At 41.4% G+C, this 228,585-nt stretch overlaps 11 protein-coding genes across 25 annotated transcripts; 4 read left to right on the top strand and 7 right to left on the bottom strand.

The window, feature by feature from the left end:
- The first annotated feature begins 38,406 nt into the window (after positions 1 to 38,406).
- Positions 38,407 to 42,043, top strand: adrb2a (adrenoceptor beta 2, surface a). Its single transcript, XM_028416600.1, has 2 exons — positions 38,407 to 38,587; positions 38,837 to 42,043. Exon 2 carries the CDS (start codon positions 38,837 to 38,839, stop codon positions 40,091 to 40,093), a length of 1,257 nt encoding a protein of 418 aa, XP_028272401.1. The 5' UTR covers positions 38,407 to 38,587; the 3' UTR covers positions 40,094 to 42,043.
- Positions 42,044 to 52,500: 10,457 nt separating this feature from the next.
- Positions 52,501 to 66,706, bottom strand: sh3tc2 (SH3 domain and tetratricopeptide repeats 2). Of its 3 annotated transcripts, XM_028416066.1 has the most exons (23): positions 66,451 to 66,706; positions 63,633 to 63,743; positions 62,494 to 62,592; positions 61,661 to 61,792; positions 61,120 to 61,247; positions 60,838 to 60,943; positions 60,563 to 60,706; positions 59,642 to 59,843; positions 59,453 to 59,526; positions 59,109 to 59,304; positions 58,733 to 58,872; positions 58,487 to 58,537; positions 58,087 to 58,391; positions 57,261 to 57,455; positions 56,121 to 56,981; positions 55,821 to 56,041; positions 55,571 to 55,737; positions 55,142 to 55,319; positions 54,904 to 55,054; positions 54,675 to 54,797; positions 54,443 to 54,593; positions 54,148 to 54,344; positions 52,501 to 53,598 (listed from the first exon to the last, which is right to left on the bottom strand). In XM_028416066.1, the coding sequence occupies exons 2-23, from the start codon at positions 63,655 to 63,657 to the stop codon at positions 52,747 to 52,749; spliced, it is 4,698 nt and encodes a 1,565-aa protein (XP_028271867.1). In that variant the 5' UTR covers positions 63,658 to 63,743; positions 66,451 to 66,706; the 3' UTR covers positions 52,501 to 52,746. The 3 variants fall into 3 exon arrangements, with proteins under 3 accessions (XP_028271867.1, XP_028271866.1, XP_028271865.1); XM_028416065.1 differs by lacking the exon at positions 63,633 to 63,743; XM_028416064.1 differs by lacking the exons at positions 63,633 to 63,743; positions 66,451 to 66,706 and adding an exon at positions 63,744 to 64,935.
- A 3,269-nt stretch (positions 66,707 to 69,975) lies between these two features.
- Positions 69,976 to 105,420, top strand: ablim3 (actin binding LIM protein family, member 3). 9 transcript variants are annotated; one of them, XM_028415826.1, is made up of 24 exons: positions 69,976 to 70,017; positions 70,185 to 70,365; positions 75,822 to 75,959; positions 85,794 to 85,977; positions 89,531 to 89,646; positions 91,945 to 92,071; positions 92,182 to 92,275; positions 94,422 to 94,509; positions 94,606 to 94,664; positions 94,779 to 94,850; positions 95,947 to 96,108; positions 96,845 to 96,874; positions 97,024 to 97,150; positions 98,028 to 98,123; positions 98,405 to 98,455; positions 101,241 to 101,375; positions 101,569 to 101,639; positions 101,869 to 102,037; positions 103,193 to 103,222; positions 103,502 to 103,557; positions 103,765 to 103,831; positions 103,930 to 103,940; positions 104,063 to 104,143; positions 104,362 to 105,420. In XM_028415826.1, exons 2-24 carry the CDS (start codon positions 70,353 to 70,355, stop codon positions 104,473 to 104,475), a joined length of 2,091 nt encoding a protein of 696 aa, XP_028271627.1. In that variant the 5' UTR covers positions 69,976 to 70,017; positions 70,185 to 70,352; the 3' UTR covers positions 104,476 to 105,420. The 9 variants fall into 9 exon arrangements, with proteins under 9 accessions (XP_028271627.1, XP_028271629.1, XP_028271630.1 ...); XM_028415828.1 differs by having other exon boundaries at positions 69,985 to 70,365; positions 75,825 to 75,959; XM_028415829.1 differs by having other exon boundaries at positions 69,985 to 70,365; positions 103,933 to 103,940.
- Positions 105,421 to 106,192: 772 nt separating this feature from the next.
- On the top strand, positions 106,193 to 127,287 carry afap1l1a (actin filament associated protein 1-like 1a). Of its 5 annotated transcripts, XM_028416990.1 has the most exons (20): positions 114,638 to 114,815; positions 118,424 to 118,511; positions 118,613 to 118,738; positions 118,845 to 118,928; positions 119,007 to 119,086; positions 119,569 to 119,707; positions 119,866 to 119,961; positions 120,059 to 120,273; positions 120,366 to 120,545; positions 120,649 to 120,732; positions 121,312 to 121,387; positions 121,622 to 121,741; positions 121,828 to 122,039; positions 122,439 to 122,584; positions 122,672 to 122,744; positions 123,230 to 123,344; positions 124,281 to 124,448; positions 124,979 to 125,154; positions 125,242 to 125,367; positions 125,902 to 127,287. In XM_028416990.1, the coding sequence occupies exons 3-20, from the start codon at positions 118,615 to 118,617 to the stop codon at positions 125,926 to 125,928; spliced, it is 2,241 nt and encodes a 746-aa protein (XP_028272791.1). In that variant the 5' UTR covers positions 114,638 to 114,815; positions 118,424 to 118,511; positions 118,613 to 118,614; the 3' UTR covers positions 125,929 to 127,287. The 5 variants fall into 5 exon arrangements, with proteins under 5 accessions (XP_028272788.1, XP_028272787.1, XP_028272791.1 ...); XM_028416987.1 differs by lacking the exons at positions 114,638 to 114,815; positions 118,424 to 118,511 and adding an exon at positions 106,193 to 106,305 and having other exon boundaries at positions 119,572 to 119,707; XM_028416986.1 differs by lacking the exons at positions 114,638 to 114,815; positions 118,424 to 118,511 and adding an exon at positions 106,193 to 106,305.
- A 579-nt stretch (positions 127,288 to 127,866) lies between these two features.
- gabrp (gamma-aminobutyric acid type A receptor subunit pi) lies at positions 127,867 to 132,839 on the bottom strand. Its single transcript, XM_028416218.1, has 10 exons — positions 132,648 to 132,839; positions 131,569 to 131,651; positions 131,347 to 131,459; positions 131,158 to 131,225; positions 130,861 to 131,078; positions 130,046 to 130,128; positions 129,726 to 129,863; positions 129,480 to 129,632; positions 128,409 to 128,602; positions 127,867 to 128,199 (listed from the first exon to the last, which is right to left on the bottom strand). Exons 2-10 carry the CDS (start codon positions 131,619 to 131,621, stop codon positions 127,867 to 127,869), a joined length of 1,353 nt encoding a protein of 450 aa, XP_028272019.1. The 5' UTR covers positions 131,622 to 131,651; positions 132,648 to 132,839.
- A 16,035-nt stretch (positions 132,840 to 148,874) lies between these two features.
- Positions 148,875 to 151,076, bottom strand: foxi3b (forkhead box I3b). The gene is made up of 2 exons (XM_028416106.1): positions 150,109 to 151,076; positions 148,875 to 150,011 (listed from the first exon to the last, which is right to left on the bottom strand). The coding sequence occupies exons 1-2, from the start codon at positions 150,707 to 150,709 to the stop codon at positions 149,440 to 149,442; spliced, it is 1,173 nt and encodes a 390-aa protein (XP_028271907.1). The 5' UTR covers positions 150,710 to 151,076; the 3' UTR covers positions 148,875 to 149,439.
- Positions 151,077 to 151,616: 540 nt separating this feature from the next.
- syce3 (synaptonemal complex central element protein 3) lies at positions 151,617 to 152,386 on the top strand. The gene is made up of 3 exons (XM_028416754.1): positions 151,617 to 151,666; positions 151,931 to 152,042; positions 152,163 to 152,386. The coding sequence occupies exons 2-3, from the start codon at positions 151,931 to 151,933 to the stop codon at positions 152,342 to 152,344; spliced, it is 294 nt and encodes a 97-aa protein (XP_028272555.1). The 5' UTR covers positions 151,617 to 151,666; the 3' UTR covers positions 152,345 to 152,386.
- A 1,740-nt stretch (positions 152,387 to 154,126) lies between these two features.
- Positions 154,127 to 156,920, bottom strand: lcp2b (lymphocyte cytosolic protein 2b). Its single transcript, XM_028416927.1, has 13 exons — positions 156,799 to 156,920; positions 156,506 to 156,568; positions 156,371 to 156,417; positions 156,145 to 156,207; positions 156,030 to 156,058; positions 155,925 to 155,965; positions 155,642 to 155,831; positions 155,412 to 155,492; positions 155,224 to 155,308; positions 155,062 to 155,110; positions 154,683 to 154,757; positions 154,432 to 154,581; positions 154,127 to 154,252 (listed from the first exon to the last, which is right to left on the bottom strand). The coding sequence occupies exons 1-13, from the start codon at positions 156,874 to 156,876 to the stop codon at positions 154,127 to 154,129; spliced, it is 1,077 nt and encodes a 358-aa protein (XP_028272728.1). The 5' UTR covers positions 156,877 to 156,920.
- A 2,145-nt stretch (positions 156,921 to 159,065) lies between these two features.
- LOC114442739 (protein Wnt-8a-like) lies at positions 159,066 to 160,563 on the bottom strand. Its single transcript, XM_028416527.1, has 5 exons — positions 160,537 to 160,563; positions 160,297 to 160,426; positions 159,986 to 160,111; positions 159,713 to 159,855; positions 159,066 to 159,623 (listed from the first exon to the last, which is right to left on the bottom strand). The coding sequence occupies exons 1-5, from the start codon at positions 160,549 to 160,551 to the stop codon at positions 159,066 to 159,068; spliced, it is 972 nt and encodes a 323-aa protein (XP_028272328.1). The 5' UTR covers positions 160,552 to 160,563.
- A 732-nt stretch (positions 160,564 to 161,295) lies between these two features.
- On the bottom strand, positions 161,296 to 163,079 carry LOC114442714 (protein Wnt-8a-like). Its single transcript, XM_028416489.1, has 6 exons — positions 163,009 to 163,079; positions 162,864 to 162,897; positions 162,562 to 162,700; positions 162,231 to 162,356; positions 161,989 to 162,131; positions 161,296 to 161,859 (listed from the first exon to the last, which is right to left on the bottom strand). Exons 1-6 carry the CDS (start codon positions 163,077 to 163,079, stop codon positions 161,296 to 161,298), a joined length of 1,077 nt encoding a protein of 358 aa, XP_028272290.1.
- A 2,462-nt stretch (positions 163,080 to 165,541) lies between these two features.
- tmsb2 (thymosin beta 2) lies at positions 165,542 to 167,598 on the bottom strand. Its single transcript, XM_028416394.1, has 3 exons — positions 167,386 to 167,598; positions 166,260 to 166,364; positions 165,542 to 165,997 (listed from the first exon to the last, which is right to left on the bottom strand). Exons 2-3 carry the CDS (start codon positions 166,357 to 166,359, stop codon positions 165,960 to 165,962), a joined length of 138 nt encoding a protein of 45 aa, XP_028272195.1. The 5' UTR covers positions 166,360 to 166,364; positions 167,386 to 167,598; the 3' UTR covers positions 165,542 to 165,959.
- Positions 167,599 to 228,585: the final 60,987 nt, after the last annotated feature.

Here is a 228,585-nt window from a genome sequence, read left to right as displayed (position 1 = left end):
ATCCTTAATTAAGCGGACTGACACCGTTTCAGGTGTCAATAAGCCAACAAAAAGTTAGCATAGCATAACCACGGGTTCTCTATTGATACTTACTAACACCTTTCTTACTGTCGTGCTGGAATTCTAAAGCAGGGATACTTTAAAAAAAACTAAAATAACTGAAGACAAAAACAAATAGCTGCGGCCTTACGTGCTCGTGCCCACCAAATACGAGACTTCCGGTCCAAATCCTTTAAAACAACAAGTTCAGCTAAACCCATTTTTACAACTATCGTGTCGCCTGTGTGCTCGCAAAAGAGAAGGTACCACCCGCCGTGCTATTGTGAGTCTAAACTGTTTTTTAACAAAGACAAATTACAGTTAGACAGATTTAAGAGATTATGGCGTTAGCCTAGCTAGGAGGGAGAACAGGTGAGTACACGGGGCTGACCGGATACAGGACCAGGGGCAGGCCTCATGAAAAACTCAGGTGAGTACTTTACAATAAACAACAATGGAAGCCCCGTGTACGTCAGGTGATTTCACGTACAACAAACAATGCAATGATGTGCATTCCCATTCTAATCTGGAACTCTCACGGTGTTCTGGAAATGGTTGCAGAGAGAAGGAGGTGAAAGCCCACTGCACAGCTAACAATTCCCCAAAGCCACCAGCTGAGGTAACATGTACAGAGTTGATCACTCTTTCTTCAGCAAGTACTGACATGAAAGAACTGTGTTAGTAATAACCCACATCATGGGTTTTATCCATCATGGGTTTTATCCATGATGTAATCAAGAGATACTGATACACAGGTTTGACAGCTCAGTGATGTCACAAAAGTAACAGCAATCAAGCAATCAGGTGATGTAAGGAAAACACAGCTCCCTCAAAGTGAAACAAAAACAGTACAGCAAAAAAAGTGAACCACAGATGGTGCATGGATAGCATGATAAGAGAACTACATGATGTTTAATAACACTGTTAGAACATCAGGCATGCATTCTTTTGTAATTATTGCATACACAGTTGTAACACGTATGTTTGGCAATAGGTCAGGTTTGAAACCACCGAGAACTGATGAGGAAACTGGGGACAGGTGGATGACTGAATGAGGAAGTTTAGGTGACTGTGTGTCACTTCAGGGAGAGTCCAAGGTCTTAGATAGAAACCATTACAATAACACATGATTCCTTCCTGCTAAATTTTTTTTAAAGATTATATTAAGTTATATCTGACATTTTTATAGGAATCAAAAGAGTTTGAAGCTTGCTTTGAAAAAAATATTTCACTTAAAACACACAATAGTGTATTATAATTCAACATGCAGGTTGTCATTAGTGTCATTTTATATATATGTACAAAAATGTAAAAATGTTAAAAAAATACCCTTTATGTAGTAATTGTGTGTGACCACTAGATGTCACCATAGGGCTCCACATCGTTCTTCCCTTCATCCCAATGATTTCTATTTGAAAAGTTGTAAACAGTTGTAACATTTACGAACTCCACTTTTTTATGTCTTTGTGGTTTGTTTAGTTACAAGTACAGTCAGCACAGTTTAAACAATATTATTACATTACTCACAGTGATGTACATGTACACTCTTTTTTTTTTTTACCAGATTTAATTGAGTACAGCCAGTATTCTTGCTCAAGTGTTCTGCAGCTGTTGTGAATTACACGGCTGGACAAGAGGCGCTGTACGGGCTTGTGATCTGTGGTTGTGCACTGGAATGTCTCCCAGATGCCCCCAAACCATAACAGCCACGGAATGAAATCAGAGCAATGATCTCATTTGTGCAGGATGGAAAGCAGGGATATAAAGGGAAAAACGAGAAGACAGTAATGATGTAATGTGCCTACACGTGTACTCGGGGATGCAGAGAGGTTGAGTCATATAGATACAATAGAGTAGGGGATTTTTTTGTCCATAGTGCCTTCTTCCTGTGGTTTTGAACAGACACACCTCTGTGGCATTGTTTAGCATTCTTCTTATGTTGTTTAGCATTCTTCAAACTTTATTAAAATGTCTTCTAAATAATAGTACATAGTAGTAAAAATAGTACAAGGAACTTTCAGTGACTAGAAATGTCACATACTGTACTGAACTGTAGTTCCTGCTCCAGACATTCCTCTTTGCAGAGCAGCACTCAAACAGGCCAGACTGACTGTGTTAAAGAACTGTCAAGTGAGGAATTTGCAGCATTGTGAACCAGTGTGAAAGTCAGAGGAAATATGACAAAAGAGAGCTGAGGGAGAATTATGAAGGAAAATTATCTGAACACTTGACTCTTTGATTCTCCATCATTTTTCCAAGAGGACACTTAAAGGTTGTGTCGAGTGTATTGCACTCCAGCAGAAATATGTTGTTAGGTGTTTCTTCTGTTCGCAGGCGTTCAGTATGACGCCTGTGCCTCAGCTATATTATAGGATCTGTGCTTTGACAGCTTACAAGTGATTGGCCAAGGTTGTGTGTCAGGTTGTGATTGGATGAAGGTGGTAAATCGTGCTTGTGACTTAGATGTGTTCCTAACTGAACTTTAGCTAAGCTTCATTGAATTACCATTGGCTGAATGAATCAGCAGCCGGTAGCAGAGACGTCTGAGAGCGCTGTTGATTAAAATCTGATCCTAATCTGATAACTCTCAGAAATATTAGGCAGCTAAGCTGTTAACCTCATGTCACAGGCAGAGCACACTAATGACCTACAGACAGTGTTAATCTGTCTAAATGTAACTCATATTAACACCAAAATCCATTCAAATGATGCAATTCTTATTGTCTGCTCAGTGACAATGTAGAAGGGTGACATTTCTGATATCATATGGCATTTATCATTCTTTTGTTTGCACTCATATCTATGGGAAATTCTAATTTCGCAATTTAACATTTCACATATAACCGCAACACATTCGCTGACTAAAGCCAGATTATAATTCAGTTGTGAACGTACAAAGTTTCAATCATCCCTACTTCCTTGCTGCGGTAGCTAAATGTAAAGTATTATGTGTTTATAAAAAGCTTAATTTTCCCCATAACCATCCACAATTAGTTTTTAAAAAAACACACATTTCTTTGAATTATTGCTAATTGTAGTGTGGATCCTTTGTTGACAAGTAGCAACTCTGTTGAAGAATGACCTTCAGTCGTTTTCCATGACCTCAATCTAAATCTTATGTGGGCAGTGTTAAATTAAATCATCACTTAACAGAACTCAATCAAAGGGGAACAAATACTGAAGCAGGTTTCACAGTAAATACTGTATAAGAGTTCACAGAGTTCAATAAGTTCAGAAGCACGACTTTTGCTGCAAATGATGAGTTGTTAATGAAGCTCTATCATGCTCTCTCAGGGAGACTGTAAGCTGGTGCTGTGCCGTTTATCGTCCCCTGTCAGAATAACGGGGTCAGTGAGGGGTAGCCTGCTGGAGAGAAGGGGTAGGTGAGGCATTTTCCTCTGCCATTATATCACCTTTTTCCAGACCGTTTATAAAGTTTCTCCTGAAACCCCTTCTCCTAAAGTTTTGGCACAACTTACACACCAAACAGTTACAACTGAAGGACATGGTTGTCAGATGGCCTGATGGATTAACAATCATGCTCTTCGTGTGTTTTTTGTCCTTCTCGAGAAAAAAAACTGTGATTTTCTCAACAGACAAAAGAGACAGAAGGGAACAATCAGATGAAAACGTTGAGGATTGATTTTTCTTATTGTGCATTTTTTGCAGCAAGATATTATTATAGGGTGAAAAGATATTATAGGGCATTTGCACACTGACATCTCTTTGATGAAGACTGCAATGAGAAAGATCTTCATTATGTCAAGACTGATATCTTATTAGATGCTAGAAATCTAATTGGTATTTTCCAGGCGCTATAAAAAACAAGAATGAATGTTTCCTTCCTTCCAACACCACACTTGTGTTAAAATGTTTAATATTTCAGGAAAATATTTATTCTCAATGTATGAAAGTTGGATTATATTCTCAAATGGTAACGCTTGGATTATTCCAATACTTCGTTAGTAGAAACTGCTGATATTAAAACAGGCTAGATTAGTTTCAGTGTATCGCACAAGGCTTCTGAACGTCCTTCTTTATTCCCAGGGAGGATCGTTTTTCCTTCCTAAAGAGCTCATGGTGTGTGGGATTTAGCCTTTTCCCCCCTCAATGTGTGGGTGGTACAATATTATGAAAAAGGAGTTGATACACAAGATGATGTTGTTTCTGTCTGACAGCTTTATCAGACATATAAGGTCAGTGACTGATGTCTGTGTTTGTGTGTGTGCATAAAGTGCGCACACTTAAGATCAACAATGACAAATTGGCTGAGTGACTCACTAATCGCTTTACTTTAAATGTTATTTCCAGCATATCTGCCTGCATAAGGGACTGCTGCTTTGAACAGTCCAACCTTTGGCCCGGCCCGTATCTCCATGTGTTAGGCACAGCGCCAAGCTCCTCATGACTATCACTCATCCCTTTTTTTTTAGAGTCCATTTCTTTTGTGTAATGAATGTATTTTCCCTGTTCTGGTGTCCTTCTAGTGACACAGGACGTCTGAACTCTTCCTTAGGGACCCTGGCAGCCTGTCTGGGATCCCTTTTTTCCGCGGGAAGTAAACCCAGTGAAATCTGAGACTAAATGGGCTAATCCGTCCTGCTATGTGCAGCATAGTACATCACAACCTCAACCATAGCAACGTCAACGCTTTGCTGCATGTACCCTCATGACAAAGAGACGAAGAATGTCCTGTAGACACAAATGAGTGATTGTCTTACCTCTGCTCACCTGTGCATGTATGTGCAGGCTGGATGTGTATTCTTTGAAATACATGTTCCTCAAGCACCCTTGAAACTTCATGCAAACTTGATGCAGACATTTGTATTATTGTACGTGGAAAAAAGGGAGACATGTTTGATACAGTGCTATGACATGACTTGTAGGTCCTTTTATAGTTAATACTTGTTAAGAAACAAACACTTGTGGTTGTATTTGTGACTGTAATTTACTTAATATTGTGTCAAAGTTTCAGAGACATATATGTGCTTAGTTAAAACGGGAAAGATATTGCCTAGCTACGTACAGACTAATTTTATTGTTGCCACTATGCCAGGACCTTGGGATGATTACGTAAACAGTTGTAAGTTGACAGTCAGACCTGGTGAGTGATGCAGACCAGCCTCAGCTTGTGTTGCATGACAGACGGAAAGAAAGACCGGACAGAGGGTCTCTGTAGTATTTGTTAATCTGCGCTGTACATTAGATTAAAGGTAGCACTTCATATCTCAGGTGCATTCAGGTGTAATTTTGGATCAAAGAGGGCAAAGTGTAATTAGTGATAGTGCAGGCAATGATCAATGTGTAATGGACTATTTCAGTCTGGTCACATTGTTTTATCTGAGCTGCACACGCTGATATGTGGACAAGCAGACGTGTGATGCTGTGCCAGTGGAATGCCAAATGTCCAAAGAGGCAGCCCCTTCAAAGGCACAGTCGTGCCATGGCATTGTTGTCTCTTTCTCCACTTGATAAATAGCTTGAGCAAGTGTATGTGTGTGTGTGAGAGAGAGACTCATAGGAAATGGAGGAGCTGGTGGACCAAGTCCAACTGTCAGACTGCCTTCCAGGAAAAACGTTGGTTGTTTCAGTGGCTAACTCCGACAGACATTTTAATTGTATACTTTTGAAATGATTGAATTTACAATACAAACTGCTTGGAAAGCACAATAACTGTCTAGCAGTGTGTGGCTACAGCACAACAGTAGCCCTGGTCTTATAATTGCATCTAGATCAAAGCATCAAGGACTACACAACTCAGCACTAATGTGACCTCCTGACGACATGAGAAGGTTCTTTTTTCTCGTACCTGTTCATCAGTTTAAGAGGAGTGCATGAAGTGAGCCTCTATTCACTTCTTACTGCAGTCTAAGTCCTTGTATATAAGGACAGGCCACACAACCACTAATTTTAGGTTTCAAATGGAAGGTCAGCCTGCAGGGAATCTTAAAGATGATACAGACACAAAAAAGTCAAAAAACAATGCATGTAATTTGCAACATAATCCCTGCTTACAGTGACAGGAAATAGGTAGTATAAACCTCAAACACAAACACAAATGAACTAAATTTGGAAATAATGCAGAGGATTAAATACTAAATATTTCTAAGACCACAGATATTTGATGTATTTCCCGCAATTAGATCATGAAAAAATGTTCCCATGGTCATAACTCATGCAAGTTCTAGCGAATTTGTACCCGTACATAACTTTGCTGTTTGCTGTTTCAGCGTTGTAGTTATTTTTTTTCTATTTCTTTCTTCCTACTTCCCACTTTTTTTCTCTCCTGTTTTATCTAGTGCATTTCCTCATAGAGCAACAACATACCAGTATCATGGAAGAAAGAGATATTATAGATACATATTTACTTTGAATTTTAGTAAAGATAATTCGCACTTCATCACAGTAACTGAAACTTAAAGTTTGTTTTTCTACCTTTTCCCCTTGAATCTAGTATAGCTGTTGTTAAAGGCAGTGAATGTCTTTTGTCACAGGATTTTTAATCCAGCTGCAAGTTTTTTTTTGTATTATATTATCTGTCTGTTGTGCGTACACCAGATTTACGTTATACTCAACCCAAGTCTATATTGCACCTTGTCATTCATTATATTTCGTTAATCCACATCCACCAGAGTCGCCACCTTAGTGCTGATTTCTAAGCCTTTAAATGTTTATAGCTTCCAAGTGTTTTATCTGGCGCTGCTTCTTTTACCACTATAGGGAGTAAAGGGAAGTTTTATTAAGAAGCGTCCTGTTAAAATGTTGCACAGTCAGATTTTATAATGTGTTAATCTGGTTGTGTATTGCTTGTGTTGTTGTCTGTTTTCTTGGACATAAACTAGTCTCTCCTTGCACATCTGTGATCTTGCTGCTATAGCAACTGCTGCTAGAGAGAGGTTACATCCTGTATAATTTCTCTCTCAAAAACAAAGAAACATCAGATAGTATCAACAGTAATTTAACATAATATTTGCAGCAGACCCACCTACCACACACAGCTTCTTATCTCTGTTTTCTAAGTGACAAAGATATAAAAAAAAATAATATCCCTGAATTAATAAGAAACTCATGATCTGAGATATTCACCTTTACACCATGACACTATTTCAAATTCAGAACTTGGCTTAGTATTTATCAGGTTTTGTTTCCACCAGTCTATTCAGTTGTTATAATTAGAAGAAATAGGCCAGGAATATATTCTCCATCTCACTCACAGGTTCTTTGGGGGTGCAGCTCTGTCTTTGCTAAATATTCCCATTTATATGCAGGTGAGTGAGCAGGTGGATGCCGGTCTATTATCCCTGTGATTCATATTTCGTAAACAACACGTCAGAGATGATGGTGGAGATAGGGAGCAATCAGATTTTATAATTATATCCGCTCTCTTCTGGAACACAACGCTAATATTAGAGATTCTGCTAATGCATCTTTCAGTTAAATTTTGAATTAAAACGCTGCATTATTCATCAGTCATAATCTTAGCATAGAACCTGGGTGCAAAAACAAAAGCCCAACATGCACTGCTTAATAGGAGCCATTTGTCTGAAGTGAAGGGGGTTTGAAATATACTGAGATACCATAATGTTCCTTCTTTGAATGTGTTACTGGAAAATAACTTTGAATTTTTTAATACATTTAAAATGCTCAGCTGGTCATCCTAAAAATCAAATAAATACATAAAACAATAACCCAAGCCTGAAGGCAATCGAAATGACTCATATCATGTTGGAGGAGTCACCGTGTAAAACCATGTTTTATTTTGTGTTTCAAATCCTTCATTATCTCCTCTACCTCAAACCTAACCTAAAAGTTAACAAACCATGACAGACATGACAGACGATCCGATATGTGGAACATGTCAAAAGGCCTTTTGGGTCAAAGTCTGGCTCCGGCTTTATACCAGGAGTGTTACAGAAGCATCACACAGTGGGACGTTTTTATCGCATCTCCAGAGCAACATCAATTTGTGCGTGTATGCATGCGTATGTTGCAAGCTCCCGTGAGATTCACCAACTCACGTAGTAATTAGCCTGTTGACCTGATGGTTAATGTCCTCTCTACATGTATCAGGCTGGGCTGCAGAGCACGTTACTAAAACTTTTGTTTACTCCAACAACACACGTACACACAGGGCAGCTCCTCACCTTCCACTCTGAAACCAGCTCCTGCTTCTCTCCCTGTCTTTTCCTTTCTGATGTTGTCCAAATAAAAAGCATGTTATATGTGTCTTTCATGGACAGCGCGGGCAAAGCTTCTGGGAAGGGAATCCATGTTGTTTTTGGCATCACTATCATATGAAGACATGAAGAAACATGTTTGGGGGAGCTAGTTTGGTGGAGGAGGACCAAAATCTGTGGATGTGAATGGTTCAGTTTAGATTAGCTGTTTACTACAAATGAGTTATGGAGACGAAAGTTCAGCTACTGATTGAAATGACTGCAGTATGAACAAGGGCATATTGCATATGTGAAGGAGTAAATGAATGAATGAATACATATGTAAATAAAGGGTGCATGCCAGAGACCCACACAGAAGCTGGAAGCTTTTGACAATGAATCAGCTGCATTTACAGAGAACAAGGTCAGACTCCAGGAGATGTAGAACGTTTTGGACCACTGATCCAGAGGGGTGAACTTTTACAGAGCCGATCAGAAGACAGACATCTTTCTTTTAAATGAGCAGTGCGTTTGCAATCAAGCTGTGACTCCAGTTGCCTTGGGGATTTTAATTTTTTGAGTACATTCAGTGCTTTCATCACTACATAATTAGCACTTTTTGGTGATTTTAAATTACATAATGCACAAATTAAAGCCCTCTTAATTTACTAAAGCCACTTTGGCATTAGTAGTGCAGAAGTTCTAAATGTGTAAGTGCATTTTCATCAAGTGGTGCACAACTGCACATTTTAACCTGGTCCAAGCAGCAAGGTCACACTGATCACTTTAAAGTAAAGTGACAGACACTGTAATGAAACAGCTCCTCATGGTTAATAACCCCTGAATGTCTTTATCTGAACCATAAAACAGAGCCTCTCTCTCTCTTACTATCTCCCTCATGCCTGGCCTCCTCCTATCTCATGCCATTGTCCTGAATGCAGGACGTGCACATAGGCTCGTGTCATTTAGTGTTATACTCGTTATCAAACTACTGCAAATCCAGGAGGGCTTAGGATTCAACAACACAACTTTGACCATGATGATCACAATCTATTAAAGACTTTGCTGATAACACGGTGATTCTTTATATCAGGTCTGCTTAGTTTAAAATTCATGTGGAGTAGGACTCAATGTACACTTCAGTAACTCTGAAGCATTAATGTAGATGTGCGACTGCACCAAGTACAGTCAACTAAGTAACATTGTAAAATAATGATGGATTGCAACAGACAGGTAGTCACACAATATGCTTTTAGAACACTTGAGTAGATTTGAACTTAAACAATCAAGGTGGGAATAAAAAGTATAAATGTTTGTTTTACATTGTTTTACAGCCATTCTTAATGTCTTACTGTAATGTTTACTACTTTTTTATTTATGTTTGAAAAGCCTTCATCTTTTGTTCTGCCAGACGTTTTGGTTTTCGAGGCGCATTAGGAATCATGGTCAAAACTAAGAAAACATAGTAATGTAGTAATGATCCAAATGTATTCCTTTAATTGGCCCAAAGCTATCTGCTGTGTCCTTGAACGGTGCAGTATTTAGTGTTGACGCATTTTCTATTGTTTTAACTCTCTGGATTTGTCCATAACCGTGGGCGTTGCTGTTGTCTGAAATGTCTTTGTTCTCAGTATTCATCAAGCGGATAGAGGACGACCTCTGCGATGAGGTCCCATGTGTAAGCTTTGTCATCACTTTAATGACGTCTGTTCTGCACAATGTTTCTAAGAAGCATAGCAGAGCACTGAAAAATGTACAAATGTAGGTGTAAACTAGGCTTTGGCAGACAAAAGAGTTTGGCCTTTTTGAATGAACACTATCAGAGGTTGCACTTAAATAATAATGGTCTTAATTTATCCTATTCCTGCTGCTCATTGTGTTTACCAAAAGAAATAAGCGTTTTGTACATTTCTGCACAGTGGGGCTTTGTTTGTGAAGTTTGTGAACCATATAGATATAATTTTGGATTTCCTCTTGAAAGCAGACAAAGAGAATACAATGAAACAAATAAAACAGAAATATTATATTAGTACTACCTCAGTAGTATGCACCACCCACAAAAATACAACCATACGGGCAATAAAACACTTTCCACTGGTTATATATTATTAGTTTTCCTAATGAAACATTTCAGGCCTGCACTACAGGTATTTTAGAAATCCATCCACCAATGGTGAAAAAAAAAGTTCCACATTTTCCCGTTACTGTCAAATAATATGATTATATAAATAATCATGTAATGTAATACAACATATACAATATACAGTATATAATATTTTCATTTAAACTTGTAGAAGGCTGTTGTATCGTGGTTTAATGTGGTGCTTCACACAAAGTTCCTGCTGCTCTGCGGGGGTCTTATTGTCTTGAGTCAGATGTGTGGAGGATGATGGCAGCACGTGTACTCACAGGGCAGCCAATGTTCCGTGTCTGATCTGTTAATTGCTACTATCCTGGGATATGACTTGGAAATGAAAATCATTCTTGATTATATTAAGGGTGGAAAACAAGTCAAAAAGCAGTCACTGGCTGCTTTTGCAGCTTTTACAACAGTCATTGTTTGGATACAGTTCTAAAATGAATTATGCCGTGTTCCTTGCTCTATTGGTAGCATGCAGAAAAAAAATCCCCTAATTTTAAGAGAAAGGCTGTGCTCTTTATTTTTTATTATTATCATTTTCCCCAAAGCCATCTTGTGTTGAGTGTTGCTCTGCTCAGGGAGGCTTTAATTGTTGCTCCTTTTGCTTTTTAGCAACCCCCCACCCCTCCAAGTAAAGGAAAACAGAGCCAGCTTGTTTTTATCCTAACCCTCTGCTCTTTGTGCATCTATGTGGGCATGGCAACCAGGCAGAACAGCAATAAAGGTGAGTGAAAAAGAAAGGGGTGAGTCATCCTCATCCACAACTGAATGTGGAAATCAATTCAAAGAAAAAAAGGTTCAAGAAGAGGAGCGTTTTTTGTTCACCTCCAACACAGCATCACCTAAAACCAGTTCAAATGTACACATTCTGAACACTTTACTTATGTAATAAGTCTAAAAAGCATAATTGGAAACCTGCACATTTTTACTGTTAAAGTCAGAACAAAGTAATGTTTGCACTGAAAAATTAAATTGCCTGAGGCTGGTTCCTAAACTGAGCACCATCGGGTGATAATAAAACACCCACATGACTTATGACTCATATGAACACACCTATTAGTGCTTCAAGTTTTCACTGAGACGCTGTGTTTTTCCTCCTTCTTGGCTCTACTTGTTGAATAGAAATGTGAGCAATTTAATGCTGCCTTGTTCGGCACCTGCAGGAAGTAAGATAGCATGTGCTAAAAGAGCATCTCTCTCTAACGCAATTACCAGAGCACTCTCCAATTTAAGCACTTCACTCAGGCACATGTTCATAGATGGCCTCAATAAATCCAGCTCCCCAAATGCAGCTTTGCTTTAAATTCCAAGTTATAGAACTGCATCCCTCTCTGAATTCTAATGAGCTTGACTTTCTCTTACTTTGCTTGTTAAATATGTACAGCATGTGCACTTAACATATGGCCTACATTCAGTCAGCACGTGTGCACACAGTTAAATGTCTTTACTGGTTGTAAGCTACCTGAAAGCTTTGTAGTGCTTCACAGATTGGTTTCAGACTGCAGGCACTCAGCAGACCAGCCAGACCTGTTCACACCTTTCTATTCCTGCCTGCTGGCGTCTCACATAGTGTTCTAGGGCATAAATACTGGAAGGAGGTGGTGACTGACAGATGTATTTTTGTCAATAAAAGAGGGATATAGGGCATGTTATTGGCACACCACATGCAAGTGTCATAGGTAAAACACTGAAATGCAGCATTAAGTAATTTAAACAGGGTCTGTGAACTTTTTTTATTTCTATTTCCATTCCATTTTAGTCCTTTCTTTTGTTGTTAATTGAGCAATAAGGAAGTCAAATAAGTGGAGAGCATTTAGTAAGGACGACATACGTTTGAGTAACTAAGAGGTTTGTTTTTTCCCTTTTTTTAGCCAGTAACTTTTTTTTAACATTTTTTGTAATTCTTAATTGTTTTACTATATGTAATTAGTATTATTTTACAATTTAGGTTTATGGAAATTAGTTCTGCTTTGTACTGTAATGTTGACTGCTTATTAAAATGCCAAAATTGCATACATACACATATCAGATGCCATAAACTCACACGTAAAAACTTAAAACTCACTGATTGTAATTTCTCAAGTACTGTCATGTGATAAGGAGTAGCTTGTGGTATAAATAGTTTGGCTGTACCAGAGTAATTTTGGCCCCATGCTGTCCCAGTCTGAACTGCCAGCTATCAGGAACACTCAGGGGAGGACAAGGTTTCATTTAGTGGAAATGCTTGGTGTCTGCTTGTGAGACACCGGTATCATGTTCCCAGAAACAGGGGAGATAAGGTGCAATGCCACTCAGATGCAGGCATGCAGAGACATTGACATTAGCCAGCACACAGACATGCATGTGTCTGTGCATTTAAGCAACTCCCAAAGTCCAGCCAATGCTTCACATCACCACAGCACTTGCTATTTAGCATTGAACTGAATTTCAAACCCCTCCGGTGAACAGCGCCATGTGATCACAAAAGTTGAATGCACAAGTTCATGAAGTGCTTGAAGGCGCACGAGTCATATGACATCAGCAAAGGTTATGCACAAGCTTACAGTGAATGAGCACAGACAGCAAGCTGAAGTGAAATGTCACTTTCTACTGAATGGACAGTCAGCAGTAAGCTTTGCCAGTGAAACACTGCCAGTGTTGTACCATATAATGCAGGCTCTAAAAAAAACATTTTCCCTGTGGATAGTTACACAGCTCAAGTGAAAAGAGTCTTGTTCCAAGTTCTTATGATAAAGACCATGTGTGCATCAACCTACATCACATTAGAAAGTAGCTACGATCCACATCAATTTGCCAAAACAAGAAACTGACCCTTTCTTTTAAACAGCAAACCTCTCACTTGAATGAATGCTTCGTTCTATCCTCAGTTAATGAATGTTCATACTAAAACAGGACCTCTCACCTTTTACTCAAACTCACTGCCCGTGAAATCCCCGAACAAAGCGCCGTTTAGAAGCCCTGTGACCAGAACCAACATAAAAAGTCGTCATCCATCTGCCCGTGTCTTTTTGTATGCATGTCAAGCTTCAAACCAGCTGCTGTTCGGCACATAGTTGTCACTGAAAGTTCCCCCTCCAGGTCCAGAGTTCAAAAACAGAATACAGTATATTTGACATTATGTTTGTTTGTATACTTTCTTCTATTTCTCTTTATTCTGCCATCCCTCTTCCTCCTTCCGTAGAGGATTTAGAGATTCAGAGGTTCACAGCAGTGTATTAGCATAGCCAAACAAAAGCAGTGTGATTCAACCCTTGGCAGTTATGACCTATGGTCACTCGCTGCATTTCTTTTCTTTCCTGTGTGTTTCTGTCATGATGGGAAACCAGCATCACAGAGAGACCTGGCCCAGTTGAATACTTCTACTAACAGCCAGGGCTCCTGTGATAATTATATCTCCAGCAGGGACAATCTGGAAAGGTTATTTCCATCTGCTGAAAGATCTATGGGTGGGCTTCCTCTTGGCCCCTGTGGTTAAAAAGAAAAAAGAAAAGAAAAAAACGGAGGAGACTGTGACAGCAATAGAGCAGACCTATTATTAAAAAGAAAATCCCCATCAGTCAGATACTCCCACACTCAATAATAAGGGGTAGTCAGTGTAAGATGTACAAAACATTCCAGGAGTTCCTTGGTGATTTACTAATAATTTTAATCATTTTAATTGATAGCTGTTATCTCCCATATGTGCCCACTTCCTACATTTCTAAGAAGTGACAGCATGATAAATCTCTCAATCAAAAAGTGATTAGCTGACCAACTGTGGACGCAGAGTCCAAATTTGGATTCCTTCGTGTGCCAACGCAGTGCGGCCCATCCAGCAAGTCTTTGGAGTGTTTTTCTGAGACTAAGACGCTGACACTTTGTATAAACCACACGTCTTAGCATGCCTAGCTAAACAGCTTACTAGCTTTACATGAGTAGCAGTGCTTCCAAACCTAAGTAGGAGGATATCTAGAGATCTTCAGGTTTTAGCAGCACGATGGCAGTATGTAACTGGATACAATTACTGCATTCTTAACTAGCATGTGCGCTACAAGAATCTGAACTTGACAGGGGTGGGAACGGTGACTGCAGGGGAGTTGGGTTTGTTCCTGTCTCAGTAACTGTACATTTGATAATCCCAAGAGTATAGTGTGAGTGCATTGCTTACTATTATAGGCTATGTAAGTACTGTGTGTTTGGCTTACTGAATACATGGATGTGCATGCTTCCAGTTGCAACTATGCAAGTAATCTTAAACTGTGCAAGATTATTTACAACATATCAAATCTCAGAAATGTTTTTATTGCTACATATCATCCTCATTAGAGCAGTGTAGAATGCATTTGCAGCACTAAATCAGTGCTTACATTGTGCAGCTTAAAGACATTTGACAACATTTCATAGGGCTCTGGTCGTAATTTGTTTCTTATAGATGAATGTTTACGGGTTATTAATCTTTACATGTATCGACAAAGTATTTCCTGCATTAGTGTAAATGTCCATGATGTGACATTTGCTGTGAAACTGGTGAAAAGGTTAATGATATGTCAAACAAATTGTACGCTACAAGAGGGGGCAAGGACATTTGATCTACTGTTCTTCAAACCCCTCCAGTATAATTAATGGTTTTGTCTATATAGTTGGGATGAAGATAATAAGGATGTTGGACACACAGTGATAAGGATGTGACGGGAAGCTATCACAGAAAGAACATTGTTCTTAAGGATGTTTATCACATCAGAAGACATGCTTTCCCCTCCTTTTAGATAAATAGATCTTATCCAGACATAAATACTACTACCTGTTGGTTTCACTTTCTTCCTTGTGAACTGCTGCCTTAATATGCTTCTTTCATGAAAAAAAATGCACAAAGAAGATATTCATAATGTTTCTAGGCAACAACAAAAGTCTAGTGTGTTGAGAGACTATATATATGATCAATATTTCATTATTTTATCTAGTTAACTCACCTACAGAGAGGCTGCCCCATAACCCCAGAAAAAAGCCCTTAACGCTGTGGCCTTGGTTCGATTCTAGCCTGTGGCTCTTTGCTGTATGCCTCTACCCCCAGTGCTTCCTGTCTCTCCACTGGCAACAATCCATTAAAGGCAAAACAAAAATGTCTAATGGGCTTCTACATCTTCTGCTTGCATGTGTTGCTTAGCCATGTCACAGCTATAATTGGATGAGTGCTCCACTATGTGTAGCTTAATTGTGCTCAAACAATGGCGCAGGCTGTGTTTTTTGGACTGTCTTGCTGTCTACAGTCTGTGCGTGATAATCCATGCATCTGTACAAACTGTTGCACAGAGGCTCAAACTTGTGGCTCACAATTACAATGTGACCAGACAGGAACTATTATGTGGTTGTGTCTGTCTGTGTATGTGTTGTGTGTGTGTGTGTGTGTATGGTGAGGCCTAGAAAACAAGAAAAGAGGGTGGGTTCGAGAAACTGACCACAAGGGAATAAGGCTAGGGTGGATACACTCAGCTCTAATCTATAACAGCACATGCTGTGTTCAAAACCTTTTAACATCTGACCTTATCACTAATACGTTACCTGGTGCCTGTAACACCACTTAATACAATTAAATTATTAACACATATAAATGTTAATAATGTAAAGTTACATTTAATTGATTGATTCGGATTTAGTGCACATTTGTGTATATAAAAAATTGAGTTCATGCTGAACTTTCTGTCCAAGATGCTGTTTAAGGTCAACCTGTAAACATAATGCTCACAATGGTGTGTTTAACTGTTGACAGACTGGTATGCAGCAATGAGTCTGTTGACATGCGTCTGCTTTGACAGGTCAAAAGTATGTGACATACACGTGCATCACGCAGATAAAAAAAAAAGTGTGTTAAAGTGCACCTGCAAGTTGCAACTGTAGCTTCCAGCTTCTGTTCAGCTCGAGCCAGATTCCACACGGAAGCCACAGCAAGCTGTGTTTTTGAGGACATGACAAGAAATGATATGTGTTCATAATAAGCGTTTAATTACATCTGATGATCATATGTGAATCATATAAAGTTAATAAAATACCTAATAATAATAAAGTAAGCCTTTATTACCTCGGTATTCAGCTGTCAGATAGAATTATTTATAAATAAATAGAATTTCTAGAGGAAAGAAATATATTTATTTTTTTCATATACAAAGCATTTTAGCTCACTGTATGAAGTTGCATGATGAACAGCATCAGATAAATAAGTTTACAAGAAGGTCTTCATAGTTTCAGCATTCCACACATTCAGAGTCATCCTGTCGCCTGCAGTGCAAGTGACATTTAGTATAAAGAGCATGCATGAAAGGTGTGTTTTGGGTGAGTCATGCACTTGAAAAACTTGCTTGTCATTGTGTACCAAGCTGCCTTAGTAACCATTGTTAGTGTTTGTGTTGTATAAAATATAGTTTATGTAACAAAACATAAGCCATACAGGATTATATAATGTCCACTGTTTTTGTTTTTTGCTTTTTTGTGTTTTTTTTGCTGAAATCCTCCTGAATATTCATGTATTTGGGTTATACTATATGCAGACATCTTCAATAAATAACATCTGTTAGCACCAAACCATCTGGCCGTCAGTGCTCATAAATCTTCAGAAACTATAGCTGCTCATTTGTGAAGGCAGCTCTTGTGGTAATTTATGATTAAGATCAATGCTCTAACCAATCACTGAAAAGGCCCAGCTCATGCGGACAGTGTCTGTGATGAGGACAGATGAGCCTTATAAGAGAAGAAGGGTGGATAAAAGGCCAAGGTATGTGATGCATGGTCAGGAGTTGTACCAAAGCTGTGCAGTATTGATTGTGTCAGCAGTGCAGAGTAACCATAGTGATCCACTCTTCCAATCCGAGGAGAGTGTGGACCAAACACAGCCTAAAGAAGGTCACAGTAATGAATTAAGGCTCTGCCCGTTTGGCCTTGCCCACGGTGACAAACAGTGATTTCCCTTGGTGTAAATTAGTTTCTTGCTTTAAGCACAAATCATAGCGGACACATGCATATCTCTAAGAGGAGGTGTGGAGAACAGCTCCATAATAAATGGGTTGAATGGAGTGATTTAGACAGAGCACATCTGAATCTCTATTAATCCAAGTGCTTGAATTAAAAGAAAGTCGGATCTCTGCCTGTTTGACAAGCATGCCTGCTTTGCATGGTGTTTTTAGTCACTTCTTATTTTTTATGAAACAGCCTAAATCCCATGCTTTTCACCCTGCCTTTGAACATGGTCCAGGACAGCTACTGTATGAAAGTATTTGCAGCATACCACTTACTTCATGTAATGTTGTTTTCAGACATTTCAGAGTATTTATTTACCTTAGCTAAGGATTACTTTTTCAGTCTTGTCACAACATGAACTCCTGCTTCCATGGTGCCTTTCAAAAGAAACAGGGCCTAGTTAGCTTAAAAAAAATCCCCACTGCTTTATAAAGGACTCTACATCCCCTTACCAATAATAATAATTATACTCTATTTTTCTTAGAAACATAGATAGACATTGCAACATATCCACCTTCCCAACATATAATGGATTTTAAGCCTGGCTTCCATTATTTAAAGACTTCACAGACATTTTATGAGTCCTGTTTTATGTACGATGTTTTTACTGACCTGCTCTCAAGTAACTTAAACATTCTGCAGTAAAGTCAGTTTTTGAGACTTGCGTGTGTGGTGTCGTTTTTGATATATGACACCTTTCCAGAAAGATTTTGGCTGCCATAAACAATTGAACTCTCTCTGTCAAAACAGAGAGTTGAGAGTCAGAATAGCTTCATTTTAAATTAAACAGTAACATGGCATAGCATAACTTACATTGCTTTTGCTCACTGATAGTGAGCATTATCACGCTGCTTTTACTATAGGTGTAAAGACTTAGGAACGGAGTAAGGTTTTTTTTTAAACCGGTGTCTAGTATCTCGGTTAATGCACAGCTCTCCTCTCTAGATCTAACATTACTAGTTCACTGCGATCCTTGGGGAAGGATTTACAACTGAGTGTGTGTCTTGGCAGATGCATGCCCATGTGTGAATATTTCCGACTCCTAGGTACGTCAGCGTTTGTACTGACTGTTGTATACGTCACTTTTGTACTAAATGAGGTTTCCAATTACCGGAGCTGCTGGCTATAGTTTTATGTGTGGCTCTGACTGTACCCTATCTCACTCCAAACAAGGAGAATAATCAACACTGTGGTCAGCCTGCAAATAAAAGGAGAAGAGACTTGGTAACAACAAAAGAAAACTTTATTGTATCTCCAAATATCCTCACATGTCCTTATATCTGCGTCTCATCAGTCTTTTGTCTCCATCTGTCTTTGTATTTTTCACATGCAAACACTATCAGGCTCCGCCCACAAGAGTTTCAGAGATTCTCAGTTCTGTTTTTTTTTCAGTGACAGGGAACATTAGTCTGACTGGAGAATGAATAGACATAATGGAGCAGAGTCAAAGAATTGGGGCTTAAAGACAGGAATGAAATGACACACTTTGTCAGAACTGATGTGACGATGTTCAGCCGTTTGAAAGACACTGACAAAGTATAAGATTTTCACTGTTTGCTTATGTAGATTTATGACACATTTAACCTGTGGGAAGGTCCCTGAGACTGAGTTAAGTTATGAGGAGTGTAAGAGGAGGACACAGATACAAATTTTACAGTGTGCGTACATTTCACATTGCTCAAGCCCCTATAAATCTCAATTAATCATGCACACACAGCTCTCTGTCTGATCCTGGGCTCATGTAATCAGTGGAGTATGACAAACTGACTGTGAAAGTTGCTGGGATATCACTGCAATTTCTAGAACATTGATTATAAGATTATGATCGTTCATGCAAGAAGGTAATGAGCTTGATTAGGAGAATTGATGTGTTGGGGTTAGTAACAGTCTGTGTAAAACCGTGTGTAAGGTTATTTTAGCCACACAAGCACAATTTGCCACAACAGAAATTTAACAATTATTTGATGTTGAGATCATTTCACCTTGTTATTGTTTGTTTTTATGGGGTTGTCTTGCCAAATAAATCTCTTACAAGCTCCATTTGAAGGTCTGAGAAAATTGGAGAAGAGTGCGAGTTTTGAAAGTGATGTCAGGGTATTACCATGGTGTGCTTTGTTTTGGTTCCTCAACTTTCTCAAAAGAAACCTGCCAGAAGAAACTGACATGTTTATTTTGGGTGAAGAGCTCATAGTCCAGGCATCGTGTAGGACAGACTTCAAACACTCAGGCTCACCTCGGTACACATCTGTTCTAATACTGATGGGAATGCAGAGTATTTCCAGTATAAATTCTTTCAAAACAGAAATAACCCATATTCACATTTACAATGTTTCAGCAAAACACAAATGATTGACATCAGGCACGCTCAGCAGCAAGTCACTGGCCTCATTTGTTGCTTCTAATTACTTACGCAACATAAATTTGCTTGTTCCTCTGATAAGTGCTGAACATTGTGTCTCCTGTTGGCAGAAAAGAGGAACTAGAAGTGAAAGCAAGGCAGAAACAAATGAAGAGTACCACCGCATGGCATGGGTTTGCAGTCTAAGTTTAGATATCAACACTTCCTATGTGAACCTCTAGTGAGAAACCTTTTCATTTTTCTCTGTGAGAAGAGATCAACACAACAGCGGGTTAAGACTACACTGCACTACATTGAGCATTAAAACCAGAGCTCAAAGCTCAAAATGCTTACATATTCTGACCATTAGAGCTGTATCATTCTACTTTGGCCCATCAACACACAATCTTATGCTATTTACAGTGATGATCACATACTTTTTATAAGTCATTTTTTCCCTTCTTCCATTGCAGTTTCAGTTTTTAAAAGGCTTTGTTTTGCACAGACAAATAAGTCGACAAAGAAATAAAAATCCTGTTTCTGCTTTTAGAACAGAGGGCATCTGAGTGCAGCTGAACTCTGTTGTGCTGAAAAAAACACACAAGCTTTAGCTAATCTGTGATTTTGTACAATTGGAAGGGTGTATAATTGTGTCACATAGTCATTACTGTGATAATGACCTCTGATCAGCCTCATCATGGAGGCCTGTCAAATCCTTCTTAAGCCAAGATACCAGAGGTCCATCTCTGTAGCTAGGCTACATTTATCTCCATTATACATTTGCCTAGATGGAGTTGGTGAAGTGACACAGGTTTTGCTGGCCGAGGTTGTTGACCTGTCACTGTGCAGGCTTATGCATTGGCTTAGTCAATTCTGACTCTCTCTTAGGGTTACCCTCAGCATAAATATACACACTTTTACCTCTAGCCTGTTGCAGACCAGCATCTAATTGGTAGTCTCAGCAAAGCACAAACAGTCAGTGTTGCAGCATTGTTGCCATTGGAAACAATTTCTTAGCTTTCCCCAACACCTATGAACAGGGGTGTCAAAAGAGGTGACACCAGATGACACAGTCCCCATGTAAGATATGATTGAAGTGAACAGCAACACCACAATGCTATAGTACTGTTAGTTTGACTGTAGGATTTTCCAGTAGAAAACTTTATTTCCTGATGTGGGTATGGGAAATTTAAGGTACTGTGTTTGACTGTAATAGTTGCTCATGACTGTTAGACGTATACATGAATGACGCAACTGCGGAGTATGCGCAGTTGTAGTGTAGCTATGGCAACGATGTTTGTAGTGTAGCCATAGCAACGCTTGTTGCATTGAAGTGCAGCTATAGCAACGGTTAGTTTATTATTTCTGATTGCCCGTCGGAACCTGCACGACGCGTCGGTGAGTGGGCATTTTTAGTTTTGAAATGTTACAGTCAAAATGTTAGCCGTTAATAATGGTTTGTTTGTTTATTGCAGGTTTACAACCTAAAAGTTTCTGAAGGTTACTAAAGGTTTCGGAACGTTACTGAAAGTTCCTGAAAGTTCATAATCTAGCTGAAGGCAAGAGCTAACGGGACCGTTGGAAGGCGGAGTAATCATCATAGTAGTGAGTAAAGCTGTGTTGATTACAGGAAGCTACGGAGCTCATAACGTGGCGATTGCTAGACTGAAGGGCTGCTATTGAGGTGTAGCTAGTCAGAAAATAAACTGTGACATAGAGATTCAACTCTGCATAAGGATATCAGCCCACAATGAAGCTGTGGACTAAGTAACAGTGAGACTATTCACCTACAAGTCAGTAGTTTGGAGGAAAATGATGGATAACGCGCCTGATTTAGAGAGGTTAAAGCAAGAGCGTGCTAATGCACAGCGGAGCTTTACAAGACGAATAAACCGCCTCAGCGTCAGTGCTGGCCGTTTACGTGAAGCTGATTTGTCAGATGAATTAACGAAACTGAGAGACGATTATGAGAAACTCCTAGATGCTAGTAATGAGTAAATTGAAGCACAGGAGCAGATAGACCCAGCAGATGACAACGGTGAGTCAAGGGATGCCCTGGCGAAGAGAGATGCCAATGAGCAAAAGTTTACAGAAATCGAGAGCTCAGTCTTGGGAATCCTGTGGTCTAAGTATGCAGAGCCAGACATAGATGCTCTTGTGACGCAGTACAAGGTAGCTTTTGATTGGGCTGAGGCGCTTGGGAAAGATAAGTTTGTCTCATGGAAGAGGCAAGTTATGGAAAACAGTAAACTGAATAGGAAACTCCAGGAGCTGAAAAGCGCTGTGTATACATGGAAAGATTATCGACCGCATGGGAAGAACAAATGGACGCTCTTTTTATCTTTGAACGAGAAAAAGGAGCAACTGATGGATGAGTGGTCAGACCGGTGGGATGATGAAGACGCCAGTAGTGCCAGTGTAGCCAGTGAGCATGCCGCACCAGCTAACAACAGTCTCACAGTTGCTGGTAACACCGCCTTCGCCCAACCAGTAGCCCCTGCTACTGCTACGCCACCCATCGCCACCTGTCCTATTATTGCAACCCTGCCCCCTGGCGGTCAACCTCCACGTGGGTTTGCAACTGCCAAGTTCAGTCTTCCACAACAGACACCACAACCCACCGCGCAGTCGCGGCAGCCTGGCAGTGGGCCTAACTATGGTACCGCCCAGCCTCCAGCCCGCACTAGCACACCACAACTGCCAAGTGCTCACACTGCTCCACCTGTCGATTTCAGTATGGGACAAGGGAGTAGCTTTCCTCATAGTGGCTCGGGGGTGCACGCTGGGGTAGATAACAGCTATCAGTGGGCTCGGCCTAGAGTAAGGTTGACACCTATAAGTTTACCAAAGTTCTCTGGGGATAGAAGGGACTATTGGCGTTGGAAAGCTGAGTGGGAGAGTATCCAGGCACAAGCAGAACCTACAGGGTCACTGGTATGTAAGAAGCTTCATTTGCTAGACAGTGTGTGTGACGAAGTAAAAAACGAACTTAGACTGTTACGTTGTAGAGATGCAAATGAGATATTCAGAGAGCTGGAAGACCGTTATGGAGTGCAAACAGCTGAAGAGATCATGTTGGAGCTACAGTCCCGCCCGGCTGTAAAGAATCACCAGCCACGAGAGACGCTAGAGTCAATCCTAGCAGTGGAGCGGGCAGTACTGGATCTCACAGATCTGGGGTGTGAAGACGTCATACATAACCAGTTAGTGATTCGTTCTTTGGAAAGCAAGCTTCCTGACACCATAAAAAGAGAGTGGCTCATCAGAATCAGAATCAGAATCATGTTTATTGCCATGTAAGTGAAGGGGGTTCACATTACTAGGAATTTGCCTTAGTGATTGGTGCATACAAAGAACATATAACAATTAACATGCAATAAGATAAAAACTAAGATGGCGTAACAGACATACAATGAACAGAACATAAAATACTGTGCAGATGAAATGGTAAACATAGACCCTTATATGATCGAATGGAACAGTGTAATAATGTAATAATGTAACAGGTACCACATGGATCGGTGAGGTGGTACTCGTGTGCAAGTAGTGCAAGATGGAGTAAACAGTGCAAATAGTCGTCATTGTGCAGTGACTATACTAAAGTGACCTTCTGAAGACAGTGCAGAGCAGTGCATTAATTACAGTTTAACAGTCCAACAGCAGAGGGGAAGAAGCTGTTCTTGTGGCGTGAGGTTCTGGTCCGAATGGACCGTAACCTCCTGCCTGAGGGGAGTGGCTCAAAGAGTCCGTGTCCAGGGTGAGAAGGGTCAGCTGTGATCCGACCTGCACGCCTCAGAGTCCTGGAGACGTACAGGTCCTCGATAGATGGCAGGCTGCAGCCGATCACCTTCTCAGCAGAGCGCACAACACGCTGCAGTCTGTGCCTGTCCCTGGCAGTGGCCCCAGCGTACCACACTGTGATGGAGGAGGTGAGGATGGACTCAATGATGGCCGTGTAGAACTGAACCATCATCCTGGCTGGCACCTTGAGTTTCCTCAGCTGCCGCAGGAAGTACATCCTCTGCTGGGCCTTTTTGATGAGGGAGCTGATGGTGAGCTCCCACTTGAGGTCCTGGGTGATGGTGGTACCCAGGAAGCGGAAAGAGTCCACTGTGGAGATGGAGGTGTCTGTCAGGGTGAGGGGGGGTGATGGAGCTGGCACTTTCCGAAAGTCTACTGTCATCTCCACTGTCTTCTGGGCATTCAGCTCCAGGTTGTTGTCAGCACACCAGGACACCAGACGGTCCACCTCCATCCTGTAGGCAGACTCATCCCCGTCTGAGATGAGTCCAATGAGGGTGGTGTCGTCAGCAAACTTAATCAGCTTGACAGACTGGTGGCTGGAGGTGCAGCAGTTGGTGTACAGGGAGAAGAGCAGAGGGGAAAGTACACAGCCTTGGGGGGTACCGGTGCTGATGGTCCTTGTTTCCGAGACATTCGTCCCCAGCCTCACATGCTGTCTCCTGTCTGTCAGGAAGTCAGTGATCCACCGGCAGATGGAGTCTGGAACATGCAGCAGGGACAGCTTGTCTTGGAGGAGAGCTGGGCTGATTGTGTTGAAAGCAGAGCTGAAGTCCACAAACAGGATCCTAGCATAGGTTCCCGGGGAGTCCAGATGCTGCAGGATGTAGTGAAGAGCCAGGTTGACAGCATCGTCCACAGATCTGTTAGCTCTGTAGGCGAACTGCAGGGGGTCCAGGAGGGGGGCTGTGATGGTCTTGAGGTGGGACAGTACCAGGCGCTCAAAGGACTTCATGACTACAGACGTCAGTGCCACAGGTCTGTAGTCATTAAGACCAGTGATCCTTGGTTTCTTGGGAACTGGAACAATGGTGGAGGATTTGAAGCAGGCTGGCACATGGCATGACTCCAGAGAGGTGTTAAAGATGTCTGTGAGCACTGGAGTCAGCTCATCTGCACAGTGTCTTAGGGAGGAGGGGGACACACCATCAGGTCCAGGAGCCTTGCGGGGGTTCAGTCTCCTGAACAGCCTGTTAACATCCTCCTCCAGGATTGAGAGGGCAGCTGAGGGGGAGGAGGAGGGGGGCAAGGAGGACTCTGATGGGGTATCTTTGATGTGGATGTCCGTGTTGATGGGGTGTGGAGAGGTGTGTGGAGAGGTGTCAGGGCTGGCTGATAGTCCATCAAAGCGGCAGTAGAACTCGTTCAGACTGTTGGCTAATTGCAGGTCGTCAGCTGAGTGGGGGGCTTGGGCTTGTAGTTGGTGATCTGCCTCAGTCCTTTCCACACAGAGGCAGAGTCGTTAGCAGAGAACTGCTGCTGGATTTTCTCAGAGTACAGTGATTTAGCACTTCTCACCTCCTTGCTAAACCTGTACTTGGCCTGTTTGTAGCAGTCTCTGTCCCCACTTCTGAAAGCAGCCTCCTTCTCTAGCCTCAGCTGTCTGAGTTTAGCTGTGAACCAGGGTTTGTCATTGTTATAACTCACCCTGGTGCGTGTTGGCACAATACTGTCCTCACAGTACTGTATATATGACGTCACAGTCAGTGTTAATTTTGGCAGCAATTTCGGATTTAGTTTTTATTTTAGTCTTGTGACTAAAATGTCATTTGATTTTAGTCTCCTGTTTAGTCTCCTGTTCAGTCTCCTGAACAGCCTGTTAACATCCTCCTCCCCCTCAGCTGCCCTCTCAATCCTGGAGGAGGATGTTAACAGGCTGTTCAGGAGACTGAACCCCCGCAAGGCTCCTGGACCTGATGGTGTGTCCCCCTCCTCCCTAAGACACTGTACAGATGAGCTGACTCCAGTGCTCACAGACATCTTTAACACCTCTCTGGAGTCATGCCATGTGCCAGCCTGCTTCAAATCCTCCACCATTGTTCCAGTTCCCAAGAAACCAAGGATCACTGGTCTTAATGACTACAGACCTGTGGCACTGACGTCTGTAGTCATGAAGTCCTTTGAGCGCCTGGTACTGTCCCACCTCAAGACCATCACAGCCCCCCTCCTGGACCCCCTGCAGTTCGCCTACAGAGCTAACAGATCTGTGGACGATGCTGTCAACCTGGCTCTTCACTACATCCTGCAGCATCTGGACTCCCCGGGAACCTATGCTATGATCCTATGCTAGGATCCTGTTTGTGGACTTCAGCTCTGCTTTCAACACAATCCGCCCAGCTCTCCTCCAAGACAAGCTGTCCCTGCTGCATGTTCCAGACTCCATCTGCCGGTGGATCACTGACTTCCTGACAGACAGGAGACAGCATGTGAGGCTGGGGACGAATGTCTCGGAAACAAGGACCATCAGCACCGGTACCCCCCAAGGCTGTGTACTTTCCCCTCTGCTCTTCTCCCTGTACACCAACTGCTGCACCTCCAGCCACCAGTCTGTCAAGCTGATTAAGTTTGCTGACGACACCACCCTCATTGGACTCATCTCAGACAGGGATGAGTCTGCCTACAGGATGGAGGTGGACCGTCTGGTGTCCTGGTGTGCTGACAACAACCTGGAGCTGAATGCCCAGAAGACAGTGGAGATGACAGTAGACTTTCGGAAAGTGCCAGCTCCATCACCCCCCCTCACCCTGACAGACACCTCCATCTCCACAGTGGACTCTTTCCGCTTCCTGGGTACCACCATCACCCAGGACCTCAAGTGGGAGCTCACCATCAGCTCCCTCATCAAAAAGGCCCAGCAGAGGATGTACTTCCTGCGGCAGCTGAGGAAACTCAAGGTGCCAGCCAGGATGATGGTTCAGTTCTACACGGCCATCATTGAGTCCATCCTCACCTCCTCCATCACAGTGTGGTACGCTGGGGCCACTGCCAGGGACAGGCACAGACTGCAGCGTGTTGTGCGCTCTGCTGAGAAGGTGATCGGCTGCAGCCTGCCATCTATCGAGGACCTGTATGTCTCCAGGACTCTGAGGCGTGCAGGTCGGATCACAGCTGACCCTTTCACCCTGGACACGGACTCTTTGAGCCACTCCCCTCAGGCAGGAGGTTACGGTCCATTCGGACCAGAACCTCACGCCACAAGAACAGCTTCTTCCCCTCTGCTGTTGGACTGTTAAACTGTAATTAATGCACTGCTCTGCACTGTCTTCAGAAGGTCACTTTAGTATAGTCACTGCACAATGACGACTATTTGCACTGTTTACTCCATCTTGCACTACTTGCACACGAGTACCACCTCACCGACCCATGTGGTACCTGTTACATTATTACATTATTACACTGTTCCATTCGATCATATAAGGGTCTATGTTTACCATTTCATCTGCACAGTATTTTATGTTCTGTTCATTGTATGTCTGTTACGCCATGTCTGTCATGTAAATTTTGCCTTACTTTAGTTTATTAACTTAATTTTATCTTACTTTTTATCTTATTGCATGTTAATTGTTATATGTTCTTTGTATGCACCAATCACTAAGGCAAATTCCTAGTAATGTGAACCCCCTTCACTTACATGGCAATAAACATGATTCTGATTCTGAAAAAAAAAAAAAAAAAAAAAGATGAAGAAAAGTCCCTGTTCCTTCCCATCAACAGTGTCAGCTCGTCCATTTTGTTGTTAGAGAGAAAAATCCCAGGTAACGGTGTGCGCGTCCCACATCTCCGGAGGCGCACCAGCGCACCAGCTCTCTTCCCTCTGCGCCGGCGTCTCACCTTTTTAACTAAAACGTGTAGTAAATCGGCAGCAGATGCTAAAAAAACTGGTGATAAGTCCACAGGTATGGTAAATCTGATGTTCATGAGCTCTTCTCTGGTGTAAGAGCATGCAGACACACAGTTTGTGCACAAAAACAAACAAAACAGAGCGCACCAAAACACCAGGGCGTCCGTACCCGGCGCCATCTTGATTGTGATCATGTATGCAGGTAACCCTGTTAACCAGGTTCACCCAGGGAACCGTTTCAATGGACTCTTGCTATTCTTAATTCTTAATTCTTAAGGGACCAAAAGTCGTTACTTGTGAGGCTGGAGCAGTTACTACCCAGCAAGCCATGGTCTACCAACGCTCCTGAGAGACCAAGTTACCGGAAGAAGCTAGATGAACGAAAGAAAGTCAAGAAGTCGTTCATTAAGACAACAGCACGTGAAACCAAGAGAAACCCTAAGCAGGTGCCATGTTCTGTATGTGGTGATAAGGAACATGGAGGAAAACTGTTTCGCTGCGAAACCTTCAGGAAGGCCAATCTGTCAGAGAAAAGGTCACATGTGGAAAGGGCGAAAGCTTGTGTAAAGTGCCTGGATGTTCACAAGAGCGACGACATCTGCACTCCAAAGTTTCTCTGCTGGAAGGAGGACTGTAACATAGGTGACACTCTGGCAGATCACCACTATTTCCTCTGTCCGAAAGCACTGAAAAGGAAGGAGACCACTGGGAGGGAAACCGAAACAGAAGAAAACGGAGGACCTCGTGGTCCAGCAGAGGAACAAGAGGCAGTGTTTGCGAGTTAGGAACACTGTAATGTGATGCGCGATAAACTACACTCAACAAAAATATATACGCAACACTTTTGTTTTTGCTCCCATGTTTCATGAGATGGACTTGAAGATCTAAACTTCATTCCAGATACACAATATTACCATTCCTCTCAAACATTGTTCACAAATCTGTCTAAATGTGTGATAGTGAGCACTTCTGCTTTGCTGAGATAATCCATCCCACCTCACAGGTGTGCCACATCAAGATGCTGATCTGACATCATGATTAGTGCACAGGTGTACCTTAAACTGCCCACAATAAAAGGCCACCCTGAAATGTGCATTTTGTTTCTGCTTTATTGGCGGTCTGGGGACTCAGAACCAGTCAGTATCTGGTGTGACCACCATTTGCCTCATGCAGTGCAACACATCTTCTTCGCATAGAGTTTATCAGATTGTCTATTGTGGCCTGTGGAATGTTGGTCCACTCCTCTTCAATGGCTGTGCGAAGTTGCTGGATATTAGTGGGAACTGGTGCACGCTGTCGTATACGCCGGTCAAGCACATCCCAAACATGTTCAATGGGTGACATGTCCGGTGAGTATGCTGGCCATGCAAGAACTGGGACATTTTCAGCTTCCAAGAATTGTGTACAGATCCTTGCAACATGGGGCCGTGCATTATCTTGCTGAAACATGAGGTGATGTTCATGGATGTATGGCACAACAATGGGCCTCAGGATCTCATCACGGTATCTCTGTGCATTCAAAATGCCATCAATAAAATGCACCTGTGTTCTTCGTCCATAACAGATGCCTGCCCATACCATGACCCCACCACCACCATGGGCCACTCGATCCACAACATTGACATCAGCAAAGCGCTCACCCACACGACGCCACACACGCTGTCTGCCATCTGCCCTGAACAATGTAAACCGAGATTCATCCGTGAAGAGAACACCTCTCCAACGTGCTAGACGCCATCGAATGTGAGCATTTGCCCACTCAAGTCTGTTACGGCGACGATCTGGAGTCAGGTTAAGACCCCGATGAGGACGACGAGCATGCAGTTGAGCTTCCCTGAGACGGTTTCTGACAGTTTGTGCAGAAATTGTTTGGTTATGCAAACCAATTGTTTCAGCAGCTGTCTGAGTGGCTGGTCTCAGACGATCTCGGAGGTGAACCTGCTGGATGTGGAGGTCCTGGGCTGGTGTGGTTACTTGTGGTCTGCGGTTGTGAGGCCGGTTGGATGTACTGCCATATTCTCTGAAACGCCTTTGGAGACGGCTTATGGTGGAGAAATGAACATTCAATGCACGAGCAACAGATCTGGTTGACATTCCTGCTGTCAGCATGCCAATTGCACGCTCCCTCAATGCTTGTGGCATCTGTGGCATTTTGCTGTGAGACAAAACTGCACATTTCAGGGTGGCCTTTTATTGTGGGCAGTTTAAGGTACACCTGTGCACTAATCATGATGTCAGATCAGCATCTTGATGTGGCACACCTGTGAGGTGGGATGGATTATCTCAGCAAAGCAGAAGTGCTCACTATCACACATTTAGACAGATTTGTGAACAATGTTTGAGAGGAATGGTAATATTGTGTATCTGGAATGAAGTTTAGATCTTCAAGTCCATCTCATGAAACATGGGAGCAAAAACAAAAGTGTTGCGTTTATATTTTTGTTGAGTGTAGATCCACAGTAACACACTTCTGCTGTACATGCAAAATAAGTCAATAACAAAGAATGATCGTCTAGCTTCTCACTGAACTAAAATGATGTCACCACCCACTCAACCCCCCACTAATGACAATGGCCAGTCTATGGCCACGTTGCATATGTAACAAATATAAATGTGCATAAAAATTCCATTGGGGTTTGTAGGAATAGGGTAGTTGTAAGTGGATTGTAGTCTCACTAATGCTGTCTTCGGAACAAGTACAACTTTCTAGTCTGTCAGCGAAGTCCTATAACAGTGACTTCCTCAATCACCAGGAAATCCCGTCAAAGGCAAGCAGGAACCAGCAGGTCTGATTTTAATCCATGACAACACATTACGCCTTGAGTTTTTGGATGATTTCTGCTGTTGAACCCACCAACTACATCCTGATTAACCCCCGAGGCAAGGGGTCATTGTTCTAGGTTGTCTGGTGTAGCCTGTGGATATCCAGGGAGGTCTGTCTCTACATGAACCTGCTTTCATTAACAATATCTCATCTCTTTTTGGAGGACATAACTTGCACAAAAGCAAACAAATCTTTTGCTGATTAATTTTAGTTGCTACAGACCTGGACATTCGTTTTTATCTAAATGCCAGACAGGAATGTGACTCACTTGTAGCTGCTCATTGTAAAAGGAAAGAGCGGAAACAATCCTGAACAAAATTGGGCAGAGTTGTCAAAGCTAACAACTATGCCAGCTCAGAGGACCCAGGTAATATTCCTCTGGCTAATTCAGTTTTTCTATTAGCCTCAAAAATAAAGTTCAGATCTTAATGAGAAGTTTGTTGAACTGCAAAATAAATGACCACTTTTGAAAATGTCAAAGGATAGAAAAGAGTCGCAGAGGAAGACACTGGAGGGTGTGTGTGTGTTAGCAATGAAAACAAAGTCCACTGAATCGCCACTGAAATGTGCGTACATGTTTTCCATTGTTATCATATTGTTCCATAACAACACTTCTATACGGGCCAGTGGTGTTGCACGCCAGCAACAGAAGAGGGTAAATACTTCCTTGTCATGTGGCTACCCTCTGTCACGTACTTGAACAATATTATCTCCACTGGAAGATTTTCAAAGATAGAGCTACAGCGAGGACACGTGTCGCAATACAGCAAATATGAAACCAATAAAATGTAAAGTACTGGAAAACGCACAATAACTGTGTTAAATTATTCTGACCTCCACGCTTGTTTTCGTGCACTGCTATTAACATACCATAGTTTAATATATCACCACAGGGTGCTTCAGTAGAAAAGGACATTTTATTACAGTATTAAGGAGTGAATGTGAAGAGCTTCATAACTGGTCGACTGTTCCTTCCTGCAGTAAAGTTGACATAAGAGTCTCATTTCTCAGTCTAATGTTGAAAACAGAGCAGAACTGACTGTGATCTGATGTGATCTGAAAGTCTGTCCAGCTGTATCTAAAGGTATTTTGGTGCATATCAATATGCAAAGCAGCTGACTAGTTCTCTCTGTCACTCTGGGGTCTGCTGCTGACCCTCAGGGATAAGTAGTTGTACAATAATCTTACAGTATAGATAAAATTCTAACGAAGCTCTTATTTTCTGAAGCCATCATATGATGTTGCAGCTTGAATGTGTTTTTCTTCTTCTTTGAGGATTTTCTGGAATATGTGAGTACTTGGAAAACGTACATTTTACAGATATTACTCTCACAGTGTTTTTTTTTTTTTTTTTTTTAAATATAACGTTATAATCCGTTATAGTAATGTCACAGATTTCATGCTTCTTTTGTCACATTACTTTTTATTTGAATGGAATGAGGAGGCTGCCTACAGTCTCTGGCCAATTTCAAGCTTCACTGCAATGAACTGCAAAGTCATAGAATTACTTTATTTCCAGTAATAACATTCGAAAGCACCAGAAAGCATGTAATTCTATATAGGGTATCTTTTAAATTTTTTTTTTGAATTATTAGTAACATGCACAGTGATTGAACACTGGAAAAAAATTCTGTCTTTGATCCAGACACCATCTGGTCTTTGTGTGACAGCAGATATGTTCCTCCACAGGAATATAAAACATTCCAGAGAAGCAGAGCAAAGCAATAAAATGCAGTCTACTGTATTTGACATCAGTGTGCCGGCTGGGTGTCTCAGGTAGCAGTTGTCTCAATTTGAGTTCAACTAGATTTAACTTGGTTGTGTTGTGTATGTACACAATCTCTATGTACACATGTACACATGTAGCCGATGGTGTTTACAGACCCTGCTGTTGTGCAGGCCACAGATTCAGTGTGTACATCTTGCTGGCAAATGAGCAGCTTACATTATTTAGATTTGACATCAGGTAGTCATTTAATATTAAAGTTAATATAACGTGTTAAACTTCAAATAGGTCTGTACACTTCAATGAACAAATTAAAGTGTTTACTGGGCAGCAGATGTGCACTTGGCAAAACACCAATGCAGTTTAAAGGGACAGTACATTCCCAAATCAAATCTCCATTGATTGCCACCAGCAAGCCACTGTTTGTGAAAGCGTGACAGGATGCAATCTTGGTAAGATGTGTGCTGGCTTATATGCAATACAGTAGTTCCTACCACATTGCCCAACACAACACCTGTAGATTTTCTGTCATAATTTCTGAAGAGACATTACTATATTGATTTTTATTTTCCTATAATATTTTTCCATATCTTGAATGACAAGCCAAGTGCCATTTACTTTGATTTTATTGATTATAAAGCAGATTTTCCTGCCAGCGTCTCCAAACCTCTCCATCACAACAATTTCAATGAATATCAAACTGCATTAACACAAATATTTTTAATTGGAGTGAACTGTCCCTTTAAAGGTGCAGACAAAAGCAGCTCCAGAAGATAACATTGGAACATGTGTGTAGAGAGACATTACAAAATATCTCAAAGTTAATTTAAATGTGGCTTTCTCACTTAGTGTGATCACTTTGTCTGTGGTTGTTGTAGTCAGGCAGTGTAAACAAATGAGTGTGCTTGTTATGGAGAAATCTTAGCATATTAGCAAAATTACCAATCCTGGGAGTGTTTGGCAGAGTGGGAGATGTGTGGTGCACTCTAACTAGTGATAAATAAGTGATAATTTATCAAGCTTGTTTTGTTTGATGCCATTTAACTGTTTACAGTTTAGACTCTGCCAATGGAATGACAATCTGCCCACTTTATTATCAGTTTTATTGTAACAGAAAGATACAGCTGATGCTCTCTGCCCTTTTTTATCTATCTCGCACTAAAGGCGTCTGAATACACTCTCAACTTCGGACTATTCCAGAGACATAGAAGAGTGCTGCTATTTATACTGTACAAATTGGACGCCTGCCAATTTCACAGTGAGAAACAAAACCAGAGATCCTCTCACGTCTCTTTCTCACTTGACATGGAAAGGGTCAAAAGTTGACTGTTTTCTACCATTAAAACTGTAACAGAAGGTGGCACAGAATAGGCATAGAGCCGTTTGAGGATGTTGTTACTTCCTTAAGTGGCAAAAAGAAAGATATTTGCCCCTAGTGTGTTTATTTGCACATTAATCACTGCAGACATGGGAAGAACAAAGGACTATAATTTCATGGGCCAGCCCTATTCTCAGCTGTCTCACACGAATGTTATGCGAACTACTGTGCAAGATATCTATGGTCATCATGACGTGTTTTGGTTACAGCACTGCTTTAAAATCTGCCTGGAGTCCATGTTCCATAGAAACACAGAGGATATCTGACGATAGGATCAAATGGTAACGCACGATTTCATCTTTTTTTAAAGTCAGGTTAGTTTTTAACATGTGATTAGACTTTTTTTTGTCCAAACTGTACAGATGTGGGCTGATCACAGTCTCTAATAAAGACCTCATTGCAGTTGTTGGTTTTCTGGCACATTCACAGCTTGTGCCTCTGCAGCAAGCAGCCTTAATGGACAAGTCCACACACTGTGCAGTTCAGCCTCTATATAACCTTACCAAATGCCTTTATTATAAATCCATGCAGTCTAAATGAGAAGAATAACGAATCAGTGGATAGGTTAAGAGAGAATTGTTTGCACCCTTTTTTCAAATCCATGAATACAAACTGGGATGAAAAATGTAATGTATTGTATAATGTATTACTGGAAGCCATACAACTGGTCCTCAGATGCCTCTGGTCTACCTGTATTATTCACCATGAAGAGGCTGTCCATTTATTTCAACTTTTATTTACTTTTAACTCTGAAATGGTACCATATCTTTGTGGTACAAAACCCATTTCTTGAGCTACTTTTTTCTGTGTGATAAATGGTTAGATCACTGTTTTTTTCGAAAACCAAAGAGGTCAACTATTTGCTGAATGGCTTAAAGGGTAGACACATATCCTCTCAACGACGGACCGTTACTGCTCGACGATCCTTGACTGCAACAACACATTACGGTAAACCAATAGGTCATCCTGACATGCAACCTTTAGCCTCAGACGTGAGCCTCATACTCTCTGTTACTGTTTCTTTTTGTGTGTCCTTAAGACGGAAGTGACTCTCCAGAGACCAGCCATTCATCTGCACAAGCGAACAGAGAAAGAACTCTGCCCTCCGTCGCTGCCATCAGCAGAGTTTACTGTACATGGTTTGGTTATTGTTTCCATTAACATTGCATTGCCATCCAGGGAAGTTTTTGTTAATCTGTGTTGTTGAAATATATGGGACTTCCTGCTTGAAACAGTAAGTGTGGGTGGAACAAACTTAAACATTTACAAGCTTTTAAACATTGAGATCTGTTATGTGTGCACTCTGAATCATGGCAGGACCCCGTAACATGTGAGTCACAATGGTCAGTGCTCATGAGGACATTTTTTATTTATTTTCTGTACATGTTCTTTTTAGCAGCTACACGCCAAAAGTTGTTGAGTAGTACAGTACAGTGTTTTTACAACCTCTTCCTCTGAACTTTATCACAGACAAATTTGAAGGAACGATAACTTGTAAGCTCAGCTGCTTAGTCTATATATGGTCTGATCTATTCAAAATGTGCTAAATACTTTGATCCTACTGTTTCTGTTTATCTGAACCACACATTGGCTTGGACATTTTCCACTTGCCACAGCCACCCACTTGCTTGCAAGAGCAAACATTTGCACCCCCCCCCCTTTTTATTTTCACAGTTTTTGGTCATACATCTATGTGTTGTTGGGTGGAACTGAACCCATGGTCCCCTAGGAGTCTTTACCACAAAACCAATTAGTGGCCCATGCCCTGGATTAATCCCAAGGAATGCCTTTGTTCCATTGAATTAAGTACAGATGTGATTGACCTCGACCATAATTCCTGGAATCAGACAGAGATGAATTGATTAGGCATGACTTAATATTACATTCATGTGGAAATTAGTTTTCATTTGCACATTATTAACCATTTTTATACTGTAGAAGATGACTACAATGATAAAAGTGTAGCCTGTAAGAGTGGCATCAATCTGCCACAACTAACACCATTAAAATAAATAAATGAGAGAATATAGGTGCACTGATTTTTTTTCTCATGTTCCTGAAACATTTCCTTAGAGCAGCATAGCCTCCAGGTATTGTTTCTTTACAGATTACAAGATAAACATAGTGGAGGGAAGAAGGAGGACCATGTTGGGTCATTAGGTCAACACTACAACTTTCTGTTAAGTGCATTAAATGGTAGACCTAGAGGACAGGAGATGGAGTTATAGCTGCACTCTTTTACTAAACAGGATCCCTGACAGTTGGTGGGGTATCTAAATGTGAAATGGATGTGTCTGGTGACTGGATACAGGAAGGCAGATGTCACAGAGTGAGGAAACCAGTCATGATTAATCAAACATACACACTCACACTCTCCAAAACAGAACCTGGAGAGAAGTTACATTTAAGGTGCGCTGCAACCCTAAAACACCCATGTGCATGAGGTGACTGAGGCGTATCCATGATAATGTGATGCTGGGAAATAAATTGATTAAGAAATCTGACAGCTTAGTTTTAGCAACAGCACAGCATTTGAGGTTATATATTGAGTTATTCAGTTATTCAAGTTTAGGGAGTGTCCCTTATTTACACATCTTTACACATTTACACTTTTACCCAGGGTACAGGGGGTCCCATGTCCAATCACAACCCTTCCTCATGAAAAACACCCGCCAGATAAAGGAGCATGATATATGACATTATCTTATGTGACCGATAAAGCTGCAAATGAGGTGGGTGTCCAGGTTCAAGTGCCCTAAATGCAGCCAGCTGTTTTGTTTTCACACTCAGTTAACTGTACTACTAGTCTGGTGCAGAGTAAACAAAGGTTCATCTGAAAAAAAAAATCCTCTCACAACAAAATGTTTACACATTTTATCTTTCAGTGCCTGAGGACAGGTCAGAAAGTCATCAAAACATTTAATATTTATTCTGTGGACATGACTACTCATTCCTGGAAACCTACCAGCAAAAGTGGTCACGGAACTAAGTATGTACCAAGACGAAAGGTCCCAAAATCAATAGAGTAATTAGCACATTTTATGTTAATCAGCCCCATAGCTGAGTGAGTTTTTACTTAGGGAGGTGGATGGATGGATGGATGGATGGATGGACCTCTAATATAGTGTTACTTAAAGTGGCAATTTGGAAGAGCTCCATTTTGTTCTCTCTGGCAGCCCGGATGGCAGTACAGCAGGTGTGTTTTTAAACCTCACTTCCAAGTGAGCCCGGTCAGACAGCTAACATTTGGCCCCTGCATTGTAGTAATATATCACTACAATGCAGGGGCCAATTGCTGGTCTCTCTCTCTCTATATATATATATATATATAGACACCCATATTTAAGACCCATACCCTGAAAACTACACACCCAGTCATGTGCTATCACATCGTTGTGTTTTATCATTTGGCTATAGAATGTATTTTATACTGTGACTTTAAATTTTACATTTATTTTAATGTCTCATATGTATGTACAATAAATATGTAAATCTTTTTAGTTTTTTTTAAATGGCACTTTGAAGGCCCATGAGAGGAATAAAACATCATAGCATAAGGGTGTTCACGGCTATCTGAGAACCAGAGAATCATCTGATGAATATTGAGCATATGGACTTACGGGTTGGATTTGTTCCTGCGTCATTGGTCGTATGGACTTTTGTGTGGGCTCACTGTGGAGTACATAGATGAAGCACAGTACCTTTGGCATTCATTGAAGGTCAGAGCTCTGGAAACCATCATTATTTCCCTGAGTGAGCTTCCACACAAAAGTTCACTTGTAAGCACCCTGAGAGAAATGAAACCCACTTAACTCAAAGTCATGTTTATATTACATGGTCTATCATGATGGTTATGTTATCAAAAAACACTGTCACCACACACTGTATTCCAGCTAAACTGCCACAACTTGTGATTATTGTAAAAGAACTGGTGAAATTATTACTCTACAAGTTACGCCTACGTGTTTATCTATTAGTGATGGATGTCTGAGAGGGCATTGATCCTTTTAATGCAGTAATCTGTCATGAGCATGACAAGGAATACATGAATGGAGCCTTACAAAGGCAAAGCGCTGGCAAGGGCGTAAGTACTGCAAATATTGGCTGAAAAAAAACAATCTGCAGCACATGCCTTTGCGTTTCTGACCTTGTAAATGATCTAATGTCATTTATTAACTAGTTTATGCTCTATATGAGGTCAATTTTCTCCAGTGATTCCTTTCTTCCCAAATTATCAGAAGTGCAGTAACAGAAGTTTTTCCGCATTGGCAACTATCACAATACATCATACAACTTTGATTCACCTATAACACCTAAATATGCTCCTCTAAATACCCTCAAGAAATAAGTATGTCTTTATATACTGACAGTGACAGTTACTTAGTGGGGAGACATCATGCTGACTCAGTGCAAGTGGGGCTGAGACAGAAACTGCAGCAGAGAAAAATACATCCACATTCAACAGTGGCTGCTCTGTTCTCATGCATTCCCTTTTTTTCATCAGTGTTTCAGCTCCAGTACACATTGTCTTGTATATATTATACTGTTCAGCCTGTATCAGTATTTGAATATCTCTTCACATGTAAAACCTTCTAATGAATAGCTGCATGCAATCCTGGTATATAATGCAAATTTGTCCTTATTCTCAACATACTTGTTTTGATGCAGTGTCAGAGTGTAAAGCCACAATGCCGACCAAATGTAGGGGGTTTTATCTACTTTGAACTACTTCTTTGTAGCATTACATAGGGTGTATAGGCTGCGTTTGTACTCTCTCAGCAGATTCTGTAGTGCAGTGTACATGTAGGAAAGGAAAAAAACAAGGTTTTGTCAGGACAAATGGGGTGGTAAAACTCAAATTTACTGCTGCTTGCCAGTTGGATAAAAGTTTCACCTGTTTTTAATATGGTCCAGACTTACAGTCAAGATCTGTAACCCCCCCTCTGTGCTTGGACAGAACTCAAAGTTTGGACTTAACATTAAACATTCACAATTACAAAATGTAATTGAAACTTAATGTGATTGCAGCTTTTGTCTAATGCAGCCCTGCAGCAGCGACTGCAGGGACAGTCTGTTCAAACTCGCAGTGCTCTCAGCACCCTCCGCAGGCTGGCTCGCTGATTGGCTGAGCACTGGCTGTGATGTCATCACTGCATGTTATAAGGGCTCTGACAAATAGCCTGGGAGACACATTAGGAGAAACACAGCTCAACTGAGAGACTGAGTGAGTGAGACACACGGAGATCAAGAAACGACAGAGAGAGTTAAAAGGGCATGTGATACTAAACCCTTTGCAGGAACTATTGGACATTTTTACTTTGTATGGGAGGCAGGAAACTGAACAACTACCTGTGGAGGTTTGTACTTCTCTTTTTGTCTGACTTTTCTTGAGTGTAATAGGACATAATGAATGTGTTTTGTGGTGTTGTTGCAATATTTTTAGCACTGCTTTTATGTCTATGCTACATTCAAATGCATAAATCATATTTATAAAAACAGCAACATGTTTTTATCAAGCAACTCTTACATTTAAATATTCTATTACATGTAATATTCACTCTGTTCTATGTGTGTGTGTGTGTATTGTCCACATATGGTCTCTTCAGATGGGAAGTACAACCTCCCCAGTGTACCTCAATGCGAGTACAGAGATGACCAACACAACATCAGGCCCAGTTAACAATGAGGACCATTACAGTGAGGCAACAACAATCCTGCTGGGCATGATCATGTCCTTATTGGTTTTGTGCATTGTTTTCGGCAACATCCTGGTCATAACGGCGATAGCCCGCTTTCAGCGTCTCCAAAATGTCACCAACTGTTTCATCACATCCTTGGCCTGTGCTGACCTGGTCATGGGTCTCATTGTGGTTCCTTTCGGCGCCTGCTACATTATCTTTCAGACCTGGCACTTTGGTAGTTTCTGGTGTGACTTCTGGACCGCGACCGATGTGCTCTGTGTGACCGCGAGCATAGAGACTCTGTGTGTCATAGCTATAGACCGCTATTTGGCCATCACCTCTCCCTTCCGGTACCAGTCGATGCTAACCAAGTGCAAAGCTCGCATTGTGGTCGTACTGGTGTGGGTGATTGCTGCCTTGATATCGTTCCTACCCATCCACATGGATTGGTGGGTGTCAGATGATGTTATAGCCCAGGATTGCATTAAGAACAGCAACTGCTGTGAATTTTACACTAACATGGCATACGCCATCACCTCCTCTATTGTCTCCTTCTACATCCCTTTGGTCATCATGGTTTTTGTCTACAGCCGTGTTTTCCAGGAGGCTAAGCGCCAACTGAAGAAGATTGACCAAAGCGTTGGACGTTTTCATAACAGTGACAACATCAACCTAAAAACTCTGGAAGCAAACAATGGGCGTAGCCAAAAAAAAGCTAAGTTTTGTCTGCGGGAACACAAAGCTCTAAAAACGCTGGGCATCATCATGGGCATCTTCACTCTGTGCTGGCTGCCCTTCTTTCTGCTCAATGTGGTGGTGGCCATATGGAAAGTGGAAGACATTGACCTTACCTTTAGGATACTCAACTGGATAGGTTACGCCAACTCTGCCTTCAACCCGCTCATTTACTGCCGGAGTCCTGAATTCAGGTATGCCTTCAAGGAAATCCTTTGCATGAAGAAAAACCGCCTCAGCAACCCGGGACCTGTGAATGGCTACATCTACTCCAGGCACAGCTGGCACAGTGAACATCAAGGGAGGAGCAAGGGCAGCTCAGAAGACAGTGATGCTCATGAGGGATGTCATGGGAAGGCAGCGGGGGTGTGCAGCGTTGTGGACAAAGCAGTGGACCCAAACGGGAATTGCAGCAAAGGCCTGTCGACTGTAACGCCTGTTCTGTAAATGTGGAGCCCTGAGACTTTTTATCCAGATGTGTTTACACTGCTATCATAAACTTTTTTTTTTCCAATTGACTGATAAAGGTAAGGCTATAAAGAGACTGGCACATTCTCTGCAGACTGCTTTCAAAACTGTATTGATCATGTTCAGCTGGGGAAGGGAATTATTTCTGTTCCTCACCAAAAACAGTGTAGGCAGATCATTTTTCCTTTTGTTGCATTGATCACAACTACCTCATCACATCTTTTTAGTGTTTGTATCTTAAAACACACTTTTGTTGTATAAACCTGCTCTCCACAGGACAGCATTTCAGCTGTTTATTCACTCCACTAAATTATGTGGTTTCAGTTGAATTTGTGGTAATGTCTGAGTTCTTGGAGAAACATCCTACTGTTTTATTTGCATGAAAGTGTTTCTGAATTTCAACGTAAACGCTGTTGGAGGCTGTTTATTCCACTTGAGTGCGCCGCTGTGGCACACAGCATTAGGGAATAAATTAGGTGTATAGAGGGGTTTAATGCAACACATTTTTGGTGCTTAGGTTTAAAAAATACATTCCAAATCACCCAAGATCTTTAGTTAGTAGTTTTTTTTTCAATGTCTGAGCATGAGAGATGATCAGCAACAGGTGTGGCAGAGCCTGTCTCTCTCACTCCTCACTGCTCAGCAATGTTGTGAGGCCCTGCTCCTCACTGTAGTGTTTTACAGGCTGTTTGAGTGTCTGTTGCAAGCAGATAGCACCAGAGATATGAGTGTTCTGGGTAATCTACATCAAGCTGAGCAATCTTGCACGTTTGGCTAAATTGTATCAGCTATTATTTCTGACGGTATGCAATATCTTTCAGTGGTTAAGCCGGAGTATTGACCTTTAAAGCTTGCAGCTGTTAGATATATAAATTCCAGTTCCACATTTTTTTGAAGTTGTTGCGTGTCACATCTTGTATTCCTGCTCTGTTTTACTGTCCCTTGAATGCAACAGTAATAGCTGACCCTTTTATTGCAAAAGCCCTGCTTATTTATTATGTTTCATGGTTGCTGTGTATCAGCATGTGCAGTGTTTACTGAAACCAGAGAAGCCGTTTCCTTAGACATGGCACAAGGGTACAAACCACCCATAATAATAAACAGTGCGTCAAAATAGCTAAGTGATAACAAAGTTCCAGGCCGGAGACGTGGCGGTAGTGACCACTCATGCCAATAAACAGAGATGAGAGAAACTGTGCTCCTGAATAATGCACCTTTGTCACTGCCCCCTGACATTTCCCAGAGTCTCTTCAGAGTACACGGATGTCTACGTCTTTATAGGACTGGCCTAACATTTGGATAAGGAATCCACAGAACAGTGTCTCAGCTGTTCCAGTTTCAGTCAGTTTCAGTCAGTCTTCTTCAGACGCTTTGTTGATATGCAGTCACCAGGAAACGCCTCAAATCCAGCTGAGCCCAGTTCAATAAACATGAATAAATACATTAGCAGTGCTGTTTATCCTGAGAATCAGATAACATCATAGGAAAACAACACTGAAAAAAGATTGGTAGATTACCAAGTGCACAGTTTCCAATTTACAGATTGCAATGAGATCCAAAGGGCCAACCTGAAATTAGTCTTTCTATTCACCCATCTTTAGATAACAGTCTCTTGGGAATGTAATTTGTTTTTTTCACATGAGCTTTAACAGAGGCTGAGTATTGCATGCAGGACTTTAATTGCAGAATTTACACTCGTTCCCCACGCTAAATGGCTTGCAATATTAGTCTAAGGAGGAGTAATGTAAGTTGCAACCCCTTTCCCCGGTCAGTTTGGCAGTCCCTAGTATGTTCTGATCAAAGTGACAGCACACTAAATGTAGCTACTGAAGACGGGAGGGGGACCATGGATTATCTGCCAGTCTAAATCTGTGTTAGTGACCTGCGTTTTAGTGCATGTAGCCGCATGGAGAGAGGTCAGCTGACACCGTAAAAAAACTGTGAACTTTGTTCCCTCAGTGGGATCTCTACGTACTGTATGGCCAGGTTTGGTCAGCACTGTTGTCACAGACCTTAGGAATAGACGTAAATTATGGAGTCATCATGCGTCAACGTTCACCATGTGAAAAACAAGCTCTCCTGCATGTTGATCTTTTCCTGTTTTCCTTTTTTTAATGGATTTACAGCAAAGTAAATGTGCAGGGGGTTAAATGTCATAACAAATGTTCTTCAGCTGTTTTTTTTTGCTGTAAAGCAGCAACACAAAACTGATGAAGATATCTGACCAAGTTTTTGATATGCTGTATTGAATTCACTCTCATTTAACTGATGCATTGGAGCTAAAGTTGTCTTTAAAAAAAAACAAAGTCTGTGTCTAACACATGTAATTTTAAAAGCACTGCGCAAGTGATCGTTTGCATGTCTGGTATGTGCTTGTGGTGATGTGTTTGTGGACTTTCGTGCCATTTCCTTTCAAAGTGTTCTGTTTAGGCCCAAGTGGAGTGTGTATATCCACACTGCTCCCTCCTGGTAGTGGCCTATCCTTGCACCTCGGCTGTCACAGTTATTAACGGTTACTGTTTCATCGATACGCCTGCATAATAAGGAATGTAAATTATGCCTTCACCAGCCCACTGCTGGAGGACACAACTCTGTTATGTGCAATGACTCTTGAATGATTAGCTGACACTTCTACATTCCAAGCACAGCTGATGGTTTGGAACCATACATTATGCATACTGATGCATACAGTGTACAGTGAGTCCTCAGCTAAAACAAAAAAGGGTCTATAAGAGAAGTCTTAAGGGATGTACCGCAATGTGGCATATTACACATGTTTTCAGCATTGGATTAACAAATGTAATATTGTCTAATTTTAGGTAGACTAATGTCACTGACCCTTTAAAACAATGCTCCACAAAATCAACTGCCTCATGGTTTAGACATCATTCACTATTTAACTTAAAGCCGCACTGCATTGCACTTTTCATGGAACATTCGCAGAGATTCTGAACAACCAAATGCATGTTTGAGTTCACGACCTGTAAACATTTTTGCCTGTTCACTTGTACAATAATATTTTTGTGGAAGTTCTTTTTCCTGTCTGCAACTCCAAATAAAGAGTCACAAGAAAAGACGGCTGAGCTTCTCTGCACAGTTTGGACATGGTGATAAATTGATGTATGTAAATGTGAATTTTCTATGAATGTTAAATATTGCTTCAGCTGCCATAAATGTGAACTTTTATTTTTTTATTTGTGGCCAGAGTGAAAAAGTTATCACTCAGCTGAATGTTTACTTCATGTTTGCAAGCTATTTTCGCACAACTTCTTGTCACTGTTTGTTATAGGGTACTGAAACCTGTGGTGTCCTGTGGTATTTATTATAAAGAAACAAGTGTATGTGATGTAACATTTGTATTGGAATAAATTATGTACATGTTACATGTAACGTCCTGATTAATGTGTCCTTTATAATCATTACATTGTACAGCAGTCAGCAGTAGATTAAAAAGACAGATATGAGCCGTCTGCATGCAGCAGCAGCAGCATGGGTGCTGACAGCAGTGTGGTCTGTTTAGGCATGGGAAAGCCATCAGCATGTCATCCGGATGGAATGATGGACAGGAAGGAGATTCTGCAGAAAATGTTTCCACTCTCCCTCTAAAACTGCCCAGTGCGCCGAGCAATCATAGATTAAACAGAGCACCTAATTCTATTTCAGATATCCAAAGGGAGGAGAACAGCAGAGATAAATAGGGCCATAAAAATGTCTTAAAATTTGGCACTTGGTCAAAATAGAAAGCATTTTTTCAAGTTTCCCTCAAGGATTAAAAAAAGTTCAGCATTGTATGGTACATTAAAAACTATATCTTGCTCTGTACAGTTACACACATAGTCACCAGAGTGGAAACTGTTATTGTGAATTTAGCCCTATACGCCCTCTGAGGTCTGATGAAACTGCTGCAAATGTTAAGCCAATTATCTTACCTCCAGCAGCAGCAGTGCACTTCCCTGTTGTGTGGGTGGACTTGGATGCCCAATCAGAGTGTAGGCTAACCTTAGCAACTCTGCTTTGTGTTTGTAAAAAGAACAGAAACTAGAGCTCTTATTTTGCAACGATGACTTATCTCATGATGAGAAAACCTTCAAAGGGTTAACTGTTACTATAAAGGCAGTGGCACGCAGATCCTCCCTGAGTTACATGTTAAATTTCTTTTTTTATTTAAAAAAAAATAAAAACATTTCTATTTTTTAAGACACAGTATTTTGGTATTATGTTTTATGTGGCACAGTTTCCTGACAGTACACAGAGGAGACAGAGTGAATTGAGAGACCTCAGTTTAGTTTCACACTTTCTCCATACTTTAAATACTCTGAATAACTTTGCTTCCTCACAAAACAATGCTGTTTCTCATCAATTCGACTTTTTACCTAAAGCCTTTTGGCATTAGCCTCAGTATTAGCATGAGACTATAACCATAAAAGGCAAGTTAAAATGCCTTTTATAGTGGATTATTTCAGGTTTAACAAGCTGGAAACACTGGAAGGTCAAGTAAGATGCTGTTTCAAACAAGAAATGCTTCTAATGAATCAGCTGCAGAAGAAGACACAGCAGATCATTGTAGACTCAAGAAAAGATGGCTGCTATTGTCTCAGGGGTCCATTGTTTTCGACAATAAAATTTGATGGTATTCTAAGAGTGCCTAACAAGAGTGTAAATCCTGCGAACCAGCGATCAAAGTGTTTAGCCAATAATTGATCGAAAGAGTGCACACTATAGTCTGTATACTCTGGACTGCCCTTAGTCTAAGCTAAACAGTGTTCAGAGCACAAGTTACAACATTTGAAGAAACCTGGAAAAAGATGCTATAATTCAGGTATTTCATTTTATTCACATTTTATTTATGATTGAATCCACGTGTGGATCCTCTATTTCATCTTTGCAGCTTCACATTTCAATTTTAGTTCAAGCCATGTCAAATGTTCTGTATCTGTTAAGGGGTTTCGATGTGAGCAAAGCTAAGCTGCTGGGATGTGGGAAGGCGTATGTCTGTGAGATTTTAATATTGACATAAAAACAACTTTAAAAGTCACTCCCAACATTGTTCTCAGGCCTTCCAATAACTCCGTGCTCCATGGTCATATCTATCATCAAACTTCAAGGAGCTGAGATTCTTAAGAGTGAGAAAAAAAGGCAATTTTCCCATAGCTAGACCTACCATGTTGTCAGAGTAGAAAATAAAGCACCAGGGAGGGAGAGCTGTATGGAAAGATGGGGTCTGTTTCAAGGCGGGATGACTATTTTCTCAGTGATATTCTGCATGCAGGGTGTGAGAATGTGAAAACATTGTCTGATAGATCGATATGTCCCATGGCACTTACATGGTAACTACAGTGACCAAGGCACCATGATGTCTGGAGTCCCCTTGTTCCCAAAAGGCCTTTTAAATATGTATTTGAGAGTGTGTGAGTCTATGTGCGGGCGCATCTGAAATCTGTCCACATCTGAAAAAGTAGCTCCACCCGACCTGAGGTTAGAAAAGCAAATATGGCAAAGATGTTTCATGTTCAATGCCAAAGTAAATGCAATGAAAATAATCTTTCAAACATGTCCGATAGTTTTGTCACTACCACGTCACCATTATCTCGTGGATAAAAGTGCATCAGTGCTGCCAGATGAGAAAGTGAGTACATCCCATTGAAATTATGGGCTTTTTGTGTAAGCATAAGGATAAATGTCATTCTGTTTGACAAGTAAATGCAACTTTAGCCTCAGAGTGTTGAGCCCTTTTAGCTGAAATATTATTATTATTACTAATATAGTTTTCAGCTGCAAAATGAATGCACACTGATGGGCTTTGTTTTCATTTTCCATTACTTTCCATGTTACTTTCCATGGTTTTTTTTGTTTCTTTTGGGGCTGCTGCTTGGCAGAGACGGACATGTGTTTAGGATCATTGTGCTGCTGATAGGTCTGCTCCCAGTTTAACCTATTATCCTCATCTACTCTTTGACATGATCCAGAATTCATAGTTTTATCAGTGACTGGAAGCTGCCTTATCCCAGGGGTCAGTGAAGCAATCACAGACCACAACAACCAGCAGGCTTCAGCGCCAGTGTGAGGTTCTTCCCGTTCCACTTCTTAGAGATTTTTTGGTGGAGCAGCATTAACTCGTAATCTACACCTCTTGCAGACGACTTTCCACACAGTGAATGGATCCATTTCTCACTACTCTTCTGAAGCACTTAAACAGCTGTTAATTATTGACACGATGACATCACACAGTACAAAATGAAAGAAAAAAAGTACAGCCTCAGTGTCAGTGCCCTAAATAAGAGGTTCCACCTGTCAGTCCTTCATAAGGGGTCTAATCACTGGCAACTTATCTGAGACACCTGATTCCAATTTGATGTACTCATCACAGACTTGAATATCACAAGGCGTGTTTAGACACATGTATTTACGTATATCACACATGAAAGCAGGAGAACGCGCGTTCTACACCATGAAACACGGGGTAAAATATTTGGGGATGTGGCGATAAAGGAGGTCACAGTAAAAGAAACAAATCAATGTATGTACGGCCGGTGTTGTAAATCATTTGGAAGATATCAATGACACTGAAGGGATGTTAATGATGTACAATAAAAAAATGTAGGGGTCAAGGGTTAATTACAAGCAGCGGTGCACACTCTGAGACCCATGACCGTGAGAGTAACAGGCCAACAGCAGCCCTTTATTTTTCCTTCTAAAGCTCTTCTCAAGGCTGTGTCACACCAGGAACATCTGACACAAGTTGCCAACGCTTCCTCTTCCATAAGAGTTTAAACAGCAGTTTCTATTCCTGCATTAGAAAGACTACACTGTAAACTTCTTACTGACATGAACAACATTAGGGATGATGCAGGTTACTTTCATAGATTTCTATCATCTTTGATGTGGGCTCCAAAGATTTTCTGGTTTCATGCAGCCGCTCTCCCTCCCTGACTCTCTCTTTGCATGCCTGCTTCTGTGTGTGTGCTTAATTGCAGGAGTAGAGACAGGTGTATGTTGGAGCCATCACAGCTGCACTATATCACAACCATCAAGCCCACTGCACTATGAATGCGGTTCAGTCTCGTGCAGACTTAATGACTCTGCTTCTCCCTCCTGGGCCTCCTGTTTGTCTGATCCCTGTACTGGCTGAACTCTCCGCCATCCCTGTGTCCTTCTTTGGCCAGTCTACTTCTTACTTAACCTGGCTTTAACACAGGCCTTAGGCTCAAGCTTCACTCTTATGTTTTCTGCTAATAGTTCCGGTTTGCAGGTCTCCAGCTCTCCCTGTCCAGCCCTTATTGTTTTCCTGCTGCCAGCATCATGTTAGCCCCTCTCTGCCCAGTCCATTCCCACGGTTTACCTTGCCAGCCCTTCGTGCTGCCACATGACAGATGTTGAGCCTCTACTCTAAGTCTCATTTTTCTTTTTCTTTCTTTAATATTTAGAGGGGCTCTAGATTATTTTTTTCTCTCCTGAAAATATGTGAGGAAAACACTCCACTGATCTCCTTAGAACAGACACTTTCACAAACCGCACACATCTGTTTGTGGTTTATGGCTGTGGTTGACAGGAGGTCAGGAGAGTTGTCTTAACTGAGCATGCAGGTGGTCACATATAATAAGTTCACTGCTTTCAGCCTCTTTTTTCAAGTTTTCTTCTTTTTTTTCTTTTCTTTCTTGCTAATGATGGAAGAGATGCAGAGTAATAATACCATGTAAATGTGCCTGAGCTCTGTCTTTTACTTTCTCCTATAATGGTGCAATTATCCGACAAAAGAACAGTCATACTTTGCTTCAAAGTAATCAATTTGACTCTGAGCAAGCTCCGGTCTATTGTATTCTCAATGGTGAGTTTATTGAAGTGAAACCCATGTCACTGTTAGACTATGTAATGCTGCAGCATACTGTAATCTAAACTGGAGGAAATAAACGAGAGTACATTTATTATCCATAGACACATGCTGGAATCCATGTGTATTAAATGTGCAAAAGGAAAATTTCACAGCTGATTGTGTAGTGTCCTAACTAGTGTGGAAAGTCGGAGCTTTGACCTGGCCTCACTGTCGCAGCCCTTTGGCACTACAGTAATCTCCCCCTGAGCATTCTCTGACATGACAATGACGCTCGAGGCCTAATATGGTGCTACAGATATGGGTATAATGCGAGCGAGGTCACTGGGTAACAAGTGTCTAGGAGTGTGTGTTTATGTGTATGGCTCATGGTTAGTGTCCGGTGGCAAAGAAGTATCCAGCACGACTCAACAGAGGAGCACAGGATGTCAAATGGAAGCTATGAGCTGTAGTTACAACACACCACGGGCCAATAGTAAATGCTTACTGTATCATGGGCAGTGCATTCCATCAGACTTGTCAGCAGCTGTACCTCTATATGAATTCTATAGCGCCACATGTTTTTTTTTTGTTATTTTACATAAAACAGTGACAAAAACAACACAAAAGAGAAAAGACTAAGACTGATGGCAGACATCATGTTGTATTTTATGTACCAATTCAAATGCAGGAAACTTGCAGACACTGTTTTTGTCAATGACCATGGACATTTACAGTTTCAAATCTATGTCATGTCCAGTTCCTGTCAGCATGAAGCTCTTCTAATAAAATTTGTATAGGCAGAGAGACACCGGAGTAAATCCAAGCTTTCATCACTAGCTGCTGTGGTTTTATTCATCTCGACCTTATTGAGGTTACAGGAGGGAAGTAATAGCACGGGAAGCTCAGTTTGCTGAAGGAGCGTCTCTGCTGGAGCAGTGACTTTGCTTAATATAATAGAGTGAGCACACAGTCTCCAATCAACTATGATGGGACTAACTGAAGAGTGGTAATGGTATGCATGTGGGGAGAGTGTGTGTGTGTGTTGGTTGTGGTTAATGTAAAACTCATTCAACTGTTTCAACAGTCAATGAGATTATAGGCAGAGAAGAGTTATTATCCTATATCCTAGGAGAGGAGAGAGGTGGAATGAAGAAGGACAAGGTAGAAGGGCAGTATGGCTGTGTGTGTGTGTGTGTGTGGTTCGTCTCTAGGATACCATGGGTGCATGATGTAAATATTTAGCATGGGGCAGTTTCTTACAAACATATATGGCTTAGTAACCTTGTCCTAATATTATTTAATTATTTACTAATCATTTACAAATGATGCACAGCTTAGTTCCGGTATATTAACATAGCATATAGCATTTACAAACATAGTAATCATTTTCAACATAGCATCTGTTAAAAATCTACAAACATATGTTTTTCATTTCTGCAGGGCTCTGGCAGCGCTCCTTCTGTTCCTCCTTGCACAAAGCAGGAGGTAGCGGTCCTGCTGCTGGGTTGTTGCCCTCCTATGGCCCCCTCCACATCTCCTGGTTTACTGGCCTGTCTCCTGGAGTCTCCCCCTTGCTCTGGACACTGTGCTGACAGACACAGCAAACCTCCTTGCCACAGCTCTCATTGATGTGCCATCCTGGATGAGCTGCACTACCTGAGCAACTTGTGTTGGTTGTAGACACCACCTCATGCTACCTCTAGGGGCGAGAGCACTGACAAAATGCAAAAGTGATCAAACATCAGGCAGAAAGGATGAGAGCAGAGAAATGGTCTGTGGTCAGCAGCTGCAGAACCTCTCCTTTATAGGGGCTGTATATATATATGTATATATACATATATATATACCGTATACTGCATTTTGTATTTTTTGCATTTCTGCCTTTTCTGTGGTTATATCAACATTTTTATAATGTAAAATATTTACATTGTTGACAGTTATTTTTTAAAACTGTTTAGAAAATGTCAAATTTGAATTATGTTTTGATCCTCCATAAATGTGTACAGGTTGTTCTCGCAGCTGAAGTTAAACTGTGACAAATAGGCTATGTTACCAATTATGTAATGAGAACTCTGGTGCTGGCCAGTAAGCTCATCTAAGCTGTCAGCCTGGTGCAGTAACTCTGCTTGGATCATTAGCACTAATTTGTTATGGTGTGACTGTGATTCCAGTAAGAGGCTGCAGAGATGCTGTGAAAGCCATTATTGCACAAATAAGAAACAATTTTGGTCAATTTACCAGTTTTTAAGGACATATTTAGCCTGCAGTTCAAAATGAAAGCACAACAGCATACATTTTAAAACCTTAGATTTTACTTTTATGTCAAGTTAAATATGTTGATGAAGATTCTCAGTCATCCAGGTTATCATATGTAGAGAAGATTGCTTCAATCTTCTCTACGTCAAGTTAAATAGTCAAGTTAAATAGTCAAGTTAAATAGTCAAGTTAAATAGTCATGGTGCAGTCCATCACAGATAACATTTAAAATTTAAACATTTAAAACATTTAAATTATATGTGTGTTGCACCTTTATGTGAACTTATAATATTGGAATACATCTTACATCCAAATGATTATACACACTGAACCCTGGGTTAACTTGGGGTTAACTAGTTTGTTCTAAGCAACTTATATGTATTAATTTACTTTTTTTGCTGGGGTTTTTAATCTCCACGTGTATTGTTTGGCTTTCAAATGTTGTTTATTGGTGTAATTTTTGGGTCACATGAGATTATACAACCTTGTGTTTTTCTGCTGTTGATATTAATGAGCTTCTGTAGCTCCACATAAGTATTCAATGGAGCGCACAGTGTAAACTTGTGAAATCCCTAAAGATCGCTTGAAAGTAACCCTGGGAATACTTAAAAAGGAAGAACAATTCAGTGCCTGTTTGAGTGCAGTTGGACATGTTTTGAACTAAACTCTTGTCTTCAGGGAAGGAGAAGAAGGTATGAAGCATTATTTAGCATGCAGATCATGTTCGGACTAAATGGCTGGATACTATTGTGATGCAAACTCATCCAATGGAAAAACACACACACACACTTTCTTCTTTCTCTATAATCATCACGGATCACCCTGAACATGCTCTTTATGAAGCAAAGGCCAAAATGTGACTGAGAGGACACACTTTCCACTCTCCTGAGCCTGGACTGCTGCCACTCTCGGGCAGGTGATGGAAATCTATGTCTGCCTGTTGGAAAGAGTTGTATTTCTCTGCCCATCTCTGGCAACGATGAAAACCACCATGATGGCTTCTACTGTGGAAGGAGAACAACAAAAAAAACCTGCGTAATACTGCCCTCTTGTGTTTTACATAAATATGTAATCATCATGTAGTCATTTGGAAAAACACGTTTTTTTTTTACTGTTCTTGCATTGGATAGTTTAATTTATGCTCTGTCTGCTCCACCTTATTTGTCTCCTTCAGCATCTTGTTACCTTTCCCCTGTCTGTCTTTGTCAGTGTATGAACCAGTTCAGTTGTATTTTGCTTCCACATATAGGTTTTTTTAAGTGCTGCCATGTTTGATGTTTGCTGGTTACTTTTAAACATCAAAGAGCATTTGAAACATTTTGACCTCAGTTATTTTATTATATTATATTATATTATACAGCACTGCTTTTGGCAGAGACTTATAAGAAGTATGTGACCACCTGAGGGGAAGGTCCCTTTTTATTGGGGGATTTTTTTAGGAAAAGTGAAGAGGATGTGATACTGAGTCACGTTTTTTTTTTTCACCATTTGAAAAGAAAAAAGAAGGGACAACTCTTAACCATGGAATCAAAGAAGATATTGATCACCACGAGAAAAAATAATCAGATAATAAAAGAAAACACAGAGGGTTGACAGGCTGTATTGGTACAGCTGGGTCCTTCTCCACTTTTGTTTTCTCACTCTTATCCTCAGTCTGAACCTCAGCACCTTTAATTTAGCAGCATGGATTTCAGGAATGTAACACTTAACTTGAGCTAATTTATCAATCTCTGCATCCCCACAGGAATCAAATGTGGTAGCTTAAACAGCCCTGCCTGTGTGTGGTTGTGTCCATGATTCTTTAGTAATAATAATAATTACTAAATAACTAATAATAGTAATAATAATATTCTCCTTGTAAACATGATTGAAAGAAAGCTCATTTAATGCTTTTTATCTCTCGGTGAGAATGAGAATGAGCATGCTACATTTTGTACATTTCACTTATTACATTGAGGAGTTTTTTTTTAGTCACTGAATATTTTCTTTCTCTCCAGCACAGGCTGCAGCCATACTGCCCCTTTTAAAGTTAAAATCAGTATAATACTGCCCTCTTGTGGTGATTTGAGATTGAGCCAAATTTGATAGATTGGTATGTTTAAAAGGTCATGCACCTTATTGACCCCTGTCCACAGGAAAATGTTCTCTAGGAAATGATCCATCTTTGATCCATCTGACTGATATTACTGTATCTGATATTAGATTATTCCTTGTGAAGCATCAGCATGTTACTGGTGTTCTTAATCTCAGTATAACCTCGTTAAGCTTTGGTCCTCATGACAAACATGTTTTTCTGTAACACATAAAATCAACACGCAGGGAACAAAATATTTTTTAATGTTTGTGTCATATCTACCAGAGATACAAAACTGTAGAAAACATATATTAGAAGCACAGTGCATCGTGCACAACCACATTACACTAAAGGCACATGCTTTGAATTCACCTATTACAGTTTTACAGTATTCACATCATCATCGTACAATAGGTGCCATGTGGCTGGAACGTTGCTGGTCAGTGACCAGACAAGGTAAATATTAAGCAAAAATAAAGTGCTGCTAGAAGGCTATGAGTCCACATGTGTGCTGTGTGTGTCACAAATCTCAGATTTGTCTTTCTCTGTGCCAGCATTGTCCTGGCTAACGGCCTGAGCCACAGTGCGGTCAATATCATCCTCTTTTTCACTTGGATCTGCATGACATGGATCTGCCTCTCTAGTGGGAGTGTTTTCTTCATCCTGAAAATCAGAATCCATGTCTCTGGCATCTGTCTGATTTGTGACGTCTCCTGTGTTATTAGCAGGTATTTGGCTGGGCATGCTGTGGTCTGTGTCAAGGTCCGAGTCTTTTCCATCCGCTGGGTTCTGGTAAGTGTCTGTGGAGGTGCTGGAGTCTGAGATGTGTTCCTTAGCTGTGTCAAAGGACTCTGTGAAAATACTCTCACTATATGAATGACTGGTGATGGTGTCTGCCTCAGACGCCTCCACATTAGGGCTCTCTGTATCAGGAAGGTGGGGATTGTGTGCTTCTTTGCCCTCTGAGTCAACATGAATCGTACAGATTTGTGGATCTGATTCATCTTCACAATTCTCATCTTCAGGCGTAGGACCAAATATGCAGTTTCTGTTAACCAAACTCTGTCTACATCCCACATCAGAATTTGAGTCCTCTTCCTTTTGGCCAGGCTCTGTGTCTGCATTGATCTCCTCTCCAACAGCAGCGCTTTCCACGCCAGCCAAAACTCGCTTCAGACTCTGGGCTCTGTCTCTGTAAACTTGGCACAGCTGAGCATCGGGCATGTGGTTGCCATGGATCTCAGCCAATTTCATGTACACCACATACAGAGTCTCGGGGTTAGCTTGGTCCTCAAGTGCCGCTGCCAGAGCCAGCTGGAAGTAGCCCACTGCATCAAAAGCATCCTACAAAGAGTGTAGACAGAGATCAGAACTCTCATATAAATTAAACACGTATTTCTCAAATTTAACATCATCATTTGCTGATGATGGCAGATAACAGTAATGGCAGCGTTACTGTTGCTCAGAAGGTTGTTGTTAATTGATGAAAGAAGCTCTCAGAGGTCTACTGATTTCTAATTTGCTGTATTGACAAACAGGCTCAATGAGTGTGAAAAACACAGCACTATATTATGGAAAGCCATTCAGTCGGTCAATAAATGAATAAGCAAGGCTATGAAATCAAAACTCTTTGTTTCATGACACTTATTTTGAAATGGCACATTTATATTGTTGCTCTTTTCGTTTCCTTTCCTCTTATGCAAATAAAAGGGTGGTGTTATGTTGAGACTAAAGCAGCTGTACTTGTTTGGGAAGACTTCCATTAAATGAATGAATAGGGCATGAAATGAGAAATGAGATGTGGCATTACACAACAGTCCACTGCATATTGATTGCTACATGTTCAGAGACCTGCCCTGTTGCATACAGCTTGTACTAATGCCTCTCCTTTACCTTAAGTTTGTGTAGTGTGAAGTCCCCTAATCTGCAGTAGACTTTGGTGTAGTAGCGAGCCTCCATTGGGTGCTCCATCACAGGTGGACACAGAGACAGAGACTTCAGGTAGTAGTTTTCTGCCATCTCATACTGCTCCATGTTGTAGTAAACTGTAGCCAGCCGATGATAGGCTGTCCTCTCATTGACCTGCACTCCTGGGTGAAAAAACAAACAGTGTATCACCATCACAGCCACTCTTATATCTGAATTTACATCAGTAAAGGCGTTTACGTCAGGCCTTCCCACTGTGTACCTGTTTTGCTGGCGATCTGAACAGCCAGTGTTGCATACTGCAGAGCCTCCTCCTGCTCGCCCTGGTTCATCAGCAGATCTGTCAGTTTACTTAACAAGCGGAACTCAGAATGTGTGTCTTTGATGCTCCGTGCAAATGGCAGACTGCCATCCTGAAAGCAAATCAGCAAATTTAGAATAGTGTCGCCAACAATGTCAACAACACGTCTTATAAAAAACTGATCAAATCTCACCCTGTAAAATGGCAGCGACGCCATGCGGTTCCTTTGGCCTTTAAAGTACACATCTCCAGCCTCCTCATAGATGCTCATAGCAAAGTGAGGGTCATTCATCCTTAATGCTGTCTTCACGGCTGCCTGTTAATCACATTGTATTCATAAATCAATTGAAAGAGTGAAATAGTGGCTGCTTAGTCAGACCACTGAACCCCCCTCTAATCTAACCATTCCACTCTTATTTCACCTGCAGGTACATGTCGGCCAGCTCGTCCTCCTGGATGAGGTAATAGATGCGTCCCACCTGCAGCCACGTCTCTGACTCTTCCTCTCTCTTGCCCAGATCAATAGAAATCCTCAGGCTCTGCTTGGTGTAGTCAAGGGACTTACGAGATGATCTGCACAGCACAGAACAAAAACATTAAAAATGAAACATAAACAATAGGTGTTATGGCAAAAATGAAAAAGAATCTAAGAGGAATCACTTCTCAGTGTTGAGTGAGAGGTAGAGGCTGCTGAGGATTTCCAGATATTCTCCCTCCAGTCTCTTATCCTTCAGCTCTCTGGATACTGACACACAGTGCTCATAGTAGACGATACTCTGACCATACAGCAGCATGTCAGCATAGAGACGGCTCAGCACTTTGGCCACCACCATCTGACCTGGTAAAAAATGTACAAATATTGTTGTCCACCAGAGAGCACTGTTTCAGCCATAAACAATACTGCTTATTTTCATCAAGAATATCATGTGTTACTCTTTCAGCATCATGTCATGTTACAATGCAGTAATACGAAGCACAAAAAAAGCATCAAGTCTTGTTTTAGTCAGAATAAATGGAAAAAAAAAATCTTGTGTCTGTTTGCTGACATATACCTGAAAGGTTTTCTTTAATGGTTGAACTTGTACTTACTGTGCAAGTTTTTGGCATGTAGTGCAATTAGTAGCCCCATTTCATAACATGCCCTGACGCTGTGACTCTTTCCCCTGTCTTTGTAGCTTCGTCCAAGCCAAAGGTAGGTCTGAACGTGTTCCTCATCTGTCGGGCTCTCCCAGAGCTCCAGAAAAAGGCACAAGGATCTAGTAAAGACAATAATATGTACTGTAAAAAAACTGCAGACCTGATATAAAAATACCTTTTCATAAAACAAAGAATATCTGACCTGACCAGGAAGCGTTCTGCAACCCAAGGAGCCCCCACATCCAGGGCCAAACAGCCCAAGTTAGCCAGTGCCAAGGCCTGATTCCTCTGGTTTCCACTTTCTCTGGAGATTTCTAAGGCAGAGTAGAAATGCTGGCCTGCTTCTTGGACACGACCCTGATGCCTCAAACACAGTGCCAGGAGGTTATGGATCACACCTCGCTGAGTGGGACTGTCTGTGCTCTGCAGAGTAGAGGAATACATGCAGATACAAATGCTTATAGTGCACTGAATATAATCAGTGTGTCATTAGTTGGTGTACCTGTAGGGATGTGAGCAGGGGTTGTAGGACATTCTGAGCTCTTTCAGCCTGACCTGTCAACACCAGCAGCCATCCAAGCAGCACAGAAGCCTCAAAGCTGTCCTCCTCATTCATGTGACCTCCTGTCTCCACAGCTTGTTGTGCACAATGCACTGCTTTATCAAGAGCACCGTACTGCTGGTAAACAGAGGCCAAGCCTAAACACAGGTCTCTCTGGGTCTTCATGTCGTCCCCCTGCTCAGCTATAGCCAGGGTCTGCTGCAGGTAAACCACAATCTGAGCAGGAAGCAGGGAGGTCCCTTCCTTCCAGCAAGGATTTAGACGAACCGAGTTCCTGATAAACAAGTCAGTCCTCTGGAAGGCTTCGTGGAGGGAGTGGTCTTGTCTTGAGTCCAAGCTCAGAGACGCCAGTGCTAAATAAGGCATGTATTTACGATGATAGAGCCAGCTCAGAAGCCAGTTGAGGTCCAAAGGAACTATAGGTCGCCCCTGGACGACAGAGAGAGTCACTGAGAGAAACTGGAGTCGCTCAACAAAGGGAAGCGCATCATCAGTCTTTCTGAGAAGCAGGAAGAGGCTGGAGATGAGGTAGCAGACACGAGCCTCCAGGTATTTGTCCACCATTACCACTGACCTCCTCAGGAGGAGTTTTAACAGTTCAACTTCATCTGTGGATGCGAAGGCGTGGCAGGGTAGACAAAGGAGCAGAGCGCTGGCCTTCTCCAGAGTCTGGGGCAGTTTATCTGTCATACGTTGCTTCAGGTAGATGGCAGTGAGGTTTGTAAAGAGAGCTACAAGGAGCGGAGTATCTGAGAAACTATTGACAGAAACGCTGAGAGCCTCCTCGTAGTACACACGGGCCTGAGGAGGAGTGGACAGAGATGGTTTTTGACAGAATGTAGGTTGTAATTTCTTAAAATAATGTCCTGCAGCAGAACAATTTTAACCTGTGGTTTAATTTAACAAAATGTAAACATGATTAGCTTTAACATTATGCTAAAGTCAAAGTCCCATCAAGCCAAAGTTACCCTGCAGCAGCCATTAAAAAAAGCAGTAATGAAAACTATGCCATACTTTGTTGTGTCTTGTTACAGACTTACTCTCACACACAGTCACAGCACATTGAAGGTAAATACATGCCTGAGAGAACTTGAGCTTCCTCGCACACAGTCTTCCCAGGACAAAGCATGCCCGTCGATGTGCCCAGTGCATGCCCATTCTCTTAGCACACTCCCTGACACTCTCGAGGTGTCCTGACAGTTCATCTTCTGTCTTACCACTGAAGGTAACCCAGAGGAAAGAACACTGCAGGTCGTACAGGGGCAGAAAGTCCTCCTGGAAAAAACAACAATGCATTATATGGCATCCATCCACCCACCCATCCATCCATCCATCCATCCATCCATCCACCCACCCATCCATCCACTTTTGTCTGCTATTCAGTTTATAGTGGCAGCAGACTAAGCAGAATATTCGCTCTCTTTATAGAAACATTTTCCACTTCCCCCTCCTGAGGCGTTCCCAGGCCACATGAGATATGTAATCCATCCAGCAAATTCTGGGTCTACCATGGGGCCTCCTCCCAGAAACCCCCCCAAAAGATAGGTATCGGTGAAGATGCCCAAACCACGCAAAGGAGCAGTGAGGTGGGTTAGCATTCTGAATAACACACCCTCTGTGGTAGAAAACACACTACAGACCTGGATCTTAGATCCAGGTGTGTGAATTTATCTAGAAATGCTAAGATAATAAATGCAGATTGTGTCCTGGACCAGTTCTTCACTTCTTTACCCTTGTGGTGCTGCTGAGGGAGTCTTAAGATTTCAATCCAGTACATGTGTTTTAGAAATTTGTATAAAACTGGGAAAGACAGAAAAAAAATAACAGGCTGGAGTACAGCGGTGCCCGGTTTCAGTTCTTGGCCCTGTAATAAATAGCTGAATGAATAAACAGGGACTCTGCTGACCTGGAAGTGCTCATGGTTGAACAGGGTCAATGTAGGGTCATTGAGCTCCGATTCCTCCCCGTCCCAGCTGTTCTCCTCCAAGAAGAGAGGTGGCTCTTCCTGGAACTCGTCCAGTTCTCTGAATGTGTCATCCAGAGTGAAGGAAAGACGTTCTCCCTCTCGCGGCAGAGGGTTGTGAGAGTGATAGAGGGACAGACGAGGAGAAGAGTGAGACATAGATGTGCGGGGGGAGGACTGGTATGGCGGCGTCCCTCCACTCTTCTCTGACATGACGCTATGACGGGTGCTCGTAAGAACCTTATGATCTTTGAGAACGACAGATAAAGCAGATAAGTGGATCAGTCTAAGAGAAAAGGAACTCACAACAAACAGATTTCTGGGAAAACATGACAAGCGTTACCCTGTTTTGGCTGATTCCTGATGTATGTAAAGTCAGTGTCATCCAGTCTATCTGGAAACACACAAGGTAAATCAATTTAAGCATCAGGTTTGCAGTTGGGAGAAGAGATGGATTTTTTTTCCCCCAGAATGAATCACAAACAGTATCTGTGTTTAGGAAACAAACATGACCTATATTAGAGTTATGCCTCAGTGGCACAGCCCTGTCTTTTACCCACACTGACAAAAAGTCCAGCCATTCCTTTACCTAGCCTGTATACAGAGCTGATGTCAGACGAGAAGAGTCTTTCCAGCAGGCTGCTGCTGTCGCTTGGCTCAGAGCTACAGAGGTTAACCTGAGCCAGGCTGGCCTTCTCCTCCTCGGTCAGAAAGACGAGTCGTTCATCTCTGTGTGAGTGAGACAAAGACTGCATTATAATTTCAGCTATCTCTCCATTCTCATCACACCATCCACCCTGTCCAGACTGCAGATACACTTAATAGGATTTCATAACAGATTAGCTCAGCACTATAAACAAGAATAAAAAAAATGTGGATTTCACAGCAAAAGACGCACAACATCATGAGATAAGTAAATCATGGCATTTATTGCGTCAGTGGGAAAAAAAAAATGAGTTTTTTACAGGGGGGTGGTGTTTTGAGGCTTGACGTGAGCCTTGTGCACAAAGCCGGTGTGTCCTGTGGAAGTATGTCTTCCTATGAAAATGCCTAGGCTCCGGAGCAGCAGACCCTGGATCTCCACAGTATCACCTTGGTTCAGCTGGAGCTCATCTGGCCCCACTGGACTGTAGTCAACTACTGCAACACACGAACCCATCACTGAGAAGAAAAAGAATGAGAATATTTTTAATCTAAAACAAACTATAGAAGTCCAACAATTAAACCTAAAACATATCCCATTGCATTTATAAGTTGTAGAGGGAGAGTCTTATGGTGCAGTATATTTATGTAAAATAAAGTGCTTTACTCATAGGATGTTCAAATGGTTCCTTTTCTATTGGTGAGCATCCAGCCTGGCCTGGGTACTTCCTCAGGAACCACCTGACCAAACAGGAAGTATGAGTGAACAACACTTTATGAACTGCTCCTCTGTGTTAACAAGATGATGTGTAAATAATGGCCAATAAATAAAGGATGTGTCAATAAAGTGACTCACTGATAGAAAGGATAGGGCAGCGGCTGCATGGCATTGACTGGCACCTGGCCGTGGTTTCCTGAGGAGAGCAAGGTGCCCTCCCACATGCTGTCCTGCCCTGTGTCCTTCACCATCATCAGGTCATTCTTTTTGAATGACAGCTGCTCTTCATCCTCCTCATCCTGCTCACTTCTTGTAAATAGCGCCTTAGCAAAGAAGGATCCTGCAGAGAAACTGATTTATCAGCAGGCAGACTTCAACTTCAGACACACAGTGCAGACGTGTGTAAATCCAGACACACAGAGTGTTTTCAGTTACTATTTTGCTGCCGATAAAAGGCGTCGCATTTAAGTTAAAGATCAGCAAAACTGTTCCAGCTACTGCGGCCTCATTCAGTCGGAGCAGATGATGGATGTTTTATATCCTTTTCCCTATTAAGTTAATGTAATTCTCATCACTATTCGCAAGCACTGCAGTCCTGTTATATGTTTCCTTGAAGCTTTATGCCTAGGGGAAATGTTCAGGAGAAAGTAAAGATGTCTGTGTATGGATCAGACAAGAAGAAATCAATACACATGCATGGAGGTAGGCAGTGCACACTGATACTGTCATATGTGAAAAATAAATCGACTGGGGAAACTGAATGATGGAGGTCTTAGTTTAGAGAATAAAGCATAAGCTGTCTATTTCTATAATTTCATCAAGAAGTAATGTGTGGAATTAAGTCCTACTTAGTGTTAATTGGGGTCAGTCTGGAATGGATTAAAAATAATACATTAAATAGCAGCTGCAGTCACTTCACTCTACACTTTAATTAAAAGTGCAGTCTCTGAAATGTCTTCAGGCCTAACAAGTCAGATTCACAAACTGGATTTTGTACTTTTTTTAAAAATATGACTTAAATTACAGTCAAATGAATTACTGTATCATGACTTTACTAACCCTCTTGGAGTAAAAGTCCCAGGTAGAGCGTGGCCAGATGTTCCTCGTCCACAGTTACATTGATCTCCAAGTCACTGAGCAGCTCTGAGTCCAACCAGAATGACTGATCACACAGGAAGTTCTCCAAGCAGCGAGCCACATACCCTGACAGAGAGAGAGAGAGAGAGAGAGAGAGAGAGCATGTGACACAAACCAAAATACTACTAAAAATTCACATTCACCAACAATATTACTGTGATAAAAGAAGACAGACACTGGATCCTAATTAGTCCTACCTAATGCCAGGTATGTTGAAAATTTCCAGATTTCCTCCACAGTCTTAAATGTGAGCACAAAGCTGTCCTTCTCAGCGTGGACAGACACCAGACGTGCAGACAAGTCCTGCAGAAAGAAAGTCTCATATTACAGCCATCTTTATAAAGTGCACAATGCATTTATGATGTATTACACTGCAAATTGCATTGCAGGAACACTATTGATCATTACCATATCAGAAGGGTTAAAAGTGCAGTTTAGTTTATGTAATGTCTGCTTAGTCAGGTCAGACTATCACTTACTTTAAAGAGCTGCATGACGTCCTGGCTGTTGCTTTCCACCACTCTGAGTCGTGTGCGCAGTGCCTCCTGTAGAGCCCGGTCAGGATCCACGCTAGAGCGTCTTCGGCCAGTGAACAACAGCACAATTTCTGGACAAGAATAGCATTATTTTGTCCATTTATGCCCAGTTTGTTGTTGTATTTAGAGGATACTGAGTAAAAATCAAACTGAAATGAAACTTTTTTTTTGTTCAAGTCAAAGAAACAAAACTTTTGAGAGTTTATTAAAGATTTTCATGAGCACTCATATTTCAGTGAGATGCTTTGTGAGCACAATGTGGGTCCCTAGAGGAATAACAAAGCTATTAGGCCTCTTACTGGACGCTCAGTGTGGCCATTTAAATCCATTTGAAAGGAAGAACCTGGGGGAATCTGATGGATGAGGCTAAACTGCTGAGTGAGTAAAACATTAGTAGACATGGGAATGTGCTTCATCAGTATTCATAAATAATATCCATGGGGAAATGGTTGTAGTTTAGACCAGGATGCATCATGAAATGTACCTGAAGAGAATTTCTCTCCCAGTGATACAGTACTTCCTCTCAGTAAGGCTTCTTTCTTCTTCCAGTAGCTGTCAGTCTCCGTCCCACCTTCACCTGACTCCCCCCCGAAGCCATCGCCCTCCTCACCTGCGCCTGAAAGAGAAAAGAACAGATGAAGTTCAAGAGGTCAAACATTCAGTCCACCAGGCAACGTTTTCTGAACAGCATATCACATTGTGTGATTAACACAGGTGTGTAGCATGTGGAAACACTTTTATCAAAATGATCATCGTGAGCGGTTTTAAAGTAAACTGCACGTCTCAGGCTGGTTTGTAGATATAGCTGCAACTGTTGCCAGATGATACAAGATAGCAATCACTCCATGTTTTGGCTGTAACATTTAGACTTTTCTGCAGTCCCTTTAGCCTTGTTTTACAGTCACAGCATGCAATATGTTAGACTTTTATATATATCATCATCATAAATGCACACACACACTGCAGTTATCTGTTTAATGTACTTAATGCACTTTTAACAAAAGTACCTAACCTCTGAACTATATTAAGCACATTAATTAAGCAGAAAAACAGGATTTGTCTATGATCTATAAATATCAGCCTGATGCATGCACACAGGGATAAGGCTAGTTTGTGCAATATGACTATGACGGGTTTCCCCCTGGTTTGTTCCTTTGTGCAGGGAGGATATCCCAAACACTTCCTATGTGGCCACAGAGAGAGCAGCACCGATAATATAAACCCAGGAGTAGTTTGTACTACACACTTTAAAATGTTATGATTTTCTATTTAGTGGTCCAGAATACATGCCTGCTCTACACAAAAGAGCGACCATACCTTGAGTCATGATGTCATTTCCTGAGAAGTGCTCATTTGCTCCCCCGAGAGTGTATGGTGGTTCCCTCCAAAGAGCATCCAGCTCAGCTGGAGAGATGTCTATAAAATGGAAACCAATCAATAATCATACTGAGCATGTCAGTCTCCTCTGTTCCGCCTTTGAGCCAGTGAATGATCAAATTAAGTTCGTATTGGTGCAAATATCACACACAGGAATAGTTCAGGGTTCATGCATGTTTTCTCCAACTGCTCATCTCTGCATTAAATACAAAGCTACAGCCAGGAGCCACTTAGGTTAGCATTAAAACAAACTAAACATAATCTTCTTTAATGTCCATTAATGTTTCATGCCTAAAAAAGATAAGATGAAGATAGAAGGTACAAGTGTTTCATTCAAATCAGTGTTAGACTCTGCCTAGATCTGAACTAGTTCTTGGCACAGAGTGGCTCCAGGAAGTTATTTGTGATTTTGTTTTTGTGCAAACACGGCATAATGACATTAGCTTAAGAAGGGCGTTAAGTTCTTACAGTCTGTACCTGCACCAAGCTCATTGTGTTCTGGCTGTAGTTTTACCACACAGACATGAGAGTGGCGAGAAAGTGAGGGTATTTTCAAAAACCTGCCACAACAGGCTTTTACATGGAGACACAGCAGTTTATACTGGAAACAGCAAGTTGTTGGTTAGTTTGAGGAGTCTTCGGGGGGATACAATGACGCTGAACACACTCAGGCCCGGCACATGACACACACAGCTGCACTGACATCAGAAAAACCTCCAGGCTCACACAGCTGTCAGGCTCCTGACTCCTTAAAACATACTTTCTTGTCAGTACGGTCACACCATCAGACACCACTTACAGTGACATCAGGTTTGATTAGAAGGATATCAGCATGCTTTGTCAGTGCAAAAACACAACAGAATGTTATTATCTGGATGCAGAGCATTCACAATAAGACAATGGGTCGCACAATTTAGCAACACAATATGCAACATGACATTATGCCAAGGAGGACAACAACAGCCTATTCTTTCCATCCTACAGCACAGAGCACAGTTAGCACCAACAGGACTGCTTGAGTCAACACAAGCACAGTCATGCTGCTACAGTGCAGAAACACACCATGCCCACTTTTTTACCTTCTTGGCTAAATGTGTTACCCATGTTTCATATAGACCTATACTCCCGTCTATGTGAGAGTAGCAGCCCGTCTCATGACAGTACAGCACAGAGAGCAGGCTGGGACCAACCTGTGAAGGAGGAGAGGCAGACTTTGATGAGCGGTCCACAACAGGGGGAGTTGAGGAGTGGTCTGCAGCAACAAGACGCCATCTGGCCCAAGAGCCGGCAGCTCCCAGAGATCAATGCCATCCCATCAGTTCCTCTCAGCCTCTTTAACAACAACAACTCACTCTCTTCCTCTCTGTTAGACAAGCCCCATTTCCCTTCCTATTTCTGTATCCCCTTTCCTGCCCTGCTCACTCTGCCTTGCAGTTTACTGGATGTCTCTCCTGTCACCCTGCATGCCTTATCGCTTCTTCTTCTCAATCTGTCTGGGTCTGATTCTCTTGCTGTCTCCATCTCACCCCCTCCCAGCAGTCTCCCTCTCTCTCTCCCTCTCTCTCTCTCTCTCTCTCTTCAGTAACTGCCCAGCCAGTCACTGAATGCACAAAGCACTTTCTGCAATTGGTATGAATATGTGTGAGTGGGGGGCAGGCCTCAGTGAGGGTTTCCCTATGTGTTGTGTACGTGCTCGGGTCAGTGGAAATATGAACAGAATGTGTGTCACAAAGACAATGTGTGTGTCTTTTGTGTGTGTGTGTCGCTTGGATAACGTACTGCTGATACACTGTAAGGCAATGCCACAGAGGGACAGGCTGCAAGGTCACAGCAAAGTGGGAGTGAGAGTTACTCAGATCGGTTTATCCACAACACAGAACACATAACTCCACTTAGATAACAGATATGACCGAGCCTCAATCTAAACTGTGAGGTCAGTATGAAGGAAAGGACACAGTGTATGGAGGCTCTCAGTCATGACCACAAAGATACAACTAAACCGTCTAAGGCCAGAATCTTTGACCTCATGTTGCCCTTTACCCTCTGAGGAGGAAGCAGTCTATTTTACAACAATGGCCTGCATTCAGGGTGGAAATTCTTGCCCTTCTGTGAAGGAGGACTTAATATATTTCAGCTGATATTGTTTGATGTTCTCTTACAAAGACTGAAAAGTGTGTCACTGGTGCATTAATGCTAGGTTCTGCTAACAAATCAAAATGCCACAATAAGAGCAGAGTGAGTGAGCAGGTGAGTTCCTAATCTGATTGTGTGATAATAACAAATGACTGAAAGTGTTTAACAATTGTATTACCACCTGTCAGGAAGCCATTTGCACTTTTATTTACTACAGCTAAAGCTAAACCATCGTGTCTTTCTTTACCTCAACAGCCTGTCTCACACTTTTTTTCTTGTATGTCTAATCATGCCTCCTTTCCTTGAATAGTTGATAATCTGGCAGCAGACTCTGGGCACAAAGACAGACTTATTATTTATAGACAGGTGTCAGACATTCTAAGGAGGAAGTGTACTGTGTAAAATAACTAATTAATAGTCAACATTGAATTTTAAGCTTTACTTAATTGTGTATAAAAGGAAGTAAGAGCTGCTAGATGAGCTGCTGTGTGATTTTGAAAGTTGATTTTTGATTGTGTGACTCCAATGCTCAGATATGACTTCCTCCTCTAAGTGTGAATATGTCAAACTTCAACACCCTTGAACTTTAAAGCAGACCATAAAACATGTCTCTCTTTAAGCCACAACAATCCAGATAAGCTGAATTACTGGTACTGGCGTACAGGACCCGCACATTGCTTTAATGATGCGTCACATGACAGCTGCCTTTGCACTGTGCCCGGGTCGCTGCTTGCTTAGGACCAGTGCGTTCATTGTGTTTATATGGTGGCTGAACGGTCGTGATTGAATCTGTTCATGTGTATCTTGTGAGGCAGAAAGCTGTAAACAGGCGTGTCAGGGCATATCCCAACACTTTTTAAACTCCCCTGCTTGTTTTTCCATCATGCGACAGATGTCTGATCTAATAATCACAGACTTCTCAGGACAGTCACATGTATGGACTTTTGTTAGCAGTAAGTCTCCAAGGACAACCATTTTAAAACATAAAGATTGTCCATTGAAACATCTGTTTGTAGTGATGCTGCATATCCTCTTCACACGACACCTGTAGCTGCATGTTTAGCTGCATTGTTAGAACTCTTCCTCTTCTGAATGACTGCACACTACATCACTTTGCATCAGTCTCTTATAAACAGTGTACATGATTACAGAGTTGTGAAGCCACAAACACGGTCCCCACACAGGCAAAAACCTGGACTACAATTGTGACACTCGTTGGCCCATGACAATAACATTCAACCTAATGAGAACCATACGCTGCTGGCTAGGCTGTATTCTAACACATGACAAGGAAGGGTGTTGTTTGAGCTGTTTGTGTGGGTTTGTAGATGCAGAATTTGTTGAAGACGAGTTACCACAGAGTAATATGACACAGGGGTTCAGGGCTCTAAGTATAGACTAACCCCCTGCACATGCCTGTGTGGCTGGGATATAGAGCTCCCTGCAGGGAGATTTCCACACTGTTGCATATAGCAGCATTTGTAACTCCGAAACAACACAGTGTGGTAGTGTTGTTGCAAATGTGTCAGGATTTGTGGATAGATCAGTTTTCCACGACTTCACATTCTTTCACTTTTCCTTCTCACTTGAAGGTGAGAAGGATTAGGAACTAAAATATCAGTCAAACACTCATTTTAAAGACTCACTGCTTATCTGACCCTCTGTGGACTGACAACAGCTTTATGGTTAAGTACAAAGTACAGCAGTATGCAGTAAGCAGAAGCCACAGTGAGTAGCCTAGTAAAAGCAGAAAAACACTCTTACCTCTGCGTTGCTGCCAGCTCTCCCCTCTCAATTCATTCCTCATGTGCGTGGCAGAATGTGTCCATATCTATGTGTGTGTGTGTGTGTGAGGTTTCACCATGTAACTGGTGAATTGCATATCATGACAGCTGCCAAAGCTGCTGTCATTCTCTGCTGTCAAAGCAGAAGAGTGGAAAAAGAGTGTGTAAGTCAGTGAGAATGGGTGTGTGTGTGTGTGTGTGTGTGTGTGCTATCCAAGACAGCATGTCACTGACTGAGGAAGTCTTTTGCTTTAACTCCTCCCTCCTCTTTTTTGGGACAGTGGGACAACCCTCTCCCTCTCTCTCTCTCTCTTAGTGTTCCCTCACTCACTCCTATCCACACACACTCCTTTTCTCTCAAAATCCTGACATGTAAAAGCCTACAAGAGGACTAGGGTTTAAAATATAATTCATTCCTTTTTGAACCCTATCTCTTCCCGTTCAGAGAAGCAGAAACAACACACAGTCTATTTCCTCATTCTCTAACACCAGTTGCACCAGCTTGGTTAGACGGGCTCAGTGAAGGCAGCAGATTAAACAAACAATTACCTGTTTTGTACAAATGTTGTGTCCATACCAGAGATATCACTTGTCTTCATTTCACAGCTGTCAGTGTGATTCCTGCTCATCAATCCACACACACACTGTCAGAAATCCACTAAATTCATGTGTATTGCATGAGAGTGTTTAAAAAAAAAAAGAAACAAGGAGAAGGCGACCTCTCATCATTCACTTTCTGGGTCATGTCCATCCCTATCTGTGTGATGGGAGATAATAATCCCTAGGCCGGCGGTGCGTTTAGTTTCTCTTGTTTTTTTTACTGCTAAGTTAAATATAAACTCTGGAGCTGATTGTGTAGCCCCAGCGCCCAGTACACCATGACAAAGTCACCCTGAGCACGAATATCAGCCTTGCACTGCACATGTGATCGTGCAATTGGCTATGCAAGGCTGCAGGACACAGACCATTTATTCTGCTCTGTTTACAGAAATGTGTGTGTGTGTGTGTGTGTGTGTGTGTGTGTGTGTGTGTGTGTGTTTGGAGGTAGGAATAGACAGAGGGAATGTGGGTGTATTAAACAGCAACAAATACCAAATAGACAGGAATGGGTGGGGGAAACAGCTTAGCATTCAGGGGTGGATTGTGGAAGGTAAATTGTTGGTGTTTGTGTGTAAGGGTGTGTGTACTTTAACCCAGACATGTTGATGCACAAAGGGCAGGGATTGTGAGACTTAGTGAAGAATGCAGTATTCTGCTGATCAGTGATAGTGAAAGAGGACACACAGCCTCTGTGTGGTGGACAAATAATAGGAAAACAGTGTGTGGATGATTAGGGTGTAAAACAATCAGGCCACAAAACCTGTACTCACGTCATGTGTTCATATAAAGTGTCACATGAGCCGTTGTGTATTGCTTGAGATGGTTTCCAGAGGGATGTCAACACTGTGCCGGTTTATTCCAGTAAGGACACACATCAGTGGATATTTGCTTTTACAGTCGATTAGAGGGTTGCTGGCACTTTTGCAGACAGTGACAACACGCTGTTGACCTGACAGCCTTCTGCCCTGTGCTGCCTTTAGAGCACAGGAAGGCCAGCTTCCTGTTTTTCTGCCCCGTCAGTTTGGAGGACAAAAGCACAATGTGGGAATGACACAGGAGCACAATCACCACCCGGCACACGGCACACGTCAGGACCCACAGAAGTACCCACCTACACACACACCAAAGATGGTTTATATCAGTAAATCATAATGAGAGTGATCAGTGCTGAGAGAGGACAGGAAACACATAAAACTGCTGAAATCTAGGTCACTTTTGATGCGGTGCATTTTATTTGATTTAACCACGTGTCATGTGAAGTGTGCAGATGTGTCTAGTGAAGCAATGATTTTTTACATATAGGCAACTTGAGAGAGAGAGAGTAAAAGAAGTTCTTGTCATCTTGTGCTACTATTCAGCTCTGTGTGCCTGAGAGAGAGAGAGGGAGAGAGAGGCGCCTCTCACATCCCGCCATTGTCCAGCTTCCTAAAGGCTTCAGAAGCAGGGCTTCCTCAGGACACAAGGACAAGGAAGCAGGTTAGCTTAGTAAAAACAGCACACAGGCTTAATAAAACTGAATGTGTGCAATAGTTTGACCATCTGATGAAAATGTCCAGAGGGTGATGGTCTGATTATTCCGCTTTATTTCTCCTAACCTTTTCATGTGTTTATTGTTGTTTTGTTGCATTTGACCTGCTTTAATTGTTGTTCTGTGACTAATGGCTGTGGATAGGAGTTTCACCATTAGATGGAGATCTTTCCACACTGCGGGCGATCACAACACTGAGCCAGCAGTGCCTAATATTGAGTGGGGACAAACTCAGATTTGAGCTGTGATGTCTGGCATAACTTCACAAGGCAGCTAAAGCAATTACACTATGACTGTAGTGGAGCATGTCGGCCCGCAGTTACACAATTAACCTGGCCTCCGCCTCAGCTCCACTGGAAATAATCCAATTAACTAATTTGCTTACGTCGATTTTCCAGAAGAGGGCGGTGTCACAACAGTTTTAGCAACAAGCCCAACCCAGCGCTGCAAAAACACCAACAAGTCCTTCTATAAAGGCTCTCCAGACTATTTCATTCAATTTGTTTCAGGTGTTCTTTCTCATGGAAGGTGACTAATGCGGTGTAAATTATTGGGCCTAATTTCAATGGCTTGTCTGATCCACAAATTCATTTAAAATTCTTCACACAACGTGAATCTTCGTCCCAAACATGATGTGACAATGAGGCAAGACTTGAAGGACTTTTGAACATTTAACACTTCTTGCAGTGTGATGTAGGCTATAGTGTCCCCAAAGCGTTCACAGCAGCCCAGAGTGACGTCGCGTACCCAGGATATAAAGAGGGAGCAGTCAAGTCTCCCGCAGCGTGTCCGGAAATGAAGCTCATGTACTTTCACAGTAAAAGTAGAGAGTTTCAGGGCTATCGATGCTTTAAGCAGCTACACAAGAGTCTATCCAATACAGCGTCATTCTGTTGATAGAAAACCAGGCTGATGAAATGTAATTGCTGAAATTAAATTTTATTTAGCTTTTGTGGAAAACAGCATATTTTGTTTGAAATTTGAAATTAAAGATAATTGTGTAGTAGTAGTTTCCAATTTAATGCATCTCAGTAATACCTTAAATAGGCAATTTAAAGGAGGAAATAAACTTTAACGTAAAGCCTATATGTCTTTTAATTTAAAAAAAAAATCTTTTCAAATTGTGATCTCTTGACACTAATGGGTAAAATAAGGAATTCTAAGGCTACTAGATTAACGTTTCATATATGAACATTGTTTAATGTGTGCTAATGTTAATAATAACAGTCAATTAAGGAATTTTTGCAGTGTTTTTGCAGACTTTATTTTGAAAGCAGAGACCGGAAGTGGAACCCAGTGCCTGTGTTGACAGCGTGAGAGGCGCACGGTGACACGCCAGGGGAGCGCGGTGGAGCTGGTATCAGCCAGGAGTGAAAATGTGAAGGTGGAATCCGACTGAGCAGCATTCTCTTGTCATTGGTGTCTATTTCTCTAAATTATAACAATAATAATAATAAGGAGGAAAAAAAAGAAAGAAAGAAAAAAACACAACGAGGTCGTGTGCTTTTTTGGGATGTTACAGTTAATTCCTTATTTCTTTTCTTGTATTTTTGTATCCTTCTTTCTGCCCATGCCCACCTTCTCAGACATTGACTGGAAGCTGTGTTGCTGAGTGAGGAGCATCATTTGCCGGATGTTCATTTTTCTATTACTCAATTTCGGAGGAGTAAATTGCCCCGTGAAGATTTCCTCGTGCTTTATGGGATTATATTGGACGAAGCCGCTTTGTTTTGGACAGGACCACATTGGGCATCATGAGTTCCAGTGGTAAGTCCATTCTTGCGCGCTTTATGCTTTCACTTGAAGAGCGCAAGGACAATAACATGTAGGTGGGAGCAGCGAGAACTGTAGAACAATAATAACCTGGAATATTTACTGGTATTTACAATAAATATTCAAATAAATGACTAGAATAAATATTCAGTTACTAGTCACTTAAATTAAACAATGAATGCATGTGAACGCCTGTAAATATTGTGCGCCAATCCCTTACAATAGACTTGGAGACGGTTTAGAGAGGATAGTGGATCTAAAAATATCCAGAGGTCAATGTGGCATTTGCCCAGAGTTCATACATAGAGGAGCATTTTTGGGATTCTACCATGCACATATAACAGCTGTTGCCTCACAGTGTCTTGCTTCTTTACTCTGTCACTTCTCTTTAATCTTCTTCTCTCCTTCCTCTTCCTCCTCTCTGCCTCTCTTGGTAGACCACCTATACTGTCAGCTGTTGCCTCTCTTCCATAAATGTCCCCCTACACTTCTTCCTTGCAGGAGCAGGAAGCTGTTGGGTTGGAGTTTTTTTTTTCTTGTCCTGACCACTGTTGGTCTCATGATGTTTAGATGTGTGTGATGCCTCACATGACAAACAAGTCTGACAGCCTACGGGCTACTCCTGTCATACTTACCCCAGAACGGCCTGGGGACGGCCATGATGCTAAGCTGACCTTGTATCCGCTGACTCTGACCCTGATCCTCTGTCAGCTGAATCAGGGCTTTCCCTGTATGGCTAGCGGGTCAGCTGTGTGAGTGTGCGCACACTTATATGCATGCCTCCACTTTGTTGTGTTTACAAGTGGATCTACTTATCAGACGTTGTGGATCTCAAGGTTAACTTCTTAAGAATCCCCCTCGCGCCACCCCACCCCCCCTGTCACTAAGGCCAGCTGAAGTTGATGTGCACCAGGTGCTCTGAGAACTGATGGTGTCAGGCTCTTCCTGTCCACCCTCTGGTATTACTGCATCATTCATAATCGAGTCTGTCATTGTGTGCCACTACATTATTCATCCAGTGCTCTTAACTCTCTGATACAGAGCCATGCCTGGCTGCCAGCTCCGTGCTGTGCGTGTTGGGAGTGGTGTTGCAGCTTCTTGTGTCCTGAAGAAAAAAAAACGAGTATAATTCTTTTGTTTAAGCTTCACAATGCTTCTCTCAGCTGACACAGAGGGGGGGAGGAGCACACGCAGCCAACATGTGGAGAGCTGTCATAAGCTCTTTAAAAGCATGTGCTCAAACAGGAATGCACACAAATGTGGTCAACGGCGTGCATGTGTGTGTGAACTTACATATGTCTGCATTTAACTGTGTGTGTGACAGCACTGTCACAGCAGGCAGATGGTGGTGTGGCATGTGTCTGTACTCTGGCTCTAGGTGTAGAACCACAGCAGGCATCTCAGCTGAGGAAAGAACATCTTCTCTCCTCTCCCTCCCGTCAGTCAAACATATGTTCCCCTCTGCTTTCAACACTCTCAAGCTTTGGACATGAATGGGCCTGTTAGGCTTTGCTGTGTGCAGTGTTTTCCGCTGCATTGGGTGTTATAGCCCAGAGGCCAACGACTCGCACAGAGTAATTACACACAGCTCTGACTGTCTGTCTTCATCTTCTGGACCTTCTATCTCTCACAGTCATTGGATTGTGTGTGGCTGGTCAGACTCGTATTTTCTGCCTGGATGGCAGGACTGTGGGTTCAGCAGGTTAGTTTCTAGTTGAAAGGTTTTATACTTATATAATAGTTTCTAAAAACCAGTTTCTACGGGATGGAGAACGTACAGTTGGTGTGTTTCAGGGGAGTGATAAAACACATGTTGATCAATACACTGATCATTGAGCTCAGGGACCTGGGGGGATCTGCAGAGCCATACATCACAGGCAGCACTGACATGCCTCGGCTTTTCTCTGTACCTCTCCATAGCAAAGTTCTCAGGTATGAAAGAAAACACAAAAAGACATTAATGTACAGACTGTTAATAATTTTACCTTAAAAATGTTGTACTGCTTCTGAAATAACTTAACACGTATGAACAGTGGCATTGTAAGCTAGATGAAGTAATTTTAACCAAATATATTTATGAAGTAAATATACAACTATTCATGGTTTGGTCCCCAGACAATGCATCATGGCAGTATATGACTCCAAGACTACCAACTAATCAATCAGAGTTACTTTGGCAGAATGTGTTCAATAAACATAAAACAAGTAGTCCTCATTAAGTTTTGATAACTTCCATGAGAACAAGGGTAGAAAAAGAGGCTTATCACATGATTCCTGCATATCTGCCTCATCTGGTGAGCAGTCCAAACAAGAGCCAAACACCATTTATCACTGCTGATGCCAGGCGCCTTAGTTCAATAACAGAGAACAAAGGTGGGAGGCAAAGATGCACAGATGCTGGGATGGACTGATGAATATTCATGTACAATTGTGTACACCTGGTATGTATTACAGACCAAAGAAATAACAAAATAATAAAATAACAAGCACATGTTTTTCTAACTGAGTGGTGCTGCAGTAACCACAGTGATTGTGGCTGCAAATGAACAAGAAAAGGAAACATTGTGGGAAAATATTTGGGTTTCTTTTTCATCTTTACAATGAGATCAGAGATGTTTTGCTTATTTAAATAAGCAGAATAATCAGTGTACTAATTGAGCTCAAAGCCAAACCATTGTTGTGTCCATGAGGATGCTGTCTCCTTGGCTTCTGGACTGTGTGATCAGTCAGACTGTAAGTAGCTCTCTGACCCCTCTCTCTGTACAGTGACTTCATGTTTGTGGTACCCCTGAATGCTACCATCTATCTCATGAATGCTCCTACCCAAGGTCCTGACAGAGATAAAAGGAGTTAAAGAGAGGGGCTGCAGGGAGGCATGGAGGGAACACTGGCTTTGTTATCTTTTGAGATTTTATGTGAAACTTTAAATAAAATGATTTAAACAATTATTCTTTCAATGGAGAAATTGACATTGGTGGATGAGTTGAGTTTAACTTAATAAAAATCCAAAAACACAGGCATAAAAGTGACTGTTCAGTTAAAAACCTTTTGAATAAATCCTAACTATTATTCCTGTTATTGCCACACAGAAACATTGCAAAACAGACCAAAGCTTAACTCTGTTCTCTATCTCTATCAGACACCCCATACTGTAAAAAGTCAAAGGATCTTCCATTTCTTCTTTGACTGTCTGGACCTTCTGGACCTCGGTGGCCACATGGAGCACACATGGAGTTTTATTTCATATGTATATTGATAGAAATAAAACGCCCAAGAATCCTACTTGCATGCTAAACCATATGGTACATGGTTCTACGCTGTCCACATAGCCACAGACCGTGGGCACACATGCACACACACAGCTGTTTTGCCAGCTTATTTAGTATTTGTTCAGCCTGATGCCTGCTGGAAGTTTTGGAGAAGGTGTTCATGACTCTTGGTAAATTTAAGCTGGTTACCAAGCACAACATATATGTAATGATTCATTGTAACTCCTCAGTGTCTGTTGTTGTGTTTTTCTGTGAGTCTGCCCTATTCTAAGCTCTTCTTACTCATCACCACCAATCTCCCAGCATCCCAGGGGTCAGGGGCAGAAATAGCAGTCCCTGTGGGATGCTGTCGGCCTCACTGACCACAGGCCTGCTGTTATCACCTGTCTGCCAGAGGCTGTTTCCTCCTAGGGTGCACTCGGCTGATTTGGAGTCGGTGGATTACACCTGTAGTCTGGTGGCTATCATTAGAAGAATGACTCAACATAGGGAAGGATGGAGGACTGCTCGAGGGCTCTGTAATGGGGAGAGGTTTGCTGCGCTCAATGAGAATGAACGCACTGACACAATTTGATTGAGTTACATAATGCCCTACCACATGAGCTGATTGTATACCTGGATTTCTGGGGTTAGAATCTCATTGACTGAAACAATGACAGAAATTCTTGCTGGTTACCTCCTGGCTTTAATTAGTTTTGACGTATGATTCTCTTCTATAACTTTGTCTGGCTGTGAAAGCAGACAATATAACCAGAGGTTTGTTTTGGCCCACTTTCAGAAGGTCAGCATTGTAAATAAATGCCTGTTGTGCTATCAGTTGGTGTTGGCAAAGGCTTGCTTGTACTTGTACATTAATTCCTATTATCTCTCATTCACACCTGATGGGATCAGCATTGTTAATTTAGTTTTACAACAGCAAAAGTGACACTTTCAAGGGAGTACCAGTGGCTGGTCACTTATCTGGCAGGGCAGTGGACCCCACTGGTGCTGCCAGCATTGTAAAGGAAACAATGAACTAACAGAGATTTAAGTGTGTGGGAAATAATTATGCTTGCATATTTTCCAGTGCCCACACTGAGCTGAACAGGAAAACAAACAACTACAGTCATGCATACATTTTCTCCTACACCCATGGATGTATCGCCATCGTTCTCACATACACTGTGCTGTCAGATTCATTGCTCTGGCTTTCAGATGTGCAGCGCTGTTTAAGTGATGCAGGTCCTTTGGGATTCATCCAGTGAAATGGAATCAGTAGCTCTGTCACGCCAGTCCTTATGCTGGTGCCGCTCTGAGTGGAGCAGTAAAGTCCTTCAGTCAGCTATTCAGGTAGTCAGGCCAGCTGGTTACCCTGCCATTATATCCCTTCCTGAGAGAGCAGGGCTACTTATACTCCTTAAGGGAAGATGGAGATAAATAAGAGACTGAACCCAGCTGTGGTGGTTGTCTAGTTGTGGAAGATAAGAAGCAGTTTACAGCCCAGAAGAAGCAATTTACCTTTAGAGAGCCACTGTAATAAACTAAAAAGCAAATTCAGTTTCCTCACTTACTTAAAATTAAGTTATGTACCATGTGGACCTGTGGTATTTATTGCTGCCGTGTCTGAGAACTAGCTCTTGTTGACTGTGTGAAACAGCATCAGGTTTGCATGAGTCTGACATGTAAGCGACTGTATAATGAGGTAAGGGGATCCATCCACTTTCTTAACTGTAACACACAAGTGTGTGTGTGTGTCATGCTGTATGAGTGTGTGAAAAATAGAGACAGTGGGAGAGAAAAGCCTGGAGCTTACCCAGCTTACATAGGTGTCAGACCTCACAGCTTTAGAACAAGTGTTGACAGAAGTACACACTGATCTTATTGTGTGAACTTCACACAATACAGTCTGTAATGTAGTCAGCCCGCTTTTCTGCTGATGGACTCAAACACATTGGAGAAGCATTTAAATCTAAAAAGGAAGCTTATCCATTTTGCTTTTTAATAAATACAGTCTTATTATGTTATTACTATGATTATTATGCCTATTGTTTAGATTCAGTCTGAATTTTCTGTTATTGAAGATTAGAAATGTCGCATTAAGAGAGTTAGTTAGAGGTGGATGAGTTAAACTCTCTAAGCAACAGATTTCATTGTAATTTTTATGCTTTACTAAGTTGTAATGTGTATTTTTCTTGTCTTCAGCAGCTTATCGCCAAGGCTCAACAGGCAGTGAGCGGAGCTCTGGGCCGATTCGATGCCAGAGATGTCGGGAAGTATGCAAGGGGGAGGTGGTGCGAGTACAAGACACCCACTTTCACGTCAAGTGTTTCACCTGCACCGGTAAGAAAGTGAAACTTTATCCCTAACAAGACAACACTGCAAGTGTTAGAGTAGACAAACAGCTGCACTGGGCGCAGGTATTGTCTTACACAGTCCCCGGCCCTGGGTCATCAAAACTGCTGTTAAAGTTATATAAGTCACTCTTGGTCACATGCTTACCTTCTGTGCACACACCCACACACACACACATTGACTGATATATTGGATCATCCATCTCCTGCTGAGTGCTACTATTAGCCCACAGAGGGGATTGGAGCGGATCAGAGGTGCCTCATGGGGGACTTAGGCTCCTGCTCAGGTTGCTTGTTATTGTGGTAGCAACTTGGAGGGGATTCTCCTTTGGTTGTATGTTGTGGTGTAATGAGACTGACTTAACTGGCTTTGCAGTGCTATAGATGAGCACTTGTAACCTACTAATTGATGCAGTGGTGACATAGTCACACATGCTGTTAATGTTATGAAGCATGTTTACTTATCTGGTCTATTATAACTTTATTCCAGGGAATATTTATTTGTGTAATAGTTTGTGAGAAATCAAAACCAAAGCAAATCTACTGGTTTCAAACCAGCATGAATTAAAGTGTGAAATTTAGAAAAGCTGACAGTCTGCTGGTGAATGGGATATTCCTATTTCTTTGGCAGAGCAAAATCACTCTGACTCAGGGATTTTTGTAAAGCCGTGTAAAATTGGCAACATTAGCAGAGTTAAGGGCAGGTCTGAAACAAGCTTGTGACAATCAAGTATCTGTGCATGTGCAGATTAGAACTCAAAGAACCGAGGAATGCTATTTGTCATGCTGCTGTACAGCCCCGAGCAAGTGTACTCAGTATTATGATAATAGATCCATTTCTAAAGCAAAGACAGTCAGTCATGGAGTAAGTCATGCAAATATGTTTCAATCATCTGCAGATGAGCTGAGATACAAAAGTAACACAATGAATCCAGAAGAATAGGTTATTATCACATAATTTTGGTATTTTTTTGTCAACACATGTTACACACTGGCTGAATTGTGTAGATGGATGAACATTGTTCAATGATCATTAAGTATTCTGCTGACTGTGCACAAAAAGCATTAATATCATTATCATAAATGTATGTAGTTCTACAATATACTCTCGGAAAGGCATGCACTGATTTACCAAGCAAAAACAGTAGATTAAGTGCATTTGAACAACAGACAATTTATTTTCATATAGTTCGTATACTGTGAAGTTTGTTTAACTAACCAAACAGAAGTCCTGTAGTTATTTAGCAGCCAATTAGAGATCACGTTCATTCTGTTGTTTGGAAGGGAACCGGCGTATCTTCACTTCCTTTTTCGTGTAGGAGTGAGCAGCGGAAGTGCACATTCAGCTAAAGTTAGAGCTACCAGCTATTGTACTGTGCTCAGGCAACTCGAGGGGAGTTTTGTCGTTATTCGGGTTATGTTGCTATTTAACAATATGATACTACAGTGTGTGAAATAATAGTAGTTATTCTAATGTGCAGCGCAATGCCTTCCGTGCTAGTCATGTTTAACGATGTGTGAAAGAATAGGTATACTACAACTACTACCCACTACAACTCTGTAGTTTATTAGCAGTGATTTGACGACGTAATAATAATTAGTGGAAGCCTCTAACTGTGTGACAGTAATTGTAGTTTCAAATTTTGTTCCAAATCTCTTTCACAAAAATAGTTTCTGCTGCACAAATAAACAGATTAAGTGATGGAAACATACCTCTCATTGATCAGGTATTGGTAAAGTAGGCATTTTAAAACAGTTAATTCATTTCCCTCTCATTTAAAGCCTTTAAGTGCATCTGTGCATCCCTATAGATAGACTCAAAATAATAATTTCATTTCATTTACTGAGGATAAGTGGCGGTCACTGAAACCTCTGTGCAATTTCTCAAAGCTTGAGAAGAGGAAAATAAGTTAAGTGTTTATTACTGTCTGAGCAGCACTTTGATGCTGTGCAGCACCCAGACGTTTTACAGTAGATAAACTCATTGAAGGCTATTCATTGGAGGGCTGTTGTAAACATTCCCTATGTGTTGCTGTCACACACATGAAAACACAGGCTTACTGTGCACACGTGCAGACATGCACTCATGCATGCAAGCGTGCACATCTATAGGTGTGTGCACGCTCGCTGTGGTTGTGAGGGGTTGCTGTGGTAACGTTGTGAAGGGGCACCCGGCCCCTGGTTGGTGGATATTCTCAGCATCTCTGTGGTGCTATTAACCAATCAGAAGGCTCTTTTCTGTGCCCCAGAGAAAAAGGGGGGAGCACCGAAAGCGAGCAGAAAAGAGAAGAAGAGGGGGGATGGGGGTGCTGTTCATGTCGCCTAAACATTACATCATCACTTAATAGCAGCCTGATTCTCACTTTCCTCTTCTTCCTCCTCTCACTCATAGCAGCTGCACAGTAATGGAAAACTGTCATTGATCGCATTGTGTTAGTTCACCTATCAGACAACACTCCCCTCTCATGTTCCAGAGAGTTCTCCTGCTCCCGTGAGGCATCGGGGCACAATTGTGTGGCCAGGCTCTGGCACATCCCTTCCCATAATATGCTCTCCTGTTTGGGCTTTTGCATGACCAGCAGTTTTCCAAAGCTCTTATTGTTCTGTGTGTAAACCCCCCCTCACACAGAAACATGTTGCATGTTCTTTTCAACTTCATAAACACTCTATTCTCCATTGTCTGTGCTTCTAGTCTCTGCTTTCCATTACCCATCTGCATATTTTCTGAGGTTTCTAAAGGGTTCCAGTAAGTTATTCTATATTTACGTCTGTCTTTGTTGCTTTTTTTCTGTGTTTTTCCCCTTACCTTCCATCTCTTTCTCTGGCTTTCCCCCTGTCTTTCCTGATAACACTCACCCGAGCATGAAATCAATTTCTCATCTTGGGACAGGATGACATTGGCATGTGGGGTGTGAGATTTGGAGGCTAATAGCTAAACTGTATTATACCATTGCAACACAGTGGCATCTGCCGCCAGCAGCCAATTGCCTTATCAATCCCATGTGTTTATGAACGCTTTGATTGGAGTGTGTTTCGACATTTGATTTTGTTCTTAGCTGGGTGTTATTTATATTTTTTCACAAAAATCAGCGAAGTTATTGACCTTGACCAATGTGATACTGTGAGCCTCACTCATTCTTCATTTTCGCTGCAAATCCCTGACATAGATTCTTAGTTATTTCCCCCCATTTCCTGCTTCTTTTTTCCTGTCTATATTCAGTCTTGGTTTTCACAGAAAGGGCTGACTATGCCCCTCTGAAGAGATCATGATCATTCAGACTCTTTTAGACCCACATTCTCTGAGCATGTAAAAAATACACACAGCCACCCCATCCACCATTTTACCCTCCCTCTATCTTAGCCCACACTTTACCTTGTGTATGCCACATTATCATAATTCCTTTCGCATGCATTAGTCAGACGAGGACCAGATCACTAATCATGTGCATTTAACCTCTCATTTGAACCAATTGTACCACAGCTGATAGCGTGAAGATGCAGGCAATGAAAAAGAAGTCTGGAAAATGCTTAGGATAGAAGCCCGTTCATAGACAGATGATCAATTCCAGACAAAGAGAAGGCGGCGGGGGTGTATATGTGAATTATGTTAGCTTCTTAGTGTAGCAGCAGGTTGTGGTGTATAGATGATGTGGTGTTGTATTACTGGTGTATGGGCTGACTCGTGCATACTGGCCCGATGACATAGTGACCATATTTACCCAGCCTCCAGAGCAAAATAGGCACACTTATATTCCAACAGAAACGGCGGGGCCTGTCAGCATCACAAGCGTAAATCTAACTTAACAAATAAATCACAAGCACAGGAGGCAGCATAGGTGCATGTTTCTTATGCAGCCAATGCACATTCTAATAGAAAGCACAGAAGCAGAAAGATGCTGATGAAGATACAAACACAGACACGTTGGCACACAAACTGCCAAGCTGCTTGTGTATTTATTTGTGTAGACAAAACAAATCCCTCTCATAAAACAGCACTAAAGGAAGTAACAGATTTACACAGACAGGTCACATAAATACTTGACTGCTCTGCTAACGCTCCATTTCTTACTGGTATTCTCACCAGGGCTCTTATTCAATTGCTGCATCTTCTGCTCCTTCTCTGTAAACCTGTCTCAGTCATTCCTCCCGTTGGATGCTATTAGCCCCCATCACTCAACCTCAGTGTTAATAACATCTGCCGTCTGGACCACACAGCTCTCTGGAGGAAAAGGAGAAACTGTGATAGAGGGAATTAATGTGTGGGAAGAACAAGGAAAAAAGAAAGAAAGCAAGGTTACAAGGAGAAACAGAAAGAGACACAGCACAGGAAAAAAAACGTGGGGGGTTACAGGGAAGGGGAGCTTCCTGTAGCTATAGCAACCGCTGGTACGCTGGTCCAATCACCACGCCAATGTGTGGTTGCTAGGGAGAGATTCTAGCAGAGGGAGAAGGGAGCGCGGCAGGAAGCAGCGCTTTTCCCTGACGACTCTTCTGGATTTGGGATAGATGAATCCTCTGCTTGTCTGTCCCAAGAGTCTCCATCCTGAGGGGGTTTCACACATTGTGGCCCTCCCTATTATCTTGTTGTGTGTATGCATGTGTGTGTCTAAATGTGTGTGCCAAGGTGGAATGGAACTGCCTAGATGTGCAAGTGTTTTGCTAAGAGAAGAAATGACTTCTGAATGGTCATTAGGTGTCAAACCCTGTTGTGTTAAGAGGAAGAGACACACATGCTGGAGTATTTTTATTGCTTATTGCAGAGCCTCATCTCTAGCACCGTGATTATCTCTGCATGTTTGTGATCTCATTCACGCCTATTTTCCCCTCAGCTGAGTCTCTTATCATCTCTCAGAGGGTTAAAAGCTGAAGGCCTCAGCAGCGGGGCTGGTCTGCTGGTATGAAGGGACTCCACTGGGCAACCATCTGTCTCCATCATATACAGCAGCCAAACACGAGGGGAACCCTGTCACTCATGCATGATTTGTCCCTGCTTTAGCCTTTAGCTGTCTGCATCTCTGTCCTCCTGCCCTTTCCTGTGGCAGAGCTTTCATTGTTGTTCAACCATGCTGGCAGCAAAAAACATTCTTATCTAGCCATAACAATAGCATCCATGGAGGCAAAATCACTCAAAATTCAAAAATTGACTATTGCATGACAAATGTTGCATAGCTCCTCAAAGAGCTGCTAGTGTAGCTGCAGAATTTTGTTTCTCTCCTCTTCCTGTCTGTCTAGCCACTTTTTTTCTCCTGCCGCCCCACGACTTGGCACAACTTGAGAAAACACATTATTTACTCTTGAAGTGTTTCCTCCTGTCAAAGGGGCTCAGATCCGGGGGACAGGCAGAGGGCAGGGGAGCCTGGGCCCCATGTCGGTAGCACAGATGTGGGGGTGAAAAGTGGAGCATTTCTCTAGATGAAACTTGTTACTATCCTCCTGCATGCATGCCTCCCTTTTCTTTATACTGTCTGTGTGTCGGACTGAACTATCCTTAAACAGTCATATTTGCATAATGTTGTCGGCAGCAGTAAAACAATTATAATGTGCAGTGGGGCCACTTTGACATACTGTGGAAAGCATGTCCATTTAATAGCACAATATGAAGACCTCAGGGTAACATAATGAGTTGAGTCACAGTGAGAGAGGGGATTGGGGAGGGAAGGGAGAAAAAAGGATAGGAAGAAAGGCCACGTTGCACGGAGGTGCAGTCCTGTAGTAGTGAGAGGAGAGGGTGCAAATTGAGATAAAGTGGAGACCTTGTGCTCAGAGCCACAAAGATTTAGAAGGAGTCTTGAAATGGAAAGACAGAGAAAGAGAAAGGGGGCGGGGGCATCGGAACTATTTTGGGGTTTCAGCTTGGGCCGACTTTGAGAAGGGAATTTTAATTGCGTCTGTTGGCTGGAGATAAATACCCAATCAGGCGGACCCCCTGTGGATGCCTAATCAGTGCGGTTCTAATGACCACAGCTGCAGACACCAGCCTACATGCTAACCTCTAATCAGTAGACATATGATCTCTAGATGCTAACTTCCTGCTCTGCCAAAAAAAGCAATATACGGGAGCAAGGCAGCATCTTTTATTTGACCATTAAAGAGCCAGTTTGAAGTCTTTTACGCAGTCTAGTTCTGCAGAGCTGATTATGCTTGATTTAGGAACATAACTGACAAATCCTGACAAATTTTATTAGTCCATGTTTTTTGTTTTTTTACCAGCCACTGGGTGCGCCTTTCTCACGAGTAGTTACAGTGTAAATCCTCATCCACAGGACAGTTAAACAGACCAGCCGCTTTTCATATTGGGTTGTTGTTTTTATGGGTGGGTGTCCGCACCATGTGGTGCTGCTTGTGCGGCTGTGAGCAAAACCTTTCTTCTTGGAGCCAAGTTAAGCCACAACTCTGCAGCAGCAGAGACACCAATCTCTGTTCCAACTCCACCCACCGTGCTGGCAGCTCACATGCGGAGGGATAAGTTTAAAACCTCTGCTCGATGGTTTACGGCTGAATGGGGAGAACTTGAGAAGTTGAGGGCTTGTTTACAAGTATGCTGTTAAGAGTAGAGGCCTTTTTAGGGATGCTCGAGGAGTGGTGTTTGTAATGTCAGCTGGCTCAAACAGGTGCATATGTCAAAGTTTTGTGTATTTTACATAAGATAATTGAAGAATACACGTTTTTACATGGAAGGAAAATAATTCTTTATAGTTATTTACATCACTAATATGTGCAAACAATTTTTTATAAGCAAGCATACTCGTAGAATGGCCATTTCAGAGCCCCACATTTTTTAATAATGTACAAACTGACACATGACTGTAAGCAAACATGTCTTATTTTACATATTATGCCATATTTAAATATTTAGCATTATAGGCTGCTGAATAAAGTGTAGGTAAGTGTACTTACCACCTCTGATATAGTTCATTTTTCATGTGGTGGTTAGTATTTTGATGATGCCTGCATTGTTTTTTGTGAGGTAGTTAATGTCTTTAGCAAAGGCAGCAGTGTTTGTGACTGTGCCATTATAACTGACGATCGCAGATAAGATTTGGTATTTACATCCTCCAGTTCAACCCAAACACCTCCAAATGTGCCACCACCAGCACCAGGCTGGGACCTCACTGTCTCTAGGGCAACAACGGAAGGTTTACGTCTCCTATGGCAACTGAGGAAAAGGGGGACGTCCTTTGCAATGCATCTAGCCAATCATCCAGTCAGAAGAAAACAATGTGATTAGCCAACAGGTGAACCATCCATCCAGCCCATCCAATCTGGTCCAAGCAGACCCAGCCGGCTTGCTGTGATTTGGACAGGCGTCCGTATGGTAATGCATTCAGTGCATTAGGCTAATTGAGCAGATTCCACTCAATTGAAAATCAATCTGGGTGGAGATTGAAAATAAAATTATTTTCAGAGAGAGAGGGGAGAGAGCAAATAAAAAGAGAGAGAGAGGGAGGGAGAAGCAGAGAATTTACTATGATTTAGTTTTAGAAGATTAAAACATTGTTATCATTAAATGAATGCCATTTCAATACACAATGACTTTTTCCGTGGTGAAGAACCTAATAGATGTGGAAATATTTACCCTCTCATTCCCATTTTCCATGAAGGGATTGGATAGCCTGTGATTTGGGTTTCTGGTTAGAGTCTTGGTCTGGTTCAAACTGCAGCGGGGACACTTTCTGAAGCTATGTGCCATTGTTCAGTGGTTGTGGAGTTGTGGTTGGCACATACACACGCACATTTTTATAAACAGGCTATTTTAAATCTGAGACCTCTGCTCTTCTTTATTCTTCCCCCCTTCTTTTTTTACCTCCTTTTCTTCTTCTGCAATTTTGCAGCCGCCTTGATGCCAATGACCTGTCACAACGATAAAGATCCATGATTGTGTCTCAGTGTACACACTGTCCCATTTCATCACCCTATCTGTCCATACACATGGTGCCATCTCATCGAGGATGGATTTATGTGTTTCCATCCTCTGGAGGGAGCAAAGATTGTTTTGTTTTTAAGTGAGGGCCCATTGATCTTTTATTACACCATTAAGTCAATATGCTCCACTCATAAACAGCTTGAGATTAAATGAGCCCCTTTGAAGGGTTTATGTCTGTGTGTGTTTGTGCGTGTGTGTCTGTGAACTCTCAGCCTGCCAGCAAACATCGAAAACTGGGTGGATCTAGGAAGCCGTGCCTGAAGCAGCAGCTCTACAGCATATGGGCTGTATGAAGCCATTTATCAGCACTAACTTGCTGCTTTCAAGGCTTCATTCCACCACATGTATAATGTATAAAGTTCACATTCCTTTATTAATGGTGTTTGGAAACAGCTTGTTAGCAGTCTGTTGTTGTTAACCTTGGTTTTATTGTTGATAAAAAGCTGCTTTGCTAACTGAATCGATTTTAGAGGTCAAAGGTCAGAGGCATCATAAAATAGTTTTTAACTACAAATGAACAACTGATTCATTAATCATAGTATTTTGTCAAGGCAGCCATGGATGCTGAGGCAGGTTCTCTGTTCACTTAGCATGATAATTCTTTTGCTAATTTCTTATTTTATATTATTTTATTGTTCTTTAGTACAAGCAATTCTCCACAAAACATAGTATCGATTGATACATTTGCTGTGTGTTGCCAAGCTGGAGCTGTAGGATAAAGACTGTTAAATTAATTGATTGTCTAGATTCCTGTTTGGTCTCTGGTCTTTAACGAGACACCATGACCTTAGTGGTGCAATTAGGGAGATCGTTACCACAGTGGCTCTGTCTAGTTATGTCGACCCTGTTTCCATCCTTACTGCAAATATTTAGTAAGAATACATTTTCTAAAATATTACATTTTATTTCCTATTTTTGTCACCTCTTTTGGTTTGTGGATGTATCATTACCAGCTAAGCTGTCACATGATGGTTGCAGCTACATGATAATTATAGCTACATGCTGATTATAGTGCCAGTGTCACAGCAGCAGGGGAGTAATCATTGGGTCAAGGCTATGATGCACATATAGAATAGTGTGAAAATCAGCTTTGGTTTCATACGTTTTTTTTTTACTTGGTTAAAACTGTTCATATGCAAATATGAGGAAGGAAGTGACCTTCATCTCCTCAGGTCATAGGCTTTTATTTCTTGCCAGAGGTAACAGTGCTTCCTGTTGGTAAACCACAGAGACCTGAAGAAACCAAAGACCAGCAACCACACTGCCCACTGATCTGTGAAAACAGCTAGCTTAGCTATACTGTTTCACCCACTGGAATTCCCTCTCAGTTACATGTCAATGGGCTGCAGCACATATCATCTGATTACACAATACACTGACAAACGCACAAAGTGAGCACTCACCTTGCGCATACTCGACAACTAATTTCAGTTTCTTCTGCAGCCATATGTAATGAGTCTGTAGTTGATGTTCTGGTGGGACTTTGTGGTTTGTTGTTTTGTCTCCCTCTTCACGTTGTTTAGTGCAGAATGACTTTTCCACTGATTATATCATTATATTCCCATCAGAGCAAATTGGCTCACCACTATCTGGAACTGAATACCTTCCCTAGCAGCCGCGTGTGAAGACAAACATACACACAGCACAAACAATCACACACACACAGACAGCAGGTAAAGAAAATGGAGGGTGCTCAGACAGAAAACACAAAAAGGAACAAATACGAGAAAAATAGACTAGAGTAACACAACACTGCACAGAGTTTGAATTTCAGAGTGCATGACAGAAAATGGAAAATGTTTTTTTTTTTTTTTTGGAAAGCCAAAAATAGTGTTTTGAATGTTGTCTCACTGCTTTAAACATCTCAGTCTCACTTTCTCTCACACCTATCCTCCACAGTGTGTAACTGTGATCTGGCACGATCTGGCTTCTTCCAGAAGAAGGGCGAGTACATCTGTACGGCCGACTATCAGCGCTTGTACGGAACACGCTGTGACCGCTGTGACACCTTCATCACAGGAGAGGTGGTCTCTGCTCTGGGACGCACGTACCACCCCAAGTGCTTTGTCTGCAGTGTGTGCAGGTATACAGGCAGCATGACAAAACACACATACATGCAACAGGCTTTCTGTACAAACAGGGTTGGCCATTTTGAAGAAAATGTGTACATCATTTACACAGCTATGTTTTGCAGTCAAACAATTTTATTTTCTTTAGACCGTCAGCTTTGTCTGCCTTTTTAGAGATTTTTCACTATCTTTCTATAGTCAGAAACATAATTATGTATGTCTGAACATCCTAATCAAATGTACCTGAATTTAGTATAAGCTTTCACAGGAAAGGATGAACTGATCACATTTCTTTAGTTTTAATTTAGCACAAAAAGTACTCTTTCAAAAGTCACAAGAGTTTGTTCTATAATACATTCATTATAACAATAGAAACCAAGACATCACTGTAATCTGTGAAAACATTTGAACAAAGTCTTTCAAAGTTTTATATGAATCTAGACGGGTATTAGTTAAAACTAAAAGCTCAAGGCGAAATTTAGGTCCTCTTTTTATGCCTGATTCAAAATGACAGACGATTCTGGGGAATCTATAGGTGCTATAATGCTACGCTCACTTGGTTTTGGTTTGAAACATGTAGTGTAACAGAGAGACGAGTTTGGAGCAGAGAATTGTTGATAATCTTAAACTTGCAACATACAAGTTACATAATAATGTCATCAGTATTGAATCCCATAATACATTCCATACTGTGTGTGTCCTGCACGTCACTTGACACCTTTATACAGCCTGTTAGGAAGAAGAGAGGATGGGGAACAGGGGCACAGATTGTGGAGGCACTTAAGAACAAATCTATTACTTTTATTTCTCTCTACCATGAGTGGCTATCTTCTACCTTGTGACCAGGCAAATTCTGCCTTTAATGATTCTGCACAAATAACAGCTCTGAAAAATAATAAAAGTAGGTGCAGGAAGGTGGCTAACTTTGTTATGGCATTCTGCATTCTGAATTAACCTCAGAATGTCAAGAAGCATTTTGTCAAAACACAACTGGGAAACTGGGGCTGATCCGGTGTTTCACACCGTTAGGTTTAGTAAAAGTAGGCCATCTCTCCTCTGACCTCCGTCAGTGCTCGTGTTAAGCTCCTCCAGAATGAAAACTCAGCATCACTGCCGGCTTCTTTTTTTATTCACTCTCTCTCAATCCAAAAAAACACACTTTTCACTGTATGTGTGTAACGCCTATCTCTGCTCTCCCTCCCTGTGGTGTGTAAGTCATATAAGAGTGCTTTTTACTTACCTCCCTGCAGCAGACCAATGTTTGTCTGTTGTTAGGTATCTACTTGACATTGGCTGGTAAACACACGGTCATGCCCAGCAGCAGTGGGCCAAAAAAAAAAGGACTGACACCAACTGGCCGAAGACAGTCAGTGGAGCAGTCCTGGCAATGACAGGGTTGTCTGTGTGCATATGTGTGTGGAGTCAACTGGAAGAGACAGCAGAAGCCGAAGGGTGAATCTCTTCTCTCGTGCTCCATCTGGCCCCTGTCACATTGCTCTTCATTCTTTCTTGTACATCCATTTTTGTCTGATCTTCTGCTCCTATCTTTGTTCGCAACACCCTCTTCTCTTACTCCTCTTCATCACTCTCATTACTCGAGCCGTCGTCTCAGTGGTCCTAATCATCATCATCTGAATCACACCATCTTCCTTTACTTCTTCATCATCATGTCTCTATCATCACAGCCTCGGCTCTAATGAAAGCAGATTGCAGTTTTTTTTTCTTGCTAATGTCTTGAAAAAAGAAGTGCTGATCAAAGCCAGGGGGCATATTGGTAAAGCCAGAAATAGCTTTACTTTTTTGGCTAGCTAAAAAAAAAAGAAAAAAAACATGCATTAAATATGTAAACACAGTAAAATATTTAAAGCGGTGAGAAAGGCTGACGAGGCAAGCGTGTCTTGAGGGAGTGAGAGCAACACACAGGTAAAGACAAGGTCATACACAGACTCAGACACTTTTCTGCAGCATCACAGCAGTTTTAGTTCTGAAGTTGGAGTGTATCGGCCTGTCTGCACCAGAAAAATGTCAGTTTTAGTTAAATTTATAAGGTGGTTGAAACAGGTAGTTTACTTTAGTAGTAGTTATGCAGCCTACAGTGCTTGTGCATATGTTGAAAGCCTAATTAAAAAAAGCTGGTACTTCCATGTACATCTTTGAAAAGCCTAAGGTGGGAATAGCTGCAGAAAAGACCCTATGGGTGCTAAACAGAGCAAGCCATTGAGCATTCAGCAGTCATCAATTACAGACATTGCAAGAAGGAGCTGTGGAAGAAGCAGAGGAAGGTTGGATAGGCTGAAACGGTCAATAAATAACAAGGGATGTACAAGTTTTTTCCAATGACTTGTGTAGAGATAAGTCAGCTGAGCAGCTGATGTACTAGAGGTGTGTTTCAGGTTTATCAGTGTAGTTCTGAAATAAAATGAGTGCATATAGTCAACAACCTGAACAAAACAAAAAATAAAATAAAGCCTGAATACTGAATGAGTCACATCATCAGTTTCTAATGGCTCATGTTCGTTTAAGTGTTTACCAGGGCGTTTATTGAATCCTTGTGTTCTGAAGTGTCTCTGTCGGCTTATCTGCTCACTTGTCCATCCTCTCTGTATGGATTTTGTTTTTCTCTGGAAAGGTGAACACAGATCCCACCTGACACACACACACACATAGCCAGATTGAAACATACACTCCTGGTTGACTAAGCACACTTACTAGGGCTCACAGCCTCCTATATATGTATATATAGCACAAGACTTGCTTCTGAAGATCTCCGTGTGTACATGGCCGTACTGCACTTGTGTGTGCTGACTGTGAGCTCTGCTGGAGATTCAAGCCTCCCTCTGGGTCTTGGCTCCAGCTCCAGTCCTCGGCGGGGGAGTAAAAGGATTACTGCTGTCTATGTCTTTTAAACAGCCTTCCCTAAGCCTTTTAGCTCCCCATTCATTCTTGCATCCTCCATAGTCATAAAGAAATCAATCTCCTCAAAAAGGGGAGTAGGGAGGAAACAAAAAACATACATCATCATGGGGTAAATTTGATATCAGAGGTGTTGGTGTGGAGTCATGTTTTCTGCCCGTCAGCATGTTGCTTCTCTTTACTGTAGCTTCAAATTCATAAAGAACACAGTGACAGAGGGGTGGCAGCTGTGCAGGAATTGGCAGGCTTTTCTTAGGGAGAAATAGGCTGTTAAGATCAGAATGCACTCCACGTATTCTCCCTAATAAGTTTTCATTCTCACTGAGAGAGCCAGTTTTCCTTTTAGAAGCTTGTGGCAGCGTCACATTATCGCCTCTTTAATCACAGAGCAGCCAGGTGCTGCTGCAACAATCAACATGCTATTAACCCGTCGTCTCAACGGTTTACAAATATATTTTCAGGTTCATTGAGGATATGGAGCTTGTGTCAGCAGGATTATAGCCTGTCTGTCACCCAATCATGTTTCTGCCAGCACCCATTTGTTATTTCTATGCTTACTGTACACTTGGATGTAAACACACAGAATCACTGCAGGCATTTTATCTCCTATTGTGAGCTGGTTTTTTAATTCTCTCCTGTTTCTTTCTCCCTCAGTAAACCCTTTCCGATTGGAGACAGGGTGACGTTTAGTGGAAAGGACTGCGTGTGCCAGCAGTGCTCCCACACACTTGTCAAGTCAAATGAACCGATCAAGATCCACGGGCCCAGCCGTAAGTCCAGCGTCCGCCTCGTTCTGTCTGCTCCGTTTAGGGCCACCAGGCACCACAGTGCACCAGAGTCTAATGTGATGTGTCCATGAAGCCCATTTAGCTCATTTAGCTAATCAAGTGTCTGTCAAATCAGTGGTCCGACCTGTTGTGTTGATCCTCCAGCTGAGAATTATGCAACACAAACAGATCATTCTTTCATTACTGTCAATGCTAAAGATGCAGGACTTTATGTATTCACAGCACACATACTGTATATAGGATGTGTGTGTGTGTGTGTGTGTGTGTGAGAGAGAGAGAGAGTGCACAGTCCCACTCCATTTGTCAGCATAACACACAAAAAAAGACAAATTATGATCATACAAGCAGGCGATGGTGACTGACAGTGAATCATTTGTTAAGTGTGGCATGCAGACAGCAGACTGCTGCTCACTGGCTGTGCAGTAATAACAGATGGTGGTGAGGCAGTGAATAACTGTACCCCCCCCCAGATCGCTCCATTCAGGAGAATAAAATTTGAACGGCTCCCCAGGTACATGTTCATCACTCTGTCGTATGAGGATGCAGCATCTGAGACAGAACTCAGAGTGCAGACACTGAAAGTAATGCACTGCCAGAGCAACAAGCGAGGTATTAAAGAGTGTAAATATATGAGCAGTGTGCAAATAAAGTTGCTAAGTATAAAATAATTGAAATTTCCTGGTGGAAAGCAGTAGCAGTTAGTGTTTTCTTATTTACGCAACAGTAAATGCAAGAATGCAATGTTAATTTTGTTTCATCCTTGCTTTTTCCTGCTGAATAAATATCCACCAATAGTAGCGCATGATGGTAGGCTCTGTGACAGAAGACTGGTAACCAGTCAAAATATGGAGGTCTCATTATTAATTAGATTAAAAACTAGATATTAAAACTAGTAAAACTGTGTTAACATATGGTTTTTGAAATACAATTATAAATGCTAAATTGTGTTAGTATAGTTCATATTGGAACTATAATTCATACAATGTATGAATCTACCTCTATCCTGCCTATCATTTATGAATGTGTATACTTGTTTTTATAATATTAATACAAATCAAAACAGGCAGCTGTGAAGGACAAAGACTGCACATCCAGCCAAGGTTTTTATTTGAGTATAAAGACCTCTTCATTTAACCTGTTGCTTCAGCTAGTTCTTTAATCATTCCCATTACTATCATCCACTCCTTTCCATACATTTTAATATATCATTACTTTTGAACCATTTAGCCGTTATTAAGTTAAAACACGGCACTTCAAAGTAGCATCCATTATTATTTGTGCATGAAGAAGACAAATATACATATAATTATTATTATTTGTTGGAATGGATCACCTAGAAAGCAGCAATGATCTGTCTGTACCCAAGCAGTGATGTCATTTGTTGTGCTTGACATCATAGATTAAGACTAACAACAGGAGAAACAATTTTCCATTCTCATTTACCGTAGTCTAATTTTATTTGATGTATACAGTTATTGTAGCCAGATCTCGTGCGTAATTGCAGATGATTTAATGCAATGGATAAAATTTGATTTACTTTATTAATCCCTGCTGGGAAATTAAGTAAACTATAGAAAATGAGACACTAGAAACTGTACAGTGACTCAGTAAAAACAAAAATCAGCTGGGTAGACCAGCAGTCTGGAGCTTAAATCTCAGCCCTCTGCACTCAGCACTATCACCACCAAATGACAGTTAAGATTTATTCGGACTGCAGGAACCCGACTCAATCCACTGCAGTTTTCCACTGCAAAAGACAGTTTGCTGTGGCTGACAAGACAGAGTGGAGTGGCCCCTGGTGGTCCCTGTATGCTTTTCTCAGGGGAGGTAGACCGGGTCGGAAAAGGTTAAGCCAAGCCAAGCGTCTTCCAAACAGAAACAAATGGAGCACTGACCTTTTTTCAGCTTCTCGACACTGTGCAGCCATGCATCATTCACAGCCTCTGGGCTGTCCTTCTGCTTTTTTGCTTCGTTAGTGATGGTCAATAACACCGACTGAGGGAAGTAGAATGTATGTGTGTGAATAAAAGACGTGGATATCAACTCATACATGTCTCATGTCGTGTATCTCACCTGCATTCAGTCCCATTTAACATTGCTTACAGTTTACATCACACATTAGAGCAGTTGTGTATCAAGGATGTGGCTGTGCCCAAGGGGTAGAAACCAACACTTCAAGCAAGTGTTTAAAGATGAACAACCTCACTTTGCTTGGGCTCACATTGCCATTCTCTGCCTCTTTCTTTCTTTCTGTCTCCTTTACACGCTCTTCTTCTCTAGACTGTGCTGGATGTGGAGCTGAGATCAAACAGGGTCAGTCTCTTCTGGCACTGGAGAAGCAGTGGCATGTCAGCTGCTTCAGATGTCAGACCTGCAACATGGTCCTTACAGGGGAGTATATAAGCAAGTGAGTGTCAAAGAAAACATCCATGCATCTCTTCTCCTTTTCTTTATATTGAAGGGTAAACATGCATTTGACAGACTGAAACCGTTTCTTTTATATTTTCTGTGTTGAAGGGATGGAGTGCCATACTGTGAGGCAGATTACCACGCCCAGTATGGGGTGAAATGTGAGACCTGCAGCAGATACATCAGTGGAAGGGTACTGGAGGTGAGAGCAGATAATCAACATGTGATGATGCCAACAGAGATGTATAGCTGCAGAATCTGAAAGAAATCCGGATGGAGTGTGGTCATCAAGATTGAACAGCCACATTTCATCTTTAGCCCTGCTTTAGCAACTTAATTGATTGAGTGATGATTTAAAAAAAAAAAAGTTTTACTAACTCAAAACAAATGCATTTATATTGGCCTGGACAAAGACTGCTCTTCTTCAGCTTGAGCAGACCTAGCTGCACTGACAGCAGCCACAATGATAGACTGAACACTGTGTAAAGAGCACAGAGGAAAGGGGAGTTATAAAAAGATCAGAGGGTAAGGAGTGAAAGCAAAATATGGCAGAGAGAGATGGATTCTGCAGTGATTAAAATGCACATTCATGCTTTTACACTGAAGCAGTTTTTAAAAGAGGAGAGTGCAGGAGACAACAACTGTGGAAAAGGAGCTGAAGCAGACAGAGGGAGACAGGTTCCTAATGAAAGCAATAAGGTGCAGATGCTAATTAAATGTTTTGGAAGAGTCTCTGGAGGGTGTCTTTGGTCCGTTAAAAGGAGCCCATGTAGTAAAACTTTCAGACACACACACAGGGCGTTGTTGTCCCTCTCTGCTCCTTTGGCTGTCAGAATGGTTGGTGTAAAGTGTTTTGTTCCTGACTGTCAGCCTCTCTGGGCTATTTATAGACATGAGGACATGTTAGCCTTTATTCCCAAGTCTCTTTTTGTAAACGTGTGTCTGCTTGCATGCATTTATTCTTTTTACGTGTCAGTTTTTGATGGCATAATGATGAGGATCTTTAAGATGCAGCATGCAACCGATCTGACTCACAGGAGGCCTAATCTAGAGGATTTAGCTACCACATGCACAGAAGACAGTTAGTGAAAAACTAATAAGCAGGGATCTTGACAGATACCAATAAGTCAAGTGTAATTCTATCCTAATAATGTAAATTTTGTCTGACGTATTTGTTCTCATTATTTCTCAGCTTGCCTGTGCAGACAAATCTGTGTGTGTCTGTGACTGTGTTGACTACAGGGCTTATTTCTCTTCAGTTCAGCCTTCCAGAGCCAGTGGTTGTTCGTTTAAAGCAGTTTTAAAGAAGATGGGGAAGCGGGAGAAATAAAGAAGGAAAGCAAAATACAGAGGACCATAAAACCTTCCTTTCTTTAGTTTCACTTCACGTCTCAGTTCAGCAGTAAATTTAGCAGCCTGTTAATGCCACCGGAGAGAACGGAAGCCCTCATTAGAAATGGTAACAGCACTTGCTTTAACTGATACCGTACAACCACAGACGATAAACGCTCCACTGCTCGGAAAGCAGGAGACGGAAATGCTACATCCTCTCCTGGCTTTCCTTTCAAAGTAACCTGAGCAGCCACAGAGTGTGGGTATTTGTTCAGATGCAGTTCGGATACAATTAGGAACTGCAGTGTGTTCTGGCAGAGGGCTCATTTATCAAAGATCACATTTTTGGTATAGAAAACATCTGTTTTATAGAGAAAATCTATGAGGTATAAAATTACATAATATCCCATCACACGCTGGGTGTGTTCACTTGGTTTAATTCAAGTCTCCTTGTCAGCAGTGCTTCCTATAAATAGAAATTCTCTAATGGTCTGTCAGGGAAGGCAGGAGGTGATGGGACAGGGCCACATCTTTGCTGGTGGCCCTGCAGAGACACATGTGAGAAACATCAGGGGGACAGTGAACTGCATTGTTTTGTGTGTCTGTTTCACCTGCACCATGTGTTTGGGCCTGCTCCCTCGGGGTTTCTCTGAACGTCCAAGGACATGTCTTGTGTCCTTCACTCACATGGCTTCTCTCTTACTCTCTGTTCACACACACACACATACACATATACACTCCTGTGACTGACCTGCGGGGATCTTTGCTCTAATTATGGCATGGGGGGGGTGGCAAGCATGTGATTACTGCATGCTGATGAAACAGCCCACAGGCCATACTGTAATGTCTCAATACTTTATGAGGCCACTGGTGGGTCGGGTGATACACAGAAGAAAACATATGGGGACAATAACCTGCTCAAGGTGGGGGTGCAATTTGTAGATTAGCCCTCAATATGTGAGAGTCTTTTCAATGATAATTTATGTTCAGTCACACCTCTTCTTCTCTCCTCACAGGCAGGAGGAAAACACTACCATCCAGCCTGCGCTCGATGTGCGCGCTGTAACATGATGTTCAAGGAAGGAGAGGAAATGTACTTAACAGGTCAAACTCAAAGCAACAACATACTAATATTCACACATGCTTCTCAGGATGCATGGCACGATGCAACACCTACCTGTCTGTCTTCTGTCTCTTCAGGAAATGAGGTGTGGCACCCATTATGCAAGCAGGCAGCGAGGGCAGAGAGAAGACTCAGGGTGGGCTCAAGTTTGAATTGAAAATGTTCAGACAAAATGAAAAAATGTAATCCTCTCACAGTGTGCATTTTTTTCTCTCGTCTTTGCTTTTCTTTGTCTGCTTGTACCTCACAGCACAGACGCCTGTCGGAGACCTCCATCTCTCCGCCGGGCTCCTCCATATGCTCTCCCAGCAGAGTTATATGTGTAAGTAACCTGTGACTCTTCAGCTTTTAGTCAGCTTTGGCTGAAAACTAAATCTACCCTGAAAGCACACCAGAAACACAAGCAAGAGGCCACAGGCTTGAATGATTTAGCACCAATATGAGAGGCTGCACACTCCCTTGGCCTGTTCATTCGTCTGTGTCTTAACCTCTGTTTTCATGAAAGGTGTGGCAGGTGTTGCGAAGTGTGAACAGCTGTAGCGACAAGTATTTGCACACATACCTGGATTGGTTTTATTCTTTTTTCTCCCATCCTCGAGCGCATCATCGATGTGTTATATCCATGATGTCTTAAGATTAAGAAAACCTTTATCTGTCCCACAATGGGGAAGTCCACAAGTGAGCAAATGCTGACTGGTTAAAAGACTTGATTGATCTGGTAATGATAACTACTATGTCTCTTAAAGACATAAAGAACGTAATGAACAATGCAGTGCAATCTGAATCAAATGAACATTTTTGTCTAAGATAAAGTCAAAAGAACCATAACCTACGTTTTGACCCTGCCGCATTACATCATTCCATTAACACAAACAGTGTCATGCTAGAGCCTTCAGTGTGTGAAGTTTGTCACTGCAGAGATGTACCACACGTCAGCATGCTGCATGACAATCTGCTGAGTGTTGCTGTATGATGGCAGAATTAGCATGTCAAGGGTTGTCTGCATGCAAGCATTACTCGCTGCTCTCTGCTCAGCCCTGCCCCGCTCTGCACTCATAATCAATGACCTTTCTGTTTAAGGTGATGGATGAGGGAGAACTGCAGCGTAAGCACGCTTGTCGTCCATACTGTCTCCACTCCTACACCTTCCTCCCCTTCCTCTCTCTCTCTCTTGCCGTCTTGCTTCCTCTTCTTTCACTGAGCTCCTGAAGGTCAACAACTTAACGCTGCTGTCCACAGTGTATGTGCTTGTGTGTGCTTCATCAGCTGCCCCTCACTCCTTACGTCACTGCATGATCCGCTGACTTATCACTGAGTTTCCATTTGACTTTCTTACCGTGCATTGTCCATGTGGTTGATGTTGGGTCTTGTTGCTGTTGTCTCTGTCTTTGGTGGGTGTATGTGTGTCCTCTCTCTAGGCCACAGTGGAGAATGAGATCCTAGATTATAAGGACCTTGCTGCCCTGCCAAAGGTCAAAGCCATATACGAGGTCCAACAGCCAGACCTCATTTCCTCCTCATACCAGCCGTACCACAGATACACTTCTGATGACAGGCTAGAAACTTACAGCTATGGGGAGGTACTGCTGTCACACACTCCAGGTCAAACGTAGAATTGTTCACATCGTTGGTCCATTTTCAGACATGGGTCAGTCCTAAAGGTTTGACGGCCTCATTGTTTTGTTGTCAAAAAGGGACTATAAAATTCATTGGGATTTGTTTTGATTATTAATGATCAAATACACTGTAAATTTGCTTTCATTAATAGAAGCCAAATTTGCCAGTGGATTTGGCTCACACTAAAATTGTGTCACCTTAGATTGAATAAAACTGAGATAAAAAATAATCTCTCTTCCTTTTAATTATTTTCCCTCTGACTTTTGGCAAAAACTGAAAACAATGAAGCCAGAAGACAATTCACATTAGCTAAATGTTATTACAGCGAAGCCACACTGATAGAAACAGTTGGGCATTTTGGAAAATGTTGCTTTCTTGTTAGGACTTATATGAGATTAATGATACCACAACTGTCTGCTTAGTATAAAGAAATAAACAGCAGGTGGCTAGCTTAGCTTAGCCAAAAACTCATAACACAATAAACATGAGTCCACTTTCTCAACTAAGAAAGCTTAAAAGCTTATTTTCCAGAATGTTGAACTAAACTTTAATAGATTTTAAACAATATTGTGTCTGTTGATCATTAGTTTAAACAGCCGGTCTTCTTCTGTGATCTTGTAAATCCATTCAGTCGTTTTTTGTCTTGTGCTTACTTTTCCAATCTAAATGACAACGTCTCTGTCTCCACTGATTCTGCAGTCACTTGGGACGCTCTCCCCCTATTCTCAGGTAAGCACTCTTCAGATGTAAATAGTGCAGTGCTTAGGACAAGTACACACAAGTGAGCTGTTGTCATTTTGCCCTGTCACTTAGGTATTTGTCTCCTTTCAGCCTGCAGCTCTTCTTTCGCTTAACTCATCCTTTTTTGTCTTTCCTAGGACTATGACAGCCTGGATACAAAGCAGAGGCAGTGCTCCAGTCCAGGTTATATTGACTCCCCGACGTATAGTCGACAGGGCATGTCACCCATCATGCCTCGCTCTCCGCAGCACTATGTCTACCCTGGTAAGATCAGAGGGCTTTAATACTGTTTGTATCCCTATAGTGCCAAATACAAAAAAAACTTAAATCATGTCAACAAGTCTCTATATAATGTTAATTATAGAGTTTGCCAACTAAGTTTATGCTTCTGAGGAATTGCTGAGCTTTTATTGATTCATTTTTAATTGTGGCAGCTTAGGTAAAGGGACAGTTGGACATTTTAGGAAAAATATGTTTGCTTCTTGCATAACTGCTTAAGAGCCATTGTCTTTGAAGCTGTAGTGTCATGAGGAATTGGTTTGCTCTTCTTAATGTAAAAAAGGCCCACCCCAAACACAAGAGTTTACATCAACAATAGTGTGCGTAGCTACAAAAACCCATTTTCACATCAACATACAAAAGAAGGTCAATTGTTGCCCATGAAACTAGTAATAATGTTCTAACTTGGATTTCTATGAGTATTTTGCAGTGACATATTGATGAGTATTCTCATTAATTTTTTTGCAAAAAGCAAATCATTTTTTTTCCTAAAATGTCAGTTTACTCATTTGTAGTTGTCAAGTTGCTTGTCATTTCCATCTGTTTCACACAACCTTTATTCAAATATGACTTACCGGTAAGATAAATGGAGATACAGGCTGTATGAAGGGCAGAATGCCTGCCAGGATACTGTTTGGCTGCTGCTCATTAGCTGCTCTTCCTCCTGTTTCATTTCATTTAACTCTTACACATGTGCAGTGACACTAATTACTTATATATTACTGTTTATGGGTCATTACACAAGTGGAAAAGTTTCATTTTGTAAAGAGACATTTGAGCTGTTTAGTTTTCATCTGCATGTGTTGAGGCCTTCCTTCATGCTCACGTTTTCTTTGCTGTGATTGGCTGTGGCTGGCTGCAGGCTCTGAGAGTGGCAGGAGTTCACCTTATTACGGCCAAGAGGGGCGGTCAAGCACACCCACCACAAACCAGCCACCCAAACATTTTCATGTACCAGGTAGGACTCCTCATCGCCTCATCTCGCACTCACATTTTCTTTACTTCACACAGAAGATTTCACCAGCCATTACTCACTAATGCAAATCATACAGAAAGCATCATTTGCAGTTATGTGGGAATGAGGTCGTATTTTTATACAACACATAACCGTCCTGCCACAGTCTACCACTTACACCCTCCTTTATGACCGCCACCACCCCCCATCCCTCCAGCACATCACACCCTCTCTTCCTTTACTCCTCCATGTTTCACTTCTTCATCTCCTCTTTCTCTCCTCAGCCACAGGGGACCCCAACATCTACAGGAAGCCTCCCATCTATAAGAGAACGGGTACAGTGCAGTTAGCCCCGCCTTAGCCTGCCTGTCCTCCTGTCAGTTTAGTCATGCTGTGTTTGAAACTTGATGTAGCTGTTTTTACTGACCTACTGATGCTCTTTAACAGCCCTGCATTGATTAGTATTGATGTCCCAGTTATAATTGAAACTGAAGCCTTCACAAAGAAAAAAAACGGATAAATAGAAAGGATTGATGTGCAAGAAAAGGCACAAAGAAAATTGAATTTTGCTCGCGTAGCTTGTGTTAAATTTGAGAAAAAAAATATCAGACTTATTGCATTAGTTGCAGCAGCTGAATTTAAAGCAGCAATATTTTAGTGTGCATGCCACAAGCATAATGCATATGCCCACCACCGCGTGCAGCTCCCGACAGGTTCTTGTTGGCAAATAGTGCTGGAACAGGCCGTGAATGAAGTGAAGGTTGCTCAGGCGTGACAAGTGTTGAGTACATGGGACTCTGAGGACACACAATTCACCAGAATAGAACAGAACAATGGAACAAAGCACAGTGGAAAACTGAGTTATAACAGCATTTTATATTGCCAGTGCAGTCTCCTTGGTTAGTCCGTGGTCAGCGTGACATTTGGGATGCTACTGTGGACAGAAATTGCACTGAACGGATGGAATATGTGATAGAGGAATCCTTTTTTAAAAAAAAATAAATTGTTTGGTTTTGTGTCGTTGTTCAGGCTAGCATCGCAATACGATTAATACAAGATGCTATTTTTACAGTTTTTTTTACCAGTCATTAAACTTAAATGCTCTTCAGACATCTGGATAGCATGCTTGAGTAAAAACATGCATAAGAAAAAGATTCCCTCTTCCCCTCGTCACATTGCGCTTAAAAAAAGCTTTTCAGCTGAGAGTCATAAGATCTCTCCCAATTGAGGATCTTTGTTCTTGTCCTGCATGCTCTTCTGTACTGTACAGTATGTGTGGGTTAGTCAGTAAACAGTGTGTTGACACTTTCACTCTTCTGTGTTTCTCCAGCTACAATATCAGTACATCACTGGCCGTGCTGTTTCCATGTACAGATGCAGTTTGGCATCTGATTTAAAAAAAAAATCATTTCTGCAAGAAAAACTGTGCAAATGTCAAGTGTAAAAACCTTTCAGTTGTCTTATTACAATACTGACATTTAACTCACATGTCTGCATCTACCATATTGATCTCCCTGGTACTCCCTAAATAGCTATTGAATATGATTTTCTCTTCTTTCAGCACTAAACACAATTGATGTAAATGAACAGACACATGTGAAACTGAGCTTTTTGTGCACCAAAGGCCAGTTAAGTACTGTTAAATAAAGTTTGCTACCTGTATGGAAAAGGGATTGAATCACAGCCCTGTCTTATTGGCTTTGTATGGGTAGCAAAGTTCTCTCACATCTTCCCTCAGGGATGCTCCAATAATGTTTCCGTTTTCTTTTTGCCTCCATTTTATTGCATCCAATCCCTTTTACTCACTTCCCTTCACCTTCTGCTCCACTTTTAACCGGTGACCTTGCCACTGTAAGTATCTCCCTCCTTTCACTGTCGGTAGATAGATATTTCTCGTCTCTGTCTGTGTGTGTGTGTGTCTTTCTCTGTGTGTCATCCTGTGTCGATATAATACAGCAAATACTTCCTCCGACAGACTTTGTGACGATAGTGTACAGTATTGCTCTGGATGTGTGCCACAAAGATGAGAATGTTTGGTGTCATGAATCATGTACATAGGAATTCAATGGATCATGGATCGGGGCTGGCATGGCTAATGTCTAACAGAGTGAAAAAAAAAGATTTATGCAACATTACACTGCATGTCGCCTCCATGGACATCCATTGACTGTGCTTTAGTGCAGAGTGGCATCAATATCATCGCCTCGCACCGCTCATGGAATGACTGTGTGCCGCAGGCTGAGCAGTAACCGAACTCACTTTAATGTTGTTTTCCCCACCGTTGGCTAAAATATTGATCTCCTCTGACTGGAATGGTGGATATAATGACATGAACTTGTGGTTTATATGTACTCATTCTCTGACCATGTTTTCTTTACCAATGTGCTGTATTTTAAAGCAAGAGTTTATCAACTTTCATACACTTTCACACTGAGTGCAAGATGAGAAGATCAATACCAATCTTATGAAGTATCTTTGTGTTGAGTATAAGCCAGGAGACAGCCAGCTTGGCTCTGTTCAAGAAAAGTCATCTTCTAAAGCATAGTAACTGGCATGTTATTTGATCCAATCAAACTAAAGACACCGTGACTTTTGGAAGTCAGCTTGCCAGAGTCTTTGGCTGTTTCCCCTGTATCAGTTGTTCTTCCTTCTCTGGTTAGGAGTGGTGGACCAAAGTCTCAATCATGGTCACAAATCTGTGGAGAATTCTCTCGGTATCTTCCTCAAAATTGTATGTTGATGTGTTGAAACTGCCTCTGATCAGGTTGTGGGCAGCCTGCACCCTGCAAGTTTGGAATTTGGATATTGTCAGTGGTCTCCAATGTGGCGATGGTGACCACACTTGCAGGGCAGGGGTCATGTTCCAGGCTCTCTCAGGCCCATTTGAATTTGGCAACCCACTTTTCTTAAGAAGAAGCTACTTCCAGTATTGTTGTCACCATGTCCTCATGAACCTCCTTGTGTAGGGGTGGCAGATGACTGCATTTTCTTATACAGTGCTGACCTTTTCATGGTTTGTGTTGAACCAAAAAAGTTCTCATCTAACTCTCAGTAAGAAATTGAAAAATATTTTACCCAAAATAAAATATCTCTCTATTAAATGAACCCATGTCTTTGCAGACAATCATGTGGAACCAGCCACCAAAAGCAGGACCAGTGAGGACATCCTCAGATCCTCGAGACTGTCCACCTACTCTCCAGAGCCATACACTCAGTCAGAGTGTGACTACTACCCTTACACCCGCTCCCCAAAAGGTAGGAAACACTGTCACTAGAGCTGCATTTCACTTGTGCATGTCTCCACCGGACCTAACACAGACAGGGGAGCACGGTTCGTTTTGTAATTGTGTTGTCATATTTATTCACTTGCTCACTGTGTGACTGCGTTCCACTCGGAGCTCTGTTTTCATACAAAGGAATCTCTTTTATCTCTTTTTTTCTCTCTCAGCCTTTCGGGCACCAAGAAGACGCTTCTCCACGGGAGGAGATGAAGAGAGTTGGAGTCACAGTCTTCAAAGAGTAAGAGCATCATTATTTTCTATCTCCCTTTCTTCAGGATTCAATTGGTGCAAGTCCCCCTCCTCAAAATCTGCCATAAATAATGCATTTTTCATACTATGGCACCTAAACTATCTTCCTTGACTTAATTTGCTTCTGCTGTACATTGAATTAACAGTTTTTCCTGATGTTTCTTTTATTTTTCTCCCCCTCTTTTCTTCTGCATCTTTCTTGCTTTCTTCCCTCTCAGATTGGGAGTGGCATCGGGAGGATGATTTTAAAGGAAGAAATGAAAGCCAGATCTGGTTCCTATGACAACGACCCCTGGGGCAGTGCGAGGAATTCTCGTAGCGGGAGCAAGGAGACCCTGAACACTACAGGCTACGGCACTACAGCGTACAACAACACCATCAACGGCTGTAAGGATCCAACCTGCCCCCACACCTCACCCTCCTCCCCCTTGCGCCTTTTGTCTGTTGTTTTGCAAGTTCATGAGCATCTGCACCCCTGACTGTATTTCTGTGCAGCCATGTCCCTCAGAGTGTGATCATATATGTTGCACCGGAAGGGTTTTTATGAGCCTCAATATCTGCTGTCATTGGGGTTTGAGGCAAGGGCAGTGAGGTTGTTGATTCAGGTCACGGGGGGTCAGGGCTGCTGCAGGCTGGATGACTTATTGAGATGGAAAGATGATGAGTGAGCTTAACAGCTGCAGCCAGACCTGTGGTGGGGCCAGCAGCAGCCACAGATGTGTTGTGAGGGATATATGATCACACTGATTCTAAACATTTCAGGCCACTGAAAACACAGTGTTCACCCAGGTGTGGCTGATGTAATTAAGTCAGACCTGAAGCTTGTTTTTCAGGGTCAAGCTTCACTGGTCATGCAGTGTTAATGGGTCTGTTACTTTAGCCTCTGACATCCAAACACCAGCAACGTGTCTTCATCTCTATCAGACTGTGTTCTTTTCTTTCCTGTTGTTCCACAGTCTCCCTCTTCAGTGTGCATGCTTTTTTTTCTCCCTCGTGCTCTCTATCTCCTACTCTGCTACATCTCTATCTACTCTCCATCCATCTATCTGTGTATCTATCTCCCTCTCTTGCTCTCACAGCTGGTGTCCCACATCCTGTTTTATTTATGAGCGGTAAGATCTCTCATTAAAGCTGCTTCTCAAATGGGAGGGGGTAGCACAACTGAACGGGACTCGACAGGCTTTGGTTAGGAAGCAACAAAGGCTTGTAACCATACACAAAGCTGTGCTGTGTGATTAGATGATGAAGTGTGCAGCGTGTTTTGTTGTGCTGGCTTGTATCTTTTTATTTATATATTTTTCTTCCTCTGAGTCTTGCCTGGCCTCTTTCTGCCTTATTGCCCCTTTGATGTTTTGTGTTCCTCCAGGGTTGGATGGGTACCACACTTACTCTATCTCTAAAAGCCTCTAACTAGACAGATGGCTGTCAAATTTTTCCAGTGTTTTTTAAATATAATTTTAAACAAAAATTAACAGGCTCAAGTCACTTTTTTTCGGCAATAAGAAAAATCAGATCATGTAATATTATCTGTTTATTTTGCAGCTTCCCAATTCCAGAACAGTTCTGACAGTGGTGAGTTTATTCTTATTTATTTTCTACTGTTTAGGTGCATGTTCCATTTCATCTTTTATTGAAAAAAAAAGCAGTTCATAAATGTGGTGTTTGTGCTGGATTCTTTGACTTCAGCATCATGTGCGCACATCTGGAAATTCAGGATTTTTTTCATTTAGTGATGAGCGCCATCTTCTGGCACCTCCCAGGGACTGATGCATGACTGTCGTGCCAGACTGCACTGAAATAACTGAAAATGTCAGCAGAATAAGTCACATTTTGTTGATCTCTTTATCACAGATTTTGTTTGCAAGTCAGCATCTTTACCAGGATATGGGCGCAATGGCATCCAGCGGGTAAGACCACAGGTTTATCATATATTTTTTAACATTTGTTTTTATTTATTTGTAATAATAATAATAATAATAATAATAATACAAAATTTATATTATCAGGCTAATTCTTTTTAACCTTTTTTTTAACCCTTCATCTGTTTTATTATGGAATTCCCAAAGCTTACTCCTATTGTTAATGTCTGTGTTTTTTTTTCTCGGCACCTGCAGCCTCAGAGTGCAGATTGCTACCAGTACCAGTATGACAGTGGCAGCGAAGTCAACTGGGGAAGCAGAGGTAATTTAATATTCATATTAGAACACCTACCTTCTATTGAACTAAAGCAATAATTCATTTTTTCCTACTTGTACTGACTTGATTCTCTTTTCTCCCAGCAGAATACAAGGTAAGGCTTTTTTTACATATCCACTTAATAATTCATTAAAAGTCTGTATGTCTAACAATCTCAGTGATTTTGTAACAAAAAGTAAAATATTTTTAAATGTGGTCGCCTCTCTTCTTATGCAGATATACCCTTATGAATCACTCATTGTCACCACCAGAGGGCGCAACAGGCTTCCTAAAGATGTAGACAGAACCAGACTGGAAGTAAGTTATGAATGGGGCAATAGGTCAGTCTGTGCTGGAAGGAGGTGGTCTCTGTCCCACTTAAAAGCAAAAAGAGAACAAAGATTTAAGAAATACTAGGTTTGAATCTGCTTGGTGAATCAACTCACTTATGAACGTTCTCCAAACTCTCAGTTTCATTGTTTCAGAGTGAGTCTGGTTGAAATGAAATAACTGTGTTGTACTTCTTTTCTCCTCAGAGACACTTGTCCCCAGAGGAATTTGTCCAGGTGTTTGGTATGACAGTGGAAGACTTTGACCGCCTGGCTCTTTGGAAAAGAAACGAGCTAAAGAAACAGGCACGGCTGTTTTAATAACTCACGGACCTGTGCTGAATGCTGCCATGAGTAGAGCTGGAGCCTGGCCGTAGGAGACACAGAATGACGGGAGGACTTCTGTTCAGCTACACTGCCATGCCTGAAAACCTGTTCTAGATCTCCTCACATGACAAACCAAAAGCTGGTTAAACCAGAGTGGACTTCTGGGATCCTGTAGGAAGGCCACAGAGACATTATGCACAGACGGGCTGTTAAACTGTTACACTGGTGCCAGTGCAGGTGTGGCTGCATGCTGGAGTGGAGTGTAAGCAATAGAGACTGTTATACAGTAGTGTTGTGCTTTTCTTAAGCCTAATGGAGGAAGATGGAGGAAGACATGACCACATGAGAGTGTCAGTGACTAAAATATAATGAGGAGAACTTTGGCTTTGCCTTATTTGTTATGCTCTCTTAGTTACGACTGTGCAGCACCAGCAATCTGAATGAGTAGAATGTAGACCGAGTATATCATTTCTGACACTTTATGAGTGTGAATGACTAGATGAGAAGAATGAGTATGAGCCTGCAACATCACTTTGCTTTGGTTTAAGGATGCATTTTTTTTCACCCCGGTCCCTCATTGTTGTTGTCTCACATGAAATAGTGTCCCCTCTAGTTTACACTACTTAATACATAAAGATCAATCTGAGGTGGGCAAAACATTTTCTATTTAACGTGTGGCCTGCGTTGATTTGTATAAAAAAGGAGAACCAAAGTAAGAATCTTTAATTAAGCCGATCACCACCATGTAACGCTGGTTGAACAGTGAAAGGTCACGATAGAGACAGTTTACTGCACAGCTACGGTAACCTAAAAGAATGTGCAATCTGATGGATTTTAATAGGTAAAGGAAGCGCCAAATCTGTCCTCCATGTTTTCTACTCTCATTGCAATAGAATGATGACTTAATGTTTCAGGGTGAGGGTTGTAGTCATCCGTACATTTACATCCACTCTTATTTATATTCTTTTAGAATGATATTCCAATACTTTTCTAGCTACAGAGATTATATTCATTCACAAAGAAACACACTGCAAGGTATTTAACACACTGACAAAGATCCAGGGTTGTTGATGACTTCATTGAATACTGTTATTTTTGATTTTGTCACTAAAATTATACTTCAAACAAAATGTCTCCTTTTTTTCTTTTTTTTTTTTTGTATAATTCAGTGGCTAATGGTTTACTACACTGTAGTTTTAGCTTGCTGTGGAATCAGCAGTCCTTAGCTTAGCATAAAATCAGGCTAGAAAAAAAAAGACTAAAAATATAAAAGTCTGTAATTTTTTATTAAATTAGAGGAAATGATTATATTTTAATGGAAGAAAGTCCCAACCATACAGCCAAAAAGACCCAAGCTGGCTAGCTGAAATTGTAGGTTTTGCTCAAATTAAAGAGACGAGATATGATATTTTAATTTAGTAAGCCCTACGGGGGCTGCAGGTGGATTTTGTTCAGGCCCAGGCTAGTTGTTACAGCTGGTTTGGCAACATGAACCTATTGACATATGAGAATGATATCACCCTGTCAGTAGAAGAAGCAAAATGGCTTTATCATTTTCTGTCTCTCGTCCAGGTTAGCTTACTCAGACTGTCAGATATACTTAATTTAAGGACCTTTGCTCTGAGCAGTGGTGCTATGAGTGGAGCTCTTAACCGGGCTGACTTTAGGACCCAGCGGAGAAGCAGCCTGCCTGAAGCGGCCGACCTGCAGGTCTGCGCTGCAGCGGCTCCTCCACACGCCTTCACACGCTCAGTCACTCATGGGCCTGCTTTAACTGTCACATGGAGAGCATCACCGGGGCAATGGACACCGGCGGCACTTCATGTAAGTACAGTTAACTTACAGCTGCAAGTGAGCGGGCGTGTGTTAGTTCATTTGCATGTCTGTTAGGTGTTAATTGATAACGTCTTCCACCGTTTGTCCTTCCTGTCACCAGTCTTCCCTCACTGTTGCTGTGTTTCAGATGAATTTTTAAACATGTTTGCTCTTGTTGTACATATCACCTTCCTTTGGAGAATGCAGGAATAACATCACACAGGAATATGAGATTATAATTTGCTCTCCTCTGGATAATATAACAGCTGATTGAAAAGTCAAGTGTTGAACCACAGTTTGATTGTTGTTCTAGAAACTCCATCTCACTCATCCTGAGTCAAGTCAAATATGTGGATGTTGGGATTAGATATTTACAGATTGGGTGTTTGATATAGGACACCACCAGCAGTGAACCCTTTTTAGAGCATCCCTGGAGATATTCTGTGCTTTTGTGTTGAAGCTACAAATACAAAATGTGTTTCCGTGCTGTGTGTTTTCTCTGGGAGGGGCGCAGCTGACCCCCTGCAGAGTAACATTTTTCCACATTGCAACAAAAAAACAAACACACTTCACAAGAAGAAGTGACAGCATTATTAAAGCAGGTATGACTCAACACAGCAAAAATATATAAAGTGTTAGCAGCTGATGTTTGCTCTGAGACTGGAACATGCTGCCAGGCAGGTGAACAATAGTGATTGTAACATCCAGCTTAATAGTCGATTTTACCTCATACAAGTTGGACATGGGTGTTTTGTCTTATTCATTGAACATGTAAAATGAAAAATACATTGTACAGCCTTATATGCCACTTCCCCATCATCAGCTTACCTCTTAACCTCCATCATTCCACACCTTGTCAGCGGGAGGATGATGCGGCTGTGTGTCTGTGGAAGGAAGGTCTCTTGCCCATTTTGGGAGAAATCCTCATCTATCATCCCTGTCTTTTTAACACACACACACACACACACAGGAATGTAGCTTGGCTGATTTTCTATCTGGGCTTTGTGTTTAGGTAAACACCACAAGACACATTAATGCCTGGTGATGCATTGTGGTCTCCCCACTGTTTATGTGCTCTGTGATTGACTGCATGACTTTTATTTGATCAAAAAAACAAACAAACAAATCTCTCTGATTTGTTATTAGTGTCATCATGTGACTTGTATAATGTGCCAGGTCCTTTTCATGCCATCTTAGAAAACTCATGGGTTAATATGACTTCAGATATCAAGCTTGGTAAGACTGACAAGAGGCACGCTGGGGCTTGAGTGGTGGAAGCCTCTTATATGCACAATTCAAGCCAGCTGGAGCAGCAGTATAATAAAAGTTTTAGTTTCCAGAGTCTCCTCAGTGTGCACTGTGAGAAGCAGAGCATCAGGTGGGTGTGAAAGGGGAGAGGCCGTCCCTACAGAGATGGACCGCTGCAGTGGTGGGACAGTCTGTGATTCAGCCCAGCAGATCGGATGAATCGTGGCTATTGTAAAGAATTTATCGAGCATGTGGAAGAACTTGTGGACAAAACAATGGTCTGCTATGGACTCAAAATTGATACATAAATGAAACATATTGCTCATTTAAACACAAGTCTGCTGCTTATCTTGACTCCATCCATGCCTTCCTACTAATGAGATGGTCTGAGTGTTCCACATTCCTAAATGAAAAGAGAAGCAGTGTGTTGGAGGGCATCAGATTGGCTATTGGAATGTGATTTTATTTTCTTGAAAAGATGTAGCCCTGTGTAATAATTTATTTTTCCACACAGAGCTTACAGAGAAACAAGAAAGAATTGCTTTGAATTGGCAGCATTTGAATTAAATCAGGTCTCCAGGGGTTAAAAGTTAGCAGGCCAAAGGAGCACAATTAAAATTCAGCCTGCTGTCGTCATCTCACTGGTGGTCAGCGACCTCACTGTTTGCACTTTTATGTCATATTTCTCATTATCTGTTTTTCCAGACAACAAAATCTGTGTTTGTTGACATCTTTTTCTCCATTGTTGTATCCGTTTTGTAGCAGTATTTACAGGCTACCGTCACTGACTGACTCCACTTTCCAAGTGAGTCCAGTGGGGGCAATGAGCTTTAACAGCAATAAAAAAACACATCCTGTGGTTCAGTTTAATGTCAGCTTTTTATTTAGTTTGACCTCTGTTTCACATCCTGTTGTATTACGAGTAAGTAGCTCTACATAACAAAGAACAGCTTTAATGAATTCTATAGACATTAAATGTTCATTTTACTGCTTTTCTTGCTGTTTAAAAGCAGCCTGCCAGCGATGCCATTATATAGTTTCATTAACTAACCTCAGCGCCATCTACAGTAATGACACATGTATAGTTTTTGTCACACATGACAGACTCTTATCAGTAGTTTTTAGTTATGTAAAGCTAAGCAGATAATCTGCCGATCAGACAGCATACTGTATAATAACCCGCTCAGTGTGATATGTATGCCCTGTCATGCATGGGTAAATCATGTATAATTGTAGACCAGGGCTATAAGACGTGGAGTTCCCCTCCATAAATCTAGGGAGATGAGGTGATCACTGTGAATCATACAGCTGAAATGTGTGTAGGGTACTGGTGTGTGTGTGTGTGTGTGTGTGTGTGTGTGTGTGTGTGTGTGTGTGCGCGTGGGCATGCACATGTGCTTTGTCTATAGGCAGTGGTCACTCTCTGCACAGCTGTTTACATGGGGTTTCCATGGAGATATGCTACACAACACTGCAGCAGGGGGCTTCAGAGTGTAGAGTACATGACACTCAGAAATGTGTTGTTGTCTTCTGCTACACAGGGTGAAATATAACTCTGTCTGGGGTGCACACAGGTACCAAGCAATACCTGGAGGAAAAAGTCAGATTCATTGGAAAGACAGAATAAGACTGTCATCATTTGACTGTCATGCATTTTAATTTAGTAAGCAGTAGTAAGCAGTGCATGCAGCGCAGAGCTGAGGAGGAAACATGACACTGCTGTTGCTCTTAGGGCTTTTAAAGGACCAGTGTGTGTTAAGAATGTAATGGCATCTACTGGTGAGGTTGCAGATTGCAACCAGCTGAACATCCCTTCAATAGTTCTTCCTTTGCAGCCAACAGTGGCTGCCAGTGTGACACAAGAACTTGAAAGGCCCCCTTGATTGATTTGTCCCTTGTTGACTACTGTAGAAAACATGGAGGCACAGTCAGGGGCTGTAATAAGGCCGTTTTCATCACTGACACTTGAAGTTTTGGTGTGCAGAGCCCAGCATTGCTGACGCTGGTTGATGAAAGTTGTGTTATGATGGGAATGGTGGAATAACTCATTAAAATAAGTAGAATTCTGTCCTGCACCTCAATGAACACTCACCACAAAGAATGAATACAGTCTCTGATTACAGCATATAATGCTAAACATTTTGAAATTGTTAACTTCTTTTATTAAAATGCACATTTTACACTTTGCTTGAACTTCGAGCTCTTCAAATATACAATACATGTTTAACTCATATGGTAAGAAAGGGAGGGAGAGAGTGAAGAACTGAAGACTGTGCTGCGGTCAAAATCTTATTAACACAAAAAATCCCAAATGTAGACAAAGAAGCCTTTTTTCTCCTGTTGTGCCTGTGACTGGGTTTCTGTGTGTCTGCATGTGTGTGTCTCTTCTGTGTATATTGGCCTTGTCTGTGCAACATCAGTAAAGCAGTGCTTCCACTTGCAAAATAGCATCTTTCTCAGCGAGTGAATACTTTTCTATGAGGGAGACATAGCATTGTGGTGATCTCATTGGACTCAGGGCAGATATGGGATCTGAATAATACTCACTGCACTGTAGGGCCTTTGTCTGGCAGCAGGCTGAGTCAGGCGCTCAGGGTACGGAGGTTTAGCAGACAGGCACCCCTATATCTTGGCCAGTTTGGTGGCCTTTCACCTTTGACCTTTCTCCATATTGAGACATACTCAGATGCAACTCTTGCCACCTGCTTGGTACTGCTGCTCCATGACCAGATGATCTGTAGCCATCTGAGTGTTCATTTTTACCTGCTTTTTTCAGGGTTGCTGAGAAGTTTGGCCAATCCCACAGTGAACAGGGAAATCCCCTGGATGCCAGTCTGCCACAGTGTAATACATACACACATACTTGATCAGCTGCTAATCTCTGACACAAAAGACAGGGACTAAAGTTTTCCAGCTAGAGCACTGCCACACCAAAAAGACAAAAACAAAACAGGTTCAGATGCTATTTTTTGTTTTAGGGCCATAAACACAATAAACAGAATTAGAGGTTGTGTGTGGTAGTCAAATATATGGAGTATTAATCCAAGTCCAGAGTTTTGTCCAGCAAAACCTGTCTCACAGTTTGGTGGGCTTTTTCTCAGTCATAGCTCTACAATAACAATGCAAAAGCCCTTAAACAAACCTGGTAGATTGGAATCTGCTAACCTGACTTTTAACTATGGCGCCCTGAGCACCTCTGGCTATCACTGCCATCTCCTGTGTAGCAGTGTGTGTGTGTGTCTGTGTGTCTGAACATCAAAAGCGTCGGTGCTCTAGCTGGCCTTCAAAAGTCAGTTAATGCTTAAACAGGTGAGCTGAGTGCACTAACCCATAATTCTCCCACATCGTTGCCATAGAAACGCCCCAGCCATCTAAGGGACCTAATGACATTGAGTAAATTTCTCTCTCTCTGGGACAAGCTCATTAGAGTGGCCTAATTAGAAGGAGTAAGAATGCATGTTCAAGCCAGAAATGTGTTAGACAGTGACTGCAGGATATATCCACAGCCATATAAAGGGCTGAATGTAATATCTTGTTTTAGCAGTCAGGGAGATTAAATCTAAGATGTAAGAGCACGGTAAGGAAGGTAATGAGATTGTGTTGAAGTTGTAAGGAACCTGCGGGAGAGTCAGTATGCTATCTTTAACTGTTCACAAAGTAATTCAACACACCAGTATCCATGGATGGTTTCCATCCCTTTATGTACTCTATTTGTTTTGTACACTTGTGAGTTTCACAGAGTGTGGGATCATTGCTGTATTTTATGATATCCTAAAGCGTCTTCCAGGCTGCAGTAAAACAGTGGGGACAACATGTTTTTTCCTCTCTATTTAAATTAAAAACCTTTACAACTTCTCCAAACTGAATAAACTTTTCCACATGCTCTACTCACCTGCTGACCCAATTGCACATTTTCATCTGCATGTATAGGTTGATCTTTGTTTACAGCGTTCACCGAAATGATGAATGTATATGTGTCGAGGCCATGAGAAAGGAATTCTCCATCTCAACCTACAGTTTCTAAGTTTAGGTTTTATAATAATGGGAGATTCAAGAGCTCCATTATGTTGTCCCATCTTTGAAATACAGCTAGAAGCAGACATGCATTCAATGCTATCTTGCATAGGATCTACACATCGCAGTGAGAATGGGGTCACAGGAGACAGAGTACAGTAAAAGTGGGAGTGGGTCAGCTGACAGGAAGAGGAAACAGAAGGCCGGAGGTGATAGGTGATGTCATCAGCAGAGGGAGGAAGTTCATCTCTAAAGAGGGCATATGTGGCAACTCCATACAGCTGGTCAGACCATTAACTAATGTAGAACAGGAAAAGTACTGTGTTGGCAGCACAGAGAATAAGATTAGAGTCAGTCTCTGGGGGTCTTCAGTAGATAGCTTATCAGTGTAACCATGACCTTTAAATGTTCATTTTGGGGATTTTCTTTTGTTTATATGATATGTTGTGGTATGATAAATCTTTATGCAACATACAATGCTTCTCCTGGGACTCTACATTTAACTTGCTGAACCTTTTAATTGATGAACAGAAATCAACTTTATTAACTTTTCAGTGTGTCAGACTAAGAAATGTTCGAGCTATAGTAATGACAAACCATCAGTAAGTGTGTTTTAGGGAGTGTCAATGAAAACAGTTGATAAGCACAGCACTGATATAGTCACTCAGCAAATATAGTGCACCATTCAGTAGATTTCTCTGGGTGAGAGTCTAACTTCTAGCTCTAGTCATTAATTTATCAGTTACTGAGGAAGATTTTTTTTTTTTTTTTTTTTTACCGAATCAGTCTGAAAGGTGCTAAAAATACTTTACAGACAAAGGAAACATTAGCATCAATAACACATTCTTGGTAGATTAGTGAGTGTGAGCAATATGAACAGTGATTGTTAAGTGTGGTCTTAAGTCCTTCTACCACAGAAATGAACTTACTTTAGACCAGACATTCAGCCTTCATTTTGCTCAATCAGTTGCAACATGAATATGTGATGAATAAAAACAGTTTCACCACTACAAATCCCTTCATGAATGAAGCAACGCAGCAGTGAAAAGAGTCACTGTTGCAGTCATCATACTGATTTGATCACCTGCTTAGCGAACCAGTAATGTCTGCGTGCACCTCCGGAGATATCAGTTTGTGAGTGCCCAGACATGTTTTGTGCAGAGGAGAGGAGAGGTGAGCCGTCACTCCTGGAAAATGCATGGAATCTGAGGAGTAGAGTGGGAGTGGATTTCATTATGATAGGGCACAGGCTGGTGAGAGAAGACACTGGCACAGCTCCTAATGCAATTTAAAAAGCTCAAGTGCATCAGGCCATCTGGTTTACCTCACCTTTGTTAGCATTTAAGCTCCATGCAGATGGCTGTGGTTTTTGAACAGAGCTATCTGTTTTCTCATCTGTGTTTCTTAATGTTATGATTCAGCTATTTTCTTTAAACGTGCATGCTTCAGCTTTGATGACCAAGTTGAGATGGAGGTATTTTTATAACCCTCACACGGCATGAAGATAACACTCAATCCTGTCTGTTAACTGAAAAACCTATCCTGTGAGTCACTTAGCATGAGATAAGATTGTGCTTTTTCAAAAAAAAAATGCTTTTCTTTTCCTTTTCAAAAGTCGCAGGGTCATATTATTGAACTGACAAAGAGAGACTCCCACCGTGTGTGTTTCTGGACACCTCAGTGACTTCAACCTGCAGTGCTCTTTGATGTCAGATCAGGTTGGGAAATGGTTGTATATCCAACATGTCCAAAGACAATAAGGAAAGGGAGACTTCCAAGAAAAATCTAGCAGTTTTCACTAGATACTGATCTCTTGTGGAGTCGCAGATGGTACAGTCCTTTGACTTTGTCAAAGTAGCTTCATCTTGCTGGACTGCCCTATATATGGTTCCACCTTTGTTTTACATTGTTAATTTGGCTTCACTGCAAATGTGATTTTGTTTTCCCAATCATGTCGACATTTCTGTTACACATTTATATCATAGAAAAACACGTGAGCTCTATTGTTGTAATATGGATTTTACAGCTCTCTTTTTCCTCCTTCTGGCATCCGCGCTCCTGTATGGGGTCACAACTTTAGAGAGAAGGTCAAAGGCCATATTTAGTCACAGTGAGGAGTGGCTTTTCAGGCCATAACCAAACCTAGCTGGGTGCGTCTATGACATTTGTCACAGTTAGAGATGGTTTCAGAAATGTTTGGAAACATTGCCTCAGGGAAAATCTGTTTTTTGTTTCAAATAGATTTTAGTTAGTGTCTCTGTTCCTGGACTAGTTTCATAGCATACATCCGTCACAGTGTGCAATGAAATGAGTAAGCATACTGTAAATCCCAATTTGTACACACTCAGTGTCTCTGTATCTTGTGACATCACAGTGGATGTTGAGAAGTCTTGACGTGCACCAGGTAGCTGATAGTAAAAGGAGGAGCAGCGGTGTATTGTGTTGTGGTGCATGTCTGCATATTGTTGTGTAGTAGACTACGTGTTTGAGGGTTGTGTGTGCAGCATTAGTGCGACTAAAGGCAGCATGTTGCATCGTGTTGGAGCACACGAGTCTGCCTCAAGGCAACAAGTCATCCACGTGTAACCATGAAAAGTCTCAACTTGCCCCCAGCCTCCAATCCACAACAATTGCTAAACACTGTGTATTTTATTTTATCGTTTCAAAGAAATGCACTAAAAAGAGGCATTTCTATGCAAACACTTTGTGCTTGTCCTGCTTTTTTTAGGGAGTCATAGTAGTAAAGATGCTCTTATGTGAGGTAGTACACTGCCCTGCTGATACATCTGTATGTTCATTAGCATCTTTTGGATGGCAAACATTGCAGCTATAGTTAAAGTTTAATAATGAGGGAAAGAATGTGAAGGATGTGGGTTAGCTATTAGTCGACATGTGTGTGTTTACACAGCTAGTCTTTCCCAGGTGCTATACGATCCCTAGGATTACAGTGGAGGGGGGGATCTAACAAACACACACACAAATTGTCTTCTATACACCCTGCCCCCCAAAAAGGAAAAAGAGGAGGGTGGGTGTAAGAGTGGAGGTGGGGGGAGATAACATCAGATGGAGGAAGGGAGAGGTAAAGGGAGTGTGAATTGAGCAGTCTGCTCACCTCAACTACAAAAGCTTCACAGGACGGAGCACACAGGGAGGCTGTTTGGCTCTGGAATACCACACAGTATCTGTTTTGTGTATGAATGAGCTGGTTCTTCTTTAACCTTGGAGAATGGTGGGACTCTCATCCACTGCTGTTGAGGGTAAGTGTGGCAAAAAAAAAGGTATTCAAAGCTGGTTTGTGTATAAAGACAGTAGGTATCTGTAGGTGAAGAAAAAGCAAGGATTTGTTAACAAGAGATGTAAAGGCGTAAGCTGTGTGAATGTAAATGTGCTGTCTTCAATCACAGCACTGTGGAAATCAGCTGATACTTATTTCCTGTGCTAAGCATCATGTCCGCCCACAAAAGCAGTAAATAGTGAGAAACTGTTTGCCAGACTCAGTAGTGAAACATTACAAATTTTTCAGCCCCTTCCTTGTGGGTTTGCACATTCTTGTAAGATTAGCAGGAATGTCTGTCTGCAGTAATGTTGTGAAATAGAGCTGCTGCTGGCTCACTAAATTTTGTCACTTACAACATACTGTGGAGTTTTGTGTTTGTGTGTCTGTGTGTGTGTGTACAGCATAGCAAAAAAAGTAAGCTCAGCATGAAGGAAGCCTATGGGAGTAGAAAAATAAAACCTGTGCACCCAAATGAGGTCACATTATTCTTCAGATCAGAGTTTGTTGGACATGTTAGCACAGGTGTTCAACTCACTGACATTATTCACCGCCCCCCCCCCCTCCTTTTTTTCTCTGTCCTCTGTACAGAGTTTAGTCTGCAAGTGTAAGCTTCTTATGAAAGGCCTGAGTCTGCACTGTTAAACAAACTTCTGTCCCTGCCTCACAAAAGCACGCATACATACAAAAGCCTTATACAGAGTCTTGCACTATTAACAAGGTGAGGAATGTGTCTGGTGTTTAACAGCAATTGTCAGGCAAGTGTGAGGGGGTGAATGTGTGAGTGTGAGTTTGGATAGTTTTACACATTTTAAAACCAAATATTATTTTGTGAAATTCAGAAGTGTCATCACCGTCACCATGTTTGTAGTTATATGTGCACAACTTGTCACCCTGGTAACCAAGACAATAGTAAGGGTTTCTGTCTCTCCCAAGCTTTAATTTTATTAAATAAAATGACTCCAACAAGACAACAAAGAAAAATCCATTTGTGGGTGTAGCATTAAATGTTGTTGGTGTATATTGTGTGTGGTCAGCATATTGTTGTCATAGAAACATAACCATGAACACTGTGGCAGCTCCTCCTCAGCATGGACGCATGCCTTTAGCCAAACAAACATAACACAACCAGGCTAAGTGCAAAGTGCAAACTGTAGCCATTCTCTTTCCAAAGGTCAGTCACTCTGAGCTTCATCCATCTTGCATTGTTATATATCAACAACCTGTTCATCAACAAGCCTGAAATGAGGTTTAAAAGAATAGGTTTCTTCTTCCTCCCATGGCAGAGGAGATGGCTCATTGACTTGTTGCCCCATTTGTGGTACAAAGTGGTATTTTATAAGTGTTAGCCTATGGCTAGCTGGCTAGTATTATAACACAAGTATCAGTAACAAATAAAGCTGTTATTTTATTACATTTAAAAAAAAAAAAAAAAAACTAACTACAACCAAAAACGCATGATGTGATTTCTTTTCTTAATGTTATTTAAATCAAATTCAGCCTGCTCTTCTCTTCATTATTAATGCATGTGTGCACTTGCCCTCAAGTGTTCAAAAGTTAGTTTGATCTGACTCCTGACATCAAAGGCACACACAAACACTCGCAGCAGCATAGATTTAAAGGATCGGGTGCTGTTTTAGATGTGTGAGAATCCATGCGAGTAGTGTGGTGTTGATTATAAAGGCATGACTGGGGTCTTAAGGGTGGTCCTATGTGCCTCACATGCCAAATACTACCAAGTAATTCCTCTTTGCTCATTTTGGCACAAGTGGAATAACACTGTAATTGCCAAATTGGATAATCAGCTTTTGAAGCACTCATCCAAATGAAATAGTGAAATAGTTTTATGAGTGTGGTGTCCTGCTTCACGCCAACTCCTTGAAAGCACCGCCATGATTTCTGTGTTATGTTTGATTTAGTGCTGACTGGTGTAAATTTCAATTTCTCGCTGCAGTGAATGAGTCATGCTGAGGATGAGGTTTTGTCTTACACTTAGGTTAGGGGAAGCCCAGCAGTGTGATAGAGCCAAAATCTAAACAGCTGGAACCTCTGGCAGAAAGACAAGGTTCACCAAGACATCCCATTCTCATGAGTTTCCTCTCCTTCCACAAACTCCACTTCCTTATTTCCCCTAGGTGAATCAGACCTTAACGAAGAAACGTTCCACGTCCCTTCTTGAATTAATTCCTCATGCCCACTTCTCAGAGTGTGGGCATCATGTTATTACAATGGAAGGAAACCACACTTGTAAAGAAGACAGAGTAGTTAAACAGACACAAGCAAACACACTGAAGCTCTTGACTGTATCCTTGGCAGGGCATTGTTTAAGCCCTTAGGAAGACCCACCTCAGGAAAGTATGCCTGTCTTTAAGGAGTGGGAGTATGCTGAAATGTAGAGCAAACAATAGATACATCTTCCAGATTAACAAGATTTTCTACTTGTCAGCAGTGATTATGTTCAAGATCTCCAACACATCTCTAACACACAATCCAAAAGTCCTGAATGACCCCATTAATGATCTTAAACCTGTACACACACACACACACACGCACACACAAACTGTGGTGGCCTTCACTGCTGACACGCCTCACTAAACACACAACATGCAAGCCTGCCTGTGTGTGTGTGTTTATGTGTGATGTACATGTAGTGCAACGTGTCTCGCTGCCATATGATCGCCCCCCCGCCAAACAAAGACTCTTCTAGCTCAGCAGCTGCCCCTCGGCTGACCCTAGTGAGATGCACGGTTCAGTAGGTGTAACACTGGACTGGACCGTGAAAATGACGCAAGGGGGGAATAAGAAGAGGAGGGGGGAGTTAGCGTCTGAGAAAAAGATATGGAGTGGGAAGAGGGGGAAGAGGCAGGACAAGTGTGCTAGCAGTAACTCAGCCACATCTCAGGTTTTGCTGAGGATTTTGGGATTAAAAGAGGGGGAAAGATGTTTGTTAGGATGCACTGATATATGGAACTATATGAAAAGTATTTGGAAATATTCAAGAAGGAAGAAGGAGACAGGTATGAAGGTACTTGCTTGTGGTTGAAGATCAGCAGCTTTTTCTGAGCAGCTGGTGGTTTATTGAAGTTTTGTTCTGAAAACATAAGTGGGCCAGATTCACCTCCCAGGTCAGCATATGGCGTGAATCATGTATTCCTATAATCTGAGGCCTCCGAACCTGCAGAGCCATGTGAAAGCCTGTCTAAGCCAGTTTGTGTTTGTGTGGGTCCATGACTTAAGCCTCCCAACTGTTAGATAAAGATCAATTCTCTTTGAGTTTCTGCCTGCTGGTACATTCGGCTCATACTTGGCTCTGTAAAGTACCCACTCTTCTCAGAATCCCATACCGGAGCCTTAGCTATACCCACTTATTCATTTAAAGGCTTGGATCTCATATTTCTGTCCAAATCTTTACAGTCTTTGCAGCACAGAAAATGTACCTTCTTAGCATTTTTCAAGTGTTTCTCAACTTTATTCAGGAAGTTTTGATCAAAGTGTTGTTATTTTTGGTATCTTCAGATCCGCTGACTTTCTAGGTTAATGAGCTATTAGCTTCCTGTGACTGACACCACTTGTCTTGTTTTGTCTGGTTAGACGGAGGTTGATATTGGCAAACTGTGAAGCAGAGTGACAGAAAATGAAAGAACACAGGAAAAGCAAATCTCTTGGACATAGACCTGGGGTTTGTTTACACTTGTGAGCCTGACCTTTGCCTCTCTGCTTATACACTGACCCCATGCCCCCTCTGCCTCACTGACCTTTTACCTCCACCACCCTGTGCAGCGATGGAGGTGTTGGTGAGTGAGCTGGGTGTGCTGCTGAAGATGCTGGATGAAGAGAACCTCAGCTCCTCCACTCAAGAGAAGAAGACCTCTGTGTGGAACCTTCTGCAGCAGATACAGCCACCAGGTCAGGAGTAAAACCAGAGTTAAACATAATTGTATCTGAGAGATCACCATCATCAATCCTTTCTTTTTGAGACTACAATAAACATCTGTTTCTTCTTCTCCACCAGTGTCAGGAACAGACTACATCTACATGAACTCATCAGTGTACAGAAACGGCACGAGCTTTGTAGAGTCTCTCTTCGAGACATTTGGTGCGTTTAAGGTCCATCGCGGAGCATATATACTGTATATATAAAAAGTGTGAGTTTAATTGTTACCGCCTTTTATAGATTGCGAGCTTGGAGACCTGAAGGAAGTCACAGATGATCTGAAAGAAGACAACAACACACAACCTGACACTTTAAAACAGGCACGTATAAATGTTTTACTTGTCCCCTTACATATGTTTCAGTTACATATGAAATACTTGCTTCCCCCACATCAGTATTTACTGTCTTACCTAAAATGACCCTAATACATCACTGTAAAACAGCCCAGTGTGTGGGATGTATATTTTTCTTTGTCCGTCTTCACCACTCACTTTCCCCTTCCAACTCTGCAAACAACTGTTACACCTCCCTCATACAAGTGTGAAGAAAAGTAGATGAAAAACAGAGAGATTGTGTTCCATGTTGTGGGGCTTTCCCCTCGCTCACATGCTCATCACTCTGCAAGCTGTTGGAAGAGTGAAGCTTTAGGGATCCGCCCAGAGCCCATATGTCTGATTTATGGAAATCATTGGGAGGTTTATTTGGTGCATCTCTTTGATCATGTAGATCTCCGGCTTTGGAAAAAGAAATGGTTATGGAGGAAATCTAAAAGTGATGTTCTTGTTTACGTGTCTCCCTTTAGCAGAGCTGTGCAGACTCCCCAGCCTCACACTCAGCTGACTCTCCTCCCCCTCTGCCCACGACGCCTCCTCCTGAGGAGTACTATGAGGAGGCAGTGCCCCTCAGTCCTGGAAAGATGCCTGAGTACATAATCACACGAGGTCAGCACGTACCCAGTTCAGCTGACTTTTTTGTTTTTTTTACAAAACCCTCAGTCAGGACTTAATGATATAAACACATATCATTACATTCCAACCATAATTACAAAGTTTGTGATGGAACATAAGTTAAAATTATCATTTTTATCTCCTATTTCTAGTCAGGCCCAGCCCTCCCAATTCTATAGAAGATGGGTATGAAGATGCTGAAAACCACTACCCAACTACCTGCATAAACTCCCACCGCAAAAACTCCTGTAAGTTAACAACTCTCATACCCTATCATTTCATAGATTGCAGGGTAACTGATACCTTTTTACAACACCTTTACTGTTGACTGTTGATCTTTTATAGACAATGATTCAGATGCTCTCAGCAGTTCATATGAGTCCTATGAGGAAGACGAAGAAGAGAGGAGCCCAGGTGTTCGACTCACTCATCAGTGGCCCTCAGACGAGAGCTCCATGCCTCCTGCCAGAGATTGTCGCATTTGTGCCTTCCTGCTGCGCAAGAAACGCTTCGGCCAGTGGGCCAAACAGCTCACTGTCATCCGGGAGAACAGACTACAGGTGAGGCGCTTCAGATCCACCTTTTCAGTTTAGGATGGTTGCTTTATTTTCACCCTTTAACCTCCTTTAAACTGTGTGTCCTTTTTTTGCAGTGCTATAAGAGCTCAAAGGACACATGCCCCTATGTGGACCTACTGCTGACCCAATGCACTGTAGCCTACACTCCTAAGGACAGTAAAAGAAAGCATCACGAGCTACGGTTCACCTTACCCAACGGAGATGCGCTGGTGCTGGCAGTACAAAGCAAGGAGCAGGCCCACAGATGGCTTACGGTAAATTTATCATGCCACAACCATCAGTCATCAGTAGAAGTGAGTTTGACAGTTACCAGTGTACTGTACAGTACAGAGTAATAAATGTAAAATATCCCCACAGGTTGTCAGAGAGGTGAGCGGACAGAGTGGCGCGCCTGAGGAACCTGCTTCTCCTGTCATCCTAAGAAAAAACGAACTTGACAAGGTAAGTGTGGAAGAGGGGATGTTTACGCAACTGTCGTTTTTTTTTCCCCTCAGGACATAATTTGTCTTCACAGCTGAGGTGAGAAAAAGTCAGCGGTAAACAGCAATTCCGCTGTCACCATCAATTTTCCTAAACAATTGTTTGGCTCGACGTGGTGCACAGTGATACCTGTGTTTGGCTTGCAGAACAAAGAGGAGATACATAGTGTAATTGGGTGTTAAGACGACAATGACAGAGACGATAGTGAGTCATTTCCCCTTTAAAGTTTACCAGGGTGTCAGAACATAAACTGTGAAAGGCTCAGAAACAAAGGCACGGAGTAAAGAGAACATGGAGTTTAAAGGAGAATATAGTCTTTCTCATTATGTCACACTTATAAAACAGCATGTGAGAGAATGAAAGAATCCGGAGGTAGATACATACGAGACAAACTGTGTCAAGTATTGTTGTTTGGCTCCTTATTAGTCAAAGACAAGTGTAGACAGGTCTAGCTCTCATTTTTTAGAAGACAAAGAGGCCCAGTGTAGACTCAGCTGTAGAAAGTCTAACCCTATGTGTGTGTGTGTGTTTGTTCCACAGAGGTTATCTGCAGAGCGGAACACATCAGATTCAGACAGTGTGGGTGTGTCAGCTGGAGAGAACTGCAGAGAGAATGGTGAGATACACACGGCCCTTAAAATCATTACAGCAGTTGGAAACATTACCTTCTGAACCTAAAGTTGAAATCAGTTGAGGTCGATGGGTTTGTGGCCCTTATTAAAAGAGGATGAGTTATACAGAGTTATGTTTATGGTACGATGTATGTATGTAGTGTATCTTAGGAAAATTATGATTCCTATGTGAGGTTAACATGACAAAAAGCACCTGATTATTTCATTTATAATTTCAGGCAAAGTGAAGCGTGGCGCTTTAGCTGCAGGCCGTAAGATCACACGCATCATCAGCTTCTCCAAGAAGAAGCCCCCTCGGCCTGGTGATTCTCGGACTACCTACAGCGACCCTCGGCAAGGTCAGATCCTGCTTCTCTGTCACTCTTCAGGTCTTCCCAGGTTTGCAGGTGTATCATTTTTTTTCTTTTCTTTCCTCACCATGCAGGTTACCTGTCAGTGCTGGTGAGCCAGGTGTGGCGGGAACACTGGTGCTGTGTGCACAGAGGCTCTCTGTATTTCTACCATGATAAGGGAGACCCACGGACCTCCTTGCCTTCTCTCCCTCTCCACGGCTGTGAGGTGGTTCCGGGGCTTGGGCCCAAACACCCGTTCGCCTTCCGCATCCTGCGAAACAGCACAGAGGTGGCTGCTCTGGAGGTGGGAAACTGTTCATGTTGTTTAGCTGCACTAAAAGTAACCAAACATAGAACGACCCCCTGACTCAGCAGTCACCCTCTGCTCTGTGAAGTCTTTCAGAAACTTTAGTCTTATTGTTTAGCTTTGATTCTTTCTCATCAACCTTTGCCAGCAGCAGACAGCTGTTTTCCTGTTAAAAAAGTTGTAATAAATTGACTGTGGAGTAATTATTAACAGGGATCCAGTTTCTCTTTGGGATGGGTGGAGACCAAAACAAACAGTAGTCTTGGACTTAAGAGCAGAAATATGGCCATTTTTTATGTCAAAGCCTGCCCACTGTCCTTGACTGTTGCAATAATCAGATTGTTTAGTAATTACATTTCAAAGCTCATTCATACTGTTGTTTTGTTTTCGGGTCAGGCGAGCAGCTCTTTGGAGCTCGGACGTTGGCTCGGGGTGCTCTTGGCAGAAATGGGCTCTGTGACGGACCCGGAGTCGCTGCATTATGACTATGTTGATGTGGACACGATTGCTAACATTCGTGACGCAGCGCGCCATTCATTCCTGTGAGTGACATGAAACAGGTGTTTTGGGATATTTGCATAAGCTCGAAGCAACGCCAGACTTAATTTCCCCTTCCTCTTTGATCCTAGGTGGGCTACATCCTCTAACAGCACCTGCACAGATTCCAGAACATATGATGAGGTCCCTAATGAAGACATACAGGTAGGACACACATGCTCAGAGGCACACACATACTGTACATTTATGTCAAACCTGTGTATCACTTTCCTTTGATGTGAAGTCTGCATGTGCAGCTGTTGGGGACTGTTAATGTCTAATGACACCCCATATCAGCCACCCAAATAAGCAGGGAGTGCTCTGTTACATGCATGTCAATGACGGCCTAAGGAAGGATCAGGGTGTAGTCATGGGAGGAGGAAAAAAAAAGAAAAAGTGCTCAAACCAGTGACAAGAAGGCAAGAGGTCAGAGAAGTTTTACAGCCTTGTAAAACCCCTCCTAACCCCACTGACATGCACTCAAACACATACCTCTCATCACCTACAGACACAGCCCAGCAGGCTCAGATCAATAAATCAGTTTATTCCTCAGTCTAACATACAAACTTTGCTTTTCTTTTCCCCCCCTCTGCCCTCATCCTCCCACATGTCATTTCAACCCCCTGTCAAACCCACTCTTCTCCACCCAGTTAGGGGAGAACCACAGGCAGCAGGCTGGGAATCAAGGGAAGCGACGATCAAGTTTCTCAAGCAGTGACTCTGACAGAACCAAACCATTAGTCTCCCTCAAGCGAACAGGATCAAGTAAGTGTTTCCAAGAGTAACACTGCAGTACCTCTGCTGGTGTTGTTTCTTGATTTTTTGTCTTGATTGAAATATGTTTTATTTCTGCTTTTTTCATTGTTTTGAGTGGAACTGACATGGAATTAATAAAATAAATGAAGCCATCCTTTTAAAAACAACTAAAATCTGTAGTTTGTTAAGAAAAAGAAGGACCTGAAATTGATCCTTGCAGAACCACTTTGCTGTTTTTGCTCATCCGTGCTTTCCATCAGATTCACTCAGGAGACCATTAAAACCATTTTTTTTTCTTTGGGAGGTATTGATTCCAAATCTTTAGCTCACACTGTCCATACAGCCCTCTCTATGGTAGAGTATTTTACAGACTGTCATAAAATTTGAGCTTTTATCTGGCTCAGAATGTCTTTTCCTCTTTCCTCTCGATCATCTTCTCATTTTCCATCCATGACATCTTCCCTTCCATGTGCCATCGGGTCCCTGCTGTATAAGTAAGGGAGATGGCTGTCTTGGGTTTTTTTAACATGTGGTTGGCTCGCACAGTGTTGTTTCTTCACTGTGGCCTTCACTGTCATGTTCTGACACATCAAAGAGCCGCCGCTTTTCAGGGCTGAGAGCTTCAGGATGTAAGCTGAGATTTATGGGACACACATTAGATATGCTGTCTCACCTCTTGACCTCTTACTCTGCAGGAGTGTGTGTGTGTCTGTTTATATTTCATTCATGCTTCACACTTTCATTAAAGTTCTTGTTTATTTGCAATTACACAAACTTTAAATTAGTGTACTACAAATGTATGTGACTTCTAAAGGGAGCACACACTGCTCACATGAAGAGCGGAGCATTGATAAAGACAAGATACAGACAAATTGCCCGTGAGAGGTTTAGTCTCCTTCCCATAACCCTTGCACTTCTGACCTCCCCACCTTTGCTCCCTCCCAGATGCCAACCAGTATGGAAGGTATGGGAAAATGCGAGCGGAGGAGGATGCCAAGCATTACCTCCGAGAAAAAGAGGAGCTGGAGAGACAGAGGGATGGGATACGAAATGCACTAGTGACCCTCAGACAGGAAAAGAGAGAGCTGAAGGAAGAGCTGAAGACGGCCCCTGGTAAGAAGATAAAACAGAGAGCAGACGCTACACAAATCATTCTTATTGTTCTGCTAGATAAATTATTAATTTTATAGAGACCAAATAGCCCCAAAACAAATAAGCTGGACATTTCCTTATTAGTTTGCAATTTTACAGGATGAGATCATATTTGACACTGCACTCTGACCTACATTATTAGAGGGTCATGTGAGACGAGACTATCCCCAGAGGCTAAAATAAAACTGTTATTGTCTTCTAAGTCCAATAGCTAATTTCCTTTGGTCCCACAAAGTATGCTGCCATAGCAGACAAGACACACAGAGTCATAGAAGTAGCACACTCAGGCGTAAATATAATCCATTTTAAGTAAAAACATGCAGCAGCAGCATTTCTTACCTGACCTGTGAAGTTTTATGTTTGTTGCAAATATAAAAGATTAGTACATTTTTACTAGAAGTATTTTAGTGTAGTGTAACTATCGATCATTTTGAGACGCTATCACCAGTCTTGCATCTGTTTTCATGCACCGCTTTGTTTCTGTGGAGCAGATAGGAAGAAGCCCTTTCTGAACAAGCGTGTGTCTCAGCTGGAGGAAGCGTGTAGAACCAAAGAGGCAGACAGGGTGGACCTGGAACTCAGGCTGACTCAGGTCAAAGAAAATCTAAAGAAGAGCCTGGCAGGTGGAGCGCTGGGTGCACCTGTGGACTCTAAACCACCTGTTAAGGTATCAATTTGTCAGAAAAATTGTGCAGAAAAATATAGGCAGCAGTCTGCTTAAACACATTTTTATTGACTTTTTCTTTTTGTATAGGCGTCCAGCAAAAAAATCCAGAATATCTACAGTGAGTCTTTACCAGTGAACTGTGCCTCTGAGCTGCGTAAGAGACCTCCATCTGTTTATGCCTCCTCAGGTGGAACTGTGATGCAGAAAGCAAAGGTAACAGAGATCAGACTGATCAGTCTCCTCTCACACTCTCACTTCTACATTTATCACTACAGCCTGTCACTGTGGACAGATTTTCCTGTCAGTCTCCACAAGGGGTTAATATATTCACAGCAGCATGTTTCATCATCTAATGAGGTTTCAGAGTTCACATATAAATAGACAGTATGAAGTTGCGTGAGTGATTATTGTCAAGTGAGATTTCTCCTCATATGAGAAGTCAGTTACTTGTGCTATAGCAAGTGAGCACATTAACTTTTTGATATACTTCAGATATATAATAATCAAGCCTGTGTGGTACATGGTATGTTAAGTTAATATGCACTAAAAAAATTCTGCAAATGTTTGACAGGAAGATACGAAAACGTAATTGTGATATTATAAAGCAGGAATTCTCTCCAAGCCTTATTTTACACTACTGTTATTTATCAATACAATAAGTTATGACAGATGCAACAAAACAGATTGTACATCTCTGTTCAGTGGCTTAGACCTTTACATAAATCACCTGATGATCTGTTTCTACAGGAATGGGAGTCAAAGAAAGGAACCTAGGAAGAACTTCATTAAAATAAAGGACTTGGGACTAAATGGACTGTAGGTTGTGTCTCTTTCCACCTCCTCATCCCACTTTGTTTTGGATTACTGGGGGAAAAATCATGAACTGTAATGAGTGAAATCAGCCACTAGATGGAGGTACATCTCACTGAATATTTACATACTTCCGACTACCTGGGCTGAGAGGAGTGTTCCTCTCTGTGTCCAAGTATTTCCACTGTCTTGAGTAATTCAGTTTAAAATGGAAAACATAAAAGGCAAGAAAGAGGCCCTTATGAAAGAAAGACACAAGAAAGGTGAATTGAAAGCACAACAAGTGCGTAAAAAAGCACAGATTGGGTTGGCACCAGAAATGAGTGATTGTTTGTTTAGGTGGGAAAGCCTAAGTAATGTGATGTGTTGGATAATAGGAAGATGAAAGGCTGTTTAAGCCATCATGTGATTTTATGTTAACAAAATGTTTTGTTGTTTTGTTGTTGTGCCTGTATATAATGAGCTATGACTACTGTTGGGTTTTATACTGAACTTTTTACCTTTCCTCATCATCATCATGATACATACAGGACTGTGCAAAAGTCTGAGGCATTTAATATTACACATGAGTAGTTTTTAAGTAACCAAAATCACACACTTTTTCAAAGTATTTGGAGATTTGGTTAAACCAAGTATGTTGGAGAGCTTACGGCAGTCCTTCTGTAGATCCCTGCTGCCTCACTTGTTTCTAATTTTGTAGGAAACCTCTCAGTGAGCAGAATCTCTCTTCTTGCCAACATGGCTGTCACCATGGCATAGTTCGCCTCAGATTCTGAAACAATGTAAAAAAGTACTAAAAGAGGTGAAAATCGCGTGTCTGGCCATGTTGATGGCTGCAAGGAGTTGCATGCAGGACCGGCTCTACAAGGTTTCAGTTATAATGTTGTCACTTACATCAACCCTAAGGTGCATGCTCGTATATTCTGTATTTTTACTACTACTTTGACAGTTTTACAGCAAACTGTAACTTACTTGGTATACAAAACTGACATGAATCACAGCTTATGTGTATTTCACAGCACAAGTGAGATGGAATCAAAACGTCTCTTGCCACTGACCTACTTTACCTTTTTTTCTGATATACTGGGCTTTTTTTATGAAAGGGGAACATCCCCGTGTCATGGCCTCCATGATGACATCACATGATGGAAAAACATTTAAAGTGTCTAAAGCTTTTGCACATTATGTAGCAAGGAAGATACCGTGTTTATCACTGTAGCTGTTTCCACTCATGCCTATTTAGCACAAATCCAGTTTACTAACAAGATGGTGCTGTTCAGCCATACAATCTCTTTATGTCATGTTAACCTCTTCTTTGCTGAACCTGTGGTCAAAATTTGCACTTTACTGCTCTCCTACTTGGATAAGGGATTAAAAAATAATTGTTACCAAAGCAGCTTTTGTCTTGCTCCTTTATTAAATACTACAATGCGCCGACACGTCTCACTGATGCATTCTTTTTAATTTCACACAGTATGCTGTGAAGTAAATTTAAGGTCTTGTACAAACAATGTATTACAGCTAAAAGAAGAGAGAGAAAAAACATCTACATCAGTCACTTTAAGAAGGCAGTTCAAAGCAGCACAGTATAGTATGGTGCAGTTCAGGCAGTCTATTATTTATAACTAGTTAAGCTCATTTGATGTATGGATAAGAGAGGCCTTGTATTAAAGAGTCTTACATGCAAATATGTTGGGAGCATCCATTCACACAAAATCAATAATAGCCTATAAGTCCTAACCAACTGCAATTTACCAATGTGTAGCCCTAAAAAATCTTTTGCATGTATGTTATGAAAAAGGTTCTGATCCAGGCAGTGGCGACTGGTTGTGGGTCTTAGATGAGGAGGTAGAGCATCTTCGGGATAGTGACGTTAATTATTCCGCAGCTTGAAAGCAGCGCTCAGAGAAAGAGATAGTAAAGCCAGTATAGGATATTGACACAGAGGAAAGCCAAAGGGAAAACAGTGCGGGCGTGACGGTCAATGTTGTGTGGGTTTTCTACAATGAAGATGGATGCTGCTCTACGGGCTGCATCCTTCACCGATGACAAACCACAGCCCTGAGAGGGCACCTTCTCTTTGGATGCTGCGGGGTTTTTAGTGTCACTGTTCATCGATTGCACCATGGGCTCTTCTGCCGGGGAGCCGACCTCAACAGACTGATTTGGTTGCCTGGAGCTGACAATGGGGATTGAGCCATTTCCATTAGCCTCAGTGAACTCCCTCAGGAGTTCCTAGTAGACAGACAAACAGATGAGATAAATTTTAAGAGTGTTTGTCATTATTAAGCATGATATTTTTTACGTCATATGTTAAAGAAACAGTGTGCAGGATGTAGGGAACTCATAGGATTCTCCTTCTCCAGAATTCCCCAGCCAGTTGCAGTCTCCTCTCAACGCCACTACATCCTACCTACTAAACCTTTAAGGAGCCTGTTTCTCACCCTGTGTAGGTCCTCTATGGTCTGGTGCTGCATGGTGTAGAAGTGAGCGCAGGCATACTCCAGCAGGGCTCCAAAAATGAAGGTGAAACATATGCCCAGGTAAACATCTATGGCTTTTATGAAGCAGTTGGCATTGGGCAAGGACGTGCGGGCACCCATCATCAGAGTGGTCATTGTCAAGACTGTGGTCACACCTGCAGGACAGATCAGAGTGTAACTTTGTGGCTTATTTCCAGTATGTTCTTGAATTAGGTTTGAAACAGCTGATAGAATAATATAGATGAACATAAAAAAATAATGTCTATGATAAGTTGGAAAATCAGGAGATTTCAGTCCGAGCTTGCATTTTTAGGTAAGAAACAGGAATCTTGGGATTAAATGTGTTTTGATAGACTGAGAGAGTAACTTTAGATATGATACAGATTTATTTCAGACCTATAACTAATGTTGCTCTGTCCTGATCCACGGTTTAAGTTACAGTCTTGCTTGTTGTATTTTGAAAATGCTTTGGTTTGTTTTACTTTCTGTTCATTTTCCCCCTTCCTGATTGCCCTCTCTGTCCTCATCAGTGTCACCTGTGTCTGGTTTCCACAACTGGTTTGCAGAGTATTTAGTCCTGTGCTTCCCCTTGAGTCTGTTTGTCTGTTTGGCCAGGTGCTGTGCATTCCTAATTTGTTTCCAGCCCCTGTGTTTTCCCCTCCAGTGATCCTTGTGGCTTTGTGATTGCTTTGTTTTGGAGATCTTATATTAGGGCCTGAGCACCGAAAGAATGACAAAGACCCTTTTGAAACTGGAGGAATTATGATTCACTAATCTTATTATTATTCTTTTAGACTTTGTTGTTTTGTTTTCAAAGCTTTTTTTCAATTTTTGTTTTTTAAAACATGACAACGAAAAAAATATGCGGTCATCAAGTAAATGTATTCATTAAGCCAAAAGTTTTTTTATCATAATTGCGCTGCATTCAGTATGCAATAATCCCCATACAGTGTCATAATTCATGTAAAGTGCAGAGTAGAATAGAGTAAAACACACACACAGAAAACAACAAAAGCAAGATCTGTTACTGACCAATGCAGGTCCTAGCTGGTACTGAAGACTGGCTGATCCAGAATGAGACCCAGGAGAGAACCACCAGCAGAATGGAGGGGACATATGTCTCCAAGATAAAGAACAAAACATTTCTGCGCAGTGAGAAATGCAGCACCAGCTTTGGGTATTGTCCTGGGAAAGACACGCAAAAAGAAGCAGCTGCTCATAAACAAATATTACAAATGCATCTCCAAGGAGAACAGCGGGGGTTGAGATGCGGCCTACCTGTTTCATACACAGCCTCTGACACTGAGGTGTAGTAGCTTTCCACACTGTACTGAGCCAGCCGCAGCGTGTCCAGGCCCTTCACTGAATCATTCCCTCTGGTCCAGTAGAACACCACATCCTGTATATTATAGCCCCCTGACAACACACACTCATTAGTTTTTATTGACTCTGACCTGCACAGCATAACCTCGACTATACAGTTAGATACTCACTACACCGAGGATGGTGATGGTACAAATGGTGATAGTGGTGATGAGATGAGACACACTGGATGAAGGTGGGGGTAGGAGTTGATGGAGCTCACAGGAAGTACTCACAGCTTTCCAGCTGCAGGGTGCACACCTGTTTGTCCATGGGGTACTTGGTCAGGTCCATGTTGCAGGCGATTGTGGCTGTAATGCTGTCGGGTAATCACAGCAAGATCATTAGAAACTTCCAAAAACTCCCCTCTAAAGATGGCTACTGTTTTATGCATAGGAAAGGGCCAATTAGTAAGGACAGAGAACTTTCTTCCCCTGAGCAACCATCAAGAGAACAAAGACTCAGATCTGAAGTGTCAACATTATATGCTTTATTATCTGATGTGTTAATTATGTAAGTGGCTCTCTTGTTGGAATTCTGCTGATGAAGTGAGGGCAGGTTCATCACTCGTGCAATCACCACTGACCTCAAAACAAGAGCACCCTGTCTGTGCTCACAAAGAATTAAGATTACTCAGAAAACCCGGCACCAAACTGCCCTCTTTGTCCTCTATGAGGCTGTAGTCAGACTAAAGTTGTGTGGCCTGACTTTCCTCCCAGAGGCCATACATGGAGGACATGGTAAATCTTCACTGACAAACAGACAACGTGTTTTAAAGGGCAATGAGTGACAGAATTTCCCTGCTCTTCCCTTAAGTATTATGACTTACTGATGATACATAAGTGTTTTATTTGTAGTAGAACCTGAGGCCAATTCACAGTTGATTGCATGAAAACAACATCAAAACATCTGAATTAGTTCCATGTCCTTTGGCTTTGTTTATTTTCCCAGGTCAATTTCAACCAAACTCAGCCGACTGTGGAAAGCTTATTCTCTAACAGCTCTATATTAAAGCATCAAATGTCAGCAAATGTCAAATCAATAAGCCAACCGGAGAGCATAGAGAACGGTTCCATTGCTGAAGATGCGTATGAGGCGGTTTTCCACAGTGACGTCATGCAGGAATGAACGCTTTGAGTCTGGGATGAAGGTGTCTGGGATCCAGAGCAGTGACACCAGTCGTCCGTCCACGCTCACGCTCTCGTTTCCTGGGAACACCAGCCGGGAATCACGCCAACGCTGACGGAGGAAGATAGTTGCAGTGTAGTCCTAATGAAGAGGAGATGAAGCTTTTATTTGTGTCTTCATTCACTGACACAAAAAAAAACACAGGAGGATGAGTGCGTACCATGTTGATTTCAGAGATGGCATCAATGCTGGCAATATCAAGGCTCATTCCTATTTCCACAGGGCCCTCTGTAGGAGTAAGAGACACAAGAAACTATGGATGTGTGGATGAGCTTTCAATCTGGAGATGCACAGGCCCCAAACATAGAAAATATAAACTCAAACTTAAGAATGAAAAGCTACTTTGTACCATTGAAATTAGGTCTGAGGTAGCGATTGTATCCCTTCATGAGCTTCTGAATTGTTGGCTGAAGCTGAGAGTCATTCCATTCCCCCCAGTGGTTGCTAGGAAACATACATCCACTGATAAAAGTAGATGGACGAAGAGAAAATGAAACAAGAGGGGAGAGATGTTGGAACTGCATTTTTAAATCAATGTAAATGTCAATACAATGTTGTAGTTTGATCTCACCCCTGTGTGAAGCTCAAGAAGAAGATCAGCAGCATGAGCAGCTGAATGGACATTGTGCATTAGCAGACAGGAGGTCAGCAATGCTGCTCACAAACAAAAGACATAAATAATAATAATAAAAGAGGTTAATGCAGTTTCACCATCGGGTGGCAGCACCTAGCCGAATGTGCCTATAAACCCCAGGGGAAATCTGCAGCAGAGCAACCATTCTCACCCTTTGATGTTATGAAACGGTGCTTTCTCCCTGCTCTCATACTTGTTAAATGCATGGGAAACTTATATTGATCCCCACCTCACTGCTTCCATTAATATGTTAGTAGCTGCTCTATCAGTTTTTCCACACACACACACATATACACAAGATTAAAGGCAGATAAGGAAAATGTGAACATATTGACATGGTTGTGTGTCACCTGCAGATTTATGTGACCACCACCACCTCATGGTTTATTCACTAATCCTGTCTCCAAGTCATCAGTGATTCTATGTTGTAGTTGTTACCTCATCCCTCCTCCACTTGCAGACAAATTTCATTGTCAGTAACAGACTCCAGCCTTCTCACCTCTTTACTTTCACGAAAATTATGTAAATCTGACATGCACATATTTGTGTTTTCCAAAGCAATCATTCCTGTTGGCATGCTGCCGGAGCTAAATGTTATATATTTATATATATATAAGCGTATTATTTACACAGAAGTGCCATTATAAATAAACATGAATGCTGCTAACTTGCATTAATGACTGGCTGAAACAAAAGTAAAAATCGAATGTTATAAGGTCATTTTTCTTTCCCAGCACATGCCATTCATTATTTATTCATGCAAGAATAATGTATTTTTTCATTGTTTTCTTTGTTGGCTGCACTATACATAAACCTGAAAGCTCATTTATCATTTTGTGTTGCTTTATTTTTCTTTTATTGTCGCCTTCTTCCAGTGCCTCCTCCTCTTAATCTAAGCGCTAAATCACACACAGGCCAATGTAGATCTTTGTTTCCCATCATTTACAAACATTTAAAATCAGTTTTCCATTTCTGCCCATAATGAAGATCAAGTTTCCTTACAGTCTTTTCCTTACCTGCCTTGGTGTTCCCACACGTATATTATCTTCTGCTGCTCCTCCTCCGCCTCTTCTTCTTCTCAGCTCTACTCCTTTGTTTCCTTCTTCCACTTTGTCCTGTATCCCAGGTGTTTCCAGTGGCTGAGATTTTGGTCCCCCCCTTACTCCGTTATGTGTGATTACATCCCTGTGAGTCTTCCATCTTCTGGTGTGTGGGCTAGTGCTGCTTGTGTTACTGTTTGTGCAACTCCCTCCGTCTCTGCACAGCTGTGTTCATCTCCCCTCAGAGTCCCTGTGCACACCTCCCCTTCTCTCTCTCCCTCTCCCCAGCCTCTCTCTTTCTCTCTGTTTATGCCACTCAGCATCTCATTTCTGCTACATCTTCTTTGACTGCCGCCCACCTACACACACACACATGCATTTGCACACACACATTAACGCCTAGACACATCCCCCATCCCACTCCCCCCCAACTCTCCTTATTCTTTTGCCCCCTTAATCTCTATCTACCTCCCTCTTTTCCAATTTACCCTGACACTGCACCTCCTTCTGGGCTTCAGAGTTCTCCTCCGTCTCATTCCCTCATGCCCTCTCCACCATCACCTCCAACTGTGTTGCTTTGTATCAGTGTCATCATCTGAATTAGATTTCTTCTTTCAGAGAAAGCCAGATAAAAGTCACATTTTCTCCTGCTAAAACTTTAAAAATGTCTTTATATGTCCCAATTTATGAATCACACATTTAGTGCTGAGCAGAGAAAGGCTGCTGAGCTACACATTTATGCTGCTGCTTGTCCTAATAGTGCTTATGGGCAATCCTGTATCGGTAATAGAGAGGATGATGGTGCATGTAATAACTTATCCACACACGGCGGTCCACCACAGCCCAGCAACACATTTTGTGTGCTAAATGGTCAGCGATTCATCTCAAGCACTGCTGGGATTGCGTGATTAATCTTTATAAACCCCTCCCTCTTGTTTTGGCTCTGTTGCAGCAGCTTCAACTCCAGTCATATACCTGGACCTGTAGAAACCCACTCCAGCCTGTGTGAGAAAACCTTCAGGGTATACAACACCCTTATGAGATTCCAATATTGGGTGCTGCAGCCCAGTACTGACAAATGATGCTAAACAGTCAATAACAAGCTGATGTTTCCATTTAGCGCACCGCTGTGGTCACATGGTGCCGTTAGTCCATGTTAGCCTTGTTAGTTGTAATGAAGCAGGTGAGGAGCTCTGCAGTACGATCATCTGACTGCATCTGCCTCCATCATCGTTTGGAATCGGTGTGCACACCGTCCCTGACAGTGAAAGAGATAAATGGAGACATTTGTGATGCACCTGAAGGGCAGGATGTAAATGTTTTATCTGTGATTTAGAGGGCTAATGCATAATTATAGCCGGAGCAGTGATGTGAGTGGCAGACAAGTCAGTGTTAGTCAACATCCAGCCTGACAGCCTCGTCCTATAGCTGCATGCATGTTTCATTTCACTCAGAAGGTACAAATTTCTTTTAGTTCTCTCATTACTTATGCCCATAAAAAATCTTATTTATCTATCTGCCTGTCTATTGCACTGCTCATTTATTTGCCAGCTCACTTAACATATTTTCTTGTTAGTTGTTCCATCTCTCCCAGCCTGTTTATTTCCTCTCTTACATCCTTCTTGTTTGCCACTTTCAACATCTTTAATGGATGCTTTTCTTGGTCAATTTGACTGTAAATGATATTTTGAACTTTTCACTATTTAGATCAAGAATAACTGTTTCTCTAGGACTCAGTTTCACAATTATATTCTATTTTATTTGCATGTTGAAGATGTCGTCCACCACTTGCCCGTCTTGCAAAATATGCAAAGGACATTACAGACAGTGCTTATTGTGCACAAAGCTCACACAGCTGCTTACAGGGACATCCCCATCCCTCTGTGAGCTAGGTGTTGTCATGCAATGACAACTGGATGTCTGCTTTAAGCTGAATATCCAGGCTTTAAAAAAAAAAAAAAAAAAAGCTGATGAGGGCTGAAACTGGCTGCGACACAAATGGCACCATGTACTGTATGTTTCTAAAAGCCAAACAAATGGTCTTTCTGAACACCAGCCTGTTGCACCAGCTGTACACAGTCAGACTTTTATGAGTGAGAGGAACACTTAACCAAATGAAAACACGCCACATGAACTTAATTTGAAGAGAGCTGGTAATGTTAACATGCTAATGTATAAGAATAAAATGCAGCATTAGTTTTATTTCTGAGACACAATTTAGTAAATTGCAAGCAGTATCAGTCAGTTTAGAGGTGACAAGGTGACATTGAGCAAAAGATTCATGTCTTTATGAATAACTTGATCCACATCGTGCTCATCTATCTTGGATGTACGTTTCTGCCTTTAATGCTATACTTGCATTGGATTTATGAGCAGACTGTCTGTTTACATCCATAGATCAGTAGATTGTCCCTTTTGACCACTCCCTGAGTTCATTTTTCATTTAATGCTGTCAGTTAACCCTGCTGACACCACACACCTTTAATCATGTCTCATCTCTTCTGTCTTCTGTGGCTCCTCCCATTTTACAGGAAGTCACCTTCACAACCTTCAGCTTCAACATCCATCCATCCATTCTCCATCCAGCACAGAACACTTAATTCTGCCATTTGGTTTCTTTCCCATCATTCCCTTTGTTGCATAATCATATCTCTCTGCCTTTTTACTCGTGTCCTCGCCCCTCTCTGTCTGTCTATCAGTGCGCTAGTCTAAGCATTTTGGTCACACCATGTTTCAGGTAAGGCTCATCTCCTCGTCTCCTCTGAATCACCAGTAAATGGAAACGTCAGAGTCAGCTGATTGGCCGACTGATTTTCTGTCATGTGACAAATGGAAATGTCACAGGATTGCCCATGATAGGGACAGAGCTAAATCTCTCCTAAATGACTGTGATGGCTGCTAGTGCCCAGGAGGGACATGTATGAATTAATGTGGCGTATACTCTTAGGTGCTTAACCAGCTGTCATGTCTCTCTGTGACCCTCCCTGTCTGTATGTGTGGAGAAGAAAGTGTTGTTTATTTATTTATTTAAATTTGCACAGGTGTATTCACCCATGTTTTTGGTGTGGTTTTGTTAAAGGAAACTTTCTTTTGTGACTTTTTCATCTTCCTCTTCACGTCCCGTTTTACTACACTTGTTGATCCCAAAGTTTCAGTCCCATCTCACTTTTTGTTTCTTCCCACACAAAAAAAATGCACAAGCACACACACACACACACACACATCCTTTGATCTCACATTTTAGTCTTTTTATCCCCTTCCTGCCTGTGTGATATTGACTCTCTGGTCTCTCAAGAACTGAATATTCACAAAAGTATAATTAAAAAAGCTTTGGAACCATTGTTCATAGGGCATGGTACTCCATTCTGTTTGGGACTGGGAGCAGAACTCAACCTGAAGGTCTATTAACCACAACTACATTTTATGCATCAGTACAAAATACCTTATTAATTAAAAGAAGACTCCCAAAGGATTTGGAACATCATGAAAAAATAATGACCCATGGGAAACCTCGGCTCAGGCATCCCTGTACTTATGTACTAGCTTATTTTTAGCAACTGTGTACAACGCAGCGACTCTATGGTAGGTGACTCCCTCCACCTCAAGGAATATGACGTGGTTATGCTGCTTGGTCTTCTGTGCTATTGTTCATTCATTTTTTGCATAATGTTTTAAAGCTATAACATAGAACTTCTTCATACAAATCTACAAGATTACTAGCATCATTCTAAGGTTGGTTCTAAGCCTAATGGCTACAATTTGCAGCTGCTCATCAGTCTCCGTTTTTTATGTCACAGTAACAAACACCAGAACTGCCGAATGAGCCCTTTGCTTTGTATTTTATTTCTCGTGCAGGCATTAAGTTATCCACCGGCAAAACCTGAAGAGTGACCAAGCCTGTGAGGAAGTGCTGAAGTTATAAAGACAAGTAGGATAAATCCATATAACAGCTTTAGTGGTGACAGACACTCTACAAACATAGTAGATCTATTAGAAAAGCAGCTGTGCCACTGCTTTCCAATAAGGACTCTGGGGTTTGGATTTCAGCCCAGAAAGAAGGAAGAAAGAATAATCCAGTGTGAAATAAGCTGCTTACTCCCTTGATGTTAACATCTTATTTTCTGTCTTTAGCTGGCTGGCTCTTGAGGTGTCTGTAAGTTTATTTAAGCATCAGACCTTTGTATCTCCCATCTTGAGAGAAGACAAACTGACACCGTGACTTGTTATAAAGTCCTGATATGGCAAATTATTTCCTCTTTGATCTGAAATATAGCTGGTAGGGCAAAGAGAATTTGCATGATTTTAACAGACTGTTATCTTATTCCCCAGATAATGACAAGCAATTATCCATCTGTCTCAAATCCTATCTTTATCAAACAAGCATTGATCCTTTTACCCTCAGGGAGGAACTTGTACATTCGGTAATAGGCAAATTCTGTGTTGATACTTCAGATTTTCACACTACATTTATTGTAATGCCTTGAGGGAATGAAACTACAAGTCATGCTGTCATTGGCCAGAGGCTGCACACCCCCAACACCTGCTTCTTCTAAAGGGGCCATTGGTGCAGCATGTGACAAATATACTTACAGGAAATGACTGTAAAGCATCAAGCATCATGTTTATTTTTTTGACAGCTATTCATATTCATATATTCAGCATATATGAATATAATGATTGAAGCTGTCTTCCCTAAAGTATATTATAATTATGGCCCTAGCCTAGTCAGCCCATCAGCTCAACTTTTAGGGCTGTCAGCAGTGGAGAACACTGTAAGCTCCTCTCTATGGGCAGGATGCAGGAAGAACCAGCTGGAAAGTGTCTGCATATCATAACATTTTTTTTCCTGTAGCTGTGGGACTCCACTATTCCCCTAAGCCATCACGCTGGCCATCCCATTGGAATTCTGACACACTTCTGGGCCAATTAGACTTTGCAATGCTTCATTCACTCAATCAAGTCATTTGGGGGACCACACTAACATTGAATTTTTTAACAAAATCAGAAAAACATTGATGCCTTTTACCTTCGCAGGAGAATAATTTGAATGCATGTTAAAGGGCAAAGCACCTGTGGGACACACAGTGAGTGGAAAAAGTAGTAGCTGTTATATTGCAAGAAATGGAGCACCAAGGTGAGAAAAGCTTGCTGAATGCAGAATTTGCATTGCTTGAGGGAACACTAGGCTATTCCTGCCCTCGTTGGTCATGCTGGGCACTGCAGTTAACTCTGCTGCTTTTTTTATCCATTATTGAGCTGGTTGCTATGATAGTGGTATTCAAAGCACCTAATTTCCCTTCATTTTACCAATGAGGCAGCTCTATTCAAGATGTCCTTATCCCTTCCAACAGTAGTGATCAACTAAAGGTAAAAGAAACTACATGTGTTTGTCCTCCTGCCAAGCATGCTTGATTTGAGCTCTCTGGCGTGCACAGATGGCTCTTCCTTGCATGTTCATATGAACATATTGAGACATGGGCAGAAAAAAGAAGCACTGTTGGTCCTGAGCATCATGTATGAATATGAATGTTTGCAGGCAGCCAAAATGACACTTGCATGTTTACAGTGACACAGAGAGCAAAGTCTGGTTTTCTATGAATCTCTGGAGTCTCACCAAACACAGCAGCATTTCACTTGAGCATAAAAGACATGTCCTTGCTCCATCTCTCTCTCTCCTTCACTTTTCTTTTAGCTATTCTCAGTTGTCTTCATCTACCCATCTTTGACCAGTCAAGTGAAATGTTGTGTCCCATGCTCCTCTGCTCTGAGAGCTCCAGTCTGTTTTTATTGAGTTACGCGTTAAGTGTGAATCCATCAACCAGTCTGGTGGGTCTCTGGGCATTTAATGCTGATTCATGTCATCTAATCAGCCATAACCATGGCAAAATGTGGAAGAGGACGGGTCAAGGGTGGTGACACATGTAGGCACATATAAACACTTGCAGTTTGTGCAACAAAGAATTGTTGTACCCTGATGATGACGGTTATTTCTGCCTACTGCAGAAGCTGCTCAGCCAGGTTATGACTCAGTCTTTCCATTCAGTCCTTTTTCTTCCTAATCTGCTTCAGTGCTGCTCTTCTATGTAATTTCTTGGCTGTATTCTCTTTAACGTGGTACATACCTTTGTTAAATTAGTCAACTGACCCATGGACTCTCCTTCCAGATTTACCCCCCTCCCCCTAGAGCAAGTCCTGACCCCTTTGCCTCTCTACTTGAAATTCAGATGAGTGGAGTGTCAGGAGAGGTTATCGTCTGAACCTGGCATCTTATTTCACCCGGGAGTTGGGGTAAACAGGGAATTCATTCCTCCATCACCTTCATCCTGCCATCATTGATGGGCCAGTGCTACAGAGATCCAGGATTCTTTCAGGATAAATGTGCGCCATCTATGGAACATTTTATTATTGTAACTGTTCTCTATTTCTCTAGCTAATCCTTATACTTAAAATTTAAAGACAAAATTATGTGTGAATAAAAGCGTGAGGGTTACATTAAAGGTAGGGTAAGAGATTTTGAAAACTCAGTGAGAGTCAGCCAGATTTAAAAAGTAAACACACGCCCCTTTCTCTCGGAGCTCACCCCGAAGCCACGCCTCCCAACCACATGGACGCACATTACCTGAAGATGAGCTGCGGTCTGTGACTTCAGCCATCGTGCACGTACCTCTCTGGTGTGCACAGAGCAGGAAGAGAGCGACAACCAGCCAATACTCCGCGCAGGTGCACCTCGGAGAATTGGCTGATGTTTTTAGCGTTTTATAGCTTCCACAGATGATTAATATTCTTCATTTTAAAGCAAAACTGCCAAACTAATCGGTTGCTATCGGATTGTAAAGAGAAGTTACAGTAATTTAACAAAAAGTGCATCAATTTCCTACCCTACTTTTAAAACTGCTGGTAGTAAATTAACTTCCATTTGTCATACTAAGCTGCACACATTTTATGCACAGCTAGAAGTGGCAATCTGTGAGAATAATACTAATGTGAGAGATAAGAATCATTTGATCAAGCACAAGCACACATGTTCATTTCTGAACTGCTACATGTGGGGTTAATTCATACTAAGGTTGTCCATTATAGCTCCATTTGTTACTTAACAAAAAAAACAGGCAATATGTATGTCGATAAGCTGTATCAACATACATATTTGGCGGTTAAGTCCTTTTATGATTTTATTCAGGTTGGATGTTACGCATAATTGGTGGTGTACCCGTGTTGATTGGCAGGTAATTGCTGCCTCGGGTATTTGCATTCTGACTCAGCTCTGCTCATGCTTCACTTCCTTGCCCATTTTTTAATTTAGTGAGGCTGTCTCAGAATCTTCCAAGATGGCGATGGCCATAGGTCACCACACCGCTCTTCATGGACACCATGAGTGATGTAATAGCGGGGTTTCTTTACATGATTGAGCTCTTAAAGCATCCGCTATTGAGATTATTTGTGTATAGTTCTTAATCATGAATGTAAATGGTAAGCTGGAAAATGTATATAAATGTAACCACATAAGGAAACAAATGGTAGGTTGACAGTGTCTAAAGAGATCTACTGTACTGATGTTAGCTGTCTAAGGAAGGATTTTTTCCTGCAGCTGTAGGGTCTAACCAATCTGCATGGTCCAGTAGTCTCCTCCACCCACACACAAACATACACTCACAGCATGCTTACGCACACGTACTGCTCCCCCTTTTGCCACAGGGATAAAGACACACCAATTAGCATGCACCAGTTGATTTACTCAAGAACAGGAGAAAAGCCCAAAGGGAAGATCAAGGTTCAGAAGTCCATAACTGTGTGTCTGGCCGGGACATTAAGGCGCACAGCAGTTAGAATAATTAGAAAATAGAAAAATAGGCAATTACTGGGTAATTGACATCAAGACGCCCATTGTCACCATCATGTTTAAGCCTCTTTGTGGCTTAAACATGATGGTGAACATCTGGGGATGAATGATTCACAGAAGAAATATATTCTTGCATTTTGCATCTCATGTGTGTACAGAATATGTAAATTCTGTGTCATATTCTCCCTGCAATGTAACCAAAATGGCAGCATTTCAAGAACAGAGAGACCCAGTGAGACCCTATTCTGCTCTCATTGTCAGTTTAATTATGTTTTCAGACATCTGTGTACAGCAAATGTAAATGTCCCAACTAGTCAATCAGACCTCTCTCACACTGTAAAAATATGAGAAATGTCTCCTGTATAATCAGTTTATAACATGATAAGAGGGAGCATATGTGAATCCTGAATCTAAAACAAAACCAGCCGTGTGGATCTGGCACATATTCAGACAGATAGGGTTTTGTATTACACTTGGTGATTACTTACTTTGGAAGACAGCGTGTTGTTTACACAATATATTGGTGAGTCCTCTGCACCGCAGTCCTTCCTTAGTGGATTACAATCTTGGGAAAATATATTCTGATTTAACAACTTTCAAGTAAATTCATTTATTCCAGCTCTGGGAGCTACCTGTACTCCCCAGTGTTTTCTTTTAGTGGTTACACCTCAGTGGCTTTTGTCAATACACATTTTCTTCGTCGCCGTATTTCAATTGTCACACTCTTCTGCTGTTTCTCAGTTGCACCTTATCGGACAATTGTGAATAATTCTGCCCCTCTACCTACTACCTTATGAATTCTCCAGGCTCACTTTCTCTCTTCTTGTCTAATTTTCCTCATCTTCTGCCTCCCCTTCAACCCCCCCAGAGCTCAGAATAGCCCCCCCCCATGTGGTAACGTTCTCTGCATGTTCAAGTGTGCCTTATTTATATGGAAATTACTAGGTAAGAGAGTGTGATAGCAGTGCTATGAACATACTGTATATTGCAGGCAGGTTTAATCTGTCGGTATATCCTTAAATCCACCAAGCAAAACCCAGTGATGAAAATGTGTAATATAACGTCAGGCAAAAATCAATATTTAACACATATGTCACTGCATGGTCGTGTAATACACTCATTAATACACTTTTGATTCTGTTTTCTGACGCATTTATGGATTCACTATGGCCACAATACAAGGAGTCCAGTCTTCCAGTGGATTTATTATCACTCCAAATTGATCATGTGTGCAACCCCAAGACAAAACAGGCAATTAAATGTCCCATTGATTTCCACTTTGACCCGCACAGATCTGCCAGGTAATGAAAAAAGTAATAGAAAAGTAAGGGAACTTGTTAAAAAAGAGATTGGTGCTTTTTTATCTACTATCTTCTACTAACAACTTTAGTGGACCACTATCAGCATTTCACAGTACATGCTGTAATGCTGAAGGATAATACACCAATCTGCCTGCAGTGCCCTTGAATGCCTTACATGTAAACTTGAAAAGTCCTCTCAGTGACCACTAGGTGGTATCTTTCCATGTTAGAAACTTGCTCTGACACCTGAGCAGGTTGCTACACAGCCATGAAGAGACATAAGGATACATTAAATTACAGTTTCTTCTTTGACTGATATATTTTTATGACATCACTTACATTCTTAATAGTGTTTAGAGTGACATGGCACTGTTGCTGGAGCTACTTTGAAATACTTTTTTGCTAAACTGTTTAAATATTCATTGATATGAAACAATGGGAGCAATCTGGAGGGAAAGACTGTAAGTGTTCTCATAGAAATGTGAAATTTAGGCTCTGATGTGAGCAGTGTTTTGTGATTTGTTGTACCTGTGGTACTGTTTTGATCTTGCCACAAAAATTCTCAGGGCAACCATGATTCACAAATATTATATGGAAAACGGTTTGTGAGCTGACACCCTGAGCACTTAACAGTTTTATTGCATGAGGGACAAAACGATTATCAATCTGTTAGATCTTATATGGGCTTATAAAGTACTGTCAATTAGTTCTGCTGCCATCTTTGTTGATGCTGAACAATCAGAAAGAGAAATGTCATTTTATGCTAAAACTGACTTTATCTTAAATGTCCTACAAGATTTTGATGTTGCTCTTGGTTCAGTAATTGTAAAGACAATGTCTTTAATTGTGGACTCTACTCATATCTAACCAGACCAGTGCAGTTAGGAAGCTTGTTTTTGTTACTGAAGTCAGAGTAGTGTGACATAACACACAGGTTATGAGGGTTTGTCTGGTGCTGTTGAGCATGCAGGACCAACAGTTTCGTCAGAACATTTCCTGTTGTTTACACAGTAGATGTGACAAGTCATCCATTGCAGGTAACCTTCAGGCGGCGTGCAATAACAGCATGGCTTCTTACTGAAGGCTTTATGTTTATAAGTGATGTCCTCTGCTGGGAGATCTATGATCTCACCAACTGAGCAAAGGAAGTATCAGCATGTGGGTGCATTTTTGCCAGTTAAATCCTAGTACTGCAGCATACTGGTACAGAGACGTCTTGAATTCGTCAGTGTGCCCTAATGTACGAGCAGAAGGCATGTATGTGTGTAGGACAGATACAATTCATTTCTGTGTACAGAGCCCAGCTGATAACATTTCATGCCTCCTGAATGATGCAGACTATATGAGGCTGTCATTTGCATGCTGACACGCGACACAGGATTTTTAACATAAATAATGGCAGGTTTTATTGAACACAAAACACAATTATTATTAGTTGATTGTTATCAGCTAAATGATTGAGTTCAGCATAGGAAAACACAGCCTCTTCTCAGAATAGGTATCCAGTCCTTCAGTAGGAAGTGAGGGCTTCATTCATTTTTTTTCATTTATTTTTAACTGTAGGACTTTTATAACATGCTGTACATGCCTGAAGCAAACAGGAGTCTCTTCTGAAGGTTAATTTGTACATTTCTATGATGAAAACTGGGCCATTAATCTTTGTTTCTTTTTTTTTCTTTGGTAATCTATTTACTAAATCTAAATGTTTGGATCTTAATCTTTATGTCTGGTTTGCTTCCAGACCTGGTTAATGAAAATAAATCTATGTCTCCTATCAGTGGTGGTTTTACATCAAATTACTCCCGGGGCAATACCCCCTTCCTTTCAGGGAGGAACAGTTGGCTCTTTGGTTACTGCCTCGAATTCTATGCCCTGCACACTTTTAGATATGACTTGTTAAACCATGCTGTCATGAAATTGAATTGTAGACAGTGGCGAACGTTCGTCTTTGAAACTACCTACAGAAAATTATGTTGGCTAATTACAGGGCCCAATGCAACCCACATGATGGACATAAATAATAACTGAACTTGTCACAGTTTTGTTGCAAAGCACAATCTTATGGTGAAATTATATCTCCGGTTTGTTGAGTTAGGACCGAATTATTAAACAGAAGAGTTAACCCACCAGTTAGCATTAGCCCTTCACTCATGACATGGATGCTGTAATCATGAACCAATTCACCTTGGTGACCATTACCTGTTTCTATAAGCCATTTCACCATTTAGAAGAACAAAAGCCTGCAGGAATTATAGGCCTGTATTTATAATATGATGTGCGTTATTATATATGAAAGAATGTCAAGGTGACTTTAGTCCACTAACTCCATTGGAGTATTGCTCTACACAGTGGACCCCCTCTCCGTTGTTGTCAGAGTGCGCGCATGCGGGTTGAGGGGGAGGTGGAGCTGTGTTGTCATCGTTTCTGAAAAGTAGCATTTTCAAACGTATTCACCCGGGGACCTGTTTTCAAGAGTTATCTGGCCTACCTGAAGTAGCCAGAGTTGAACTGCCGCCCCCCCCCCATCCCCCCAGCTTCTGTGCAAGGTACCTTTGCAGCAAGAAAGGCGCGCCTGTACCTGCAGGGGGCGCCAATTTGCCAATTCCCTACACGGTGATGTGATATGGCCATGTGGAGTGCAATAATGCACCCCTGCCTACTAAACACACACAGCCCTCACTATGCATGCTAGGCTACAGCCTCATATATGATGCAGCTGGCATGTAAGAAGACGTGAATGCAATCAGCAATCTGCTTTGTACTTTGAAAGTAATTTGATTCTTGCTCCGGAAGGAATAACATTAGCTTAAACTGCCTGAGAACAAAAATAATGGCCCTTGTAATATGACTCCTTACTGTTATCAGGGTTGCCAGATATAGTTGGAGAATAACCAAAGTGCCTAAATATATACAGAAAGCGGGAGAACGCCCTCTTGAATTTGCTTAAGTTCTTACTATGTAATTCCCCAAGCACTGTTTTTGATTGTTTTCAACAGTATGCATTACAGGAATATGTACTTGATGTGACCTTGGACTCTACTTGATACAATTCTGTGGTATAGTGTTTCAAACATGGGGCTTTGAAGCAATAAGATACAGTGAGAGTGTGTGTTTAGCACTGACTGCAGCCCATTCTTTTACACCTTCTTTACAGACAGCAGCAATTAAACCCACCGATAGCCTGACTGCTGACTGGGGCCCCTTTAGGGAGGTTTACCACAGACATGTCATAGCATTTGTTGCTTTCACTGTCGTTGCCTCATTGCGGTGTAGTGAAGTTTGCTGTAGTGAAGCTGTGGGCTCAATTTTGTGTACATTTTTAATGGGCAGCTCCATACCTGAGGTGCTTTGAGATTGATCTTCCTAGGAGAGCAATACTTTTCACAGTTTATTTTCACAACAACATTAAAACTTTAATCTGCAGTAAGCAGTGTGTGTGTGTGTATATGTGTGTGTCTGGGTGGGTGGGGGTTGCCAAGTGAGAACTAGATCAAATGTGCACTTGTGGACAAAAGTCAAAAACAGATTCTACTGTATTTTTTTATTATTGCTAACAGGATCTGTCCACTGGGCACTATCGGCTTCATTGCTCTCTGTATTTCTCATTTCTTTTAATAAGGTAATGGGATCAAGAGTCAGCATCATTAACGTAACTAACGTATCTGATAGCTGTGTAACATCACTTCAAACTACTGAACTCTGTGAACTGAATTGCTTATTAATATTTTGTTAATCACCACCTCTAACCTGGCTAGATACTGCATGATTGTTATACGCACCATCCTGACAAAGGTTCAAAATATTGAAGAATAAAAACAAACAAACAAAAAAAAAACCATAACACTTCAGCCAGCACATGTATACAGTTTATCCCCTCCCTCGCTGCAAAGCCCTGTTCATATCGCCATATTTACAGCATGTTGACATGGAAAATATTTTAGGGTGAAATAGCAATGATTCATATATACACATGGTCTCACTGCAGTCTGTGTTTGTCTTCAAACTTCACTTTTCCCCAAATCGTGTATATAAACCATGTTTAGGAAAGGCGAGATCATTCATTACCTTATTGTCTGGACTCTGGGATGCACTACTTTACAGAGAAGGAGCTGTGGAATTTTTATTCTTGCTTTGTGGAATTATGGGACAATTTCCTCTGGACTAAGACTGTTGGACACTGGAGATCTGTTCAGTATCTGAGTATTTAGGCAACGTAAAGAGATTTTAACTCCTATAGTTATTAGAATCTGTTTATTTTAATTACTCAATCTTTAATTTAAAATAGAAAAAGTTAAAATGTAAGAACATTTCATGGATGTTAAACAGCAGCTGCAGACTGTGATCTAACAAATTGTAAAAGTCTGGCATTTTCCACTGACCTCTATATAAAACTGAAAGGTTGTTCAATGACTTCTGAACAACTGGAAACCTATTTGACTGCTTTCATCACCTGTATGCGTGTGTCTGGAGTGTGTGTGGATGTTTACACATAACAGCAAGCTGGTAATGCAGTGCTCTTGCAGTGGGCATGACGACATGTCTCCAGGCTTGACGTTCTCTGCTACCGTTTACTAAACAGCCTAGATAGGACACCACTGTTTTAGTAAATACAGAAGGCGCGTGTGTGTGTCCTTGTGTGTGTTTTGGGTTGATTTGGTACCAGGACAGTTAGCATTCTGTTCAGGTCACAGTTATCCAAAGTGAAGAGGTACACCCCTTCACTTTTCAGTAGTGTTAAACATACTTACAACCTGCCAGCCAGGTGTGAATTTATTTCTTTAAACATCTATAATCAGGACTGTTCTAACACACACAAAAATCTCACATGTGTAACAGCTCTGATAATGGTGCTCTGTCTAAGTTTATAATATAAACATCACACACTTGTACGTTCTGCACACACACGTCGTTTCTGTGCATGTGTGTGTGTGCGTTCCGTTAGTTCGACAGGTGTGTGGAAGACTGCCACGAGCCAGGCGGCAGGTGGAGATGAGGATTTATAGATGATAATTGTATCACTGTGTTGAGCAATAATTCCAATGCCTAAGGCAAGGAAGGTTCGCAGTAACACTAACATGTGATTGATGGATATTGTGCTGCACGGGTGTCCCTAAGAAGAGCTTGAGTGTTGCGCACCATACATGTAAATTAACTTTCTTTGCAATGTTCTCTCAGAGCATTATACTTCTTTTTTTAACTGTCAGAAAGTCAAGCAGAGGGTAAAAAATTTTCTATAATTTCTTTTTGTAAGGGGATACAAAGAAGAAAAGTGCATGGAAATTGGATCAAGTTGGCATTGAGGCTAACTGCCCACATAAAGCCCATGGGGTTCCAGGAAAGATCTTGTTTTGTAAGCTTCAGTAAAAGCTATTTGAGTTTGGTATGAGGAGCCAGTGAGGTAAATCCCTCATGTTTTACCGTTTCTTATCTGGAAAGCTCCATCTGGAACTCTACATTCTCCCTCTGAACTTGTCATCCCCATCCATGGTGTGATTAACGTTATAAATTTGCATCAGTTTGAAACTGTCTGAAGGAGACGGAACAAGGCGACGTCTGCTGTTAATGAAGTCTCTGGGACAAAAGCCCTATAATGTTTCTGTTGGCAGATACACTCAAAAAGAGCTCATGCAGGATCGGCCTCCCCTATTCTCGATGCCACATCTTTCACCTGCCAGCACAAAGTCTGAACAAGATATGGAAAAAAACAAACTAATTGGCTGCACAATCCCTTCAAAGCGCCAAGACAACTTGGGGATGGAAGTGTGACATGTCGGGACAGTGATATCCTGATATTAACTGTACTTTCCTCCCATGTCTCCTCTTATCTCCTGTGTTTTTCTAAATCTTCTTATCCAGTCTGCAGCTTCTGTTCTATTTGCATATGGCTTTGGCAGTCATGATCCCCTGAGTGGGTTGACACCACAGAACAAGGCAGGACATTTCACACAGTTAAATCAGATAGGCTATAGCAGGTCTGATACAACTAATACAGCAGGACTGTGTGATCCATCTAAATGTGACCTCGTCATCTTTAAAAATCAGTTATGCAAATGTTAAAAGGTTGACCTCTTAACATTAATGCACTTTGTTGTTGTTTTTTTTTTGTGTGCCAGGATGTGAGATTCCACTTAATCTGGGCCATGAGGTGCATGTTCTTTTTGTGTTTGTGTTTAGTGTAAATGGATGTCATGCTGCCCTTGTTTCAGGGTAAATAAAACCTAAGGGTGCTCAAAGGTTTATGTGCAGATCAACTAAAAGATTACTATTTCTATTATCAAAGTTAGCCCATTGTTGATTAGCTAGAACAACCGATTAGTTGATGATTATTCAGCAATATGTGTTTGTATTACTGTGTGTGGATTAGGATTAATATTAGTAATATAACCCCGAAATGACTTCCTGTACTTAAACTGCAGTTACAGAAAATTGTGAATTATATAATTAACTTGTAGTTTTAATTTATTATAAGTATGACCTTGTACATTCCTAACACTTCAACATGTGTATTTGTTAATCAGAATGATGACATATTAGATTATAATTTAACTTTCTGTAGTCTAAAGACTGAATGTTTTATTTCATTGCTTCTTCTTGCATACAGTCTTATTGTCTGTCCCTTTATCCCTAATAAAGCCTCTTGCATCCAGTCAGCAGTTTGTGTGTGTAGATGGTGTGACAGAGAGGGATTCCAGTGTTTAGTGTTAGAGAAGAGGGGCAGCATGGGAATGTGGATTTTCACCGTTTAAGAGAATCAGTTAACTATCCATCACACAAAGATCAGGTTTCACCGACATGCAGGTTCCACACTACTGGTCATCGTTTTTCTGACAGGACTGTTTTCTGTCAGTAAGTGCTTTCTCTCTCTGTTTTTTTCCTCTGTGTGTGTGTGGGTGGGTGTGTGTGGGAGTGTGTGTGTTGTCCCACCAGCTATTAATCTCCATAAAAAAAATTCATATGGAAAATAAAACTGTTTTTCTAAAATGTTTTATTCATATCAAAAACAAAACATACACAGCATATAATATACCTTACAAATCCATGAAAGTTATTCCAACACACCCGCATGTATAACATTACACAGCACATAAACATATTTACAATTTACCACATTTGCCTCACACCCCAAGATTGTAAGTTACTCCTATAAAAAGAATTACAGAATATCTATTATATGTTTACTGTTTTACATCAGTGACTACACATGTTAACTTAATTACTCTTCTAAATGTGCTGCCTGAGCATCAGAAGGGTGATACCATCAAAGAATCACAGATAGCAGAGTGGAATGGCCTGGTGTCAGCAGATCTGATCTTGGATCTGTTAATAATGAGTCAGATCTGATAGAGACCAGCTTTGGTTAGAATAAAAGCTGACTGAGGACCTGAAAATGAGCCTGACTGCGGTTTCAGGGAGTGACAGTCGTCCTGCTGGAGCTGAATCAGCTGTTCCTGTGGGAATCAAAGCCTTTTTACTCTGCTGTCACACGCTAGTGATCTCAACTGTCTTACTCAGCGCAAACATACTGAGTGTCTGTGTTTGGTCTTTCACAAAACAACCTGCCTTAAGCTACAGAAGCATCCGGTCAGGAGTCTTTTCTAACACAACTTTTTTGCTCTTTAATGTCTTATTAAACCTCTGTGCCTTCGCGATGATACATGATCCCTGTCGAGCCAAGCATAGGATAGAAATGGCCGCTGGAGCTGCTGTACTGGCTGAGGATGGGGCTGGTGTAACCTAGGGAAGACTGGGTGGGTGAGGATGAGAGCACAGGGGGAGGTGGCACCTGTGGTACCCACTCTGATCCACCTGAGTTAGGGGAGTAGCTACTGAAGCTGCCAGGCTGCGTGGGCCTATGCGGACCATCTAAAGGAAGATTCATCTGCAGTGGTCTGCTCAGACCGTCACCTCCCACCTCACTCGCTCCTCCGGCTGACACTCCAGACATCTCAGACAGGAAGTTGCTCAGGCACGGCACGGGACCTGACAATGAAGGGGAGGGGATTCTGTCCGGTGTCGGGGACATGTTGAGGGCAGGGTTGCTGGAGTGTTTGTCCCTCTCACTGTCACCTGCCTCTGGAGCCCCTGAACCGCCATCAGCGCCGGAGATGGAATCAGACTTTCTCTTCCTTTTGCGGCGGAAGTTTCCATTATCAAACATCTTTTCACAGTTTGGATCAAGCGTCCAGTAGTTGCCTTTGCCTGATATTAGGAAGAAATTACATCAGTTTAGTCAGATGTCACACCGATTTAATTAATCACCACTTAAAGCCATAATAAACCCAAAATAAAATGTTACCTGGGTCATCCTCATCTCTTGGCACTTTTTTGAAGCAGTCATTGAGTGACAGGTTGTGTCTGATGGAGTTCTGCCAGCCCGCTTTGCTCTTGTTGTAGAATGGGAAATTATCAGCAACATACTGGTAAATTTGACTCAGTGTCAGTCTTTTGTCCGGCGCTCCATGGATAGCCATTGCGATGAGCGCAGAGTAGGAATAAGGAGGTCTGACCAGCTTCATCAAGTCTTCTTGTGAGGGGAGAGAGAACCAGCTCAGCTCCCCTCCTGGACCACCAGCTCCAGGTGGACCCAGGTAAGGCCTCTGCATGCCATAATGCTGTGGGACAAAAGGAGGGCCCGGGTTACCAGGTGGTCCGGCAGTGGCCAGGTATGACGGTGTGTTGATCCCAGAACTGTTGAACCAGAGGTAAGGATTTGGAGAGGAGGTGGTGTAGTCGCTCAGGTCGTAGGAGGTTGGAGTGGTGCGCTGAGGACTCGGCAGTGAGGGCGGAGGGTAGTAGCAGTCGCCATACATGCTGACCTCAGGGGGCTCCTGGCCGAGGCTGGGGAACTGGGGTCCACATCGTGGAGGAGACTGGTTCTGGGCCTCAAAAGAAGACATCGTCAAGTTTCCTCTCCCCTCTCAGCCCCTTCTTTAGGTTTTTTTGACTTTGGTTGTCCTTCTTCTCTATGACAGAGTCCGCCGGCTTCAAAAATTCTTTGTCTTCAGTCCTTTGCAGATATTTCAACTCTCTCAGCTTCCAAGTGGTAGGCTACTCTCCTCTCCTGTCTAGTCAGTTTGCCCTTGCTGTATGTCAAGATGTCACCTGTCACACCTGCTTTATCTTTTTCTTGGGAACGCCCCCCGTCTAATTTGATTGGCTGTTTCCTCAGGTGAGTAGTTCCTGTTTTCTCCCTCTTTTTTTTTCCTGCTGTCAGCTAGTTCAGTGCCTCCAGGGGTTTTGTTCATTGTCAATTAAATTAATTCCCACTTAAACTCAAGTTAGTCCAATATTAGAATTCAGTCATCTGAGATTATATTTCTATTTTCTCGTTTATTTTTTGTAATTAAAATTAAGAATTAAGAAAACAAAAAATATAGTAGCTAACCCTACTTTTGATTTACAAGAGGGGAAAAAAATTCCCAAGTACACTTTGACTTTGACTACTCAGCATTTCATATTACACTTCACAATGGTACTTTCTTAAAAGCCTGTCCCACATAAAGACATTTTAAAAAGACTACAGATGCTGATGAAAAATAACTATGCTGCATTGGTATACCACAGAAGATATAAGTAGGAAAGCAAACTGTCAGGTAATTGTAGGGGTTAATTTTATTTCATACACTTTATATATGCTAGTATTCTTCTATATGTTTACTTTTATGGAGAGGAAATGCCATTAATACGAATTTAATTTCTTTAAATGCAGTTTATTTATCCTATGTCCGCAGGACGGCAGTCTGTGGGACTCAGCCAGCTCGAGCCCACCCGTCATAAGGCGACATTGCGCGTGCTCGTTTTTTTGTCTCAAACTAGCGCGAGGACGTCGTTCACCGGAAGCAAACTTTTAGAAGGTAAGTTGACGCGGAAAGTTTCAAATAGTGTTAACATTAAGTGAAACAATTTAACTTTACAGACCGCCAAATCAGTTTAGGTCTAAATGTGTGTCTCCTCATAAATGGCTAATTAGCTTTATTTTAAGAGAAGCTACGATGCTAACAACACAAGCCGTATGCTAGCTAACGGGCACCCGGCGCTGTCGTAACAACTAAACAGACTTCTTAGCTTCTGAGACAGTGTTAGCGGTGATCATAGCGCTATGCCCGTCTGTAATTTAGATGGCCCATTCGTCTTCATCACCCGAGCTTCCACCAATCGGCAACAACGTAGACAGTGTGGCGCTGAACAAGGATTTGGAGAGAATGATTGAAGAAGCTGAAACCTTATCAGGTATGCAGGTGTTTGTTGTAACTTTGAGTTAGATGGGTTTCAAGTGGCATGAGGGTACGTTAATATAAATGTCTGATAGCCCTTAACGCCGCCCCCTGCTTCTGTGGTTCACACCTGTAGTGCAGCTGACCTGGATGACGTATGACATGGTAGCGCTGCGGACCAGCCCCGAACTGGGAGAGTCTGTGCGCAAGTTAGAGGAAGCCTGTGTCAGATGTAGAGCTGCTGTCTGTGGAGAGACAGAGCAGGAGCCAGAGACGGAGACATGTCTGGAGGACTCAGTCTCGACCCAAAACGCATAAACACACATGGGATGTTTATTCAGTTCACACACTGCACTGAGATTTAACAGTTGCTAAATGGCTTTGTTATTATATTGCACTGACGTTAGTGTTGCAAGTGCATTGTGCTGTAAGTGGTGTTTTATAGCTTTGACTGTTTGCATTAAAACAAGGTGGTGTTGTTATATTTGACCAGATTAATGCCTGCAAAATACTCTGTGTATTTAGTGCGCTGTTGTTATGAATAAATGCATTAAAATTCAAAGGAGAATGTGTGCCGTTGGTTTTTATTAGCAGACTTTAATGTGTGGCACATCATTTTTCATTGCACTGATGTAATTCTCTGATTTAGTTGGAAAATATCTTCAATCTTAGTTTCAGATTTTTGGATTTTACTGTGTAAGTGGTGCATAATCATATTTGGCATAAAAGGTTTTGTTCCTGTGTAATTGTATCTCAGATGGAATACACAAAGAAATGTGCAGAACAAGCGGCCCCCACCCCCTGTATTGATCTGAGAGATGTACTGAGAGGGCTGGACTACTTGTCTAACTGCATGGATCAACTGGCAGGTATGTTTTGACTGTTTACCATCACCCACTCAATTTAGACCTCTAAAATGTCATGCAATTATACCAGTAAGATGACCTTGATGAATGATTTGCAAATATGCAAAGCACATGTTGAAACTGCTTTCACACATCTGCAATTTGATAGGCGAAAGTGGATTATTATACACCAGCTTAGAAATGCTTGTAGATGTCAGCCATCCAAATGTACGGGATGTCCGTCACATTGTGCTCTGATGACGATGGGTAGATAGGAGTAACTGAAAGGTTTAACACACATGGCCGTCCATTGAACCATCTGATGTCAGACATGATGTTGCAACCTCCATTTTTTTTGCCAGAGGGGACAGTTGTGGGCAAAGAGGCTGTCAGAGTAATCTGTTACTTGTCTCACTCGATTCTAACTGCCTGCTCACTCCAGTGATTAAAGCCTTGAAACACACATCTGAGGTTTGGTAACTGTAGAATTTTGATACTGTGACAGTTGATTCAATTATTGAACCTGTTACCTTCTAACTTTACTTTTTTCAGATTTTAGACCCTTAAAAAATTATCTTTAAGGAGGAAAGAAAAATCTTGCCAAAATGTTTTCCAACAATCTTGCTCATGTGGCTATTTTGTGGCTGCATCTTTTTAGTGTCATATAATTGAAATTTGAAATAAAATGTCTGTGTGCACATTTTTGGGATGCATAACATTCCTAACTGTCAGAGAAAACTAGATTGTTAAATGTTCTGTGTCATTTTTCCATCCAGGCTCTACTTGAGTTTCTAGTTGATGTAGACATGATATTGTGAAACTACTTTTTTTTTTTTTTTTTTGCAGTGCAAACCCAGCTGAGGCAGTGCGATTTGATCGTTTCCGTTGGCCACCCTGACAAGCTGGCGCTTCTCAAAATCCAGGAGGCAGCGAAGCAGCAGCCCCCAGCGTGACCTGAAACTAAAGATGTGAAGAGCAGAGGTAATGCTGTGTGTCTGGAATACATAGTTTAGCAAAATACTCTATACAAACCACCATTGTGAAAGTATTTTTTTCTCTCTCATGCTGTTTACCTAATTTATAACTGAGGGTTGCCAAAAAGGAATTATATAACATTCATGACATTTGTTCAGGTTAAAAAACAAAACAAAAACAAACGTCTGGTTCAAGCCACGTGTAATCTTGTGGACAAATTAGAATATACCCTTGGAGGCACGGGAACAGATGCTAACACCCACATTAAGCTTGGTGCTGGTCAGAATACCGCAGGGTGCTGCAGACAGCACTGTGGCCGCTCCTTAGAGTGCTGGTCTGTGGCATCAATGAGCAGCAACGGGATGTGTGTGTGATGGGTAATCATCTCCTTCACCCCAGGGAAACTCTACAACACACACAAAAGATGACAGGGACCTAATGACGCAGCGCAGCACAAGTCAGCATCAAACACTCCCGGAGGCGTGCTGCAAGATGTGAACGTTTCAGTTTAGTCTGTGCAAGAACACAAATTCTTACTTTCATTTTAACATTGTACACAACTGGTATCATTATTTTCACTATTACCTTGGTGTTGCTAATGCCATTGCCGAGGGAGTAGGAGTTTCCTTGGTTACGTATCTTAATGTTGTAAACCTTGCCTTGATTCAGTAGCATTAGGGTGTAGGGGTGTTCAGGCACGCCTCTTGAGCTGTCCCTCACTATAAATGCCCCATCCTTAAAAACAAAAAGACATCTAAGCTTTCCACGTCACTGGGGTCTTATAAAAGTTCAGTTTGTCTGCAGGGGTAGGAGATTTATGAGATACAGCATCTGACCTTGTTTAGCTCTCTAAGAGCAACTTCAGCTTGGTGTCTGGGTACCATACCTCTATACCATCTGGGATCCAAATCCTGCATGTGAAACATGTAAACAAGGTCTTGTTGTGACGAGAAATGTGTCAAACTTAATTTCACTTAATAACCTTAGTAGATAAAAAGGAGTTTGTAGAGTTCTCATAGAATACATTTAAGTGTTCCTGTTGTTATTTTGTACAAGATCACCATCTGCTGTTTGCTTTGTGAAAGTGCTCATGATGTGTAACTGACTGGCATCTGATTTACTGGTCTTTTGTCTTTGTCCCACCACTATGTATAGAGACAATATTTATTTAAAACTTTATTTTCACATTTTGTGGTGTTGTACTAAATTGTTCACCTTAGTTAGTTGTGGTGCCACAGGAGGAGCTGGAATGAGTTTACTCATCCTAGGAGGGACAGAGAAAAGGAAAAAAAGCAACTCTGTGTGAAAAAAAATAATAAAATAAACAAGAGCATTTTTTCAGCACGATCAACTTAATGTTGAAACATTTTTAACTACCTGTTGAAAACATCAGGAGGTTTAGGGGGTGTTTGTTGTGGGAGCTTGCCTGCAGATGTACCAGGAGCCTCAACAGCACTGCCCTCTTGTGGACATAATAAAATTTGTGAAATAGAAATGTTACATTGTGGTTGGAAATAGTTTACTGATGTAGCTGTACACTGCATGTAGTAATACACAGTTTATACTTAATGTTGGGGGGCCTTTCTGGGATGGTAAAGGTTGTTCAGGACTCTTGTTTCTGTCTATCAGGGGAATAGGCTGACCACCTAGAGTTAGACATGAGGAAACATACATAATTGTTAGATCATCGTGTGTATATATATATATATATATATATATATATATATATATATATATATATATATATATATATATATATATATATATATATATATATATAGTTTTTCTCCAGTACCTTTCTGACAGTCCTGAGTTTGAGCTGCTCTCAGGGGTCGGGGTGGCTTTGCAGGCAGCCTGTGATTACCTTTGCCTGCGTTTCCACTGTGGAGCTGCTCAGCTTCTTCTGGCTCAGTAAGAGCATTGATGTAGTCCTCCGATTTTTTCTGCTGGCCTAAACTTGCATAGTCATTCATGCTTTCGAGTTCCTGACCAAAAAAGTTATATTAACAGAAGATACCTGTTATTGAAATATGCTCTTTCAGATTTAATTAATAAAGAACGTACAGCTCTTTACTTACAGACTCATCAGTGCCCCAAAATGTGTCTTGCTGTTGAAAAACTGTAGAAAAACAGGACACTGTTATAAGGCGACTCTAATATTCAGCACATGAAATACCCTTTACCTTGTTTTGGAGACTTGTGAGATTTGAATCTGAACAAGAAATATGAAAGTTATGTGTTGGTTTTTGGTTTGTAATACATTTAGTTCAACAAATACACTAAAGTGAGTGTCCTTACTTGCGACTTAAGGACTTCTTTTGCTCTCCCTTATTGATGTCACTTTGGATCTTAGTAATGATTCTACAAAGATGCCACAAGTTTACCAAAACAGTGCAGTTCTCCCCTAATACATTTAGAGACAAGATATTTCCACCGTATTGTATGAGACAATGTAAAACGTGCTCTGATAAACTGTACCAAAGTTTACGCTCAGTTTAATAAAAACATTTTCAGTCAGACTCACGGGATATAGTGGCTGGGGAACACTTCCAGTTCAAACTCAGTCATGTTCTAGATGATATAGATTTGAATATTGTGAATATCCCATAAATTAAAATTAATTGTTATAAAATATGACCAGAGGATTATACACACTTACCATGAACTGTGCTCCAGTTATGTTGCCCTTCATCACTACTCTGTCACAACCTATTAACTTAAGCTGAGGAGATGTGAAGTGTTTGTGTATTGTATGATTAATTGCATTCAAGTAATTCTCTCTCCTAATACAACAAGCTATAAATGCCATGCTTACACCAATATACGGCGTAAAATTATGACAAGCAATAACATGACCAATAAATATTAAATAGAAAATGTTTACATGGGCATACACAGAACTAATAATATCCATCACAATAGAAACATCAAGCTGCTTTTTTTAAGACTCACCCTCCTTATGTAGTCACCTAGACTCTCTGGACTCCAGCCCATCACCTCTGTTTTAGAAGGAATAATGTACAGACTCATGCTTGTAAATATGTCATCCGAGCAGAAACACTGTCTTCGTTCCACTCGGCTGAACTTGAAGAAATGAAACTTTAGACTGGCATCTTAATATAAGCACACTTGTGGCATGTATGAGGAGGAGAAAAACAAGCTTTTGGTGGTTATAAGGAGCTATTATTAGAGCATGCTGACTGTTTTTGTCTGTATGCAGCTGCTGCTGAGTTCCTGTCTCACTATCACAGGTAGAGTAGTTGTGGTGAGGCTTTTTCAGTCATACCATGTGAAATGGAAATATTGTAGAGTATTTTAAATGCGGTTAGATTTAAATAAACTGTGTTCGTCAAGTCATAGCAACAGTTTATTTTAAGTGTGTTGTACATGTAGAATAAAAACGGCTGCTTAGACATAGTGTTATGTTGCTATGAGATTTTTATTCTGTGACACATTGGTCGTGGTCAGCTGCAGCCCTGTCCTGTGTCGGGCTTCTTGGTATCTCGCACCCAGGTGATAGAGGAGGGCGGCAGGGAAAAGAGGTGATCAATCATCCTCTGATCCTTAGACCTCCAAGGCTGTCTGGGTGAATACATGAGTTTCCCTGGGGGGTCCTTGTGGGAGATCACACCCCCTCTCCTGTTTTCCTCCTCTTGTCCTAATTAGGAAATAGATCCACCCTCTGCCCCCCAAGACATAATACTGCCGGTGTGGATGTAGCAGGAAATGCCTTATAATTGATATAAAGCAAGTGATGCACCAATTATCTTCATATTGTAAGATGAAGAGATGGTCCTCTCCTGGGAAATATAATGACACTTTGATGACAAAGGTTGATTAGCATCAGACTGAAGCCCCTCACATGTAGAGCATCAGGATCCTATGCTGCCAATATGGAACCAGTAATGCACTCAGTGGAAGGCAGAGATAAGGGGCGGATCGGTGTCGGCCTCCAGTGGGGTTAAACCTTCATTAACACCCAGCAGGACAGCATGGGAAATACAGAACGCTCCCAGAGGTAAACATGCAAATGGGAAAGATTGTTTTGGATCTGTGAGAGTGTTATCATAGTTGGAAAGGTTGTTTGGTGTGATGCTTTTCCAGTGGCAGTGGCAGGACCTCGTTTTGTCCTGAGGAGGAATATCAACAAAAGCTCATTATTTTGTGGAGTTGTGTAACCATTAAGTTAAGTCTCAGTGTTTTTGCGTTTGTCTGGGTGGTTAAATGAGTTTTCTAACAACCAGCATATTACTTCAATATCATGTCTACAGTATATCAACAGGGTATGGTAACTTATGCAATTTCCCCAGGTGTCTCTATTTACATTCTCTGGGTCAGTTAAGCCTTTTAACCAACCTTGTTTCTGTTATAGTCTCAACCCCTTAGCCCCCCTTCAGGCATGGACCCCCTGAAGAAGGTAATATCCATGCCATCACTCATTTGAGACGGCGGCAGATTTATGACACATCCAGCTGAGAGGAAGATTTTTGGAGATACAGGGGGTAGAGGACAGAAGGAAGCAAATGAATGGCTCCTTTTAGACACAGATAGGCCAGTGGGCGGAGTTAAACTCCTCTAAGGCCTAATTACTTGCAAATGATAAGATTAGAAATTAACTAGGTGTCATGGTGGAATGTGAGTCATGCTTATTTATGCCTGTCTCCACACATTTACAGTGGAATAACTGGATCTCACTTTAGCCCACTTTGCTGAGAAAAAAAAACTAGTTGGAATTCCTCCATTTCCCCCTTTTCTTTGATGTATTGTGATTCAAGAATGGCAGTGGTGCCCCTGGATTACCAAGCCAAATTCCTTCTGACTTGTAGCAGCAAATACTTGCCTAATTTGTCTTTCAAAGCCTCTCTTCCCTTTGAATGAAATCAATACACACTGACATCAAAGTAATAGTGGATCAACACCTTGGTTAGGTGTGAGCTGCACCATGTTATCCATGTAATCCTCTGTTAAGTGTATTCCCCTATTCTTATTCTAGCCTGCGTACTCTGTCACAGAATGGTGCTGTCCTGGGATTATCAGATAATGAAAGTTCTCCAGACAAGAATCGGATGATATTTTTGTATCTTTTATTTTGAACAAAACAAGGCACAATATTCATAAATAGACACTTGAGTATTTATGTAATGAGACATAAAAACGTGAATTAAAAGTGCAAACATATAAACCAATAACATACTGAATGATGATGAACTTATTTCTTTTCATTTGGGTCCCCGGTATCTGCGTCTGAACCCGTAGCTGTCCCCAGCTTCCCTCCTGGCGCATACATGTTTGACTATAACCTGAGAGCAGTCCTCACAGTTCACCTTGCAGCACCAGTGGAACTTGCAGTTGCAGCTGCTCATCACCTCCGTGCGCCTCTCCTCTATTTTCAGGCCGCATTCGTGACACAGCCTGCGGCAGCTCCTTCTCTCCCACTGAGTTAATCCCTCTCCGTGTTGTAGACATTCCCGACCCTCGGTGCCGTACAGCCCCAGGCTGCTGTTTTTCCTGCAAAAGTCCGGAGAGTCCTCCAGGTAGATGAGCTCTGCCTGAGAGATGCTGCTGAACGAATCCACAATGGCGCCTCGGTTGTCCGCGCTGTTTCCAGCCCTCATGCGCTTTTTGTCAATGTCCAATTTCTGCGCTTGAGTGTACTTTATCTTTAAGTAATTGCCGATCTCTCTGAAGTCGGACAGCTGAGTCCAACAGGTTTGGACGCTGCAGCTCTCAGACATGCCGTGGCATCTGCATATGCGCTTCATTGTTGCCTTCACGGCCTGTCGTAAAACATGGACAATGAACTGTTAATGACTTAAAACGGATTATTGCACGTATATTATATGCGTATAATTTGAAAATGACTTACCAGCCGCCCAGCCGCGTTGTTGTGCAAGTCGACAGCCGCCCTGGAGTCCTGGCCGGTCTCCTGCGCGTCCACGTACTGTTTGGAAATCCTTTCACCGAAATCCACGTTATCGCTGCAGCCACCCCATAACCAGCCCTGACCACCTACACACAAAACACCACGTTAAACACTCTAATCTGCAACTTTGCATAAAACCAAAATACGTTTTAGGTTACTAACTAACCCCGACCTGTTTTACATAGTATTCTAGATAATTACATCAGCGGATCTTACCTATGTTTCCATTCTTTGAAACATCGCAGCCACAATCGTCAAGGTCGCCCAAACTGCAGTTCCTTGTCAAAGTGTACATGACCCCCGCAGCACTGATGGCATGGACGAAAGATGTCTCTCTGGTGGCTAAACGAGAATCATAAGAAAACATCTTTATAGCATATATTACACAGATTGTGAATGGATGCATATTAATGGTCTCATACTGTCATTTTACGTTCCACTGTGGGTAATTAATTTATTAGTTATTTTTTAAATATATATAGATTTAAACATATTTCGTTATTGTTTACAGGACTGGCCTGACCTACCTCTCCTCAGTCCTTTCATTTGGGTTGCGCTGTCAGGACAGTTCCATCTATCCCACGCAAACTGGTGCTTGCACTCCTCAATCCCACTCTGAGCGCCCACCTGCACGCTCCTTGCATAGGTGAGATAAGCCTGCACATGAGGGAGTGACGGTCTCAATTTGTCAGCTGCATTTTTGAAGTTATCTTCCACATTTCAGTGTTATTAAAGAAATAATAAATGGGTATGTTTTTTTAATTTACCTTTGGTCCTGTCATAAGAAGGTTGCTTGCCACCCTGAGGAAAGGAAGAATGCAGAATTTGGTCATTCTGGTTTGAGTCTACACACACACACACACACACACACATAATGCAACAACCATACAGACAGTTTGTTCTTACCAAGCATGTCCCAGGTAAACTTTGCAAAGAAGAAACAGAAGCCAGGATTGTGATTGCATCATTTTCTTCTTCACTGTCAGAGTTCTAGGAATTTTTACTGAGTGTGTTGCAACTTTCTCCTTTATTTGAATGAGGGACAAATGGAAGTCTTGTTCTTTGTTCGGAGGCCCAAGTAAGCTGATTGGATGACTGGTTCAGGAAACGCCTTTATTCGCACTTCAAAGGGTTGCATTAAGCGGTAGTTTATTTTCTACCCCATGGCGATGTGACACAAGGGTAGCAATACACAAATAACAACCTGAATTTTAATTTGACAAACCAGATTGAGTCGTGAATATTATAGAAAAATATTTATTAAAATTTAAACATAAAATATAAAACACATCTCAGACACAAGAATGGCCTATCCCCTAATCTCCCAACACAAATGAGTTGGAGGGTTTGGTCCTTAAAAACTATACAGAATCCAGGAAGAAGAAAAAGTGCATTAAGAGGCTTTGGTTAAAGTGATATATGAGACTAGCATTACTGTAATGCAGGATGATTGCTGAAATTCATTGTGTAATATTGATGAATAGTGATGGAAATGCAGAGTCCATAGTTTATGCAATAAATGGCGGTCAGTGTCTGCGCGCATGGTGCCTGCGCTTGGTTTTATTATGCGGTTTCCTTCCTCCTTTGCGCGCACAATAATACTTAGTGACGACTTGGGTGCACTTTTCACATTTGACTGTGCAGCACCAGTGGAACTTGCAGTTGCAGCTGCTGACAACTTCAATGCGTTTCTCCACCACTCTGAGGCCGCAATCATAGCACAACCTGCGGCAGCTCTTTCTCTCCCACTGGGACATGTTCTTGTCACCCTTCAGGCACTCCCGGCCCTCTGTGCCCTGCAGTCCCATACTCAGATTCTTGACACAGTAATTTGGAGAATCCTCCAAATAAATGAGCTCCGTTCTGGCGATGCTTCGAAATGTGTGAGCAATGGCTCCTCTGTTGTCTGCGCTGTTCCCAGCCCTGGCTGGCTTCTTGTCCATCTCCAGTTTCTTCGCTTGTTCGTGTTTCATTTTAAGGTAGTTGCCCACCTCTCTGAAGTCAGCCAGCTGCATCCAGCAGGTTTGGATGCTGCAACTTCCCGATACTCCGTGACACTTGCAGGCTCTCCTCATAGTAGCTTTGATTGCCTGCCAAAGACATGTTGAAAATTTAGTCATCAGTTACGCACAGCCTTAAGCGTAATTGCTCTATAACATATCTTTTACACTGGCTTGAAAAATGTGCGCGATGCCAACCGTAATAGAATATCATCTTACCAATCGGCCTGCCTCATTGTTATGCAGGTTGACTGCTGCGCGTGAATCATGCCCATCTTCCAGCGCGTCCACAAACTGTTTGGAGATCTTCTCGCCAAAAGCCACATTATCACTGCAGCCTCCCCAAATCCATCCTCTTCCTCCTGACAAGTTAAAACACGTCATATTATTATATTTAAGAAGCCGATTTCGGATAGTTAAATCATACAGTAGATAGAATAACCATAAGAGTAAATGTGTACCTGTCTGCCCAATTCTGGAGTCATCGCAGCCGCAGTTGTCAAAGTCCCCCATACTACAGTTCTTGGTGAGCGTGTACATCACTCCGGCCGCGCTGATCGCATGAACAAGTGATGTCTCCCTTGTAGCTACAATAAGTAACAAATAAAACAAACACAATGTTTTACTTTACTATCAAGGTTGGTTTAATTTGACCTCATGGCAGCGGTGAAACACCGTGCGTAAACGGCTCTTTGCGCGCAGCAAAAGTTGACAGGTGGACGCACCAGCACTGCTGCCGTCTGCCATAAATGTGATATAATAATGTGCACCATTTAAGAGTTCTCTTCTTACCACTTCGAATGCCGTTATGTGTGGATAACTGAAGCGTGCTCTCTGGACAGTTCCACTTTTCCCAGGCGAACTGGTGCTTACACTCTTGTATTCCTCTCTGTGCGCCCACCTGCACACTGCTGGCATAGGTCAGAAATGCCTAGGGAGGGAAAGAAAAGCGTTATTTGTTGTTGCATTTAACTTGGAAAGCCAATATTTTTTTGTTTTGTTTTAAAAATCAAGTATTGTATTTGATTCGGGTGCCTCAGAGGAAGCTTTACGCACATCATATTCCTATATAAAAGCAAAAAATATCTATTTACCTTTGGTCCAGTCATGAGGAAATTATTCACCGTCCTGTGGAGAGAGAAAACAAGACATTCACGTTAGTCCAATGTCCTCAGACCAAACGCAAAAATGCCACTTTGTAGTATTTTTTAATAAATGTCTCCAAAATTAAGTGCATACCAAGCGAGTGCCACTTCAAAATGACAGCACATGGCCAGAACCATGGCTGTAAGGAGATTTAATGGTCCCATAGCAGCTTTATTCCAAGCAACGTCTGTGTCGTAATCCAGATGTGAGTGCCAAGATGCGAGAATGCAACTGATCTGTTGTCCCTCTCCACGCGGATGATATTTATATGGTCTTGCCCCTTTGATTGACAGATTTGTCTCGAAGGTAACGTTTCACTGTGAAAAAGCGTCAACAAGGACTTTAATTGCCGCGTCCAATAGACAAATAGGAGCCGTCGGTGCATAAGTGCACTTCAAAGAAGTGACGCAGACAGTTAAACAGCCCCTCATTCATTCACCTGTTGTTCCCAGGCTTGAATCCTTGTATAATTTTCCCACGAAGTAAAGCATAAGCATAATTTAAATCAGTATATATGTCAGTCCATATGCACATTATACAATAATTTCATAGGTGAGAATATTAAACCAATAAGACAAATAGTGCGCACAGAGATGCAGGCCTGAGGCCATTGTGTAGTTGCTCCACAGAAGGCCTATACACAGACCCTTCCCATCTTGGCCAACCCAAATTATATTGTATAGCATTTATAATTTTATATTCTATCTTGCATTACAGAAATGCAGCACTGTATGTTTGCGTGAGGCTCCCTGCGTTGATAAAACTTTTGGGAAATGGCACCAGTGTCCCAGGGGGACAGACACGGCGACTACAAAGCTCTCCTCGGGAGAGGCGCTACATAGTCATGTAAATACTGCCTCACACGTCGGCGAAATTGGCATCGTCATGATAATAGGATAATATGTTTCCCTAGGAAACAACTTGGCGTGAAAACGGTCTGGAATTTACAAGAACATAAACACACAGAAGCTTTAATGTATTAACTTTTAAAATGCTGTTTTATATGCTCAGTCAGGGTTGATTTAGTTAAAAGTTTAGGTTTGACATTTTAGTCCTTTGCTGATTATCTTTCTTGATAACTCCGCATAATCATTGTCATCAACAGTCATCATGCCAGTTTCTGTCATTTCATACTTTTTCCTGTAATTTGATGTGAGAGAAGTTACCACGTTAGTGATTAACATTACCGTTTTTAAATTAAATAGCTTACACTTGTCAAATCCCCTTTAAGCCACTCAAAATCCCTTAAGACAACAATTCACTCAGCGCGCCGGACAATAGGCGGACGGCTGGGCGAGGTCCTCTACACAATAGCGGAGAGGTGAAGGTGAGGATAATCCCTCCTAATTAGATATCACCCACATTCATTTTTGCGGTATGACTGAAACCTAGAGCCCCTTGACACCCGGTTGAGGATAATACAAGGGCGATTATAATCAATCTGGGATTCCTCATAATTTGTGCGTAAACTGGAGGCTCCCCTAACGATTTTGATGGGTTACTAACGGCAAACAATAGCAGCCTGTTTTACTAGGTGTGAGCCTAGATGAGTGCGTGATGGGCCCGTCATAAACATCGAAACTGTCAAGAAAATAATCACGTGGGTTTAGTGGCTTTTTGGATACATTTGTTTACTTATTATTTTCATGGGTTTTCATAGGTCACCTGTCCAATGAGCGGTTAGGCCTTAATATAATATTTCTAATAACGAAATGCAACAACCAATGCATCCTTGATATTTTTTAAATTGATTGATTTATTTATTTTTGCATATTTAGGTGGTAAATTTTTATTCTATAGCTGAAAATCCGCTTTAATGACGTTGTTCTAAAAGACACATCGGACACATTAAGCCGTCCAGTGAGGACTGATGGATGGATGCAGTGTAAGGTGAGAGAAATAGAGCAATAAAGGATCAGGAGGTGACAGGTTTGACAGGCCAAGGAGGGGGTGACAGGACTGGTGACGCCAGTCTGCGACACCAGGCAGGCGTGAAATACGGGCTATAAATCACTGTTATACAGTAGGTGACTGATGTTTAATTCAATAGCCTCATAGGTTGTTATTAATAAATACCATATGTGAGATGAATCTTATTGTCTTCTAATTGTTGAATAATTATTTATTTAATACGTTATGATTCTTCTCTTTAGTCTTTATTAACATTGGTTAATATATTTTTGTATATTTTCCTGACAGGTTTGACATCTTCATCCTCCCTTGTATCCACATTTCTGAGTCAGCATAAACTGAACTTCATGAAGATGTGTGTTTTTTCCCTGGTACTACTATCCAGTACCCAATAACACATGTTCACTTGTTCATCTGCCTACATTTTTGTAAACTCCTTTAACACCTATTTCAGAGCTTTTGCCTTCCTGCTCTGTGCAGCATTGCAAACAATATGTCATTTATGTCTTGTTTACTTATTTGATGCTGTGGGAAAGCAGCTTTTTCTGCTTGTATCAGTGAAGGAGGTCACCATCAGACTGACTCCTTGGTCCAGAATACTTTGGGTAGCACCTTTCAAAGTTGGCCTTCTGTGTCTCAGTAGTTACTTTGCGTGTTTGGATTTGTGATGAGCTTATTTTCATGTTTATATAATTGAGGCAAGAATATACAAGACTGACTGGTTCCATGTCTTCACATTTATTTCATAAAGAAAAGTAAAAAGTTATTAAGAAAACATCCCACATGACTAGACTTTGATTGCTCCCATGTCTATAGACAACTCCCCACCTCCCCGTAGCCTGGATGCCTGCCTCTCCCTCTCTCTCTTTCTCTCTCTCCCAGTGCTACCCCTCAGTTTGGCAAAATTGGCGACATGTTAGCTATGAGCTAACAGTCCAAGACAGGCACCCAGGCTGAAATTTTCAGAGCGGTAATGGAGGCCCCATGTGAGGATGCCATGTACCCTTATAGCACCCCAGGGAGCTCAAGAGCACCCATTTCTGAAGACATTGTAAGAGATTGAAATACTGTGATAATGAAAAGAAAGTGCTTTTTGCTGTGGCATCTCAGCTTCTTTTCTTCTTGTGCTCAAGTCAGGGTGTGGCATCGCCTTTCCTCTCTTGCTCAATTGCTGTAAAAGAGGAGAAGAACATACAGTTGGCAAGCTTGTGTTTGGTGAATACTTTAGAGGAAGATGCTTTTTATTTGCTGCATATCAATGATGCGCTGATGCTGCAGCAATTTGTTTGGGTTGTTCTTCTTGCTGAGCATGTGCTCTTTTGACAGCAGTACTGAAAGAGATGAGTAGCTGCTGACGGGGAAAAAAATGATGCATGGGGATCAAGGCTTTATGAATTCAACTCTGTTCAGTACCATACTCAGGGGACACTCACTCTCTTTGGTGGGCAGAGGGTTTTTCTCTTTTGTCTCCGTCTTCTTCAGCTTTGTCTTGTCAAAACGGGCGATCTCAGTCATGTCAGGCTTGTCAGACATTTTGGCTGGAAAGATAAAGATATCTGAGCCAGCAGGTTTGACCTTCCTATTCGAGCGTCATATTTATAATGCAGCATATCAGAATTGACAAAAAAAAAAATCAAACTAGTGGTTTGATAAGTGATCATGAGGGCTGTCAAATGCCTTTATAGCTTTGTCTGATATGTACATAATCTGTTACCATCCTGCATACATTAAGGGAGTGGCTACAGACATGTGCAGCCTCATGGATGCCTGTGAGTGGTGGTGTGCTCCCACACGTGCTCTGTCTGTGTATTCGTTTCCCTGAAATGCCTACATGTAGCTAACATGTGGCTATTTTTACCCCCACTGTCTGTCATTTCCTTTGTCTCTACTTTTTTCGTTTTGAGGCTCGAGTCTTTGTTCTCTCCTTGTGCATCGTCTCTCTCTCTCTCTCTCTCTGCATCCACCCCTGCAGCCTTGTGGATGTAGGCACTGCTCCACAGACTCCACTGCAGTCATATCTCTAACCTAGCCTCAAGTCTGACTAATCTGTCTTGCACAGTCTGGCCCAGTCATGCCTGTTTGAGCCGGTGCTCTGTCAGAGACTGCTGTGAAAATCTGACAAGCCCACAAGCCTGCAGCCAGTCATTTGCAAACCAAGTTACTGTAAGATTATTCTCGCTAGTGTGAATTTGAATAGGGCCAAACAGAATCAGTTTTGACATAGAAATAGACCTGCCAGGCACATGGCCAGAATTTAAAATGCAGTCTTTTTTCCTCGACTACCCTTTGCTAGAAATGGTATCCACCCCTGACAAGCATTGATGTTAAAATCATCACTCACAATCACTTATCAGTAAAGCTATTATTTTTAAACATTTGCTCTTTATTGCCACCACCATCCTCAGCATCGTTCTTTTCACATCCTTTCACTGCTGCCATCAGCAGCACGCTTCTGCCCATCCAGCCACACCCCAAATCCTTTGTTTGAGTCCCAGTAAAATGCACACAGACACACACAGAAATGAAGAACACACTAAAGGAGAGATGAGTTGTTCTTACCGGTGTTCCACACAGCAGTGGGCTAAGATCCACCGGCGGGGAGAGAGAGTGTGTGGGTGAGGAAGGATAGAGACAACAGAGATGGAGGAAGGAGAGCGATACGGAAGCTGAGTGAATCTGCCGGTGTGTGCACGCCTGCCTGCATCCAGGGTGTGGGTATAAGAGGAAGGGAGGGGGAGGGAGAGAGAGATGGTGGAGAGAGAGAGAGTGACTGAGAGCTTGGTCAGCCTTCCTTTCTGTCATCTATATTAATGTTCTCTAGAGGGAAATACTCTAGAGGGGAGCACCCACGGATAGGAAGCAGCTGTTCTGTGGAGGTCGTCACATTGATTATGATTAATTATTCCGATAATACATTGTGTGTATTATAGAAATACACACTCAAAATACACACACTAGAAATACATACTTCAAATGACGTATACGCATGAGATACTGGTAGGAGGATATAGCTCATCATAATTTCCTCTTAGAAATGATATTCCTTTTTTATCTTTGTAACGACCATTACATGCCAGAGGGGTGTCAGAAATAACTGTTCATAGGTTGCACTATTTTAAAGCAGTCATTTATTTAAACTTTGATAAGTACATGTTATGAACTGATGCCACATATCTCTGCTATTATAGCCTTATCTAGTTTGTAGTCCCCATTCTTAGAAGGACTATATGGTGTCACAATTGCCCTTTACTACATGCTGAAAATGTGTCAGTTTATTTAAAGAATTGAAGGAAACATTACGTTTACTCTTATACTATTTACGTATATAAGCAGCTACTTCAAGGTTTAATTTTGAATAGCATTAGCTATTCTGCTGTGCCTGTTCTTAGTAGAATGCCATTGTAGAAAACAAGAAAATACACACAATTTCACAATGTTCATGTTTGCAAATTGTAAACGTGATACTCTAAATGAGGAAAACAATCACCAGATTAGCTGATGGTGGAGGTTACGGTTTGTTAGTCACTGTCATATTCTCTGTTTTGCGACTGATCAAGCAGCTCTTGATGACATCGGGCACTAATAAAGCCTCAACATGTAGCGTTCATGGTCCTTTGCTGACATCATGAAACCTGCTGCTCTTTAATCTTCCCAGTTGTATAGTTGCAGTCTGGTGGCAGCTGACGCTGAGGAAATCTATCTTAGAAAAGACAACGTCATCTCAGAATATTGTGGTGGTGATGAGTCACAATGAACTCAGTTGTATGATGTGATAATGAAGTTGACATTTACCTCCTAAACCCCAGCCACCACCACCCTCCCTCCGTTTTTTTTAAACATTTCATTCATCATTTAAAATATTTAATATTTAAAAGTTGAGCCACACATGCTGTGCCTTAGTGGCATTGTTAAGCAAATTTGGGACATAGGTTGGAACCATAACTATAAATGGTCTAATCTGCTCAGTTATTAATACATTTTATATCCTGACCATGTGCTAAATACTAGACACATAAACATACTGTGCTCTTATAACGTGACATCAACCTTTAAAGTCTTGGAAGGATATGTGTTCAGCAACCTGAGCCCCACACTGCTGTGGTAGACTCCATGTTAAGGTGTGAGATCATTTTACTGGATGCCTTTGCTTTTTCCTGGATTACGTCAACATCATTATGAGATCACCAACTGCTCTTGGTCTACTCTGTAAAGAGGCTGCAGCACCACCTGCTGGCTGAAGTCTTAAACTGATTTATTTTACTGGAACCATTGTGTGTTTGAAATGTACAGGTTTAACCAGCATGAATTATAACCTAAACCCTTGTTACACTTTAAATAAACACCAAGCTTGCTTAACATCATATCCTGACTAACCTATGTGATTGCCCTTTGGAGCTCATTATATTTTACTCCACTTCAAATTACACGATGCTTCAGCCTTTCAGGCACATGTTTTCATTTGGCTGTTTGTGTCTTTGTGATTATTGTGGAAGGGAGCAGATCTCTGACCTTCTCTAATTTGCCCGGGCTCTCCTATTAACCTTTGTGTTTGAAATGTTATCATAGTTGATGCTTTGAGATGAGATGCACACTGACAAAGGTCAGTGTTAGCAGCCCAATGGCCTGTCAGAAAAATCCGACAGTGTACAGACTGTGGGTGGATGGTGCCAGACCAGTAAACCTTTGGTGAGATCAAGTTGGTCTACGTGCTGCTTGACAATTGAGATGAATGAGAAATCAGCTCAGATTGAAGTTATTTATGACTGCTGCCAGAAGATGGCAGCACTTTCAGGTTTCTGGAGATGTTTGAGTAGTTAGTATTTGTTACATTCAGAAATTCTTTGTTATCAAGCAATAAAATACTCATCTATCGTTTGTGGACTGAACACAGGATGGCAGCACAGGCTTGGGTAACATGTGCTGCACTCACCTAAAGAGTCCACCAGGGTGCACTCCTCCCTCAGCGCTAACCAACAGCTTGAATCCTACTGTCACTAATGTGATTAAAACAATCCTCACACTCTTTCAAACACAGTTTGATCCACGCTTGTTTCTTAATGGTCAGTGGAGTTAGCTCAGCGGCTTCAGCATGACACTAAAGACACAACTGGAGATCCTATAAGTCATCAGTGGAGCAGCATTTACAGTGGAGAGGTCTGCATTCTGTGTTGTTATCAGTGGCTCTGGTTGTGTTGAATTGTGTTTTTGTTCAGGCCTGCAGCACTAAAAATATCAGTTCATTTATGGCAACAGGTAGGAAAGAGGAGAAAGTAAGTTTACATCAGTCACTTGCCTGTACGATAATTATGATGCCAGAGTCAACAGCTGGTTTGCACAGGGCCTGAAGGCTGTCACAGAAAGCACCTTTAAGTTCGAATGAATAATTTGTGTTCTCACTTTGGCAAAGCTCATTCTTGTCAAGAGTGGATCTGTCATCCATGAGGTTAAAGCTTGTCATCATTGGTGCCAAAGTTAGGATTTTGCAGAACAAATAATGAAATCAACAGCATGGATTATGAAAAATATGTCTCCCTATCTGTTAATGTAGTACAAAGACCATGAATGTATAAACATGTATATTTTAAAACACATCAGTGCTCTGTAATCGGAGGCATTAGCTTTTTTGTCCATCTGTCCCATTCGTGTGAAAGTAGTGCCTCAGGACTTTTCATCAAATTTCATCAAATTTGAGAACAGTGTTCTCCTTGATTTAAAAATGAACTGGTGAATTTGATAGATTAGATCGATAGATCATTTGTGGTCACAGGTCTCTCACAGGCCACAAAGGAATTCATACACCAGTTTGTTGTTTCTTATTCACATTTGCTGTTTATAGTATTGGTTCAGAGACAGTGTATTAAAAGATAAAATCAAGACTAAAATTAAATTCAATAAAACATGGTAAATTAGAGTCACTCCAGAAATATACATTTTTGTCACATCTGTTAACACAACAAACACAAGGAGACACTGATGTTTATGTTTACTGCAGTTTACACTTGTTACTGCTGCCATTGTGAAGACATGTGAAAGCTTAAAACAATCACTAATGGGGTATTCTGGACATTTTATGTAGAAGTCTTGGTCTCGTCCTCATTTTGAGCATCTAACCAAAAAGACCTATCAGCTGTGCATGCTAACAGGTTATGTTATTTCCATCATTCAAACTGATTGAAGATGGTTCAAGAAACTGTCTGTAATTTCAGACAAAAATGAAATCCTTCCCAGCACTTTTATCAGCTTTAAACCAACCGAATGAAGGGATGCTAATGCAGATATGCAAGAGCCTTACAAAATAATCTTATTACTTTGTCAGCCATTGTAAGAGTGCTGATTACCCCACATTCAAAGAGGAATTAGATGTACAAAAAAATTGAGTTTTTTTTTTGCAGGGGAGTTGTTGGATGTGCAGGATGAGTTAGGACAGTACAGGATCATTTAAACCAGATAAGAACAGTACCTCTGCTCATGATCTCCACGAGTAATGATGCAGCGTTTGATTGGTGCCCTGTGTTCCATCACCTGGCCAATGAGCCGAGAGTCTCTCGGTGTGGAGGAGTTATCTCACCTAGCCAGCTGGAGGACAGTGACAGAGATGAAAAGAGGAGCAAAATAACAGAGAGGGAGGAGAGAAGCAGGAGAGAGAGAGAGTTAGGGGGTGAGGGAGATTAAAGATTAGAGTGCTGCTATAAACAAAAAAAACATGTTTGTAATAAAACTTTTTATCAGGTAAATCTCTCTGAATTTGATGTCCTGAATACAGTATTCTTTGTATTTAGAGTTGCTAGTGGTGTGTGTGTGTCTGAGGCTTTGAAAATAAATATCCTCTGTGCATCCTCTTTCAACATCCTTCCCTCGTCTCCTCTGCAGCACTTCCTCTTGGGGATAAATGCAGTACATAAAGCATGCAGACTCGGATGGATTAAGCAAATGATCAATCCTTTAAATCCATGTGCCCGTAAATTAGATTTAAATGAGTGACACCACAAACAAATGCGCTCATTTGTTAAAATTAAAAGCAGGAAGGCTATTGAAAGTAAGCTGTAGCCTTTAGGAAAAACAAAATGGAGTGTGTCGTGCAGTTGTTCATCACTGACAATTAAAATAACAATTACTGAAAGATGCTTCAGGGAAGCAGTTTTTTTTATCCATGCATCAAGGTGATTTGTTACTTTTATATCAACAGTCTTGTCAGTTGAGAGGAGTGTGAAATATGAGCTAAGGGTGGACGTATACTGACCAGAGGGTGGATGTTCTCTGTGGTGCCAGATACCAACCAGCCGTTATTTATCTGTGTGTGTGTGTGTATAAATATACACATATGAATATCAGAAAATGTCACCTTCAGCTTCAGCTTTGCCAATTATGCTATAATTGCTATAATACATTATATATATATATATAATAATGTACGTGAAACGTGCACGTGAAAACTATCATTTTTATTGATTATTTTTATTTTTTTCGGATATCTTCTAATTGTGCATTACACTCATTTTGTATCTTTCTTGCTGTATCTCCTGTTATAAAGTGACCCCCTGCTTTTGGAGTTTTGTCACAGTTCAGGGCTGTAGAATTTGTGTCTGTGTTGATGGGTATGTTGTTGAATAATTTTACACAAACTAATCGGTTGCTATCGGATTGTAAAGAGAAGTTACACTAATTTAACAAAAAGTGCATCAGAATGAAATCTCCTACCCTACCTTTAATACCCACACCATCTACAGCCATACAGCCCTCTTTTGTCTCCTGTACAGGAGGCTTCTTTCATAGTCCCATAGGCAGTCTAGATACAGTATATCCATACCTCTAACATTTACAGTCCTGACCAATTCACAGCAACTGCATAATGATAGGCAAAGAACAAGGACATGTAAATGAACAGAAGAGGGAGCTGACATTACACCAAATTAAAAATGACACCCCAACAAAATGCTGTGGACGTTACTAAAATAATAAACAAGTTAATGGAAAAGATGAGAGGAGAAAAGCAGCTTGGAAAAAAATACAGGAAGGTTTGTATCACCCCAGAGATGTGTGATATTAATGAAGTGATGGTAAAACACAATGTACCACAACCATTACTCCTGCTGTGTTAACAGCCATATCGTGTTCATTCAGTCATTTTTTGACAGAATCCACCAACTTATTTTTAAATGGATTTTTAAAGTTGGGATGAACATCCACAATAAAAGATTCATATCTGGTTTCTACTTGGGGACTTTGATAGTTTTGCAGGCTAAACTAACCAGGATCAAACCCAGGGCAAAAAACATCCCTTTTTAGTTCTGCTGCTGATGTTCACACTGTTTTCATGTTTTGAATCTGTTATTGAACAAATAAAAAAAACACATCACCACATCAATCTTTAATGCCATGTATGATGGAAGCATCATTTTACAAATATAGTTTTGCTTCAGGCTAATGTCAAACTGAGAGCTGACTGTTGAATGAAGTGCACTTGTCCTTTATTAATGTGTCATTGCACAGTCCTGCTCTGCTTATGATAGATATATTGAAGGGTCACTTAATAATTCCTACTGAATACGGTAAGTCCTTACTAATTCCTAAGGCAACTGGGTTCAGATCTTTGGAAAAATTCCCAAAGCAGCATGAAACAAACATAACAAATTTAGTTTGAAGTTTTGAATCAGCATTCACTTCTTAGTCAGATGATTCTGCAGTGATCATGTGTCTGTCGACTCTGATTGGCAGTGACTGTCAGGAACCATCTCAGCCACAAACTGCAATTGTCTCTGTATAGTCAGCAAGATGCAGGCTGTTACTCGGCTGTGCTATTTAACCATCCTCTGTCACTAGCCAATGATAAAGCAGCCCTTTATGACCTCATACAGTAAGCGACCTTTTAGTGGTTTACTGTAATATTCAAATAAAGGCTGTGTGGGCTGAGTGAGTCATATTAGCTTTTCAAAGTGCCTCAGGTTATTTATAATTGTCAAAACATCTACTAGTGACCAGGAAACTACATAAGCATCACCTCTTCTCAGTCACTGACACTGCTTATGGTGGACTGTAATAGGTGTGGGACGCAGAGACCCAGCACATTCAGAAAAGATGCAATATTTTAGGATACGTGCACATTGGCAAATATAATTTTACCCAAGAAAAAAAAAATAAAATAATGTTTATCTAAAGAGCTTGTAACAAGTGCTGTAAAACATTCTGGCACAGACTGGAGTCTGTTTGATTTAGTCCTGATGAATTGTAATGGCTCTGTCAGCTCTGTCAGCCTGTGTTTCTGAGCCTTTGAATGAGAGATCAATAGAGTGGATAGCTTGTCACCAGATGTGAAATAGCAAGGTCAGCATGGATTCAGTAAAAGCAGGAAAGACATTGGCAGAAGAGACAAAAACTCATCTTTTGCTGGGATCAGAGAAAAGTTATACACACACATTTAGGAACTTAAGAACGTTTTCATTTTGTTTTGGTTCTTAGTTCAGCATGAGATGCACGCGAGGTGACAGATTGTTGTTATGTTGGCTTTGCCTATGACTCTGACCATGTGAAGCTGCATAAAAATCACACCACTTTCCACCTCTCATCTTTCTTTCTTTTTCAGAATTTTTTTTTTAAAGTTACTTGGGCGTCTAAAAGAACAATCGACTGTGTGTAGAAAATGAAGAACAAATACATGCAACATTTTTTTTTTACTGTGCACCTTTCTGCTGTAATAGCAACAAAACAAAGCTGGTTTTGTTTTGAGGTTGCACATCAGCTGGGTACGAGGTGACATCTGTTCAGGAATCCCTGCTCATACACCTGAAAGGCTTTGGCGCTCTTCTTCTGAAATAGAGAGATTAATAAATGTCCCCCTGACTGCTTTAGGATTTAAAAAAAAAACAGTGTGTGTGAAGTTGTGTGTCTGTGCGTGTGTGTGTGTGTGTGTGTGTGTGCAGGAGCATCATCGTCACACAATATTCTGTGCGTTATCTCCACACAGCCACCTGTTTATATTAAGGGAGTCAACAAACATCATATGAATTCCAATAAGGCTCACCCTCAGAGTACACACACTTCATCATCATGAAGCTAGCACTGTTCACTGTAATCTAAATCCCTTATTTGAATGCTGTGTGTGTGTGTGTGTGAGAGAGAGAGAGAGAGAGAGAGAGAGACGGGAAGACGATGGCAGGGAGGGAGATTAAAACTGACAGTTTTCAGTGGTCTTAGGGGCAACGTGCAGAGTGGGGTTAAGATAGAAGGGCTTTAGTATCAGCAAGGGATTGATTGCAGGGTTAATTAGCTAGAACTGTGCTCATCATGAAACTGACAGGTAAACCAGAGATTTGAAAGTGTATCTTAAAAACACTGAGAGGATTTTTTTCCATTGGCTCCAGTTGCGCTTTGTCTTCAGGGAAAAACACTTCCTCATTTTTCATGGTTCAAATTGTAATATTACGGCAATAGTTTCTCAAGTTTAAAGAATCTTTTACAAACAGAAATAAGTAGTAAAGTCTTCTGCAACACTTGAAATAGTTGAATATTCACCTCACACGCAGCCCGCTCTGCATTTTCAGCAAGAAAATAAGACTTTTTAAACTGTAAACGTGTTGAGAATTAAAGCTGCTAATCCAAAGGATTAATACAATTGAGTTTGCTGGATTGCGGTAATGCCCTGTTTCCTAAGCTTTGCCCATTAGGCACCTGCTACTGTCACACTTGGATGGCTTCACAGGAAATTGCCTGGTTTTAGGACGGCAAGAAGACGCTAGGGCATTTGAACTGAAACACAAAAAAACCACACTCGCACACAACACCGAGACAGGAAGTGAGATATTGTTGTTCTTGTCCTTTGGCTTCATGAGTCCAATTACCAGCTGCGGTGTGTGTGTGGGTGAATGCATCAGTGGGTGTCTACGGGCAGGTGCGTCAGCAGACCCTGACAGTCAGATTTCATGCACCACCAGTTGTGCTACAAACAGATGTACTCTGTCTTGGAGTAGAGGAGACGATTGGCCCACGGCTCCTCTAGGAAGCTTTCCCAAACATAATGATCTTGAGGAGCCAATTGATTACCGAACCTCTTTTTCTTCTTGAAGTGGCTTGAAACTCTGTTGCAGATAAACTCTTTGTCATTTTACCCTCAGTAAGGTGCCAAGAAAACACTAAATAAAAACACTTCATGGCACTTTATGGCCAAAATGCCAGTAGTCATAGTAGCTGCAGTCATTGTTTATAATTTAGTAAAAAATATGAAGGATATTGTGTGTCTCTCAGCCACACACAAAAAAGAAACACAAACAGCAGCTGTAGAATCTATAGTGTAGCTGAATTTAATTTGAGAGCTGTGGGCTTTGATTTATAATTCAACGTTGGATTTCTCCCACCACTAGCCAGAGTAGCTGGATGCACAATGATCAGACTATATCATGTTTTAATTATATTCCCTGTGGTTGCTATGTATGCATTCGTTCATTCACTTTGAGTTATGCAGAACGGCAGGAAGGTCTGATTTTTGTTCAAGAGCCATATTTATGTTGTTTAATACACTGCAAGATGCTTTTTGTAGATGCATGTGTTATGCTTCATATTGTATTAAGTCTGATCAAACTCTGCTGGCATCAAAAACTTGAGCTGCAAGTCCAGCTGCTAATTACTTAAATGTCCATGGTTGGTTTGCTCAGAACTGATCTGACGGTGACTGACGTGGCTTTAATTATTTAGAGACAGTATGTTGTTTACATGGAAGAACATGAGGATTGACTTGCTTTGTGAGCCAGCTCCAAGTGGCCAATTGAGGAACTGCACTTCCACAGTGGCTCCATGTTCTCAGCCCCGGTGGTCACAGATTTATTACAACATTCTTCCATTTGTTGTAGAAAAGTTGCTGCAGGAAGCAAAGTCTAAACAGCTACAACTGCACTTGGCTCTTTAAAACAACCTGGTGGAACCTACTGTATTACCACAAGGCATATATCAAAGCATTTTGAACCTATTCACCCATGTGGCATCCTGTTTTGTCTATCTATCTGTAAATCACACACCAGTCATCTGGTATATTAAACACCGCTGAAAGCAATGCATCATCCAGCCACACATACAAATGTATCAGTGATAAAAAAATGGCAGATTAAATACTCGCCTACTATGGTAAACAAGTGGCAGAGGAGGTGGAGTGCAGCATCTTGGAACACTCCATAGCTTTCCCATTACACAACAGTCATATACTGAATGCCACATCCTCATGTGCTTCACACTTGCACTTTGCTCATTCCTTCACACTTTAACCCATACACTGCATATAAATAGGCTAGCACTACTCCTGCTTCGTTTCCTACATGATTTCCTACCATGTTGCTCTGCATTACTAGTCACTTCGTTATATCTATGGTGACTGACCCCATTCTCATTTGTCCAGCCTTCCTCCCGTTCCCCCACTTACCCAAAGTAATATATGTTCAGTGCCCACAGGGAGGAAACGTAGTAATTAGTATGCTGATACATGAGCCACTGGTGTTGCCATTACTGGTTGAACAGCGAATTCCACCTCTCGTTCTGGAGTGAAGAGCTGAAGAAGGCTGTGATGTGCATGTGTGTGTGGGTGTATGTGCGTGCGTGTGTGCTGGAGTGTGTCGTATAATGAGGCTGAAGTAAGACAGCGGTATGTACTGTTCTTGTCACAGTGAAAAGGTATAACGCTGATGACAGATGCTCTCACTATGTGGTCTGGCACTGACTCACTCCCATCTCTCTGTCTGTCTGTTTGTCTCTTTATACATGCGTGGGGCTGTGTAGTTACATAAGAATCCACACAGATTCCTGGGAAATGCGCGCCATTCGTTTGTGCAAGCAAAGGAGCGAGGGAGTGTTACCATGACGATGGCATTAGAAACCAACCTTACATCAAACTGTGTGTGTGTATATTTGTACCTTGTTTTGTTTTTTTGTTTTTTCTTTTCATGCTGTGTGTGCTTCTGATTTTGTTTCTATCAAAGTCAAACCAGGGAAAATATGGGCCTCTTGATGCACTGACGGAGAAGAAGGAGAAGGGTGACAAGACACAGGACAGAGGACAGATTTGTTGTTGGAAAGGCACAAGATGGAAAGGACAGGATGAGGATGCAGGGGGAGTTAATTAGAGGGAGGGAGATGCTGATTGTAGTCCCAGATGTTTCCAAATGATGCTTTGAAAAACTCCCTCCCTAGCTCACTCTCTCTTTCACGCCTTTGAATATGTCATTTTTGCCAATGCTGTGAACTGCTGGTGCACCTTTGCCAAAGCTATGAGTAAGCTGTGTGTGGGCTTGTATGTGTGTGTCTGCCTGAGAGTGTGTGCGCAATATATTTGACCTGACCTAGTGTTTTTTTCCCCAGCTAGTGGGTGTAAATCCATGCTTGACCCACAACATGGGTCAACACTCCCTCGCCTATGGTCTCCCTCATCCCCCTGTCTTTTCTTCCATCCTGGCTCATTCACAGGATTTCAGGTGTCAGAATAATGATGTGATAGAACAACAAGTTTTCTTCCTCTGAGCAGCCCTTAGGTATTAGTAATATGATCATACTAACCTAGAGGGATATTGTTGACAGGGTGTGCCTGATTTATTTCTTATCTAAGACTACTCTGAGGCTTCTCTAACACTATACTGCTGTGCAGTACATACTCATTCATTCTTAAGGGACTGCTGCATTTTCCACTAGGGTTTCACTGCACGTGCTTTCACTTTCACCCCAGTGCAGACCTCCCATCATCAAAATGGCCAAGTAAACACATGAAGTATGGCTAACTTAGAAATGTTAAGATAAAAATGTGGTAAAAATGCTGAGCCACATTTAGACAGACCCACATTAAACACTTCCTGTGGTTCTGTCAGTTACAGGAGGCTGTTGATAAAATGTTTGTGGATTCTTGTATTCATACCTTACTCGTAAATAATTTATTGTGTTCCATACTGTAAGGTACACGCTTTAAATATAGAATGAGGAGCGATACCTATAAGAATATACTGAATGTAGCCTCCAGGGTCTGAAAAGCTGAGCCAACACAGACTTTATTTTTTAATGACATGGGAAGACTTCACAGGTTCCTTAATGAGTTTATGGTGTTAATGTGTTCTTCAATATGTTTCCAAGAGCTGAAAAAAAAAGACAACTGGACTAGTTTCAGTATTGTCACAAAGCAACTACATCAATGTAGTATGATGTTCACAGTTTTAATGTATTACAGATTAGGGAGGGCTGCCAGAGATATCATTGATCACATTTATATGCCATAATGGCGTTGTTCTGCTAGCCACTTATTATTGTTATAATGCTTGTTAGAATTATGGCGTGCCAGGCTCGTTTGTTTGTCCACTTAATCACAACAGGAGTCACTGTGATTAAGTGATGATCTGTGGCAATCAAGTAAGAGTAAGAGATGAGTGTCTCTCGTGTAGCACAGGAGTTGTTCTTGTTTGGAGTTTTGTTTGACTCCTGCGGGCTTCTGTCCTGATCTCATCAACCAACTGCTGTTTGCTTCTGCTTCCTACATCTGGGAGACAAATGTTTATTTTCTACCTCGCTCTAAATCGGTGTTAAAACAAACATTTGCTGTTGTCCTCGCTGAAGTGAGCCATGAGTGTTGCTTGTTAAAATGTATCCTTGTTGGTATAATGCAATGAAACTGTTTATTTATTTATTTATTTATTGTAATTAACACTGTTAACACATAGGAATGGTAGTCATAATTTAAAACGGCACAAACAGACACACAATCATCCTGTTGCCCACCTCAAAATGTGTATGTTACTTTGTGTAGCCCACTAAGTGTAAAACAGCAGAAAGAGCATGTACATGTAGTCCTGTGTAATCATCAATACTATCACTGAAAAATACACACAGTGATATACAAAAGCCACTGCTTTTGTATTCATCCAGAGGCTCACATCCTTTTAACCCAATTTAAACTCTCCCCTGATAACACTATACAAGACCTGGCTATCTCCCCCCGCTGTTGCTCAGCTATCTCTCACTGCAGTCTATCAACTGTGAGTTTTCTCAGTTCCGAGTGCTGCTTCCTCCCATTTCACTTTGCCCACAGAGACCAAAGAAGGGGACAATCTTGCTTCCTTTTTTTCCTGCAAAAGAATTTTGTTGAATTTCTGATGCTCATAATCAATCATGCATGTTTTTTTCATGTTTAACATTTACATGTGAAGAAAAATACCAGCTGCTAGTTATGAATATGGCAAAAATCTGCATGTGGCAGGATGACATCTGTGCTTATGTTGCATAATAGAATCAAAAGGGACCAAAACTGAGCACAGAAAGAGAGAGAGAGAGAGAGTGAAGATAGATAAAAAGAGAGGGTGAGAAAATAAAAGAGTGAGAAACGGAGCTGTTTTTGTGTGGTCTCGAAGTGCTCAACCTGTCATTCAAGCTTTAGGGGTTTATCTTGGAGAGCAAGGGCACCTGGCTTAGCTGGCTTTGCTGCGGTGACGGCAGATATCTGTGTGCACACTCACTGAAGATGTGACAGCAGGTATCCACTAGGGGGGGAGAGATATGACACCGTGTCATTATGTGTAATGCATAAAACATTCACAGCAATAAGCTCTCCTTTTCATGTTGGCCTCTGTTTTTGTTCTCCGCAAACACAACACGCACAATGAATGGGAGCAGTGAGCTGTAAGCGGAGATAGAATAGAGCGCGTTTGTGTTGGCCAGTTATCTCCCACCACCCTCAGTCAATGCACCACATGAGAACTCCCTGAGAGGCTTGAAATTACAATCGTGCTCGTGTGAAGTGAAGTAGTAAAATATTTTGGATGAGTGGCACCACCAGCTCCAGCCTCTTTTGTGATGACATATACTTTATCTTACAATTTGGAGGGACAGGAACACAGAATATACACACGACACACACCATACACACACACGTCTGTATGTTGGCTGGATGAATCATTCTGTCAGCCGAAAAGAGATTATGACTCCCTGAGCTTTGTCCTCACACAGAAAGATGAATTCTCAGGAGGCTTAAACAAACAGCAAAGGCTACAGCAAACACCAGCTTTTGTTTTAAAGATGAAGTATTAGTGAAGCACCAGTCTGAGTCATATATGAAAAACAGCTAGTAGTTCTCCATTAACAGGTGCTGGTAATTAATGAATCAATGTGTTGTGATGAATAGAGAAAGGCACTCAGACACATGTTTTTATAGATGCTGACATCATTCCTGCCCTGGCATTTTCTGCCAGAGATGACACTTGATCAGAATGGTCAGAACTACTTTGTGATCTTTGGGTTGAACCCCACACTTAGTGCTGTCTCCTCTAAACCCCTTCTACCAACTGGCATCACTGAGCCCTTGGTACTGAATCATTTGTGTGGATGTGTCACTGTCGGTAGGTAATGAAAGGGTTTTTTTCTTCTTTTTGGCAAACACAAACAGTGACATCATTTAATAATAAAAATAACATTATGCAGTATAACCAAACAAAATAAAGTCAAGAAACACTGATATGTTCTCAGTCCATCCGTGTCTGAGCAGCTATTGATTAGTAATTACACTTTAAAAGTAAGCTGACGCATATGCCATGATTAGGTGTCAGAAATTACTACCTAAAAACGACATTATGCTCACTTGTTACTAGTTTTTTAAATTATGCCAAATGTGTTTTATATATATATATATATATATTCACCTTTGTACAAATGTACACTCTCAGTAATCTAAATCTCTTATTTACAGCATTCTCTGCATGATCACTATTGTTCTTTATTTGCAAAATGATTCCATAGAAATGAATGGAAATGAGAAGTTGCATACAGAACAGTCACAGTATATTTTGTTTAATGGACTCCAGCTAATTTCGAAGTAAACAGATCATAAAGGAGCCTCAGACATCCTAAATGTATCTACTTTCTGTCACATGGGAGAGGCACTTTTATTGTGCTAATCCTGTAAGCATTACACTGAAGAAACACAGTGATAAGGCTGCCTCATCTCTGTCCATGTGCTTGATTCAGCTAAGGCCAAAAGCTGGAAGACATTTGCCATCTCCTCCTGATGCGAAGACATGTGGTAGCATATTAGATGCAGTGTATTTGTGGTTACACACACTAAAAAGTCATACAGAATTTGGCTCAGACCTTTGTTTGTTTCTGTTTCATCCACATACACTACAGTTGCATAAACCGTGCCCTCTACCTGGAGACATAAAAAGAGAATTCAGAATTCATTTAAAAAAAAACTGACTTACACTGCTGTGATGTTATTGGTCAGCATGGCACAAGTGGAAAGCCATCCTGTCTCAAATGGTAGCTATCAAGCATGTTGATGAGACCAGGACTGCTTCCAGAGGAGGTTGCACAGCTATCTGGAGCAGCGAGGTGCTGACCTTCTCACAGCAGGGTGATGACAAACCAGACCCTGCCAACATGTGCATTCTGACAGTCTGACAGCATGAAACCCATCTGGAACTCGATGGGATCCAGTGCTGTCTAAAGTGAGCACTCAGTGTAACATGGATTAGTCATCTATCTTTCTTTTGCATCTGAGAAATGATATGTCTGCAAAATTATAGAGCTCAGCAGACATTCCAGTATTTTGGTTTTCATGCAAGGCAGCTGTGCTCTCATCAAACCATACCTATGCTGCACGGCATTAAAGCTTTAGACGTGAAGACACTGTATGTTGAATGTGCTGTAAGTGGGCTGCTATTTATGTGCAATTACCAGCCATCATGTCAGTGGGACCAATTAGTGTCCTGTGAGGACAAACTGACAGCTATGGGCATGATTAAGGTATCTATGGTGACAGCAGCCACCTGATTGGTTGAATGTTTCTCACCTGTAGCTCTTAATGCTCAGAAGTGAGCATTTTCGCACTGTTTTTGTAATTTTCATAATCCTTAAATATTGAGTACAGGTTGCAAATGTGATGGTGTAACACAGTGAAAATCTTATATGTGGGTATAAGCGTTTTATCGTCCTTTATACTTTTAGTCATGATGTTGTGCGTCTCAGACAGACGCTGAATTTATGTCTCCTACATTAACAAAGAAGCAGCTGACAAGGCAACTGTTTACAGCAGGTCAAGTGTTGAAACAAGCAGCACATTTGCTGTTAATCATCCTCATCACAAATTCTTTCAGGCAGCACTTTTTTTAAACATCCACAGGTGTGCCATGTGTTGCACCGACCGCATAACTTTCTTTATCTTTTATTAAGACCATTCTGATTGTCCGTCTCCTCCCGCATCGTCTTCCCTCTCACTTCCCAGCCCTCTTCAGCCAAGCTGCTTTCCTCTTGGCCCATTACATTTCATCATCTCGGCTATCCTTTCTATCATAAGTGGCCATCAGCTTTTAACAAGACGCGGGAGGGCAGTGAAGCAAGCATGGTTAAACGCTCTCTGCCCCTCCATTTCCCTCTCTTGAGTGCAGTGGTGATGGAGTCTCATGTCTGGAAGCTTTATTTCCCCTGTGGCCACTCCAGCATATTGTGGGTCATTTGTAGCGCTTAGATGGCTGAGCTAGTGAACAGATCTCAGCCTAAGCCTGCCTCGGAGTGCCTCTGTCTCTGCCTCAGTCTGTAAGCCTACAGCCAACAAAGAGGGGGGGTGGTGTATCACCCTGGATGATTGGTTTTCGATGAAGAAGCTGTGTGGCTATGGCCTGTGGGGGCTGCAGAAGCCAAGTGGATGGAAGTTCATGAAATATGTGGACATTGTGAGCCATATGTTTGCATAATGACTATTTTGACCTATAGCTCCATTACTGTTAATTAATCATTTTACACCCGTCAATCTTTTTCATCTCACACCATACACATGTAATTAAAAGGTGAAACGACTGTCAAAGCCAATTATAGGCATAAATCATAACAAAATGTAATATGGACAAATTTTACATCAGGCGATAGACTCTTTTTAATTTGTGTTTAGATTTAGACTACAGTTAAAACTGGCTGAGTTTGGCTTAGGCTGTTGTGTGTAGTTGTTAGTTTTCATTGTGCAGAAATGCTCCAATATGTATCTTACTTGAAAGCTATGGAGGAAAGTACTTAAAATGACATAATGTGTATGTCATCAGACAGCCAATTAGGACTGCCTGACATAAAGTACAACCAATTATCTTCCCAGTACAGTCGTCATATCAGGAAAATGATTTTATGGTCACTTTATAAGTCGACGAAGAACTCCTCTCTTGCAGATGACACAAGTTTTGTTTAATGTGATGGAAAGGGCTTTTTAAACTAAAACCACAATCTTATCTAACCAGACAAAATACAAGTACTATACAAGTTAGTGGAAAAAGTAAAGGTCCAACACTGGGCCCTGGTTATTAAACTAGTTAGCCTAAAATGTTAAACATTTGCAATGGACAAGCAAACTTTTAAGTTTTGGAAAGAAAAAATGCTGAGACTCATACATAAAGCCAGCCGTGCCTTGTTACAATGGCTAAAGTATAACTGGAACAGTGCTGTTTGGGGTAAGTTCTGTGTTCCCCAGTCCATCCTCTTTATAGTTTAAACACTGTAACTGTTGTGTTTCATCCAAACAAACAACCATTGTACAAACTGTATCTGTAGATGCTTCCAAATAGCTGTTCAAACAGATATGGGCAAAATGACACCAATTATGAACAAAGCAGGGCATTAATCCGCTGCATGAAAACAATTTACTGATAACATTTAAAAATCTGAGCGGGTTAATGGAGCTAAATCTCCAGCGCTGAAGGTGTGATAATGTGCGATAGAACTCTTAGCTGATGTCATTCTGGCAAAAATGTGTATTTGGAGCTCTGACAACAACCCATCTGTTGATGTCAGCAGAGAGAGATAAACAGAACGAGAGGGACAAAACGGCTTCCACACTCTCTCCTGAACTTCACAAAAATAAACTGGAAAGCATGTAAGGCCCATCAATAGCACCTAATTGGCACCTCTGAAGAAGAGCACCTCTGAAGAACAATCTCAGTGCAGCTTCTGCCAGTGCAGCAGAAAGACAGAGTGGGAGACAGAAATCAAGACGGATGAACTGGTGTCCTTTGTATAGCACAGAAAGCTTTGTGATAAGTTTATTATGTGACACGAGTGTTTAGTGGGGGTAAGTGAGATATCTGTGCCACCAGTGTTTTTTTTTTTGTTTCTGCAAGAGAAAGAAAGAGGCCTGGGAAGACAGAATATGTCAGGTAACATCAGCTTCATTATAGCGTTGGGCCTGGCTCTGTTCATTACTGTCAGATGGGGTTCTATTTTCTTTTCTCTTTTCTCAAATGACAGTACCCATTTATGTGGCAGGCATAGCACTACATATTTTTTTTTGCAGAGATGTGCATGAGTGGGCACAGATATGTGTATATCTGTGTAACTCTATGCTGCAGTCCTGGCGGAGATGCGGAGAATAGTGTGGTTTGTGTTCGAGCAGCACCTGCTCTGTGAGGCTGTTAGCTGTGATTTCTGCCACACTCATTATTCGGCCCAGAGCTGCCTCCACACTGATTCAGCCAAAAACCCTAATGGAAGATAATGAGCCACACAGTTTCTCCCATTGCCTAGCAGACACCGAGCAGAGACCGGGTAACTGCAGAGTCACGGTGCCACAATCCCTTGCAATCAGATAAGAAAAGCGACAACAATGAGTTGTGGCTGATCTGATGTTTTTTACATTTCTAGCCCTTGATGTCTTTGCTTTTGAAAGTCAAACTCTCAAAAGACATCATATAATACTTTTTAAAAAAATTATGGTTTGACATTCTAGTTGAGTGCCCGCATCACTTCTCAAAACAACAACATAAAAAGCAACAGCCCTTGTTACAGGCTGCTACCCACAGCAACACACAGGTCTCATCAGGCTGCTGGAGGCCAAATTGGAACAAGTAACACCACATGCCTCCTCACCTATTCTCTGTTTGGATCTAACATCACTCATGGGCTTTTGAACTCTTTCATTTGGATGGAGGTATCTGATCTAAGAGACTGAAATTGGCTCCAGATTAATGCAAAAACATTGCATAATGTAGGATGTATGGGCATTTTGAAGAGTGAAGGGGAGTCCGGAGGGCAAGTGGAGTGCTGATGAATGTGAATGCATAGGCAGATAGATAGAAAAAAAGTGTTCAGAACAACAAAATGTGAAGAAACTCCTGGAGAATTTACATAAACTCCACAGTTGAAATGCAGTGTGGCTGTTTCAAAACCGTATTCATAGACTCTGCGTGACCTGTCTCCAGAAGAAATTGGAATATTCACAGTGCTTCAGAATGCACCTAAAAACATTTAGAATAGACAAATGACAGTAGCCTTAGTGGAAAAAGAGCAAGAGAAAGGACAATTATTTTCTCTCCTCACATTCAGTGACTGCAGCAGTGTTCTGGTTTTTGCTCTCTGCAGCTCGTGTTAGTTTGCCTGCAAAACATTTTACATGCTCAGTCTGCTCCTCAAAGCCAGCAGGCGACTCCCCTATCAGTCAAGTCATTCTCTGTGTGTCATGTCAGTTTGGTGTGAATAGGAGATAATTAGAAGCTACATCCTTTCATGCAGGGAATCACTACAGAGACCCAACAAGTTGCTGGATCCAGTCAGATCCCTCGTACTGATCTGCTGTACTTTTCCTACCACTGCCATAGGCTGAGCTGGTATGTACGTGTTTGTGTGTGTGAGAATGAGCGTTGTGCTGTGAAGAGGTTATTTGTGGCAGACTACTGTGGGGCCTTTGTTTCCCTTGTCTCTTGGCTTCTGACAGAGCGAGGAAAGAACTCTAGCACACTTTGATCACATACTGGAAACAGGGAGGGGAGTGTGAGATGGAGAGCCAGAGAAGCGAAAGAGCTAGAGAGCAGAGGTGGAACAGACAGAGGGGTTTGGTGATGGAGCCGAAGGAGTGGGAAAAGTGCGAGCGTGCGCTTCTGCGGCTAATAAAAGCTCCCAGTTTTGTGAATCTTAAATCAATGAATAGGGAGCATAAAGTCGTGGAGAAAGAAAAAAACAACTGAAGGTGTGAACTTTAAAGTTAAGAAGCTGAAACTTCTGAGTGTTTGACACACTTAATGTGAATGCAGGCCTCTGCTAAAAGAAAAAAAAATTGCCATCTGAATAGACTGTCATTTGGTCAGCCATGCAGCAGTTTTTTTTCTAGTGATGCTGACATAATGCCAGGACTGACACTTCAGATTGTCATGTCAGTCAGGCTTTTAGAGTGGTATATCAGCCTGAAAGTAATGTGCTGTGATCGGCTCTATGAAAATGAGTTACCTCAGACAGTTCACGTTCTACAATAAAAAGATAAAAGCAAACAACAAAGCAGCAAAGATTGACATTCTGTTTTAAACATTATTACAGTTTTTCTTTTTTTCTGACATATTGAGACCCTGCAGCCCTGATAAACACAAATGTTGTGTTTATCATACAATAAAAAAAGCCGATACACACACATACACTCAACAAAAATATAAACGCAACACTTTTGTTTTTGCTCCCATGTTTCATGAGATGGACTTGAAGATCTAAACTTCATTCCAGATACACAATATTACCATTCGTCTCAAACATTGTTTACAAATCTGTCTAAATGTGTGATAGTGAGCACTTCTGCTTTGCTGAGATAATCCATCCCACCTCACAGGTGTGCCACATCAAGATGCTGATCTGACATCATGATTAGTGCACAGGTGTACCTCAAACTGCCCACAATAAAAGGCCACCCTGAAATGTGCATTTTGTTTCTGCTTTATTGGCGGTCTGGGGACTCAGAACCAGTCAGTATCTGGTGTGACCACCATTTGCCTCATGCAGTGCAACACATCTTCTTCGCATAGAGTTTATCAGATTGTCTATTGTGGCCTGTGGAATGTTGGTCCACTCCTCTTCAATGGCTGTGCGAAGTTGCTGGATATTAGTGGGAACTGGTGCACGCTGTCGTATACGCCGGTCAAGCACATCCCAAACATGTTCAATGGGTGACATGTCCGGTGAGTATGCTGGCCATGCAAGAACTGGGACATTTTCAGCTTCCAAGAATTGTGTACAGATCCTTGCAACATGGAGCCGTGCATTATCTTGCTGAAACATGAGGTGATGTTCATGGATGTATGGCACAACAATGGGCCTCAGGATCTCATCACGGTATCTCTGTGCATTCAAAATGCCATCAATAAAATGCACCTGTGTTCTTCGTCCATAATAGATGCCTGCCCATACCATGACCCCACCACCACCATGGGCCACTCGATCCACAACATTGACATCAGCAAAGCGCTCACCCACACGACGCCACACACGCTGTCTGCCATCTGCCCTGAACAATGTAAACCGAGATTCATCCGTGAAGAGAACACCTCTCCAACGTGCTAGACGCCATCGAATGTGAGCATTTGCCCACTCAAGTCTGTTACGGCGACGATCTGGAGTCAGGTTAAGACCCCGATGAGGACGACGAGCATGCAGTTGAGCTTCCCTGAGACGGTTTCTGACAGTTTGTGCAGAAATTGTTTGGTTATATATATATATATATATATACACATATATATAAAATACATGGAGCTTTGTTGGGTGTGGCTGGTACCAAATATGGGTCAGAGTGGACAACATAGCGATGCAGCAGTATAGTTCAACATCAGTGGCAGCTGTTTTTAAGTGAAGCAAAGACACTGCACATTTTCACTTATTTCATTATTTTTATTTATTTTACATCATTTCTTTTCATTTGCCATTATAGGCTAACTTTTGTTTCCATTTAACAACAATGTGTATTTAATGGCCACACATTGTTAAAGATTATAACTATAAAAGCGACACAATTTTACAGCCACACAGAAGCCTTAAAATAATGAGATTTTTTTTTCTTCCATCAAGCAACAAACAAAGCAGGCCAAAGAGCATTTCTTGCTATTACACAGGCAGGACCCAAACAATGAAGCTTGGACTTCTTTATTTATTTATTTAATTTGTAATGAAAGCTGTATTGTTGTATTGATTAAATGGACCATAGGGTTCAAAGAAAAAAATCCTTTTTACACACATCCATTATCTGTTGCTTTACTATGGTCAGAGTAATGCTCACAGAAATTGCAGTAAGAACAGCTGAGGATGCTATATTTAAATATATATCAGCAAATTACGTCTGAAAGCCATTCTTCTTCTGTGATTCTGGGCATTCTGTGCAAGGCTTGTTACTTCTATTTTTGCATTTTTTTGAGGTTCTACAAAGAAAGCAAGCAACTTGAAATATGGTGATAGGCGTTATGACTTCTTGTTCAGACACCTCAGCATGCAACACATCCTGATGAGAATACACACAGGATTCATGTGTTCGATCACTTTCAGCTTTGTCACAACATTTGTCTTGAGTTGCATTTTTATAATTACTGTGTATGTGTGTGTGTGTGTGTGTAATTTGTGTGTGAAGCGTGAAAGCCAGTCAGTTTTCAGTTACATATACCTGTGCAAATATCAGGAACATTTTCTTCTCTGTATAACAGTTCTCTCCAAGGCAGGTGTAAACTGCTTTAACAATGTGTGAGGTGCCTCAGAAGAACTGCAGGTGGGTGGAAAGAAATACAATTAGACTGAAATTGATGTGCATTTGTGAAGCAAGAGTCTAACTTAGGCCACATTTGAAACTCAAATTAATATCTGTCAAGGCTGTTTCAGATGAAAATCAATTTTTATTTTTTTGGGGGAAAAAACATAATCTTGTTGCAACTCTACATAGTAAAAAGAAAATGTGTGTTTTTATAAATAATTACACATCCTTAGGTGTGTTGGGCTCTGAATCTACATTACTATGTGGCTTTATATTCTAATCAGAATCACACAGGTGACAGGTGTCATTACAGACACAGATCTGTAAGACTATAAACTCACACATATCCATCTTCAAACTATGTTGTCTGGGTCTGGGACTATGCTAGTTATTCTGGGTGAATTTTAGATGTGGCAACGTGGGAATAACAAAGAATGGAGGAGCAATAGTTTGTAAATACTTGCGTTATAAGATAATAGTTCAGTATCCGTAAAATGTCTACACACACTGTGCTTACAAAGATGCCAGAATTTGTCAACTGATGTTCAATTTGCTTGCCTTTCAAGAGCCGCAGGTTGTTGACCCAGATTAACATCATCTACTTGAACCGGTATAGAGAGAGACATATAGGAAATGTAGTTGTAGTACAGACAAATGACTGATTTTACTATTTATCTACTTAGCCTGAGAACCAGTGATGTCACTGGTTTCTGAAAAATGATCAGCCCATGAGACACAACAACCATTGAAATACTGCCTGATAACAGCAAAATAATCCTTTAACTCTCCACTCTCCATTATATGTATATCTTCACCCACTCAGTTTAATCTCACCCCAGCCCCCTATGTATTTGAAATTAATCCTCAAATTTCCTCCTGAGGCAAAGGGACCAGATTCCAACTAACAGTTGTTGTCAGGTGTGGGTTTGGTTTCTGCCCAGCGGGAGTAAGGCTGTGTTTGCTGTCTGGATGTCTGTGACTTTGGGGCTGTGGAAGATAAAGAGTTGTTGCAATCAGTTGGTTTTGTGTTAGGACGGTGTCACCTGTCTCTGGCCAGTGCTGTCAGATAAGGGTATCGCATGTCTTTGCGTAGATTGCCTCAACACTTGCTGCTAGAGCTCCAGGAAAGGCAACACTTGTTGTTACATAAGGGACAGGAGAGGCAGACAGTTACATCTGCAGCTGTCAGTCAGGGTAGGACAGGTATGACAGATAGGAGGTGTGATTCGAGGGTATTTGAGGATCACATTCACACCTTGATGTCTTTTGCGTGCAATTTGTAAATTTTGGATTCAAAGTATTTCTCAGAAACCACAAACAAACACGGTGAGAAATAATTTCTACTGTTTACCATTGGTTCTACTCCGTGGGACATTTCTCTATAAAACCTCAGCACTTCACTCAATGCATTTTCATCCAAGTTACTTAAACTGAAGCAAGAGAAGCAAACAAGGTTAACAAGACAAGTAAAGCAGGCAGAGTAGAAGCATCTTTAATACCAAGTAAATTCCTGCAGTATCTTAAAAGCCAGAGAGCAGGGGGCACAACTATGAGCAAGCAAACAATTTGTACAGACACATTTAGAATCAAATTGGCAATGAATTGGATACAAAAAGCGGAAAAGAGATGTGCAATTTCTCTCTGATCACTCACAGTTACTGACAGATGGAAACCAGCCTACGCCAGATCAGACAATGCTCAACTCAGATCACTCCCACTGTAGCTCCAGTGATGACAGGATGCACAGACAACCGCTTTAAAATATAACAAGCTTTTGTCCTATCTGGGATAAGATGAAAGCATGCAGGAATGCAGGGTGCAAAATGTGCACACATGATTAAAAAGGCGACGTTTGATTTGGTGGAAAATGAAAAGGATTAATCCTGGAGTGTTTTGAACTTAAGCACATCTGAAAATGTTCTTTTGCATGCATGTCAGCATGGAAATGGTTAAGCCTAGTGTTGTTTTTCAAACCTCGTTATTGCTCTGGGAGCCCACGGGCACCTCACAGGAGGTAGGATTTATTTCACAAATATTGATTACACTAATTACGCATTACTGATTATGTGCTAAAACAGTGAATGGCCATGCATCTTTCTTAGTCAAAACAATGGATGCGAAATTACATTCAGTAACACACATCCTGAAATCTGGGGACATTATCAAATTAGACATCAGAGAAATAAAACACAATTAATTCCAAATACCTGTCACTAATCAGCAAAATAAAACACATTTCTAGTGTTTTAGTAATCTTGCATGGGATGGACTTACAATGATGGCTTTTATATAGTATGACAACACAAAGTGAAACACTTGTAGCTGCCCAGCATCTCTCTACTGTGTCAGAGTAGCACACAACTACAGACTCTAAAAGGTGCCTAAACATATCATTTAATGATCTATGGACTGCTGATACCAAATATCAATGACTACAATTGAGTCAGTATCATGGATGTTGGCGCCTGGTTAGACTGTTCTTTCACTGACAAAATGGCACTTAAAGGACAGCTGGGACCTGGGATCAATATCTTGGAGAGGTGATTTGCTTTTGCTTATGTTAAGCCAATTCACATCCATTTGATGAAGTAAACTGAAAGAAAGTCGAGGCTTGTCGATGAAGATTCTCAGTCATTCAGGTCATTTCCATTTGGAAGTTTGAAGCTAGGCAACTGGACTTGTTTGAGTGTTAGAGTGTTTGAGAGTTGAGAGTTTGTGTAGGTGGTAGAAAGGCAACTGGACTCTTCAAGCCCAGTTGCTTTGCTTCAACCTTCTGAAGTTCGAGGCTTATGCTTAATAACTGCAAGGACACACACTGAGCTTGACAGGGCCGTCTTATAGTTGTAGTTGCAGCAGCGGCAGGAATGACTTCCTGTACCATTCCTTAGAGCAGCGGGTTTGCAGGAGTCTGGTGAAGCTGCTTCTCAGTTTGTCCACATTGTTGTAGAGAGGGTGGGAGGGATTGTCCATGATTGTCAGCAGCATTCGGTCCCTCGCCACCTCCTCCAGGTTGGCAAGTTTGAACCCAACAACAGACCCCGATGAGTTTCCTTTAATGAGTCTGTCGGCGTCCTTTGCTTTAGTGCCTGCTCCCCAGCAAACCACAGCAAAGGAGATGGTGCTCACCATGACAGACTGGTAGAAAATGTGGAGAAGCTGGGGAGGGTGGGGACTTACTTCTACTGAAGTCCACCACCATGTCCTTGATTTTAGCCACGGTCAGCTGCAGGTGATTCTCCCTCGTCGCCTGACACTCCACAAGGCTCCTGTACTCATCCTCCCCTCCCTGCTCCACACACACGACTATGACTGTCACCCGAGTACTTCTGGAGGTGACACAACTCAGTATTGGAAGTCAGCTGTGTAGGTGGTAGAAAGGTGTTTTCCCCCCTCTTTTAGGGGTTTTACATAATTGTACACAAGTCTCTGACACCAGCCGGCTGAAATAGGATATCTTCCCTACAAAACTGCAGGCTGAATAATGTTTGATGATTTTCTTGCGTGTTCTGCCCGTGTCAAATCCCCCCACAACATTTCAATGAAATTCTAATCAGAGCTTTGACTAGGCAATTCCATAACCCTTCATTTCTTCTTTGTAAATCACTCCCTGTTGGATTTGGTAGTGTGCCAATCATCACTATCTTGTTGAAAGGTCCACTTCCAGTTCAACTTCAGTTTTTCGACAGATGGCTGCACATTATCTTGAAGCACTCTTTGACATCATGCAAGATTCATAGTAAAATAATTGACTGCAAGCGACCCCTGCTCACCATCAGAATGAGGGTCTTCCTCTGAAAAGCTACTAACTTCTACTGCTGTTAAACAACTATTTCTGGTTCAGCTGAGGCCTTTTCCTCACACACAGGTCAAATGTACAGTCAGTGTTGGGGAGTAATGGATTACATGTACGTTACGTAATTAGAATACAAAAAATAGTAACTGTATTCCATTACAGTTACAGTCTAAAGAGATGGTAATCAGAATACAGTTACATTGTTGAAATCAGAGGATTACACGACGGTACTTTCACATGTTTTTTTACTCTGCTGGATAAAACAAGTCATGTAAAAAATCATTGTAATCTTACAACAAAGATCTTGTTTACGGCAGATGTCTGACTCTCCTTATCGCTTGTCTCATTGTGTGGTCATATACGTGTGTATGACGGTGAATAGTCATTGGAGTGAGAGCTCTTACCCTCAAAACAACATCTTTGATCAAAGCTAAAGTTTTTGGGCTATGTCAGCAAACTGGACAGAAAGCTGCATGAAGCAGGGGACAGAGAGGACAGAGCAGCCAGACTGATGGGGGTCAGAGTCTGAGGATGAGGATGAATCGCTGCGTGCTTAATGCTCCTCAGTCATGATGCCGGTACACTGTTAGCATCACTTGAATAAGTGAACTAGTTAGCTGTTAGCTGCTAACTAACTTCGTCCAAAACGGAGGCTGATTAACTTTTAAGTATGAACATGTTGCTTGCAGTCAGCTAGTTTTATACATGGTAAAATGTCTGTTTTATGTACGTATTCAACTATTTTTTGTGTGTAAAATGACTTTGGGTTACGTTGTTTAAAACAACAAAATATTCTGACATCATTATGTTCTGTTTCTCTAGAATAACTGATAACACTGAATGCAGTCAGCTGGAACAATCTGGACATTTTCTATTGAATGTTTTATAGCGTCCTTTGTAGTAAGAAGGGGCTGATTGTTGCACTCTATCACTTAAAATGCAATTCAGTAAGTAATCCAAGTATTCAGAATACGTTACTCAGATTGAGTAATGTAACAGAATACATTACAAATTACGTTTTAAGGCATGTAATCTGTATTCTGTAACTGAATACTTTTTAAAAGTATTCTTCCCAACACTGTGTACAGTACATAGCCTCCCTGTGACATTTTGTGTGTTTGCAGACTGTTTTTTCCCATTAAACTCAGGCTGTAGTTGCTGGGGCAGTTGTTTGAAATTACATTTGTAGAAAATGTGTTTTGATGATTCTTTCAAAATCCCTTACCAAGCTAATATACAAGAGATTTAGCAAGTGGAAACACATAATGAGTGTATTGCAATATATTGCACCAAACCACGCTCCACGCCAGGGGTTGCTTACAGAAGAGATCCGAGTGTGTGTATTTTCATCCACCAAAATTAAATCAGAACTGCATTGCAAACTGCATTAGGCGTCTTTGTAGCTCTGATATAAAGACACATATGCAAACAGTTACATATTTATGCCAGAGTTTTCATTGCTTGACAGCAGGTTTTAATGAAGCATATTAATTCAGTCATTTAGTCTTCTAATCTTCTAGAGTGCTTTAGTGGCATCTGACTCAAGAATGGCTGCCTCCAGTTGTTCATATCAATCAACTAAAATTAGCCAAATTGGTGAATTGAAATGATGATCATTTCTCTGGTAAATTGGGTAGAATTTGCATTGCTTTTCTATACAAACCTGAACTCCTTCTGGGCTTTTTGGCAATTACTAATATAATCAGAATCAGAATTCCTTTATTTATCTCTGTGGGGAAAATTCTTTTTGTTACAGACAAATAGAAATCAAAGATGAAATTGAAATATATAATAGTAATAATAATAATAATAATAATAATAATAGGCAGGAATGACTTCCTGTGTCTCTCAGTGGTGCATCGTGGGAGTCGGAGTCTGTTGCTGAACAAGCTCCTGTAGCTGGTCAGCACGTTGTGGAGCGGGTGAGAAAGTCCAGTATAGTCTGTATTTTGGACATCGTCCTCCTCTCAGACACCTCTGTCAGAGAGTCCTGTTCCTCTCCAACATGGCCGGCCTTCCTGATGATTCTGTTGAGTCTGTTTATGTCCCTCACCCTCAGACTGCTGCCCCAGCAGACAACAGCATACGTGATGGCACTGGCCACAGAACATCCTCAGCATCGTCCTGCAGATGTTGAAGGGCCTCAGCTGCCTCAAGATAAGATAAGATAATCCTTTATTAGTCCCCCGCAGAGAAAATTCACTTTCACTCAGAAAGTAGAGGCTCTGGCCCTTCCTGTACACTGTGTCCACATTCTTACCCCAGTCCAGTTTGTGGTCCAAGTACATTCCCAGGTATTTGTACTCCTCCACCACCTCCACACTGACCCCTTTGATGCTGGTAGGGGTCATTGGAGCCTTTGTCCTCCTCAGATCCACCACTAGTTCCTTTGTCTTTGTCACATTGAGCAGTAGGTGGTTGCTCTCACTCCAGGTGACAAAGTTATCCACCACGGTCCAATCCAATCCCCATAAAGCTATTAAAATATTTAGCTGATTTTTTTCTGTGAATTTCGAAAAAGCCTTATATTTACAGCAGGTGTTGACTGTTAGACAAGGAGCTGTCATAGAAATAGCATATTTTCATTACATGTCATTAAAAGAACTGTTATGATTATGATCATTTTTATTCCTCACTTAGTAATTCTTTTGACATGCCGGGGGTGTTTGTGTGTTTGAACACATACAATTACTAAACAGGTGGGCCTAATTGCTCTCCTGTGTAGTAGCCCCACTGATCCAGGGAGAAAAATAGCAACACAGTGGCATGCACCGACTGATACAAAAGTCTTGTAGAACCGAGCCTCCAGGCTGAGGTGCATAAATGTGGCGGAATGAAAAATGAGAAAATAAGAAGAATGTTTTAAAATGCAAATGATGAAAACATAGAAAAATGCATTTTCCCACCAAAAAAGGAGTAGATTTATTTATATATATTGGCCAGAGAAAAAAGAGATGCAGGGAGAGAGAACAAAAGAGGGAGTGGAGGAAACTGATAAAATGAGACAAAAGCAGTGCTAGTAGACTGGAGGGTAGATTAAGCAGGAGGTAGACTGTTTCATTGCCACCACAACAAATCCCCCTCAATAATAACTGCACCCAATTTCATCAAGTGTTGCAAAATAAAGAAATAACGGAATGCAGCTTAGGCATCAAAGCGTGAAAAATCCCTCTGGTTCCGAGCTGGATGCCAGTGGTCTCTCTCTCCTGGTATTATGGCAGATCTTATCAATGAGGGGGGCATTTTGTTGGCAGGATTACCCAGGCTTTGTGAAAGGGGATATTCATTAACTCCTGTTGACATCTCACAAAGCGATCATAATCCCACAGAGGAGCAGAGGACGGAGCATGTGAACCGGAACAGAAGCTTTCTGCTGCTCAGTGGCACTGAGATGTAGTCGCCCTTATTCTCTCCAGAGAAATGCCGAAGGTTCACTTACGGAAGAGTGCTTTGCACATACAAAGAGCATTTAAGCGGTAAATAAAATCATATTGTGACCACAAGCCATAGATTGTGGGAAAGCAGCAAGTAGCATTATGCACTGTCCCGTAGCTTTCTGAGGGGAGTTTTAAAGCTTGTGAAGTGTGTTCAGGACTTGACACCATCAGTAAGATCATCTGTTGTTGGGTTAGCAAGTCTAGCATGTGTAATAGACAGCAGCAGTGACCTGCCTGTATACATTAACATTAATCTGGCTGAGCAGCACCAACCTCAGGATGCATCAAATGTGTCCTAGCAACATAATGATGAGGGGAACTTTTATCAATCTCAATGACTGTCCTGTCTGGGATAATGTAATTTCTGCTAAACATGTTACAGGACCTGAATCCACAACAAGCTTCTATGCTGTTTTTTTGGTAATGAGTCCTCCCCAGCAAAGTTTACATTCCTAATTCCCATGACTGCACGAGAGTGCATAGTCCTTTAATCTGCTAGTTATTCAATTTTGTCAAGGTCAGACTTTTGATTTCATGCTTTTCATCAAGCATTTTAAATTGTTTAAAGGTGACTTTGATGTGGCTGGAAAACATAATGATGAATTGCTGCTGTTTCAGACATGGCACTGATACTAATGATATTACTCCAGTATGTTTTATAGTGCTACATCAAATTGTGTCACTCATACTCAGTCCACTCCCCCTGGTGACTAGGTCACTGCTGTATAATTCATTATGCTGTGTGAGGTCTTGACATTTAGCCACCAGTCCCCGCTACCCGCATGTTGACTGTGGTCATAGTGGTGTGTTGAGACACAATAAACTGCCATTCGTAGTTGAACAAAAACAATCCTAGTTTAATGAATTAAACTGAATATAAGATTCAAATAAAAAAGCACTAAAATAAGGCTGCTGTACTGACCACCTCCTCCCCCCCTTCCTTACGGGGCTACCTGCAGAGTCTACAATACCTTGATGAAATATGCATCACCTGGCTCCACTCGCCTCTGCTTTCCTTTGCTTTCCCACTCATCGCCGAGCACAAAAATAGAGACCGTTCAGGTGATGTTGTCAGATAGGCAGACAGTCATGCATTGTACACTCGGACCTCTAACCTCACTGATGTGTGCTTTTGCCAAATAATTATTCATTGTTTGCAACTGTCGCCTGTACAGTGCTAGCGAAATTTCCCAGCTTGGGCTGAATAAAGTACTTCTATTCTATTCTATTCTATTGAGGTGAGCAGTCTGTATAAAGCTTACATTCTGTTTGACTAAACCTTATGATCTAAGATTTTTTTTTACATTTTGACACCATTCAAACACATTATTAAAATCACTTTTCAATAACAAGGATATACTTTATGTTGCACACATTAATTTTATTTTATTTAAAATAAAAAATGAATAATCAGTTGAATTCAGTTAAGTTCACTTTTTCCTGATCTTTATAACTTTTGCTCTGCACAATATGCATGTTTAATTTCACTTTACTTGTGCTGCTTTGATAAAGGAAATACGTTTTTTTTTCATTTTGTTTTGTTCACATCAAGGGTTACATTTACTTTTATTGTTTGTAGAATGATACATTTCAACAGCTTTAAACACTTTAAAATCTTATCTTAACTGCACACCTTCACAATAAACAAAAGCCTGTCAATCATCTTTAAAAATCTTCACGTATGAAATGTCTCAGGTCTCATCACTGTCTCTTCTTACACAAATCTGTTTAATTGATTCACTATTCATCTCCCGCCTCAGTGATTAGGCCTATTAAAGCTCTTTTAATGGGACAATCTCATTCTAGTGATTGATATTTGGGGAGAGAAAAGTACAGCTCCTTGGGGGCTGGACTGTACTAGAGTTTGCAAAAACCTTGCAATTAAAAAATGTCTCGGCTAGACTTGGACAGAGCAGGAGCAGGAAAAAGGGGGCCATTAGTGAAGCCAATTATAAATTACATAATCAGTGCTTTAGAAAGCATTTAAAAAAATTTAAAAAAGTAATTACTTACAGGCATTGCCTTTTGTTGTTTATATACCTTCTGTTTATATCATATTTAGAGATAGATTTTTTTCTGTTAGTGGTCTGATGTCTTTCACTCTGTGTTAGTTTTAGGAAGTACAGGTAGCATCAGTATGATCAGTATGATATTGAAATGTTGGAAATGGCTCCAGGCTATGGATTCAGTGAGACTTACTTTGGTTCTCTTGCCTGTAGGTAAGGCCTCTGGCATCCCCACTAGAGTGATGCTCAGAGGTATAGTATGCATGTGTGTGTCTGCATGTTTTTGTAATCAAAGCCATTGCTGATCCATTGCGTGTATGCAGATTCCACACTCTTCTTTTTCCTTTTTGCAAAATGCCACGTCACTGTCATCTATCACAGACGATCTCAGCAGATTAGCTGTGGAAGCACAAACAATTTATATGTCAGACAATTTAAATCAGTTTGCATTTATTAATAACGGTGGCGCTATAATGTGGATCTATCGTTCTCAATTACAACATAAACTGCAACTGGTGAATTTACAGATTAATTTAAATAGCCCACACACAATAAAGGCATCAAGAGTTTTTTTAAATTTTATCTTATTTTTAGTGTTTTATTTGGCTGGGCTTTTTGTAGAAACATTCCTTATGTGGAAATTCTGACTTTTTATTTCATTTATTTATTAATTATTAATTCTTTATTTCAATTCAGATGTCATGGGATCATTTGAGTTACTGCAGTTCATAAGGGACCCATAAATGTCTTAACACAATTCCTAGTTGACTTGGCCGTTATACACACAGTACTCATATACAAAAATGATTCACTCTAGAACAAAGTGGAGGACCAACTGAGTGTGACTAAAATGCGTTCCTACTGTGTTGTATCTCTCACACCAGTAACACAGTAACAATGCTCCTTGAATCCTTGAAGTACCTGCAAGGAACCAAATGTACTTGAATTTAGTGACAGTGAAAAGCACAGGAGGAATGGGGCGTCACACTGCATTACAAAATCCTTCGTGCTTCCTTGTTAAAAGGTGGGGCTACAGGAATGAAGAGTGATACCAGATGGTGATAATAATGCAGCATTTTGTTATTTGCAATTTAGTTTAGAGTCTGTGTCATGTTGATTTTTTTGTGGAATGTCAGAAAATTACCTAAAAAGGCTAACTGAAGCCAGTAATAATTATATAGCTTCTCATATACAAATTGCATAAAGTGAGAGAGGGAAATGGGTGAAGAGGGATGAGTGTCATACTTGAGTAGGTGGATTAAGGAAGTGAGTAAAGAAAACCCCTGATGACCCCTCATGTTTTTTTCACATTGCAGTACGTCAGTCTGTCTTTCAGTATTTACAACAACATCCACATGTCCACACGGCTTCCTGTTTCAGCTCTGAAGATCTCATAATATTTTACCACATCTCTGACTTCTTAAGCTATGCTAAAAGCTCTCTGAAGGATTAATAATCAATCGGCCTCTTGCTTGTTTTTACTGCTGTACATTTCCAATATCTGTCTCCATCTCTCTTTTTTCCTACCTCCTGTCTAGGTTTCTTCTTATCGATTTCTCCTTTTTCCTCCAGTCCTCTCACTTATGTGCTTTTTTTCTCAGTTGCTCATTGAGCTTCCTCATGTCTTGCCCTTGGTTTGTTATGTAAGCACCATTCGGCTCCTTTTATCTCCCTTGCACTCATTGTTTTCTATTGCCATGGCAATCTGCGACAGACATCATGGCAATAAGTTTCACATCTCCTAACGATATAATTAATCTCTGAGATTGATCCACTCTTCACAAATGATGCAATATATGCTGATTGCTGACATATCACGGGGTGCTTTATCTCCACTGCTGTACTATCCATGCTCTCAGCTGCTCCATGCTTTCTGCATAATTTCTACATTTCATGTTGCCATGAGCACTGGATTTAAGCAGGATGCACTCGCACAAGTGCTTTGATGTCAACTGTTTGGTTGAATCTTTGCCTAAAAACTCTTTGTGTATCCCCCTCCTACATCAGTACTCGCCGCAGAGCTGCGTGTACTGTGAGGTTTAGGGTTTTGCTCTGAGCTAATCTCTCTTGGTGTTCAAAAGCTGAAGGCCCACTGACTCCAGCCTGCTGACTCTCACTCCACTGTCTCCCAGCAGCCTGTTGCCATGGTTACCTCAGCTCAGTGGCAGTCCGATGCAGCAGCAGCAGCCTAATGTATGATACAACCTCCTTCACTAAACACTAGTGCTTTTGTGTCGCTGTCATAAGTCACCACCCTGACGCCTTCTGCTCGCCCCCTCCAACTGTCACTGGGCTTCATGGGGCTGTCTCAGGGATACAGGATCTCTCAGGTGCACAGTGCGGCAGAAGTAATACATGTGAATCAGCTGGTGTGAACTTTATAATTTTGTTAAAGAGGCTCATGGGTTACAGGAGAGACTTTAGCTCCACTTGACTTCATCAAATACATGCCCTTGGCCAAATAACAGGTGCACATGAGTGTTGATGTCTGGGAGCAGTGTGTATAGATAGACTTCAAATTAATGCCAGCAGGAAGACGATAATGACCTGGTGGATGTGTCCATTGAGGTATGAATCAAGAATGTTGGGGAGGGGGGGGTGGGGAGTGAAAAATGCACAGATTATGCAGAAGATAAGAGCGGCAAAGAGAGAGAAAGGTGGTTTGAAAGTAAGAAATGCTGAGTGTTGTCCAGAGTAGGAGAGAATGCAGAAAGTGGAGACTACGAAACACTAAGCACTTGTTTATACAACAGAATTAGACATTGTGGAAAATATTGGCAAATGTTAATTTATAAGTAGGTCATGAGGAATAAGAAACTGTGGGTTCCCCCTCCTTCCTGAAAGACAAAATCCAGAAAAAAATCAGCAATCCACAGTTATGGTTCTAATTAGGGATGCACACAGATTTTTTTTTTAGTCTCGATAACAATACTTTGGCTTTACGTATTCTTCGAATTAATGATGTATTTAGAATGAAATATGTTGTTGTTCTATGTGTGCTTGTGAGTCAAGTCTACCAACATTCCATGCATGCAGCTGGTGCCTGCAGCATGTGTCGCAAACATAGAATTGAAGTGACCTGATCTAGCTTTCTAGTCAATATCTGGGCCAATATCTGATATTAATATTGAATCGGCCGATCCCTTATTTCAGTTGCTTGCCTACCCACTGGGTAGGTAGTCGACAACACATGGCCTCTGGTTAGGGGTGACGTCAGAGATTGCAGAAGAGACCCTGGCTTTAGACTTGCAGTAAAATTTGTTTTGTGACAAATGATGTCTCATTTCCGCTTGGGAAACAACTATAAGAATACAGGAAAGGTCAATCTGCAAAATGACATCCTGCTTAAACACAGATCCAGGACTGTATATTCTGTAGCAACACTTGTGGAATACTGTGTACCCAAATGTACTGTATTGAATAATTTGTGTAAACAGAATACGAAATGAAGTCACCAAAATCGAATTAATTATATGGTACTCTGTGCTTTCCCTATGCCTATTTGGATAATGAGGACATGAGTTATTTAAAGTCACTGGCAAGGATGGAGGGGCAAAAAAAAGGGAATCTTGCAGAGGGAAAAAAAAATTCTCAATGTCTCCCTCTAGCCTCAGGCTCATCGTCATCCCTAACAGTTTCATGTAATATTAACATGTCAGAGCAGAGGAGCAGAGCCTATCATGCCTGTAATAATCACCAACGGTTAGGACTACTTGCTAGCACTGGGAGGCTGAGTGCACTCTGAGAATATCCCTCCTTCTCACCCAGTGGCCTACATTCACAGCCAGGTGGACCTCGGGCCTCCCAGTTCTTCCCCCAGGGCCACCGTCTGAGTCAGTTAGTGTTACAGCTACTACAATATTTCTGTCCTCCACAAGCCCCACAGTGACTTATTAATGCTATGGTAATATAATAATAACATATAATGTCAGAGTGCAGACTGCCGTCAATGTAATTTGAGCTTGCAATATTTGCAAATAGTTTTTATATGACTTAACAAACCGTGTAGAAGTATTTACATGTCTCCCAGTATTTTTTTCACAGTGAAGGATATTTTTCATTTAATTCCATGCTGTTGGTAGTCAAGAGAAAGACATCATATCCACCCACTGTCTACAGCAATATAACAGCACACCATTGTTCATTTCCCAGCCCGGCAACTCACACTGTCATCTCCAATGTGCTTTCAAATTCATTTGTCCATGCATTAGACTAGGCTTTCTCTGTTTGAATGCAGCAAACACAAGGAAGGAAGCCCTAATGAACTGGAGAAAGCACATGTTAATGGTAAGGTAATAATGGATGGATGCAGGGAAGGTGAAGCTTCTCAGCTGTGTTTAAAATAAACCATTGTCTAAAAAAGTGATATCTGATAAACCAAAGAAAAAACCCTGACAGGTCACAGATGAACTACAGGGAAATTATTTTGGCTCTGTGAATCCAGGAACAACCACCAGCGTGAGCCAAAGCCAGAATAGTTGGCTCCTCTCAGTGTTCGACTAAATCACACTGGGAGCACACAAACAGGCAGCTGAGATCAAAGCTGAAACAATCCCATCATTATCTCAGCTATTCAGCTTCTCCAGGTGTGAGCTGACCTCTAGGTAATATACTACTTAATTACACTGCATGCCGCCATTTATGAAGCATAATGACATTATCTCCCTCGGTTATGTGCTGTTGAGAAGTGAAGGCAAACTCATATCGATCAAACCAAAGTGCTTTACTACTCAGGAATGAATCACTGGATTATAAAAAAAAAGTTATTAATATCTGGACTTCTGAGCCACTTAAAAAACTTGCCCTGTTTTTTGAAATGTCAGAGAACATGGAAAACAAATGGAAAACACTCCAATTTCACCCTGCTCAGTCAAGTAAGACTTTCTCTTTGCTTTCAAAGGTTTGTTTCTTGATTGGAAGATTGTATTATTTACTCCATTAAACTATAATTACAGTAAAAGGCCCTTACAGGTATTAGAGTGCAGCAGCAGTAATCCAATCAAAAATATTGAGTAAACTAAAGCAGAGAAATAGAAAAACATCACTCTGACGGTTCCCTGTTGTGAGCAGGGACATCAGGTGTTAGGAAAACACTTACAAAACAAAATACATTTTTTTTTAATATAGATTTAGGCAAATAACCTACAAAGCTACAACAGTTTCTTAGCTTAGCATAAAACGGATGCATTGTGGTTTTACTGAGGGTTATTTGGTCCAATATGTCAAATACAGAGATCTTAAATCCTTTCTTCAGTTGTTGATTGGTTGGTAGGTACACTCCCCAATTCATGGGCTGTGCTCTCTGCTTCAGCATGTAGGATTTAGGACATTGACCCTGCACAGTTGTGCCTTCCTGTTTGCTAGTAACATGTAATATGAAATAAGTCACTTACAGTCCTGAATTACTCTACTATGATGAGTAAACTTTTGGCCCTATAGGTACAATGAGCCCTTAAACATTATGTAGCAAATGGTGAGGAATGATGACTCTGGAAATTCTCATGCCTAAAGGCAAAATGATTCTAATAATACATTAATTCTAATATTCATTAATTAATTAAAATATCAACTGAATACATTGATTAAGCAGATAAAACCTGGTGTCACAACAGTGTTGTGATGTGGTGTGTAAAATAATAATCTGGTGAGTGAAGTTTGTCCCACAGCTGTAAAAAAGATAAATCACAGCTGTTGGACACACTGAGTGTCTTTAGAGTCACAGTCATTGCTGATCTCTCTTTCTCTCACTTCCCCTTCTGTGTCTTTTGGCCTGCATTCAGAGGCATAGGGGGTGCCATGACAACAGCTTTATTAATCACATCAATCATACGTAACGCCATGGCGACCAAAGAAGGCTCTAATCGCTTCTCTCGGAGCTGACTATTTCTTTCCTGAGAGGCTCCTTGCAGTCCACATTAACTTGATGTGTGTGTGTGAGGGGGGGGGGGGTGTAGGAGGAAATCTGATTGTCTGTCAGTGTATTCTCTGTATGTACTGAGGGCACAGGGGGGAAAGAAGTTGTTTCTTTAAACTTGTTTATTACAACTGCCCTCCAAACTTTGTTATCTGGCTTTCATTTGAGGGAGAAGTAAAATGTGTCTGCCAGTTTCTTTAATACCATCTATACAACACAACCAACCTTCAGCGCATCCTTTGAGTTGAATGTTTGCCCAGTGATATCAACTGGATTAGTAGATAAGCCAGTGATGCTGGCTCATCTACTGTCATTTTTGATGCAGCATATCAGTTGTGAATGATAAATTAGCCTAGCCCATCAGTAATACCCTCTCTCATATAGCCAAAAACTCAAATAGCTGTAAATACTCTACTGTTGATGCAGTTTTATGACTGTGTAACGATGCATCATTTGGGTACTGGCAGTGCAGTGCAAGTTCACACACTTGCCAGTATAAAACACTTCAAACACTTCAAAACTGCAATTATATGTGGAAAAGTCCACAATTCGAGACACAACATGTTTAGTCATGTTTAATTATGGGCCTCTTTTAAAGGAGACAATGTACGGCGTAAATATCCTGTATCAAATGCAAATTCAGATGGGACGAATGCTAATGTTGTGGCTGTAAATAAATAGCTGTGTTCTTTCAAACCTGCAGGTAAACATTAATTAAGTCCCAAACCTGTGTGTTATTGTTGTAGTGTTTTTGCACCGTTTGTGTGAAAGTGGCGTCTATGCATTATGTGTCTGTGAATCAGCACTTTTGATTGACTTCACAGTCTATAGTGTGTTCCCGCGTCTTGTTTTTGTTCTGAATGTTTGTGTCATCAGTCATAAAAACACCTTCTCTGCCTCTTCAACATGAGCCAGCCCTGCTGCCCATGCAGCACTCACACACAACCGTCCCAAACTTCCTATTTCACAGGAATGGGGAACATTTGCATAATATTACATGTTTGTGGTTGTGTGATTCCCTGGCACGTATTCAGTGTATCATTAATTAAATATGACATGATAGGCATTCCTCACATCACGTAGAGTTTCAGCTGAGCAGGCAGATGGTTCATGATTTCTTAATGGGGAGGAATACTTAGCATGGGATGATGGCTGCTTTGACACGTCAGTGGTACTCAGGAGGTAAAAGTCTCCCTCTCTCTGTGCATTGTTCTCCAAATAGGGCTGTTTGACAGAATGCCACACCACTTGGACATGTTTTATTGTTTCTGTGTTAAAAGTAAAGCCTCCACATGAGACTGGTTAAAAGTCGAGGGACTTTGTGTTCTGTGTATACTAAAAACAGATTGCTTTGTCAGAGTTAATGCCCAGAGGAATCTAGCAAGAGTCAGAGGAGAATCGGGTATGAAAAGAAAAAAAAATGTATACCCATAATCGGTGGAAGGCATCTCTTTGTTTCTCTGCTCTGGGGCTGTGATCAGAGTTCTGCTGGCTGGTACAGAGAGGCTGAGAAGGAGCCAAGGCTTTGGGCTGGGCTCCATCTGATACCAAGTGCTGGCCATGGTTGTGGTACAATCTTAACACATGGTTCTTTGATTTTCAGCCCCATGTGAATGTATACACCACATGCAGTTTTCATTCACAGTAATAAACATTTTTCACACAAAACAAAAAAAAATCTGAACCTCCTCATAGATGTGTGTAGTAGCTATTAATTAGTGCTCTCTCTCAAGATATATTCCCAATAAGTACTTGGCCCAATATGTTGAACAGAGGTCACATATTTAGATTTTTCTACACATAGTGCAGGCACTAATTAATAATGTATTAATGTTTAAACTATGTGTGATTGTATTTTATGAGGTTAGACAGTAGAAACAGGAGTTTATTGCATTGCTCTTGAAATACTCTTGAAATATAACATTATTTCTAGGTTCCAGTGTTGGTAAAATGACAGTGGAACAGTTCTGGCACATTATAGGACTCCCTGCATGTGGATGTAATGTAGTTTGAATTCTACCTACACTTAATTGCTTCAGGGCGGTCTTTAGGGTCAAAGCACACACGCACACACTCAGACATGCACTCTCCTCTAATCAGCAGTGTTTGACAGTACATACAATGAAGACTGCTCTTCTCTCATGTATGTTACATGAAGACAGCTTCATGAAGCCTGTCTGCCTTGTGCTTAAATTTCGGACACCATAAAAACCTTTATGGATTTCACTAACCCATTTACATCACCTGCTAATGAGGCAAATGGTAGACATGTCACTGTCACTTATTCTCCTTGTTCTCCTTGGTTGGTGTTTAATCTCCCGCTCCTCTCCTCTTTCCCACTTTTGATTTTAACAGCTCTAATAACAACCTTATCTTCTTCCCTCCATGCAATTTGTCACCGTCTTCTCTTCTTGTGTGGGCAAACAGGCACTATCACACAGTGCTCTTGCTTGGTATAGCTCGCTGAGGCGCGCTAATGAAGGTCAGCTACGCTCTCGGCTGCTTCCACTGGGCACTCACCCACCTGATACCCTCTTCGCTCCTCCTTAAGCCTCAGACAGGCCTCCTTGAAGTTTTCTGTGACAACTCCCTGTCTCACATTATCCTATCAGGTTAATATGAGCTGCCGTTGCAGAGGAAGTCCTCCACTTGATGCTAATGAGCTAAGACACTATGAAATGAATGAGGACGTTTCATTTTCCATTTCTCACATTGGAAATGTTGAGAGCTGGAACCTTCCACTGGGAAAGTTTGAATAGTAAAAATTAAAATGTTTTTTTAGAAAGACATTTAAAATTGCGATATGCACCCATCTGTGTAACCAACATTGACTATCCTACTGAAGTAGAAGTGCACTGTTAATTTATTGAAAGTTGAGAGCGATTCAAATATACTTATATTACAGAGAAAAGGATTTCAGAGCCATATCATCCAAATAATTAAGTGAAATGTGCTCAAGTATAAAGTTATTATAAAAGATCTAAACAGCAAATACCAGATATATTTATATATATATATTTATATTTTTAATTAATTTAATTTACATTTATAAATATCAAACTCCGAGAGAGTTTTGACCTATCCAATCAGGAAAAGGTCACATGAATAATCACTTGTCTCTTGGTTTCACTGCTGACATTGTTTAAACTTGCTAACTTATAACTGGTAAATAGATATTCTTCACAACAGGAGCATATATTGTATAAAAAGTCCTCTTATTTGCTTTTATGGGTACTTTGATAACAGCATGATGTGTGAGATCCCAGCTCTGACAGTGACAGGCAAACTCATGGGCATGGTGTCGGTGTGTTTATCTTGGATCCACAGCTTTCTACCCGGTGTTCTTCCAGCCCTTTTCCACCAGTCTATTGGAAAGTAATGCATAACTTAATGCTCTTTATTAAATGATACGCCCCAGAGGGATGATAACTGATTTCACAAAGTTATTCTTAACTCAGGAAGGTGCATATTGTCTTTATACAAATTTAGCATCCTTAATGAGAAAAAGAAAGGAAGGATAAATAAATAAATAAATAACACTAGTATTTGCGCCAAGAAATGTACGCTAAGTACTATTGTTAGGTTCTTATCTTTTTATCTTTCCAGTAGGAGTGTTTATATTATTCTTTCCAGGATTAGTGTGTATGTCTAGCCTTACTAATGCTTAGTATTCCTTTCATGGGAACCCTGACAGTATAGATTTTCACACGCTTCAGTGTAATCAGATGATGTTAATTCATTTGTAGTGCTTGGGATGTGGCAGGATTTCTTTGTTCATCTAATTGTTATCATTCAGATGTTAATGGGGATATGGATAGTAATGAGTCTTCACTGGATTAATGACATGTCACTTATTATTTGAGGATTATTCTTGCAATGGGAGATGGCCGCTGCATTGTCTCCGACTACCACTCTGACCTGATACAATAAGAAGAGGAAATCCTGAGGCACACTTCACATTTCAGCGACGCCTCTTATGAAATTGTATTTCACTCAGTGTTTTGAGACAGGGATCGGTACACTATTAACACAGACTTGACCTTTTCTTTACATCACATCACCTCGAGGAGAGAGAGGGTTGAATGGGGTGTGTGCGAGCTACAGTGACAGGGCTGCATTCATGTACTCTCCAAGGATTTTTTAAAAGACAACAGAGTGTTTTCAAAAGCCTCAAGCTAAAGCATGATGTGAATACATAGCACCATCATCTCCCACTTCCTTAACAAAGATCATACCTTGCTGAGGCAATATGAGGTGTTATTTCTTAAAAGTTTTTTTTTCCAGTGCTAAAAATTCAGTAAGAGAACATTGTGAATTTTCTCAGTCTTCCTGAGGTTTTTGTTGGTGCAGGCAAGCTCATGGCATCATCTTGAGATCAAAATGATGGGGGGGAGAAGAAATGTATTAGCTAAACAAATCAATACTGCATTACAGCCTCTAGGAGAGATCCTAAAAAGGAGTAATACTCAGAGGCAATAAGGATAGAGTCTGCTCTAAAGCAGTCACACAAACACACGTACGTGCACCAGAAAATCAACCCTTAATGGTTCCACAGAACCTGAAAGTGGGAGCTGCTGGTACACTAAATCTTGATGAAGAAGGGTGTGTGTACAAAAAGTCACATGAATGTTGTCTCGCGTGTCATTTTTAATTGCTTGAAGAAGGCACTGCACACAAAGAGATGTCAGATCAGATGGCTCTTATGGGGTGTTTTTGTGTTTTGTTGTTTAGTTTGGAGGGCTTGTTGGGGAGCTCAGTAATTGCAGTGCTTTGCAATAGCAATGTATGGAGGATTGACAAGTGCAGCCACTGGAGTGTTGCCAGTGTTTTTCTTCTAGTGTGTAAAACTCAACGCACTGTATGACTGGAAAAATGGATTCAATTAAAGATCCCAAAAGGAGGAAACATAATTGCTGGTTGGATGACATTCATTGTCTATAAAATCAAACTTTTAAACAACCTTTTTTCAACTGTATAGTTTGAGGATCCACTAAAATCTCTTTCTGGTCCACACTAGTCCTCTAATAACAACAAAACAACAAAAAACCCAAAACATCAGTCATCAGTTTTTAGTGTGGTTGTGATTTTTGTGTGGATGTAATTAGTGGGTACAAAAGGAGACATTTGCATAGATATAAAGACAGACTAAAAATTCTGTAGCACTTGTCTTCAACATAGCAAAGATCTGCTGGGTGTTATGGCTGTTTCTCCTTACAGACCTTTGTACTGGTACCACAGACTGAGGGTCTAAATTTAGACCCGACTTGTTCCCCTTAAAACACAGGTAAAGATCCTGAGATACTAAAATGGTTCCTAGACTCCTGCAGAGATTCCTGCTGGGGGGTAATTGTGTTGTCGTGGCATTATTATTGTTGTTGTTGTTGTTATTAGCATTCTGATGATGCTAGTGAGTGGATACAGGGACATTGTAAGCAGTCACCTGTCAGGTGTCCATGCAGTGCTGTGCTGTGAAGATTGCTGTATCTTGGATAGCATGCTTCTATTTCTGACAAACATGCAGCTCTTTGTCATCGTTGCCGGCGTGTTTCCACAACATCCACACAGATTTCTTACTATACTTAATAACTAACATGGGCCACTTTGGATCAGTAACATATATGTCTAAACTATGGCATGGCACACCGTGAAGAAAGAACCTTAAATCTCTCAGTGATTTCAAAGTGTTTTAGTACTTTAGTATTTTAATTGTTTGTGTATTCCACAGAGTTCACAGATGTTTTGTGGGGAAAAGAACAAACAGCTCTTAATAGTATATTCATCTCCAAATGGTAAATGGCGTTCCTTTACAAGACACATGGTTAATTTCCCTGAGCTGCCACCACTCCTGATGTGACAGCGCATTCTTAGCCTCAGCAGTCCTGTATGTCAACACACTAATTCTCCCCTGCTCTGCCTCAGGTCAGCACTCTCTTCTGTTAAACTCACATAATCCATGGATATCCACCAAGAGTCCCACTCCATTGAAAAGTGCTCTGCACTTGTGTAATTACCCAGGATTTTTTTTCTCTGTTCCCCTGTCTGTCTCAAGGGGGTCTCCCTCTGAAGCAAAAGGAACAATTAATTTTGGGTCACCGCTGTGGGGCATCTGGAAATTAAAACTGTCTCTCTTGGATTATTATTCCTGCTAAAATAAAACAGCTAGAATACTCCCTCAAGATTTTTTTTCACTCTGCTCATTTCCCTATACCCTTTAGTAGATGACCAACCCCCTGGATGGTTTTTGGGGGACAGGGATATTCTTCACATCAGACCAAGTACAGAATAACAACTGTTAGGCGGAATCCCATTTTTTTCCCACAATGTTTTACGACTTTTTGTAGCCTCTTAAAAATGCAAGTTAGAAGAGACCCTAAAAATTTCACTTATGGACTGAAAACACAATAGAAATGAACATAATGACTCTACTGTAGTACTGTAATACACATTTTACTACATTACACATGTCTATAGTTGTTAATGTAATCAGCCTTAATGCTTTGTTGTTTACTGTATCCATGTAATGTCAGTTTGTAGAACTTGTAATACAATACCAAAAGTACGATTAAAACAGGAGCGTGTTGCAGCATTTTATTGCACCGCATAAATCACTGTCACATGAAAATCGTTATTTTCTCCCTCTGGCTCAATGCGACTTGTGACCAACTTTTACATCATCGCTTGTATCTTCAGTGCAGCCTTCTAATATGATCAAGTATCAGGGCAGCCCCTCTTTGTCCTTTCCCAAGGTATCTGTAGAAAGTGTGGCAGTGGGTAGGCAGGCGAGTGTAAACCACAAGCATCGCTCACCTGATTTAATTAGACTGATCCTTATGGCAAAGACACACTCAGAATTCTATTAACCTCACGAGAAAAGGGTGGAAAACTCGACCCTGATGAAATATTTACCAGTGAGATTTAGATGCTCTGGAGGGCAGTGGGCATCAGGAGAAAAATACATGAGGACGCCTTTATTATCTCTTATACACTACTAAATAATCAAAATGGATTATGAGTAAGTTTACTCTTCTTGTTGAAAAAAGGGTCAAGAGGAAATGCCGGCGTAAAAAGAAAAAAACAAACAGGGGTTGGTAGGATCTGGTTTAATTGGACGCATTTTAAAGAAGAAAGATGTCACTAAATTTAAACCAAATTTCCATTTACACTATATGACACTATAAATATGAAGTAGTCTTCATTGTGACTGAAATGTTAATGTTTATGCAAACATCAGTAACATTACCACCCCCCCCTTCCCAGCCCCCAGCCTTGAATTAAGGGTTATATTAAGAGCTGACATACTGTACATAGGCCTTGGACTTCCGTCTGCAGACACAAAGGACAATTCTTGCCAAAGGCAATGGCATGCATGTAGTCGGGCTTGTTAACAACATAGAAAATGTCATACTCATGCTTTGTTTCTGGTTCAATGATAAAAAAAAACAAAACAAAACAATGCCTCTATAAGAACAGAAAGGTGCAGTATATTTGACTTAAGCTCCAATTTCTGAATTACAGAGAGTGGAGCTGCTTTGAGCATTTAATTTCCTCAGTCAGTCGCTCTAAAGAGAGTATTAAAGTGCTGTCGCATGAGGTGAAATCTTGATGCGTTGACAGTGCTTCAGACAAAGATAATGGAATTTGAGCTCAAAGGGGAAAATGGAGAAAAAAAAATACCAAGATAAGTATTCCAATTTTGATATCACACATTTAATTAAAAATCTTCCGTTTTGATCGTGCAGATGGATTTGTGGTTTAAATGAGGGTAAGGTGCTGAACAAGGTCAGTCTGAATGTTGAAGATCCATCAGAAAAAAATCTCATTATAGAGACATTCTTATTTAGGGAGGTTTTCTCTTACCCAAAGGAGGTGAACTACATGTTTCAACTGGAGATGATGAGATTCTCTGTGGGGGGTTAGGGCTTAATGTGAGCCGATGTGTGCACGTTACTGTGAATGTGTGTGTGACTGATGTGTGGTGTGTATGACTAAAGCCTGTGTGCACTTTTATTTGATGCTTATTTACAGATTTACAGAGAAGCATACACAGTTTAGAAAGAAGCTTCATCCTCCCAAGTATTAAAATTGAAAAAAAAATGGGACAAATACATAAATGCACTGCTAATTATGTACCGGGCGTCTTATGAAAAAAAAAAAGTATGAAACATTAAATCGCTCTCTTCCTGCAAGAGTATGTTGACAAATTTTACAGTGGTAAAAAAAAAACTACATGAAATCCATCCAGTGAAACTTCCTGCCTTCTGCAGTGTAATCCCCTCTTTGCCGTCCATCTGTACCCTCAATATGTTCCAAGTGTTTCCAAAATATTCAGCTGTGTATTTAGCCAGATTTTGGCAAAGCTATTATTGTTTGGAACTAACCAAGCATAGACATGGACTGTTTAAAAAGTGTATTTTGCTGCAGCATAATACCTTTCTCCCCCTGAGTAAACATGATTGGAATCACTGTAACTAAATTCAATCTGTTTTTTTTTTCCAGACAAAAAAAGTTTCATGACAACAGGGGGTAAAATCTTATTCCACAACGTTCGGGTCGGAACAATTTTTAAATCAATTCTTTGTACAGCAGTCATGTAATTGCAAAGTAAAAGCAGCTTTCCCTTTTATCTAGTCATGCTTCACAGATGATGGGGGAGGCGGGGTGGGATGGGATGGTGGTGGTGGTGGTGGGATGTGCAGATAGGTAAACTGAAACACTTCATTTTCCTGGAAACAGCTGTCACCAGTGAAAGACGCAGCGTTCATCCAGCTGTTGCTGGGTCCCTGCAAATACATGTGCATTTACATTAATTTACATAGCATTTACAAAAAAGACACATGACACATAGAGAAGGTTGAAGCAAGGCGTCTGGACTTGTAGAGTTTTCTAGAAGACGTTTCGCTGCTCATCCAAGCAGCTTCATCAGTTCTAACTGTTTGGTGGGGAAACATGGTTTATATGTGGTTACAGACCTCAGTGGGTGGGTCTGGGTAAAACTTAAAAAACTTACAAACAATAGCACTAAATGTTTCCATACTTACCTGTGATGTTCTGGCTGACTGGGCCAGGTGTGTCTAACGACTGGCTAACGTCTATGAAACTGTCGGAGGGGGACTGGTTGACAGCCCTTTGTTCTTACTGTGAGTATGTGCAAACTTCCTGGGAATGGATGGAATCACTGCATTGTATGTGGTAGAAAGATGATGTCTGAGGCCACCACCTCTGTTAAGGGAAGGTTTTTCCAGCTTAACATAGATGGCTTCCTTGACTCCTCTTTCATACCACCTTTCCTCCCTGTCTAAAATGTGAACGTTGTTGTCCTCAAAGGAGTGTCCTTTGTCTTTGAGGTGGAGGTGAACAGCTGAGTCTTGTCCTGAGGAGGTGGCTCTCCTGTGCTGAGCCATTCTTCTGTGGAGTGGTTGTTTAGTTTCTCCAATGTACAGATCAGAGCATTCCTCACTGCACTGGACTGCATATATCACATTGCTGTGTTTCTCCCTGGGAATCTTATCCTTCGGGTGAACCAGTCTCTGTCTCAGTGTTGTCATAGGTTTGAAATGGACCGGGATGTCATGGTTGTTGAAGATCCTGCGGAGTTTCTCTGATACTCCTGACACATATGGAATGGAGATGTTCTTTCTCCGCCTGGTGTTGTCCTTCTTCCCCTCTTCTTCTTCCCCTCTGAGCTGGTGGGTACAGTATGGGTACTGTACCCACCAGCTCAGAGGGGAAGAAGAAGGAGCAACACCACATCAGGAAGGCCCTGCAAACATGTGGCTACCCGAAGTGGGCACTCATCAAAGCCACAAAAACAAGACCCCCCAACAACAAGAAGGACAACACCAGGCGGAGAAAGAACATCTCCATTCCATATGTGTCAGGAGTATCAGAGAAACTCCGCAGGATCTTCAACAACCATGACATCCCGGTCCATTTCAAACCTATGACAACACTGAGACAGAGACTGGTTCACCCGAAGGATAAGATTCCCAGGGAGAAACACAGCAATGTGATATATGCAGTCCAGTGCAGTGAGGAATGCTCTGATCTGTACATTGGAGAAACTAAACAACCACTCCACAGAAGAATGGCTCAGCACAGGAGAGCCACCTCTTCAGGACAAGACTCAGCTGTTCACCTCCACCTCAAAGACAAAGGACACTCCTTTGAGGACAACAATGTTCACATTTTAGACAGGGAGGAAAGGTGGTATGAAAGAGGAGTCAAGGAAGCCATCTATGTTAAGCTGGAAAAACCTTCCCTTAACAGAGGTGGTGGCCTCAGACATCATCTTTCTACCACATACAATGCAGTGATTCCATCCATTCCCAGGAAGTTTACACATACTCACAGTAAGAACAAAGGGCTGTCAACCAGTCCCCCTCCGACAGTTTCATAGACGTTAGCCAGTCGTTAGACACACCTGGCCCAGTCAGCCAGAACATCACAGGTAAGTATGGAAACATTTAGTGCTATTGTTTGTAAGTTTTTTAAGTTTTACCCAGACCCACCCACTGAGGTCTGTAACCACATATAAACCATGTTTCCCCACCAAACAGTTAGAACTGATGAAGCTGCTTGGATGAGCAGCGAAACGTCTTCTAGAAAACTCTACAAGTCCAGACGCCTTGCTTCAACCTTCTCTACGTATGATGACCTGGATGACTGAGAATCTTCATCAACACACATGACACAGTTGTACATCTACACATAAAGGACTCGCTATTGCTTTTTTCCTTTCAACATGTTCACACAGATATGATGTTGAGACTTGATACTTAATCTAGTTTCCTCAAAAGTCAAGCTGTAGATGTAAGGAAGTTTTAAGAGTTGACTTTGCACTTCAGAGTGCAAGGTGAGTCGATACATAAATAAATCCTCAATTTGCAGTTTTTCCTGAAACCCTGTTGCTGGACTGACAGTAGCTCTGCCAGCTCTGCCCATCAGTTGCTAACCTCTGATGAAGCTACTGGGCATTCATATCTCACACTAATGATTGTTCTCCTCCCAGCAGTCACAGTCCCACCTGTTCCACCTCCACAGTCTAATTGACACTGACCGCATGTTGTCACCCAGCAAGGGACTGTTAATGAACAAACTGCTATCAGGCCACTAACTATGCTAAGCTATCTTGCTGCTAGGAGTGGTTGAGGGCAGGATCCTGCTAGCTGTTTCCCCTCCCAGCTCTCTCAGCCCTCCTGGGGTGGAAGCCAGGACTTTCATCATCATCCAGGCTTCCTGCCAACCAAGTGGTGAATAATTCACCACCTTCTGGATGGATCAACTGCAACAAAATCTGCGTTTATTTGACGCATTGATGTCAACATAAAACTCAATATGGCCATATTTTTGTCCTTTTGCTAAAGAGTGTCCTTAAAAAAACAACTGGATGAGGTAGATTTTCTATGGATTTGTCTTTTAAAAAAAATGAGTCATCTCCTTTTTCTATGTGCATCACATTATCACTGTTAATTACCATGCTAATTTCCTTTTACAGAAAGTGAATACCAGGCTTGTTGAAATCAGTGGATACTGGCCTCAATTGCGTTCTGCCGTTCCTGGAGCTATGTAATTCTGAAACTGTCAGATTGTTTTTGACTCGCAACATGAATACTTTCTGTGTTAGATTACACACAAGTCAACACCTACAAAAAAGCTTCCAGTAAAAATAAAGGATGGGGGTGGAAATGTATATAATTACTATGTCAGCACATAGCCATATGCTTCTTGGCAGCATAATGAAGACAAGGCAGGGAGAGAGAGAGAGAGAGGAAGGGAGAGTAAACACTGTGTGAAGCACAGCAGTTGTGGCTGGAGGCACTGGTTGCAAACTTCTCTCAGAAGAAAACTCTGTGACCTCACTGACAATGGTAATAGTGTACTTTCTAAAGTGCACATAAATGTGTGGATGTTAGGAAGTCATAGCTTTGTAGAGTCAGGCATGAATTGATTTCATAAGCCATGCAGGATGTTTCAGCTTGAACTGCACTGTGATTACTGTAATCTTGAAATTGAGTTACTGTATTAGGGCCTGCAAGTAGTGCATTATCACTTAAAGTGACTGAGAGTCACAGGGCTGTAGATACGGTTCTCCCCATTTTATAGACTTCTTTAAAAATGTGTTTCACAAGTCAGAGAAACACGGTGCTACGATGAATGGTGTGATGTTCCCGTAGGGTTTTTTTGCAGTCAACAGTTTAAAATTATTAGTACAAATTCTTATGATCCTCATGTGATCTCGAACTCACACCTATCCATGTTGCCCAGCTGCAAGCTGTTCACGACTGAATCATGTTAGGATACACTGGCACTTAAGGTTGTGTTTTAGATGTTACGATGGCTTAAAACAGCAAGAAGCAACAGTTCACCTTTCATGTGCATATTTTCCTTATGAAGACAAGTGTTCTTTTGAGTACCAACTGTTTCCCAGGACAGTGTCCCAGATGGTTGTGTGCACCAGCCAAAAAAATTACTTAATGAATATTAGCAAAATATTACTCCTTCTTTCATTCTCCTGAGGAATGGTATCCTATTCTTCTTCTTCTTTCTTCTACCTCTTGATTTGATGGCCACGTGGCACAGACTCAGTTTTTTAGTCAGATTTAAGCCCCAGCTTTAAGCAGGCCAGTAACATTGACGTTGCTCTCCTGGACGTAGTTGTTGGTAGTAGTTACTAGGAGAGACATATGCTTCGTGTCATATAGGAAGAGACCCAAGACCCAGTTTTGCTGCTGACTGCTTTAGATTTGCTTTCAAGACATTCAAATAGTGTAGTCCAGACATACTGAAGCATCGTCACAGCATTATACTGCCACCACCATGTTTGACTGTGGAAACCATGTTCTTTGGGTTATATTCCTTTCTTTCTCCAAACTAAGACCATCTCTGTGAGCAAAGAACTCTAGTTTTGACAGACCAAATGACGTCCTTCCAGTATGTGTGATCTATCTCCCGGTTGACCTTAGCATACTTGAGTCTGGGTTGGAGGTGTCTTGTTTGCAGAACTGGAGTTTTCCTTAGTCAGCAAACTCACAGTCCATACCTGTGCAGGACTCTAGTGACTGTATTCTTGATCATTTCAGTTCCAGACTTGGCTCAATCATTTACTGATGCAGTTGTTTTAGGCCCTTCAGACATTTCTCTCACTAGTTTTCTTTCCAGAGCCTTTCCATTTTTTACTTCCTGCCTCTGCCAGCACTGTTTCACTCTTTCACTGACATTTTATCAGGAAGGCTAATAATTGTGTCTCTAACTATATGCAGTCAACACACTAAGGACCTGACACTGAACTCTTAAATGGGTGGGGCTGGTGGTGAAGCCCATGTGACATAGATAACTCCGTATTTTGTGCCATCTCATTTCTTGTGTGTGTGATCTGACTCATAGTACCCATTAGTGGTATAAGCCATTGCTCAGAAGATGAAACCTTAAAATTAACTAAATTAAGTGAATTCAATAGACTTTGTCATCAGCTTTGTGTTGTGTTATCTAAATGCAGTTCAGTAGTTGTAGTTGACCTAATGCATGCAGGCTTGTACCAGTGTCTTTAATTTAAGGAGTGAAAATGCTCTGATGGGGCTGCTCAGGCTGTATGATTCACTCCATGAGCTATTTGTGTCCACCTGTCACTCACCAGTTATTGTCTGTACAGAAAATGAACTGGGGTGCTCTAAATACCTCCTCCTCTTCACAAGCAGCTGCTGTCATTATGGCCGTTAGAGATATTGGTTTTATGATTATTATAGCATCCACCTCTCCGTTGTAGGAGCCAAAAATAAAACAATTTATGTCCATTATACCCCGAAAATTCTCACACTGCTTTAAGAGTGAGGGTTCGATAACATCACACCTGCCTACGAACAGTGGTGAAGGCCTCATAAACCAGAGCCAGACTCTCAGATAAATCAGTGCCTAAATGTCAATATGGCCTTTGGAACACTATATTTATAGCTCAGCGACGTCATAGAACCCACTCTTACTTACTCTGTCTGACTCCCTCACCTTGGTTTTCTCTGGATTTCTTGTAAAAGAGTGAGCACAGCCACACATGTCTTCACAATTCCTGTTTTGTGTGACTGTTTCTTCAAGACCCTTATTTTGGTGTGGATTTTTTAAAAAAACCTCTTTAAATAGACAAGTAGAACAAGAAAAAGTCATTCCTCTTCCTCTTCTATCCTCATCTAAGCCTTGAGCAGCAATGATCCTTATATCATTTTCCCAGTCATCAGCTTGGATTAACAATTCCTTTGACCTTTGCTGCGATGCATAGTGTAGGCCTTTTCTGGAGTTGCTGACACTTAGGGGTCTTGATATGAAAAAATGCCTGTGGGCCACATCCATGGATGTAACATTATTTAGTAAATGAGACTCTTAATATATTTGTCACAGTTGTCAAAGCAGTATAATTAGTGATATGTAGCTCATTACAACGAGCTTTACATATAATTATGGCGCCTTTCTCTTTGTAGCCTGTGATATCTCATGCTATCCACTTCCTTCGCCGTCTCAGGCGGAGGATGTCTCTTTTTCAGAGTGTGGGTGTGCTACAGGTGATAAACAGCTGGCTTTGCACAGATCAGCCTACAGCTTTGATCCCTTCCTGCAAACAGATTTAAAGGTCATGAAAGGTCACTGCCATGCCTTTGTGCGATGGAAACCAATGTGGTCTAATCGTATGCACTAAACCTCCCTCAAGCAAACAATCTAACCAACATCAGCTTTTTAATGAGCAATGCTTTAGGAGCAGTACCTTTCTCTATAGGGGGTCACTGTTGTTTCTCTGAGATACTGAAGCCTCTTTCATCAGGATGTACTGTAATTTTAAATTATATATATTTACTTTTCAAAAGAGAAGTTAAAATGATGCAGGAGGAAGGAAAACTTATTTTAACACTGCCAGATTTTGTCATACATAACGGAATCATGAACTTTGGAGTCAAAGCACTGAGCTGATAAAAACACACCAGCTACATCCACAAGCCTTTAGCTGGTACAACATAAGATGAGCAACATCCCTGATGTTACTATGGTACAATGTCTAATGATATAGGTGTTAGATGTATTGTTAAATCCCAATATTTATTTGAAGAAACTATATCATAGTTATAGATTGAATTTAAATGTGCAGCTACAGGCATCCTGGGTAAACATTGTATGTGCGTGTCAGGAACATGTGGTACTGACAGTTTGAGGACATGTGACTGTGTGCTTACCCTGGCCATTCTGTGTATGTATCTGGGTGCTTGAGAAACTCTGGCTGATCCAAACAGACCCCAGGGGCCAACAGAAGTGTCCCCAGATGGGTTGCCTGGGGCTAAGAAAGGGACGAGATGCAGCCTTGGCCGAGCTGACCGCAGAACTGGCGAGGAGATTCATCATGCGTATGTGAGCAACATGAAAAGTGTGGCAACGTGACATACCCCTCCTAAAACAAACAGAACAGACCTCCTCTGTGACTCTGTGAAATAAAAATAAGTTGCAGTATTATTAGTCACTGGGGGCTTGTCTGGGAGTAAATCTAACCTTGATGAATGTTCACATATTTTATTTTGGGCTCCGACTAGGAATGGGGGGGTGGAAGTTGTATTGGTCAGTGCAAACTCTTGGATATTATTCATGTAAAAGCAGAATTTTATAAAGCTGTTTGTTCTGTATATTATTTAAAGCGGTGCTCCTCGAACTGCGATGCAGAGAAATGTTTGCAGTGATTAAATGGTTATAAAGCAGATGAAGAGGTTTTAAAATGAAGACTCGCCATGCAGGAAATCAGCTCAGATCCAGCTATGATTTACTTTAAGTTATCAACGTAATGACAAATCCACTTTAAAAGGCTTTGGATGATAGAGAGAAAGAGATTGAAAGAGAGCAATAGTAAGTGATGATAAGGGAACAAGATAAAAGAGGGTGGAGAGAATATTGACAAACCAGCAGGACATCCCAATAAATGCATCAGATGGCTGAAATTGCCTGTCAGAGGCAACAGTGAGATAACATAAAAACCAGTGGGTATCTTTCATTTCTGTCCCTTAGCACCCAAAGATATTAGATAAATCATTTTAATGCATGTCATCATTGACCACTCAAGTTAAACAGGCCTTTTTTTCCATGGTGAAAATTGTATTAATATTCATACAAGTGAACTTCTCTGGATAGAGCCATATGTTTTGTTTGTGGGGAGAAGCACAGAGCATCTGCTGACACTGTCTGGCATGCCGGATAAATTGCTCGATGGAAAATGAGCTTTTAAATAATCCGTGAAGTTGCAAAACACATAAAAATGTGTTTTTGAAAGACAATGGAAGATGAATGCATTGTATGTGAAGGCCATATGTGACGTTAGATTACTTCAGTTGTTGGGCAGGTTACTTGCAGACTGAAACACTGCATGCATGCTAAGGGAAAGCATTGCTCTTGGTGTTTGTGCTACTTGCTGTAGCTTGCCATTTTTATCTTCGCTTGTTTTTTCTCTTTGTGTGTTCTTTCTTAAATTGAACCACCTTGAGGTCTTTGACATCACATTGTCATTTGTAAAATAATGAATTATATTTTGGAGCAGCCACTTGACATTTTTGTGAGTGGCTTTGGTACCAGAAGCCTTCTGGTGTTGTCAGGTATTGACTATTCACCTGCAGGCAAATGATCTGTGTGGAGAACATAGGAGACACATTGCATTGTCATTTCATGTCTGCAAGCATCAACGACAGCTCATACTAGGCTTGGACTATCCCTGCCCTTTAGTTCAGTATGAACCAGCCATCTAAGGTGGTGCATGGCATTTATTCACACCACCACAAGAGGTCGCCTACGTAATCTGTGTTATTTTTACTCATTAGAATAGGTGATAATGCACCTTCTGCTCAGAGCTACTACCCACAATTTGGACACTACTGCCAACATCCATTCAATGAGCTGATAATGATGGCCTACATAATCAGGGGGTCTTCTTAGTGTCATTACAGCGGGGTCTCTGTGTGAAAGGGACTTTTATGTGAAAAAGGGAAGTTACTGTGAGGACTGTAATTAAAGTGCAGTGTGATGTGATTACAATACAGCTGCCTAACACTGAGCTATAAATCAAAATCTGCACACATGCTATGACTCCATGACAGCCCCCACGTTACCCTAACACTAAATCAGGTTTCACTCTGCTTGTAATTAAAAAGATAATACCAACACTGATAGCTATTCATTATCATGGATTCATTTACATATTTGAAAAACATGTGTGTGTGTTGTTTTTATCTGCTGTCTTTTTCTCTATCTTCACCTTTCGTCATACTTCCACTCTGTATTCTTTCTTCTGCCATTTCTATCTTATGGTGTTTGCTATTTTTCTCCTGTAATCAGACACACAGATTCATCTCTGTCGCCCTCAGACACCACCTAAATCAATTTCCCAGCACTCTCCCGTCATGGAGGGCCGCTGTCAGGGTTGGCACCTTGCAGCTGGGGACACACCTTTACTCATGAACACACACACAGGCGCACACACACTGTATTTCATTCACATTCACCCACACAGTCACTAAAGCACAAAGACACAAAGGCACACACACACCGACCGGTGATTCACCACATCACTGTTCTCTAATGTCTTACTTGCTTCATCTTTGCAACATCCATTTGTCACTGCTGACAGGTCCTGGCAGCAGCATCTATCCATCCTACCTTTATCCTCACTCCGTCAACCCACACTGTTTTTCTGCAGTTCGACCTCCTCCACTCAGCTCAGGTTCTTTTGGAAAGAGTCAGGATATACAGATGGAAGCCATACTAATGCAGGGCCATGTGCTAAGGTGGCGACATGCCTTATACCAACCAGCAAGTTCAATTCAAACACAGGGCTTTAGGCTGTGCAGTAAACCAACCAGGCACTCAGCCATGATCAGTGGTGTCAAAGGAGGGCATGTGATGCATTAGCTCGAAGGACTCAGCTCAGGCTGGAGTCTTGGAAAGAATCACTTAGACATGGTATCATGGGTTGTGTGTGTGTGTGTAAGTGCGGTTGGTGTTTGGCTCTTATGGAGCACATTTGTAGAGAAAACATAGAAAGCCTCTGAACTAGTATAGTATGGTATAGAGATGTGAAATCACATAGGTCACATAGGGTTAGGTTGGGTGTCTGTTAAAAGTAGAAGTATTTGCTTGGTTGTTTGTTAGGCAGCATCAAAGTAGAGAAAGCTATCTTTAAAAATCTGTCCAAACCTTGATACTATTGATATCTTTTGGTCACAATAACTGTGTGTTGTGAAAGTCTAAGCTTTGGCTATGTTACATATTACACATTACATGCCTTGCATTAGACTTGTATCTGACTTCAATGTAAACATCACTGTTCCCTCAAATGGCACCACTGTGGGTGGATACCGTGAAATTGCCAATTTGTGTGTTTGCGACAGTTTCACAGAATAACCGGATGATTTGTGTTGGTGTGCATGAAACAACGCGTTACATGACAATACTGTTTCAAGTAATGGGATGAGACTGTCTTGTGTGGGTTTATGACAATGACAGGGGTCAAAGCACGTTTGTAGGCAAATGCATATGGATGCTGATACGTCCATTCTCATGTCCCAGGGCCACGATCCAGAGATATATCCAGTAAGGACTACATCCTGACTCAAATATGATTTTATAATTTGGAGAGAAAGTTATTTTTTTCACAGCACATTTCACTAGTTTACAGTGCAGTTTAGATTAATCGATCCCATGTGTGGTGTGAAGTCATTAAGCTATTTGTTAATTAATGTATTATATGGCTTAATGAATGACCTTATTACCATAGCCAGTAAAGCATTATATATCACGCTGATTATACTCATACTTTAATTGGTCCAATACCCCTTGTTAAATGTGTGTACAAGAGGTGCTTGATCCTGGAGAAAATACTCACAAAGCACAGAGAGGATCTGTTAAAGGGTCACTTAGAAGGGGAGAAATACAAACAGACCAGATAATGAAAGATGTGGAGTTATCTACCGTTCTGACCTTAAGAGTAGTCCTGCGCTGCCAGCTCATCCATCTCTTCTAGGGTTCTCTGCTGTTTGCCCCGACACTAGCACACACTCTTAATGTGTGTATGTGTGTGCCCAATGATCCAGCTAGGCTCCTTCTAATCAAATATTGATCAGCAGATTAAAAGCTAGGAGTGCTAGGAAGTTACTGCTTTGATTACATAAGTCAGCAGCATCACGGATGAATAATTGTTTATAGTTTTTTTATCCTTATTTTTTTGTCTTCACTCTCGTTTATCGACTTCTGTGTCTTTTTTTCAATGATATACTCCTGCCTGTTTACCACTATGTAAAGCTCTGTTCAAAGCTGGCGATGGCTGTTTTGTCTTAGGCCATGCCACGGTCCTTTTGAAGATAATGGATACATGGAGGCAGTGTTGTAGTTATATTTGCTGCAGCTTTGAACCGTTTCAAGTGTGTGGCATCAGAATTCACTTCACTTAGCCTGTGAGTCATCAGTGTGTGCTGAATGAGATCTGTCTACTTGGCTTTTCTATTCTGCTCACGGTCATAATACTTGTCAACACAGAGGCATTTAACAAAGGAGCCTTGCCTCTTCCTGACAGCAGAAGCAACAACAGGTTACTATCTAGTCTTTCTGAACACACTGCTGGCTCACTATGCTAATCAAATATATCACTCTTTTAGGTTGGATGCTGCTCCCTTTCAAATACACAGTCAGAACTGTTCATGTTGATTTGTACTGAACTGTATACAACACCAAGAAATATGACCCATATGCGATGCAACGCAATGGCTAGTGATTGAGGTGACAGTGATTGATAGCGATGTGTTGAGGCAAAAAGAATCATAAATCACATGTGACAGCAGTCATGGAGCGTGGCTGGAAAACATGCAAGAATGAAGGCATCTAACAATCTAACTTTCAGCTTGCCAACGCTCTGTGTACTTTGTTGTTTGCAAAATTGATCCTGTGACCCCCTGAATCTTTATGGTACAACTGATCAGGGCAACACAATGTTTGCAAGATCACAATCCAGGCTTCAAGCTTGTTTCTCTTCCTCAAAAGTATGGCTGCTGTGTTTCTTGGGTAGATTCCTTTCATGACATTCGTTGTCCTTCTGCAGATTTTGATCTTGTGGTAAGTGTACCTTAACAAGGATCCTTGCTTATGCAGTCTGCTGAAACAGATGCTGAAACTGTAGCTTGAAAAACCTTCTGAAGATCTGATATGTTGATTGATGCTCACAGTGTTAATATGCATCTCCACATATTCATTCTCTGTAAAAGATGTTGGCGATTTAAGTAAGCACATATTTGTACTTGTTGTTTGTGTTTACGAGTCTCAGATGGCTGGCAGATACATTTCTGTCTGTGTGTATAGGGTCTCTTGTGTGGGAGAAGGATACATTTTTATCCTTGTTGTTAATGTAGCAACAAGATTACCAAGAAGCATTGTAGCGTTAAGGCTCAGGCTGCTGATGCAGTCTATCCCTCCACATGTGCTTTAAGATAAAAACCCTCACCAAACTCCATTCTGGCTCACGGTCCTCTCATCCCCTGTAAAGCTGTGCTCTGGAACAGTGATCAAGATAACTCTGGCAATTTTACACAGCAACACTCCAGCAGAGCCATAGGGGATACATTTTAACATGTTGTCCAGCCAAAAGCTGATGATGTTAAGTGATCAGTGAACGAAGAGTTGAATGGAAATGTCTTCATTCATCTGCAGGAATCCCAGTCTATGCAGATTAGAGTGTGTTGTCCTGCTGTAAAAATAAATAAATATCGCTGTGACTTAGATTGTAGGACTGATATTTCTGTGTTGTCATCAGAATCTTTTAAATGGCCACAAAAGTTTTCATTGCTTTAACCTGCCACTGACTCATGAGACCTCTCTCCTCACATCCACATAATGTGGAAAAACTGCCTCTTTATCCTCAGCTTCTCTGTTCATGAAATGGGCCCTGTGTGCCTCATTGTATTGCAGGGCAATAGATGTTCATGGGTAATTTCACACACTCATAAAAATGTTAATCTACAACGATAATACTGCAAATGGGGTTCAATAATTTGATCCGGCACGGTAAAACATCTTTGTCTGCTCAGCCTTCCCTTCTGTCAGTCTGTGTCTGTTCTATTGCTGCTCCTGTCTGTCTGTTTCCTAACTTTTCTCATATATGGGATCCAGTGTATATTCAGTTCAACAAACCACTGTTGTGCATGAAATGCATTAGTCATAGCTTCGCCTTCCTGACTGAGGCCATGCTAATGGAGGCTTTTAGGCAGGGTAACTTATGGTCAATTCAAGGCAATGGAGGGTGAAGCTGTTGAGAGCAGGCACACGGCAGTGTTTGGTTCTCATCCACCTTCCATTAGGTCTGCCTAGGCTGGTGCATACACAGGTCAGTGTGGGTCTAACTGGGTGGAAGACAGAGGTCATATGGATCCTAAAATAACAGTAGAGCAGTCAAATAAATGTGGATTTATCTGATTCAGTGACAGAATTTAGGCAGAAAGAAATGAAATATCTTTCATTCTCATTATTGGACCATTAGCACATTACCTGCTTAACCAGTTTTTTTACTTACCTTCCTATAGACCAAGGGCATAGATTAGCTTTTGACATTGGAGACCAAAGATTCCAACAACTCTCATCTCGCAATCGCTGTCTCGCATGTGTTTTGGCACTGCCAACATATAGCTACACATGTGACAACAGGGAAAGGCACAGCCAATCACATGGCCATATGTGTACGGTAAGACCAGAGCCCTGATATAACCCAATCAGAATATCAAGGGATTTGGGTAGGACACCCGATAGTAGGATATCTATTGGCAAGACGCCAGAAAAGAACAGAATTTAACCCTTCCTGCAACCTTTTTGTTTTTATTGGAGGGGTTCAAATTATTGACGGGGACAATTTGGTTATTGCTGGACATTGGTGGGGGCGCGTCACCTCCGTCCATGCTAAAACTACACCCTTGCTATAGACTCTTAATTGTCACACTCTAGAATAGGTGCAAATAGTCTTTCATAAACATGCTTTACATTTGTGGATATGAGAGAAACTCAGTGACAATTATTGGCAGTGTGATTGTAAATTTAGTAGACTCGTTAAAATGATGGATTTTGATAATTTTATTGATTCTGTGTCATCATTAAATCACAGTTAATCTGCTAAATTAAGCACTGAGAAATATGGACACTGGTTTTCATGCACTTTGAGGTGCTATTTCTGTCTGCACTAATTGATATCCTGCCACAAATTTTAGAGCCCTAGCCTATAGATTTTTTTGCAATTTACTTTAGAGAGTGAAGCAGACTACTGTACAAGTTAAATCCTTCTGTTTTGGCTTTGATTGGTCTGATATGGTCAAATGTGTTCATATGGTGTGTTAATTCATTGTGACACTCAGGCAAAGGCATCAAGTGAATGAAGTGAGCAGTATTGATTTACTCTACCCACCAGGATGGCTTGACAAAACTAAATTACTTAAGACAATCTGTCCTCCCACTGGTAGGTATTAGCAAACACAGTTTTTTATAGTTAGTGGAACCGCACAAGGCAGCAACATATAATGCCCCCTGATAGTCATTGAATTGGATCACCAGCGACAGTCATTATCAGCCCTGTGTGTGTGTGTGTGTGTAGGGTTTGGAGTGCTGCAGGCAGGGAGAGTACAGGATGATATCCAGGCTGATCATTAAATATCACACAGCTGAATACCTTTGGGTTACATAGAAAAAAACTGGATCCTGGTTTTGTTTATTAGTCTTGTTTCAGCATCATCTGTGATTAAATAGATAAAGATTTATTCTGAATGTATCTCTGGCACAATCATACATGATTGGAACTACTATTGGAAAAATAAGGACAATTAAGCCATGGATGATTCTGACTTTTACATATATCATTGATTCATACATCAACTGAGAAGTCAACTGCATTATCTCACTGTTATGTTACCTGCCTGTGCACTGTATTTACAAGCAGCTTATGAAGTACAATGATAATCATGGAGGTCTGTAGATATTGTGTATTTTTTTACATTAACAACAGTGTTGGTCAGTAAAGTTTCACCACTTACTGACTACTACTTTTTTCACCACAAAAGGTGAGTAGGGTCAACAAAACCCTTAAACGTCATGTTCTTGGAGCCCCTTTTTTCCACCAATGCCACATTTCTGCTTCCTCCAGAGTGGCATTTGTTGATATATTTTTTCCCTGGACCAAATGTTCAGTAGACGCACAGATCATGGCCATTCTAAGACCCAACCACACAAACTCTAAGGAGCCCAGAGAGAGTTGGCAGACTTGTTGTCTGCAGCTTTTCAAAGTTCTCAGCTTCACTGTGGGTGAGCCCTCATGTCTGAACTGAAATCCTTTCGTCTGGCCAAATATTGTATGGCAGAGCGAGATTGGCTGTGACTCACCAAGCTGTCTTTTTTTTCCTGAGCGGTTGCATTGTGGCTGTTTAATGAAAGCTTCTCCAGAGCTCTAATGTCTAGAGCACCAGCATGACTTTGAGTCACAGGATGTGCTGATGTACTGCAGTGAGCTGTGCAGGAATAGTGTACAACTTTTGGCTTTAAATGGAAATAACATGGCTTCACTGTCTTAAGGCAAATCAGGAGAAGAGTAAAGCATTTGTCTGATATGATTGATGAGGGGAAGGATGAAGGACACATGTATATAAATTTCACAGCCAAAGTATTCTCCAGCTAATCGCTGCCAGCTTGCAGAAAAAAAGCAAAGCTACAGGGTTAAAGAGGTGAGAAGTCTCCCGTCGTGACCAGAGTGTGGCTATTATCACGCAACAGCCACGGGTATTAAATTGAGTTATTTCTACCACGTCCAGCTGCCAGCTGGAGATAAGGGCTGTTTGGCTGAACCTGTGAACATACCAGCAACTCTTGGAACCTGTCCTCACCATGTTAATTGATGTATGCTCCTTCAGCTCTGTTGTGTCACATTAATACAACAAAGTACTGTAGCTTGACTAAGTGGCAGAAGGAGATTTAAAGTCAACCGAAATTACTGTACTTGGAGATAATGTATATAATGATGCATATAGAGCGCTTATACAATACAGATGCAGGCCTCAAACCACTTTAAAAAAGACAGTTATTTTTAATTATAGAAAATCCATGCTATATGTGTATGT

Source organism: Parambassis ranga, chromosome 10, assembly GCF_900634625.1.
Source record: "Parambassis ranga chromosome 10, fParRan2.1, whole genome shotgun sequence".
NCBI lineage: Eukaryota > Metazoa > Chordata > Actinopteri > Ambassidae > Parambassis > Parambassis ranga.
The sequence above is the reverse complement of the archived record's forward strand: the minus strand, read 5'-3'. Positions and strand labels throughout refer to the sequence as shown.

Bases quoted from the DNA above. Each gene is read 5' to 3' on its own strand.
- adrb2a (XM_028416600.1), top strand. From the start codon at position 38,837: ATGGGAAGTACAACCTCCCCAGTGTACCTCAATGCGAGTACAGAGATG.
- sh3tc2 (XM_028416064.1), bottom strand. From the start codon at position 63,864: ATGGCATTGATCTCTGGGAGCTGCCGGCTCTTGGGCCAGATGGCGTCT. The intron at 59,527-59,641 runs GTGAGTCACTTT...CTGTTTGGTCAG, and splicing joins CTGCCCTATCCTTTCTATCA to GTGGTTCCTGAGGAAGTACC. The intron at 58,873-59,108 runs GTAAAAAACTCA...TCACTCACACAG, and splicing joins CCTCAAAACACCACCCCCCT to AGATGAACGACTCGTCTTTC.
- ablim3 (XM_028415826.1), top strand. The intron at 94,665-94,778 runs GTGGGCTCAAGT...TGTACCTCACAG, and splicing joins GGGCAGAGAGAAGACTCAGG to CACAGACGCCTGTCGGAGAC. The intron at 102,038-103,192 runs GTAAGGATCCAA...TTTATTTTGCAG, and splicing joins CAACAACACCATCAACGGCT to CTTCCCAATTCCAGAACAGT.
- afap1l1a (XM_028416986.1), top strand. From the start codon at position 106,263: ATGGAGAGCATCACCGGGGCAATGGACACCGGCGGCACTTCAT. The intron at 106,306-118,612 runs GTAAGTACAGTT...CACCCTGTGCAG, and splicing joins GGACACCGGCGGCACTTCAT to CGATGGAGGTGTTGGTGAGT. The intron at 125,155-125,241 runs GTATCAATTTGT...CTTTTTGTATAG, and splicing joins ACTCTAAACCACCTGTTAAG to GCGTCCAGCAAAAAAATCCA.
- gabrp (XM_028416218.1), bottom strand. From the start codon at position 131,621: ATGTCCATTCAGCTGCTCATGCTGCTGATCTTCTTCTTGAGCTTCACA. The intron at 131,226-131,346 runs GTACAAAGTAGC...TTACTCCTACAG, and splicing joins CCTCAGACCTAATTTCAATG to AGGGCCCTGTGGAAATAGGA. The intron at 129,633-129,725 runs GTAGGCCGCATC...TGTCTTTCCCAG, and splicing joins AGAGGCTGTGTATGAAACAG to GACAATACCCAAAGCTGGTG.
- foxi3b (XM_028416106.1), bottom strand. From the start codon at position 150,709: ATGTCTTCTTTTGAGGCCCAGAACCAGTCTCCTCCACGATGTGGACCC. The intron at 150,012-150,108 runs GTAACATTTTAT...TCCTAATATCAG, and splicing joins AAGAGATGAGGATGACCCAG to GCAAAGGCAACTACTGGACG.
- syce3 (XM_028416754.1), top strand. From the start codon at position 151,931: ATGGCCCATTCGTCTTCATCACCCGAGCTTCCACCAATCGGCAACAAC. The intron at 152,043-152,162 runs GTATGCAGGTGT...TCACACCTGTAG, and splicing joins AGAAGCTGAAACCTTATCAG to TGCAGCTGACCTGGATGACG.
- lcp2b (XM_028416927.1), bottom strand. From the start codon at position 156,876: ATGAGTCTGTACATTATTCCTTCTAAAACAGAGGTGATGGGCTGGAGT. The intron at 155,111-155,223 runs GTAGTTAAAAAT...TGTCCCTCCTAG, and splicing joins CCTCCTGATGTTTTCAACAG to GATGAGTAAACTCATTCCAG. The intron at 154,582-154,682 runs GTCAGATGCTGT...TTTGTTTTTAAG, and splicing joins CTCTTAGAGAGCTAAACAAG to GATGGGGCATTTATAGTGAG.
- LOC114442739 (XM_028416527.1), bottom strand. The intron at 160,112-160,296 runs GTAGGTCAGGCC...ATTCTCGTTTAG, and splicing joins AATGAAAGGACTGAGGAGAG to CCACCAGAGAGACATCTTTC. The intron at 159,856-159,985 runs GTAAGATCCGCT...TTTTGTGTGTAG, and splicing joins TTCAAAGAATGGAAACATAG to GTGGTCAGGGCTGGTTATGG.
- LOC114442714 (XM_028416489.1), bottom strand. From the start codon at position 163,079: ATGGGACCATTAAATCTCCTTACAGCCATGGTTCTGGCCATGTGCTGT. The intron at 162,701-162,863 runs GTAAATAGATAT...TTCCCTCCCTAG, and splicing joins TCCTCATGACTGGACCAAAG to GCATTTCTGACCTATGCCAG. The intron at 161,860-161,988 runs GTAAGATGATAT...TGTCTTTGGCAG, and splicing joins ACAATGAGGCAGGCCGATTG to GCAATCAAAGCTACTATGAG.
- tmsb2 (XM_028416394.1), bottom strand. From the start codon at position 166,359: ATGTCTGACAAGCCTGACATGACTGAGATCGCCCGTTTTGACAAGACA. The intron at 165,998-166,259 runs GTGAGTGTCCCC...CCTCTTTTACAG, and splicing joins CCCTCTGCCCACCAAAGAGA to CAATTGAGCAAGAGAGGAAA.